Here is a 261,441-nt window from a genome sequence, read left to right as displayed (position 1 = left end):
AAAAAGCTTTGCCTGTCACTCAACACCCAAAAAACCAAAGTGCTGCACCAACAAGTACAAAATAACCCCTCTGCAGTGCCACAAATCCAGCTCAGTGGTGTAACACTGGAAAAGGTTTATCATTTCTCCTACCTGGGCAGTTATTTTTCCACAAGGGCCAACACTGATGCCCAAATCCAGCATTGCCTGAGCTCTGCGAGTGCGGCTTTCTCCCGACTGAAGTACTGAGGACCGGGAATTGGCAAATGGTTGTTTACAAAGCTATTGTACTATCAACCTTACTGTATGCTTGTGCAACATGGACCACTTATAAACGCCATCTCCAACTCCTGAGAAGATTCTATCAACGGTGTCTCTGAACATTTTTACACATCACTCGGGAAGACAGGTGAACTATTTCCAGTGTACTGGAAGAAGCAAAGATCACCAGTGTTGAAGCAATGATTCTTCATCATCAACTTTGTTGGACTGGTTATGTTGTGTGGATGCCTGATGATCATCTTCCAAAGCAACTACTCTATTCCAAACTTAAAAATGGAACGCATAATGCTGGTGGTCAACAAAAGGGGTTTAAAGACACTCTCAAGGCAAATCTAAAAAAATGTAGTATAAACACCAGCAATTGGGAAACACTGGCCTGCGAGCGCTCCAGTTGGAGAACAGCCTTGACCAAAGGTGTCATGGGCTTAGAAGACGCTCAAACTCAGGAAGCAAGGGAGAAATGTGCTAAAAGGAAGGCACACTTGGCAAATACACACAGTGATCAGCTCCCACCTGGAAGCCTATGTCTCCCCACTATGGAAGGACGTGTGGATCCAGAATTGGCCTCCACAGTCACTTATGGACTCTCTGTTAAAACCGTGTTTATGGAAGACAATCTTACTTGGCCAAAGAGAAGAAAAGAAGAGATGTGTTTCATGAGCTGTTGTTGTGCTGTTATTGCAGTTCACCAGCTGGAAACCGAGAACTAGTTTTGCAAATGAAAATTAAATGCGGCTCCGGACTCAGAGGACTGTACAGAAGGTGCCCCTCTCCAGCCCCTGGGGTGGCCTGACAGCGCTGTGTGCTTTGGGGGGGAGGGGGGAGGATACAGGCAGGCAGGAAGAAAGAAAGACGTGAATCCAGCTGGGCAAGGCTGCCTTCCGGGCGATCCTCTCTGAGCCTGGGCTGCCTGGGGAGCAAAATCATTCCATAGTGGGGAGACATAGGCTTCCAGGCGGGAGCAAAATCTGGGCCTTTGGGCAAGAAAACTTTGTCCTTTTCCCTTTCAGAAGTGCTTCTCCTTCCTTTCAGGCCGTGCCATTGCTAGACAGTCCTTGGGAAGAAAGAGGAAGGAGAGTAAAAGGAGGTGCTAAATTGAGGAAGAGGATGGGAGGCTGTTGAAAAGAGCTCCCACAAATCCTGGAATTAGTCAACGTTAGAAAATCAAAACAAAATGAGGAATTCCTTCCAGTAGCACCTTAGTGACCAACTAAGTTTGTTATTGGTATGAGCTTTCATGTGCATGCACACTTGCACATACCAATAACAAACTTTGCTGTTTAGTCGTGTCTGACTCTTCGTGACTCCATGGACCAGAGCACGCCAGGCCCTCCTGTCTTCCACTGCCTCCCGCAGTTTGGTCAAACTCATGCTGGTAGCTTCAAGAAAACTGTCTCACCATCTCGTCCTCTGCCGTCCCCTTCTCCTTGCGCCCTCCATCTTTCCCAACATCAGGGTCTTTCCCAGGGAGTCTTCCCTTCTCATGAGGTGGCCAAACTTAGTTGGTCTCTAAGGTGCTATTGGAAGGGTTTTTTAAAATTTTGTTTTGGCAATGGCAGACCAACACGGCTACCTACCTGTAGTTAGAAAATCAAGCTTTGATTGAACCCTGTGGACTTGTCATTTAAATTCTACTCAATATTGATCCTGAGCAGAACTCCAATGTATAGTTAGCAGAGTGAAATCTTAAAGACGTTGCAGGATCCCCCAAAATAGACCAGAGGCAATTGTATTTCACCCAGCAGAGCTTTACTGCTACTGAAGACAAATGAGCATAATGGTCCCACATCCAAAATGTTCAGGATTGGCCCTGTCCATAAGAAATCTAGTTGCAGCAAACTTAACTGAAATTTCCCACAACTTATAATAAGTTTAAACCTCAACACTCAGCATACTATGTACAGAACACCAGAGGGGGGGGGAGAGAGAGAAATTGAAACCCAGGCTCCTTCTGGCCTCTTCTTATGGTCAGCATGACCTTGACAGAAAAGATGACAGAACCACTTTAACCCAGCTGTACTCAGCTTCTCTGAAGGAGTAACAGAAAGATCAGGAACTTTCTGCTTGTTTCTTTTATCTAGAGAAAATTCCAGAACCCTCTTGAATTAATTAGAATAGGAAAGATCTCTACATATCAGATCCATACTTTCTGTACTAAGAAATGCAAACTGACAGGACTTACACGCCCCCCCCCCTCCATCCATCCTCCTGAGAGTGGATTGGGCTCCCTCTGAAGACGGATTCTTCTCTGCTGGAGGTTTTTTTTTAAGCTGAGGCTGGACGGCCACCTGACCCACCAGGGATTCTTCAGCTGTTGTCCCTGCATTGCAGAGGGTTGGACTAGATGACCCCAAGTCACCCGGAAACTACAATGCTATATGTGGATCTCCTGCAGCTTTGCGGCAAAGCATATTGGTGTTCCTTGTTGTGATGTGCAGCCCTCCCTGCCCTGCTCCCAAGAAAGAGCTGCAGCCTGCAGTGCCCCAGTCGGCGAGGCTTCCCCTCCTCAATCTGCAGGGCTTCTGGCGCTCGATGTTCCCAGCCCGGCTGCAGCCACGGAAACGGCCTGGGTCCGGGGTCCTGCCTTGCCTGCCTCCCCCCACCCTTTTGCCAGCCCCGGTGGAGCTCCACACGCAGTGCTGGGACCCCTGTTTGGGGGGAGAAGGGGGTCTCCTTAAGGCAGCAGCAGGAACCTCCCCCCCCCGTCAGGAATTGCTCTGGAGCTCTGCCGGATCTGCTGCCCCATGGACACTCATTGTGCCAGGAGGAGCCCCTCTCCCCTGCTTGGCCCCCAAGGAAGGCAGCTGTGCTTCTCATTGTCATGGGGTGGGGGTGACAAGCCACCTGCCTTTGGTCCTCCCCTGAGGCAGAGAGCTCACCTGGCCGCCTGTGTGTGGGAGAGGAAGGTGGGTGACTGAGAGGGGTGTGGTGGCCCCCTCCCAATATCTGAACGGCTGCCATGGAAGATGGAGCCAGCTTGCTTTCTGCTGCTCCAGAGGAGAGGACGCAAACCAGTGGGTTGAAAGAGCAAGGAGGGAGATTCTGACTAAATCCATGCAGGGTCTTAGCAACCACAGCATCCTTTTTCAAGTGCTCTGTTCTAGAGCCATTCTGGAAGATGGGGGGAGATTTGCCCACTTCCAGTTTGCAGGCACCGTGGAGGCAGGGCCTCGCCATCAGGACTAGTAGCCATAGAGAGCTGCCAAATTCCACCTGGATTTGTGGGTCTGAGGGTGAGGTGGCCCACAGCCACCTTGCCTTAGGACCTGCTGCTTGTTGGCCGAGCAGCCCAAAGCCCTAGTGCTGAGGAGGGTGGCGTCAGGCTTCTTGGAGTCGGCTTCCTCCGCCCCACTTTGGCAGTAGATCAGCAGAACACATGGAAAGGAGTCTTCTGACCAGTTAGAAACTTGAATGAACACAGCGAGAGAACAAAGAATCCCTTTCCTAGGAATGGCGGTGCTCCCAATTAAGGCTTCCACCCACTTCCTCCCTAGTCACCCACGTCACTGCCGTGTCTTTTAACCTGATTTCCTAACCACTGTGCTTTGTGCTGCCACCTTATCTGCTCTTCTTGGCCTTGGGCTGAGCAGATGGCTGCTTTCCAGAGACAGTGACTCTGTTAACCCTCTCTCTCCCATGGCTGCTTCTAGCTGTTCCCCATCCAGTATTTCCCAGCTTCTGCCTTCTGAACTATGTCCCTCTGCAAACCACCGTTCCAAATCTATATTGTTCTCCTGCTCCTGGGAAGATTCAGGATCTGGATCCGGAGCAGGGGGAGGCTCCCGCCATTCCTCCTCAGGATGGTCCCTGGCAGGTAGGATCCTTTCCTCTGATGCAACCTGGAGGGAAGGGTGATCATCCGGGGATCTCCCTTGAGGCCAGCGAGGATGGCTGGATAGCCCTGGACATGGCCTTCGGAGGGGGTCTGTCCCCTGAGCTTTGTGCCCCTTGCCCTGGCACTGTGGCATTGCCATCCCTGGGCTGGTGTGAAGCCGTTGGATGGCATCCTGCCTTGTTCGGTGGCTGCATAAAGAGATTCAGCCACAATCTGATCTTTGTATGTGGAGGGCGAAACGCAACGTGGAGCCCCCCTCTTAGGGGAGGGGTTGGCTCTTGGTGGTTTGAGCTGTGGAAGTTAATATACCTATAATCTTTTCCATCTTATTTTATTGTTTCTGTTTTATGACATTTGTGGCCCAGCCTGAGCTGTCAGCCAGAGGCTGGATTATTATCGCTCTGGGTGATTATCAGCTCTGGGTTTATTACTGATCCCCAGACATAATATTTGGGGTCATTTTAAATTAGCCGTGGTTCCTATGCGCAGGCCGTGAGGATGCAACGTGGCTCAAAGGAGCTTTGAGAGATGAGGGTTGATCAGCAGACTCGCCCAGGCCGAGAAGTCTAGAAGAGCTTCAGCTCACACGACACCTGACATGGCCTTGGGGGGGGGGCGAGGGGGGTTCAAAACATCCGCAGCTAGGAGGGAGGTCTCTGGAGCCTGCCCCACAGAGCCCCCCTCTGCCCCAGGTGCAGCGGGAGCGAGAGGAGGAGTCCAGCCACTCTCCCCGCGGCTCAGGCGCTGGGGCTGCAGAGATGAGAGACACGCAGCCGCTGCCAATCTGTTTCTGTTTGCACAGGCAGGGAGTCAGGTTGGCCAATTAAGGAAATGAGCAGAGCTGCTGGATGAGGCCCGAGGGACGCTTCTAGTCCGGCATCCTGTCCCCCAGTGGCCCCCCAGCGGTCCCCCAAGCAGGACTCAAAACACCCGTGGTCTCACAAGCATCATTGCCTCCGACTGCTATTCCCCCTCCTCATAGGCAGTAAGTCCCACTGCGCTCCCCTTTGGGCCTGGGGTGGAGGAGGGAGGGGCCTGACTCTGAATCTCGCCCCTCCACCATCCTCGCTGGGCTTCCCCGCTGCTGGAGAGTGGCTGGCAGATGCATGTCAGACCCGAGTTCTTGGCTCAGTGGGCTAGGCACCCCCGACCCCCAATACAGCGGTCCCTTGGTTCTCAAACGCCTTGGGACTCAAACATCTTGGAACCCAATCACTGCAAACCCGGAAGTAAGTGTTCCGGTTTGCAAACTATTTTGGGAAGCCGAACGTGCTCCGTTTTGAGTGTTACGCTGAGGTCTCTCTGTTTTTGCTGTTTATTTTGCGTTTTTGTGGCTCTTTTTCCTTTTGTTTTTGTGCCTGTGTGGAACCCAGTTCAGATTGATGGATTGATTGATTGAGTGACTGCAGTACATTGCTTATTGCTTTCATTTTCTGGATCAATGCTCATTAGATAGTTAAATTAATGTTAAATTAATTAAAGAATAAAAAGAAAGTAAATCAGGGGAGATAGGAATGCTAAGATGAAAGTGTATACCTAAGAAAGCCAGGGAGTGATGGGGGCGGGGGGCGGGAAGTGGAGGCTCAGGAGGAGCAAAGATGTAAGTGATGCTTTGATTTCGTGGATATGGGATAAAGTACAAAACGAAAAACCTAATAAAAATTTTATATATAAAAAAAATAGATTAATCAGGATTCTGCCTTTGGATAAAGGGCAGGGAGAGGGAAACTGGGCTCCTCTCGGTTCTTTCTGTGCCTGGCTGAGATAAAAATAAAGGGAACAGGGTTGCTGAACTAAAAAATTATATATATATATATATATATATATATATATATATATATATATATATATTGCTGTTTTAGGGGTTGTTTTTAAAAGTCTGGAACAGATTAATCCATTTTGCATTGCTTTCTGTGGGAAAGCGCACCTTGGTTTTAAAACGCTTTGTTATTGGAACGGACTTCCGGAACGGATTAAGTCTGAGAACCAAGGTCCCACTGTAGGGCCCCCCCCCAGGAGCTGGAATCAGACAAGCTTCCTCCGCCTCCTCCGTCAGAGCCAGGCAGGTGCAGTTTGTTGGAGGCCAAGGCCAGCGCAGGAACACGATGGAGGCCATCTGGGTGCTATGGCAACTCGTGGGCACCAGAACAGGGAACAAAGGGACCCCCCTTCTTCCTTGCACTCCTGAGTGGGGAGGGGTCGGCCCAGAGGTGCTTAGCTGGCCTGCTGGGGAGGGGGAGAGCTACCAGAGCGGCAGCCTAGCAAGAGGGCCCCTTGTGCCATTTGGAGGCCGGCCGGCCTGTGGGCTGCGCTGGGTCTCCCCTTCTGTGGGGCCAAGGTGGCGGGTCCTGGCTGGGGCTGAGGGGCTGCCCCAGAAGAGGGGGGCACCTGCTGCCCTGCCTGTGCCCCTTGCCCAGCCTTTGCGGTGTGAGGGGAGTCACAGCCAGAGCCAAGTTGGCGTAGTGGTTGGAGAGCGTTAGACTGGGGCAAGGGAGGGACTAGTGTTCAAATCCTCCCACTCAGCTCTCCCCCTGGGGGGGGCAGTCTCTCCCTCTCAGCCTAGCCTACAAAGGCCACCCTACAATACGATAATACGATACGATAATCTTTATTGTCATTGTCCCATACAGAACAACGAAATTGAAAATCTACATCACACATTCAGAAACCAACAAGCCTGCTATCACAGCTATCCCAGCCTGGTTAGCCCCCTAAAAACTCTGATACCCCATAGTTAAATACTATATACTCCCATAGTGACTACCTGGCACTGTGTTTCAAACCAAAATCACATTTGAATAGAAACTGTTTCTCAGGCGGCTCATCTTAGTTTTTATAAGCCTGTACCTTCTTCCAGAAGGCAGAAGCTGAAAGAGATCATTTCCGGGGTGCGCACTATCATGCGCTATCTCTGCAGCTTTCTTATGGCACCTGGAAGCGTAGACTTGATCCAAGGTAGGGATCCTCTCACAGGGGCCAACCTGATTCCCTCTAATGAAAGACCCCCAAGCAGGACTTGGGCACAGCAGCCGTGCTCTCTCCCCCCCCCCCCCCCGTTTCCAGCAGCTGGTATTCAGAAGCATTGATGTGCTTTGGTGTGTGCAGAGAACCTTTGCTAGCCTGGTCTCCCTCCCTCCCTCCCTCCCTCCCTCCCTCCCTCCCTCCCTCCCTCCCTCCCTCCCTCCCTCCCTTCTCCATCCTCCTCCTCCATCCTCTGCTTTCTTCCCATCTCCCCCTCTGGCTTCTTGCTCCCTCTCACCCAAAGCAAAGCCCTCGGCTTCTGCTGGGTCTCTTCCCCAGCAGAGGGGAAAGTGGGTGGTCCCTATCCCTGGTGCTGAAAGAAGAGGCCCTGATAGGGCGTGTGTTGACCGCTGTCCAAGGTGCTGAAGACTGGGAAACACCCGCCCCCTCCCAGCACTATTGCTTGTGGGAATTGTTGTTTTGGGCACCCGTCTGTCTCAAGAGACAATGGAGTGCATCTCCAGGGGTGAAGCCAAACCGCTGGGGAATCACAGCTCCCGCTGTGGCTGCAGAGACCGATCACTCGTAATGGCTGCCTCCCTCTCCGGGGCGCAAGCCTGGGCAGTGTGCATGGAGGACCCAGGATGCCCCAATGGGGGCTGCCCCATCTCAGCTTCCCTGATGGGGTTCAAAGGGAAGCAGACCAAGACATTTGGCGTGGCTGCAGGAGTTTGCCGGAAGGAGGCGGACCAGGCACCATCCATCCGCCTTAGGGACTCTCCTCCCACCTGCAGGGATCAAGACCAGCCCCACCTTTCCGGCACCTGCTGTGGGCGTCCCAGGTGGGCACCCTCAGCTGGCATCATTTCCCGCCACTTAGAAAGGCTCTATCTTCCCTGACCATCTCCCCTGAAACCGGAAACTGCTGACGATCAGTCCTGCGAAGAGATGAGTCAGGTATTCATTTGGGCTGCGGGAAAAGGCATTTGAGTTGGCGTCGGAATGCAAATCCTCTTGTTTTCCTCCCGTGCCCACAAAATGCCAAGTCTTTGTCTCTCCAAGGAGGAGATGAGACCCCCCCTCGGCTGGGATCGGCGAACTTCCCCCTGTGCACATTTTAACCTAAGGAAAGGGGGCTGAGTGGTCCCCCCCCATCGCCTCCCCGTCCGTGGCTGCTCACCTCTTCGCTCGGCTCTGTTGGCACTTGGGTTCCATAACGCAGAAGATGCCTCTCACTGCAAGTTGCCTCTTGCCTCCGGCAGGAAACGCTCCTCCGCCAGCCTCCTCCTCCCTCGTCCCTGTGTCTCTGGGCGAAAAGGACCTCATCCATCACACTCTGCTATCCTGCCCTCAGGCTTCCTTGCTCTCCGCGTGGCTCAGCTGCTTGGGGGATTCCTCCGGAGGAGTGCGGCCTTGATTGGTGACAGCTTTGCCAGAGAAACGCCTGAATCCCACAGGCACCACAGTTGCCTTCCTGAACCTGTGATTTCTTCCCTTCCCTCACGCCCATCAATCTCCACCTTTGCCATCATGAAGCCACTCTTGCAGCTTCACTGCCGTTCCACCCCACTGGGACAATTGGGGAAATCCATCCCCCCCCCCCCCCACAGCTAGGAATGCTTCATCTCAGATTTTATATTTTATTTATTTATTGAATTTACCATATATTTTGCACCATAAGACTCACTTTTTTCCTCCTAAAAAGTAAGGGGAAATGTGTGTGTGTCTTATGGAGCGAATGCAGGCTGCGCAGCTATCCCAGAAGCCAGAACAGCAAGAGGGATTGCTGCTTTCGCTGCGCAGTGATCCCTCTTGCTGTTCTGGCTTCTGAGATTCAGAATATTTTTTCCCCTTGTTTTCCTCCTCCAAAAACTAGGTGCATCTTATGGTCTGGTGCATCTTATAGAGTGAAAAATACGGTATATACTGCCCTATGTGGGACGCGGGTGGCACTGTGGTCTAAATCACAGAGCTTAGGGCTTGTCAATCAGAAGGTTAGTGGTTTGAATCCCTGCGACGGGGTGAGCTCCCGTTGTTCAGTCCTAGCTCCTGCCCACTTAGCAGTTCGAAAGGATGTTGAAGTGCAAGTAGATAAATGGCATTTCCATGCGCTGCTCTGGTTCACCAGAAGCGGCTTAGTCATGCTGGCCACATGACCTGGAAGCTCTCTGTGGACAAACGCCGGCTCCCTCGGCCTATAGAGCGAGATGAGTGCGACAACCCCAGAGTTGTCCACGACTGGACCTAACAGTCAGGGGTACCTTTACCTTTATACTGCCCTATACCAAGATATCTCAGGGCAGTTCACATAAAAAGATCACAGTTTGTAATATAAAAATACAAGCAATAACCCAGTAATACCCCCCAAAAGAGTCACAATTTAAAAGGGTATGGGATGTTGATCAGGTCAACCAAAGGCCTGGTTAAAAAGGTGCCTAATGGTGAAGGCGCCAGGCGAACTTCCCTGGGGAGAGCATTCCACAGATGAGGAGCCACTGCAGAAAAGGCCCTGTTCTCCTGCCAGCTTCTCCCTTGGGGGTCCCTCCAGAAAGTGCTCTGCTGCCTTCTAGATCTTAGGGGCCAGACGTCTGGCTCCAGGGTGGTTCAGGTGATGCTGATCCCCTTCTGGTGCCTAGACATAATGATAAATAATAATGATTCCTGCATTGCAGTGGCTGGACTAGATAATCCTTGGGTCCATTTATGTTTTCAGGAAGCCCAGAGTCCTCTCCCCGACACCACCATCCAGGCCGTGCTCTGAGGCTCCTCAGCTCCGTCTGGCTGGGTTGTAAACAGCTGCAAAGGGATCTGTGTCAGGGCACAAAAATGCTCTCGATTTCGCACGTCTGCTCCCGGGGTTCGAGGTGCTGGTGACTGAACAGGAAGGAGAACTTGGGGTTGCAGTGGGGACCTGGGTTAAGATGTGCCCAGTGTGTGGCAGCTGTGGGAAAGGCAAATTCCATGCAACTCTGAGAAGCGGAAGGGGCGCTGGTCTGATGCAAGAGGTCTGCTCTCATGTTCTGACATTCGCTGACAAAAATAGAAGAGTCCTGAGTCCAGGAGCATCTTTTGGGGTGCAGCTCAGTGGGTTTGTTGCATTTCAGGGACAGAGCAGTTCATGCACATTAATTGTATATATCTATATGGTGTTATTGGAATTTATGCAAAGGTTGGGGGCGTTGCCCCTCTAGTGGATGTCATTCACACACACACACACACACACAACCAAAGTCAACACAATCACTCCTGTATCTGTCCCCACAAAACACTTCAGCACACAGGTGCCCCCCCCCCCCCCAAATCACTATTCAAAGGGCCTCTGCTGCACATTACCAAATGCAACAATTCACTGATAAATGTATCTCTGTACTGGCTCAGTGGGAAAACTAGAAAGTCATATAAAAATTCTCTAGTATTGTATTTGCACCGTTCCAACTTTGTTATGTTCAGGAAAGGAATGGCTACCAGGAGGGGAGCCTGGGATGTGGGCAGCCATAACCGCTCAAGCCTGAGATCAGGTACTCAGCAACCTCTCGCATGGGAGAGAATTGCTCGCATCCTGGCCCCGGAGTGCCAGACAGGTAGCCATTCCAGAGACAATGGCAAACCATCCAGGAATGGTCAGGACAAAGGAGGGTGATTACCTTGACCAGGAAGACTGGAACTTGTCAATGTTTTCCTTTGCATCACTTGACAGGTGGAGGTGGAGATCAAGGGAGGGATGGGGGCAAACTTGATATTCAGGTTTCTGTCGAATTTGTGATGTATTCATGATGTATGCATGATGCTACATTGGGGTGTTGTGGGTATCTTTGTGAAACTGATAAAAGTGGGAGTCATACTTTGCTCTGGGCCTCTTCCTGCTTCTCCAATGTGGTGGGTGGAAGTCCTGCTGCAACAGTCCTTTGAATAAAGACCAGGCCTACAGGCGCTGTTTTGCTCCTGATTCTTGGCTGGCGTCTAAGTTTGGCAATCCAAGGGAGCCCAGGATATTTCCTTTAACAACAGTAACCCTTCAGCATTCAACTGCACACAGCGCAAGGCTTCCCTCTTGAACTCGCTCATAGAATCATAGAATCATAGAGTTGGAAGAGACCACAAGGGCCATCGAGTCCAACCCCCTGCCAAGCAGGAAACACCATCAGAGCACTCCTGACATATGGTTGTCAAGCCTCTGCTTAAAGACCTCCAAAGAAGGAGACTCCACCACACTCCTTGGCAGCAAATTCCACTGTCCAACAGCTCTTGCTGTCAGGAAGTTCTTCCTAATGCTTAGGGGGAATCTTCTTTCTTGTAGTTTGGATCCATTGCTCCGTGTCCGCTTCTCTGGAGCAGCAGAAAACAACCTTTCTCCCTCCTCTATGTGACATCCTTTTATATATTTGAACATGGCTATCATATCACCCCTTAACCTCCTCTTCTCCAGGCTAAACATGCCCAGCTCCCTTAGCCGTTCCTCATAAGGCATCATTTCCAGGCCTTTGACCATTTTGGTTACCCTCCTCTGGACACGTTCCAGTTTGTCAGTGTCCTTCTTGAACTGTGGTGCCCAGAACTGGACACAGTACTCCAGGTGAGGTCTGACCAGAGCAGAATACAGTGGCACTATTACTTCCCTTGATCTAGATGCTATACTCCTATTGATGCAGCCCAGAATTGCATTGGCTTTTTTAGCTGCCGCATCACACTGTTGGCTCATGTCAAGTTTGTGGTCAACCAAAACTCCTAGATCCTTTTCACATGGGGGAAGAGAGGGCTATTGATGGCTACAGTCAGTGATGACCAGCCTCTGCCTCCACACTTGCTGGAAACCCCAGAAGGGGAGTGTGGCTCTTGAGCTCAGATCCTGCTTGTCTGATTCCCACAGGCATTTTGTTGGCCCCTGTGAGAACAGTGTTGTAAACAAAAATTGCCCTTTTCCATTATGGGGTTATCCAAGAGCCCATATAGAGTCCTTATATAGGTTCCCTATTGGTAGGAGAAAATAACAGAGGCCAACCAGAGAATATTGAGAAGCAAAGCACCTAGTAAGCTTGATCTTTATTGATCTGGTGCAAGAGGTTCCTCACTGGGAGAAGGAACCCAGAACAAAAGTGTGCCTGCCCTTATATAGACATTTTAAATTCCCTCCCTGGAGTCCAAGACCACCCCCAGAAACATCATGCATACATCACAAAAGGGGTGTAGCCCAAGACCAACCCCCCCACATATATCATATCAACATCACAGAAAAGGCTATCTACAGCAGAAATCTGAGTGCATTGTTTATCTCGTCTGACAGGTTACCTGTTTAATGGTCACTTGATTGGATACCCTGGGGAGCCTGGCCAGTCTTTTGTAATGATAAATACTTAGTTCCTGAGCCAGATCACAGGCTCACACCCTATTCAAACACAGACATACCCTTAAGACAGGATTTGTGAAGGAAAAGACAATGGGGAGGCTTTTCCATTTTCCTTTGACCTTGCAGAGAAAACATTTGGTCAGTTTGGGAATCAAAAATGGTTTCAGGTCGGTTTTCCTGTACTGATCTATGTACATGCTTGGTTGGTACACTTATGAACATTTAACATATATCTAAGACCTCAAAATTCCCATCACAACAGGAGGCTGGGCTAAATGGCCCATTGGCCTCTTACACTGTCAGTGGTAGAGGACCTGCTTTGTATGAGGTCCTGGGTTCAGCTCCCTGCAGATTCTCTGAGGAGGGAGATCCTGCCCGCAACCCTGGCGACCTGCTGCCTTTCAGAGCAAGTGATCTCAGGGTGGGGCCTGCCTGGGCCAACGAGGGAGCTTTCTGCTGTGGGATGTAACATGAGCAGTCAAATACAACATTTCCTGTTTGCCCAGAGTGGTCACGCAGAGGGGATGTTACTCCAGCCAGAAGCTCCTGTCCCACCAGGTCTGGAGCATCCTTCCTTTGCATGTGACCAGGTAGGTGGACGTGACCCTGGCAGACCCCACAGAAGGTCCATTCACGAAGCCACCTTCCTCTCTTTTGATGGCTTTTCTTCTCTTGGGCTGTGGGGCGAGTTCCCATCTGGGGTGAACCCAAACCCTCTTCTGTAACTCTAAGCTGAAGCCGGACTTCAGGAATCCAGCTGTGAACTGAATGTGAGTAAACTTCTTATTAAAAGAAGACCGTTGTGTCTTTATTCTTTTAGGAGGGAATCAAAGGGGTCTTACCAGGAATAATAGAAATTAAAGAGATTCTCACGAATCTGCCACTAGCTTCCTGCTGTGTGAAGAAACTTGCTAGTGCAAGTTAGGAAGGATAATATTTACTCAATATATCCTCTCCTGCTACCCACAACATTCGCACACCTGCCCCTGCGCTCCTGGAAGAGCTTGGCCTGTGAGTAGCTGCAGCAGCTTCTGGCCCTGTTAGCTGTTGCAGAGCCCCGTTCCCAACAAATTTCAAGGAAAGGCTCATCTGGCCTCTCGCCAGAGCAATGACCTGCTCCCCACGGCTGTCGGGATGCCAATTTGGGAGCAGGTTAATGGAGAAAATGCAGAGCAGAAGCAGCCCTTTCCACCTTCAGCCTCAGCAAAGCTCCAGTTGCAACTGAGTCTAGAGAAGAGGGTCTCTCATCAGGTGAAGAAGGCAGCCCTCCCAAGGCAGTGTGGGATGTGAAACACAAGAGCAGTCAAGTACAACACTCCTAGAGTGAACATGTTTATACATGGGGAGGAATGTTTGTCCAGCCAGCAGGTCAACTTCCTGTTTCCTTCTGGGCTGGGACAGACTTCCTCTGCATATGACTAGAGGTGGGCGTGGCCTCACCTGTGCAGGTAACGACAAAAGCACAGGCCAGGGCAGCCACCTCTCTCTCTTTGACTACATGCATTGAAGAAGCAACATCTGCTTAGCCAAAGATGCTCTCTTGGCCTCCAGCCAAGAGATGACAACGGGACTGTCTCCTTATGAGATAGTTTCCAGGTACATGTTACTTTTCAAAGCTGAGACTGCCTTCTGGGATGCAACTGTGAACAGAATGTGAGTGAGTAAACTCTTTTTATACTTTTATAGAAGACTGTGTTGTGTCTTATCTTTTATGAGGGAATAAGGGGAAAATACCAGAACAGTTACTATAGAGGCTTTCGCGAGCCTGAGCAAACGCATCTGCTGTGAGTTTAAAAAGGGGAATGTTACTCTGCTAAATTGTGAACTTGTTTACACAAGTTGGAAAGGCTATAACCAGACAATATATCCTCTCCTGCATCCCTGAACATTCCCACGGACAGGATGTGGATGAGCAACAACTGAAGGCACAGACCTGGAGACAGGAGCCTGGAGACCCTCTCCCCAGGCAGGCTGCCTCTCCCTCCATGTCACATCACCTGCCTGTTAGGAACTGCTCCCGGGTCCAGAGCTGCCTCTGTGGAACTGCTGCCTGCTTGCACACCCCAAGAGCAGCCTCCTTGCCAGTCGAGGAGGGTGAAGGCAGAGCTGGCCTCCTTCCTTTGCGGGGGCCCTGCCCAAAGAGAAGCCAGTTCTGCTCCAGGGCAGGCAAGGAAGTGAAATGGCAGCCGAGCCCAAGAGCCAGTTTAGAAAACCAGGAGTCAAGCCCCTGTCATATGCTGGTGCTTTAAAAGAGTGTATCTGAGCACGTGCAGAGTCCTTCCGCCCCCAGCCTTTGGAATGAGAGGGCAGTTCTTTTCCTGCTGAAGAGTGTGGCTTCTGTAAGATCTTGGCACCTCTTGTTTTTTATGTAGAAAATTAACCACTTGGCACGGCCAACGGCTTTATATCTGGGTCCCCTGGAGCACGCTAAGGAAATATTTGATGAGGGCTTGTTGTGCTGCAATAAAATAATGGCTAAATCTAATAAGGCTACAGAAGTAGAGCCAAGGAGAATCTGGAGCTGCATCTCGGCCCCTGACGCGATCTGAGGTCTGGCTGTGCAGGGGCACAGGGGGCACACAGACCCACATCTGCTGCCCCCAAGAGCCCCCCTGCAGGAGCAGAGGCCTCGTCTGAGGGTCCCCCTGGCTCCCTGCATTGGGGGGGGTCTGTGCCTCAGTGGCAGCAGAACCTGTGTTTTGCAGGCACTGGGGGATGAGTTTTAAAAGGCAGGAGAGGATATATTAATTGCAATTTATTCCCCCGGACCCCCATGTGTGTGAGCTGAGCAGCTTTCTAAAAGTCCCATCCTTAGCAGACAAATTAAAGCTAGTAGGAAGAGGCTGCGAAGCCTTCTTTTAATTAAGCCCAGCTACAAAGTGAGCTGGCTTCGCCCTTTCTTACCCCATTTAGCAAAGAAATCAGACTTAAGTCTGATTAGTAAGCTTAGAATTTAATTCACTTGCTCAACAGTCTCACGTTGGTTTTCAGATATAGCAGCAGTAAAAATTGTGCAGGTAAAACACTTTTATTTCGTCTCAGGCTTATGCCTGGGAGTGCGGGCACATGCGCTAACCCTGTCTGTGGTGCCCGCTCCTTTACCCCAAATGATGAGACAAGAGACCAGAGTAAGAGAGGCTTGAGCAACGGAGTCATCCTCTTTTCTTTCGGCCTTAGGCCCACCCCCAGCAGGCCATCCATTGTCCTCCCTAGCCAAGGGCAGGTCAAAGGCCGGCCCAAACAGGTGGGTGGCACCTGCCCAGGTGAGCCCCACTCAGTGCCCCAAACCCCGCCCACCTGTGGGGAAGGGAGAGTGGATATTGGAGCAAGCACAGGGCACATCTCCCCTCATGGCTGGTTGAGGAGAGAGTGGGGGGTGGAAACAGGAAGTGACATATGCTCCTTCCCTCCCAGGAGAGGAGAGGAAATGACATCACACAGAGCCCTCTCTACCAATTACATTTTCTATGGTCTGAGTATCTGCCTAGCAGTAATGCATCTCTGTGGTATTAGCCCCGTCTCATGCTGCATTCGTTCGGTTTGGCTGATAATCTCCCACATGCAGAAGGTCCCAGGTTTAACCCCCCCCCCAGCTGGAAACATCTTCAAGGATCTGAAGGGCCACCACAGGGAAGATGGAGCCAGTTTGTTTTCTCTGGCAGCAGAAAGCAGGACCCGGGCCAATGGATTCAAATGGAAAGGAAGGAGGAAGACTTCTCTAATGGAAAGAGCTGTGATACAGTGGAAAGGATTCCCTCAGAAGGTCTTCTTTGGCGATCCCTCATAGCCGAGTAAGATTGTCTTCCATGAACAGTGAGTTTTAACAGTGAGTCGTAAGTGACTGTGGAGGCCAACTCTGGATCCACACATCCTTCCACAGTGGGGACATTGAATTCCAGGCAGGAGTTGATCCCACAGAGGGTTTGCCAAGCATGCCTTCCTCTTAGCACATTTCTCCCTTGTGTCCTGAGTTCGAGTGTCTTCAAAGCCCATGACACCTTTGGTCAAGGCTGTTCTCCAACTGGAGCGCTTGCAGGCCTGTATTTCCTAATTGTTGGTGTTTATGCTACATTTTTTTAGATTTGCCTTGAGAGAGTCCTTGAAGCATTACGCTTTCCATTTTTAAGTTCAGAATAAGGTAGTTGCTTTGGAAGACGATCATCAAGCATCTGCACAACATGGCCAGTCCAGTGAAGTTGATGTTGAAGAATCATTGTTTTGACACTAGTGACTTTTGCTTCTTCACTGGCATTAGTTCACCTGTCTTCCCAATTGATGTGTAAATTTTTCCAGAGACACCATTTATGGATCCAGCGAGGTGATGATGCAGTGAGTGAGCCTCAGAAGGTGGGCTCCCCTTGACTGGAGGTTTTTCAAGAGAGGCTGGATGCCCGTCTGCCACCTTGAACTGGACTAGAAGACCCTGGAAACCCTGCAGTTCTATGAAGGTGTTGGAATCGCCTTTGCTGGAGGGTTGGATCTGCCAGGGAAGCTCAAGCTGTCATTCCTGCGTTGCAGGGGGCTGGACTAGATGCCCCCTGGGGTTCCTTCCAACTCTGCAGTTATATGACTCTCTGGCCTCCCTTCCCACCTGGCAAATGAGAGGAAGGGAGAATTGGCATTCCAGAGAAGTGGATTTCTCACCCACCTCCCCTATTCAGAAAAGAGGATTTCTGCTCTCCAGCTACAGCCACTCTCTTTGTCCCAAAGTGGTGTGTAATAATTGCAAACATGCCCTTATTCCCTTACGGGGGACACGAGAGCCCTTATAGAGTCCTTTGCGGGTTCTCCATCGGTCGGAGAAAAGAACAGAGGCCAAGCAGAGAATATTGAGAAGCAAAGCAGCCAGTAAGCCTGATCTTTATTGAACTGTTGCAACAGGGTCCCCATTCACACGCAAGAGGAGGAGGACCCCGAACCCAGGTGTGCCCGCTCTTATATAGACATTTTAAATTCCCGCCCTGGGGTCCAAGACCACCCCCAGAAACATCATACATACATCACAAAAGGGGTGTAGCCCAAAACCACCCCCCAGATACATCATACCTACATCACAGAAAGGGCGGTCTACAACAGAAATCTGAGTGCGTTGTTTACCTCCTGTCTGGCAGGTTACCTGTTAACGCTCACTTGATTGGATACCCTGGGGAGCCTGGCCAGTCTTTTGTAGTGACAAATACTTAGTTCCTGAGCCAGGTCACAGGCTCAACCTATTCGCACACAGACATACCCTTAAGACAGGTTTTGTGAATGAAAAGACGATGGGGAGGCTTTTCCATTTCCTTTGACCTTGCCGAGAAAACATTTGTTTAGCTTGGGAGTCAAAATGGTTTCAGAACTGTCTTCCTGTGCTGCTTCAGACATGTGGTTTATATATTTATGTACGTGTTTGATTGGTACATTTATGAACATTTATATTATATATATATATATATGATGGTTTCTGCTCCCCTGCCATCGCCACTGAGCTGTGCCAGCCCAACTGAGCTGGAACTAAGGAAGGACAACCAGCTTGTCTGCCCCTGCCCCCCCAGGCAGCAGAAAGACCCTCACCAGCTCCTGCATTGAGACTCTGAGCTTAGGGGGCGGTCTCCTAGTGCGAGGAGCAGCCTCACAACCGCAGCTCACTTGAGGAGGGGGCATCCGTGTGGGGTGTGGCTCAGCAGCCATGGGGCACTGGCAGGGCAGTTCTGGGGGCTGACTCACCAGCCTGGATGGGCACCCCCGTACCGAAGCTCTCCGGGCATCAAGCCCCCCCCCCCCCGTTCCTCCCTCCCTGCTCTCTGCCTTTCCACTCCGAGTACCTGGCGGAGTTCCTTGTCTCTGATCTCTGGTTAAACACAAAGCAATTTGTTCTGCTACAGCAGTCGGCATCTCCTCCCTGCGGAGCGGGCGGGCGGGCGGGGGGAGTCCCTTCCCTGGCTCTGCACCAGCTCAGCCCCCGCTCAGCTGCTGGCGCTCTTCCCTTAATCACATTCACACACGCCACTGCACCCGAGAGGCTGCCTGGGCACTGCCATCTGGACCCTATCACCCACCCCAGTGCCAACTGCTCCCCCCCCGCCCCCGTCGTGCGCCTCAGCGGGGCCAGGAGTGAGTTTTAAGCACACAGACACATTCATTCAAGGCAGTGTGGTGTAGCAGGATATAAGTAAGTTAAGCAGCAGCTCTCCAGGGTCGCCTCTCATGGGCTGACCTGAGCGGTTCTCCAGCAGCTGATCCTTTTTAAAAAATATATATAAATCTTTATTAATTTAAAATACAGTGGTACCTCGCAAGACGAATGCCTTGTAAGACGAAAAACTCGCAAGATGAAAGAGTTTTTCGTTTTTTGAGTTGCTTTGCAAGACGAATTTCCCTATGGGCTTGCTTCACAAGACGAAAACGTCTTGCAAGTTTGTTTCCTTTTCCTTTTTCAATGCATTCCTATGGGAAACCGTGCTTCGCAAGACGAAAAATCCACAAGACGAAAAAACTCGCAGAACGAATTAATTTCGTCTTGCGAGGTACCACTGTACAACCATACAGTAAAGGTAAGTATAACAAAATTAAGCACAAAAAAGAAAAAAGAAGGAAAAAGGGATTTGTCACCTCAAAAATCTCGAACAAAGGTTTAAAAGTAACAAAAAGAAAAAGAAAAAAAGGACAATTAAAAGAACCACATATTTATACAACATCATGTCTTATCCAATAAAGTTTGCTGTGAAAAACTTCCAATCGTTCTCATTATACTTTTTCTATTGTCTTGATTTTGTCGCACAGTTCGTTTTATATCTTTTTCAATATATTCCTCTGAACTGTTTATTCCGTTTATTTATTGCACACCAGTATCATTCTCCTGCAGCTGATCCTGAAGGATTTTGTTTTATTATTTCGGCCGCCCTCTGCATCTTCTGGAGCTTTCCATTGATTTGCTTTCTTTTGCAATTCTTGTCCTTTTGCCAGTCCTGGAGCAAACTGCTGAGGCATCAAGGTAGCAGCAAAACAAGGTTGTTCTCAGGCAAAGCCCTGCTCCCCTCGAGGATTCAGTCCCGCTGCAAAATCCCAGCCCCCCTCACCCCCCTCGCCTCAAGGCCAGCGAACAAAGTGTCACCTTAGAGAATGGCAGGTGCAGAAAGCCTTGTTCCAAAGTGTTGCCTGGAAATAGAGGGATTTGCGCCTCTTCAGCCTTGAATGTTTCCTTGAAGTTAAGCTCTGGTGCCTCGGATGAAGCAGCCGAAAGGCAAACAGAAAATGGCCCTTTTCTCTGATCCAGGCAGCCAACTAAGCCTTCAGAGGTTGATTGGAAGACCTGATGGTTCCACCAAGCTCAAGGCCGGCGTGTTAATTGGGGGTGGGCTTCAGGCCTTTGTCCATGTGGGTTGAGCAGGCCCAGGGCACCCGGGAGAATAAAATCTCCTTTGACTCATAGAATCATGGAGTGGGAGAGTTGGGAGGGATCCCCCAGGGTCATCTAGTCCAGCCCCTGCAATGCAGGAACCACAAGTGAAGCATCCCTGGCAGATGGCCACCCAACCTGACCATCAGAGCCCTTTGGCCATGCAGCAGCCGCCGTCTTAGAAGGGAGTGGAAGCTCCTTCACTTGAGGTTTTAAAGCAGATGTTGGACAGGCGCCTGCTTTGGTTGAGATTCCTTCATTGCAGGACCTTCAAAGAATCATAGCATTGAAGATTTGGAAGGGACACTCGAGTAGGACCCTGGCAGAGTCACATACCCTGAAGTGAAGGACATGAGGCAGGAGCTGATAATGCAGGTGAGCTGTGCACAAGCAAGCTGCCGGCCAGCTCTGTGGAGGCTCCTTTTATTGACACAATATGCAAACCAGGCAGATACATTTTGGGCTGTGACCTTTAAACATCTTCCAGGCCCGAGATTGTGGGGTGGTACAAAGCTATTTTGGCACCTGTTTCCACCGTGTCATTTTCCCCTTGCAGAATGTGTGATGAAGGAGACAAAGGTCTCAGAGACAAAGGTCACAGTCAGGACACGGCTGACTACTGAGACCGCAAAAGGTTAGACAGAGGGCAAGATGTTCAGACAGCTGTGGCCTTATCTGTGAGGGGGAGTGCACCCTGCACCCCAAGGTCACGCATGCAGGCAGCTGAGGCTGCCCACGGGTGGGGAGTGTGCTCCGCACCCAGCGATCATTCCTACAATAACCAACTGGCATGTTCTCTCCCACCTGGTGGTTCGTTCGGGAGCTTCAAAAGCTTTCTTCAGCCTGAACATCACAGCGACCAATGCCAGCAGACACCGGCACACTTAGGGCTCTGCAGAGTGTTTGCAGTTTGCGTAACAGACCTCAGCAACTCAGCGTTTTGGCTAATCTACTTTATTTACATATAAACACACACAGAGCACTGCAACATGGCTCCCTCTCTCTCTAGCATCAGACAGCAAAGAAAGTGAACAAAGGATAATAATCCCACTTCAGGAAACACAGTAACACAAACTTCCAATCTCTGTCACTTCCCACTTTGTGGAGTCAAAACATACGCCGTCTTGTGGAAGACAACAGTCCCATGACTGCAATCACGGAGCAGGAATTCTAACATTCTGAGGGTCATCTAGCATTGCAGGGGGTTGGACTATATGGCCCTTGGGGGTCCCTTTCAACTCTCCTGTTCTACGATTCCATGAACCTCTGCTTAAAAACCTCCAACACGTGGGAATGTTCAGGGAGGCAGGAGAGGATATATTGTCTATTAATATCCTTCCTAACTTGTATCACATCCCACACAATGGAGCGTCAAGGACCAAGAGCTCAGCCTCTGCCCCAGAATGCCTTCTCTCTTCCGAGGATGTCCCTTGGGTCTCCTGGCCAGAGTGCAAGGGGGGCTTCCTCTGTGAGGGGCCGCTCTGCAGCCTCACCCCTCCCCTGCTCACATTTGGGCAGGCATTGTATGTTACTTGTTGCAATTACACCCCATGCCCATGGTTTTCCCCTCCTCTCATTTAATCCCAAGAACCCTTCATGAAGGATTCGAACCCTGTTCTCTCCCAGATCTTAGCCTGACACTCTAACCACTGCACCACACAGCCCCCCTGCTGGAAGCCTCCCACCAGACCCTGGAGGGTCTTCTGTGAAGGCGGCTTAGCAACCAGCCTTGACTCCACCTGCTGGTCTCACCCACTTCCTCACCCACATTGCTTCATCACCTTTGTAAACCAAAATACCCCAGAGGGACTTGGCTGGATTCATAATGAATGATGTCTGCAGCATTCCCACTGACCACTAACTCAATCACAAGGCTAGTTGGGCAGAATTTATTGTTGACAAGTCCATCCTGGCTGCTGCTAATCACTGCCTTGTTATGCAGATGCTTACAGATGAGCACAGCCACCATCATCTTCTCCTCTTCTTTCCAGGAACCCAAATCAGGTTTGGAAGAGACCTTGGGCTTGGGCTCTTGGCCACGGGGCCAAGACATGGCAGAGGGCGTGTACACCTGGCCGGACTGTTGTTTAGGGGCAGAATCGAGGGCTGCCCCCACTGGAGCCCCTCCTGGTGCCATTTCCTATTTGGAGAAAGCCCAGGCAGCAGGTTGAAACCCACCCCCATCTCACAGTCCCAGGAGAGTGGTGGCCCTTGAGGGCAAAGATGTCAGCAGTGGGATCATAGAACTGTGGAGGTGGAAGGGGTCGTGAGGGCCATCTAGTCCAGCCCCCTGCCTGGGTGACAGGTGGTCACCCAACCTCTGGTTGAAAACCTCCATTTGAGTCTTGGGTCCTCCCCTCTGGAGAAGCAGAGAACAGGTTTTCTCCATCTTCCATGGGGCAGTTGAAGATGGCTCTCCAGTCTCCTCTCAGTCTCCTCTTTTCCAGGCTAAACATACCCAGCTCCTTCAACCGTTCGTCATCTGGCGTGGTTTACAGACCGCCATCTTGGTCGCCTTGGAAGGTGGTGGACTCTCCTTCCTTGGAGGTCTTTAAGCAGAGTTTGGGTGGCCCTCTGTCATGGATGCTTCAGTTGCGATTCCTCATTGCGGGGGGCTGGTCTGGATGACCCTCGGGGTCCCTTCCACCTCTACAATTCTATGAGTCTATGGGTCATGCCACGAGGACTCTGTCACAGCTAAAAATAGGCCACTGTTTCTTTAATGCTAAAAGAACTAAGTCAGCTGGTTGTGTTTGGTGTCTGTAAAAGCTGTCAGTCGTGGTTGGAGAAGAAAACATTTTAAGAATACAGTGGTATCTTGGGTTACATACAGTTCAGGTTACAGACGCTTCAGGTTACAGACTCCATTAACCCAGAAATATTACTTCAAGTTAAGAACTTTGCTTCAGGATGAGAACAGAAATTGTGATCCAGCGGAGCGGCAGCAGCAGCAGCGGGAGGCCCCATTAGCTAAAGTGATGCTTCAGGTTAAGAACAGTTTCAGGTTAAGAACGAACCTCCAGAATGAATTAAGTACTTAACCCGAGGTACCACTGTAAAAGCGGCAATACTCTGCAAGAATACTCTTTCTCATAGACTCTTTGAGGCAAAGGAATAAAAAGGAGGTCAGAACCTTTTCTTTTTCAAACCCTGACAGGTTATGGGCCCCTTCCCGTCCCACGATCCCCACGGCCCCCTCCTACTGCTCTCTGTGCTGGTGGATGACAGGATGCCAAGGCAAGGGTTGGCCATCCTTGCAGCAGTTCTTCTTTCTGGGGGGGGGGCGGGGGGGGGACGGGCTCTGGGCTGCAAGGAGAGGTGACAGGCAGAAGACATTCATTAGCCTGGATGCTACATGACTCTTCCAGCTCCTCTTAATGGACTTCAAAGATGGAGATAGATTTCTTTGACAGCTACAAGAACTGGATTTCAGATGCTGGCAGGAAACAGACGCAGCCTCAACGCTGCCAGGAGTCCTGACACCCCCTCAAGGAGCCGGGGGGGGGGGAGGCAGGCAGGAAGCAAGCAAGCAAGGAAGAATGGCCACCACAGTCATGTATCAGCATTTAGGAAACAAAGCAGAGGCTGACTCCACCAGCAGAGGACCTTGTTTTCTGCCCCCTGGAGACCCACCTGGCCTGGTGGGGGGCTTGGAGGGGGGGGGACTGGACCACAGAAACCAAATGGGCCTGCTTGGTGGGTTTCTTGAATTGTACAACCCTCCCTTCTTCCCCAAGGAGCTCAGAGAGGCCAGCTTTACACTGGACACAGAGATGGTTGGGCCAACCGTCATCTGACCACCCCTAGTGGAGAAGAGGAATTCCGGTGGGAGGGAGTTCCTCAGCTCACCTCTGTGCTGTGTAAGGAAGTCCTTTCTTTTCTCCATCTTGAATCTTCCAACATTCCCCTTGATTGGATGTCTCCTGGGGGGTGTGGGGGGGTGGCACTGAATTTGCCTGCAAGGATCCAGTAATAGCATTTCCCAAGAAGCAGGGAGCGGGCAAGAAACCAGGAGGAGGAGAAGGAGAAGCTCTCAGTCCCTCCCTCCCTCCCTCAGCCGGAAGGGGCACAGGGCAGCCTGGCATGGGAGAGGGGGCCTCCCCAGGGGGCCTCGTGCCAGGCCGCCTCTGCCCCTGCATGAACTATGGTCTGGTCAGCATTTGGGGAACTGACCCCACTTGGTGTGTGTCTGTGTTGGAGAGACACCTCCTCGTTCTTTTTACCTGCCTCAGGTAAACATTTCTCTGGCAAACAATAAGAATGGTAACTGTGAGAATGATCAGGAGCGTAGACCCAGAGAGTAAATCCTATTGAGCTCAAAGGAGCTTAGTAAAGGTAAAGGGACCCCTGACCATTAGGTCCGGTCGCGACCGACTTTGGGGTTGTGGCGCTCATCTCGCTTTAATGGCCGAGGGAGCCGGCGTACAGCTTCCGGGTCATGTGGCCAGCAGGACTAAGCCGCTTCTGGCGAACCAGAGCAGCGCACGGAAATGCCGTTTACCTTCCCGCCAGAGCGGTGCCTATTTATCTCCTTGCACTTTGACGTGCTTTCGAACTGCTAGGTTGGCAGGAGCAGGGACCGAGCAACGGGAGCTCACCCCTTCTGAGTAAGAATGCTTCGGATTGCAGTGCAAGGCTGCCCAGTCTTGACACAGTTACCTGGGAGTAAGTTCCATTGAATACCGTGGGAGTTACTTCTCAGTAGACCGTGTAAGGCTCCCTTTACAAAAAAGCAATAAACGAATAAAGGAAGAATTGCAATGAAAGACTTTAGAATGGATGAGTGACCTTTTCCTTCTTCGTATCCCAGCTTTGCCATTTCTTTCTCTTGGTGCAGGGATTTTATTTCCAGTATGAACAGAATTGGGTTTTTGCACCTGCACCACTTCTAATTATTCTCCAAGACGTGGAGGGAAGGAAAAAGGGACCCAGGGCTTTCTGGGATCCAATCCTAAACTAGGATGGCTTCTGTAATTCCAGGATTGTCCCTGGAAAATCGGGACACCTGCCAGTTTTGTGGGCATGCTGGAAATGTGCCCCCCCCTTTCCAAAAGCGTAACGGGGGAGCAGGTGGGGAGTGTTTTCATTTCCTTCTTCTGGTGCTGAGAGGATCCAGCAAGGAGGGCTCGGGGGGGGGGGGAGCTGAGGCTGCCGGAGGCCCCACCAAGGCCGTTTCCATGCCACCCCCTCCCACCCCCCTCCGCTCACAGCTCAGAAAAGACACAGGAGATGAGCATCGCCCCAGAATGAATGATTCAACAGCCGCTGGCATATTTAAGTGGGGGAAGTGAGGAGCCCTGGGGGTGGGGGAGGCAAGGGAAGGAAAGAGCAAAAATCCCACATCCCCAGGTATTTCTCTCTCTCACCCCCCCCCCGGCAAAATCCAGGGACTGAGACCAGCCTGCCACTTTCTCCGCCGTGCTGAAAGCAGGAAGGAGACAAGAGGCAGATCACATTGGAGAACCTTTATTTTCCGACAGACACAAACCATGAAAAAGACCCCTGACCCCCACTAAAAGGGGGGTCTGGCACAAACAGAAGCAGGGGGTGCGCAGCGAGAAGGGGAACAGGGAAAGAGACCCCGGGCCCCACTGCGGGGAGCAGCCTCAGGGGATGTGCAGAGTGGCAGGGTCTGCCTCACGAGAGGGGTGGCCCCCTTGCCAGCGGGCAGGCCAGGTCCCACGGCCAGCCCAGGTGGCTTCCTGTGGGTGGGATGGCGGGGCGGGGGGCAAGGGGCCCAGCAGTTTGTTTTCCACCTTCACCAGCCAAACATCTTGGCTCAGGTGGAGGGGTGGGGGTCTCCTGAGAAGCCCCTGCCTGGCCAGGGTGACGCAGGGACTACTGAGGAACGGCTCTGCAGGAAGGCTGCTCCCTTCCGGAATGGCCTGCCAAACCTGCACCCGAGGCCACTGATTTGGGGAGTGGGTTTCCATGTCCGCCCGCCCCCAGGGCAGCCCTGCTTCCCACATAAAAAACATCCACATAAAAAAACCCGAAATCAACAAGACGACAAACAAGCCAACCAAACCCCAGGTGTCCAGGAGGAAAAGGCAGCAGGAGGGCCTTTGAAGCGGAGCAGGTGCTTTTCTGAGGATGGGAAACTCCATATTCAACAGGGAGAAGGTCTGGGGCAGAGGCTGCTTTTGGAGGGGGACGAGGGGGAACTAAAGGAGAGACGGGGGTGAAGTGGGGTGCATTTTCAAGATTAAGGTGTGAATGGGCCCCACCTGCATTGTCTCAGGAATAGCAGAACTGTAGAGTGGGAAGGGCCCCCCCGGGTCATCTAGTCCAACCTGCTGCAATGCAGGAAGAGCTCAGCTCCTCTTTGCACCCCTCTTGCTTTAGTCCCCCCCCTCCAACCCCCACAGGCGGTTTCTGACTTACCTTACCAAGGTAAGGGGGAGCTAGGGAGGAAAGGTTTGGGGTGCCAGAGACACAGCCAAGGGGAGGGCGGTGAAGCTTCCTGGGGGAGGGCGTGCGAGGGAGGGGGAGGGGAGGGTCTTGGGATGTGGGGCAGCCCCCCCCCGGAGCTGTCCGGCAGGGTCAAGGGGGCCCGACGCTGCTGACGGTGGTGTAGCTGAACTTGGAGAGGGAGGCCCCCGTGGCCGTGAGCTCGTCCTCGGGGGGCCGGGGGCGCCTCCGGGAGCAGGGGGTCGCCCGGCCGCAGGAGCAGGTGGCGGCAAAGGCCTTGCGAAAGCGCTTGTTCATGAAGCAGTAGACGAAGGGGTTGACGCAGGCGGAGGCGAAGCAGAGCAGCTGGATGAAGGAGATGGGGGTCCCCGAGAGGGCGCGGTGGGCGGCCTGGGGGTCAAAGGCCCGCCAGGTGTTGGCGGCGTAGAGCGGCAGCCAGCAGCCGAAGAAGAGCACCACGATGGCCACCAGCATGCGCACCACCCGCTGCTTGGCCAGCAGCTTCGCCCGGGAGGTGTTGACGCGAGCCGCCTCCTGCTGGGCCCCGTCCTCGGGGGTCAGGACCGACAGCTCCACCGCGCCCCCCGCCGGCCGGGACACCTGGACGTAGCAGCCGTCGCCCTCCTCCGCGCAAGGCGGGAGGGGCTCCGCGGATCCCCCGTTCTGCTGGGCTGGGGGGACACAAGGGGGAAGGGCGTGTGAGGAGGGCTCGGGAGAGCGGGGGACCCCCAGCGCCATCCAGTCCACCCTCTGCAGTGCAGGAGCAGAACATTCCGGGCCATAGCTGTCAACGCTTCCCTTTTTTAAAGGGAAATTCCCTTATTCCGAATAGGATTCCTCGAAAGAAAAGGGGAAAGTTGACAGCTATGTCCCGGGCAGATGCCCGTCCTCAGGCAGAGCCAACAGGGTGCAGAAGTAACATGAGGAACAAGCTTCAAATCGTAGTTCAATAAACAGCAAAATGGGTTTCTGAAGCATCAAAACTGCTGGCGACTCAGTTACACCAGTCCCTCTGGCCACGATCTGAAGGCTTGTACAGATGCAAAGGTCTTGCGTGACACCTCAACAAAAAAAAATTTTTAGGGGGGGTATCCAGGCCTGTGCATCTTTACAAGCCCAGGGACCAGCTGCCCTGCCTCCCCCCCAGCTTCCGGCTTAGCTGATGAGCCCACCCCCAGTGACCCCCAGCCAACGCCCCCAGCTTTTCCTACACCTGCCCCACACCAACCTTTGGCCTGCCGGGTGAGGTCCATCTCAAACTGGATGCCCCTGTAGAGCTCCCGGGAGATCATTCCATAGGCCACGATCATCACCAGTCCTGGAATCAGGAAGAGAGTGACCAGCAGCAGGACGGACCTGGCCAGGAGGAAAGGGGAGACGGTTGCCCTTGAGAAAGGCCTCCCTCTCCTCCCTGGATTTGCCAGACCCTCTTTCCAAAGCGCTCCCAGGTGCACAAGGTAAACTCACACCCACAAGTACGTAAGCAGGACAGAGAGCAATACAGCAGCAATTGAGCCCCCCAGTCAGCCTTGGAGACCCTCTCAAGTCACGTCACAGGGAAGCCCTCTGCAAAACCAGCCTGGCAAGTATCTGTTGAGCTTGCCAAGCAGACCTGTCCAAAGGGCATCTTCTGGGCATGGATGGGGAACAGGGTGAGGAGCCAAGGCATTCAGCATTCCCAAAGGACGTCTCAGACAGGCCAGGAAGGGCCATTGTCAGGTACTGTCATGCACCTTGATGGAGAGACTTGTAAACAGGTTGGAGAAACAGGACCTCTGAGCATGAGCTGATGTACACGGCCAACCCATTTTGCAATGTCTCTGACATTTTTGTGTGGGGTGTGAAACACAAGAGCAGTCAAGTACAACCTTCCTAGAATGAACATGTTTACACATGGGGAGGAATGTCCAGCCAGCAGGTCAACTTCCTGTTTCCTTCTGGCTGGGACAGATTTCCTCTGCATGCGACTAGAGGTGGGCGTGGCCTCACCTGTGCAGGTAATGACAAAAGCACAGGGCAGGGCAGCCATCTCTCTCTGTGACTACATACATTAAAGAAGCAACATCTGCTTAGCCAAAGATGCTGTCTTGGCTTCCAACCAAGAGAGGACAAAGGAACTGTCTCCTTATGAGATAGTTTCCAGGTATATGTTATGTTACTTTTCTAAGCTGAGTCTGCCTTCTGGGATCCGATTGTGAACAGAATGATGTGTGAGTAAACCTTTATATACTTTTATAGAAGACTGTGTTGTGTCTTATCTTTTATGAGGGAATAAGGGGAAAATACCAGAATAGTTATTATAGAGGCTTTAGAGAGCCTGAGCAAACGCATCTGCTGTGAGTTTAAAAAGGGGAATGTTACTCTGCTAAATTGTGAACTTGTTTACACAAGTTGGAAAGGGTATAACCAGACATTATCTCCTCTCCTGCATCCCTGAACATTCCCACATTTTGATGCAGTCTTTCTGCGATGGGCACAAAACCCTTTCCCTCCCACTGGAATTCGTGGCCGTTCAATGAAGCTGAGTGTCGGATGATTCAGGATAGAGAAAATTAAACCTGTCCTCATGCAACGCAGAGTTAAACTGCTCCTGGATTCCAGTTGCTCGGATCCTGCTTCCCACAGACAATTGTTCAGCCACGGCAAAAACAGGATGTTGGACTGCGTTGGCCCCTGGGATCTAACAGGCTCTTACATTCTTAAAGAGAGCCCAAAGGGCGGAAAGGGCGGAAAACCACCACTCTGACCGCCTCTGATCTGTGGGTCTTTGCCTTTTTCTGTACAAAATGGCTTTTTTTTAATTAAAAAAGGGCTGTGAGTCAGCAAGTCAAGAGATGGTACTTAGAGTCTGATTGATGGGCCCATCGACATTCTGCCCAGGGCTGCCCTCTCTGGCCTCGTTTACTCATTAAACCCGGCTCCTGTGCGGAGGAGCTAAAAGGAGGAGCCGTGCTTTTAATGCCGTTCGACACGTGTCCTTGTGGCCAGCAAATTTTCTGGGGAGGCTTCCAGACCTCCTGGAAAGCGTTCCCTTCCTGACTGCAGCTTGAATAAAGGATCCCTTGTCCAGCAAGGTGCAGAGGCTTCCGCCCAGAAAGCAGACAGGCGCTCTGGGGCAAAACCTGGGCTCATCACAACTGAAACTGCCCTGATACATCCATGCTACACCCCTTCCCATATGAACCTTCCCGGACCCTGAGATCATCTTCTGAGGCCCTTCTTCATGTGCCTCCTCCCCGAGAGGTCTGGAGGGTGGCATCAGGAGAACGGGGCCTTCTCTGCAGTGGCTCCCTGTCTGTGGAATGTTCTCCCCAGGGAAGTTTGCCTGGCACATTCATTATACACCTTTAGGCACCAGGCAAAAAAGTTCCTTTTTAGAATGTGGTTCTTTTTGGGGGGCGGGGCGTTATTGCTTTTGGTTTGATTTTATATGTTGTGGTCTTGTTGTGAACTGCCCTGAGACCTCTGGGTATAGGGCGGTGTATAAGCTGAATTAATAATAATAATAATAATAATAATAATAATAATAATAATAATAATACTACATCCGCCAAGTTTCCCTCTTGCACATTGCAAGATGCTTGGTGTGGGGGGCTGGGCAAATGCTGCTGTCCCTTTGAGCAAGGACTTTGTGCCTGTCTCTGCCCCCCCCCCGCTTCTCCCGTGGGTGCTCCCCCCATGGCATCCTGGGGGCTTCCCCCAAATCTTTAAACCAGTGGCGCAAAGGAATTGTGCCTTCAACGCCCCCACTTTCCCCCTCAAGCCGCTGGGGCTGCAGCCTGAGCAGAATGAGGCCTCAGGATGAATGGGGCCCCAATCCTGCCATGTCTTTCTTCATGCTGCTGCAACTGCTCTGGTGAGAGATCAGCATTTGTTGCTTGGGGGGGGGCAGCCAGCACTTCTGATGACTGGATCTGTGCCAGGGGATAGGTGCAGGGTTTTTGCTTGGGGGGGTGCACCCAGGAACAATTTATACATTTCACTTTTTTACTTATATACCACTTCAGCTTCATGGCTGAGTTGGGCTCTGAACCCTGGTCCCTTCTAGGTCTAACCACTACACCACACTGCCTCTTAGGAGGCCTGTCATGCTCGGGGACCGTCCGCTCTGTGGGACATGGTGTCCTGCACACCGAGAGAAAACCCTGCCCTCCCCAACACTCGAACACATGGGCAGCCCATGAGCTGAATGTCGGGAGATCCAGGACGGGTAAGAGAAAGTCCTTCTGCATGCAGCGCAGTGTTAGTCTGTGGAACTCCCTCCCTCATGAGGCAGTCATGATGGCTCTGGGGAAATAAATTCACAGAGGGGGAGAGCGCTATCGATGGCTCCTAGCCATGCTTCTGAAGACCAGTTTCTAGAAACCTCAGGAGAGGGGAGTCCTCTTGGGCCCAGATCCTGCTTGTGGGTTTTCCCATTGAGGATCTGGTTGGCCCCTGTGAGAAGAGGACACTGGGCCAGACGGGTCCTCTTTGGCCTGATCCAGCAACCCGGGTTCTCCTTGGGTCCTCCTGGAGCCCCCAGTCCCAGTGGCAGTCTATCCTGCTCCCGAGGGGCATTTGGCCACTGGGAGCACTGGCTGCTGGGCCGGATCCGGCCGGGCTCCCCTCCTGCTCCCTCGTGCCAGGGCCCAGCGCTCTTCCCCCCACCAACCGCTCCTCACCAGGCCTGCTTGACGTTGCTTCCGGGCCAATTGTGGGTGCACTGGGTGATGTGGGGCTCTCCGGGCTGCGTGGTGGTGGTGGTGTAGATGGGGTAGGGCAGCATCAGGAGGGCCGAGATCAGCCAGGTGGCGGCGATGACGCGGTAGGCGTGGGAGCGGGTCTGCCAGACGCGCGACTGGAGCGGGTTGCAGATGGCGTTGTAGCGCTCGATGGCGATGGCGACGAGGCTGAAGGTGGAGACGCTGACCGCCATCCCTGGGGGGGGACAGAGGAAGAGGGTCAAGGAGTCCCCTCTCAGACCCAGGGCAGCCCCTTCCCCTGCGTGGGGCTCAAGGGCGCCCCCTCGGTGCCCCCCGGCTCACCCATGAGGTAGGCGACGGCCTTGCAGACGACCTTGCCAAAGACGAAGGTGCCCATCAGGCTGGGGATGAAGCTGAAGGGCAGGCAGAAGACGGCCACCATGAGATCGCTGAGCGCCAGCGAGAGCAGGAAGGAGTTGGTGACGGTGCGCAGGCGCTTGTTCGCCACCAGCACCCAGATCACCAGCACGTTGCCAAAGACGCTCAGCAAGAAGATCACCGAGTAGAGAAAGATCCGCACGGTCACGTCCAGGTCTGCTGCCGAGGGAAAATAATAATAATAATAATAATAATAATAATAATAATAATAATAATAATAATAATAATAATATATCATTTATACCCTGCCCATCTGGCTGGGCTTCCCCAGCCACTCTGGGCGGCTTCCAACAAAATATTAAAATGCAGTAATGTAGTTTAAATGATGTCATGAAGAAAGCAGGGGAAGAGGCCAGGGGGAGCCCTCCTGCCCCAAATGAGGGGGGTGGTAGCAAAGTTGGCCGGCCGGCCTGGCCCCAGAGAGGCCATTCAGGAGCTATGGGGTTTATGCTACCCCCAGGGATCCTGTGGCTGTGTTTTCTGCATTGCTGGGGGGTGGACTCGATGACCCCTGGGGGTCCCTTCTAACTCTACAGTTCCAGGGTGCTTGCAGCTTCTCTGTGCTGCAGCCTGGGGGGGGGGCTCTTTAGCAATGAGCTTCCTTGGGGAGTATTACAATAATAATACTTCCTCCCCCATATCTGACTGGGTGGCACCAGCCACCCTGGGGTGTTATTCCCTTTTCTCTTACCTGCCGCTGCCTGACCTTCTCTCAGCACCTGCTGGCAGCTCCCCTCACCCCCCTCGCCCCCCTCGCCCCTGCCACTCCAATGCCAGCCTCCCTGCTCCGAACAGGCCGCTGGCACTGCTGCTGCCCACGGAGGCCTTGCCAGGCCCTGAAACCTGCGGAGGCTGACAGCTGGTCTCCCCTGGGAGTTTCATGAGGGTGGCTTGTTTCAGAGACGGGCCTTGCCCACCCAAGACACCCACCCTCGTGCCACCCATCCCAGAGGACCCAGGCGTCCTGCTATCCTTGCCGGACGCCTCTCCAGGTGTTGCTTCCTCTGCTTTCTCCCAGTGAAGAGGCCGCTGTTTGCCAAGGTACCTTTCTGCTGATAAGGATGTGTCAGCCGGCCGTGACATGCAGAGATGGGAGCGGAAGGCAGGAGGGAGGGAGCAGGCAATGCCAGCCCCAACAGCCCCCCCCAACAGGGGTTTGCGTGTGTGGAGAGCTGTGTGCACACCTACACAGAGACAACCTGGATCTTCCTTTCTCTCTGCCCCTGCCAAGGACATGCTTTCCAGCGGACCCTCCCCCAGAGGGGGGAAGACCCCTGGGCATGACTGCCTGGCACTCCCCCCCCCCTTGTGCCTCTGAGACCCACCCCCTCCACCTCCCAAACCTCCTGTCTGAATTAACGCAGGAGGGGTTAGGATCACAGCTGCACCTCGGAAGTCGAATGGAATCCGTTCCGGAAGTCCATTCGACTTCCAAGACATTCAGAAACCAAGGAGCGGAAGACGTCCGGCTTCCAAAAAAAGTTCAAAAAAACCCTGAACAATCACTTCCGGTTTTTGATTTTTCAGGAGTTGGAACGTTCGACTCCCAAGGTGTTCAGCAGCTGAGGTACGACTGTACTTTTGATTATTATTTATTAAATTGGAGGCTCGCTTTATCTCGCCAAAGGCAACTCAAAGTGGCTTAGAAGCAAGCAAGCAAGCAAGCAAACAAACAAACAAACAGAGAACCCTCCACAGAGATACGTTAAAATAAAACGAAGAACATGTTGAAATAATACCTTAAAGATGCATTGAAAACACCGTACCTGTTCTAAGAGGTCACAGAGAAACACAAGCCAGAGAGCTGGTTAAAGAGGAAAGGTTTTGCCCAGCATGAAAGCCATGAGATGGTTGTGGCAGGTGAGCCTCCTCCCTGCGGAGAGCCTTCCGCAACCTGGGAGCTGCCTCTGAAAAGGCTGAACCAGGAGGGAGTCCAACTCTCTTTCGCAGAAGGGAGACTGAGGGTCATCTAGACTGACCCCCTGCAATGCAGGAATCTCAGCTAAAGCACCCATGACAGGCGGCTGTCCAACCTCTGCTTCAAAACCTCCAAGGCAGGAGAGTTCACCATCTCCCCAGGGAGACCATTCCACTGTCAAACCATAATAAGTAAATGACTCCTGATGTTTAGTCGGAATCTCATTTCTTGCCGTTTGAATCCACCAGTTTGGGTGTTACCCTCTGGAGTGGCAGAAAACAGCCCTGCTTCACCTTCCGACTAAACATTAGGAAGAACTTTCTGGGAGTAAGAACTATTTGACGGGGGGGGGGGCGGACTCCCTCCCTGAGAAGGGGGCAGATTCTCCTTCTGAAGCAGAGGTTATCATCACATGTCATTCTTGTTATCTGTTTATTGATACCCTGCCTTTTCCCCTGTTGGAATGCAAGGTGGCTGACGGATAAAATAAAAACAGCCAAAAATAGTCATTAAAACAATTAAAAATAAACATTAATAGAATAAACCTGTCTGTCTGTCTTATCTACCTAACTAGTGCTTTTTTCTTTAAAAAATTGTTGAGGGGTACTCTCATTTTGTTTTCCTTTTATCTCCCTATTTTATAAAGGAAAACAAAATGAGAGTACCCCTCAACAATTTTTTTAAGAAAAAAGACTAGATAGATAGATAGATAGATAGATAGATAGATAGATAGATAGATAGACAGACAGACAGACAGACAGACAGACAGGTAGGTAACGAAGAGTCGGACAGGACAAAACGACTAAACAACAACAGCTCTCATTTTCCTACTCATATTGAAATCCTGCCCCTCAATGAGGCCAAACTAAGATTCACAAAATGTTTTGGGGTATGCGTCCCCCCCCCCCAGAAAAAAGCACACCCTCTCTCTCTCTCTCTCTCTCTCTCTCTCTCTCTCTCTCTCTCTCTCTCTCTGCTATTTTAAGACATGCAATTGTAATGAAACCAGCAGGGTCCCAACCCTTTCATTAAAAGGTCTTCAGCTACCAGGGAAGGACAACCGGGAGGGAGCCAGTCTCGCTTCCCAAGGGAAGGCGTTCCACTGGGCGGCCTCTGTCCCGGATGCTTCAGCTGAGATTCCTGCATTGCTGGGGTTGGACTAGAGGACCCTTGGGGTCCCTTCCAATTCTACCATCCCAGGATTCTAGGGGGACAGCCCTTCCGATATTGGAAGATGGCTATCCCGTCTCCTCTCGGTCTCCAAGCCCAGCTCCCTCCACGGTTCCTCCCGCGCCTCCTTCGCACACCTTCCCTGCCGGACTCGAGGGGCCCCTGGCACTGTGCTCATGCTCTTACCCGCAGGAGAGAAGCCAAGCCCCCCCCCCCCGAAAGCCACGCAGAGAAGAGAAGCCAGGGGTCCAACCCGGAGGGACACGGCAGCAGCCAGGCCACAAAAGAACTCTGTGCATGCTCCGAAGTCCTCCAAGGACCGGAGGGAATGACTGAGATGGACTGCCGGAGGGGGTGTCAGGACCTGCAAAGGGCAGAAAGGGAGGCTGGAGGACCCGATCCAGGGACGTGGAGGCGACACCACGTGGAGGCGAGGGGGTCTCCCCGCTGCCTCAAACACGGGCATGGGCTGGGGAGGCTCCAAATAGTTGGGCTGGGGGTTTCACCAGAAAACAGGGGTCTATCAAAAGGCACCCCCTATTTTCTGGCGACAGGGGTCTCCTCTAGGATGCTGAGGGAGAAAGTCCATTATCCTCCCCAGCGCCGTTGGGGCTGTGTGGGATCGCGGGTGGGGGGCGCTTCAGACTTCCCACGCGAAAAGCGCGAGGGGGTCCCCGGAGGAACGTCCCCTTTGGGGGTGTCCCAGGCAAAAAGGGAGACGGTGATGGGGGCTCCCACCCTCTCCTTTAGGGGGATCTTGCGGGGTGGGCGCGGGAGTTCCGCGGCCGAGATGCGCGCGCGTGCGCGCGTGGCAGGTGGATTCCGGCATTAGGCTCGCCGGTACTGCAGAGAAGGTGGAATTTTTTTTTTTGGGGGGGGGGCTGTCCCGGTTCACCGATGCCTCGGGCGGGGTCCCCTTCCTGCTCACCTCGGGCTCCGCGCGGGGGTCTCCGCGAAGCGTCGCAGCCTCCGCCGGTCCCGTTCCAGACGCCGCCGGCCGAGCCGTTCCCGCTCCGGCCGCAGAGCAGCGTCTCGTTGAAGGGGCGCGCAGCCTCCATCCCTGGCGGTCCTCCGTGCGGGCGCTCAGCGGCGTGGCGTCGCCGGCAGCAGCCCAGCCAGACTGACGCCCCCTCCTCGCACGCCGCCGCCGCCCCCGCCGCTGCCTCCGCCCCCTTCGCTCGCCGCCGCCGCCTCTGCAGCCGCCCGGCTCAAGGCTGCTGCCACCCCGAGCCTGACACCGCGCGCCGCCGGCCCAGCAGCGCCCCCTGACGGCGCACGGGGGCCCTCGCTGCGGTCCGCGGCGCAGGCGGGGCGCTCTGCACATGCCCCGGCGGCGTAGCTCAGGCGAAGCACAGGCTAGCAGAGTGGGAAGGGAACCCAGGGGTCATCCAGCCAACCCCCTGCAATGCCAAGGAAGGAGGGCCGCTCTGGAACAGCTTGGCGGCGCCGAGGCTCACCCTTGAGCATGGGCAGAGTTCGGGGCCACGGACACTTTTCCGGGGTGGCGAGGGCCGCCCCCCGCGCCCCAGGGCATGTGCGGAGTGCGTTGATCCCCAGGCTCCCTGGTCTTTCGGGGAAGAATGTCGGCCGGCCGGCCGGCGCCCAGACTCCAGCCAGCCAGGCGCGGTGCGGGGGCATCCAGAGCCCTCACCCCTGCGCGGGCCAGAGCTCACCCTGCTGGCCCTCGGGCTCCTCGCGGGGGCGGGGGGTGGCGTCTCCCGGCAGCAGCCCCGAGCCGAGGCACCTGACCGCCCCCCTCCCCGCTGTTGACACAGGTGGTTGTTTACCTGGCCGAACGGCAGTCAGGTAAGTGCTGCCTGCGGGTCCGAGCGGGGGAGGGAGCCTGGGAGCCGCAGAGGGGGGCTGCTCCTCCCTCGAAGCCTCCCCAGGTGCCCCCCCCGTGGCACATCGCCTCCCCTTGACCGCCCCCTCCCCCACGATCCGAGAGGGGAGAATTTTGGGAACTGCAGCTTCTCTCGTTCCTCCTGGTCCCCAGTCCCCCTCTCCCTCGGGTCAGCCTCCCTCGCAGGGTTGTTGTGGGAAATCCATGAGGAGCTGGAGAATCCCCTTGCTGCGCCCCCTTGAGCTCCTGGGAGGGAAAAGGCTGGCTATGAACGCAATAAAGAGAGTCACAATTCTCTGCTCCCTGCGGGGGGGGGGATCCCTCTCTGTCTCTTTGCGGGGGAGGCGCTGGCTTTCCTTTGGCAAAGCGGCGCAATTGGGATCTGGGCTTGCCGACCACGCAGCCGGACGTGGAGGGAGTGCTGAGCGGGGAGATGGGAGCCTCCTGGAATAGCAATCAAGGACGGCAGGTTCTCCTCCGATGCCCGGGGGGGGGGGGGGCTCTGCGCCTGCTTGGCCTGGGGCTGTTCACACTTTCCCTTTCTTGGCTTCCCCTTGAAGCTGCCTTTTGATGTCTCTCTCTGAGTTTTGGAGAGAGGGATGAAGGGAGATCTGCGGGGGGGGGGGTGTGATCTCCTCTGTGCAGAGGGTGGCGGCTGCCACTAGATAAAGGGGGGTCAGTGAAGGCAGAAGATGCAGCCCTGCTGGCAGGGCTGGCAGGAGGCTACACGGGAAGAGGGGCTGGAGTCTGGCTTGAAAAAGGGGGGCAATGATCTGTGGGGAACTGGGCCAGTCGGGAGGCAAGCGTCGGAGGCAGGGGATGCTTCAGAGCTGGAGGAAGAGGCAGGGAAGGGCCAGGGGCTTCCCCACCTTCTCCTGAACCTCCGTCTCTCAGAACCAGGAGGGGACTGAAGAGGGAAGGGCAGAGGGAGCTTCCGTGCAGGCGCAGTCTCTGGCTGTGAGGAGTGTAAACGGAGAAAGGGAGAGTCGCCCCTGTTGTTGCAGCTGCTCCACAGAGCGCAGACCTGGGAATAGCTGCATCCTAGCTCAAAGCTACCAGCATGAGTCTGACCAAACTGCGGGAGGCGATGGAATAACAATATAAAGAAATAAAATTTTATTTATATCCCGCCCTCCCCAGCCGAAGCCGGGCTCAGAGCAGCTAACAGCAATAAAAGTAACACAGCATTCTAAAATCAATTCATTCTAAAATCAATTCAAAATCAAAATGCTGGCAACCATTGGGCTAGAGTTCTGTGAGGATTGCCGAAGGAGGGGGTCAGACTGTGCCTCGGCCAAAGGCCTGGTGGAACAGCTCTGTCCTGCAGGCCCTGCGGAAAGATGTCAAGTCCCGCAGGGCCCTAGTCTCTTGGGACAGAGCGTTCCACCAGGATGCGGCCTGAGGAGGGCGTCCCTGAAATTGCAGAGTTTTGAGAAACTAAAAAGTAAAGTACGAGATTGGCTTCATTATTATCAGATAATGGAGGCTTATAAAATGGACAAAAAAATCGGATTCCAGATGGAAAAATCGAAATTAGAAACAGAATTGTTAGAACCTAAAACTAAGAATCTGTCTAAGATGTATAACTTGCTGTTGAAATGGAACACTCAGGATGAAACTGAGAAGTCTGTTATGATTAAATGGGCACAAGATGTCGGATATAACATTTTGTTTGCTGACTGGGAACAGTTATGGAACACCGGTTTGAAATTTACGGCATGTAATGCCTTAAGAGAGAATGTTATGAAAATGATCTATAGGTGGTACATAACTCCAGTCAAGCTTGCAAAAATTTACCACTTACCAGATAATAAATGTTGGAAATGTAAAGAAAATGAAGGTACATTCTTTCACCTCTGGTGGACGTGCCCAAGGATTAAGGCCTTCTGGGAAATGATATATAATGAATTGAAAAAAGTACTTAAGTACACTTTCTTGAAGAAACCAGAGGCCTTTCTTTTGGGCATGGTCGGCCAATTGGTGCTAAAGAAGGACAGAACCTTTTTTATGCACGCAACAACAGCAGCAAGAATACTGATTGCGAAATATTGGAAGACACAAGATTTACCCACTCTGGAAGAATGGCAGATGAAGATGATCGACTATATGGGACTGGCAGAAATGACTGGCAGAATTCGAGACCAGGGAGAAGAGTCGGTGGAAGAAGACTGGAGGAAATTCAAAGATTATTTGCAGAAATATTGCAAAATTAATGAATGTTAGAATGTTGTTGGACAGAAATTAAGTGGTTACCAGCTGTAAAGTAAAAGTGGAGTAATAAGCTAAAATAAGTTACAAATAAGTTATAATAAGGATTTGCTGAATTAAGATTCGAATTGGAATACAAAAGGGGGAGGTGAGAGGAGGTTCGAGAAACAAAGTGATAGAAATAAGTTTTGGAAACTATACTTCTTTTGTTTTGTTTTTTCTTTTTTGATTGTGTATTTTTTGTATTTCTCTATTTTTGTATTTCAGTTTTTTGTATTAAATTGGAAACTCTAATAAATATTTATTAAAAAAAATAAAATGAGGAGGGCCTCCCTTTTGGAAGAGCTCCTCCAGGTTGCACTTCCAGGCATGGATTCCTAGAGTCAGAATTGTAGAGCTGGAAAGGGACCCAGAGGGTCATCTAGTCCAGCCCCCTGCAACGCAGGAGTCACAGGTGAAGAATCCCTGACAGGTGGCCATCCAACTTCTGCTTAAGAGCCTCCAAGGAAGGAGAGTCCACCACCATCCCAGAGAGACTGGCCATCAGAAAGTCCTTCCTGATGTTTAGTCTGAATCTCCTTTCCTGCCCTCCCATCTGGAGCAGCAGAAGACAAGCGTGGTCCCTCTGGCAGCCCTTGAGATATTGGAAGATGGCTCTCCTCTCCGTCTCCTCTTCTCCAGGCCAAACATACCCAACTGCCTCAACCGTTCCTCATCAGGCTTGGTCTCCAGACCCTTGATCCTCCTGGCTGCCCTCCTCTGCTCCCCTTCCAGCTGCTCAGTACACTTCTTGAACCAGACAAAGGTCTCTCTGATCTCAAAAGGATATTAGATTAATTCGAGGAGGAGGAGACAGTGTAATGGCTGGACTAGGACCAGCATCACCTGCACTGACTGGCAGCTGCTCTCCAGGGTTCGGAGGGGGGGAACATTGTCAGCCCCCCTGGAGATGCCGCCCAGGATGGAAGACCTGCATGCAAAGCAGATGGTCCAATTCTGCGCTATGGAGACCCCTAGCCTGCCTGGGAGGATGTGGGGCTGGTCTCCCTTTGGGAATGGGGCTGCAGGAAGAAGGAGGTGAAAGGCAGAGGCAGCCCAGCTGCAGGCGGAACAGCAGGGGCCTCTGAGTTCTGAAGGAGGAGCATCACCAGGTGGGCCCAGGTCCAGGTGAGGGGGTTGCCACGGTGACAAGGACCCGCCCTCCTTTGTGACATCTCTTGCTTCTCCTTTAAAAGCCACTGACTTGCAGGCAACCATTGTGGGTTAGGAGTGGGCGAGAGGAGGAGAGAGGAGTTGGTGGCGGTTGGAGAAGATAAGGAGAAGAGTTTGGTTTATTGTTATTTTTCCAGTTTCTTATTTTGATTTTGATTTATTACTTTTATTTGATTCATTTTATTTTATTTATTATTTTACTTTTTATTTTAACACTTTTGTTTTGCTTTTTGCTTTTATTTTTTGCTCAACTCCTTCACACTCTTTCCATGCCTTCCCCCTTTCTCTCCCCTCTTATCATTTATTATGACATTCCTAGCCCACTTTCCTCCCAGGAGCTCAAAGTGGCCTTCATGGTTCTCCTTGCCACCAAATTTTATCTTCTCAGCAGCCCTGCCAAGTAGGCCAGGCTGGCCCAAGGTCCACCAGGGAGCTTCATGACTGTGTGGGGATTCGAATCCTGCTCTCCCAGGTCCTCCTAGTCCCGCCCTCCAACTGCTACACCTCTGCCTGGCTCCATCTTGCATCTCTCCAGCTGCCCAACACCAACGGCCTTCTCCCCCTTCCTAGGGGTCTCTCTGGCTCCAAAGAAGTCTGCACCACCTCCCTCAGGTTCTGCTCCTCTTCTGGGACCCCTTGAGACTGGAGGTCCCTCCTAGGGGTCTCCTCCCTCTCCAGGAAGGGCAGGGCTGTCCTAAGAAGATGAGGCAGAGCAGCCCTTGAATGGCTGGCAATGCTTCTCTTTCCTTTGGGCTGGAGCGTTGGATATAGCAAGGGATATGGCATAGCCGGAGAAGGGGCTTCCGCCCAGAGCCAAGGCCAAGCAGATGTCTCCAGGAAGCCCACCAGCCACAGCCCACTCCTGTGGCCTGTCCTCCCGCAGGTGCCTTCCATGCTAGACTGTAGCTGGAAGCTCTAGACAGCTAGGTCTGATTATAACCAGAGATACTCTCCTCCTCCTCCTCTGTGAAGAGACGTGACCCCCGTTCCAAACTGGCAAGCCTGTTGTCCTTGCTGCATCTTGTGGCTTCCAATTTCACCAACCAATTAAACATTATGAGAATAAGTTCCCATCCATGTTAATAATGACCCAAAGCTCTCCTCTCTCCCTGTTTATTTCATTTGTTTCATGAAATTTATACACTGCTTGACTGCATGAATGAGGGAGCCAGGCTCTCTGGGTCCTGGCATGGCCGTAGCTCTTGAACCCAGAGCACTTGGGGCCTCCTTTCTCTCTCTGCCAGCCCTTCGTGCTCTGGGCTGCCTCTTTCAGGCTCTGATGATGCCCTTTCAGGTCACTGAACTGCAGAGAGACAGAAGGAATTGGTCACGATGGGCCAGCAAGGATCAATTAGGTTCCACATACGTATTTCTGTTCTGCCAATTCAGCGGTGGTTCCTTGTCTTCTCCAGACGCCCCTCCTCACAAACAAACACCCCCCAAGAATTGGGGCTGTTGGCTTCTGGGTCACTCTCTCCGCTCGTCTCTTCTAGGATCAGGTGCTTAAGGCGCCTGTTCAGACGCTGCAACAGGGTGGCCCCCCAGCAAGGCCCAGAGCAGCCCGTGGCGCCAGGAGAGCAAGTGACCCTCCTTTTTGGGACAGAGGAGGGCAGGAATGGGCATGGGGGGCAGCTAGTCAAAAGGTAAAGGTAAAGGTACCCCTGCCCGTATGGGCCAGTCGTGTCCGATTCTAGGGTTGCGTGATCATCTCGCTCTAGAGGCCGTGAGCCGGCGCCGTCCGAAGACACTTCCGGGTCACATGGCCAGCGTGACGAAGCTGCTCTGGCGAGCTGGCACCAGCGCAGCACACGGAAATGCCGTTTACCTTCCCGCTATAAAGCGGTCCCTATTTATCTACTTGCACTTAAGAGTGCTTTCGTACTGCTAGGTGGGCAGGATCTGGGACCGAACAACGGGAGCTCACCCTGCCGCGGGGATTCGAACCGCTGACCATGTGATCGGCAAGTCCTAGGCGCTGAGGTTTTACCCACAGCGCCACCCGCGTCCCTAGTCAAAAGATGCAAAGAGCCAGATGGCTGGATCCGAACCACAGGTCCATCTGGGCCAGCGACTGGAAAGCCAACCCCCCAGTGGCCACCCCATTTGTGGGGTCTGATAAGGAAGCAGGGAGCTGGGCTGTGGGGCAGTTGTCAGCTGGACGGGCACCTTCCCTGGGGAACCACGTTCTGGGGAAAGGAGGCCAGGATGTCCCTCCCCTGTAGTAGGACTTGGAATGTGGGGGGAAAGTCTTGGAATAGCCTTGCCAGGTGCTCAGAGAGGGACTCACCTGTCCCCATGTCCTTCTCTTCGCAGTTCTGCTGTGGTTCCACATCCCTCCTAGAGGGGTGAGTATTGAGAGAACCAGAGCAAGGACTGGACCCCTCAGACCTGCCCCCCGCTACCCGGGCTCTTTGCCCCCCACTCTGCCCTCTCAGATGTGGAGGAGCCCTCTGCTTGTGAGGAACATATGCCTGAAGAGTCTCTCTTTGCCTTCCAAGGAATAAAACAGGAAACAAAAACAGAGCACCAATTCCCTGACCTTCCTTCCGAGTTAGAAGAGGAGGTGCCCCCCTGGCTATGGGGAACAGAATCCACCTCAGTAGGACTTTTAAAATCAGCCACGCCAGTCAAGATTACCTGTCGGACAGATCTACCATACCCATGTAGTCAACAATCCCCTGTACCTAAAGAGGCTATTAAAGGCTTGAGATCCCATGATAAATGATTTCCCAGAGAAGGGGATTCTAGTTCATTGCGCCTTTCCTTGTAATACCTCCTCACTTCCGATTAAAAAACCGGTGGGGGGGGGACCCCAGTGCGCTACCGCTTAGTCCAAGATTTGAGACTCATTGACCAATTTGTTATACAGTGCCTCCCAGTGGCAGGCTACCCAAATTCCCTTTTAAATGCCATCCTGGCAGAAACTACCTGGTAGTTCCTTTTTGCTTCTACCTGGAAAGCAGGCCAACTAATCTGGACAAGGCTGCCCGCCATATTTTCCTCAATCTTGCATCAAGATCTACAGGACGTACTTCTGCCTGCAGGGTCTGTGCTTCTGCAATACATTTATGACCTTTTAATATGCTCAACTCTTGGGAGAAAAGCAATGACAAACCTAGACAGCATCTTAAAAAGCAGAGACACCACCTTGCCAACAAAGGTCCGTATAGTTAAACCTATGATTTTCCCAGTAGTGATGTATGGAAGTGAGAGCTGGACCATCAAGAAGGCTGATTGCCGAAGAATTGATGCTTTTGAATTCTGGTGCTGGAGGAGACTCTTGAGAGACCCATGGACTGCAAGAAGATCAAACCTCTCCATTCTGAAGGACAGATCCTGAAGCTGAGGCTCCAAGACTTTGGCCACCTCATGAGAAGAGAAGACTCCCTGGAGAAGACCCTGATGTTGGGAAAGATTGAGGGCACAAGGAGAAGGGGATGGCAGAGGACAAGATGGTTGGACAGTGTTCTCGAAGCTACAAACATGAGTCTGACCAAACTGCAGGAGGCAGTGGAAGACAGGAGTGACTGGCGTGCTCTGGTCCATGGGGTCACTGTTACCGGAAAAACCCGAGGGCTCCCTTGGATGAAAGTAAAGACACCAACCAGAGCAGTTTTTGAAGCAAATCAGCAGCCTGTAGGCCCGGTCTTTATTGAAGAAAGACTGTCGCGACAGGACTCCCACCGCCCACAAGGTGAAGCAAGATGGAAGCCCAGAACAAAAGGAGACCCCTACTTTTATTAGCTTCTAATCCCTTAAGCTACACCCCTAGGAATACATCATTTTTACATCATGACTATATTAAAGATAGGAGGAGTCGTGGGGGGGGCTGCACAGGTAATCCGAGTATCCTGACACCTGGCTGGAGCCCCCTCTCCCCTCCCCACATGAGTCATTTTTAGGAACAAAGGAAAAGGGCGAAGTTTCCTGCCCCCTGAGGGGAATCCGGCCACGGTCCTTTGTCAGAGTCCACGTGGAATACACTAATGTATGCAGTTTATTGTGTCCCTGATAGCCTTCTGTCTGGGCCCATCAAGATGGCTATCAAGGTTGTCACGTCAACTGGGAAGGGCCACAGAGTACGTGATTGCTCGGTCAAGGGATTATGGCTGTTCAGCATCAGGCCACCCCCCTTTGATAGTCCTTGTAATATGAAGTAAAATAAAAGTGGTCCGGTGGAAATCCGAGGTATGGCTGATTTATGGTGAATTTATGAAGAATACTGTCCTTGAAGTTCAAAGCACTTTCGCCTTCCGGAACATTTTGATTAAATCAGTCACGGTCAATTGAACTCGGAAACTTTGTATTGAGAGCTGTCAAAGGCAAGGGAAAAGAGCACCTGCAGCCTGCAGTACCTGCGTGGCTGCCGCAAGGGGCGCTGTTCGATAACGCTGAGGCGGCCGCCGATTGACTCAGAGTTCAGGCGGCTGGTCTACCCACAATAAAGATAGGGCGATGTGGAGCGTTACGGGGAAATATAGAAGAAATTACGGGGTTCTATGAGGAGCTGTCAGGCTAGCGCTTCCTTATTTACGGAAGGCTTTTAGGGGATGTCCCTCTAGAAGGGGCATCTCCAGGGTCGGGATGGTGGGAGGTGTGTGTGTGTGGTGCTTGTGTATTACGGTGTAATGAAGGGGGGGTGTCTCCTGCTACATCACGAAGAGGCGGACATGACTAGACGACTAAACAACAACAATATGCACAACAAGCAAGGGAGCATGCAAAACAGACACTAAACAGCTCCCCACTGCCCTCGCTTACAAGGGACAAAAGTATCCCCTAAACAGATACAATTCTGCAAACAGGAAATCAAATACCTAGGACACATTTTAGGTGTCGGCACCCGAAGCTTAGCCACCGTCACTAAAATCCCCTCGCCAAAAACAAAGCGACAACTTGTGAGGGTTCCTAGGCATGGCAAGATTCTGCGGGGCTTGAATAGCAGGGTACAGCAAAATAATAAAGCCACTATCAGCCATGACCTGACAAGACCATCCAATGAGTTAATCTGGAACAATGAGGCATACTCCAGCTTTGAGCAGCTTAAGAGAGAATTAAGATCCGCCCCAACTCTAGGTCTGCCAGACTATCTCATCCCCTTCAACTTGTTTATTCATGAGCAAATGGGGGTGGCCTCCGGAGTTTTAACTCAAACTTTCCGTGACCAATAATCTCGTATCTTCCCACCTTCCCACCACATATGTATTGTTGTACCTTCAATTTTCTTACATCTCCAGCAGACACTCAATATTTAAAAAATACATCTTAGCTAGTTTGGCCACCTTCATGGATCACTGCCTTGCCATGGTGAAGGGGCTTGAAGAACTCAGGGAAGCTATGAACTATGCCGAGCAGGGCACCCCAGATGGACAGGTCATAGTGGAGAGTTTTGACCAAACGTGATCCACCTGGAGGAGGAACCCCCAAGCCACTCCAGTATCCCTGCCAAGAAAACTCCACGGACAAAGACAACAGGCATATAAAAGTTATGACGCTGGAAGATGAGCCCCTCAGGTCGGAAGGCGTCCAACATGCTACCGAGGAGGAGCGGAGGACAAGTACAAGTAGATTCAGAGCTGATGAAGTGGCTGGGCCAAAGCCGAAAGGACGCTCAGTTGCGGATATGCATGGAAGCGAAAGGAAAGTCCAATGCTGTAAAGAAAAATATTGCATAGGAACCTGGAATGTAAGAACCATGAACCTGGGTAAGTTGGAGGTGGTCAAAAATGAGATGGCAAGAATAAATATTGACATTCTGGGCATCAGTGAACTAAAATGGACGGGAATGGGTGAATTCAGTTCGGATGACCATCATATCTACTACTGTGGGCAAGAATCCCATAAAAGAAATGGAGTGGCCCTCATAGTCAACAAAAGAGTGGCGAAAGCTGTACTGGGATACAATCTCAAAAATGATAGAATGATCTCGATACGAATAAGGTCAAACAAATTCCTCACTGGCCTTGCAGACAACTTCATTGTCCAGAAAGTGGGAGAAGCAACAAGAGGAACAGCCATTTTAGATCTGGTCCTAACCAATGTTGATGACCTGGTTAGTGGGGTAGAAGTGGAAGGATCATTAGGCGCGAGTGATCATGCTCTTCTGAAGTTTACTATACAGCGGAAAGGAGCAGCCAAGCATACTAGGACTCAATTTCTTGACTTTAAGAAAGTCGACTTCATAAAACTTAGGGAAGTGCTGGGTGAGATCCCATGGACAGTAATACTAAAAGGAGTTTGTTAAGAGGGAGATAGTAAAAGCACAACTTCGGGGGACTTCCGGTGCACCGCGATCTCAACGCAAGCAAGGTTCTCACCGGGAGGGAGAACCTGAGCTATTTTGGGGGGTGGGGGCAACTCCAGGGCGCGGAGACCCCCATAAAATACTTCTGGGGGGTGTCCAGAAGGTCCGGTTCCCGGCACGACCAGAAAAAAGATCAACCCGGCCGCCAGGTAGCTTCGAAAGAGGTGAAGAGAGTGGCGGAGAGATCTTGTGGGTCGAGGGACGCCATTACCTACCTCCAATTAGCGAAGCCCTGAGCCTGCGGAGAAAGCGGTTCGCTCTCAAAACCAAGAACTCCGAAACGAAAAGAAAATATCCAAATTTGGTGGTCAAAAGACCAGAACAACAAGGAAGTCTTGGAGTAACAAGAGGAGTGAACGGAGTTTAGTTGAAAGCCGAAATCAACCCAGACGCAGCACGACGCCAGTGCGGGAGGAAAGTGAAAGTGAGTTGCCTTGGCGGTTAAGATACTTCCTCTCGGTCTCTCTCTCAGGACAAAGGAAAAAAATCGGCAAGTGAGGGTGTTTTGCCACAAAGAGGGAGAAGAAAAGAGGGGCCAGAGAAAAATTTTCGGGGTGAGGTGTCCTTGGTGAAACAGAAGGGGAGAAGAGGAGAAGGAGCGCTTCTCTGCTCTGTGCGGTAGAACGTAAAGGATCTTAATCCGGAAGAGAAGCCTCCGCCGCCATTAAACACCCTTGAGCGTGGAAACTGCGACAAGTGGAAAGGGGAGAGTCAGCGATACGTAGTAGTGTGGTTATTCCATCGTAGGTGATTGCTTTTTGGTTGTGTTTGATTTCCTTTTTCCCCTTGTTGGAATGGGACATGAAAAGGGGGTTTGGTGACTGCTGACTTATATGAGTGGCTAAAATCTGACGAACTAAGATATAGGCATACTTTCAGAAGAACTTTGAATTTTTACTTCACATGAGAGACTAAATTGGAATTCCTAAACTATATGTGTGAACAATTTCAGGAGAACTGAGACGCTGAAGAACTTAGAAGTCGGCTCTCTTCTCTCTTTTAAAAAAATAATGTCAATTTAGCGAACCTGATGTCACCTAGTGGCAGGATGGAGACTGCCTAATTCTTTGACTGGTCCCCCCCTCCCACGCCCTCCCCCTGACTCCCCTATCTGTTTTTTTTTCTCTTCTTTCCCCGTTATGTGATTCCTTTATTAAGCGTTCCCAAGTGCACACCCAACTACATGGGTTAGCCTGATCGGAGGCGAGAAGAACGTCGGGCAGATGAATAATTGGTTTGAAGGGAAGACGAACCTGCAGGACGTTGTGGCAAAAACTCTATATTGACTGCAAGGGAAATACAAATATCTGTATAAGAGTTTGGTAACCCAGGAGTGTTAAGGATAGAAACCGACATAGTATAGGCTGAGAAGATTGGATATATATAACAAAAGTATCAGGAAAAAATTACGGAGGGAAAGGTACGGTTCGGGAGGGGTGGGATCGTAAAGCTTGCAGGATGTCACATACAGGAAAGAAGGGAACAAATGGGGGAACCCCTAGTGACAGAAGGGGTTCCAAACAAGAGGTAGATTTCAAGACTGATATTTTGAAGGTGCTTGCGGAAATCAAACAGAGTCAAAATAACTTAGAACGTAAATTAGAGCAAGTAGATAATAGGATTGGGAGAATGGATAAAAAGATGGATGAAACAGTGAATGAACTTAAAGGCCAAATAAAGGAAATATTTAGGAGAACGCAGCTCAATGAGGAAGGATTAAAGAAGACTAGATTGGAGTTAAAGGATATTAAAAGAGAGAAAGAAAGGGTGAGAGCAGAAGTGATGGACTTAAACAAGGCGCAGGAGGAGATGAAGGACATTATAGCAATGAACGAACTAAGGCAGAGGGAGATGAATTTAAGACTTAGGGCTGTGCCAGAAACACAAAGTGAAAATATTAAGGACAAATTAATAAAGGAGCTAGCGGAATGGATGGGTTTATCAATTGAGGAAATGGCCAAAAATGTGCAGAACGCATTTAGAATGCGGGTCAGTTCAACAAGAGTAAAGAAATATACAGGCGACTGCCTGATCACATTCAAGGATAAAGAAATGAGGAATAGGATCCTTCAAAGGAATAGGGAAAAGAGGTTGAATATAGAGGGGAGTTATATCATTATCTTTAAAGATATCCCAATCAGATTACTTAAACGAAGAGACTCTTATAAATTATTGGTGCAGGCACTGAAGAAAAATAAAATTGAATTTAGATGGGAATACCCGGAAGGGTTATCATTTATATACAGAGGCAAGAGGCACAGGTTATCAAATCAGGAGGAAACCGGGAAATTTCTGAGGAAATATAAGGAGTTAAGGGTAGAGATGAATGGAAGGGGAGGAACGGAAGGAGGAGCATCAGGAGAATCAGAATCAAAAGGGGAGGAGGAGGGGGGAGCGGAGCGGACGAAGGGACAGAGGAAGAAGTAGAAGAGGAAGATCCAGGGAATTTATAGAGAAAAGGAAAACCTAAGTGAGAATCAGAAATTATGGGGTTAAAAATTTGGAGTTGGAACATTAATGGGATGAACGAGGAAAAAAAAAGAGGAATAAAATTGAGCCATATTTGAAAAAGAAAAATTTGATGGAACACACAAGATGAGATAGTTAAATCAGCCATGATAAAATGGGCTCAAGATATTGGGTACAACATTATGTTTGAAGACTGGGAAAGGTTATGGAACACCGGTATGAAATTCACGGCATGTAATGCCTTGAAAGAAAACATTATGAAAATGATATATAGGTGGTACATGACCCCAGTCAAACTTGCAAAGATATATCATTTGTCTGATAATAAGTGTTGGAAGTGTAAGGAGGCTGAAGGAACATTCTTTCACCTCTGGTGGACATGCCCGAGGGTGAAGGCCTTCTGGGAAATGGTTTATAATGAGTTGAAAAAGGTATTTAAGTATACCTTTCACAAGAAACCAGAGGCCTTCCTCCTGGGCATTGTGGGCCAGAGAGTGATAAAGAAGGATAGAACTTTCTTTTTATATGCAACTACAGCAGCAAGAATTCTTTTAGCCAAATATTGGAAGGCACAGGAGCTACCCACGCTGGAAGAGTGGCATATGCAACTGATGGACTACATGGAATTGGCCGAAATGACTGGCAGAATCCGAGACCTGGGAGAAGAGGCAGTGGAAGAGGACTGGAAAAAATTTAAGGACTATTTATAAAAATATTACAAGTTATATGAATGTTGAGAATTTGCTAAGTTTTTGGACAACAAGCTTCAGAAATCAAATTTTGATTATGGTGAGACCTAAGTTATGATTGTGAAATGACTAAAGTTTAGAGTAAAGTTTTTATTTTTAGGACGGTTGGAAAAGTGAGCTAATAACATATACTCTAAATCTAAAATACAATTAGATGAAAGCACAAAAACGCAGGAAACAAGGTATTAATTTGCTGTTAATTTTCTTTATTGTAAAGGATGCAGGGGGTGGAGGATGTGGGGAAGTCCAGTGGATCATGAAAAATCGTTTGTAAAATATGACTTCTTTCTTCTTCTTAATAATCTCTTTCCTTTCTTTCTGTAAAACCGCTTTTGTTGGATTATTTGACGATGTATCTGACCTTGGAAAAAAAGCAATAAAAATATTATTTAAAAAAAATATATATGAAAAAGAAAATTTGGACATCATTTGCCTTCAAGAAACGCATATAGCCAGAAGGCATAGGAAAGTAATAATTAATAGGAGGTTGGGGAATGAATTTGAGTCTTTGGATAAAGATAAGAAAAGAGGGGTGGTATTATATATCAAAAACAAGATTGAAGCTAAAACAATATTCAAAGATGAAGAGGGGAGGATAATAGGGGTCCGTATCAATTGGCAAGGAGAAAATTTAGTGGTAATTGGGGTATATGCCCCAAACGATAGCAAGTCGGAATTTTTTAAAAAACTGGAAGAGAAAATATGTGAATATGCAGATCAGAAAATTGTTCTAATGGGAGACTTGAATGGGGTGGTCTCGCTAGAAGTTGATAGGTGCAGGGAAGGATCAAGCAAGAACGGGAAACTACCAAAATCGTTTTTCTCAATGGTGGAAAATGGTAATCTGATAGATATCTGGCATCTTAAACACCCACTAGACAAACAATTTACCTTCCACTCCGAACCAAATCAGTCGATGTCACGTATTGACCAGATATGGATCTCTAGTGAACTATGTCCAAGAACTAAATTAATAGAAATAAGACCGAGGGTAATCTCAGATCATAACCCGATAGAGTTAGAACTAAAAAGTCTGGAGCCAAGAACCTTCAGATGGAGACTAAGGGACTACCTTCTGGAAGATCAAAAAATTGTTGAAACTGCGCAGGAAAAACTAAAGCATTACTTTATGGATAACTGCGGCAAAGGAACAAAGGCCAATGTAGTGTGGGATGCAAGTAAGGCAGTAATAAGAGGTTACTTTATTCAGCAGAATGCAATTAAAAACAAGAATAGAGAGATAGGGAAAGAGGAAATTCTGAAGCAGATAATGGTAAACGAACAAAACTATCCCAGAAACCTAACTGTCAGAAAGCAAAAGAAAGAATCAAAATTCTGCAAGCCCAATTTGCCACAATAATAAACAGAGAGGTGGAGTGGAATATCAAAAAATTAAGACAAAAAAACTTTGAGTTCTCAAATAAATCAGGCAAATGGCTTGCATGGCAAATTAAAAAGAGGAAGGAATGGAGTACAATAAATAAAATAAAGGTGGGAGAGGAAGAGAAAATCGATCCTAAAGAAATTAGGAGAGAGTTTCTTAATTACTATAGAAGTTTATACTCTAATAAAGAGAAAATTAGTCTAAGGAAGATAGAGAGATTTTTGAAGGACAAAGGGGTGCAGAAAATCCCAACGGAGGAAAACAGCGATTGAATACCCCAATCGGAAGTGATGAAATAGAAGACGTAATAAAAGAGTTAAAGAGGGGAAAAGCCCCAGGTCCTGATGGATTCACCGCAGGGTATTACAAAGAGATGAAATCCATTTTGGTGGGACCCCTGAAAGAAACTATGGATAATATCTTAAGGAAAGGAGAGTTTCCAGAGACTTGGAAGGAGGCATACATTACGTTTATTCCCAATCAAGATGCGGATTTGACCCAGGTTAAAAATTATAGACCGATATCGCTGCTAAATATAGATTATAAAATATTCGCAGGGATTCTCGCAAGAAGGTTGAAGAGGCTGCTATCAGAAATTATCCACAGGGATCAAGCGGGATTCCTGCCAGGTCGGCAGATGAGAGATAATACAAGAAATATAATTAACATGCTAGAGTATCTGTCTGCCAGGATTAATAAACAAGCTATAATGATGTTTGTGGATGCCGAGAAGGCATTCGACAATGTGATTTGGGACTTTATGTTGAAAAACCTAGAACATATGGAGGTTGGAAAAGACTTTTATAATGGAGTAAAAGCCATATATACAGATCAGAAAGCCAAACTGATTATTAATAATATAGTGACAGAAGAGATAAAGATACAAAAAGGAACAAGACAGGGTTGTCCGCTCTCCCCGCTTTTGTTTATAATGATTCTAGAAGTACTATTAATCTCGATAAGACAGAACCAAAAAATAAAAGGGGTGTTAATCGGACAGAATGTATATAAGATTAGAGCCTTCGCGGACGACGTTGGAATAATGACAGAAGAACCAACAACTGCAACAGGAGAAATATTAAAGGAATTAGACCAGTTTGGAGAGGTAGCAGGGTTCAAATTAAATAAGAGTAAAACAAAAATAATAGGCAAAAATCTGGATCAGAAAACAATAGAATTAATCCAACAGCAAACGCAAATAGAGGTGGTTAAAAAAGTGAAATATCTCGGTATTTGGATAACACCTAAAAATATAGACTTATTTAAAAATAACTATGAACCGACGTGGAGGGAAATAAGAAAAGATCTGGAAATATGGGGAGGGTTGAGACTGTCATTCTGGGGAAGGATCAACACAATTAAGATGAACGTGCTTCCAAGATTGATGTTTTTATTTCAGACTATCCCGATAATTAAAGGAAGCCGAATCTTTAAGGAGTGGCAACGAGTGCTCTCGAGATACATCTGGCAGGGAAAGAAACCTAGAATTCAGTTTAAACTATTAACAGTTATAAAAGAAAGGGGGGCTTCGCACTGCCGGATGTGAAATTATATTACGAGGCGGTTTGCCTCTGTTGGGTCAAAGATTGGGTAAAGTTAGAGAACAGAGAGCTACTCGACCTGGAGGGTTACGATAATAACTTCGGCTGGCATGCTTACTTATGGCGGGATAAATGGAAAATATATAATGGATTTGGAAACCATATTTTTAGAGGACCATTAATTGAAATATGGGAAAAATATAAAAATTTGTTGGAACCGAAAACACCACATTGGCTTTCACCTCTGGAAGTTATGTGTGTGAAGACTGCTAACATGAGAAGTAACTGGGCAACATACAGTCAGTTAATAACTAAAGAAGATGGGAAGTGGAAGGTAAGACCATATGATCAGGTCAAAGAACATGTTTACGATTGGCTACACCATTTCCAGGTGAATCAGATGTTTAGGAAAGATCTTAAAGAAAGAGGTTATGTAGAGAAGGAATCCAAGTTTCAGACGGAGATCGTAAATAAAGAAGAGAAAATTGTATCGAAAATGTATAGGATATTGTTGGATTGGAGCCTAGGAGATGAGGAAGTCAAATCTGTGATGATTCGCTGGGCAAAGGATGTAGGTCATACCATATTATTTGAGGATTGGGAAAAACTCTGGAAGGATGGATTAAATTTTACGGCGTGTATAACTATAAAAGAAAACGTAATGAAGATGTTCTATAGGTGGTATTTAACACCTATGAAACTATCGAAAATGTATAAGGTGGATAACAAGTGCTGGAAATGTAAGGTTAACGAGGGCTCCTTCTATCACATGTGGTGGGAGTGTGGAAAAGTGAAACAGTTTTGGGAAAAAAATTATACTGAATTAAAGAAGATCTTAAAATATACGTTTTCAAAGAAAGCAGAAATTTTCTTACTAGGGATATTAGGTCACGAGATAAAAAAAGAAGATTGTAGATTAGTGTTTTATGCAGTAACAGCAGCAAGAGTAATGCTGGCCCAGATGTGGAAAAAGCAGGAAACACCAACGGTGGAGGAGTGGAGATTAAGACTGTTAGACTACGTAGAATTGGATAGACTCACATGTAAAATAAGGTATACAAGAGACCAAAAGTTCACCAAGGATTGGGGAAAATATGTAGATTATCAGGAATCTATTAGTCAAGGAAAAGTAACGCTAAAGGGATTTAGAGACGCACTGTGATAGAATATGAGTCATTGTCTAAAGATAATAGGAGACTAAATAATGTATAAGGATAATATACATTAGGAAATGCATATAAAAAGGTATAATATATAAAAAGGTACAATGACAATATATACTAAGAAATGTGTAACTTAAAATATTACTTCGATTGATTTTCGGAAAAGCTAAAGGAAGCCTCGAAAGTGAAGATTAGGTAATGTGGTTGATGTGAAAACTAATTTTTCGTATATTTTTCTTATTTTTTACTTATTTTTTATATATATTTATTTTTACCTTTCCTTTCTATTGTTATTTGTCTGTGTAACTTTTTACTCCTTTTCGTTTAATTGTGTGTATATTTATTTCTTTATGAAATGAAACAATAAAAAATAATTTGCAAAAGGACAACTTTAGGCAATACCAATGAGACGGAAACATGGAAGGTGCCTAAAGAAGCCAGGGTGGCTATCTAAAGAACTTTTAACTGAGTTAAGATTAAAAAAGGATGTGTACAAAAAATGGAAAAGGGGGGAAACCACCAAAGAGGAATTCAAACAAATAGCCAGCAAGTGTAGACACAAAGTCAGAAAAGCTAAAGCACAGGATGAACTCAGGCTTGCTAGAGAGGTTAAAAGCAACAAAAAAAGGCTTTTATGGGTATGTTCGTAGCAAAAGGAAGAACAAAGAAACAGTGGGGTCACTCAGAGGAGAAGGTGGTGAAATGCAAACAGGGGACACAGAAAGGGCTGAACTCCTCAATGCCTTCTTTGCCTCAGTCTTCTCTGATAAAGAAAACAACGCCTGACCTGAAGAATTTGGAGCAAATGATTCAGCAGAGGAAACACAGCCCAGAATAACTAAGGAGATAGTACTTGGCTAGTTTAGATGTATTCAAGTCTCCAGGGCCAGATGAACTGCATCCAACAGTATTAAAAGAACTGGCAGATGTGATCTCAGAACCACTGGCAGTCATCTTTGAGAATTCCTGGAGAACAGGCGAAGTCCCGGCAGACTGGAGGAGGGCAAATGTTGTCCCTATTTTCAAAAAGGGGAAAAGAGGGGGCCCAAATAATTACCGCCCAGTCAGTCTGACATCAATACCAGGGAAGATTCTGGAGCAGATCATTAAGCAAACAGTCTGTGAGCACCTAGAAAGGAATGCTGTGATCACCAATAGTCAGCATGGATTTCTGAAAAATAAGTCATGTCAGACGAACCTGATCTCGTTTTTTGACAGAATTACAAGCCTGGTAGATGAAGGGAACGCAGTGGATGTAGCCTACCTTGATTTCAGCAAGGCATTTGACAAGGTGCCCCATGATATTCTTGTAAAGAAGCTGGTAAAATGCGGTCTTGACTAGGCTACCACTCAGTGGATTTGTAACTGGCTGACTGACCGAACCCAAAGGGTGCTCATCAATGGTTCCTCTTCATCCTGGAGAAGAGTGACTAGTGGGGTGCCACAGGGTTCTGTCTTGGGCCCGGTCTTATTCAACATCTTTATCAACGGCTTGGATGATGGACTCAAGGGCATCCTGATCAAATTTGCAGATGACACCAAACTGGGAGGGGTGGCTAACACCCCAGAGGACAGGATCACACTTCAAAACGACCTTGACAGATTAGAGAACTGGGCCAAAACAAACAAGTTGAATTTTAACAGGGAGAAATGTAAAGTATTGCACTTGGGCAAAAAAAATGAAAGGCACAAATACAAGATGGGGGCCACTTGGCTTGAGAGCAGTACATGTGAAAAGGATCTAGGAGTCTTGGTTGACCACAAACTTGACATGCGCCAACAGTGTGACGAGGCAGCTAAAGAAGCCAATGCAATTCTGGGCTGCATCAATAGGAGTATAGCATCTAGATCAAGGGAAGTAATAGTGCCACTGTATTCTGCTCTGGTCAGACCTCACCTGGAGTACTGTGTCCAGTTCTGGGCACCACAGTTCAAGAAGGACACTGACAAACTGGAACGTGTCTAGAGGAGGGCAACCAAAATGGTCAAAGGCCTGGAAACGATGCCTTATGAGGAACGGCTAAGGGAGCTGGGCATGTTTAGCCTGGAGAAGAGGAGGTTAAGGGGTGATATGATAGCCATGTTCAAATATATAAAAGGATGTCACATAGAGGAGGGAGAAAGGTTGTTTTCTGCTGCTCCAGAGAAGCGGACACGGAGCAATGGATCCAAACTTCAAGAAAGAAGATGTCAGGGAACTGACATCTAAAGCGCCGCAGGTGCAAAGGCTCCCTGAGGTTGAGAGAGCAGTAGCAGCGGAAGAGGGAACCAGTAGAGGGCGAGCAAGAACTCCAAGGGAAAGTGAGTCGGAGGGATGGCTCAGAGACGCTTCAAGCGAAACCAGTGGGGAGGTCTCAGGACCTCCTATAGGGACACCCACACCTCGACGGAAACTGTCACGCCGAGAGGCCAGACGACGTGTTTCCGTTAAGGAGCTTTTATGTTGGAAACGTTTCCGAAAGCAGCCACTTTCGGATACTACTAGTGATTGACGCAGCCATGCTGGAGGGGCTCCGTCACAGGCAGAGGTTTGAAAACCTGATCAAACTCTGAGGGACTTGCATTTTACGCACAAGCAGCTCATCGTCCCATCACAGCAATCCGAAAGTCACCGAAAGCCAGCTTGTGCAGAGAGAAGCATCATGAGCAACCCAGCCGGAACCGGGGGTGCAGGAGCAGCTGGAGGGGGTCCAAGCCTGGAAGAAAGGTACAGAGCGTTGGAGATCCAGTTGGCGCTGCAAACGGCGAGGCTTGAGGAGAGGAGGGCTCAGGATGCAGAAAAGGGAAAGGAGAAAACCACCCCGCTCGCCAGAAAGGTACCAGGATTGGTGCAGAAATTCGGGGGGGATCCCAGGAACTATCATGCCTTTAGAACAGAGATGCAATACGCTCTAAACTTGCAGTTTGATGACTTCCCCGACGAGGAATCGCGAGTGGCGTATGTGATTGGCCATCTCGAATCCGGGGCGAAAGATTGGGTTAGACCCCTGATGGCAGCGAATAATGAGATCTTAAAGGACACGAGGAAGTTTTTTCGTGCCATGGACCTGATGTTTTCCAGCGATATTGAGCAGGGGGTGGTGCGAAGGCAGTTAATGGCTTGCCAGCAAGGAAGCAGATCTGTCCGTGAGTACTGGACTGAATTTACTATGCTGATTCATAAATTGGGGTGGGACCTATCGGCGGAGCCCATCCAAATGCTTTTCGAAGAGGGGCTTTCTTCAACCGTCAAAGATGAGCTTTCCCGGGGGCCCAGGGCGGAGTCTATGGACCAATTAACCAAATCTGCGCTGGCCATAGGAGCGCGCCAGGAGGCGAGGGCTTTGGAAAGGCGGGAAGGGAAAGGAGACCGTTGGAGGGAGTTCCGCATTCCAGACATTCCAGAGCCATCTTTCCCGCCGGCAGAGCCGATGGAAGTTGGAACAGCGCGGGCGCGCAGTTTCAAATCCCAGTGAAGGGCGGAAGAAGGAGGGAAAGAGCGCCAAGAGATGTTATCTCTGCCAACAGCCAGGGCACTTTGCCAGAGTCTGCCCACAAAGAAAGGAATGGCAAGGGATGGCAGGAGCTGTTGGGGGAAAGGAAGAGGAAAGCAAGGAGCAAGTAAAAGCCAACGCCTGGCTGCCACCGTCGGGGCACAGCAGCCAGGCCAAAGAGCAATGAAAGTGCCCATGCCAGAACCTCCCAGACCTGCTTTAGTGATAGAGGTGTTACTAGAACTGCCAAACGGACACCCACTAAAGGTCAAGGCGCTTTTGGATTCAGGCAGCTCCTGTAATTTCATGAGTAAGGAGTTTGCAGCTGAGCACCAGATACAGACCATCCCTTTAAGTAACCCCTTGCAGGTGACTACGATTGACGGCAGAGAGCTGTTGGGGGGAGAAGTTAGCCAACAGACTGTCCCGATGATAATGAGAGTGGCAAGGCACACCGAACAGATAGCGTTTAATGTGGCCATCCTGGGAGGAGCGCCCATCATTTTGGGGATGAGCTGGCTGGCGCTACACGATCCGCTAGTGGGCTGGCATCAGAGGGTGGTCTCCTTTGGGTCAGCGCATTGCCTAGAACACTGCAAGGAGGGGAAGGTCTCGGGAGGAGACAGAGTCACCCTAGCGGGGATGGAAGTGATGGGCAAAGGGAAGGTGCCCCCGCAATACGCAGATCTGAGCAACGTATTCAGCGAAAGGGAAGCAGACAAACTGCCACCGCATAGACCCTTTGACTGTCAAATCAACCTACTCCCAGGGGCCCAACTCCCAGTAGGCAAGCTGTACGCCATGTCAGACAGGGAGATGCAGGAGCTGAGGGAGTTCATTGACAAAAACTTGAAGCGAGGTTTCATCAGAGAGTCCCGAGCGGTGGGGGGCAGCCCAGTGTTTTTTGTGGACAAAAAGAACACAGACAAACCGAGACTGGTGTGTGACTTCAGGGCCCTCAATGCAGTGTCGGAGCCCCTGGCTTTCCCTATGCCCCGAATTGACGACATTTTGACCAGAGTAAGGAAGGGAAAGATTTTTACAAAACTGGACCTGCGGGGGGCGTACAATCTGATACGCATAAGGAAGGGAGATGAATGGAAGACCACCATGTTTACCCCTTTGGGAGCCTTTGAATACCTCGTTATGCCCTTCGGTCTACAAGGGGGCTCCGCCTGTTTTCAAGCTTTTATAAACCACGTTCTGGGACCTTTGCTCTACAAGAACTGTGTGGCCTTTTTAGACGACGTGTTGGTGTATTCGGAAGATGAGGAACAGCATGTGAGGGACGTTCGAGAAGTGTTGGGCAGGCTGCAAGCCAACCAGCTGTGGGTGAAACTGGAGAAGTGCCAGTTTCATACCAAGGAGGTGGAATTCCTGGGGTACCGCTTGTCAGACAAGGGATTGGCCATGGATCCAGGCAAGGTTCAAGCGGTACTGGAATGGAAGACACCGAAGACCAAGAAGGACGTGCAAAGATTCTTGGGGTTTGGGAACTTTTATCGGAAGTTCATCAAGAACTTTGCCCACTTGACGGCGCCCATCACCGACTGCCTCAGCAGCAAGAAGAAATTTGTTTGGACGGTGGAGGCGGATCGAGCCTTTGAAGAACTGAAAAGGGCTTTCGCCTCGGAAGAACAACTTCTGCATGTGGATTTACAAAAACCCATGAGAGTGGAAACAGATGCATCCGACCGGGCTATAGGGGCGGTCCTTCTTCAACCGGGGAGGAGTGCGTCGGAGTGGAGACCGTGTGCATTCTTCTCGCGGAAACTGAATAAGTCCGAGAGGAATTACACGGTGTATGACAGGGAACTACTTGCCATTCACGAAGCATTCCGGAGGTGGAGACATTTATTAATTGGGGCACAACACAAGGTGCAAGTGTGCACCGACCACAAAAATTTAGAGTATTGGAGAACAGCTCGAGTGCTCAACCAACGACAAGTGAGATGGGCACAGGAATTCTCCAAATTTAACTTTGAGATTTGTTATTTGCCAGGCCAAGAAAACGTCAGGGCGGATGCGCTCTCACGCAAACCAGAATATTGGGAAGGGGAGGAGGTGATCGAAGAGAGACATGTCATCCCGGAGGACCGCTGGGTGTGTGGGGCGGCGCTGGTGGGGCAACGGGAACTGGTGGAGGAAACGGAAAATGATGAATATGCCCAGGATAAGCTCAGAGGTCTCAGGGGGGAGGGCGAGAGCCCCGGAGGTTTTGAGGAAAGAAATGGGGCATTGTATTACAAAGGGGCACTGTATATACCCGAAGGTGAATTGAGGGGGAGAGTACTCAAGCAGTTGCATGATAGCCCCACGGCGGGACATTTTGGGCAACACAAAACCATGTGGTTGGTTACCAGGGAATTTTGGTGGCCTAAGGTGAGGGAAGATGTAAGGGAGTATGTAAGAGGGTGTGACCAATGTCAGCGAGCCAAAGGGGAAAGAAGGGCGCCGGCAGGGTTATTAGAACCTTTACCCACACCAGAACGGCCTTGGGAAGCGGTATCAATAGATTTTATGACGGATCTGCCAAGGTCCAAGGGGAAAACAGCCATCATGGTAGTAGTAGACCTGTTAACTAAGATGTGCCATTTTGTAGCATGCTCACATGCAGTCACAGCGGAAGAAACGGCGAAGTTGTTTGTGGAACATATCTTTAGGTTGCACGGGGCTCCCTCGAGGGTGATCTCAGATCGAGGCAAACAATTTACTTCCAGGTTCTGGAGGAAGCTCATGAGCTTGCTACACGTGGAAGTTAATTTTTCAACTGCCCGGCACCCTGAAACCAACGGGCAGGCGGAAAGGGCAAATGGCATTCTTCAACAATATCTTAGGTGTTATGTCAATGACAGAGAGAACGATTGGGTCGAAAAGTTGGCGTTGGCAGAATTTGCCTACAATAATGCGGAGAATGTGTCCACAGGGATGAGTCCCTTTTTGGCTAATTACGGGTGTCACCCCAGGGCATTTCCAGGGGAAGGAGGGGAGAGATGGAGCGTTCCAGCGGCTGAACATTTTGTAGAAGAGATGGAAGCCATCCATCAGCAGCTCCAGCTCAACTTAGAAAGGGCCAAGGCGCAATATAAGAAGCAGGCAGACAAGAACAGAAGGGAAGGTGAAACCATAAGGGTGGGGGATCAAGTGTGGTTGTCAACCCAAGGGTTGCCGTTCAAAGGGGGTTGTAAGAAACTGAGGCCCAGAAGATTGGGACCCTTTGAGGTGATTCAGCAGGTCAACCCGGTAGCTTTCAAACTCCGATTACCCAACCACATGAAATTGCACCCAGTGTTCCACAGGTCGTTACTGTCACCATACAGGGGGGGACGTGAAGGGGAGCACGTCAGGGGACCAGCCTTGGAAGAGAGGGAACGCCGCAACCATGTAGCGGAAATCCTCGATTCCAGGTGGAAGGGTAATCAGGTGGAGTATTTGGTGGCGTGGGAAGGGGAACCGGAGTCAGAAAACACCTGGGTAAGTGCAGAGGAAGTCAATGACGAGGTTTTAACAGAAACGTTCCACCAAAGGTTCCCGAGGAAACCTCAGCCTATAGCAAGGTTTAGGAGGGAGTATTTCGGCACCACCGATGAGGAAGAGGAAATGGAAGGGTTCGCGGAGTCGGAGTTGGAAGATGGAGTGGACTCTGATGACGAAGAGTACCTAGAGAGTAGGAACAGCAACAAGTGGAAGGAAGTGTTCGCGACGTCGGAAGATGAGGGAGGTTCTTTCAGGGGTTTTACCTCCTCACCGCCAGTAGGAGAGGAGACGGGAGGGGGTGAAGGGGGCCCTGGAGGGGAGGTGGATGTCAGGGAACTGACATCTAAAGCGCCGCAGGTGCAAAGGCTCCCTGAGGTTGAGAGAGCAGTAGCAGCGGAAGAGGGAACCAGTAGAGGGCGAGCAAGAACTCCAAGGGAAAGTGAGTCGGAGGGATGGCTCAGAGACGCTTCAAGCGAAACCAGTGGGGAGGTCTCAGGACCTCCTATAGGGACACCCACACCTCGACGGAAACTGTCACGCCGAGAGGCCAGACGACGTGTTTCCGTTAAGGAGCTTTTATGTTGGAAACGTTTCCGAAAGCAGCCACTTTCGGATACTACTAGTGATTGACGCAGCCATGCTGGAGGGGCTCCGTCACAGGCAGAGGTTTGAAAACCTGATCAAACTCTGAGGGACTTGCATTTTACGCACAAGCAGCTCATCGTCCCATCACAGAAGATTCCACCTAAACATTAGAAAGAACTTCCTGACAGTAAGAGCTGTTGGACAGTGGAATTTGCTGCCAAGGAGTGTGGTGGAGTCTCCTTCTTTGGAGGTCTTTAAGCAGAGGCTTGACAACCATATGTCAGGAGTGCTCTGATGGTGTTTCCTGCTCGGCAGGGGGTTGGACTCCATGGCCCTTGTGGTCTCTTCCAACTCTATGATTCTATGATTCTAGACATGCAAAGGTAGTTCTATTGTGCTTTGGGTGCTGGGACTTCAGAGGTCTTTGCCCAGGCTCATCTTATACCTGAGTCTTGCCCTGCCATGTCTGCTTATGCCAGTCTTGTACCCAGGACCTGTCTGGACATCTTTGCCAAGACTCACCCCTCCCCTTTGGTGACATGTCAGTGATGGAGCAAGGATGCTGTGTGAACTGTATTCTGGGGATGTTTTAAAAGTCCTTGTGGCCCCATCCTCGGGGTTCCAAATTCCTCTTGGAACCTGTTGCGCAATAAACTTTGGTCTACAGCTTTTTCCTCCGGTTGGGGGCTGGACTCCTCCTTTATTCCGCCGGGACCCGCGGGCTCCGCTCGACCAGCTGGGGGACTGAGCACCTCGCACCTAGATGCTTCCCTAACAGCAAGAACACCAGCAGGAATGCCAACCCAGCAGAACAAAAAAATATGCACCCGGTACCAGCTGAGCTTGCTAGGCCTCTGCAGGGGAAAGGTCTCCCTTGGGAGGTGGGGGACTCTCCTTCCTGGGAGGTTTCTCAGCAGAGATCGGAGGGCCATCTGCCCTGGAGGCTTCCGCGGAGATTCCTGCATGGCGGGGGGTTGGACTGGATGACCCTGGGACCCCATTCTAGCCTCCCATTTCTGAATTCCAGGAGGAGCTTCCTGGCCTCCTGCAAAGCCCTTTTCCCTGCAAACTCTTCCTCTGGTTTCTGGCCGAGGGAGGGAGATGCTCAGAGTCCAGCCAAGAGCCTCACCCCCCAAAGGATCTCTGGGCATTGAGGGAGCCAGGGGGGCAGCTGCCCCCCCCCCGAATGCATAGAAAAATAAGAATCAGAGGGCTGAGCTGGGGGACTCGGCTTGGCAAGGGTTAAAGGGAACCGAGCTGCCTTCCTAGAGAGGACAGGAAGCAGACGGGGGGGCAGGTCCTCCAGAGCCAGCCCCCCCCCCCCAGTCCTTCCCTGCTTGGGTGTCTCTCCTGCAAGGGCTGCCTCGCTCTCCCCTCCCGGGATCTGGTGAGTCTCCCCTCTCTCTCTCTGGGATCTGGTGGGGGTCCCAGGGCTGCAGCAGGGGAGGGGGCCTGGGGGGCCTGATCTGCTCCTGCAGGGGGGGACCCCAAGTCAGGGAGGAGGAGAGGGTCCTGCCAGGGAGGGGCCAGGGCTGCAACACTCTCCCTCCTGCAGAGCAGAGGATTCCAAACTCTTTAGAAAAACAATGACTCTCCCACGAAATCTCCCTTCTTCAAACAAAGGAGTCCCTGGGACTTTAACTCCCTGTGACGTCTCTCATCGTCATTGCAGAACAGAGGAAACATCTGCAAATGGTTTTCCAAAGCTGGACGAGGAGGTGGACTAGCCCCCCCCCCCCAAAAAAAAGGAGGGAAAGAGAGGCCAGGAATAAGGAGAGGGATCCCAGCCCAGAGTCTGGCTGCTGCATTGGGGACCAGTTTCCCCGTGTCTCCCAGGGCAGCTCCCCACGGAGGCCACTGCAGCAGTCCCCTCGCACCCAGAGCAGGGCATCCCAGGACCACATCCTCTCTCTCACAAAGGGATTGTTGCTGGCAAAGCAGCCGGAAATGGGCGCTGCTCCTCACTGAGCCTCCAGGGACCTGGGCATCAATGGCTGTGCGTGTGTTAAGCTCTCTAAGAGAATCATCATCATCATCATCAAACTACCCATCCTTTACTCTGAGTTTCAAGGGAGATGTCTTTGGCCCTCAGTGGGTTGACTAGATACATACCTGGCCCTCAAGAGAAAGAAAAAGAGACCCCACCCCAGGAGTCTGCCTTGAGAGTGGCAGAGAGTCCAAGTGCAAGAAAAGGAGACAGAAGCAGGGGGGAAATGTGCCCTGAAGTGGGGGTGGGGGGGGGGAGAACAACTCCTGAGGACCCCCGGATGAGGCCCCCCACTAGAGCCAAGCATCCATTTTTCAAATGACTCCCTTGTCAGTCAGTTCTGACTTCTTGCATTGACTGGAAGGCAGGAGCAACCAGGCTGATTCATCTCCCAGAAACCCCTTCAGTTGCCTCCACATTCTGCATTGCTAGAGGGCTAGAGACTTACTTCTTCTCCCCTTCCTCCTCCTCTTTCTTTTCAAAAAGGTATCTCACGCTTTGGGCTCTGGTACCGTCCAGTCCTGATTCCTGGCAAGACTCATCCATGCTTGTTCAGGGAATCTTTTTCTTCTACTGACCTACAAATTCTGTAACAGAACAATGTATTTGCTTTGTAGGATTTGCTAGAGCTTCTCATTCAGACGGACAGAACTTGGCAGAAGACCAAAGGGTTCCTTCCGATCTCTGAGAGGCTTCCTGAGAGCACAGATGGATGAGCAAGACTCAGCTGGCCCTGGAGCAGGAAGAGGCCATGCCAACCAAACTGGGAGCAGTGGGGGATTCTGGGAAAACTCTGTGCTGAAGATCCTGGGTGAGGAGGACACCCTCCGCTCAGAGGTGCAGAGCCAGCAGTTCGGGAGGTTCTGCTGCCAGGAGGCCAAAGGACCCCGAGAGGTTTGCAGCCGACTCTACCACCTTGACCGTCAGTGGCTGAAGCCAGAAAGGCACACGAAAGCTGAGATGCTGGACCTGGTGATCTTGGAGCAGTTCCTGGCTGTCCTTCCCCCGGAGATGGAGAGCTGGGTGAGGGAGTGTGGAGCGGAGACCAGTTCCCAGGCGGTGGCCCTGGCCGAAGGTTTCCTCCTGAGTCAGGCAGAGGAGAGAAAGCAGGTGAGAGAGACTTTCCTCTGGATACTATCTTGACCAGAGCCAGGGCCTTTTCGGATGTGGCTCCGTCCTGGTGGAACGCTCTCTCACAAGAGACCAGGGCGCTGCGGGATTTGACATCTTTCCTCAGAGCATGCAAGACAGAGCTGTTCCGCCCAGGCCTTCAGGGTTCAGGGTTCAGTCTGATTCTTTTCTTTCAGTACAAGAATAAGCAATAAAGAGGCTTCCTAGCCCGCTCCCACCTCCTTTATAAGACTGGTGGTAACAGTCGTTGGCCCTAGCGAATATTAAAGGTAAAGGTAAAGGTACCCCTGCCCGTTCGGGCCAGTCTGGCCAGACTCTAGGGTTGTGCGCTCATCTCACTCTAGAGGCCGGGAGCCAGCGCTGTCCGGAGACACTTCCGGGTCACGTGCCCAGCGTGACAAGCTGCATCTGGCGAGCCAGCGCAGCACACAGAACGCCGTTTACCTTCCCGCTGGTAAGCGGTCCCTATTTATCTACTTGCACCCGGAAGTGCTTTCGAACTGCTAGGTTGGCAGGCGCAGGGACCGAACGACCGGAGCTCACCCCACCGCGGGGATTCGAACCGCCGACCATGCGATCGGCAAGTCCTAGGCGCTGAGGTTTCAACCACTCTCAATTTTACTTGACTTGATCATGGATGGAGGATTTGACCTGGCATGTGTAACAGAGACTTGGTTGGATGAAGCAGATGGGCCTGTTCTTGCCGCTGCTTGTCCACCAGGTTTCTCTTACGCACAGCAACCCAGGTCATGTGGGCGGGGAGGGGGGGTTGCAGTGATTTTTAGGAAGTCATTAGTTTGCACCAGGCGTCCTATTGGGAAGACCCAGTTTTCCGAGTGCATGTTCATAGAATCATAGACTCATAGAGTTGGAAGAGACCTCAAGGGCCATCAGGTCCAACCCCCTGCCAAGCAGGAAACACCATCAGAGCACTCCTGACATATGGTTGTCAAGCCTCTGCTTCAAGACCTCCAAAGAAGGAGACTCCACCACACTCCTTGGCAGCAAATTCCACTGTCAAACAGCTCTTACTGTCAGGAAGTTCTTCCTCATGTTTAGGTGGAATCTTCTTTCATGTAGTTTGGATCCACTGCTCCGTGTCCGCTTCTCTGGAGCACACTAAAAAGGATTTACCAAGAGCTCTGGCCAAGAGTTTCAATACAAGGAATAATTCCTACTCGAGAGTTGAAAAGAAAAACGTGTATATTCTGCTAAGAATAACAGTTTTAAACTAATAGTAAATTTAAACACGACGTATAAGTGCGACAGTTTTAAAATAATAGTAGATTTAAACACAACGTTTAAATACAGAAATAATGTAGTTTCAAATATGCAGTGATATAGTATAAAGGTACATAACATACCAGTACACAACAATTGTTTCATACAAGTCTCAATGGCAGTGAAAAAGTGTGATCCTGTCGTCTGGGGTGTTAGCCACCCCTCCCAGTTTGGTGTCATACAAATTTGATCAGGATGCCCTTGAGTCCATCATCCAAGTCGTTGATAAAGATGTTGAATAAGACCGGGCCCAAGACAGAACCCTGTGGCACCCCACTAGTCACTCTTCTCCAGGATGAAGAGGAACCATTGATGAGCACCCTTTGGGTTCGGTCAGTCAGCCAGTTACAAATCCACTGAGTGGTAGCATAGTCAAGACCGCATTTTACCAGCTTCTTTACAAGAATATCATGGGGCACCTTGTCAAATGCCTTGCTGAAATCAAGGTAGGCTACATCCACTGCGTTCCCTTCATCTACCAGGCTTGTAATTCTGTCAAAAAACGAGATAAGGTTAGTCGGACATGACTTATTTTTCAGAAATCCATGCTGACTATTGGTGATCACAGTATTCCTTTCTAGGTGCTCACAGACTGTTTGCTTAATGACCTGCTCCAGAATCTCTGGTATTAATGTCAGACTGACTGGGCGGTAATTATTTGGGTCCTCTCTTTCCCCCTTTTTGAAAATAGGGACAACGTTTGCCCTCCTCCAGTCTGCCGGGACTTCGCCTGTTCTCCAGGAATTCTCAAAGATGACGGCCAGTGGTTCTGGCAGTGGTTCAAAGATGACTGCCAGTGTTCTGGAAGTTGGGCAATAGAGTACAGGATTCCTTTTGGTGTACCGACCTCCCCGCTGCACCAAGGATTCCCTGCCCGAGCTGCTTCAGGTCGTGGCGGATGTTCTCCTGGAGATACCTAGTTTGGTTGTCCTAGGAGATTTTAATATTCATGCCGACACGACCTTACAAGGGGCCACTCGGGACTTCATGGAAAGCATGGCCTCCATGGGGCTGTCCCTGAATAAGTCTGGCCCAACCCATAGCTGCGGACATGCCTTGGACCTGGTGTTTACCTCTATGGATGTTGGTGACCTGACACTAAGTAAAAGCGAAACGAAAGAAGTGCCATGGTCAGATCACTTCCTGGTGCAACTGGACTTCTCTGTGACCCATCCCCTCTGCAGGGAGGTGGGACCGATTCAGATGGTCCGCCCCCGCCACTTAATGGATCCAAATGGTTTCCAGAGAGTGGTAGGGGATGCTTTATCCCATGTTGATGGCCTTTCAGCTGATTCCCTGGTGGCCCGCTGGAATGTGCAGTTAACCAGGGCTATTGACTGTTTGGCTCCGAAGCGCCCTCTCCGATTGCATGGAGCCCGGAGAGCCCCATGGTTTTCCACGGATCTGAGGGCAATGAAACAATCGTTGAGACGGCTAGAGTGCCGGTGGCGGATGACCTATTCTAAAGCTGACCAGACACAGGTTAGAGCTCAATGTCGAGCCTACCAAGTGGCAGCAGCGATGGCGAAGACTTTCTTCACCGCCTCTATTGCATCTGCGGAAAACAGCAGCAGGAGACTTTTAGTAGAACCACCTGCTACATCGAGGCCCAGTACCGGCCACATGATCTCCTGCAATGATTTTGCAAAGTTTTTTGCAGATAAAGTCGCTCAGATTCAGGAAGAGGTAGACGCCACCGTGGGATCAGGGCCGGGGCGGGAGAGTGCTAGAGTCCTGTCTAGTCAAATTGCGTAGGATCAATTCCAATCTGTTACCTCCGAGGATGTGGACAGGCTGCTTGGACGAGTGAAACGAACCACCTGTCTCCTTGATCCTTGCCCATCCTGGCTTATAAAAGCTAGCCTGGAAGGGCTGGGCGATGGGCTTCATGGGGTGGTGAATGCTTCCCTCAGTGAGGGAGCTTTCCAGACCCGCTGAAAGAGGCGGTTATTAAACTGCTTTTTAAAAAACCATCTTTAGATGCGGCCATGATGGCCAACAATCGCCCAGTCTCAAACCTTCCATTCTTGGGCGAGGTGATTGAGCGAGTGATTGCTGAACAACTCCAGGCACGCCTGGAAGAAGCGGACCATTTGGATCCCTTCCAGTCGGGATTCAGGCTTCATCATGGGACTGAAACTGCCTTGGTCGCACTGGTTGATGATCTCCGGCGGGACAAGGGTGAGAGCTGTTTCCTAGTTCTGCTGGATCTCTCAGTGGCGTTTGATACCATCGACCATAACATCCTTTTGGACCATCTTGAGGGGCTGGGAGCTGGGGGCACTGTCATACAGTGGTTCCGGTCCTTCCTCCTGGGCCGTGTTCAGAAAGTAGTGGTGGGAGATGAGTGTTCAGACCCCTGGGCTCTCACTTGTGGGGTGCCTCAGGGTTCTGTCCTCTCCCCAATGCTTTTCAACATCTACATGCAGCTGCTGGGAGAGATAATCAGGGGGTTTGGGCTGGGTGTTGATCAATATGCGGATGATACCCAGCTCTACCTCTCTTTCAAATCAGAACCAGTGAAGGCGGTGACGGTCCTGTGTGAGTGTCTGGAGGCAGTTGGTTGGTGGATGGATGATGGCTAACAGATTGAGATTGAATCCTGACAAGACAGAAGTACTGTTTTGGGGGGACCTGAGGCGTGTGAATGTGGAGGACTCCCTGGTCCTGAAGGGGGTAACTGTGCCCCTGAAGTACCAGGTTGCGCAGCCTGGGAGTCATTTTGGACTCTCAGCTGTCCATGGAGGCACAGGTCAATTCTGTGTCCAGGGCAGCTGTTTACCAGCTCCATCTGGTATGCAGGATGAGACCCTACCTCCCCGCGGACTGTCTCGCCAGAGTGGTGCATGCTCTGGTTATCTCCCACTTGGACTACTGCAATGCACTCTACGTGGGGCTACCTTTGAAGGTGACCCAGAAACTACAACTAATCCAGAACGCAGCAGCCAGACTGGTGAATGGGAGCGGCCGCCGAGACCATATAACACCGGTCTTGAAAGACCTACATTGGCTCCCAGTACGTTTCCAAGCACAATTCAAAGTGTTGGTGCTGACCTTTAAAGCCCTAAATGGCCTCGGTCCAGTAGACCTGAAGGAGCGTCTCCACCCCCATCATTCTACCCAGACACTGAGGTCCAGCTCCGAGGGCATTCTGGTGGTTCCCTCACTGCGAGAAGCCAAGTTACAGGGAACCAGGCAGAGGGCCTTCTTGGTAGTGGCGCCTGCCCTGTGGAACGCCCTCCCACCAGATGTCAAAGAGAACAACAACTACTAGACTTTTAGAAGACATCTGAAGGCAGCCCTGTTTAGGGAAGTTTTTAATGTTTGATGTATCACAGTATTTTAATATTCTTTTGGAAGCCGCCCAGAGTGGCTGGGGAAACCCAGCCAGATGGGTGGGGTATAAATAATAAATTATTATTATTATTATTATTATTATTATTATTATTATTATTATACCAGTGGACTGCCGTCTGTCCAGATTTTAATTTGTTTTGAACTAATTTTAAGAAGTATTTTAATTAATCAATTGCCTGTTCTTATGTTCTTTGTATACTGTGCTAGATTTATGATGTTAGCTGCCGAAAGATTGGCTCCGGCCAGGGAGGGTGGGGTACAAATAAAAAATTATTATTATTATTATTATTATTAGGGGCTCCAAAGAGGATGGAGAACATCCCATAATGCTCTGCTGATGGCCCATCCTTTTTCTGGGAAGGCATCCATGGAATGAGATCTCACACCATTAAAGTTTTTTAGTTTTCCATTATCTTTCTGCTATTTCTTGTCATTCATTTTCTGTTTTGAATCCTTGTTGCTCTTTCAGGAAAAGGATCGTTTTGAGGAAATGAATCTGGATTCCTGTGAGGCAGAGAGGCCTCCGTTGGACACCAGAGAGAGGCCACTGGGTAAGGAGGAAGGCGGTTTTTCTCCATTTGGTCTCATTCTGTTGGTTTCCCATATAATCTCTGGGTTCTTTTCATCAAGTTTTTTTGGGGGGGGAGTTGGGAGGAAGGGTCTAGAGGAGGAGAGATGTATTTCTGCATGACTAACATATGAAATGGGCACAAACGTCCAAATGCACTCAGCAGGAAAGGCTTTCTGAAAGGCCCATCTGTAGTTAGAGATGCCCTGCTTCACCTGTGAGAGACGCGGGCACTCCTGGCATCCTGCTAACCTGTTTTCTCTTGCAGGAGACAGAATGATGGCGGCAAGACCTCCTGATCCGCCTTTTCATGGGGGCAGAAGGGAAGCAGCGGCTGTGGAACCAGATCAGGTCAGAGGAAGCTGCCTTGTGGGGACAGAGGCTGAGGGATGGAGCAATGTCATCGACTGGTTGGGCACAGAGGAATGGTGGGAGGAAGCAGCCGGGGAACCAGGAAGGGAAGATGTCTCAGCCCAAGGAGTGGAGGTGGAGGAAGGATGAGCTGTCAGAGGGAGAAGAGGGAGAAGCCTGGGAAGAGGAGGTGTCAGAGGCTGAAGGGGAAACAGGGCTTAGTGAGCTAGGAGACTCTGAGGCAGAATGCAGTCCAGAATCGGAGGCAGAAGAGGAAGGAGACGAGTGGGAGGAGGAAGGTCGGGAGGCAGAGGTGAGTCAGGAGAAGGAGGAGCCACCGGGGGCTCCCTCTCCTTCTGCCAGAAGCCACCTCCCTGCTTGTCTCTCAGAGCCCAGAGACTTCCTACAATGGAGGAGCAAAGGCAGGCTGCACACTGGCGCACTGTTGGATCACTTGCCAGAAACCCCAGAGAGGAGGGGACTTGGAAAGCTATGGGGAGCTAGGGGCCTTCTCTTTTGGCAGCTGATTTCATGGAGGAAGACCCTGTCACGGAATTCTACTCAGTATTGATCCAGGCAGAACTACAATGTATAGTTAGCAGAGTGAAAACGTAAAGACCTTGCAGGATTCCCCAAAATAGTCCAGAGGCAACTGTATTTCACCCAGCAGAGCTTTACTGCTACTGAAGACAAATGAGCATAATGGTCCCAAATCCAAAACATTCAGGATTGGCTCTGTCCATAAGAAATCCAGTTGCAGCAAACTTAACTGAAATTTCCCACAACTTATAATAAGTTTAAACCTCAACACTCAGCATACTATGTACAGAACACCAGAAGGAAGAGAGAGAGAGAGAGAGAGAGAGAGAGAGAGAGAGACCCAGGCTCCTTCTGGCCTCTTCTTATAGTCAGCATGACCTTGACAGAAGACATAACAGAACCACTTTAACCCAGCTGTACTCAGGCTGCGAGGCCTGGGTCCTTGTGCCAAAGGCCAAGCACAGAAAGGGTGGCCCAAGCTCCCAAAAGATGATTTTCTGTGGGTATGAGCCAGGGACCAAGGGGTGGAGATTTGCCTATCCAACAGGCAATCAGTCCAGGATTCTGCTCAGCAGCAGTGCTGAGTTTTGTGAGTAGAATGGATGGACACTAATGGTTATAAGGGGTTGCTTGTGCGTAAGTTACCGCCACTCCTGGCTAGGTTGCCTGGTTAAACCTGTCCTGGCTGACAGCCCTTCACTCCGTGGCTGTTCAGTCGCTAGCAGAATCCGTCAGTGGGCGTTTTTTGAACCTCTTCCAGCAAAGAAGTTGTTTGACGCCAAGTCTCCTCCTACTCTCCCTGCGCGGAAGTCTTCTGCGCAGGGAGGGAGTGGGCAGCGGAGTGCCAGTGCTCTCCCCACTGGTTTCTGGCAAAGAGTCTTGGAGCCTCCTCTCCAAATCCCCCATTTGCCCCCCTTCTCTACTGGTGTTGCGCTGATTTCCTTCCCCAGCCGATGAGCTCCCTCCCTCCCTGCTGGGCCCCTCTCCAGCATCGCTTGAGAGCCTGGCCTCCACCTCTGGCTCCGATGTCAGTTCCCTGACAGACACACATACATGGGAACCCTGATGTTCTTTCAGAGAGTCTGCAAGACTCTGCTGATGAGGAAGAGGCAGAGGTTGAACCTGCTGCTGAGGCACAGAGTCCTGACCCAGAACAGGAAAAGGGAAGAATTTCTCCTAAAGCTGTGAAGTTTGAACAGAGAAGTGCTCCTTCCTCACCCACGGGTTCAGCTGAGAAGTCTAAACGGCACAGTAAGTCAGAGGGGGAGCTCTCGGAGGCCAAGGATATTCTAGCTGGTCCTAGTGGGTCTGAGGGGGTACCTGAAACTGGGTTGAGACGTTCAGCTTGCACAACGAAAGGTAAACCTCCTGACAGGTTTGCAGTCACAAGTGTGTGGGTTGGCATGGCACAGTGTGAACCCGAGAGTTTTGAGGATGTTCAGAAACTGCCTCAGGAAGAAGCCAGGAAATGGCATGAGGCAATGCAGAAGGAGATGAGCTCAATGGAGTCTCTAGGTGTGTTCTCCCTCACAACGTTGCCAGTGGGCAAACAGGCCGTGAGCAGCCGCTGGGTTTACCGTCTTAAACCCACAGCAAGAGGCTAGGCCAGTAGCCAGAGGGTTCACGCAGCAAAAGGGGCTGCATTATACTGAGGTATATGCTCCCACTTCCAGAAGTGAAACTCTGCACATGCTCTTAGCCATTGCTGCACAGAGGTTTTCCGGTGCATCACGTTGATGTGGATAATAATAATAATAATTTTTTATTTATACCCCGCCCTCCCCAGCCAAGGCCGGGCTCAGAGCGGCTTACAAGCAATAATAAAAACAAGATGAATGATTACAACTTAAAAACAAAAATAAAATACAACATTAAAATAATGGAACATTAAAATATTAAAATGTAGCCTCATCGCAGGAGGAGAAGGAAAAGAAAGAAAGAGGGGGGAAAAGAGAGAGAGATGTTCTTGAGGCTCCGTCACGAGTCCGTCGCCATACTCGCTATAGCCGTCTGAGATCCCGCTTCATTTTCCGGAGCTCCTCAGTAAACCAAGGGGCCCGGTTTCAACAGGGTCGCAGAGGGCGCTTAGGCGCGATCTCATCAATGGCTGCCAAGAGCCGGTTATTCCAGTCCTCAACAAGGTCATTAATGAGTCGCCAGGAGGAGCAGGGTTCCGCAAGGCTTGTCGGAATCTATCAGGATCCATCAGTTTTCGTGGACGAGCCCAAATGGGTTCGCCATCCGAGCTGGGGAGGAGCGGGAAGTCTATCTTGGCTTTCAGAGCGTAGTGATCAGACCATGGCACTTCCACAGCAGGGAGCATGATCACATCTATGCCAGCCCCAAATATCAGATCCAACATGTGGCCTGCTTGATGAGTGGGGCCCAAAACAACCTGGGAGAGCCCTAGTGTTGCCATGGAAGTCACTAGGTCCAGAGCCTGTGAGGAGGGAGCGGCATCGGCATGGACGTTGAAGTCTCCCAAAACCAGTAGGTTTGGGAACTCCAAGGCCCAGCCCGCCACCACCTCCAGCAGGTCTGACAGGGTGGCTGCAGGTGTGCTGGGTGGTCGGTACACCAGCCAGACAGCCAAGCTCTCCTTGGTGCCCCACACGAGACCAACACATACAATGCTGGAGATCGCCGGTGATGGCAGAGCTCTGAAAGAGCAATCCTCCCGGAATAACAACGCTACTCCTCCCCCCCGACCCACAGTCCGCGATTGATGGAGGACAGAGAAACCTGGGGGTGTTATCTCATGTAGGGAGACTACTTCGCCTTCCTGTACCCAGGTCTCCATCACGCAAGCCAGGTCAATCCCCTGCAAGACAAAAAAGTCACGCATGGTGGCGGTTTTGTTGCCTATGGACCTGGCATTGCACAGCACCAATGACGGAGGTGTGTAATCCTTGCTCTTCCTACCCTCATCCCTTGGGATGGTGCGTAGATTGGAAGGGGTTCGAGGATCACTGCATCTTGAAACCCTTCGCCGATAGAGATATCTAGCCCCACCGCCATTCCTCCCTAGCCCTTCAATTGTGGAAATCCCAGATCCCATACTAGCCTCCCCAATAGATGGGTAACATCCCCTCAATAACAAGTCATCCTTGGGCCAGGACTCATGGGTCAAAGTGGTATGGGAAAGAGGTGGAGGTCTGATAGGGTAAGTATCCCTAGAAGATAAAACCCAACCAACCGCACCCCAAGCGGGGGGGGGGGGGGACAGTCCCATGGTGTTTCATTAACTGTCAATCCCCCTCTCCCTCCTGGGTTAATTGGAGGATTGTTGGTTCTATCTGTGGCTGTGGAAGTATTAATGAGGTATGTGTTATAAAATGTGGATCACTGGCCAACAAAGAGCCAGATTCGAATTCGGAAGATCTGTCCATCCTGTCTCGCCAGGAGTACAGTAGAGAAGGCTGATCATTCTGGTAAGTTTTTGGAACATTAGGCAAAGGTCCAGATGTAGATTTGGTGCTGGATATCTCCAGATTGTCAGCAACATAGAGTTCTTTATGTGTTGTTGCCATAGAAATGTCGGAGGCGCCAAATTCCTCATCTAATTTGGTGTCGTTTGAAAAGGGAACAGGGAGTTGCACTGATGTCTTTCGATGGGATAAAGAGCTGTTGGACGTCTTTAAATATTGCGCTCTAGGCTCTACTGTCCTTATATTTTGGGTAGAAATCTCAGTCTTTATACTCATTAGCCTCTTCTTCAGGTCTTGTAATTCTAGGCTTACAGAGTTCTTTTCTTCCTTCGGGCAATTAGTATTTCTAGTGTTGAGCTTGGTTTCCTTTATCCACATTAGCTTTGACTCTATGCAAGGGACCAATTGCCTCCTAGTTTCGTCCTTAAATACCCTCACTGGGCGGAGAGAATGGAACCACCATAGGGTATCCTTTATCTCCATGAGTCGAGATGGGAGGGTTGATGACCTAAAGGTCATAAATAGGTGCATGGTGTTTCTCAAGGTAGGCAGGAAGTGGAAATTTTCTAGATCTACATTTCGGTAATGGTAATTCAGGAGCTGAGACAAGGACATAGTAATTTGTCTGCGGTTCATCCACCTATGAGTGTATCGGTGAATCTCAAGCATTATCTGGTTCGTTTGCAAGACTTGACAGGACCTCACTTCATCCATAGTTTGAGTTGGTGAGTTGTTAACAGAGTCATTTCTTATCATCCTTTTAAGCCCTTGGGCATTTAAAGGGGAGGAACTAGTATCCAATTGTTTCTCAATGTTAACTATTCTGGTGAGGATTTCATCCAGTCTTTGGAGAACCAGAACCATAGTTTCTGCAGACAACATGCAAATCTCTTGGTAGGGTTGAAAGCAGGATGTGGCCTATTTGAACTCAGACCTCCAGGAGGATCTGTACATGCTTCCTCCTCCAGCGTTTGAGGGCAATGAGCCGAATACTGTATGGAAGTTTCACAAGTCCATTTATGGCTTAAAGCAATCGGCCAGAAATTGAAACTTGTACCTGAATGAAGCCTTAGAGAAGCTAGGTATCAGGAAGAGTCTTGCTGACAGCTGCCTGTACCTTAAAGGGTCAGGAGAGTCCCAGGAAATGGTGTTGATCTTTGTTGATGACATCATTCACATCTCAGGGGCAAACAAACTGGTGCAGAAGTTTGCCAAAGAGCTTGGAAAACGGTTTCAGCTCAAGAACCTGGGTGCAGTAAGGATCTACTTAGGTGTTCAGATAGACAGGACTGAAGATGGAAGCTTCTTGCTCAGTCAGAAAGGCAAGATTGAGCAGTTGCTTGAGAAGTTCAGAATGTCTGATTGTGCAGGGGTTGGGGCACCCATGGAGACGAGCTATGTGAAAGACAGTTGGCTAGCAGAACGTGTTGACTTCGAGAACGCTGAGCTCTTCCAGTCAGCTCTGGGTAGTCTGTTGGATCTGTCCCAATATAGCAGGCCGGACATTGCTTTTGCTACCAATCTGCTGAGTAGGGAAGCTAAAGTGTAGCCCAGTGTAAATGCCTGACATGGCATCAAGCGGGTGCTGCGTTACCTGCAGGATACCAAGGACTTCAGTCTCAAGCTGTCAGCTGCAGGTGAGACGGCGCTTACTTGGTGGGCAGATAGCGACAGGGCAAATCTGGATGACAGGAAGTCCGTATCTGGGATGGTAATAAAGTTTGGGGAATCTCTAGTTGGGTGGAAGTCCCGGAAGCAAAGTCTCATTGCGCTGTCCTCTACTGAGGCTGAGTTCATTGCACTGTCGGAATTGTGCAGGGAACTGGAGTTCTATAGATGCCTGGTGCAAGAGATCTATGGGGATTGTTGCCTGCCCATCACTGTTTGGGAAGACAATCAACCCTGTCTGAAGTTGGCAGAATCTGGGCAGTCGAAGGCCAGAACCAAACATCTAGACATACGTTTCCAGAATGCGTGTCCAAGTGTCAATCCTATTGAAAGCAATCCTATTGAAACAACACAGCAATTAAGAGGAAGGAAAGAACAGAGCATTGTGTAGCAGATCATATTTCTGCTGTCTCAGAAGAGGACATTTCCCTTTTCTTTTAGGGTCCAGTGTGCTTTGAAGATGTCGCTGTTTGTTTCACGGATGAGGAGTGGGCGTTGCTGGATCCTGACCAGAGAGCTCTGCATAAGGACGTCATGGAGGAGAATCGTGGGATCGTGGCCTCTCTTGGTAAGGCTCCCTGTGGGATCATCCTATCTGCCTGGAAATTCAAAAAATACCTCTATGTGACAAACCTCATACATTTCCACAGAGCTCAGCAGCGCCCCCTCCAACACCTGGGAACCTAGCACCCCAACAATAAACATTGAACAGCAAATTCCAGTTTTTTCTGTGAACCATCTTCCTCCAGTTCTGCCTTTTTATACCACGATTCGGCTGGTCTGAACTGCCCAGGCATCTCAAATGTCAGCTTCAGTGTTGGTATCTGAAGAAGTGTGCATGCACACAAAAGCTCATACTAATAACAAACTCAGTTGGTCTCTAAGGTGCTACTGGAAGGAATTTTTTTTATTTAGCTTCAGTGGTGCTGTTTTTGTTTTTGGTGCTGTCAGTCTTGGGTTGACCAGAGAGACGACTGACAGTGGAGATGGAGGGGATGCCATGACTGGGCCAAACAAAATCCATCCCAGAGAAGAGCCAGGTTTATTGAATCTCAGGTAGTAGTAGCACTGATAATAATAATAATAATTTTATTATTTTTACTCTGCCCACCTGGCTGGGTTGCCCCAGCTGCTCTGGGTGGCTTCCAACACTTATATTAACCAGAAACATTAATCATAACAATCTGTCCCCATATAAAAAGTACATTAACTTTAAAATGAACAACTTACACTAGTGGCCAAAATTGTGGAAACCTTTTGGAGAAAGTGTATTTCAGGGCTTTGATACCTCACAACACCACTTTTTTGGGAGTACTAGCATAAAACTATATATCAATGGAAAAATAATTTAATGAGGAATGTAATGATTTTCTTTTGTCATGCAGGCACAGTCTCTCCAGTCTTCGATCATCACTTGCTGTTGTGCACCTTTTCCTGCCTTTACCAGTCTGATTTTGGAGTGACTGAGTCTCTTATACCTCTTCAAAAATATAGACCAGCTTTGGTTAAGTTTTCCCCAATCTATCTTCTAATTTCTTCATACCTGTAGCCTTGTTCACTTAATAGTACGATTTTACATCTCTTTCTGGGTAACTACCAACCAAATTGATAGCAATCACATAATACACTGACAAAAGTCAACCTAAGCAAGTTGTGCTTCCCTTTTCTGGTTATATGTCTATAACCTTTGATAGAATACAGATAATTGAACAAACTTTGTTGCACTACATTCTTGATTAAATTATATTTCCATTGCCATATAATATTATGGTATTACAGTCATACCTCGGTGTTCTAGGTTGCTGGTGCGTAAATCGGTGCCACGCTTGTCTAGGTTACCTGGGTCAACCCTTTCTGTCCGGGCAGCCACTCATCCGTGGCTGTCTCAATCACTGGCAGAATCCGTCAGTGGGCGTTTCTTGAACTTCTTCAAGCAAAGAAGCTTCTTGACGCCTAGTCTCTGCCTACTCTCCCTGCACGGAATACTTCTGCGCAGGGAGGGTGTGGGCAGCGGAGGACCCGTGCTCTCTCCGCTGGTCTCCGGCGAGGAGTCATGGAGCCACCTCGCTGATTCCCCCATCTGCCCCCCTTCTCCACTGGTGCTACACTGATTTCCTTCCCCTGAAGATGGGCTGCCTCTCTCCCTCCTGGGACGCTCTCCGGAATCCCTCCAGAGCCCTCCCTCTCCCTCTGGCTCCGATGGCAGTTTCCTGACACTCGGGTTACATTCGCTTAAGGTTGCGTGTTTTCGTGTTGTGCACTGAGCTGAACCTGGAAGTACCGGAATGGTTTACTTCCAGGTTTGAGTGCTCGCACATGCGCAGAACCACCAAATAACGGCCCACGCATGCGCAGATGCAACGCCGCAACTTGTGAACACTGCGGATTGTGAACATGTCTCCCACACGGATCATGTCTGCAACCTGAGCATCCACTGTACTCCAAAAGAAGTGGTGTTATGAGCCATCAAACATCTGAAATGCACTTTTTTCTAAAAGGCTTTCACAATTTTACCACTACATTATATCAAAGAAAGCAACATTCAACAACCCATCAGAATCTAATAATAAATATGTTGGTTAATGACAAAACAACAAAGGTAATGAACACACACATGCAGCTCCCTTCAGTTCTTCTTCATTTGTTCCTGAGGCTCTAATCCCTTTTTGTCTCCATTGCAGATTGTGATGAATTGCAGATCGAGAACAAGGCTGAACAAGAAAAAATCCCCAGAGAGGAGAAGCCATACAAAAATTTGGAGTATGGAGAGAGCTGCAGACAGAGCTCCCATTCCACTCCCCAACAAAGAATTCTCATAGGAAAGAAACCCTATGAGTGCATGGAATGTGGGAAGAGCTTCAGGGAGAGCTCCAGTCTCACTTACCATCAGAGAATTCATACAGGGGAGAAACCCTATCAGTGTGGGGAATGTGGAAAGCGCTTCAAGAGGAGAAACACTCTCACTTCCCATCAAAGAATTCATACAGGGGAGAAACCCTATCAGTGTGTGGAATGTGGAAAGAGCTTCAGTCATAGCGTATCTCTCACGTCTCATCAGAGAATTCATACAGGGGAGAAACCCTATCAGTGCGTGGAATGTGGAAAGAGCTTCAGTCAGAGCTCCCATCTCAGTTACCATCAGAGAAGACATACAGGGGAGAAACCCTATCAGTGTGGGGAATGTGGAAAGAGCTTCAGTCAGAGCTCCCATCTCACTTACCATCAGAGAAGTCATACAGGGGAGAAACCCTATCAGTGTGGGGAATGTGGAAAGAGCTTCAGTCAGAGTTCCCATCTCACTTACCATAAGAGAGGTCATACAGGGGAGAAACCCTATCAGTGTGTGGAATGTGGAAAGTGCTTCAAGAGGAGAGACATTCTCACTTCCCATCAAAGAATTCATACAGGGGAGAAATCGTATCAGTGTGTGGAATGTGGAAAGAGCTTCAGTCAGAGCTCCCATCTCACGTCTCATCAGAGAATTCATACAGGGGAGAAACCCTATCAGTGTGTGGAATGTGGAAAGTGCTTCAAGAGGAGAGACATTCTCACTTCCCATCAAAGAATTCATACAGGGGAGAAATCGTATCAGTGTGTGGAATGTGGAAAGAGCTTCAGTCAGAGCTCCCATCTCACGTCTCATCAGAGAATTCATACAGGGGAGAAACCCTATCAGTGCGTGGAATATGGAAAGAGCTTCAGGGAGAGCTCCAGTCTCACTCACCCTCAGAGAAGTCATACAGGGGAGAAACCCTATCAGTGTGGGGAATGTGGAAAGCGCTTCAAGAGGAGAGACACTCTCACTAACCATCAAAGAATTCATACAGGGGAGAAACCCTATCAGTGTGTGGAATGTGGAAAGAGCTTCAGTCAGAGCTCCCATCTCACGTCTCATCAGAGAATTCATACAGGGGAGAAACCCTATCAGTGCGTGGAATATGGAAAGAGCTTCAGGGAGAGCTCCAGTCTCACTCACCCTCAGAGAAGTCATACAGGGGAGAAACCCTATCAGTGTGGGGAATGTGGAAAGCGCTTCAAGAGGAGAGACACTCTCACTAACCATCAAAGAATTCATACAGGGGAGAAACCCTATCAGTGTGTGGAATGTGGAAAGAGCTTCAGTCAGAGCTCCCATCTCACGTCTCATCAGAGAATTCATACAGGGGAGAAACCCTATCAGTGTGTGGAATGTGGAAAGAGCTTCAGGGAGAGCGTATCTCTCACGTCTCATCAGAGAATTCATACAGGGGAGAAACCCTATCAGTGTGGGGAATGTGGAAAGAGCTTCAGTCACAGCTCCCATCTCACTTACCATCAGAGAATTCATACAGGGGAGAAACCTTATCAGTGTGGGGAATGTGGAAAGCGCTTCAGTCAGAGCTCCTCTCTCATTTCCCATCAAAGAATTCATACAGGGGAGAAACCCTATCAGTGTGGGGAATGTGGAAAGAGCTTCAGGAAGAGGGTATCTCTCACCTCTCATCAGAGAATTCATACAGGGGAGAAACCCTATCAGTGCATGGAATGTGGAAAGAGCTTCAGGGAGAGCTCCAGTCTCACTTACCATCAGAGAAGTCATACAGGGGAGAAACCCTATCAGTGCATGGAATGTGGAAAGACCTTCAGGAAGAGAGGCCATCTCACTTCCCATCAGAGAATTCATAGAGGAGAGAAACCCTATCAGTGTTTGGAATGTGGAAAGAGCTTCAGGGAGAGCGTATCTCTCACGTCTCATCAGAGAATTCATACAGGAGAGAAACCCTACCAGTGTGTGGAATGTGGAAAGCGCTTCAAGAGGAGAGACACTCTCACTTCCCATCAAAGAATTCATAGAGGAGAGAAACCCTATCAGTGTGTGGAATGTGGAAAGAGCTTCAGGAAGAGCGTATCTCTCACGTCTCATCAGAGAATTCATACAGGGGAGAAACCCTATCAGTGTGCGGAATGTGGAAAGATATTCATTCGTAACTCCTCTCTCACTTCCCATCAAAGAATTCATACAAAGGTCGGGGAAATCTTTCATTCTGTAGCTTTAGGAGCCAGGCAAATACGCACCTTGTTAACCCCGCCTTTGGCTGATTGACACCTAAGGCCCTTTTAACATGTGGTGGGGAGTTGAGTTACTGATGTGTATTTTGTGTTTTTATGTTGTTTTTATGTTGTAACTGTCCTGAGACATGTGGGAACAAGAGTCAACACTTAGAGACCAAGGAGTTTTTGCCCCCAATACTATATTTGAGTGTCCCCCCCAGTTGATAGGCATTGCCATTCCAATGCCCTTTATGCATCATGTGATTGATTGTGCAAGGAGGGCCTTACCTGGCCCCCCACCAATATTTTATTCAAGTTGGCACCACTGGGTCGGGTGGTATATAAATTAAATAAATACATAAATCGCCTTCCTTTGCACATGTTTCAGCTTGTCAATATCCATATTTATTATCATTTTTAATATTTATGTGCCCTCCAATTGAAGATTTCACAACAGAAACATACAAGATGAAAGCATGGCTTTCCCAAAAACAAGTCAAGCCAGAGAAATCTCTCCTCCCCTTTTTTTGGATGGAGTTACAAACTTTGTTGACCAGGGAACAGCTGTGGAAATAGTGCATCTTGATTTCAGTAAGGCTTTTGACGAAGTCCCCCATAGTATTTTTGCGATTATGCTTCTAAAATGTGGGCTGAATGAGGAAAGTGTTAGGTGGATTTGACTAACCGAACCCAAAAAGTCCTCCTCCATGGTTCCTCATCATCCTGGGGAAAAGTGACAAGAGGGGTGCTGCAGGGTTCTGTCCTGGGCCCGTTGTTGTTCAACGTCTTTATGAATGACTTGGATGAAGGAACTGAGGGGGTGCTCATCCCATTTGCCGATGACACGAAATGTGGAGCGGAGGCCAATGTGGCAGAAGGCAGAATGAAGCAACCAGAAGTCACCTCAACCCAATGGACTGGTGACCCCCTCCTCCTTTTCCTCTCCCCCCAAGCCATCAATACAGCTAACACGATCAATATCCCCCCCCCCAGCCTCACACCTCCACAGAGATCCCCACCCAACACCAGTCCAGGTGACATAAAAAGACACTCCCCATTGCCCAACAATCTACAACTCACTCTCAGCAGCCCTCCCCACGCCTTACTAAGTAAAATAATTCCCCTTGTTGCAAGGATTTTTAAGGTACCAGTGACCCACTCAAATTGTGTCCCAGAATTGACAGACGCAGCAGTGGAGAAAAAGAAAGTGATATTTATTGCTGAGGAATAAGAGACCCAGTGGAATCCTTTCCCAAAGATTGGGCCCCGGGCTCTAGCGCCCAGAGGCTTTAATAATAATAATAATAAATTTTATTTATATCCCGCCCTCCCCAGCCGAAGCCGGGCTCAGGGCAGCTAACAACACTAAAACAGTACAACATTATAAAACATTATAAAAATGAATTAAAATCAAAATTGATGGCAACCATAAACTAAAGTTTTGTAAAGATTGCCAAAGGAAGGAGTCAGGCTGCGCCCTGACCAAAGGCTAGGTGGAACAGCTCTGTCTTGCAGGCCCTGCGGAAAGATGTCAAGTCCTGCAGGGCCCTGGTCTCTTGTGACAGAGCGTTCCACCAGGTTGGAGCCGCAGCCGAAAAAGCCCTGGCTCTAGTTGAGGCCAGCCTAACCTCTCTGTGGCTTGGGACCTTCAAGGTGTTTTTATTTGAAGACCGTAAGTTCCTCTGTGGGGCATACCAGGAGAGGCGGTCCCGTAGGTACGAGGGCCCTAGGCCGTATAGGGCTTTGAAGGTTAAAACCAGCACCTTAAACCTGATCCTGTACTCCACCGGGAGCCAGTGCAGCTGGTATAGCACCGGATGAATGTGATCTCTAAGCGAAGACCCCGTAAGTCTCTAAAAGCTAGATTTTTAGAAGAGATCTGAAGGCAGCCCTGTTTAGGGAAGCTTTTAATGTTTGATGCATTATGATATTTTAATATTTTGTTGGAAGCCGCCCAATGTGCCTGGGGAAGCCCAGCCAGATGGGCGCGGTATAAATAATAAATTAATTTGATGTGATTGGACAGTTAATAAAAATTAATAATAATAATAATAATAATAATAATAATAATAAAGACACTTGACACCGTTTCACTGACCACTTCCTATCGCTATCAACAGGGAGGATGGCCTGAACTTGAACAAAGAACTCCATGCCAGCTGAGACCTAGGACCAACTGGCTAAATGCCAGACGGCCCATGATACCCCAAATAAACACCTATATGACTACATAGGGGATACTTTCTGCAACCCCCCCACTCTTTAACCCAAATCTTACTTTAACCTCTAGGTCAGCGCCATTTCACTGGTTTGATAGACAATACAAGGTGAGAGACACAGGGCAACCCGGATGGACTGGCATGGAATCACCCTATATAGTAGATAAGCAGGATGGCTAGCTTAAAAGCAGTTGCATTAAATGTGAGGGGGTTGGGAAACCCCATCAAAGAAAAGGCATCACCTTGTATGTAATCACCATGAAACCACACATCGCCTTCCTGCAATAAATACGCAACCCTCCCAAACTCCTGAGTGATCCCTGCTTCAGTCACCTGGCTCAGCGAAGGCCTGTGGAGTAGCCATAATACTCAGTAGAGACCTGAACTTCAAAGCCAGAACAGTCCTCAAAGACAAAAGAGGCAGACTCGTTTTTGCTAAAAGGACACTAGATGGCAATTGGCTCCATAGATGCCCCAAACCTGAAACAGCTAGAGTTCATCCAAAAAACATTAAACAAGTTCTTCTCCGAAGGGAAAGCAATTCCGGGGGGGGGGGGTGTGTGACCTCAACCTAAATATGAAAAGCATATCCCTGAAAGACACCCACCCTACAACTCCCTGGGCAACCTTCCTCCGAAGGAAACCCCCAACAACTAGGGACTCTTACAAGTTGCTAAAAATGCTAAAAACAGGGGTCTCTGTGACATTTGGGGTGAAGAAGACCCAGGAGACACCAGCCACACATTCTTGTCTGGGCGCCATGGCACAGTGTCCCTCTGGAGAGCATTCTGCTCACACAAGGTCTGATCCCCTCAGTAGAATCAATGAACATAGGTAACATTAAAATCACAGATCACGCCCCAGTAGAAGTTACCCTCAAAATAGGAGAGGGAACACAAGGAAAAAAGCACTCAAAACAAGAATACATGGCATCACCCAAAAGATCCCAGCTGGTCAGGGCACAAGTCCCCCGGGGGTCCGTGCGGTCAGTAAAAGAAGGAGATTCCAGCCAAGCAATTTGGAGCAAAACAGCAGCCAGTAGACGGAGATCCTTGATTGTTGCGCAACAGGTTCAAGAGCAGCGAGGGAACCCAGAGCCATGGGGGGACATTGACTTTTAAAACTTCCCACCATATCCCAGAATGCAGTTCGTACAGCATCACCAATACGTCATTGCTACATCACTAAAACGTCAGAAAGGGGAGGGTTACACAAGATTAACATAAGGAAAATGAGGCAGTGCAAGACCCAAGGATAGGATTAGCTTGGCATCACTGACATGTCACCATGGGCACCAGAGTTCAAGAAGTTCAGTGACTAACTGGAACGTGTCCAGAGGAGGGCAACCAAAATGGTCAAAGGCCTGGAAACGATGCCTTATGAGGAACGGCTAAGGGAGCTGGGCATGTTTAGCCTGGAGAAGAGGAGGTTAAGGGGTGATATGATAGCCATGTTCAAATATATAAAAGGATGTCACATAGAGGAGGGAGAAAGGTTGTTTTCTGCTGCTCCAGAGAAGCGGACACGGAGCAATGGATCCAAACTACAAGAAAGAAGATTCCACCTAAACATTAGGAAGAACTTCCTGACAGTAAGAGCTGTTTGACAGTGGAATTTGCTGCCAAGGAGTGTGGTGGAGTCTCCTTCTTTGGAGGTCTTTAAGCAGAGGCTTGACAACCATATGTCAGGAGTGCTCTGGTGGTGTTTCCTGCTTGACAGGGGGTTGGACTCGATGGCCCTTGTGGTCTCTTCCAACTCTATGATTCTATATCTTCCCTGAGCTGTCAAGGCAAAAGGATACATTCAGGCATAATATTTGTAACATTTAACAATTTAAAGGTGTGCCCCCCCTCATTTCTGTAACAGCTCCCCCCTTTGGAGATAAATTTGCTTAGGTTCCGTAGGAACCGCAAATATTTTCTCCACATTTAACTACAGTTCACACATAGACATATTTCCCACTCCCCTTGGGTCCTGTATGTTATATAGATGTGCACTAAATAATAACCTGCTATTCCCCTCCCAGATGTGTGGGTTTTTGTAATCGGAAAGGGACTTGCATGTCACGCCTCTTAAGGCCATTTGCAAGTGTAGCAGTGCACATAGTTGGACATAGGATATCACCTAAAAAGAACACATGTTGTGTTTTGTTACTAAATTACTTGTGGCATTCTAGTACTTTGGGAGAAGTAGTGGTCACTAGTGGTCTGTGTTTTACACTTAGTATGAAGTTCTAATAGTGACTGGAAAGTGCAGTTTGTTTGGTTTTGCCTTTTTGTGATCTCAGGCGTCAGCCTCCTGGCCTTCAGCGTGCCACAGCAGCACTCCTCAACATGCGCCCTTGGTATGAGGGCTTGCGCTGAATGACCTAAAGCACTACCCCATGTAGCTAGGTGGTGATGCGAAGCCGGTTCACCAGATTATGAGTCTACCGCTCTTAACCACCACACCACACTGATATTACTTCGCCTGTCTTCCCAAGTGATGTATAAAAATTTTCAGAGACACCATTGATGGAATCTTTCGAGGAGTTGGAGATGGCGGTTCTAAGTGGTCCATGTTTCACAAGCGTACAGTAAGGTTGGTAGTACAGTAGCTTTGTAAACAAACATTTTGGTTTCCCTGCCAATCTCCCAGTCCTCAAACACTCTGCACTTCAATTGGGAGAAAGCCACACTCTCAGAGCTCAGGTGACGCTGGATTTTGGCATCATTGTTGACCCTTGTGGAAAGATAACTGCCCAGGTAGAGGTGATTGACATTTTCCACTGTTACACCATTGAGTTGGATTTGTGGCACTGCAGAGGGGTTATTTTGTACTTGTTGGTGCAGCACTTTGGTTTTTTGGATGTTGAGTGATAGGCCAAGCTTCTCGTAAGCTTCTGTGAAGATATTTAGGATGGTCTGGAGGTCGTCCTCTGAGCGTGCGCACACTGCGTTGTCACCAGCGTACTGAAGCTCTAGGACGGAAGTTACGGTAACCTTACTCTTTGCTTTCAGCCTGCTCAGATTGAAGAGCTTTCCTTCTGTTCGATATATGATTTCTACTCTGGTGGTGAGTTTCCCTTCGACAACGTGTAGGATCATGGGAATGAAAATAATGAATGGAGCTGGGGCAACAACACAGCCCTGTTTAACACCTGAAGGGGTAAAAAGCCAAAGAGGGGAGAATATCATAAGGGAAGCTGTAAACGATAAAAAACCCCTTAGAGTTCAGCATTTTATTCATTTAAATATTATCACCTTTACATATAATTGCTACTGTTATTTTCTGCTCAGTCTAATTTCCTTCACTTAGTTTGGCTGTGGTAGAAATGAAGGGACAAAACCTTTGTTAATTTGGACACAGTCGACAAATTATTAAACATTTTCCTTATGTGGGTTTTGAGTTCTCTTAGAGGTTCACGTATCCTGTTTGAAAGGGAACATTACCGTATTTTTCGCTCGATAAGACGCACTTGTTTCCTCTCAAAAGTAAGGGGAAATGTCTGTGTGTCTTCCTGAGCGAATATGTGGTCCCTGGAGCCGACTGGCCCAAGTGCAGGGGCGAAAATCAGATCGGGTGTTACGGAGGAGGGTGGGCTGCAGGGAGGAGGCTGCTGGGGTTCCTGTATCGGGCATATTTTGATGTGTGTGTGGAGGCATGTGAGGTGTGTTGCTGCATGGGAGAGCGCGTGGTTAAAGGGGACGTTGCAGTGACCTTGTGTGTGGCGCCTCTCGATCTGTACGGCATCCCAAGGCTACCGTCTGTTCATCAGCCCTCTTCCCCTTGCCTAATTATTGTAGCACCTTCCTAAGGATTCAGCTGCGACTCCTGCTGCTTATGGTTTGAACTGGGCAGTTAAAGTCAGACGAACGCAACAAAGAGCAGGGAAATCCCCTGCCCTCCTGGCAAGCAGAGCGTAGAGGATCGTGTCCTGTGCGCAGGCTCCAGCCCACCCAGCTCAGCTTCCGGCGCCTAGGAGTGCAGCCGACAGCCGCCGCCTCCTCCTCTCCATGCTCCGGTGTTGCTGCATCCTGGGAAGCATTCTAGGGATGCGCAGGCAGCTGGAAAACATGCAGGTGGGGGAGGGGGGCAGGAGGGGAAGTAGAGGGGCGAATGAACCCCCTGGCAAGGTTGTCATCTAATACTCTCGGAGGGCTCCAAGTTCAGGGGCTGACAAGGCATAAATGTGGCCGAAAGGAATCTCTGCTCCTGGCTGCAAGTCAATAGGACAATCGTAAGTCCGATGGGGTGGCAAAGCCTCAGCCCCCTTTTTCTCAGACACGTCCACCAAATCCTGGTAGGGCTCCAGGATTAGGCCGACATCCGGTAACCCTGCCCAGTCTGGGGCAGTCCCCTGCAAAGCGGAAGAACTGAGGGCCGGCAGGTGAGGCTTCCCAGGTGCCGGCAGCAACACGGGGGTTGGGCACAGACGTCGTGGCAGAAAGACGATGAGAAACACAACATCCGCTGCACCCAAGAAATGGCGGGGTCAGGTCGGACCAAGCAGAGGCTTCCAAGGACCACTCTCCAGGCACCCGGCTTGAGTTCCTTGTGGACCTCCCTGTCCGCGACTCCCGGCAGGATACAGGCAAGATCTCTATCGGCGATTCTCCTCAAACGTGAGAAGAACCCACCACTCTTCCCTCCTCCCTGTCTTCCCCAGGAGGGGGGAAAGAGACAGACAGAAAAGTATTTACATGCCTTTATTTCTGTCTATGCAGCAGTACAGAGAAACACGTCTGCACTTTCCAAACACCAACAGCAGAGAGAGCTAAACTCCACCCCTGTACTTCCAGTACAGATCAGATGACACTCTGAGCTAACATCCGGTGCTCAGTACAGTGAATAGACTGTCGTTTCGATCCCACGGTACAGTCCCAAACATCAACATCCTGTTTGGCATTCCAGCCAGCTGCAGCTCGCTGCTGCATTGGTCCTTTATCGTAACAAGGAAATGGTGGGGTCATGTCGGACCAAGTAGAGGCTTCCAAGGACCACAGGGAAATGTGGCGTCTGGACTAGTTGAAACGTTAACAGTTCCTGGTGCAGGGGTGCCACTAACCTGGCCAGTGGACAGGTCTCACGGGCAATGGGTCCTGATGCGAGGGGGGTCCCCTCCAGACCCACCACTGAAATGGGCGAGGCTTTCACCACTGATGGTACTTGATACTTCTCAGTGAAACTGATGTCCATGAAGGCGCCAGAGGCCCCCGAGTCAGTCATTGCCTCCAGGGCCAGCATGCCCCCTGGGGAAAGAGACTATGGATAGGGAGAAGGATGAAGGCCCTGATGAAGGCCCTGATGGAAGTGGAACCGTCAGGCAGCTACATAGCAGGGTGTCCGCAGCCCACCAACGGAGCTCTGCGGCGGACTCGGTAACTGGGCGAGCCCCCTGCCGGAGGTTCTGCAGGGCCATCTCAGCCGCCAGGGCACGATTCAGCTCCCCGAACATGCCCTCCAGGGTGGCAATGAAGTCATCCACATTCCCCAGCAGATGGTCGCTGGCCTCAAGGTACGGAGAGACCCCAGAAAGTGCCGGGCCCACTAAGAGGCTGACCATAAAGCAGACGCGGCTCCGTGGGGTGGGAAAGTCTGTCTCACAGGTGGGGAAGACCAGCCAACACTGGCTGACAAAGCCTCGAAGGGCCCCGTGTGTTGGTTTCTATTTCCCTCACTGAGCAGCAACTGCATGTCACAAGACATTGTTTACAGTCCAAGTTACTGTTGGGTTCCCACGGGAATGGGAGACTGGATGTGACATACACTGGTTTCCTGTTTTTCAGTGTTCTCTCGGTTTCTTTGTGTCGAGAGTAAGTTTCTTCTCTGCTCTCACAGAGGCAAGATGTATGTTTGTGTCTTCTCGGTATAGTTGAGAAATAAAGATGAGCATGTAGCACATACTGCTTTATCCTTTCGTCTGCGGACTAGGCTCTGCTGGGCTAAAGATAAGACGAGCCACTACCAGCTCCAGATGGGCCAGAGCTGGACAAATTCCAACACCATGCTCCCCCCTGAACCTCTCTGGTTATGGGACAGGGGAGCACGTCAGGCTGGGGCCGCAGCAGGGGCCGCTCAAAGTGCTTGAACCTCCCCCTAGAACATAGCTCCCTGGGTGTAGAGGTTCTGCAGCACCGTGGTGAGATCTATAGGCTGGGCTCCGTCCATCTTGCACCCTGGCCGGGACATAGGTTGGCCACAGCGAACGTTTACGGTTTATGGGCGGTCAAAGTCCTGGTGGAGGACATGAGGACCTGGGGGCAAGACGGTGGGGTGGGAGCAGGAATGGGAATCCGGAAGCCAGGAGTCAAGAAGCCAAGGGTGCGAGGGTCAGGAATCAAGGAGTCAAGAAGCCCAAGGAAGGAAACACTTTGCTGTGGCAAAGAGCCAAAGGGAAAGGCTGACCTTATATCCCTTTCCGGCTCTTTCTTGCCACCAGGTGCTGTGAGTTACCCATCGGCCTCACCTGTGCAGCCGTGCCTCCTTGCCTCTTCAGAACAAACTTAGGAAAGCCCCACTCCTGCAAAGCCCCTCTGGTCCCAGGGCCTGGCTCCAGCATGCGCTCCTGACAATAACACTACTTCTTTTGGAGTAATATCATCAAATTATGTATCAATGGAAAGATAATATAATCAAGAATGCAATTACCTGTATTCTATCAAAATTTATAGCCAAATAACTAAAATAAGGAAGCACAACTTGCTTAGCTTGACTTCTTATGTGATTCCTAACAAGTTGGTTGATTTTTTTGTCTTCTTTCATTTAGTGAGTTTGAAGAACATAATAGAAGAAAAGAAAAATATGTGAGAAGAAGAATCGGAGAAGATTTACATCCCACTTGCATCACGCCTACCGTGAAGCACCCAGTTAGTGTGATGATCCGGGGTTGTATGACAGCAAAAGGTGGGGGCAGAATTTGCTGCATTAATGGGAACGTCAATGCTCCCAATACATAAATAGGTGAGCCCAAATACGTGAAGCCTTCCGCATGTGATCTTTCCCCAGATACTGAAGCATTATTCATTCATTCATTCATTCATTCATTCATGTATTTTATATTTCAACAGGATTCAGCTCCATGTCGTGTTACTCCTTTGTGCAAAAGGCGGTTTCAATATAATCATATTCCACTGCTGGAATGGCCTGGTGGGGTCTGTCCCAGCCGTTCTGTTGGCGGGGGCCCCCTCCCCGGCAGCCCTGGCCCTCTCCCCTTGAGAACCAAATGCAAACTATACAAGAACCCCATAAGACAGTAGAAGCTAATTTTAACAATAACAACAACACAGAAAAACTTACATTTATACTCAAATTAAACTAATCTCCAGCCCCAACTAAACCTTTATCCCACCCCCAAGGGAAGGAACCCCTGGCCAGGGTAACAGAGGGGGGACAAGGTGGGGGCGGTGGGGTTGGACCACCCCGGGTGCCATCCTGAGGGGGGTGACATTCGTCGTGCCCCCCGCCCGCACCCTCAACTCCAAGCGTACCCCGAGCCTTCGAGGGAAGGGGGAGCTGCGCTGATTTGTCGCTTTGCCCTCTCCCCTGCCTGCCTGCCTGGCTCTGCGCCATTCAATGGGAATAAATGCAATTTTGTTACCCTCCCTTGAAAAGAAAACAACAGAGGACACGCAGCAAGCTTTAATTATGATTGCAAGTGAGTAGCAGCAGCAGCAGCAGCCCAGAACTGGCCGGACCCTGGAGAGGGCCAGGGCCGTCATTACCTGGGGGGTGGAAGGGGTGGGGGCCAGGGGCTGCCACTGAAGCCGCCTAAGCTCTTAACCATCTACCTCTTATGAAGTAATACATAATTTTGATCCAGCTAGAAAAACCAAAACACATATATACCCAGGTATTACTGAGATGTATACCTCCTTTTCATCTAAAGGACTTGAGACTGTGGGTGCTCATTCACCAAAGATGCGCCGTGCCAGCGGCGGCGTTTGTCAAACTGTTGCAGAAATTCATCTAGACCTGTGAGCTCAGCTCCTCAGCAGCCCCTCTGCCTGAGCGATAATCCCTGGCATCCTGATACCTGAGTGCCCGACAGGTAGCCATGCCAGAAATAACAAACCCAGAGGAAGACAAAAGGGTGGGATGAACTTGGCTGGGAAACAGGGAAATGTAAAATCTCTTTTGTGACACTCAGTGGGTGTTTGGTGGAGGGCAAGGGGAACCATGGGGCAGGGTCCAGGATGCTCAGATTACTGCCCCCAGACCTCCCCTTTCATGATGTAACCGTGATGTATTAGTGATGTAGTGGGGGGGGGGAGGCATTAGCAGCAGCTAATAAAAGTTTGGGTTCTCTTGTTCCACCTGGTGGCAGGTGGGAGTCCTGTCGCCAGAGTCTTCAATCAAGACCAATTTGCTCTGCTATTCCTGGCCAGTGTCCTTGTTTTTTGTCCAAGGGAGCCTCAGATTTCTCCGTTAACAATTCTCAATGGTGCCGTGCACTGAAATTAACTAAACTTGGGGGGATCATGGGGCAGGTCTTTGCACCCCGGTAGCGCCTATGCTAAAGACAGCCCTGGAGGGGGCTTTGACTCCCGAGCGCAGCCAAGCATAGGATCGGGTCTGCACAGAAAGTGAGGGGGGGTGACACCTGCGGGCAAGGAGAGGCAACCAGCGCTGGGCTTCCCTGGGCTTCCCGGCAGCAGCCAGGCAATGTTCCCTTGACAAGAAGCGCCTGGGACGAGGAGGGCGGGAGGGGCGGGGGGTCGGCAGTCACCCCTCCAGTCCAGCCCTGGGGGTGTTAATGGAAAAAACAAAAACAAAGACACCAACCAGGATTACTCGGAGCAAAAGAGCAGCCTGTGGGCTTGGCCTCTATTGATCTGTTGCAACAGGGTGCTCCCCCCACTTGCAGGAGAGAGGAGGGACCCAGAAAAATGGTGTGCAAGGCCTTAGAAAGACTTTTGAAATTGCCACCCTGGAGATCAAGACCACCCCCAGAAACATCATACCTACATCACAGAAGGGGTGTAACCTAAGACCACCCCTCAGATACATCATACCTACATCACAAAAAAGGCGGTCTTAAAACAGAAATTTGAATGTTGTTTTTCTCCTGTTGTTGTTTATCTCCTGTCTGGCAGGTTACTTGATTGGATTTCCTGGGTAGCCTGGCCAGTCCTTTGTAATGATAAATACTTAGTTCCTGGGCCAGGTCACAGGCTCACACCCTATTCAAACACAGACATACCCTTAAGATAGGTTACAGATAGGTAGCTGTGTTGGTCTGCCATAGTCAAAACAAAAAATTCCTTCCAGTAGCACCTTAAAGACCAACTAAGTTAGTTCTTGGTATGAGCTTTCGTGTGCATGCACACTTCTTCGGAAGTAGAAGTGTGCATGCACACGAAAGCTCATACCTAGAACTACCTTAAGACAGGATTTGTGAAGGAAAAGACAATGGAGAGGCTTTTCCATTTTGACCTTGCAGTGAAAACATTTCCTCAGTTTAGGAATTGGAATGGTTCCAGGTTGGCCTCCCTGTGCTGATCTATGTATGCGCTTGGTTGGTACACTTAATGAACATTACCATACAGTATATCTCAGACCATAAAATTCCTATCACAGGGGGCAGTCAGAGGAGGAGGGGGGAGGGGGGCCAGGCTGCTCTGTCGCCTTCACACGTGTCCTTTGGGGGGCCCTTTCCTTAGCACTGTTACGGGGGGGGCACATCTTTAAAGTTGTTAAACTGTTACAAATATCACGCATAAATGTATCCTTTCGACTTGACAGCTCAGGGAAGCTAACTAGCTTTTACAATCATATAAAATCATCTCCTTTCCCAGTTTCCTCCACCTCAACACTATTTTGCCCTTGGAAAAAGGACTCTTTTCTCTGCCACCTCCCCAAGCGTGAAGACATGTAGACACACCTCCCACCCCAGGAAGTGCCGAGAGGTGACAGGTGCTGAGCTGATTGTTGGCCAAGGAAAGCCTCACCCCACCCCCAGACTTGCCAAGGGGTCCAGACCCCCAAAGGGAGTTCTATTGTGCTTTGGGTCCTGGGACTTCAGAGGTGCTAATCTTATACCTGAGTCCTGCCCTGCCATGTCTGCTTATGCCAGTCTTGTACCAAGGACGTGTCTGGACATCTTTGCCAAGGCTCACCCCTCCCCTCTGGTGACATGTCAGTGATGGAGCAAGGATGCTGTACGAACTGTATTCTGGAATATTTCTGGGGATGTTTTAAAAGTCCTTGTGGCCCCATCCTCGGGGTTCCGAATTCCTCTTGGAACCTGTTGCGCAATAAACTTTGGTCTACAGCTGGTGTTTCCTCCGGTTGGGGGCTGGACTCCTCCTTTATTCCGCCGGGATCCGCGGGCTCCGCTCGACCAGCTGGGGGACTGAGCACCTCGCACCTAGATGCTTCCCTAACAGCAAGAACACCAGCAGGAATGCCAACCCAGCAGAACAAAAAAATATGCACCCGGTACCAGCTGAGCTTGCTAGGCCTCTGCAGGGGAAAGGTCTCCCTTGGGAGGTGGGGGACTCTCCTTCCTGGGAGGTTTCTCAGCAGAGATCGGAGGGCCATCTGCCCTGGAGGCTTCCGCGGAGATTCCTGCATGGCGGGGGGTTGGACTGGATGACCCTGGGACCCCATTCTAGCCTCCCATTTCTGAATTCCAGGAGGAGCTTCCTGGCCTCCTGCAAAGCCCTTTTCCCTGCAAACTCTTCCTCTGGTTTCTGGCCGAGGGAGGGAGATGCTCAGAGTCCAGCCAAGAGCCTCACCCCCCAAAGGATCTCTGGGCATTGAGGGAGCCAGGGGGGCAGCTGCCCCCCCCCGAATCCATAGAAAAATAAGAATCAGAGGGCTGAGCTGGGGGACTCGGCTTGGCAAGGGTTAAAGGGAACCGAGCTGCCTTCCTAGAGAGGACAGGAGGCAGACGGGGGGGCAGGTCCTCCAGAGCCAAGGCCCCCCCCCCCAGTCCTTCCCTGCTTCTATGTCTCTCCTGCAAGGGCTGCCTCGCTCTCCCCTCCCGGGATCTGGTGAGTCTCCTCTCTCTCTCTCTGGGATCTGGTGGGGGTCCCTGGGCTGCAGCAGGGGAGGAGGCCTGGGGGGGCCCTGATCTGCTCCTGCAGGGGGGGCACCCCAAGTCAGGGGGGAGGAGAGGGTCCTGCCAGGGAGGGGTCAGGGCTGCCACGCTCTCCTTCCTGCAGATCAGAGGATCCCAAACTCATTTGGCTTTTCGCCCCCCCTTCAGAAAAAAACGACTCCCCCGAAATCTCCCTTCTTCAAACAAAGGAGTCCCTGGGACTTTGACTCTCTGTGACTTCGCTCAGTATCACTGCACAACAGAGGGAACAGGTGCAAATGGTTTTCGAAAGCTGGACAAGGAGGTGGACTAGCCCCCCCCAAAAAAACACCCCACGGGGAGGCAGGAAGAAAAGGTGGAAGAGAGAGGCCGGGAATAAGGAGAGGGATCCCAGCCCAGAGTCTGGCTGCTGCATTGGGGACCAGTTTCCCAGTGTCTCCCAGTGTCTCCCAGGGCAGCTCCCCACGGAGGCCACTGCAGCAATCCCCTCGCACCCAGAGCAGGGCATCCCAGGACCCCATCCTCTCTCTCCCAAAGGGATTGTTGCTGGCAAAGCAGCCGGAAATGGGCGCTGCTCCTCACTGAGCCTCCAGGGACCTGGGCATCAATGGCTGTGCGTGTGTTAAGCTCTCTAAGAGAATCATCATCATCATCATCAAACTACCCATCCTTTACTCTGAGTTTCAAGGGAGATGTCTTTGGCCCTCAGTGGGTTGACTAGATACATACCTGGCCCTCAAGAGAAAGAAAAAGAGACCCCACCCCAGGAGTCTGCCTTGAGAGTGGCAGAGAGTCCAAGTGCAAGAAAAGGAGACAGAAGCAGGGGGGAAATGTGCCCTGAAGTGGGGGTGGGGGGGGGGAGAACAACTCCTGAGGACCCCCGGATGAGGCCCCCCACTAGAGCCAAGCATCCATTTTTCAAATGACTCCCTTGTCAGTCAGTTCTGACTTCTTGCATTGACTGGAAGGCAGGAGCAACCAGGCTGATTCATCTCCCAGAAACCCCTTCAGTTGCCTCCACATTCTGCATTGCTAGAGGGCTAGAGACTTACTTCTTCTCCCCTTCCTCCTCCTCTTTCTTTTCAAAAAGGTATCTCACGCTTTGGGCTCTGGTACCGTCCAGGCCTGATTCCTGGCAAGTCTCATCCATGCTTGTTCAGGGATCTGTTTCTTCTCCTGACCTACAAATTCTGTAACAGAACAATGTATTTGCTTTGTAGGGTTTGCTAGAGCTTCTCATTAAGACGGCCAGAACTTGGCAGAAGACCAAAGGGTTCCTTCCGATCTCTGAGAGGCTTCCTGAGAGCACAGATGGATAAGCAAGACTCAGCTGGCCCTGGAGCAGGAAGAGGCCATGCCAACCAAACTGGGAGCAGTGGGGGATTCTGGGAAAACTCTGTGCGGAAAATCCTTGGTGAGGAGGACACCCTCCGCTCAGAGGTGCAGAGCCAGCAGGTGAGGCAGTTCTGTTTCCAGGAGGCCAAAGGACCCCGAGAGGTTTGCAGCCGACTCTACCACCTTGACCGTCAGTGGCTGAAGCCAGAAAGGCACACGAAAGCTGAGATGCTGGACCTGGTGATCTTGGAGCAGTTCCTGGCTGTCCTTCCCCCGGAGATGGAGAGCTGGGTGAGGGAGTGTGGAGCGGAGACCAGTTCCCAGGCGGTGGCCCTGGCCGAAGGTTTCCTCCTGAGTCAGGCAGAGGAGAGAAAGCAGGTGAGAGAGACTTTCCTCTGGATACTATCTTGACCAGAGCCAGGGCCTTTTCGGATGTGGCTCCGTCCTGGTGGAACGCTCTCTCACAAGAGACCAGGGCGCTGCGGGATTTGACATCTTTCCTCAGAGCATGCAAGACAGAGCTGTTCCGCCCAGGCCTTCAGGGTTCAGGGTTCAGTCTGATTCTTTTCTTTCAGTACAAGAATAAGCAATAAAGAGGCTTCCTAGCCCGCTCCCACCTCCTTTATAAGACTGGTGGTAACAGTCGTTGGCCCTAGCGAATATTAAAGGTAAAGGTAAAGGTACCCCTGCCCGTTCGGGCCAGTCTGGCCAGACTCTAGGGTTGTGCGCTCATCTCACTCTAGAGGCCGGGAGCCAGCGCTGTCCGGAGACACTTCCGGGTCACGTGCCCAGCGTGACAAGCTGCATCTGGCGAGCCAGCGCAGCACACGGAACGCCGTTTACCTTCCCGCTGGTAAGCGGTCCCTATTTATCTACTTGCACCCGGAAGTGCTTTCGAACTGCTAGGTTGGCAGGCGCAGGGACGGAACGACCGGAGCTCACCCCACCACGGGGATTCGAACTGCCGACCATGCGATCGGCAAGTCCTAGGCGCTGAGGTTTCAACCACTCTCAATTTTACTTGACTTGATCATGGATGGAGGATTTGACCTGGCATGTGTAACAGAGACTTGGTTGGATGAAGCAGATGGGCCTGTTCTTGCCGCTGCTTGTCCACCAGGTTTCTCTTACGCACAGCAACCCAGGTCATGTGGGCGGGGAGGGGGGGTTGCAGTGATTTTTATTTTTTATTTTTTATAATAATTTTTATTGGGTTTTCACAACAAAGAGCATAAAAAGAATACAACGCAACAAAAGAGAAAGACAAAACATTTACACAAAAGAGAAAAAAAAAACCTTACAGACTAAAAGACTTCCCCATACCTCTCCTGCTCTGCATCCTTGTTTTACAATTTTTTAGCAACCCTTCAGTCCGTTTCTATATTTCTCCTCCTTAAAATTTCTTCCCTGAAATTTATAATTTACAGCTGTAATTCTTTATTTCTTACCCCTCGACATCTTATCAGTCCTTTATTTGACAACAGTTCTCAAGATAAACTTTAAATTTTTTCCAGTCCTCCTCCACCGCCTCCTTCCTCTGGTCGCGGATTCTGCCGGTCATCTCTGCCAGTCCCATGTATTCAATCACCTTCGTCTGCCATTCCTCCAGAGTGGGTAGTTCTTCCAATACTTTGCTAGTAAGATTCTTGCTGCTGTGGTAGCGTACATAAAGAATGTCCTATCCTTCTTCGGTACCAATTGGCCCACCATACCCAAGAGAAAGGCCTCTGGTTTCTTAGGAAACGTCCACTTAAGGACTTTCTTAATTTCATTATAGATCATTTCCCGGTTGCAGTGATTTTTAGGAAGTCATTAGTTTGCAGCATGCGTCCTATTGGGAAGACCCAGTTTTCCGAGTGCATGTTCATAGAATCATAGAGTTGGAAGAGACGACAAGGGCCATGGAGTCCAACCCCCTACCAAGCAGGAAACACCATCAGAGCACTCCTGACATATGGTTGTCAAGCCTCTGCTTAAAGACCTCCAAAGAAGGAGACTCCACCACACTCCTTGGCAGCAAATTCCACTGTCAAACAGCTCTTACTGTCAGGAAGTTCTTCCTAATGTTTAGGTGGAATCTTCTTTCTTGTAGTTTGGATCCATTGCTCCGTGTCCGCTTCTCTGGAGCAGCAGAAAACAACCTTTCTCCCTCCTCTATGTGACATCCTTTTATATATTGGAACATGGCTATCATATCACCCCTTAACCTCCTCTTCTCCAGGCTAAACATGCCCAGCTCCCTTAGCCGTTCCTCATAAGGCATCGTTTCCAGGCCTTGGACCATTTTAGTTGCCCTACTCTGGACACGTTCCAGTTTGTCAGTGTCCTTCGATCCTTATTTGCATAACTTCAAATATCTTTAATACGGTCAATGACCAGAAAACAATTTATAAAAATATGACATTATAAGTAGTATTGAGCTACAAATAACAGTGGAAATATAGCCAATTCACAGAATTCGTGCTTATATTTATGACCAGGTTTCGACTTTTAAGGTTTTAAAAATTCAATTCAAATGTCACTACTGTTTATTATCGTTTCTTCGGTGTTTACAATTTGAACTCCGTTGCTGACATCATTGCTCGTCTTATTCTTGTTGCAATGTAACAGTACTTTGCCACAGGCCTGTTAATTTCGGGCTCTTTATCAGCTAGGAGGTGTCTGATATAGGTGTCGTCTGTACTACGGGGTATTTTCCTCAGAATCGGTTCGATCAGCTCTTTTCTTGAGCCTCGATATAATGGGCAGTGTAAGATGACATGCCCGATGGTTTCGATTTCGTTGCTGTTACAGGGACATAATCTTTGTTCAATCGGTATTTTGTTGTATCTTCCCTCTAGGAGAGCTGAAGGGAGAGCGTTAAAGCGGGCCCTGGAAAATGCCCATCGGTGTTTAGCGTTGTGTAGTACTTTGAGATAGCATCAGGGAAAGTAGTCCAACCGGCGAGTTGTTAAGTCTTAGCCAAGGGCATAAGGTTCTTAGCCATACTTTGGCTTTGATGCTGTATAAGCAGGCGGCGTTTGGGACGCATTTAGGTGTTTACAGGAGTGATCTAAGGAAACCTGATTGTATCTTTTCATATGGGTCTAGATTAGAGAGGGAGACGAGCGGTGCGCCGTATAGTATTTGTGCTGTTGGTTTGGCAGCGAATAGTTTAATTGTAGCAGGAGTGAAATTTCCTCCCGTTGTACAGTGGAATCTTAGAATTGCTGTTGTACTTTTTTGTGCTGTAGAGGAGCTGTAATTTATGTGGGCAGTCTTCTTCCTTGATGCTTGGAATATGACTCCTAGATATTTAAAGCATGGCACTTGTTCGATCTCCTGATTGTCTAATTTCCATCTGTATATTTTTCTTTTGTTCGAGAAAACCATGATTTGTGTTTTTTGGTAGTTCACTGCTAGTTTCTCTTCTCTACAGTATTGTGATAAGCTGTTAAGGGCTCTTTTGAGGCCCTTCTGAGTCTGAGACAGTATAATCGCATCATCTGCATAGAGTAGGATAGGCAGTTTTTGGTCTGCTAATTTTGGGGCGTGTATATCCGCTCCTTGTAGGTGGTCTATTAGGGAGTTTATATAGATGTTGAACAAAAAGGGGGCCAAGATGCATTCTTGTTTAACTCCCTTTGTTGTTCTAATGAAATTAGAGAGTTGACCTTCTTGGCTACATCTTATACGAAGTCGTGTGTTGTTGTACAGTTTGGATATTAGTAGCAGCAGACGTCGGTCTATGGATGATTTGTTGAGTTTGTCCCAGAGTCGAGTTCTTGAGATGGAGTCAAAGGCTGATTGAAAAACTACAAATGCTGCGAATAGGTGGTGATTATGATGCAACGTGTATTTCTCAGCTAGGTGCTGTAAGATCAGGCAGTGATCTATTGTGGACCTCCCCTGTCTAAATCCTGCCTGTGCATCATCAAGAATCTTCGCTCCTTTTATCCATTCGCACAGTTTCTTCTATCCATTCGCACAGGTGTTTAGCATATAATTTACTTATTATATTCAGGAGGCTTATAGGTCTATAATTGGAGGGATCATCCCTCAAGCCTTTTTTGTAAATGGGAATAATGATGGAAGTCCCCCAGTCGTATGGAATCTGTACGGTTCTATCTATATATGTGAACAGAGAGGCTAGCATGGGGGCCCACCAGGTCGCATTGGTTTTTAAAAGTTCCGCTGGTATACAGTCGATTCCGGGGGCTTTCCCATTCTTTAGTTGGTCAATCAGTAGGTGAGTCTCTGTTGTTGAGACTGCTGGCCATGGCTGTATCTGGTCTTCCGGTATGTCTAATGCATAGGACTCATCGCTAGATTTCTCGTAAAGATTATGGAAGTGTGTTTCCCAGGCTTTCATTGATATGCAGCAGGATAGTTGTGATAGGCCCCTATCCGGTTGTACAGCAACGATTCTCCAGAATAATGATGGGCTACTGGAATTGGAGGCCTCTATCAGTTGCTGCCATAATAACTTCATTACGTACCTTTTCTTTTGTGTCAGGAGTTTTTTGTAACTTCTTTTGGCTTCAAGCATCTTCTGTCTGTTATCCTCTGTGGGATTATCCTTATGACATATAAAGGAATGGATCAATGATTCACAGTGTCCTTCTTGAACTGTGGTGCCCAGAACTGGACACAGTGCTCCAGGTGAGGTGTGACCAGAGCAGAATACAGTGGCATTATTACTTCCCTTGATCTAGATGCTATACTCCTATTGATGCAGCCCAGAATTACATTGGCTTTTTTAGCTGCTGCGTCACACTGTTGGCTCATGTCAAGTTTGTGGTCAACCAAGACTCCTAGATCCTTTTCACATGTACAGTGGTGCCCCACAAGACGAATGCCTCGCAAGACGAAAAACTCGCTAGACGAAAGAGTTTTCCGTTTTTGAGGTGCTTCGCAAGACGAATCTCCCTATGGGCTTGCTTCGCAAGACGAAAACGTCTTGCGAATTCTTGCGAGTTTCTCCCCTTTCCCGCCTTTTTCTGAGCCACTAATAGCGCTAAGCCGCTAAGCCGCTAATAGCCGTGCTTCGCAAGACGAAAAAACCGCAAGACGAAGAGACTCGCGGAACGAATTAATTTTGTCTTGCGAGGCACCACTGTACTGCTCTCAAGCCAGGTGTCACCCATCTTGTATTTGTGCCTCTCATTTCTTTTGCCCAAGTGCAATACTTTAGATTTCTCCCTGTTAAAATTCATCTTGTTTGTTTTGGCCCAGTTCTCTAATCTGTCAAGGGCGTGTTGAAGTGTGATCCTGTCCTCTGGGGTATTAGCCACCCCTTCCAGTTTGGTGTCATCTGCAAATTTGATCAGGATGCCCTTGAGTCCATCATCCAAGCCGTTGATAAAGATGTTGAATAAGACCGGGCCCAAGACAGAACCCTGTGGCACCCCACTAGTCACTCTTCTCCAGGATGAAGAGGAACCATTGATGAGCAGCCTTTGGGTTCGGTCAGTCAGCCAGTTACAAATCCACTGAGTGGGAGCATAGTCAAGTCCGCATTTTACCAGCTTCTTTACAAGAATATCATGGGGCACCTTGTCAAATGCCTTGCTGAAATCAAGGTAGGCTACATCCACTGCGTTCCCTTCATCTACCAGGCTTGTAATTCTGTCAAAAAACGAGATCAGGTTCGTCTGACATGACTTATTTTTCAGAAATGCATGCTGACTATTGGTGATCACAGCATTCCTTTCTAGGTGCTCACAGACTGTTTGCTTAATGACCTGCTCCAGAATCCTCCCTAGTATTGATGTCAGACTGACTGGGCGGTAATTATTTGGGTCCTCTCTTTCCCCCTTTTTGAAAATAGGGACAACGTTTGCCCTCCTCCAGTCTGCCGGGACTTCGCCTGTTCTCCAGGAATTCTCAAAGATGACTGCCAGTGGTTCTGGCAGTGGTTCAAAGATGACTGCCAGTGTTCTGGAAGTTGGGCAATAGAGTACAGGATTCCTTTTGGTGTACCGACCTCCCCGCTGCACCAAGGATTCCCTGCCCGAGCTGCTTCAGGTCATGGCGGATGTTCTCCTGGAGATACTTAGTTTGGTTGTCCTAGGGGATTTTAATATTCATGCCGACACGACCTTACAAGGGGCCGCTCGGGACTTCATGGAAAGCATGGCCTCCATGGGGCTGTCCCTGAATAAGTCTGGCCCAACCCATAGCTGCGGACATGCCATGGACCTGGTGTTTACCTCTATGGATGTTGGTGACCTGACACTAAGTAAAAGCGAAACGAAAGAAGTGCCATGGTCAGACCACTTCCTGGTGCAACTGGACTTCTCCGCGACCCTTCCCCTCTGCAGGGAGGTGGGACCGATTCAGATGATCCGCCCCCGCCACTTAATGGATCCAAATGGTTTCCAGAGAGTGGTAGGGGATGCTTTATCCCATGTTGATGGCCTTTCAGCTGATTCCCTGGTGGCCCGCTGGAATGTGGAGTTAACCAGGGCTATTGACTGTTTCGCTCCAAAGCGCCCTCTCCGATTGCATGGAGCCCGGACAGCCCCGTGGTTTTCCACGGATCTGAGGGCAATGAAACAATCGTTGAGACGGCTAGAGCGCCGGTGGCGGATGACCTATTCTAAAGCTGACCGGACACAGGTTAGAGCTCAACGTCGAGCCTACCAAGTGGCGGCAGCGATGGCGAAGACTTTCTTCACCGCCTCTATTTAATCTGCAGAAAATAGCAGCAGGAGACTTTTAGTGGAACCACCTTCTACATCGAGGCCCAGTACCGGCCACATGATCTCCTGCAATGATTTTGCAAAGTTTTTTGGGATCAGGGCCGGGGCGGGAGAGAGCTAGAGTCCTGTCTAGTCAAATTGCATGGGATCAATTCCAATCTGTTACCCCCGAGGATGTGGACAGGCTGCTTGGACGAGTGAAGCCAACCACCTGTCTCCTTGATCCTTGCCCATCCTGGCTTATAAAAGCTAGCCGGGAAGGGCTGGGCGATGGGCTTCATGGGGTGGTGAATGCTTCCCTCTGTGAGGGAGCCTTTTCAGACCCGCTGAAAGAGGTGGTTATTAAACCGCTTCTTTAAAAACCATCTTTAGATGCGGCCACGATGGCCAACTATCGCCCAGTCTCAAATCTTCCATTCTTGGGCAAGGTGATTGAGCGAGCGGTTGCCAAACAACTCCAGGCACGCCTGGAAGAAGCGGACCATTTGGATCCTTTCAAGTCGGGATTCAGGCCTCATCAAGGGACTGAAACTGCCTTGGTCGCACTGGTTGATGATCTCCGGCAGGCTAGGGACAAAGGTGAGAGCTGTTTCCTAGTTCTGCTGGATCTCTCACCGGCGTTTGATACCATCGACCATAACATCCTTCTGGACCGTCTTGAGGGGCTGGGAGCTGGGGGCACTGTCATACAGTGGTTAATCTCCTTCCTCCTGGGCCGTGTTCAGAAAGTGGTGGTGGGGGATGAGTGTTCAGACCCCTGGGCTCTCACTTGTGGGGTGCCTCAGGGTTCTGTTCTCTCCCCCATGCTTTTCAACATCTACATGAGCATATAACGCTTTGTCTGATTGGCCAATTCTGGCATTTAAATCCCCAGCCAGCAGCACTGCCGCTGCAGGAGTTTGATTCATTAGCTCATCAACATATGATTGTAGCCTATGCCAGATGTTTTTGATAAGCTGCTTGCCTCTTTGGGGAGGGGCATATAAATTAATCAATAGAAGTGTGCAATATCTGCATTTCATTAATAATGCCATGGCCACACTGCTCAGAGGCTCCAGCTCGACGAAAGATGCTCTCAGCCTTGTGGATATTAGAATGCCTAGCCCACCCTTAACTCGCCCCCCTTTGTTGCTTGGTGAACCTGCGAGCGAAAATGAGGCAAAACCATTTACATCTAATTCCCCTGTTAGCCATGTCTCTTGCAGGAAGACTATATCACGATCTTGAATAAAATTGACAAATTATTGGTGAGTCGCCTTGTTGAGCCAACCAGCAATGTTCCATGATAAAAAATTAAGATTGGCTTTATCACAGTTGAGTCTTTGTCAATTATTAGCTAACGTACTTTTAGGGTTTGTCGCTTTGTGTATCAGTCGCCTATCGTCTTTGTATGGCGGGCTATCCAGCCGCTCTATGATTTCAATAGGTGGATGCAAAGTGCTCACGTTTGTGAACACCAGATCTTTATTATGCATAAATTCCTTCTGTGGATATTCTGTTGCGGCCTGATTTTGGCCCAATTCTGTATCATCTAGGTATCTCATTTTGTCCCATATGTCTGGTGGGGTCACCTTAGGGATATTTCTTCTTCCGGGGGGGGGGGGTGATGGAATGCTCTCCTTGGAGGGTGGCACATTCTCTCGGTGGAAAGTTAATCTCCGCTTTAATCTGAAGGTTACGTGTTGTGGTCTTTTTTTGGTCCCCCTTAATAACCTCGTTGCCTGAAGCTCTCTCGGCCAGCTTATCTCTTAGCTTGTCTAGTCTTCCCAAGATGTCAGTTTGTATTAATGGTGGGAACATCCAGAATTGGCCAATTAGGATATTTTCTTCCATAGTAAAGGAATCCTCACCTTTGCTCACAAGGCATTGCAGATTCTGTTTGTCAGGCCAGAATTTTGAGAGTTGTTTCCCCTTTCTAGGATTTGCCTGCTTAGTTTTCAAAAGGGGGCCCAAAGGAGCCTTATTTTCAAAGAGCCTAAGTATTGTTATCCGTGCTTTTAAAAAGGCAGGTCTTGACCTAAAAATAAACTTGGCCAGGTTCTGATCCCTATAAGTGGTCAGTGCTCTCACTGAGTGACCATCATAATGTAGATATTCCACCGAGGTGATATCATTAGACTTAACCATTCCTGGCAGTATGTCATTTAGGCTAGATACAAAGTCCATTATTCGCTGTTTCCCTGTAAGGAAGCCCTTAGGCTTCGGGAAGTTCGTGAGTACCAATTTTGGGGGGTTTAGGATCAAATTCCAATCTCTTTCCTGACTGTAGGCTTGCCAGGTCTGAAGGGGGGGTGTCATCTCTACTAAACGCTTCCTAAATTGGTGGAGTGGATGGAAAGAGAGCATATTCTATCAGAAGCTCAAGCTGGTTTTAGAGCAAAGCGTTCAACTATAGACCAGGCCCTTATCCTTCAACACCTGGCAGACAAATACTCTAGAAAAGGGGGGTCTTTATATGCAGCTTTTGTCGATTTTAAATCGGATTTTGATCTAATACCAAGGGACAGACTCTGGGAAAAGCTTGGCGCTACAAACATAGATAAACGCCTATTACGCCTTATCCGTGGTCTATACGAAAACACCAGGGTGAGGGTAAGATGCGATCGGTCAGGCCATCTAACTAAAGAAATTCAAACGCACTATGGGGTTAAACAAGGATGTGTCCTCGCGCCAACGCTATTTAATTTTTATATCAACTCTCTAGCGGTAAATATGGCGAAAGAGGATGCCCACCCTCCCAAACTGGCAGGTATGCCCCTCCCGGTGCTTCTGTATGCGGATGACGCAGTCCTACTCTGCTTTTCCTGCGTTGGCTTGAGGAAGCTTTTGAGATCACTTGTTGACTATTGTCAAGCGGAACAACTATCAATAAATTACAGCAAATCTAAAATTATGGTGTTTTCAAAAAAAAGAAGGAAACACAAATGGAGAATTAATGGTCAACCTATTGACCAGGTAGCAACTTTCAAATACCTGGGAATAACTTTTCAGGAAAGGGTCTCGTGGCACCAACAGATGAAAAACGCCATTGCCAACGCAGGAAGGGCCAACAAAGCCCTTACAGGATTCTTTCACGGGAAAGGGGGAAAATACGTTCCGGCAGCCTCCCAGGTTTTTGCTGCAAAAATACTCCCACAACTCACTTATGGATCCCAGGTCTGCAGTTTTAAAAATTTTGTGCCTATGGAGGCATTTCAAGCAAAATTCTATCAGTGTTTATTGGGGATCCCCCCTTGTGTATCTAATATAGCTGTCCGCTTAGAAGTTGGACAACCACCCGTTAACGCGCGGTTGTGGATTCTAAAGATACACTACTGGTTAAAACTTATTTCCCCCCCGGCCGGTTTGGCTCCTTTAACACTCTTAGACACCTTTCATTCTACCTGGAAAGCTTCCCTGTTTGAAAAGATAAGAAGCTTGGGATTCTCCCCACAGATCTTGATAGCGGCAGGATATGAGAGAGCCAGAAGTCAAGTGCTCCAGCGCATCAGGGACATAGAGCTGCAATGTCATATGGGCAAAATGGATAAACATGCCACAATTAGAGACTTTGGGAGAGGGTTCTCACCCGCAAATTATCTGGCTGATTTACAAATACCTAAGTACAGACACTCCTTTACCCTGGCCAGATTTAACGCTCTGCCTTCTGCCCTGTTGCTAGGCAGATATGAGGGCAAACCATATGAATCACGTGTTTGCCCATGTGGCTCATCGGAAGTGGAAACAAATCTGCATGTATTGCTGCACTGTAGTTATTACGAGGATCTACGCCTGACCTTTATTGCCCCAGTTCTGCAAAAGCTTAAAAGTGAACCAGAACTCCTATGCACTGGCCCCGATATTTGGGACTCTTCCCCCCCACTCCGCTCTGGTGGGGAAGCTGGTCCTGATTTCCAACTACTGCTCTGGGAGTCCCTGCTGCCCCCTTGCTCCTGGGGCGTTCCCCTTGGGAACCCCCTACCCCTGGCCACTGGCGCCCCCTTCTGTGAATCTTCCGATTCGCTGGAGAGGCTCATGGAATCCCTCGGGCCACTGTCATCTCCTACGCTCCCCTCGGATTCCTCCCCCTCGCTCTCCATCTCCCTTCTTCCCTGTGCCTCTGCTCCTGAGCCCCTGACATCCATCCCCCCCTCGAAGCCCCCCTTCCCCCTCCCCCTCTTCTGGTGTGGGTTCTGGGTGCTCCAGTGTTGTGGGGGTGAGTGCAGGATACAGTTCTTCCCCCGTGGCGTGCATCCAGCCGGAGAAGTCCGGGAAGTCCTCCATGGTCTCGTTGACGGCGATCTCCTCTGCTTCCATCTCTTGGGAGGTGTGTTCGAAACCTGGATCTACCCCCAACTCGCCCATGACCCCCTCTCCCCGTGTCGCCTGGGGTGACACTGCGTGCAATGGTCCTCTTATGTTAAGTCTCTTACGTGCCTTGGCCTCTACCGGTGAGAGCCATCTTGGAGTCTTACTCTCCAATAAGTCTTTATATTTTGTCCAGACCATCAAAATTGCTCTTCTGACAATATGGTTTTTAAACAATTTGTGCACTTTAGCCTTGTCATACCACAAATATGCATGCCACCCAAAAGCATTATCAAACCCTTCCAGATCTAGGACGTCGGTGTTCTCCAATAAGATCCAATCTTTCAACCAGCAGAAGGCTGCGGATTCATAATATAACCTCAGGTCTGGGAGGGCAAATCCCCCTCTTTCTTTCGCATCAGTTAGTATTTTAAACTTTATTCGGGGCTTTTTGCCCTGCCAAACGAACTTAGATATATCCTTCTGCCATTTTCCAAAACATTCCACCTTGTCCACGATCTGTAGGGCCTGGAACAAAAATAACATTTTTGGCAATACATTCATCTTTACGGCTGCTATTCGGCCTAACAAGGAAAGTTTCAATCTTGACCATATTTCCAAATCTCTCTTAATTTCTGACCAACATCTCTCATAGTTGTCTTTGAACAGATTCAAATTTTTGGAGGTCAAATACACCCCCAGGTATTTCACTTTTGTAACCACCTTTAGTTCAGTTTCTTTAAGAAACTCATCTGTTTCTGTAGTTGTCAAGTTTTTTGTTAAAACCTTGGTTTTTTGCTTGTTTAACTTAAACCCTGCCACCCGACCAAAATCTGAAATTAATTCTAATACTCTTTTAGTACTAGAGACTGGTTCCTGTAATGTTAAAACCAAATCATCTGCAAATGCTTTCAATTTATATTGTTTCTCTCCGACCTGATCATATTTAGCAACACCTCCAGAACTGAAATGAACAACAATGGGGATAGGGGGCACCCCTGGCGTGTCCCTTTTTCAATTTTAAATTCCTCTGTCACCACATTGTTTACTATCAATTTGGCTTTTTGTTCTGAATAAATTGCTTCTATACCATTTTCAAACCCCCGCCCCACTCCCATCCCTTCCAAATTTTTCTTCATGAACATCCAAGAAATGTTGTCAAAAGCTTTCTCTGCATTGATGAAGATTAAAGCCGCTCTAGTGTTTAGATTTGTTTGTAAAAGTTCCAGAATATCGATAATATTTCTTGTATTGTCAAACAAATGCCTACCGGGGAGAAAGCCTGCCTGATCTTTATGGATCACTTCGTTTAATACTTTTTAAAATCTATTTGCCAAAATATTCGCAAAAATTTTGTAATCCACATTTAGGAGTGAGATGGGGCGGTAGTTCTTAAGCTGGGTCTTTTCAGTTTCTAGTTTAGGTATCAATGTGATGAAAGCTTCTTTCCACGTTTCCGGTGCCTTCCTCCCTTCCATGATCTGGTTGCAAACCTCCATCAAAGGTTGTATCAAATAATCCTTTAGGACCTTATAATAATTGGAGGTTAGTCCATCAGGGCCTGGAGACTTGCCTAATTGAAGATTTTGAATGGCACTTTCAATTTCTTGCTGTGTAATCTTACAATTCAGGGTTGTTCTCATTTCCTGGGGTATTTTTTGTAATCCGTTTGTTGTAAGGAATTGTTCCACTTCAGAAGCTTTTTGTGGCCCTTGTGAATAAAGATCTTTGAAGTATCTCTGGAAACACTTTCTAATTTCCTCGGGTTTCTGAACCATTCTCCCTTCGATCTCTAGATTTGTAACTGTATTAAGTTTTTGTCTCTTTTTCAACTGCCAAGCTAGCAGTTTCCCACATTTGTTAGCTGATTCAAAGGATCTTTGTCGCATTTGTTTGATCTTCCATTCCACCTCTTGATTTATCAATTTCGAATATTGTGCCTGGAAAAATTTCACTTCTCTGAGTACTTCCTTCGACTTGGGCTTTGATCTTAGTTTTTTCTCTCCTTCCCTTATTTTCTCCAGGATCTTCTCCTTCTTCTCATTCCAGGGCCTTTTCTTAATCGTATTTTGTTGAATTAGAAACCCTCTCATAACTGCTTTACTTGCGTCCCAGATTGTTCTTTTTTCCACAGTGGTGTTCAAATTTATCTCAAAATAGTCCTTTAAAGTTTTTTGGGCCTTCTTGACAATCTCCTGATCTCTTAATAAAGTGTCATTCATTTTCCATCTAAAGGATCCGGTTGTGTTTAATCTCAATTCCACTTTCAAGGCATTATGGTCCGAGCAGGTTTTTGGGCAGATTTCCACTTTTCTAGTCTTAGGTGTCAGTCCTCTAGTTATCCATATCTGGTTGATTCGTGTCCATGTCAGATGGGCCTCGGAAAAGAAAGTTCCTTCTTTCCCTAGAGGGTTCTTGACCCTCCATATGTCAATTAAGTCCATATTGTCAGTCATTTCAAAAAAGGTTTTAGGTAGTCTTCCATCTTTCGATATGTTTGCACTTTGTGACTTATCCATGTTTACAGACACAACCCCATTCATATCGCCCAGCATAATGATGTTGTCATAATCTAAGTAGTCCAGCATACTCTCATGCAGCTTCTTGAAGAATTCCGATTTTCCCTCATTTGGGGCATATATTCCTAATATTAAGAATTTTTCTCCTTGTGTCTGAATTTCAATTGCCAAAATTCGACCATGTTCATCTTTAAATAAGAATTTCGGTGACAGGCTCTCCTTAGCATATATGACCACTCCTCTCTTCTTAACTTTGTCTGATGAAATAAATTCTTGGCCTAATCTCTTATTGATTAGCACTTTTCTGTGGAGCCTTGTCACATGTGTTTCTTGTAGGCAGATAACATCTAATTGTTCTTTTTTCAAGATATGAAAAACTTTTTTCCTTTTTTCCGGAGAGTTTCCACCATTTATGTTCCAACTAAGCAGCTGCAGAGACATCCTGGTTCAATTAGCGGGTTCTACAATGGGGTATCTAGGTTGTCCTCCGATCCCGGAGGTGGTAGAGCTGGTCCAGATCCAGACGGTGTAGCTTTCGAAGATGGTTCCAGTGGTGGTGGTGGTGGTGGCCAAGAAGCCCCAGCACCTTTTTGGAGGTCCTCGTGGTCATGTAGGAACTTCTGCTGGTCCTCCGGTGATTTAATTTTCGTTTTCCTTCCTTTGTAAGTGAATGATAATCCTTGTGGAAACTCCCACCTATAAGGAATTCCGTTGTATCTCAGCAATTTAGAAAGATCTCTATAGGTAGTTCTGAGATCCAAGAGATATTTGGGTATGTCTCTATAGATTTCAGCCTTTTTACCTTCTACCTCCAGGGATTTCTTAAAATGTAGGCCTAATATCTTGTCTCTCTCTTCTCTTGATCTCAGAACAACGAAACAGTCTCGGGACTTATCTTTCTTTACAGATCTTCCCAGTCTAAAGGCCGTCACAATTTTAAGTCCTTGTCTTCCTCAATTCCCCAAAACTTGGAGAACAGATGTGTCAAAAATCCCTCTAAGTCACCTTTCTCCAGTTCCGGGATAGCTCTTATCCTGAGGTTATCTTCTTTACTTTTCAGTTCAACCAATGACAGGTAGGCTTGTTGTTCCCTTACCTGTCTTTTCAGAGGCCTTACTTCCCCTTTAATCTCATCAACCTTTATATTCGCCTGCTCTGCTTTCTGGTTGGCTTCCACAGCCAGTTTGTAGTTTTCGGCCGTAGCTCCTTGCAATTTTTCAATGGCCTGGGTGTCAGGGAACTGCCATCGGAAGAACCGGAGGTGCAAAGGCTCATTGAGGTTGAGAGAGAAGTAGCAGTGGAAGAGGGAACCAGTAGAGGGCGAGCAAGAACTCCAAGGGAAAGTGAGTCGGAGGGATGGCTCAGAGACGCTTCCAGCGAAAACAGTGGGGAGGTCTCAGGACCTCCTATAGGGACACCCACTCCTCGCCGGAAACTGTCACGCCGAGAGTCCAGAAGACGTGTTTCCGTTAAAGAGCTTTTATATTGGAAACGATTCCGAAAGCAACCACTTTCGGATTCTACTAGCGATTGACGCAGCCATGCCGGAGGGGCTCCGTCACAGGCAGAGGTTTGAAAACCTGATCAAACTCTGAGGGACTTGCATTTTACGCACAAGCAGCTCATCATCCCATCACAGCAATCCGAAAGTCTCCGAAAGCCAGCTTGTGCAGGGAGAGGCATCATGAGCAACCCAGCCGGAACCGGAGGAGCAGGAGCAGCTTGAGGGGGTCCAAGCCTGGAAGAAAGGTACAGGGCGTTGGAGATCCAGCTGGCGCTGCAAACGGCGAGGCTTGAGGAGAGGAGGGCTCAGGATGCAGAAAAGGGAAAGGAGAAAACCACCCCACTCGCCAGAAAGGTGCCAGGATTGGTGCAGAAATTCGGGGGTATCCCAGGAACTATCATGCCTTTAGAACAGAGATGCAATACGCTCTCAACCTGCAGTTTGATGACTTCCCCGACGAGGAATCGCGAGTGGCTTTTGTAATTGGCCATCTCGAATCGGGGGCGAAGGACTGGGTTAGACCCCTGATGGCAGCGAATAATGAGATCCTAAAGGACACGAGGAAGTTTTTCGTGCCATGGACCTGATGTTTTCCAGCGACATTGAGCAGGGGGTGGTGCGAAGGCAGTTAATGGCTTGCCAGCAGGGAAGCCGATCTGTCCGTGAGTACTGGACTGAGTTTACTATGCTGATTCATAAATTGGGGTGGGACCTATCGGCGGAACCCATCCAGATGCTTTTCGAAGAGGGGCTTTCTTCGGCCGTCAAAGATGAACTTTCCCGGGGGCCCAGGGCGGAGTCTATGGATCAGCTGACCAAATCTGCGCTGTCTATAGGAGCGCGCCAGGAGGCGAGGGCTTTGGAAAAGCGGGAAGGGAAAGGAGACCGTTGGAGGGAGCTCCGCATTCCAGACATTCCAGAGCCACCTTTCCCGCCGGCAGAGCCGATGGAAGTTGGAACAGCGCGGGCGCGCGCAGTTTCAAATCCCAGTGAAGGGCGGAAGAAGGAGGGAAAGAGCGCCAAGAGATGTTATCTCTGCCAACAGCCAGGGCACTTTGCCAGAGTCTGCCCACAAAGAAAGGAATGGCAAGGGATGGCAGGAGCTGTTGGGGAAAAGGAAGAGGAAAGCAAGGAGCAAGTAAAAGCCAACGCCTGGCTGCCACCGTCGGGGCACAGCAGCCAGGCCAAAGAGCAGTGAAAGTGCCCACGCCGGAACCTCCCAGACCTGCTTTAGTGATAGAGGTGTTACTAGAACTGCCAAACGGACACCCACTAAAAATCAAGGCGCTTTTGGATTCAGGCAGCTCCTGTAATTTCATGAGTAAGGAGTTTGCAGCTGAGCACCAGATACAGACCATCCCTTTAAGTAACCCCTTGCAGGTGACTACGATTGACGGCAGAGAGCTGTTGGGGGGAGAAGTTAGCCAACAGACTGTCCCGATGATAATGAGGGTGGCAAGGCACACCGAACGGATAGCGTTTAATGTGGCCACCTTGGGAGGAGCTCCCATCATTTTGGGGATGAGCTGGCTGGCGCTACACGATCCACTAGTGGGCTGGCATCAGAGGGTGGTCTCCTTTGGGTCAGCGCATTGCCTAGAACACTGCAAGGAGGGGAAGGTTCCGGGAGGAGCCAGAGTCACCCTAGCCGGGATGGAAGTAATGGACAAAGGGAAGGTGCCCCCGCAATACGCAGATCTGAGCAACGTATTCAGCGAAAGGGAAGCAGACAAACTGCCACCGCATAGACCCTTTGACTGTCAAATCAACCTACTCCCTGGGGCCCAACTCCCAGTGGGCAAGCTGTACGCCATGTCAGACAGGGAGATGCAGGAGCTGAGGGAGTTCATTGACAAAAACCTGAAGCGAGGTTTCATCAGAGAGTCCCGAGCGGTGGGGGGCAGCCCAGTGTTTTTTGTGGACAAAAAAAACACAGATAAGCCGAGACTTGTGTGTGACTTTAGGGCCCTGAATGCAGTGTCGGAACCCCTGGCTTTCCCTATGCCCCGAATTGATGACATTTTGACCAGGGTAAGGAAGGGAAAGATTTTTACAAAGCTGGACCTGCGGGGGGGCGTATAATCTGATACGCATAAGGAAGGGGGATGAATGGAAGACCACCATGTTCACCCCTTTGGGAGCCTTTGAATACCTCGTTATGCCCTTCGGTCTACAAGGAGGCTCCGCGTGCTTTCAAGCTTTTATTAACCACGTTCTGGGACCTTTGCTCTACAAGAATTGTGTGGCCTTTTTAGACGACGTGTTGGTGTATTCGGAAGATGAGGAGCAGCATGTGAGGGACGTTCGAGAAGTGTTGGGCAGGCTGCAAGCCAACCAGCTGTGGGTGAAACTGGAGAAGTGCCAGTTTCATACCAAGGAGGTGGAATTCCTGGGGTACCGCTTGTCAGACAAGGGATTGGCCATGGATCCAGGCAAGGTCCAAGCGGTACTGGAATGGAAGACACCGAAGACCAAGAAGGATGTGCAAAGATTCTTGGGGTTTGGGAACTTTTATCGGAAGTTCATCAAGAACTTTGCCCACTTGACGGTGCCCATCACCGACTGCCTCAGCAGCAAGAAGAAATTTGTTTGGACGGCAGAGGCGGAGCGAGCATTTGAAGAACTGAAAAGGGCTTTCGCCTCGGAAGAACAACTTCTGCATGTGGATTTACGAAAACCCATGAGAGTGGAAACCGATGCGTCCGACCGGGCGGTAGGGGCGGTACTTCTTCAACCGGGGAGGAGTACGTCGGAGTGGAGACCGTGTGCCTTCTTCTCGCGGAAGCTGAATAAATCCGAGAGGAACTACACGGTGTATGACAGGGAACTACTTGCCATTCACGAAGCGTTCCGGAGGTGGAGACATTTATTAATTGGGGCACAACACAAGGTGCAAGTGTGCACCGACCACAAGAATTTAGAGTATTGGAGAACAGCTCGAGTGCTCAACCAACGACAAGTGAGATGGGCACAGGAATTCTCCAAATTCCACTTTGAAATTTGTTATGTGCCAGGCCCAGAAAACGTCAGGGCGGACGCGCTCTCACGCAAACCAGAGTATTGGGAGGGGGAGGGGGCGATCGAAGAGAGACATGTCATCCCTGAGGACCGCTGGGTGTGGGGGGCGGCGCTGGTGGGGCAACGAGAACTGGTAGAGGAAACGGAAAATGATGAATATGCCCAGGATAAGCTCAGAGGTCTCAGGGGGGAGGGCGAGAGCCCCGGAGGTTTTGAGGAAAGAAATGGGGCATTGTATTACAAAGGGGCACTGTATATACCCGAAGGTGAATTGAGGGGGAGAGTACTCAAGCAGTTGCACGATAGCCCCACGGCGGGACATTTTGGGCAACACAAGACCATGTGGTTGGTTACCAGGGAATTTTGGTGGCCCAAGGTGAGGGAAGATGTAAGGGAGTATGTAAGAGGGTGTGACCAATGTCAGCGAGCCAAAGGGGAAAGAAGGGCGCCGGCAGGGTTATTAGAACCATTACCCACACCAGAACGGCCTTGGGAAGCGGTATCAATAGATTTTATGACGGATCTGCCGAAGTCCAAGGGGAAAACAGCCATCATGGTAGTAGTAGACCTGTTAACTAAGATGTGCCACTTTGTAGCATGCTCACATGCAGTCACAGCGGAAGAAACAGCGAAGTTGTTTGTAGAACACATCTTTAGGTTGCACGGGGCTCCCTTGAGGGTGATCTCAGACCGCGGCAAACAATTTACTTCCAGGTTCTGGAGGAAGCTCATGAGCTTGCTGCACGTGGAAGTCAATTTTTCAACTGCCCGGCATCCTGAAACCAACGGGCAGGCGGAAAGAGCAAATGGCATTCTTCAACAATATCTGAGGTGTTATGTCAATGACAGAGAGAACGATTGGGTCGAAAAGTTGGCGCTGGCAGAATTTGCCTACAATAATGCGGAGAATGTGTCCACAGGGATGAGCCCCTTTTTGGCTAATTACGGGTGTCACCCCAGGGCATTTCCAGGGGAAGGAGGGGAGAGATGGAGCGTCCCAGCGGCTGAACATTTTGTAGAAGAGATGGAAGCGATCCATCATCAGCTCCAGCTCAACTTCGAAAGGGCCAAGGCACAATATAAGAAGCAGGCAGACAAGAACAGAAGGGAAGGTGAAACCATAAGGGTGGGGGATCAAGTGTGGCTGTCAACCCAAGGGTTGCCGTTCAAAGGGGGTTGTAAGAAATTGAGGCCCAGAAGATTGGGACCCTTTGAGGTCATTCAGCAGGTCAACCCGGTGGCTTTCAAACTCCGGTTACCCAACCACATGAAATTGCACCCAGTGTTCCACAGGTCGTTACTGTCACCATACAGGGGGGGACGTGAAGGGGAGCACGTCAGGGGACCAGCCTTGGAAGAGAGGGAACGCCGTAACCATGTAGCGGAAATCCTCGATTCCAGGTGGAAGGGAAATCAGGTGGAGTATTTGGTGGCGTGGGAAGGGGAACCGGAGTCAGAAAACACCTGGGTGACTGCAGAGGAAGTCAATGACGAGGTTTTAATAGAAACGTTCCACCAAAGATTCCCGAGGAAACCTCAGCCGGTAGCAAGGTTTAGGAGGGAGTATTTCGGCACCACCGACGAGGAAGAGGAACTGGAAGGGTTCGCGGAGTCGGAGTTGGAAGAGGGAGTGGACTCCGATGACGAAGAGTACCGAGAGACCAGGGACAGCAACAAGTGGAGGGAAGTGTTCGAGACTTCGGAAGATGAGGGAGGTTCTTTCAGGGGTTTTACCTCCTCACCGCCCGTAGGGGAGGAGACGGGAGGGGGTGAAGGGGGCCCTGGAGGGGAGGTGGATGTCAGGGAACTGCCATCGGAAGAACCGGAGGTGCAAAGGCTCATTGAGGTTGAGAGAGAAGTAGCAGCGGAAGAGGGAACCAGTAGAGGGCGAGCAAGAACTCCAAGGGAAAGTGAGTCGGAGGGATGGCTCAGAGACGCTTCCAGCGAAAACAGTGGGGAGGTCTCAGGACCTCCTATAGGGACACCCACTCCTCGCCGGAAACTGTCACGCCGAGAGTCCAGAAGACGTGTTTCCGTTAAAGAGCTTTTATGTTGGAAACGATTCCGAAAGCAACCACTTTCGGATTCTACTAGCGATTGACGCAGCCATGCTGGAGGGGCTCCGTCACAGGCAGAGGTTTGAAAACCTGATCAAACTCTGAGGGACTTGCATTTTACGCACAAGCAGCTCATCATCCCATCACACTGGGTATGCTGCGAAACCTGTTCAGTTAATTTTCCTATGGAGGATATAGCCTGGTCAATTTTTAATGTTTGATTGTCCACTTTTTTATTTAAAACCGCTAGTTGTTCCAAAATTTGCTTCAAAACTGTTTCAGATCCTCCAGTTGCCATATCTTCTGCAGCAGGCTGTTCAATTTCCACCTCCTGTGCTGTCAGCACAGTTGGGACTGATGATCTGCGTTGATGGGTTAAAGTTGTTTGAATCAATTGCCCAGGCTTCTTCTCCTTTTCTTTTTCTCTAGCTTTGGCTGCTCTTGTTTTCCCTACGCCGCTCATTCCACACCTGCCTCTGTTCAAGGTCAAATAGTCTTTTAGTCCATGAGAAAGACAAGTCCAAAAGATAAACAACTTGACCACAAAAAATCACAATATAACACAGTTCCCAGGCCTCTATACCTCCGCAGTCCTCTAGGGGGATGTTTCAAAGTTTTCAAAGAAAGGAAGGATTCTATTCCGCCATTAAAGTTCCTATATTCCCCATGTTAAAACTTTGTAATTCCAAAGAGCAAAAGGAAGGCTCCCAGAGCTTTCTATTTCTTAAAATCTGGTCAAGGTGTCGAGAAACTTCCCAGCAACAATGTTCACACTTTAGTCTCTCACACTATGCAACAATTTAACCTTCAGTAACAGTATCTGCAGTTTGACAGTTCTCTTTTATACGCTGGCAATCCGTGTACTCGGTTGTTATTTTTACTCCGCAAGACTCAAGAATAGGAAGAAAGTTCCAAAGAGAGAAAATCCACCCGTTTGATAATCCTTTCCCTTTTGTCTTCTAAATATAAAAGTCCAGCAATGCACCTTTGTTACTCTTTTTTACGAATTTCTCATTTAAATGCTTCAGCCCACTTCAGAGCCCTTGCTTTGATCTAGTCAGCAAGATCAGGAGACGTACTTCCTGTTACTCGCCTCCCGTTTTCAGCCTAATTTCATTAATTTAGTCCAATACTTGGTACCCCTTACTCACGGGTATGTTACAGCCGAATCCGATGTTTTCAAGAAGAAAGGTCGGCGCTCATCGGCAGCAGCAGCGCGGCTTTGCTTCCACGAAAAGAGCGATGAACTCACAGCGCCGCTCCCCCTTTCCCGTTCCGGAGCCCCTTACGGGGTCCCTTCTCCGTTCCTGGGGGGGCTTTTGGCGCCCGCCGAGTCCCACGGCCACAGGCTCACTCTGCCTGTGGTTTTTCTTGATGGGTCTCCGCTTCGCCGTAGCGGACGACCCTTTTTCGCGGAGCCCCTCTTCACAGCGCGAAGAGGACCGCCATTGCCATTTCGCGCCGCCTCCGGAAGTCCCCCTCCCCCTCTTCTGGTGTGGGTTCTGGGTGCTCCAGTGTTGTGGGGGTGAGTGCAGGATACAGTTCTCCCCCCGTGGCGTGCATCCAGCCGGAGAAGTCCGGGAAGTCCTCCATGGTCTCGTTGACGGCGATCTCCTCTGCTTCCATCTCTTGGGAGGTGTGTTCGAAACCTGGATCTACCCCCAACTCGCCCATGACCCCCTCTCCCTGTGTCGCCTGGGGTGACACTGCGTGCAATGGTCCTCTTGGCAGTTCTCTGCGCCAGCCCACTTCAGGTTGATCTTCCCACCAATAAGATCCGCCTGTGCCAAACCCAGAGAGGGATCCCTCTGGGGAGCTAGTCTCCTCAGCTGAGGAGAAACCCTGAAAAGTGCTGGCTGAGAGTGTGGGCGTGAAAAGATATCCGTCGAAACAATCTGCCGGCATGGGCCTGTGTGGGAAAAGTGTGTGGAACTCGTCTTTGAGGTAGTGCTCCTCCACCGCATAGTACGGTACCCAGCTGTTGGCGCTGGCCGGGGTACCTTCCCTGGCGAGGAGATATTCAATCCCTTCCTCCCCCCATCTCGAGTCCAAAATCTCTGTGACCTCGTTGAGCGGCTCCGCCCTCGGCAACCTCCCCTTCATGGGTGCGTCTCTGAGCGGGCTAGGAGCTGTCCCTGGCGCCTGGAACCTGTGAGGTGCCTTGTAGGGCGTGAGCACCAATCTATGAAAGACCAGGTGCATTATGGATCCCTCCGGGAGTGTCAACTGGAAGGCCACTGGGTTGATCTGTGCCTCGACTTGGTAAGGACCTAGCTGCTTGTGTCCGAGCTTCTTCTTAGCTAACGATCTGGCCGGCACTGCCTGGGCTGCTAACCAGACCCAGTCCCCCACCCGGATGTCCTCCCCAACTCTCCTGTGTCTGTCTGCCTGCATCTTGTAAGCGTGTTTTGCTAGCTCTAACTGCCTTCGGAGTTGTTTGTGGACCTCCTGTAACTCCGCTGCCAAGGCCTCAGCTCCCTGCGGCTCCCCCTCCCCCCCTTCTCTAAACCCGGGAAGGTTCTGGGATGCCACCCATTGTTGGCGAAAAACGGTGTCACCCCCGTGGACACGTGTTTCGTGTTGTTGTAGGCAAACTCGGCCAGCGGTAGGTAGTCCACCCAGGTCGAGGGCTGCTGGTTCGCGTAGCATCTCAGGTACTGCTGCATGATGGCGTTGACTCTCTCCGCTTGTCCGTTGCTCTGCGGGTGTCCTGCCGACGCCAGGTTGACCTTGACGTTCAGAATGCCCATCAGCTTCTGCCAGAAACTCGAGATGAACTGGCGCCCCCTGTCGGACAGGATAGATCGCGGCAGGCCGTGCACCTTGAACACATGGTCTATGAACAGCTTGGCTGTCTGTTCCGCTGTGGCCACCTTCGCGCAAGGAATGAAGTGGGCCATCTTGGTGAACATGTCCACTACCACGAGTACTGCTGTTTTGCCCCGCGAGCTAGGCAGATCCGTGACAAAGTCCAGGGCCACCCTCTCCCATGGTTCGAGGGGCGTCTGTAGTGGTTCCAGCAGTCCTGCCGGCGGCCTGTGTACTGGCTTGGACCTTTGGCATGTGTCGCACCTCGTGACGTAATCCGCGACTTCCCCCCTCATCTTGGGCCACCAAAAGTCTCTGGTTACTAATTCCACAGTCTTCTCTTTGCCGAAGTGCCCAGCGCTGGGCGCGTCGTGTAACTGCTGCAGGACCTTCACGCGGAGGTCGTCTCCCGGCACGTAGAGGGCCCCTTTGCAGATGAGCAGGCCGTCGCGTATCTGGAACTCGTCCTTCGCTGTGCCGCTGCGCACCTCCTCCATCTTGGCTCGTGCGAAGGAGTCCGCCTGCAGCGCGCGACGTACCGCGTCCAGGTCCACCGTGGCTGAGGCGAAGGCCCATGCTTTCGGTGCGAAAATGTGCTTGGCCGCCGCTGGTGCCTCTTCCTCCAGATACTGCGGTTTCCTGGATAGCGCATCCGCCATGATGTTGTTGTCTCCCGGGATGTATTCTATCTTGAAGTCGAATTCTGCAAAGAACTCCGCCCAGCGGATGTGTCTCTGGTTCAGGAATCGCGCCGTGCGCCAGTACTCCAGGTTCTTATGGTCCGTGCGGACCTGCACTGTGTGTTTGGCTCCGATGAGGAAGTGCCGCCACGCCTTGAAGGCTGCGTGAATTGCCAGCAACTCCCTGTCCCAGATGGTGTAGTTTTGCTCTGATTTGCTGAGCTCCCTGGAGTAGAAAGCACACGGCCTCCAGTCGCCTTGCGGGTCTCACTGCAACAGGACTGCTCCCACAGCTCTGTCCGAAGCGTCCGTTTCAACCCTCATGGGTTTGCTGGGGTTTACGTGCAGCAGCTGCTCTTCGGACGCGAAGAGACGCTTGAGCGTCTGAAAGGACCGCTCCGCCTGCTCCGTCCAGATGAACTTCTTCTTCTTGGAGCTGAGGGTGTCCGTGATGGCTGCCGTTTGCATGGCGAACCCCTTGATGAACTTGCGATAAAAGTTGGCAAAGCCAACGAACTTCTGGACCTCCTTCCGATTGCGCGGGCTCTTCCAGTCCAACACCGAGCGGACCTTGGCACTGTCCATGGCAAGTCCCTTGTCGGATAGCTTGTAGCCCAGGAAATCCACCTCCGTCATGTCGAACTGGCACTTCTCCAGTTTGGCGTAAAGTCTGTGCTCCCGGAGTCTCTGCAGAACTTCCTTGACGTCCTTCTCGTGACCCTCCTGTGATTCCGAGAAGATCAGGATGTCGTCCAGGAAGCAGACGCACTTCTTGTAGAGGAGTCCCGCTAAGACGTGGTGCATGAAGGCTTGAAAACAGTGGGAGCCATTTTGTAAACCAAACGGCATAACTCTATATTCATAGGTGCCTAGGGGCGTAAACATGGCCGTCTTCCACTCATCGCCCTCCCGCACGCGTATGAGATTGTACGCTCCACGTAGATCCAACTTGGTGAATATGCGACCCTTCCTCACCGTCGCCAGCAGGTCGTCAATCTTGGGCATGGGGAATGCCGTGGGCTTCGTCCTCGAATTTATGACCCTGTAATCAACTACAAGCCTCTTTTGGGGCGTGTCCCGCTTCTTCACAAAAAACACGGGACTGCCCCCCACTGCTTTGGATTCTCGGATGAATCCCCGCTTCAAGTTGTGATCTATGAACTCCCTGAGTTCTTGCAGTTCATCCTCAGACATGGAGTACAGCTTCCCCGTCGGCAGCGTCGCCCCCGGCAGGAGGTCAATCTTGCAGTCGTAGGGTCTGTGGGGAGGCAGCTTGTCTGCTTCCTTCTCGCAGAAGACCTCCAAAAACGCCTTGTATTTGTCGGGTACCGCTTGCAGCATGCCCAGCTGTAGCTGTGGGCCATCCTCTTGCCCCTCGTCTTCCTGGTTAGTCATGATGCAGTGTTCTGCGCAGAGGAGCAGAAGGTCAACTGACGCTGGTACCATGCTAATGCCGGGCTGTGCCTGTGCAGCCAACTCATGCCCAATACAATGGACGTGTCGGACAGGTGGGTGACATTGAAGCTGATGATTTCCCGGTGATTTCTAATTCGCATCACCATTGGCGGCGTTTGCTGTACCACCTGTCCCCCCAGCAATTCTCTTCCATCGACTGTGACTACTTTGAGGGGCATCGTGGCTGGCAGGAGCGCTACGCCATGCTGCTTGATGAAATCCATTCCTATGAAGTCTGCATTGCTGCCAGAGTCAATGGTAATAGGGACTTCCATGGTGAGCCCATTGGGAAGTTGGAGTGATGCGGTGAGCTGCACCACTGGTTTGGGTGGGAGGGGGTCTGTGGGCTGTAAAATTCCTGGGGACTGCTTCACTGACTCGTCTGGCTGGGCCCCAGTGGCTCTGCCTCCAGCCAGACTTCGTCGTTTCCCTGCAGTGGTTCTCCCTGCTGAATTGCTTCTTTAACTGTTGCTGAGGCTGCAGTGTGCTTGTGGAGCCTCTGGGGGCACTCTTTTGCCATGTGCTGAGCACTGTCGCAGATGTAACACTTCCTGTTCCCTCTAGGAGGCTTCGCTTTGACTGCTCCCGGTGTTAGGGCTCTGGTAGCTGACTGAGCCTTGGCACCACCTATCTCCATGGGCTCCTCTCCTCCTCCCAGTGGAGGCGTGGATTGAGCGTGCGCTGTGTCCCTGGGAAAGAAAGGAGGTGCTCTCGCTGGCGTGCGTCCCCAACGTCTTTGCTCCAAGAACGTTCCTCCAGCCTCACCCCAATCGTCAGCGCTTTCTGGACCACTTCTTTAGTGCTCTTGGGTCTCTCCCCCCTTGCAATTTCGTCTTTCACAGCCCCGTTCAACCCCTCCCAGAACAGGTCCCTGACGGCAGCTGAATCTTTTCCCCATCCCAGCGCGTTGACCAATGCAAAAAAGCGGGAGTGATATTGCCTCACAGTGGCTCTGCCTTGCTTCAATCCATGTATCTGTTTTCTGGCGATATCTACATCAATCTCTGATAAAAAACAAGCATCCATCGCCTTAAGGAAGGCATTCGCATCTTGGAGGGCTGGGTCCTTATCACGCCACAGATTACGCAGCCACGCTTTAGCGTCTCCATGGAGATGGGTTAGTATGAACCCTACTTTCTCCTGCTCATCTCTAAAGTCCTTCTCCAGCAACTCTAGGGCGAAAACCACGTCTGCTCTGAAGTTAGGATACTGCTGCAGATTCCCATCGAAATGAGACACAAGGCTGCCTCCTCTCTTTCCCAGCCCAATCCCCTCTGGTCTGGCTCACGGTGGCCCCTGTTTAGTCAACATATCCAACCTGATTTGCAGATCCTTGCATGCAGCAGCTGCATCGACTTCCCTCTTCCTGGATGCTAGTATTTCCGCGTTAAGTTGTGTCACTGCGTTTTGCAGGGCTGTTATTTGTTGTTCGGTAGTCATCTTGTCCTGCTTTCGTGAGCTCGCGAAGCACCAATCTTCGCCCCTCGCTGCGCCCACTCACGTTGCGAGGTTTTGGTGAGACGAGACTTACTGTCAGGGCTGCCTCTAGGTCCCAGCTCACAAAGGACCAACGCTAGGCTGCTGTAATGTACAAAAGTCTTTATTGAAGTTCAGTTTCCATTTCAAAGCCACAGCGTGCAGCCCTACGTCTTATCCTTAGATCGGCCTCCTCTGGGTCCTCCTGCCCGCTGGGGCATTACCCTTTCTGGACTCTTCCGACGCTGAGTCGCTTAGCTCCTCCCCCTGCCTCCTGCAGGCTTTAGGACCCGGTTCCCAATCCTCATTCTCTGCTGTCCCACGCTCCTGTACATTTGAACTTGCCTCTCGCGCCAACCCAGTGACCTTTCTCCTAACCGTCACACTACTTCTGTCACTGCTTCCCTCTTCCGGGATACTGGCCGGATCTGACCTCCCCTCCGTTGTCCGACTCTCCGATGGAGGCGTGGTCAGCCCTGCCTCTTCTTCTCTCCCTGGTGGGTAATGCACTGGCCCCGATACTTGGGACTCCCCCCCCCACTCCGCTCTGGTGGGGAAGCTGGTCCTGATTTCCAACTACTGCTCTGGGAGTCCCTGCTGCCCCCTTGCTCCTGGGGCCTTCCCCTTGGGAACCCCCTACCCCTGGCCACTGGCGCCCCCTTCTGTGAATCTTCCGATTCGCTGGAGAGGCTCATGGAATCCCTCGGACCACTGTCATCTCCTACGCTCCCCTCGGATTCCTCCCCCTCGCTCTCCATCTCCCTTCTTCCCTGTGCCTCTGCTCCTGAGCCCCTGTTGTTGTTGTTGTTGTTTAGTCGTTTAGTCGTGTCCGACTCTTCGTGACCCCATGGACCAGAGAACGCCAGGCACCTCTGTCCTCCACTGCCTCCCGCAGTTTGGTCAAACTCATGCTGGTAACCTCGAAAACACTATCCAACCATCTCGTCCTCTGCCGTCCCCTTCTCCTTGTGCCCTCCATCTTTCCCAACATCAGGGTCTTCTCCAGGGAGTCTTCTCTTCTCATGAGGTGGCCAAAGTCCTGGAGCCTCAGCTTCACAATCTGTCCTTCCAGTGAGCACTCAGGGTTGATTTCCTTCAGTATGGAGAGGTTTGATCTTCTTGCAGTCCATGGGACTCTCAAGAGTCTCCTCCAGCACCATAATTCAAAAGCATCAATTCTTCGGCGATCAGCCTTCTTTATGGTCCAGCTCTCACTTCCATACATCACTACTGGGAAAACCATAGCTTTAACTATACGAACCTTTGTTGGCAAGGTGATGTCTCTACTTCTCAAGATGCTGTCTAGGCCTGTCATTGCCCTTCTCCCAAGAAGCAGGCGTCTTTTAATTTCGTGGCTGCTGTCACCATCTGCAGTGATCATTGAGCCCAAGAAAGTAAAATCTCTCACTACCTCCATTTCTTCCCCTTCTATTTGCCAGGAGGTGATGGGACCAGTGGCCATGATCTTCGTTTTTTTGATGTTGAGCTTCAGACCTGAGCCCCTGACACTGTCTAATTTTAAATTGCTGTTATGGCCTAATCTGTATTGAAATTGTCCTTTGTTTTTCCGGTGTTATCTTTTGCTGACTAGCTGTACGAGTTAATCTGGTCTGTGACCGTTTAATAAAATTTGATTTGATTTTGAACATCTACATGCAGCCGCTGGGAGAGATCATCAGGGGGTTTGGGCTTGGTGTTCATCAGTATGCGGATGATACCCAGCTCTACCTCTCTTTTAAATCAGAACCAGTGAAGGCGGTGAAGGTCCTGTGTGAGTGTCTGGAGGCAGTTGGTTGGTGGGTGGATGGATGGTGGCTAACAGATTGAGATTGAATCCTGACAAGACAGAAGTACTGTTTCTGGGGGACAGGAGGCGGGCAGGTGTGGAGGATTCCCTGGTCCTGAATGGGGTAACTGTGCCCCTGAAGGACCAGGTTGCGCAGCCTGGGAGTCATTTTGAACTCACAGCTGTCCATGGAGGCACAGGTTAAATCCGTGTCCAGGGCAGCTGTCTACCAGCTCCATCTGGTACGCAGGCTGAGACCCTATTTGCCTGCGGACTGCCTCGCCAGAGTGGTGCATGCTCCGGTTATCTCCCGCTTGGACTACTGCAATGCGCTCTACGTGGGGCTACCTTTGAAGGTGACCCAGAAACTACAACTACAACTAATCCAGAATGCGGCAGCTAGACTGGTGAATGGGAGCGGCCGCCAAGACAACATAACACCAGTCTTGAAAGACCTACATTGGCTCCTAGTGCGTTTCTGAGAACAATTCAAAGTGTTGGTGGTGACCTTTAAAGCCCTCGGTCCAGTATACCTGAAGGGGCATCTCCACCCCCATCGTTCTACCCGGACACTGAGGTCCAGCACTGGGCCTTCTGGCGGTTCCCTCACTGCGAGAAGCCAAGTTACAGGGAACCAGGCAGAGGGCCTTCTTGGTAGTGGCGCCCTCCCTGTGGAATGCCTTCCCACCAGATGTTAAAGAGAACAACAACTACTAGACTTTTAGAAGACATCTGAAGGCAGCCCTGTTTAGGGAAGTTTTTAATGTTTGATGTATCACAGTATTTGAATATTCTTTTGGAAGCCGCCCAGAGTGGCTGGGGAAACCCAGCCAAATGGGTGGGGTATAAATAAATTATTATTATTATTATTATTATTATTATTATTATTATTATTATACCAGTGGACTGCCGTCTGTCCAGATTTTACCGTATTTTTCGCTCTATAACACGCACCCAACCATAACACGCACGTAGTTTTTAGAGGAGGAAAATCTGTAGGCATGCCACCCGTAGGCATTCCCTCCATAACACGCACAGACATTTCCACTTACTTTCTAGGAGGAAAAAAGTGAGTGTTATGGTAATTTGTTTTGAACTAATTTTAAGAAGTATTTTAATTAATCAATTGCCTGTTCTTATGTTCTTTGTATACTGTGTTAGATTTATGATGTTAGCCGCCAAAAGATTGGCTCCGGCCAGGGAGGGTGGGGTACAAATAAAAAAAATATTATTATTATTATTATTATTATTATTAGGGGCTCCAAAGAGGATGGAGCACATCCCATAATGCTCTGCTGATGGCCCATCCTTTTTCTGGGAAGGCATCCATGGAATGAGATCTCACACCATTAAAGTTTTTTAATTTTCCATTATCTTTCTGCTATTTCTTGTCATTCATTTTCTGTTTTGAATCCTTGTTGCTCTTTCAGGAAAAGGATCGTTTTGAGGAAATGAATCTGGATTCCTGTGAGGCAGAGAGGCCTCCGTTGGACACCAGAGAGAGGCCACTGGGTAAGGAGGAAGGCGGTTTTTCTCCATTTGGTCTCATTCTGTTGGTTTCCCATATAATCTCTGGGTTCTTTTCATCAAGTTTTTTTTGGGGGGGGAGTTGGGAGGAAGGGTCTAGAGGAGGAGAGATGTATTTCTGCATGACTAACATATGAAATGGGCACAAACGTCCAACTGCACTCAGCAGGTAAGGCTTTCTCAAAGGCCCATCTGTAGTTAGAGATGCCCTGATTCACCTGTGAGAGAAGTAGGCACTCCTGGCATCCTGCTTATCTTTTTTCTCTTTCAGGAGACAGAATGATGGCGGCAAGACCTCCTGATCCGCCTTTTCATGGGGGCAGAAGGGAAGCAGCGGCTGTGGAGCCAGATCAGGTCAGGGGAAGCTGCCTTGTGGGGACAGAGGCTGAGGAATGGAGCAATGTCATGGACTGGTTGGGCACAGAGGAATGGTGGGAGGAAGCAGCCGGGGAACCAGGAAGGAAAGATGTCTCAGCCCAAGGAGTGGAGGTGGAGGAAGGATGAACGGTCAGAGGGAGAAGAGGGAGAAGCCTGGGAAGAGGAGATGTCAGAAGCTGAAGGGATAACGGCTTAGTGAGCCAGGAGACTCTGAGGCAGAATGCAGTGCAGAATCGGAGGCAGAAGAGGAAGGAGGCAAGTGGGAGGAGGAAGGTAGGGAGGGAGAGGTGAGTTAGGAGAAGGAGGAGCCACCGGGGGCTCCCTCTCCTTCTGCCAGAAGCCACCTTCCCTGCTTGTCTCTCAGAGCCCAGAGACTTCTGACAATGGAGGAGCAAAGGCAGGCTGCACACTGGCGCACTGTTGGATCGCTTGCCAGAAACCCCAGAGAGGAGGGGACTTGGAAAGCTGTGGGGAGTTGGGGGCCTTCTCTTTTGGCAGCTGATTTCATGGAGGAAGACCCTGTCATGGAATTCTACTCAGTATTGATCCAGGCAGAACTCCAATTTATAGTTACCAGAGTGAAAACGTAAAGACGTTGCAGGATTCCCCAAAATTGACCAGAGGCAATTGTATTTCACCCAGCAGAGCTTTACTGAAACCCAGGCTCCTTCTGACCTCTTCTTATAGGCAGCATGACCTTGACAGAAGACATAACAGAACCACTTTAACCCAGCTGTACTCAGGCTGCGAGGCCTGGGTCCTTGTGCCAAAGGCCAAGCACAGAAAGGGTGGCCCTAGGTCCCAAAAGATGATTTTCTGTGGGTATGAGCCAGGGACCAAGGGGTGGAGATTTGCCTATCCAACAGGCAATCAGTCCAGGATTCTGCTCAGCAGCAGTGCTGAGTTCTGTGAGTAGAATGGATGGACACGCATACATGGGAACCCTGGTGTTCTTTCAGAGAGTCTGCAAGACTCTGCTGCTGAGGAAGAGGTAGAGGTTGAACCTGCTGCTGAGGCAGAGCAGGTAGAGGGAAGAACTTCTGCTAAAGCTGTGAAGCTTGAGCATAGAAGTGCTCCTTCCTCACCCACATGTTGGAGCCAGGTTCAGCTGAGAAGTCTAAACGGTGCAGTAAGTCAGAGGGGGAGCTCTCGGAGGCCAAGGACGTTCCAGCTGGTCCTAGTGGGTCTGAGGGGGTACCTGAAACTGGGTTGAGACGTTCAGCTCGCACAACGAAAGGTAAACCTCCTGACAGATTTGCAGTCACAAGTGTGTGGGTTGGCATGGCACAGTGTGAAGCCGAGAGTTTTGAGGATGTTCAGAAACTGCCTCAGGAAGAAGCCAGGAAATGGCATGAGGCAATGCAGAAGGAGATGAGCTCAATGGAGTCTCTAGGTGTGTTCTCCCTCACAACGTTGCCAGTGGGCAAACAGGCCGTGAGCAGCCGCTGGGTTTACATTCTTAAACCCACAGCAACAAGGGAACCACAGTACAAGGCTAGGCCAGTAGCCAGAGGTTCACACAGGAAAAGGGGCTGCATTATACTGAGGTATATGCTCCTACTTCCAGAAGTGAAACTCTGCACATGCTCTTTGCGATTGCTGCACAAAGAGTTTTTCAGGTGAATCACTTTGATGTGGATGTGGCCTATTTGAACTCAGACCTCCAGGATGATCTGTACATGCTTCCTCCTCCAGCGTTTGAGGGCAATGAACCGAATGCTGTATGGAGGTTTCACAAGTCCATTTATGGCTTAAAGCCTTAGAGAAGCTAGATTTCAGGAAGAGTCATGCTGACAGCTGCCTGTACCTTAAAGGGTCAGGAGAGTCCCAGGAAATGGTGTTGATCTTTGTTGATGACATCATTCACATCTCAGGGGCAAACAAACAGGTGCAGAAGTTTGCCAAAGAGCTTGGAAAACGGTTTCAGCTCAAGAACCTGGGTGCAGTAAGGATCTACTTAGGTGTTCAGACAGAGAGGACTGAAGATGGAAGCTTCTTGCTCAGTCAGAAAGGCAAGATTGAGCAGTTGCTTGAGAAGTTCAGAATGTCTGATTGTGCAGGGGTTAGGGCACCCATGGAGACAAGACAGTTGGCTAGCAGAACATGTTGACTTCGAGAACGCTGAGCTCTTCCAGTCAGCTCTGGGTAGTCTGTTGGATCTGTCCCAATGGAGCAGGCCGGACATTGCTTTTGCTACCAATCTGCTCAGTAGGGAAGCATCAAAGCCCAGTGTGAGTGCTTGGCACGGTATCAAGTGGGTACTGCGCTACCTGCAGGATACCAAGGACTTCAGTCTCAAGCTGTCAGCTGCAGGTGAGACGGCACTTACTTCCTGGGCAGATAGCGATGGGGCGAATCTGGATGACAGGAAGTCCGTATCTGGGATGGTAATAAACCTTGGGGAATCTCTAGTTGGGTGGAAGTCCCGGAAGCAAAGTCTCATTGCGCTGTCCTCTACTGAGGCTGAGTTCATTGCACTGTCGGAATTGTGCAGGGAACTGGAGTTCTATAGATGCCTGGTGCAAGAGATCTATGGGGATTGTTGCCTGCCCATCACTGTTTGGGAAGACCATCAACCCTGTCAGACGTTGGCAGAATCTGGGCAGTTGAAGGCCAGAACCAAGCATCTAGACATACGTTTCCAGAATGCGTGTCAAAGTGTCAATCCTATTAAAAGCAATCCTATTGAAACAACACAGCAATTAAGAGAAAGGAAAGAACAGAGCATTGTGTAGCAGATCATATTTCTGCTGTCTCAGAAGAGGACATTTCCTTTTTCTTTTAGGGTCCAGTGTGCTTTGAAGATGTCGCTGTTTGTTTCACGGATGAGGAGTGGGCGTTGCTGGATCCTGACCAGAGAGCTCTGTATAAGGATATCATGGAGGAGAATCATGGGATCGTGGCCTCTCTTGGTAAGGCTCCCCGTGGGATCGTCCTATCTGCCTGGAAATTAAAAAAATACCTCTATGTGACAAACCTCATACATTTCCACAGAGCTCAGCACCGCCCCCTCCAACAACTGGGAACCTAACACCCCAACAATAAACATTGAACAGCAAATTCCAGTTTTTTCTGTGAACCATCTTCCTCCAGTTCTGTCTTTTTATACCACAATTTGGCTGGTCTGAACTGCCCAGGCATCTCAAATGTCAGCTTCAGTGTTGGTATCTGAAGAAGTGTGCATGCACACGAAAGCTCATACTAATAACAAACTCAGTTGGTCTCTAAGGTGCTACTGGAAGGATTTTTTTTTATTTAGCTTCAGTGGTGCTGTTTTTGTTTTTGGTGCTGTCAGTCTTGGGTTGACCAGAGAGACGACTGACAGTGGAGATGGAGGGGGTGCCATGACTGGCCAAACAAAATCCATCCCAGAGAAGAGCCAGGCTTATTGAATCTCAGGTAGTAGTAGCACTGATAATAATAATAATAATAATAATAATAATAATAATAATAATAATAATAATAATAATAATAATAATTTTATTACTTTTTGCTCTGCCCACCTGGCTGGGTTGCCCCAGCTGCTCTGGGCGGCTTCCAACACTTATATAAACCAGAAACATTAATCATAACAATCTGTCCCCATATAAAAAGTACATTAACTTTAAAATGAACAACTTACACTAGTGGCCAAAATTGTGGAAACCTTTTGGAGAAAGTGTATTTCAGAGCTTTGATACCTCACAACACCACTTTTTTTGGGAGTACTAGCATAAAACTATATATCAATGGAAAAATAATTTAATGAGGAATGTAATGATTTTCTTCTGTCATGCAGGCACAGTCTCTCTATTCTTCGATCATCACTTGCTGTTGTGCACCTTTTCCTGCCTTTACCAGTCTGATTTTGGAGTGACTGAGTCTCTTATACCTCTTCAAAAATATAGACCAGCTTTGGTTAAGTTTTCCCCAATCTATCTTCTAATTTCTTCATACCTGTAGCCTTGTTCACTTAATAGTACGATTTTACATCTCTTTCTGGGTAACTACCAACCAAATTGATAGCAATCACATAATACACTGACAAAAGTCAACCTAAGCAAGTTGTGCTTCCCTTTTCTGGTTATATGTCTATAACCTTTGATAGAATACAGATAATTGAACAAACGTTGTTGCACTACATTCTTGATTAAATTATCTTTCCATTGCTATATAATATTATGGTATTACACTCATACCTCGGGTTACAGTCGCTTAAGGTTGTGTTTTCGGGTTGCGCACTACGCCGAACCTTGAAGTACCGGAATGGGTTACTTCCAGGTTTCAGTGCTCGCACATGCGTAGAACCACCAAATAACGACCCACGCATGCGCAGATGCAACGCTGCAAATTGCAAACACTGCGGATTGCGAACATGTCTCCCACACGGATCATGTTTGCAACCCGAGCATCCACTGTACTTCAAAAGAAGTGGTGTTATGACCCATCAAACATCTGAAATGCACTTTTTTCTAAAAGGCTTTCACAATTTTACCACTACAGTATATCAAAGAAAGCAACATTCAACAACCCATCAGACTCTAATAAGAAATATGTTGGTTAATGACAAACCACAAAGGTAATGAACACACACATGCAGCTCCCTTCAGTTCTTCTTCATTTGTTCCTGAGGCTCTAATCCCTTTTTGTCTCCATTGCAGATTGTGATGAATTGCAGATCGAGAACAAGGCTGAACAAGACAAAATCCCCAGAGAGGAGAAGCCATGCAAAAATTTGGAGTGTGGAGACAGCTGCAGTCAGAGCTCCAATCTCACTTACCATCAGAGAATTCATAGAGGAGAGAAACACTATCAGTGTGGGGAATGTGGAAAGAGCTTCAGTCATAGTGCATCTCTCACTTCCCATCACAGAATTCATACAGGGGAGAAACCACATCAGTGTGTGGAATGTGGAAAGAGCTTCATTCAGAGTTCTGATCTCACTAAGCATCACAGAATTCATACAGGGGAGAAACCATATCAATGTGTGGAATGTGGGAAGAACTTCACTAATAGTTCCGCCCTCACTTCCCATCAAAAAATTCATACAGGGGAGAAACCCTATCAGTGTGGGGAATGTGGAAAGAGCTTCAGGGAACGCTCCAGTCTCACTTCCCATCAGAGACGTCATACAGGGGAGAAACCCTATCAGTGTGGGGAATGTGGAAAGAGCTTCAGTCAGAGCTCCAAGCTCACTTCCCATCAGAGAATTCATACAGGGGAGAAACCCTATCAGTGTGGGGAATGTGGAAAGAGCTTCAGGGAGAACTCCCATCTCACTTCCCATCAGAGAATTCATAGAGGAGAGAAACCATATCAGTGTGGGGAATGTGGAAAGAGCTTCTGTACAAGCTCCATTCTCACTTCCCATCAGAGAATTCATACAGGGGAGAAACCCTATCAGTGTGGAGAATGTGGAAAGAGCTTCAGTCAGAAGTCCAAGCTCACTTACCATCAGAGAATTCATACAGGGGAGAAACCCTATCTGTGCTTCAAATGTGGGAAGAGCTTCAGTCGGAAAGATCGTCTCACTTCCCATCAAAGAATTTATACAGGGGAGAAACCCTATCAGTGCGTAGAATGTGGAAAGAGCTTCACTAAGGTCTCCTATCTCACTTCCCATCAGAGAATTCATACAGGGGAGAAACCCTATCAGTGCGTAGAATGTGGAAAGAGCTTCAATAGGAACTCCAATCTCACTTCCCATCAAAGAATTCATACAGGGAAGAAACCCTATCAGTGTATGGAATGTGGAAAGAGCTTCACTAAGGGCTCCTATCTCACTTCCCATCAGAGAATTCATGCAAAGGTTGGAAAAACCATTATACAGCTTTAGGAGCCAGGCAAATCCGCACCTTGTTAACCCGGCCTTTGGCTGATTGACATCTAAGGCCCTTTTAAAATGTGGAGTTGAGTTACTGATGTGCATTTTGTGATTCTATGTTGTGTTTTTATGTTGTAACCGTCCTGAGACATGTGGAAACAGGAGTCAACACCTAGAGGCCGAGGGGTTTTTGCCCCCCAATGATATATTTTAGTGGGCCACCCCCCCAGTTGATAGGCATTGCCATTCCAATGCCCTTTATGCATCATGTGATTTATTGTGCAAGGCGGGCCTTACCTGGCCCCTCCCACCAATATTTTATTCAAGTTGGCACCACTGGGTTGAGTAGTATACAAATTAAATAAATACATAAATCGCCTTCCTTTGCACATGTTCCAGCTTGCCAATATCCTTATTTATTATCATTTTTAATATTTATGTGCCCTCCAATTGAAGATTTCACAACATAAACATACAAGATGAAAGCATGGCTTTCCCAAAAACAAGTCAAGCCAGACAAATCTCTCCTCCCCTTTTTTTGGATGGAGTTGCAAACTTTGTTGATTAGGGGAGAGCTGTGGAAATAGTGCGTCTTGTTTTCAGTAAGGCTTTTGAGAAAAACCTGTGATATTTTTGGCAGGAAGCTGCTAAAATGTGGGTTGAATGAGGTAACTGTTCGGTTGATTTGACTGACGACACCCAGAGGACTCCTTTATGGTTCCTCATCATCCTGGGGAAAAGTGACAAGAGGGGGTGCTGCAGGGTTCTGTCCTGGGCCCGGGTTCTGTCCTGGGCCCGTTGTTGTTCAATATCTTTATGAACAACTTGAATGAAGGAACTGAGGGGGTCTCATCCCATTTGCCGATGACACAAAATGTGGAGAGGAGGCCAACGTGGCAGAAGGCAGAATGAAGCAGCCAGAAGTCACCTCAACCCGATGGACTGGTGACCCCCTCCTCCTTTTCCTCTCCCCCCAAGCCATCAATACAGCTAACACGATCAATATCCCCCCCCCCAGCCTCACACCTCCACAGAGATCCCCACCCAACACCAGTCCAGGTGACATAAAAAGACACTCCCCATTACCCAACAATCTACAACCCATTCTCAGCACCCCTCCCCACGCCTTACTAAGTAAAATAATTCCCCTTGTTGCAAGGATTTTTAAGGTACCAGTGACCCACTCAAATTGTGTCCCAGAATTGACAGACGCAGCAGTGGAGAAAAAGAAAGTGATATTTATTGCTGAGCAATAAGAGACCCAGTGGAATCCTTTCCCAAAGACTGGGCCCCGGGCTCTAGCGCCCATAGGCTTTATACCTGAGTACATACATCATAGTTCATGACATAATCGGATACAATCGCACACGGCAGAAAAAGAAGACCAATGAGCGCATTCAAGCCTTGCCCCCTGATCATGTAAAGAGTTCCCTCCCAACATGCATTTAACCTTTCCCCTGATTTATGGTAAGGAGGAAGAAAAAGGAACTTCGGCCCTTACGCTCCTACCCGGCCATCTGCTATACCGGGACATTCTGTGGTTAGCATCTTCCTGTTTGAGCTACTCGGGACCCTGTCTGGACAGGGAGGGAAGTGCCAGCACAGCAGATTTATTGCTTCCCTCTTATGCTAGCGAGACATTGAGAAGAACAAGGGAAGGGAACTGGGGCAGAGTTCATTTCGGATCTTTCCGATCTAAGCAATTTGCTATAACCTTTTGCAGAAGCCGTCCTGATTCAAACATGGATTATATAAAAATCATTATAAGGATATATGGTTATATGGCTAACTGATTATATGAAAAGCATAAGGGTAAAATTCCTCCAGGTGGTCCTGCTTCACCCTAACCTCAATAAAACAATCCACAAACAGGCTAAAATCTGACAAACAAGCAGCACATTGGGGCTGCCAGAGCATATCAACAGCCTCATCTCTACCCCAACATACCAGTGATGTTAATAACATTAGCAACATTGCTTATGGACCCTATATCCAACATAGGCATCACAAAGACAGTTGGAGGATGGATGGCGGCCAACAGATTGAGGTTGAATCCTGACAAGACAGAAGTACTGTTTTGGGGGGACAGGAGGCGGGTGGGTGTGGAGGACTCCCTGGTCCTGAATGGGGTAACTGTGCCCCTGAAGGACCAGGTGCACAGCCTGGGAATAATTCTGGACTCTCAGCTGTCCATGGAGGCATAAAGTATAAAGCAAGGTTAGTGGCCCGAGGATTCACATAGAGAAAGGGTGTCCACTTCACAGAGGTATATTCGCCGACCTGGAAAGCGGAGACTTTGAGAACGCTTTTGGTGATAGCAGCACAGAGAGGTTGGATGGTGAACCATTTCCATTTTGATGTAGATGTCGCCTACCTGAACTCAGATCTCCAGGAGGAGTTGTACATGCTTCCTCCTCTAGGGTTTGAAGTCAGTGAACCAGGCGTCGTGTGGCGGTTGCACAAATCCATCTATGGATTGCGCCAATCTGCCAGAAATTGGAATATGTGCCTACATGAAGCCTTAGAAGAGCTAGTTTTTAAGAGATCTCTTGCAGACAGTTGTCTTTACATTAGAGATTCAGGCTTGAAACAGCAAGTGGTGCTTGTGTTTGTTGATGATATCTTAGCAATCGCACAGACAGGTAAACAGGTGGAGAAGTTTGCTAGAGAGCTTGGAAAGCGGTTCAAGCTAAAGCAGCTTGGAGATGTCAAGTCCTATCTAGGTGTAGAGATCACAATAGCAAGTGATGGAAGCTTCTTGCTTTGCCAGAAAGGTAAGATTGAACAGTTGCTTGAGAAGTTCAGTATGTCTGATTGTGCAGGTGCCAGATCACCCATGGAGGCTGGATACGTGAAGGAGTGTCATCTAGTAGAACGCGTGGTGTTCGAAAATACTGAACTCTTTCAGTCAGCTCTGGGTAGTCTGTTGTATCTGTCACAGTGGAGCAGACCAGATATAGCGTTTGCTGTCAATCTGCTCAGTAGAGAGGCCTCAAGTCCTAGTGTGCAGGCCTGGAATGGTATAAAGCGGGTGCTACGTTACCTGCAAGATACCAAAGACTTTTGCCTCAAGATGTCAGCTGAGGGTGGTGTCAAGCTGACTGCATGGGTGGATGCAGATTGGGCTAACCTTGCAGACCGCAAGTCAGTGTCAGGCCTAGTGGTGAAGTTTGGGGACTCAGTAGTTGGGTGGGGGTCCCGGAAGCAAAGTCTCATAGCGCTTTCATCTACTGAAGCTGAGTTCAGTGCGCTCTCAGATGTTTCCAGAGAACTGGAGTTCTATGTGTGTTTGGTCAAGGAAATCTGTGGAGAGAATTGTCTGCCCGTTGTGGTGCATGAAGACAATCAACCATGCCTCAAATTGGCTGAGACAGGGCAATTCAAGGCGAGGACCAAACATTTGGACATACGTTTCCGGAATGTATGTCAGAGCGTTCATGAGGGGCTAGTTGCTCTGAAATACTGTCCCTCAACCAAGAACCTCGCTGATGGTTTCACAAAACCATTAACCTTCCAGAAGCACGAGAAGTTCTGTGAGGTTCTGTGTATGGGGAAATCATTGTTGGCTGTTGTCCCCAGATGCAGGACAAGAGGGGGTGTGGAGTTTGGAACTGACAGGGTTAAAACTCTGTGGTGTCCTGTATCTGGGAGGTGCTTAACGCAGAAAAGTGCGTCACAGTCTGTGTCACTGTTCAGACTTGCTTTCGCTTCTGCCTGAGACGCAGCTCAGCTTGCAGGCTGCAGGCTGTGTGTGTGTGCTTTTGGAGCACAGAGAATGTCGGAGGTTTCTGATGGATTTACTGCTTTGTAAATAAACGCTTCTAGAGATAAGAACCGAACTGTCTTTGGACTTGATTTATCCCTCATCTCACACGGACGCAGGACCGCTGCTACTCTGCTCTCCTGCCAGGTCAGCTCCCCAACAGAGCCGTGCAGGGAAGCCTGACTGGACGCAGGAATTGTTTACCCGAAAAAGATGTATGTTTGTGTCTTCTCGGTATAGTTGAGAAATAAAGATGAGCATGCAGCACATACTGCTTTATCCTTTCGTCTGCGGACTAGGCTCTGCTGGGCTAAAGATAAGATGAGCCACTACCAGCTCCAGATGGGCCAGAGCTGGACAAATTCCAACACCATGCTCCCCCCCGAACCTCTCTGGTTATGGGACAGGGGAGCACGTCAGGCTGGGGCCGCAGCAGGGGCCGCTCAAAGTGCTTGAACCTCCCCCTAGAACATAGGTCCCTGGGTGTAGAGGTTCTGCAGCACCGTGGTGAGATCTATAGGCTGGGCTCCGTCCAGCTTGCACCCTGGCCGGGACATAGGCTGGCCACAGCGAACGTTTACGGTTTATGGGCGGTCAAAGTCCTGGTGGAGGACATCAGGACCCGGGGGCAAGACGGTGCGGTGGGAGCAGGAATGGGAATCCGGAAGCCAGGAGTCAAGAAGCCAAGGGTCCGAGGATCAGGAATCGAGTCAAGAAGCCCAAGGAAGGAAACGCTTTGCTGTGGCAAAGAGCCAAAGGGAAAGGCTGACCTTATATCCCTTTCTGGCTCTTTCTTGCCACCAGGTGCTGTGAGTTACCCATCGGCCTCAACTGTGCAGCCGTGCCTCCTTGCCTCTTCAGAACAAACTTAGGAAAGCCCCACTCCTGCAAAGCCCCACTGGTCCCAGGGCCTGGCTCCGGCATGCGCTCCTGACAATAACACTACTTCTTTTGGAGTAATAGCATAAAATTATGTATCAATGGAAAGATAATATAATCAAGAATGCAATTACCTGTATTCTATCAAAATTTATAGCCAAATAACTAAAATAAGGAAGCACAACTTGCTTAGCTTGACTTCTTATGTGATTCCTAACAAGTTGGTTGGTTTTTTCTGTCTTCTTTCATTTCGTGAGTCTGAAGAACATAATAGAAGAAAAGAAAAATATGTGAGAAGAAGAATCGGAGAAGATTTACATCCCACTTGCATCACGCCTACCGTGAAGCACCCAGTTAGTGTGATGATCCGGGGTTGTATGACAGCAAAAGGTGTGGGCAGAATTTGCGTCATTAATGGGAACGTCAATGCCCCCAAATACATAAATACGTGAGCCCAAATACGTGAAGCCTTCCGCATGTGATCTTTTCCCAGATACTGAAGCATTATTCATTCATTCATTCATTCATTCATTCATTCATTCATGTATTTTATATTTCAACAGGAATCAGCTCCATGTCATGTTACTCCTTTGTGCAAAAGGCAGTTTCAATATAATCATATTCAACTGCTGGAATGGCCTGGTGGGTTCTGTCCCAGCCCAGAGCTGGACGGACCCTCGGACAGGGCCAGGGCCGTCATTACCTGGGGGGTGCAAGGGGTGGGGGCCAGGGGCTGCCACTGAAGCCGCCTAAGCTCCTAACCATCTACCTGTTATGAAGTAATAAATAATTTTGATCAAGCTAGTAAAACAAAATGCATATATACCCAGGTATTACTGAAATGTATACCTACTTTTTCTCTATAGGACTTGAGACTGTGTGTGCTCATTCACCAAAGATGCGCCGTGCCAGAGGCGGCGTTTGTCAAACTGTTGCAGGAATTTGTGTATAGGTTGGGGCAGACATCATGCACATGGAGCCCACCACCAAAATCAGCACCATCACTTTTATGACTTTTGTAATTTGTCCCCACAAAACACTTCATCACAGTTTCTGTTCAAAGGGCCTCTGCTGCACGATACCAAATGTAAGAATTCACTGATCAATGCATCTATGTACTGGCTCACTGGGAAAACTTCAGAAATTCATCTAGACCTGTGAGCTCAGCTCCTCAGCAGCCCCTCTGCCTGAGCGATAATCCCTGGCATCCTGATACCTGAGTGCCAGACAGGTAGCCATTCCAGAAAGAACAAACCCAGATGAAGGCAAAAGGGTGGGATTAATTTGGCTGGGAAACAGGGAAATGTAAAATATCTTTTGTGACACTCAGTGGGTGTTTGGTGGAGGGCAAGGGGAACCATGGGGCAGGGTCCAGGATGCTCAGATTACTGCCACCAGATGTATGAGTGATGTAGTTTGGGGGGGTGTAACCTGGGGATTAACAGCTAATAAAACTTTGGGTTCTCTTTTGTTCAGGGATTCCATCCTTTTTTTTTCACTGCATGATTTTTATTAGTTTACATAATCCAAAATACAAAAATAAGATATACAAATTCAATTATTACTTTCACAAATTTTTAAATGTGACTTCCTTCAACCTTTCCACAAATCATCCATACTAATCTTTTTTAAGATTTCGCAGTTCTTAATTTGTAATGCCATTATTCATCCTAGTTCTCCCATTTCTCTTTAGACAGTACTCTTTACTTTTTACAGAGCTCCTTTGAAACCCACTAATGTTATCTGTCCATCACTTAGATTTTCCAGATAATTCGTGAAATTTTCCCAATCTTTGGTAAACCTCTGATCCTTTAAATATCTGATTTTCCCTGTCATCCTATCCATCTCCACATATTCTAATAGTTTTGATCTCCATTCCTCGATTGTCGGTAGACCCTCTGATTTCCAATTTTTAGCTAATAAGACTCTTGCTGCCGTTGTTGCGTACTGAAACAGCTTGTAATCTTCCCTCTTTATCTCCCTTCCTACCAGTCCCAACAGAAAGGCCTCTGGTTTTTTAACAAAGGTATATCTTAGAATTTTCTTCATTTCGTTATATATACTCTCCCAGAACCCTTTAACCTTCTGGCATTCCCACCACGCATGGTAGAAGGTCCCCTCCCTTTTCTTACACTTCCAGCACTTGTTACAAGATCCATACATCCTAGCTAATTTTTCAGGGGTCATATACCAACGGTAGAACATTTTCATTAGGTTTTCCTTCAATGTCACGCAAGCCGTGAATTTGAGATGGTATTTCCAAAGTTTTTCCCATTCTTCAAAGTAGATGTTACGACCTAAGTCTCTTGCCCAGTATGTCATACTGTTCAGGGCTTCCATCCTGTTCCACCTGGTGGCAGGTGGGAGTCCTGTCGCCAGAGTCTTCAATCAAGACCAATTTGCTCTGCTATTCCTGGCCGGTGTCCTTGTTTTTTGTCCAAGGGAGCCTCAGATTTCTCCGTTAACAATTCTCAATGGTGCCGTGCACTGAAATTAACTAAATTGGGGGGGATCATGGGGCAGGTCTTTGCACCCTGGTAGCGCCTATGCTAAAGACAGCCCTGGAGGGGGCTTTGATTCCCGAGCGCAGCCAAGCATAGGATCGGGTCTGCACAGAAAGTGAGGGGGGGTGACAGCTGCGGGCAAGGAAAGGCAACCAGCGCTGGGCTTCCCTGGGCTTCCCGGCAGCAGCCAGGCAACGTCCCCTTGGCAAGAAGCGCCTGGGACGAGGAGGGCGGGAGGGGCGCCATGCAGCGGAGTGGGGGGGGGGGTCGGCAGTCACCCCTCCAGTCCAGCCCTGGGGGTCTTAACGGAAAAATCCGAGGGCTCCCTTGGACAAAAACAAAGACACCAACCAGGATTACTTGGAGCAAAAGAGCAGCCTGTGGGCTTGGCCTCTATTGATCTGTTGCAACAGGGTATTCCCCTCACTTGCAGGAGAGAGGAGGGACCCAGAAAAATGGTGTGCAAGGCCTTAGAAAGACTTTTGAAATTGCCACCCTGGAGATCAAGACCACCCCCAGAAACATCATACCTACATCACAAAAAAGGCGGTCTTAAAACAGAAATTTGAATGTTGTTTTTCTCCTGTTGTTGTTTATCTCCTGTCTGGCAGGTTACTTGATTGGATTTCCTGGGTAGCCTGGCCAGTCCTTTGTAATGATAAATACTTAGTTCCTGGGCCAGGTCACAGGCTCACACCCTATTCAAACACAGACATACCCTTAAGATAGGTTACAGATAGGTAGCCGTGTTGGTCTGCCATAGTCAAAACAAAAAATTCCTTCCAGTAGCACCTTAAAGACCAACTAAGTTAGTTCTTGGTATGAGCTTTCGTGTGCATGCACACTTCTTCGGAAGTAGAAGTGTGCATGCACACGAAAGCTCATACCTAGAACTACCTTAAGACAGGATTTGTGAAGGAAAAGACAATGGAGAGGCTTTTCCATTTTGACCTTGCAGTGAAAACATTTCCTCAGTTTAGGAATTGGAATGGTTCCAGGTTGGCCTCCCTGTGCTGATCTATGTATGCGCTTGGTTGGTACACTTAATGAACATTACCATATATCTCAGACCATAAAATTCCTATCACAGGGGGCAGTCAGAGGAGGAGGGGGGAGGGGGGCCAGGCTGCTCTGTCGCCTTCACACGTGTCCTTTGGGGGGCCCTTTCCTTAGCACTGTTACGGGGGGGGGCACATCTTTAAAGTTGTTAAACTGTTACAAATATCACGCATAAATGTATCCTTTCGACTTGACAGCTCAGGGAAGCTAACTAGCTTTTACAATCATATAAAATCATCTCCTTTCCCAGTTTCCTCCACCTCAACACTATTTTGCCCTTGGAAAAAGGACTCTTTTCTCTGCCACCTCCCCAAGCGTGAAGACATGTAGACACACCTCCCACCCCAGGAAGTGCCGAGAGGTGACAGGTGCTGAGCTGATTGTTGGCCAAGGAAAGCCTCACCCCACCCCCAGACTTGCCAAGGGGTCCAGACCCCCAAAGGGAGTTCTATTGTGCTTTGGGTCCTGGGACTTCAGAGGTGCTAATCTTATACCTGAGTCCTGCCCTGCCATGTCTGCTTATGCCAGTCTTGTACCCAGGACTTGTCTGGACATCTTTGCCAAGACTCACCCCTCCCCTTTGGTGACATGTCAGTGATGGAGCAAGGATGCTGTACGAACTGTATTCTGGAATATTTCTGGGGATGTTTTAAAAGTCCTTGTGGCCCCATCCTCGGGGTTCCGAATTCCTCTTGGAACCTGTTGCGCAATAAACTTTGGTCTACAGCTGGTGTTTCCTCCGGTTGGGGGCTGGACTCCTCCTTTATTCCGCCGGGACCCGCGGGCTCCGCTCGACCAGCTGGGGGACTGAGCACCTCGCACCTAGATGCTTCCCTAACAGCAAGAACACCAGCAGGAATGCCAACCCAGCAGAACAAAAAAATATGCACCCGGTACCAGCTGAGCTTGCTAGGCCTCTGCAGGGGAAAGGTCTCCCTTGGGAGGTGGGGGACTCTCCTTCCTGGGAGGTTTCTCAGCAGAGATCGGAGGGCCATCTGCCCTGGAGGCTTCCGCGGAGATTCCTGCATGGCGGGGGGTTGGACTGGATGACCCTGGGATCCCCTCCTATCTCTCCACTCCTGAATTGCAGGAGGAGCTTCCTTGCCTCCTGCAAAGCCCCTTTCCCTGCAAACTCTTCCTCCGGTTTCTGGCCGAGGGAGGGAGATGCTCTGAGCCCAACCGAGAGCCTCACCCCCAAAAGGATCTCTGGGCATTGAGGGAGCCAGGGGGGCAGCTGCCCCCCGAATGAATAACAAATAATAAGAATATGAGGTTTTGCCAAGCAAGAGAGGGCTGAGCTGGGGGACTCGGCTTGGCAAGGGTTAAAGGGAACTGAGCTGCCTTCCTAGAGAGGCCAGGAAGCAAGGGGGGCAGGTCCTCCAGAGCCAAGGCCCCCCCCCAGTCCTTCCCTGCTTCTATGTCTCTCCTGCAAGGGCTGCCTCGCTCTCCCCTCCCGGGATCTGGTGAGTCTCCCCTCTCTCTCTCTCTGGGATCTGGTGGGGGTCCCAGGGCTGCAGCAGGGGAGGGGGCCTGGGGGGGCCCTGATCTGCTCCTGCAGGGGGGGGACCCCAAGTCAGGGGGGAGGAGAGGGTCCTGCCAGGGAGGGGCCAGATCTACAACGCTCTCCCTCCTGCAGATCAGAGGATCCTGCAGATCAGAGCCCCCCCCTTCAGAAAAAAACGACTCCCCCGAAATCTCCCTTCTTCAAACAAAGGAGTCCCTGGGACTTTGACTCTCTGTGACTTCGCTCAGTATCACTGCACAACAGAGGGAACAGGTGCAAATGGTTTTCGAAAGCTGGAGGAGGAGGTGGACTAGCCCCCCCAAAAAAACACCCCACGGGGAGGCAGGAAGAAAAGGTGGAAGAGAGAGGCCGGGAATAAGGAGAGGGATCCCAGCCCAGAGTCTGGCTGCTGCATTGGGGACCAGTTTCCCAGTGTCTCCCAGTGTCTCCCAGGGCAGCTCCCCACGGAGGCCACTGCAGCAATCCCCTCGCACCCAGAGCAGGGCATCCCAGGACCCCATCCTCTCTCTCCCAAAGGGATTGTTGCTGGCAAAGCAGCCGGAAATGGGCGCTGCTCCTCACTGAGCCTCCAGGGACCTGGGCATCAGTGGCTGTGCGTGTGTTCAGCCATCTAAGAGAATCATCATCATCATCATCAAACTACCCATCCTTTACTCTGAGTTTCAAGGGAGATGTCTTTGGCCCTCAGTGGGTTGACTAGATACATACCTGGCCCTCAGAGCAAAGAAAAAGAGACCCCACCCCAGGAGTCTGCCTTGAGAGTGGCAGAGAGTCCAAGTGCAAGAAAAGGAGACGGAAGCAGGGGGGAAATGTGCCCAGAAGTGGGGGTGGGGGGAGAACAACTCCTGAGGACCCCCGGATGAGGACCCCCTCTAGAGCCAAGCATCCATTTTTCAAATGACTCCCTTGTCAGTCAGTTCTGACTTCTTGCATTGACTGGAAGGCAGGAGCAACCAGGCTGATTCATCTCCCAGAAACCCCTTCAGTTGCCTCCACATTCTGCATTCCTCCTTCTCTTTCTTTTCAAAAAGGTATCTCACGCTTTGGGCTCTGGTACCGTCCAGGCCTGATTCCTGGCAAGTCTCATCCATGCTTGTTCAGGGATCTGTTTCTTCTCCTGACCTACAAATTCTGTAACTAAACAATGTATTTGCTTTCTAGGATTTGCTAGAGCTTCTCATTAAGACGGCCAGAACTTGGCAGAAGACCAAAGGCTTCCTTCCGATCTCTGAGAGGCTTCCTGAGAGCACAGATGGATAAGCAAGACTCAGCTGGCCCTGGAGCAGGAAGAGGCCATGCCAACCAAACTGGGAGCAGTGGGGGATTCTGGGAAAACTCTGTGCGGAAAATCCTGGGTGAGGAGGACACCCTCCGCTCAGAGGTGCAGAGCCAGCAGTTGAGGCAGTTCTGCTGCCAGGAGGCCAAAGGACCCCGAGAGGTTTGCAGCCGACTCTACCACCTTGACCGTCAGTGGCTGAAGCCAGAAAGGCACACGAAAGCTGAGATGCTGGACCTGGTGATCTTGGAGCAGTTCCTGGCTGTCCTTCCCCCGGAGATGGAGAGCTGGGTGAGGGAGTGTGGAGCGGAGACCAGTTCCCAGGCGGTGGCCCTGGCCGAAGGTTTCCTCCTGAGTCAGGCAGAGGAGAGAAAGCAGGTGAGAGAGACTTGCCTCTGGATACTATCTTGACCAGAGCCAGGGCCTTTTCGGATGTGGCTCCGTCCTGGTGGAACGCTCTCTCACAAGAGACCAGGGCGCTGCGGGATTTGACATCTTTCCTCAGAGCATGCAAGACAGAGCTGTTCCGCCAGGCCTTCAGGGTTCAGGGTTCAGTCTGATTCTTTTCTTTCAGTACAAGAATAAGCAATAAAGAGGCTTCCTAGCCCGCTCACCACCTCCTTTATAAGACCGGTGGTAACAGTCGTTGGCCCTAGCGAATATTAAAGGTAAAGGTAAAGGTACCCCTGCCCGTTCGGGCCAGTCTGGCCAGACTCTAGGGTTGTGCGCTCATCTCACTCTAGAGGCCGGGAGCCAGCGCTGTCCGGAGACACTTCCGGGTCACGTGCCCAGCGTGACAAGCTGCATCTGGCGAGCCAGCGCAGCACACGGAACGCCGTTTACCTTCCCGCTGGTAAGCGGTCCCTATTTATCTACTTGCACCCGGAAGTGCTTTCGAACTGCTAGGTTGGCAGGCGCAGGGACCGAACGACGGGAGCTCACCCCGCCGCGGGGATTCGAACCGCCGACCATGCGATCGGCAAGTCCTAGGCGCTGAGGTTTTAACCACTCTCAATTTTACTTGACTTGATCATGGATGGAGGATTTGACCTGGCATGTGTAACAGAGACTTGGTTGGATGAAGCAGATGGGCCTGTTCTTGCCGCTGCTTGTCCACCAGGTTTCTCTTATGCACAGCAACCCAGGTCATGTGGGCGGGGAGGGGGGTTGCAGTGATTTTTAGGAAGTCATTAGTTTGCACCAGGCGTCCTATTGGGAAGACCCAGTTTTCCGAGTGCATGTTCTGGAAGTTGGGCAATAGGGGCAGAACAGGATTCCTTTTGGTGTACCGACCTCCCCGCTGCACCAAGGATTCCCTGCCCGAGCTGCTTCAGGTTGTGGCGGATGTTCTCCTGGAGACACCTAGCTTGGTCGTCCTAGGGGACTTTAACATCCATGCCGACACGACCTTACAAGGGGCCACTCAGGACTTCATGGAAAGCATGGCCTCCATGGGGCTGTCCCTGAATAAGTCTGGCCCAACCCATAGCTGCGGACATGCCATGGACCTGGTGTTTACCTCTATGGATGTTGGTGACCTGACACTAAGTCAAAGTGAAACAAAAGAAGTGCCATGGTCAGATCACTTCCTGGTGCAACTGGACTTCTCCGCGACCCTTCCCCTCTGCAGGGAGGTGGGACCAATTCAGATGATCCGCCCCCGCCACTTAATGGATCCAAATGGTTTCCAGAGAGTGGTAGGGGATGCTTTATCCCATGTTGATGGCCTTTCAGCTGATTCCCTGGTGGCCCACTGGAATGAGGGGTTAACCAGGGCTATTGACTGTTTGGCTCCGAAGCGCCCTCTCCGATTGCATGGAGCCCGGAGAGCCCCGTGGTTTTCCACGGATCTGAGGGCAATGAAACAATCGTTGAGACGGCTAGAGTGCCGGTGGCGGATGACCTATTCTAAAGCTGACCAGACACAGGTTAGAGCTCAATGTCGAGCCTACCAAGTGGCGGTAGCGACGGCGAAGAAGACTTTCTTCACCGCCTCTATTGCATCTGCAGAAAACAGCAGCAGGAGACTTTTTCAGGTGGTTCACAATTTAGCCACCTGTAACATCGGGGCCCAGTACGGGCCACATGTTCTCCTGCAATGATTTTGCTAAGTTTTTTGCAGATAAAGTCGCTCAGATTCGGGAAGATTAGAAGGGACCAATTGATTAAAGGTATACAAGTCGGAGCCAAACAGTACAAACTGAAAGCATTTGCTGATGATCTGGTATTGACATTACAGGAGCCAGAATCTAAAAGAGTATTGGATCTGATTCAAGAATTTGGTCAGGTTGCAGGATTTAAGTTGAACAAGTTAAAAACTAAGGTTCTAGAGAAAAATCTAACAGTGATTGAGAAAGAGAGGTTTCAGAAGGAGACAGGTTTAACATTGGTTAAGAAAGTGAAATACCTGGGGGTTAATATGACAGCTAAGAATGTGAACTTATTCAAAGATAACTATGAAAAATGCTGGATGGAAGTCAAAAAAATTTAGAAATCTGGTCAAATTTGAAGCTTTCATTGCTAGGCCGTATTGCTGCGATAAAAATGAATTTATTGCCAAGAATGTTGTTCTTGTTTCAAACACTGCAAATTTTGGACTAAATGGACTGTTTCAAGAAGTGGCAGAGAGATATTTCTAGATTTGTCTGGCAGGGCAAGAAGCCCAGAATAAAATTTAAGATATTAACTGATGCTAAAGAAAGAGGTGGATTTGCCCTGCCAGACCTTAAACTTTACTATGAATCAGCTGCATTTTGCTGGCTGAGAGAATGGCTGCTTCTTGAGAACACAGACATTTTGGACTTAGAAGGTTTCAATAATGTATTTGGGTGGCATGCATATTTGTGGTATGATAAGGTCAAAGCACATAAAGTGTTTAAAAACCATATTGTCAGGAAAGCATTGTTTAATGTCTGGACAAGATATAAAGACCTACTTGAAAATAAAACCCCAAGGTGGTTGTCACCGATGGAAGCGAAGGCTCAGAAAAAGCTCAATATGGAGGCCAAATGGCCGAAATATTGGGAAATTTTGGAACAAGAAGGAGACAAATTGAAATTGCAGAGCTTTGAGAAACTAAAAGAGAAAGTGCGAGATTGGCTTCATTATTATCAAATAATGGAGGCTTACAATTTGTTCAAGAAAATTGGCTTCCAGGTGGAAAAATCAAAATTGGAAACAGAACTGTTAGACCCCAAAACTAAGATTTTATCAAGAATGTATAACTTGCTGTTGAAATGGAACACTCAGGATGAAACGGTTAAATCTGCTATGATTAAATGGGCACAAGATGTTGGTCATAATATTATGATGGCTGACTGGGAACAGTTATGGACCACAGGTATGAAGTTTACGGCATGTAATGCCTTAAGAGAGAATATTATGAAAATGATATACAGGTGGTACATGACACCAGTCAAGTTTGCAAAAATATATTATTTGCCTGATAATAAATGCTGGAAATGTAAAGAAACTGAAGGTACATTCTTTCACCTTTGGTGGACGTGCCCAAGGATTAAGGCTTTCTGGGAGATGATCTATAATGAAATGAAAAAGGTATTTGAATATACCTTCCTGAAGAAACCAGAGGCCTTTCTTCTGGTCATGGTCGGCCAATTGGTGCCATAGAAGGACAGAACTTTCTTTATGTATGCTACAACAGCAGCAAGAATACTTATTGCAAAGTATTGGAAGACACAAGATCTACCCACCCGGGAAGAATGGCAGATGAAGGTGATGGACTACATGGAGTTGGTGGAAATGACTGGCAGAATCCGAGAGCAGGGAGAAGAGTCGGTAGAAGAAGATTGGAAGAAATTTAAAGACTATCTACGGAAACACTGTAAAATTAAGGAATGTTAGAAGGATGCTGGAATGAAGTTATCTGGTTTTAGCAGTAATGTTACAAAGGGGTACGTAAAAATGGATTGTTAACAGGTGAGAATGTAAAGTTACAATATATTAAGATAAATTATTAAGATAAAAGCAAAAATGGAAAGGATTTGCCGAAATAACTAAATGAACTAGAATACAAAAAAGGGAGGTGTGAGGAGGTCAGCGAAACAAGTAAATGAAAGACAAGACATGGAAAGACCGACTTGTTTTTAATTGTTTTTATTTTTCTGTATTTTGAATTTTTTGTTTCTTTTTTCTTTTTTCATTTTTGTAACTTTTTTGAAACTTTAATAAATATTATTTTTTAAAAAATAAAGCCATAAACGGCCTCGGTCCAGTATACCTGAAGGAGCATCTCCACCCCCATCGTTCTACCCAGACACTGAGGTCCAGCACCGAGGGCCTTCTGGCGGTTCCCTCACTGCGAGAGGCCAAGTTACAGGGAACCAGGCAGAGGGCCTTCTCGGTAGTGGCGCCCGCCCTGTGGAATGCCCTCCCACCAGATGTCAAAGAGAACAACAACTACCAGACATTTAGAAGACATCTGAAGGCAGCACTGTTTAGAGAAGTTTTTTATGTTTGATGTATCACAGTATTTTAATATTCTTTTGGAAGCCGCCCAGAGTGCCTGGGGAAACCCAGCCAGATGGGCCGGGTATAAATAATAAATTATTATTATTATTATTATTATTATTATTATTATTATTATTACTGTGTTAGATTTATGATGTTAGCCGCCAAAAGATTGGCTCCGGCCAGGGAGGGTGGAGTACAAATAAAAAATTATTATTATTATTAGGGGCTCCAAAGAGGATGGAGCACATCCCATAATGCTCTGCTGATGGCCCATCCTTTTTCTGGGAAGGCATCCATGGAATGAGATCTCACACCATTAAAGTTTTTTACTTTTCCATTATCTTTCTGCTATTTCTTGTCATTCATTTTCTGTTTTGAATCCTTGTTTCTTTTTCAGGAAAAGGATCGTTTTGCGGAAATGGACCTGGATTCCTGTGAGGCAGAGAGGCCTCCGTTGGACACCAGAGAGAGGCCACTGGGTAAGGAGGAAGGTGGCTTTTCTCCATTTGGTCTCATTCTGTTGGTTTCCCATATAATCTCTGGGTTCTTTTCATCAAGTTTTTTTTGGGGGGGGGGAGTTGGGAGGAAGGGTCTAGAGGAGGAGAGATGTATTTCTGCATGACTAACATATGAAATGGGCACAAACGTCCAAATGCACTCAGCAGGTAAGGCTTTCTCAAAGGCCCATCTGTAGATAGAGATGCCCTGATTCACCTGTGAGAGAAGTAGGCACTCCTGGCATCCTGCTTATCTTTTTTCTCTTTCAGGAGACAGAATGATGGTGGCAAGACCTCCTGATCCATCTTTTCATGGGGGCAGAAGGGAAGCAGCGGCTGGGGAACCAGATCAGGTCAGGGGAAGCTGCCTTGTGGGGACAGAGGCTGAGGAATGGAGCAATGTCATGGACACAGAGGGCACAGAGGAATGGTGGGAGGAAGCAGCCGGGGAACCAGGAAGGAAAGACGTCTCAGCCCAAGGAGTGGAGGTGGAGGAAGGATGAGTGGTCAGAGGGAGAAGAGGGAGAAGCCTGGGAAGAGGAGGTGTCAGAAGCTGAAGGGGTAACAGGGCTTAGTGAGCTGGGAGACTCTGAGGCAGAATGCAGTGCAGAATCGGAGGCAGAAGAGGAAGGAGGCAAGTGGGAGAGGAAGGTTGAGAGGCAGAGAAGAGTCAGGAGAAGGAGGAGCCACCGGGGGCTCCCTCTCCTTCTGCCAGAAGCCACCCTCCCTGCTTGTCTCTCAGAGCCAGGAGACGTCTGACAATGGAGGAGCAAAGGCAGGCTGCACACTGGCGCACTGTTCAATCGCTTGCCAGAAACCCCAGAGAGGAGGGGACTTGGAAAGCTGTGGGGAGCTGGGGGCCTTTTCTTTTGGCAGCTGATTTCATGGACGAAGACCCTGAAATGGAATTCTACTCAGTATTGATCCAGGCAGAACTACAATGTATAGTTAGCAGAGTAAAACCTAAACATGTTGCACGATTCCCAAAAATAGACCCAGAGGCAATTGTATTTCAACCAGCAGAGCATTACTGCTACTGAAGACAAATGAGCATAATGGTCCCAAATCCAAAACATTCAGGATTGGCCCTGTCCATAAGAAATCCAGTTGCAGCAAACTTAACTAAAATTTCCCACAACTTATAATAAGTTTAAACCTCAACACTCAGCATACTATGTACAGAACACCAGAAGGGAGAGAGAGAGAGAGAGAGAGAGAGAGAGAGAGAGAGAGAGAGAGAGAGAGAGAGAGAAACCCAGGCTCCTTCTGGCCTCTTCTTATAGTCAGCATGACCTTGACAGAAGAGATAAGAGAACCACTTTAACCCAGCTGTACTCAGGCTGCGAGGCCTGGGTCCTTGTGCCAAAGGCCAAGCACAGAAAGGGTGGCCCTAGGTCCCAAGACTCTGCTGCTGCTGAGGAAGAGGTAGAGGTTGAACCTGCTGCTGAGGCACAGAGTCCTGACCCAGAGCAGGTAGAGGGAAGAACTTCTCCTAAAGCTGTGAAGCTTGAACAGAGAAGTGCTCCTTCCTCACCCACAGGTTCAGCTGAGAAGTCTAAACAGCGCAGTAAGTCAGAGGGGGAGCTCTCGGAGGCCAAGGACGTTCTAGCTGGTCCTAGTGGGTCTGAGGGGGTACCTGAAACTGGGTTGAGACGTTCAGCTCGCACAACGAAAGATAAACCTCCTGACAGGTTTGCAGTCACAAGTGTGTGTGTTGGCATGGCACAGTGTAAACCCGATAATTTTGAGGATGTTCAGAAACTGCCTCAGGAAGAAGCCAGGAAATGGCATGAGGCAATGCAGAAGGAGATGAGCTCAATGGAGTCTCTAGGTGTGTTCTCCCTCACAACGTTGCCAGTGGGCAAACAGGCCGTGAGCAGCCGCTGGGTTTACCGTCTTAAACCCACAGCAACAGGGGAACCACAGTACAAGGCTAGGCCAGTAGCCAGAGGTTCACACAGGAAAAGGGGCTGCATTATACTGAGGTATATGCTCCTACTTCCAGAAGTGAAACTCTGCACATGCTCTTAGCGATTGCTGCACAGAGAGTTTTTCAGGTGAATCACTTTGATGTGGATGTGGCCTATTTGAACTCAGACCTCCAGGATCCAGCAAATATTTAGGAATGTCTCTATAAATTTCTGCCCTTTTACCTTCGACTTCCAGGGATTTTTTAAAGTGTTGGCCTAATATCTTGTCTCTTTCCTCTCTTGTTCTCAAACAAACCAAACAGTCTCTGGACTTGTCTTTTTTAACCGATCTTCCCAGTCTGAAGGCCGTCACAATCTTGAAATCTTTATCTTCTTCAACCCCCCAAAATTTAGAAAACAGCTCCGTCAAAAATTTCTCTAGGTTGCCCTGTTCCAACTCTGGGACAGCCCTCAGCCTAAGATTACATTCCTTACTTTTCAGTTCCACCATTGACAGGTAGGCTTGCTGTTCTCCTACCTGTCTTCTCAGAGGTCTTACTTCCCCTTTGATCTCTTCCACCTTCTTGCACGCTTGCTCAGCTTTTTGATTGGCTTCCGCAGCTAATTTGTAGTTCTCCGCCGTAGCTCCTTGCAGTTTCTCAATAGCCTGAGTGTGCTGCGAAACCTGATCTGTTAACTTGCTGATAGTAGATGTAGCTCTATCAATTTTAGATGACTGATCGTCCACCTTCTTATTCAAAAGTGCCAATTGTTCCAAAATTTGTTTCAAGACTGGATCAGTTCCTCCAGCTGCCATTTCTTCTGTAGCAGGCGTTTCAACTTCCTCCTCCTGCGCCGTCAACACAGTTGGCACCGAGGATCTACGATGATGAATCAAGGTTGTTTGGACCAGCTGCCCAGCTCTCTTGTCTTTTTTCTTTTCTTTAGCTTCCTCAGCTAAAGCTTCCTTAGCTTTAGCTGCTCTTGTTTTCGCTGGGCCACTCATTCCCCAGCTGCTGTTCAAGGTCAAATAGTCTTTCAATCCATGAGAAAGGCAAGTCCAGAGTATAAACAATTGAACCACAAAAAATCCCAGTAAGATACAGTTCCCAGGCCACTATGCCTCCGCAAATCCACTAGGGGGGGTTTTCAAAGGAAAGAAAGTTTCTTTTCCACCATCAAAGCTCCTATTTCAACTGAAATCCCCAAGTTCAGAGAGGAGGATTTCAGAGAGTTCTGTTTCAAATTAGTGCCACAAGGTAACAGAGAGGTTTCGATGACAGTATTAAAGCGATAGTGTATCCATCAATGCAACAGTTTATGTTAAGAGAAAAGTTTCAGCAGCCTGACAGTACTCATTTGCAACACTGGCAGTCCAATAACTCGGTTATCCCCTTCAATTCCACGTCTCTTCACAATAGGAGGAAGATTCTCTAGCACACTGAACTAAAACATTTATTTCTTCACCCTTTTTCGATTTCTAGGAACACACAGTCTATTAATGCCCCTTCTTACTTCTTTCAAAGTCTCTCTTTAACGCTTCAGCCCGCATCGGGTTCTTTGCTTTGCTCCGATTAGCAGGACCGGAAGGCGGACTTCCTGTTACTCGCCTCCCGTTTTCAGCCAAAATAGACAAATTTAAGTTAATCCTTAATCAGTTCTTTGGTACCCCTTACTCACGGGTAAATTGCAGCCAATCTCGATGTTTTTCAAGAAGAAAGGTCGGCGCTCATCAGCAACAGCAGCGCGGCTTCACTTCCGCGAAAAGAGCGATGAACTCACAGCGCCGCTCCCCCGTTCACGATCCGGAGCCTCTTACGAGGTCCCTTCCTCGCTTCTGGGGGGGCTTCTGGCACCCGCCGAGTCCCACGGCCACAGGCTCGCTCTGCCTGCGGTTTATCTGGATGGGTCTCCGCTTCGCCGTAGCGGAAGACCCTTTTTCGCGGAGCCCCTCTGAGTAAAGAGGACCGCCATTGCCGTTTTGCGCCGCCTCCGGAAGTTTCAGATGTGGATGTGGCCTATTTGAACTCAGACCTCCAGGAGGATCTGTACATGCTTCCTCCTCCAGCGTTTGAGGGCAATGAGCCGAATACTGTATGGAAGTTTCACAAGTCCATTTATGGCTTAAAGCAATCGGCCAGAAATTGAAACTTGTACCTGAATGAAGCCTTAGAGAAGCTAGGTTTCAGGAAGAGTCTTGCTGACAGCTGCCTGTACCTTAAAGGGTCAGGAGAGTCCCAGGAAATGGTGTTGATCTTTGTTGATGACATCATTCACATCTCAGGGGCAAACAAACAGGTGCAGAAGTTTGCCAAAGAGCTTGGAAAACGGTTTCAGCTCAAGAACCTGGGTGCAGTAAGGATCTACTTAGGTGTTCAGATAGACAGGACTGAAGATGGAAGCTTCTTGCTCAGTCAGAAAGGCAAGATTGAGCAGTTGCTTGAGAAGTTCAGAATGTCTGATTGTGCAGGGGTTGGGGCACCCATGGAGACAAGACAGTTGGCTAGCAGAACGTGTTGACTTCGAGAACGCTGAGCTCTTCCAGTCAGCTCTGGGTAGTCTGTTGTATCTGTCCCAATGGAGCAGGCCGGACATTGCTTTTGCTACCAATCTGCTCAGTAGGGAAGCATCAAAGCCCAGTGTGAGTGCTTGGCACGGTATCAAGTGGGTACTGCGCTACCTGCAGGATACCAAGGACTTCAGTCTCAAGCTGTCAGCTACAGGTGAGACGGCGCTTATTTCCTGGGCAGATAGCGACGGGGCGAATCTGGATGACAGGAAGTCCATATCTGGGATGGTAATAAACCTTGGGGAATCTAGTTGGGTGGAAGTCCCGGAAGCAAAGTCTCATTGCGCTGTCCTCTACTGAGGCTGAGTTCATTGCACTGTCGGTATTGTGCAGGGAACTGGAGTTCTATAGATGCCTGGTGCAAGAGATCTATGGGGATTGTTGCCTGCCCATCACTGTTTGGGAAGACAATCAACCCTGTCTGAAGTTGGCAGAATCTGGGCAGTCGAAGGCCAGAACCAAACATCTAGACATACGTTTCCAGAATGCGTGTCCAAGTGTCAATCCTATTGAAAGCAATCCTATTGAAACAACACAGCAATTAAGAGGAAGGAAAGAACAGAGCATTGTGTAGCAGATCATATTTCTGCTGTCTCAGAAGAGGACATTTCCCTTTTCTTTTAGGGTCCAGTCTGCTTTGAAGATGTCGCTGTTTGTTTTACGGATGAGGAGTGGGCGTTGCTGGATCCTGACCAGAGAGCTCTGCATAAGGACATCATGGAGGAGAATCGTGGGATCGTGGCCTCTCTTGGTAAGGCTCCCTGTGGGATCGTCCTATCTTTCCTGGAAATTCAAAAATACCTCTGTGTGACAAACCTCATACATTTCCACAGAGCTCAGCAGCGCCCCCTCCAACACCTGGGAACCTAACACCCCACAATAAACCTTGAACAGCAAATTCCAGTTTTTTCTGTGAACCATCTTCCTCCAGTTCTGCCTTTTTATACCACAATTTGGCTGGTCTGAACTGCCCAGGCACCTGAAATGTCAGCTTCAGTGTTGGTATCTGAAGAAGTGTGCATGCACACAAAAGCTCATACTAATAACAAACTCAGTTGGTCTCTAAGGTGCTACTGGAAGGAATTTTTTTTATTTAGTTTCAGTGGTGCTGTTTTTGTTTTTGGTGCTGTCAGTCTTGGGTTGACCAGAGAGACGACTGACAGTGGAGATGGAGGGGATGCCATGACTGGGCCAAACAAAATCCATCCCAGAGAAGAGCCAGGCTTATTGAATCTCAGGTAGTAGTAGCACTAATAATAATAATAATAATAATAATAATAATAATAATACTTTTATTATTTTTACTCTGCCCACCTGGCTGGGATGCCCCAGCTGCTCTGGGCGGCTTCCAACACTTATATTAACCAGAAACATTAATCATAACAATCTGTCCCCATATAAAAAGTACATTAACTTTAAAATGAACAACTTACACTAGTGGCCAAAATTGTGGAAACCTTTTGGAGAAAGTGTATTTCAGAGCTTTGATATCTCACAACACCACTTTTTTGGGAGTACTAGCATAAAACTATATATCAATGGAAAAATAATTTAATGAGGAATGTAATGATTTTCTTCTGTCATGCAGGCACAGTCTCTCCAGTCTTCGATCATCACTTGCTGTTGTGCACCTTTTCCTGCCTTTACCAGTCTTATTTTGGAGTGACTGAGCCTCTTATACCTCTTCAAAAATATAGACCAGCTTTGGTTAAGTTTTCCCCAATCTATCTTCTAATTTCTTCATACCTGTAGCCTTGTTCACTTAATAGTACGATTTCACATCTCTTTCTGGGTAACTACCAACCAAATTGATAGCAATCACATAATACCGTGACAAAAGTCAACCTAAGCAAGTTTTGCTTCCCTTTTCTGATTATATGTCTATAACCTTTGTTTTTTTGTTTGTTTTTTAGAATAATATTTATGCAGGATTTAAAACATTATAAAAAAGAAGAAAACACAATACAGAAAAAACAAGACATTTCCAAGAAAAAATGCAAAAAAAGCAAAAAAGCAAAAACAAATAAAAAGGAAAAAATAATTAGAAAATACATACAATCAAAACAGCAAAAAACAAGTTAAACCTTTATATAATTTTCTTTCTATGACTTATTTCTTTGACCTCCTCTCACCTCCCCTCTTTGTTTTCTAGTTCAAATAGATATTTCAGCAAATCCTTCATCTTTATTTTTATCCTAATAATTTATCTTAATATACTGCAATTTTCCGTTCTCTCTTTCACCAGCCATCCACTTTTACTTTATTTAATCTTATTTCTCATTCAAACTGATATATTTAAACCTATTCTCTTAAGATATTTCCCCTAGGGTCATAAAAATTCCATTCCACGATTTCTCCATCTCTCATTAAAAGCATTTTTTTTAAAAAAAATAAATCTCAATATATACACTTTAAATTCCCAATTTTCTACCACCGTCTCCCCTCCCCGGCCCCTACCAACAGTTCCATCGGTTTACAACAGTCCATCAACCTGGAGATCTTAAATCCGAGGCTCTTAAGTCTTTTTCATGTCCCATCTGCCAATCTTCTTGATAATCTTTAATATTAAAAAGCAGTTCTCGGGGGAGCTCCAACCCAATGATGGTCATATTCCTTCTTATCAAGTCTGCCAGATTTCCATAATTAAAGATAGCGACCATAAAGTATTCCCAATCTTGTTTCACACTTCTTCCGAGTCCAAAGGCCCCAGAAACTTTGATCGCCTCCTGGCTCAAATTCATATCCCAAAAGTCATTTGATCCCCACACAGGGTGATCTCTCCACTTTTCATTTTCCAAATCAAGCCAGGCTCCCATCTCCAAAAACTGGCTTCTCCTAATTACAGTCATGTAAGGCCTCAACTTGTAATCCTCCAATTGTCTCTGTAGGGTTAAAGCTCCCCCTTGCATCACTTTAACAACCACTTTCTCCTTCTCTGGTTCTTCAGTTTGTTCAATTGAGAAAGATTCTTGTGCCGGATTCTTGAATACAAGCGTAACTTCTTTCTCCACCGACATCCTTGAAATGTCCAAGGTCAAAGCTAGTTTCTCAGAGTTTTTATCTTTAGGCTAATTTCCCAGCTGCATTCTTGTGACAATGTCCCAAAACTCCCTCTAGAGGAAAGCAGTCTATCAATCCTTCCAGCACAGTCCCAAAAGTCTCAAAAGTAAATTAATAACAATTCCAGTTACCTTTCCTTCTTTTTAAACGCAGAAACGGACAATGGAAACAAAGTCTTTCTTTGTATCTTAACAGCTAGCTGTCAAATCTGTCTATTCACCATCGATGGGCTCCTCGCGGACCTCTCCCAGGTTTGGAGACGTGACGCTTCAGTTCCTAAATTTTACCTTCTCCAGCAGGCTTCCCCTGCTTCCAAAGGGAGTATAAGTAATAGTTTCAATCAGTGAAGTTTTAATCCTTTACGTAGAACTTTCCAAGACCTTAGTTAACAAACTCTTTGCTTCAGTCTGTTTACAGAAGGGAGAGGTGGACATCCTGTTTAGACCTTCCCCTTTCCTTGCCAAACTAGATTGTTTTAAAAACCCAATTTCCCGTTCTACTCATAGGTTGTTGTTTGAAATCCAATTGTCCACAAGAAAAAGTCAGCGTTCTCCGGCAACGGCTGTGCGGCTTCACTCCGTAAAAATAGCGGTCGATTCAAAACACCGTGCCGCTCACCCCATGTTGTTTCAGAGCCCCCCAAAAGGGGTTTCCCAGTGGGTGGGGGGGCGCTCCTGGTGTCAGCCGAATCCCATGTTCACAGGCTTCCTCTGCCTGGGATTTTTAAAGGGTCTCCGCCTTCGCCGCCGCGGCAAGACCCGATTTTCGCGGAGTGGGTTCCTCTAAGTCAGAGGAGCTCCGCCATTGCCGATGGCGCTAACCCAGAAGTCCGCACCTATAACCTTTGATAGAATACAGATAATTGAACAAATTTGTTGCACTACATTCTTGATTAAATTATCTTTCCATTGCTATATAATATTATGGTATTGCAGTCATACCTGGAGTTACAGTCGCTTAAGGTTGCGGGTTTTCCGGTTGCGCACTGAGCTGAACCTGGAAGTACCGGAATGGGTTACTTCCAGGTTTCAGTGCTCGCTCATGCGCAGAACCACCAAATTACGACCCACGCATTCGCAGATGCAACGCTGCAGGTGGCGAACGCTGCGAGTTGCGAACATGTCTCCCACACAGATCATGTTTGCATCCGGAGCATCCACTGTACTCCAAAAGAAGTAGTGTTATGAGCCATCAAACATCTGAAATGCACTTTTTTCTAAAGGGCTTTCACAATTTTACCACTACAGAATATAAAAAAAGCAACATTCAACAACCCATCTAATAAGAAATATGTTGGTTAATGACAAAACACAAAGGTAATGAACACACACGGAACTCCCTTCAGTTTTTCTTCATTTGTTCCTGAGGCTCTAATCCCTTTTTGTCTCCATTGCAGATTGTGATGAATTGGAAATCGAGAAAAAAGGTGAACACGACAAAATCCCCAGAGAGGAGAAGCCATGCAAAAATTTGGAGTGTGGAGACAGCTGCACTCAGAGCTCCAATCTCACTAAGCATCAGAAAATTCATACAGGAGAGAAACCCTATCAGTGCATGGAATGTGGGAAGAGCTTCAGTTGGAGCTCCCATCTCACTTACCATCAGAGAATTCATACAGGTGAGAAACCCTATCAGTGTGGGGAATGTGGAAAGAGCTTCACTATGAGCTCCCATCTCACTAGGCATCAGAGAATTCATAAAGGGGAGAAACCCTATCAGTGTGGGGAATGTGGAAAGAGCTTCAGTGACAGCAATGATCTCACTTCCCATCAAAGAATTCATACAGGGGAGAAACCCTATCAGTGTGGGGAATGTGGAAAGAGCTTCAGTCACAGCCAAAGTCTGAATTCCCATCAAAGAATTCATACAGGGGAGAAACCCTATCAGTGCATGGAATGTGGAAAGAGCTTCAGTCACAGCCAAAGTCTGAATTCCCATCAAAGAATTCATACAGGGGAGAAACCCTATCAGTGTGTGGAATGTGGAAAGAAATTCATTACAAGCTCCAGTCTCACTTCCCATCAGAGAATTCATACAGGGGAGAAACCCTATCTGTGTGGGGAATGTGGAAAGAGCTTCAGGAAGAGCTCGGATCTCACTTCCCATCAGAGAATTCATACAGGGGAGAAACCCTATCAGTGTGGTGAATGTGGAAAGAGCTTCAGGAAGAGCACAGATCTCACTTCCCATCAGAGAATTCATACAGGGGAGAAACCCTATCAGTGTGGTGAATGTGGAAAGAGCTTCAGTCACAGCCAAAGTCTGAATTCCCATCAAAGAATTCATACAGGGGAGAAACCCTATCAGTGTGTGGAATGTGGAAAGAAATGCATTACAAGCTCCAGTCTCACTTCCCATCAGAGAATTCATACAGGGGAGAAACCCTATCAGTGTGGGGAATGTGGAAAGAAATTCATTACAAGCTCCAATCTCACTTCCCATCAGAGAATTCATACAGGGGAGAAACCCTATCAGAGTGGGGAATGTGAAAAGAGCTTCTGGGTGAGCTCTGATCTCACTAAGCATCAGAAACTTCATACAGGCGAGAAACCCTATCAGTGCATGGAATGTGGGAAGAACTTCAGCTGGAGCTCCCATCTCACTTACCATCAGAGAAGTCATACAGGGGAGAAACCCTATCAGTGTGGTGAATGTGGAAAGAGCTTCAGTTGGTGCTCCCATCTCACTTACCATCAGAGAAGTCATACAGGGGAGAAACCCTATCAGTGCATGGAATGTGGAAAGAGCTTCAATCAGAGCTCCTCTCTCACTTCCCATCTAAGAATTCATACAGGGGAGAAACCCTATCAGTGTGGGGAATGTGGAAAGAGCTTCAGTCAGAGCTCCCATCTCACTTCCCATCAAAGAAGTCATACAGGGGAGAAACCCTATCAGTGTGGGGAATGTGGAAAGAGCTTCAGGGAGAGCTCCAGTCTCACTTACCATCAAAGAATTCATACAGGGGAGAAACCCTATCAGTGTGTGGAATGTGGAAAGATATTCATTCATAACTCCTCTCTCACTTCCCATCAAAGAATTCATACAAAGGTTGGAAAAATCTTTCATTCTGTAGCTTTAGGAGCCTTGTTAACCCGGCCTTTGGCTGATTGACATCTAAGGCCCTTTTAACATGTGGTGGGGAGTTGAGTTACTGATGTGCATTGTGTGTTTTTATGTTGTTTTTATGTTGTTTTAACTGTCCTGAGACATGTGGGAACAGGAGTCAACACTTAGAGACCCACTTTGGAAGAATGGCAGATGCAAGTGATCGACTACATGGAACTGGCAGAAATGACTGGCAGAAAGGCATAATAGGTTGAAATCTATAATAGGGTATAAGATTGGAAAGAGGGTAGGAAATTGCTGAATTTGATTGTGTAAAGGGGAACACAGAAAAGGGAGATGTAAGGAAGTCAGGAAAGAGGGTTATAAAGACAGTAAGCAAGGAATAATTGTTTCTCTGTTTTTTGTTTTGTTTTTTGTCATTTTTGGTTCGTGTTATTTTTGATTGTCTCTTTCTTTTCTTTTTTTCTGATTGTGATATCTGTTTTATTATGTAAAACCTTAATAAATATTTATTAAAAAAATAAAATACCAGTGATGTTAATAATATTAGCAACATTGCTTATGGACCTTAAATCCAACATAGGCGTCACAAAGACGGTTGGAGGATGGATGGCGGCCAACAGATTGAGGTTGAATCCTGACAAGACAGAAGTACTGTTTTGGGGGGACAGGAGGCGGGTGGGTGTGGAGGATTCCCTGGTCCTGAATGGGGTAACTGTGTCCCTGAAGGACCAGGTGCACAGCCTGGGAGTCATTTTGGGCTTACAGCTGTCCATGGAGGCACAGGTCAATTCTGTGTCCAGGGCAGCTGTTTACCAGCTCCATCTGGTACGCAGGCTGAGACCCTATCTGCCCGCGGACTGTCTCGCCAGAGTAGTGCATGCTCTGGCTATCTCCTGCTTGGACTACTGCAATGCGCTCTACGTGGGGCTATCTTTGAAGCTGACCTGGAAACTACAACTAATTCAGAATGCGGCAGCCGGACTTAAGGTTATATTATGAGGCAGCATCCTTCTGCTGGCTGAAGGATTGGTTTTTGCTAGAAAACACTGATGTCCTAGATCTGGAAGGGTTCAATAACGCTTTTGGATGGCATGCATACTTATGGTACGACAAGGTAAAGGTTCATAAATTGTTTAAGAGCCATATTGTCAGGAAAGCTTTGTTTACTGTCTGGACTAAATATAAGGACTTATTTGAGAGTAAGACGCCGAGGTGGCTATCACCAACGGAGGCCAAGGCCCCCAAACTACTTAATATGGAGAGTGGCTGGGCAAAATATTGTGAAATAATAGAAAAAGTTGGAGATAATTGGAGGCTGCAGAGTTTAGAAAAAATAAAGGACAAGGTGCGAGATTGGTTTCATTATGCCCAAATTCAAGAGATTTTTAAAAAAGATAAAAAGATTGGTTTCCAGGTGGAAAAATCAAAATTAGAGACAGAATTACTTGAACCTAAGACGAAAGTGCTTTCAAGAATGTATAACCTGCTGCTTAAATGGAACACACAAGATGAGTTAGTTAAATCAGCTATGATAAAATGGGCACAAGACATTGGACACAACATCATGTTTGAAGACTGGGAAAAGTTATGGAACACCGGTATGAAATTCACGGCATGTAATGCCTTGAAAGAAAACATTATGAAAATGATATATAGGTGGTACATGACCCCAGTCAAACTTGCAAAGATCTATCACTTGTCTGATAAAAGGTGTTGGAAATGTAAGGAAGCTGAAGGAACATTTTTTCACCTCTGGTGGACATGCCCGAGGGTAAAGGCATTCTGGGAAATGGTTTATAACGAATTGAAAAAGGTATTTAAGTATACCTTTCATAAGAAACCAGAGGCCTTCCTCCTGGGCATTGTAGGCCAGGGAGTGACAAAGAAGGATAGAACTTTCTTTTTATATGCAACTACAGCAGCAAGAATTCTTTTAGCTAAATATTGGAAGGCACAGGAGCTACCCACGCTGGAAGAGTGGCATACGCAACTGATGGACTATATGGAACTGGCCGAAATGACTGGCAGAATCCGAGACCTGGGAGAAGAGGCAGTGGAAGAGGACTGGAAAAAATTTAAGGACTATTTACAAAGACATTATAAGCTATATGAATGTTGAGAATTTGTTAAGTCTTTAGATAACAAGCTTCAGATGCCAAACTTTGATTTTGCTGAAATTTAAGTTATGATTGTGAAATGACTAAAGTCTAGGGTAAGGTTTCTATCCTTAGGACCGCTGGAAATGTGAACCAATAATATTTACCCTAAATCCAAAATGCAATTGATGAAAGTATAAAAACACAGGAAACAAGATATTAATTTGCTGTTAACTTTCTTTATTGAAAACGATGCAGGGGAGGGAGGATGTGGGGAAGTCCAGTGGAATATGAAAAATCGTTTGAAAAGTATGACTTTGTTCTTGTTTAATAATTTTTCTCTCTTTTTTCTGTAAAACCGCTTTGGTTGGACCATTGACGATGTATCTGACCTTGGAAAAAAGCAATAAAAAATATTATTAAAAAAAAACAAAAACAGAATGCGGCAGCTAGACTGGTGAATGGGAGCGGCTGCCGGGACCACATAACTCCGGTCTTGAAAGACCTACATTGGCTCCCAGTGCGTTTCCGAGCACAATTCAAAGTGTTGGTGCTGACCTTTAAAGTTCTAAACGGCCTTAGTCTAGTATATCCGAAGGAGCGTCTCTACCCCCGTTGTTCTGCCTGGACACTGAGGTCCAGCTCCGAGAAGCCCAGTTACAGGGAACCAGGCAGAGGGCCTTCTCGGTAGTGGCGCCGCCCTGTGGAACGCCCTCCCACCAAATGTCAAAGAAAAGAACAACTACCAGACTTTTAGAAGAGATCTGAAGGCAGCCCTGCTTAGGGAAGCTTTTAATGTTTGATGCATTATGATATTTTAATATTTTGTTGGAAGCCGCCCAAAGTGGCTGGGGAAGCCCAGCCAGATGGGCGGGGTATAAATAATAAATTATTATTATTATTATTATTATTATTATTATTATTATTATGACACTTAACACCGTTTCACTGACCACAAACAACAGGGGAGATGGCCTGACCTTGAACAAAGAACTCCATGCCAGCTGAGACCCGGGATGAGGTCTTAGCATAGCATCACTGACATGTCACCAAAGGGCAGGGGTTAACCTTGGCAAAGATGTCCAGACAAGTCCTTGGTATAAGATTAGCATAAGCAGACATGGCAGGGCAAGACTCCGGTATAAGATGAGCCTAGGCAAAGACCTCTGAAGTCCCAGCCCACAAAGTACAATAGAACTACCTTTGCATGTCTGGACCCCTAGGCAAGTCTGGGGGTGGGGGGATGAGGCTTTCCAATAATCAGCTCAGCAATTGTCACCTCTGGGCACTTTCTGGAGTCCCTTTTCCAAGGGCAAAATAGCATTGGAATGGAGGAAAGTGGCAAAGGAGTTGATTTGATAGGATTTATAAAGTGAGATATCTTCCCTGAGCTGTCAAGGCAAAAGGCATAATTCAGGCATAATATTTGTAACATTTAACAATTTAAAGGTGTGCCCCCCGTCATTTCTGTAACAGCTCCCCTCTTTAGAAATAAATTTGCTTAGGTTCCATAGGAACCGCAAATATTTTCTCCACATTTAACTACAGTTCACACACAGACATATTTCCCACTCCCCTTGGGTCCTGTATGTTATATAGATGTGCACTAAATAATAACCTGCTATTCCCCTCCCAGGTGTGTGGGTTTTTCTAATCGGAAAGGGACTTGCATGTCACGCCTCTTAAGGCCATTTGCAGGTGTAGCAGTGCACATAGTTGGGATGGTCTGGAGGTCGTCCTCTGAGCATGCGCACACTGCGTTGTCATCAGCGTACTGAAGCTCTAGGACAGAAGTTACGGTAACCTTACTCTTGGCTTTCAGCCTGCTCAGATTGAAGAGCTTTCCTTCTGTTCGATATATGATTTCTACTCTGGTGGTGAGTTTCCCTTCAACAACGTGTAGGATCATGGCAATGAAAATAATGAATAGAGCTGGGGCAATAACACAGCCCTGTTTAACACCTGAAGGGGTAAAAAGCCAAAGAGGGGAGAATATCATAAGGGAAGCTGTAAACGATAAAAAAAACCCTTAGAGTTCAGCATTTTATTCATTTAAATATTATCACCTTTACATATAATTGCTACTGTTATTTTCTGCTCAGTCTAATTTCCTTCACTTAGTTTGGCTATGGTAGAAATGAAGGGACAAAACCTTTGTTAATTTGGACACAGTCGACAAATTATTAAACATTTTCCTTATGTGGGTTTTGAGTTCTCTTAGAGGTTCACGTATCCTGTTTGAAAGGGAACATTACCGTATTTTTCGCTCGATAAGACGCACTTGTTTCCTCTCAAAAGTAAGGGGAAATGTCTGTGTGTCTTCCTGAGTGAATATGTGGTCCCTGGAGCCGACTGGCCCAAGTGCAGGGGCGAAAATCAGATCGGGTGTTACGGAGGAGGGTGGGCTGCAGGGAGGAGGCTGCTGGGGTTCCTGTATCGGGCATATTTTGATGTGTGTGTGGAGGCATGTGAGGTGTGTTGCTGCATGGGAGAGCGCGTGGTTAAAGGGGACGTTGCAGTGACCTTGTGTGTGGCGCCTCTCGATCTGTACGGCATCCCAAGGCTACCATCTGTTCATCAGCCCTCTTCCCCTTGCCTAGTTATTGTGGCGCCTTCCTAAGGATTCAGTTGTGACTCCTGCTGCGTATGGTTTGAACTGGGCAGTTAAAGTCAGCTGCTGCTCCCCTCTTTTTGCTCTTGCCCCCTTCTGGCAGGGAGTGCACAGCCGCTGTGAATTCCTTTCCTGCCCTCTGTCTCAGGGTCTTACTGCCCACCCTCTTCTGTCTTGGGTTGCTGTGTTTGCTCGGATCGGGCCAGCAATGGCCCATTCCCCTTGCTCAGCGTGTCTGCTTGGTGCAAGGTGACGCGGCTAGGAAGCAATCAGCAGGCAGACACGATCCTTTCCCCTTTCGTTGCTCAGCGCAGGCTGCAGCAGCGTCACCTCGCAGCAAGCAGACACGCTAAGCAAGGAGACTGGTAGCAGACGAATGGAACAAAGAGCAGGGAAATCCCCTGCCCTCCTGGCAAGCAGAGCGGAGAGGATCGTGTCCTGTGCGCAGGCTCCAGCCCACCCAGCTCAGCTTCCGGCGCCTAGGAGTGCAGCCGACAGCCGCCGCCTCCTCCTCTCCATGCTCCAGTGCTGCTGCGTCCAGGGAAGCATTCTAGGGATGCGCTGGCAGCTGGAAAACATGCAGGTGGGGGAGGGGGCCAGGAGGGGAAGTAGAGGGGCGAATGAACCCCCTGGCCACGTTGTCATCTAATACTCTCGGAGGGCCCCAAGTTCAGGGGCCGACAAGTCATAAATGCGGCCGAAAGGAATCTCTGCTTCTGGCTGCAAGTCAATAGGACAATCGTAAGTCCAATGGGGTGGCAGAGCCTCAGCCCCCTTTTTCTCAGACATGTCCACCAAATCCTGGTAGGGCTCCAGGATTAGGCCGACATCCGGTAACCCTGCCCAGTCTGGGGCAGTCCCCTGCAAAGCGGAAGAACTGAGGGCCGGCAGGTGAGGCTTCCCAGGTGCCGACAGCAACACGGGGGTTGGGCACAGACGTCGTGGCAGAAAGACGATGAGAAACACAACATCCGCTGCACCCAGGAAATGGCGGGGTCATGTCGGACCAAGCAGAGGCTTCCAAGGACCACAGGGAAATGTGGCGTCTGGACTAGTTGAAACGTTAACAGTTCCTGGTGCAGGGGTGCCACTAACCTAGCCAGTGGACAGGGCTCACGGGCAATGGGTTCTGATGCGAGGGGGGTCCCCTCCAGACCCACCACTGAAATGGGCAAGGCTTTCACCACTGATGGTACTTGATACTTCTCAGTGAAACTGATGTCCATGAAGACGCCAGAGGCCCCCGAGTCAATCATTGCCTCCAGGGCCAGCATGCCCCCCTGGGGAAAGAGAATATGGATAGGGAGAAGGAAATGGGGTGCAGAGGGATTGAGCCTCAGAAGAGCCCCTCCTAGCACAGCTGGGGCTTGGCGTTTCCCAACCTCTTGGCCGGACACTCTGCTGCGAAATGGCCCCCCTCTCCACAAGACAAGCCCAGTCCCAGGGCCCGCATCAGACTCTTCTCTTGGCTAGAGAGAGCGACGGGTCCGAGGATCAGGAATCAAGGAGTCAAGAAGCCCAAGGAAGGAAACACTTTGCTGTGGCAAAGAGCCAAAGGGAAAGGCTGACCTTATATCCCTTTCTGGCTCTTTCTTGCCACCAGGTGCTGTGAGTTACCAATCGGCCTCACCTGTGCAGCCGTGCCTCCTTGCCTCTTCAGAACAAACTTAGGAAAGCCCCACTCCTGCAAAGCCCCTCTGGTCCCAGGGCCTGGCTCCAGCATGCGCTCCTGACAATAACACTACTTCTTTTGGAGTAATATCATCAAATTATGTATCAATGGAAAGATAATATAATCAAGAATGCAATTACCTGTATTCTATCAAAATTTATAGCCAAATAACTAAAATAAGGAAGCACAACTTGCTTAGCTTGACTTCTTATGTGATTCCTAACAAGTTGGTTGATTTTTTTGTCTTCTTTCATTTAGTGAGTTTGAAGAACATAATAGAAGAAAAGAAAAATATGTGAGAAGAAGAATCGGAGAAGATTTACATCCCACTTGCATCACGCCTACCGTGAAGCACCCAGTTAGTGTGATGATCCGGGGTTGTATGACAGCAAAAGGTGGGGGCAGAATTTGCTGCATTAATGGGAACGTCAATGCTCCCAATACATAAATAGGTGAGCCCAAATACGTGAAGCCTTCCGCATGTGATCTTTCCCCAGATACTGAAGCATTATTCATTCATTCATTCATTCATTCATGTATTTTATATTTCAACAGGATTCAGCTCCATGTCGTGTTACTCCTTTGTGCAAAAGGCGGTTTCAATATAATCATATTCCACTGCTGGAATGGCCTGGTGGGGTCTGTCCCAGCCGTTCTGTTGGCGGGGGCCCCCTCCCCGGCAGCCCTGGCCCTCTCCCCTTGAGAACCAAATGCAAACTATACAAGAACCCCATAAGACAGTAGAAGCTAATTTTAACAATAACAACAACACAGAAAAACTTACATTTATACTCAAATTAAACTAATCTCCAGCCCCAACTAAACCTTTATCCCACCCCCAAGGGAAGGAACCCCTGGCCAGGGTAACAGAGGGGGGACAAGGTGGGGGCGGTGGGGTTGGACCACCCCGGGTGCCATCCTGAGGGGGGTGACATTCGTCGTGCCCCCCGCCCGCACCCTCAACTCCAAGCGTACCCCGAGCCTTCGAGGGAAGGGGGAGCTGCGCTGATTTGTCGCTTTGCCCTCTCCCCTGCCTGCCTGCCTGGCTCTGCGCCATTCAATGGGAATAAATGCAATTTTGTTACCCTCCCTTGAAAAGAAAACAACAGAGGACACGCAGCAAGCTTTAATTATGATTGCAAGTGAGTAACAGCAGCAGCAGCAGCCCAGAGCTGGCCGGACCCTCGGAGAGGCCAGGGCCGTCATTACCTGGGGGGTGCAAGGGGTGGGGGCCAGGGGCTGCCACTGAAGCCGCCTAAGCTCCTAACCATCTACCTCTTATGAAGTAATAAATAATTTTGATCCAGCTAGAAAAACAAAACACATATATACCCAGATATTACTGAAATGTATACCTACTTTTCCTCTAAAGGACTTGAGACTGTGGGTGCTCATTCACCAAAGATGCCCAGGCCAGCGTGTCAAACTGTTGCAGGAATTTGTGTATGGGTTGGGGGAGGGGTGCCTCTCCAGCAGACATCATGCACATGCAGCCCACCACCCAAATCAGCACCATCACTTTTGTCAATTGACCCCACAAAACACTTCATCACAGTTTCTACCTATCTGTTCAAAGGGCCTCTGCTGCACGATACCAAACGTAACAATTCACTGATCAATGCATCTATGTACTGGCTCAGTGGGGAAACTTCAGGAATTCATCTAGACCTGTGAGCTCAGCTCCTCAGCAGCCCCTCTGCCTGAGCGATAATCCCTGGCATCCTGATACCTGAGTGCCCGACAGGTAGCCATGCCAGAAATAACAAACCCAGAGGAAGACAAAAGGGTGGGATGAACTTGGCTGGGAAACAGGGAAATGTAAAATCTCTTTTGTGACACTCAGTGGGTGTTTGGTGGAGGGCAAGGGGAACCATGGGGCAGGGTCCAGGATGCTCAGATTACTGCCCCCAGACCTCCCCTTTCATGATGTAACCGTGATGTATTAGTGATGTAGTGGGGGGGGGGAGGCATTAGCAGCAGCTAATAAAAGTTTGGGTTCTCTTGTTCCACCTGGTGGCAGGTGGGAGTCCTGTCGCCAGAGTCTTCAATCAAGACCAATTTGCTCTGCTATTCCTGGCCAGTGTCCTTGTTTTTTGTCCAAGGGAGCCTCAGATTTCTCCGTTAACAATTCTCAATGGTGCCGTGCACTGAAATTAACTAAACTTGGGGGGATCATGGGGCAGGTCTTTGCACCCCGGTAGCGCCTATGCTAAAGACAGCCCTGGAGGGGGCTTTGACTCCCGAGCGCAGCCAAGCATAGGATCGGGTCTGCACAGAAAGTGAGGGGGGGTGACACCTGCGGGCAAGGAGAGGCAACCAGCGCTGGGCTTCCCTGGGCTTCCCGGCAGCAGCCAGGCAATGTTCCCTTGACAAGAAGCGCCTGGGACGAGGAGGGCGGGAGGGGCGGGGGGTCGGCAGTCACCCCTCCAGTCCAGCCCTGGGGGTGTTAATGGAAAAAACAAAAACAAAGACACCAACCAGGATTACTCGGAGCAAAAGAGCAGCCTGTGGGCTTGGCCTCTATTGATCTGTTGCAACAGGGTGCTCCCCCCACTTGCAGGAGAGAGGAGGGACCCAGAAAAATGGTGTGCAAGGCCTTAGAAAGACTTTTGAAATTGCCACCCTGGAGATCAAGACCACCCCCAGAAACATCATACCTACATCACAGAAGGGGTGTAACCTAAGACCACCCCTCAGATACATCATACCTACATCACAAAAAAGGCGGTCTTAAAACAGAAATTTGAATGTTGTTTTTCTCCTGTTGTTGTTTATCTCCTGTCTGGCAGGTTACTTGATTGGATTTCCTGGGTAGCCTGGCCAGTCCTTTGTAATGATAAATACTTAGTTCCTGGGCCAGGTCACAGGCTCACACCCTATTCAAACACAGACATACCCTTAAGATAGGTTACAGATAGGTAGCCGTGTTGGTCTGCCATAGTCAAAACAAAAAATTCCTTCCAGTAGCACCTTAAAGACCAACTAAGTTAGTTCTTGGTATGAGCTTTCGTGTGCATGCACACTTCTTCGGAAGTAGAAGTGTGCATGCACACGAAAGCTCATACCTAGAACTACCTTAAGACAGGATTTGTGAAGGAAAAGACAATGGAGAGGCTTTTCCATTTTGACCTTGCAGTGAAAACATTTCCTCAGTTTAGGAATTGGAATGGTTCCAGGTTGGCCTCCCTGTGCTGATCTATGTATGCGCTTGGTTGGTACACTTAATGAACATTACCATATATCTCAGACCATAAAATTCCTATCACAGGGGGCAGTCAGAGGAGGAGGGGGGAGGGGGGCCAGGCTGCTCTGTCGCCTTCACACGTGTCCTTTGGGGTGCCCTTTCCTTAGCACTGTTACGGAAATTACACGGGGGGGGGGCACATCTTTAAAGTTGTTAAACTGTTACAAATATCACGCATAAATGTATCCTTTCGACTTGACAGCTCAGGGAAGCTAACTAGCTTTTACAATCATATAAAATCATCTCCTTTCCCAGTTTCCTCCACCTCAACACTATTTTGCCCTTGGAAAAAGGACTCTTTTCTCTGCCACCTCCCCAAGCGTGAAGACATGTAGACACACCTCCCACCCCAGGAAGTGCCGAGAGGTGACAGGTGCTGAGCTGATTGTTGGCCAAGGAAAGCCTCACCCCACCCCCAGACTTGCCAAGGGGTCCAGACCCCCAAAGGGAGTTCTATTGTGCTTTGGGTCCTGGGACTTCAGAGGTGCTAATCTTATACCTGAGTCCTGCCCTGCCATGTCTGCTTATGCCAGTCTTGTACCAAGGACGTGTCTGGACATCTTTGCCAAGGCTCACCCCTCCCCTCTGGTGACATGTCAGTGATGGAGCAAGGATGCTGTACGAACTGTATTCTGGAATATTTCTGGGGATGTTTTAAAAGTCCTTGTGGCCCCATCCTCGGGGTTCCGAATTCCTCTTGGAACCTGTTGCGCAATAAACTTTGGTCTACAGCTGGTGTTTCCTCCGGTTGGGGGCTGGACTCCTCCTTTATTCCGCCGGGACCCGCGGGCTCCGCTCGACCAGCTGGGGGACTGAGCACCTCGCACCTAGATGCTTCCCTAACAGCAAGAACACCAGCAGGAATGCCAACCCAGCAGAACAAAAAAATATGCACCCGGTACCAGCTGAGCTTGCTAGGCCTCTGCAGGGGAAAGGTCTCCCTTGGGAGGTGGGGGACTCTCCTTCCTGGGAGGTTTCTCAGCAGAGATCGGAGGGCCATCTGCCCTGGAGGCTTCCGCGGAGATTCCTGCATGGCGGGGGGTTGGACTGGATGACCCTGGGATCCCCTCCTATCTCTCCACTCCTGAATTGCAGGAGGAGCTTCCTTGCCTCCTGCAAAGCCCCTTTCCCTGCAAACTCTTCCTCCGGTTTCTGGCCGAGGGAGGGAGATGCTCTGAGCCCAACCGAGAGCCTCACCCCCAAAAGGATCTCTGGGCATTGAGGGAGCCAGGGGGGCAGCTGCCCCCCGAATGAATAACAAATAATAAGAATATGAGGTTTTGCCAAGCAAGAGAGGGCTGAGCTGGGGGACTCGGCTTGGCAAGGGTTAAAGGGAACTGAGCTGCCTTCCTAGAGAGGCCAGGAAGCAAGGGGGGCAGGTCCTCCAGAGCCAAGGCCCCCCCCCCCAGTCCTTCCCTGCTTCTATGTCTCTCCTGCAAGGGCTGCCTCGCTCTCCCCTCCCGGGATCTGGTGAGTCTCCCCCCTCTCTCTCTCTGGGATCTGGTGGGGGTCCCTGGGCTGCAGCAGGGGAGGAGGCCTGGGGGGGCCCTGATCTGCTCCTGCAGGGGGGGGACCCCAAGTCAGGGGGGAGGAGAGGGTCCTGCCAGGAAGGGGCCAGGGCTGCCATGCTCTCCTTCCTGCAGATCAGAGGATCCCAAACTCAGTTGGCCTTTCGCCCCCCCCCCCTTCAGAAAAAATCTCCCTTCTTCAAACAAAGGAGTCCCTGGGACTTTAACTCCCTGTGACGTCTCTCATCGTCATTGCAGAACAGAGGAAACATCTGCAAATGGTTTTCCAAAGCTGAACGAGGAGGTGGACTAGCCCCCCCCCCAAAAAAAAAAGTGGGAAAGAGAGGCCAGGAATAAGGAGAGGGATCCCAGCCCAGAGTCTGGCTGCTGCATTGGGGACCAGTTTCCCCGTGTCTCCCAGTGTCTCCCAGGGCAGCTCCCCACGGAGGCCACTGCAGCAATCCCCTCGCACCCAGAGCAGGGCATCCCAGGACCCCATCCTCTCTCTCCCAAAGGGATTGTTGCTGGCAAAGCAGCCGGAAATGGGCGCTGCTCCTCACTGAGCCTCCAGGGACCTGGGCATCAGTGGCTGTGCGTGTGTGAAGCCATCTAAGAGAATAATAATAATAAATTAGCTGCCTAAATTTCAAAGGAGATGTCTTTGGCCCCTCCCACTTGGCCCTCAGGGGGTTGACTAGATACATACCTGGCCCTCAAGAGAAAGAAAAAGGGACCCCACCCCAGGAGTCTGCCTTGAGAGTGGCAGAGAGTCCAAGTGCAAGAAAAGGAGACGGAAGCAGGGGGGAAATGTGCCCAGAAGTGGGGGTGGGGGGAGAGGAACTCCTGAGGACCCCCGGATGAGGACCCCCTCTAGAGCCAAGCATCCATTTTTCAAATGACTCCCTTGTCAGTCAGTTCTGACTTCTTGCATTGACTGGAAGGCAGGAGCAACCAGGCTGATTCATCTCCCAGAAACCCCTTCAGTTGCCTCCACATTCTGCATTGCTAGAGGGCTAGAGACTTACTTCTTCTCCCCTTCCTCCTCCTCTTTCTTTTCAAAAAGGTATCTCACGCTTTGGGCTCTGGTACCGTCCAGGCCTGATTCCTGGCAAGTCTCATCCATGCTTGCTCAGGGAATCTTTTTCTTCTACTGACCTACAAATTCTGTAACAGAACAATGTATTTGCTTTGTAGGATTTGCTAGAGCTTCTCATTCAGACGGACAGAACTTGGCAGAAGACCAAAGGGTTCCTTCCGATCTCTCAGAGGCTTCCTGAGAGCACAGATGGATGAGCGAGACTCAGCTGGCCCTGGAGCAGGAAGAGACCATGCCATCCAAACTGGGAGCAGTGGGGGGTTCTGGGAAAACTCTGTGCAGAAGATCCTGGGTGAGGAGGACACTCTCCGCTCAGAGGTGCAGAGCCAGCAGCTGAGGCAGTTCTGCTGCCAGGAGGCCAAAGGACCCCGAGAGGTTGGCAGCCGACTCTACCACCTTGACCGTCAGTGGCTGAAGCCAGAAAGGCACACGAAAGCTGAGATGCTGGACCTGGTGATCTTGGAGCAGTTCCTGGCTGTCCTTCCCCCGGAGATGGAGAGCTGGGTGAGGGACTGTGGAGCGGAGACCAGTTCCCAGGCGGTGGCCCTGGCCGAAGGTTTCCTCCTGAGTCAGGCAGAGGAGAGAAAGCAGGTGAGAGAGACTTTCCTCTGGATACTACCTTGACCAGAGCCAGGGCCTTTTCGGATGTGGCTCCGTCCTGGTGGAACGCTCTCTCACAAGAGACCAGGGCACTGTGGGATTTGACATCTTTCCTCACAACATGCAAGACAGAGCTGTTCCGCCAGGCCTTCAGGGTTCAGGGTTCAGTCTGATTCTTTTCTTTCAGTACAAGAATAAGCAATAAAGAGGCTTCCTAGCCCGCTCACACCTCCTTTATAAGACCGGTGGTAACAGTCGTTGGCCCTAGCGAATATTAAAGGTAAAGGTAAAGGTACCCCTGCCCGTTCGGGCCAGTCTGGCCAGACTCTAGGGTTGTGCGCTCATCTCACTCTAGAGGCCGGGAGCCAGCGCTGTCCGCAGACACTTCCGGGTCACGTGGCCAGCGTGACAAGCTGCATCTGGCGAGCCAGCGCAGCACACGGAACGCCGTTTACCTTCCCGCTGGTAAGCGGTCCCTATTTATCTACTTGCACCCGGAAGTGCTTTCGAACTGCTAGGTTGGCAGGCGCAGGGACCGAACGACGGGAGCTCACCCCGCCGCGGGGATTCGAACCGCCGACCATGCGATCGGCAAGTCCTAGGCGCTGAGGTTTTAACCACTCTCAGTTTTACTTGACTTGATCATGGATGGAGGATTTGACCTGGCATGTGTAACAGAGACTTGGTTGGATGAAGCAGATGGGCCTGTTCTTGCCGCTGCTTGTCCACCAGGTTTCTCTTACGCACAGCAACCCAGGTCATGTGGGCGGGGAGGGGGGGTTGCAGTGATTTTTAGGAAGTCATTAGTTTGCAGCAGGCGTCCTATTGGGAAGACCCAATTTTCCGAGTGCATGTTCATAGAATCATAGAATCATAGAGTTGGAAGAGACCACAAGGGCCATCAGGTCCAACCCCCTGCCAAGCAGGAAACACCATCAGAGCACTCCTGACATATGGTTGTCAAGCCTCTGCTTAAAGACCTCCAAAGAAGGAGACTCCACCACACGCCTTGGCAGCAAATTCCACTGTCAAACAGCTCTTACTGTCAGGAGGTTATTCCTAATGTTTAGGTGGAATCTTCTTTCTTGTAGTTTGGATCCATTGCTCCGTGTCCGCTTCTCTGGAGCAGCAGAAAACAACCTTTTTCCCTCCTTTATGTGACATCCTTTTATATATTGGAACATGGCTATCATATCACCCCTTAACCTCCTCTTCTCCAGGCTAAACATGCCCAGCTCCCTTAGCCGTTCCTCATAAGGCATTGTTTCCAGGCCTTTGGCCATTTTGGTTGCCCTCCTCTGGACACGTTCCAGTTTGTCAGTGTCCTTCTTGAACTGTGGTGCCCAGAACTGGACACAGTACTCCAGGTGAGGTCTGACCAGAGCAGAATACAGTGCCACTATTACTTCCCTTGATCTAGATGCTATACTCCTATTGATGCAGCCCAGAATTGCATTGGCTTTTTTAGCTGCCGCGTCACACTGTTGGCTCATGTCAAGTTTGTGGTCAACCAAGACTCCTAGATCCTTTTCACATGTACAGTGGGGCCCCACAAGACGAATGCCTCGCATGACGAAAAACTCGCTAGACGAAAGAGTGTTCCGTTTTTGAGGTGCTTTGCAAGACGAATCTCCCTATGGGCGAGATTCGAGATTCGTCTTACGAGTTTTTTCCCTTTCCCCCCCTTTTTCTAAGCCGCTAATAGCCGCTAAGCCGGTAATAGCGCTAAGCCGCTAAAAGCCGTGCTTTGCAAGACGAAAAAACCACAAGACGAAGAGACTCGCAGAACGAATTAATTTCGTCTTGCGAGGCACCACTGTACTGCTCTCAGGCCAGGTGTCCCCCATCTTGTATTTGTGCCTCTCATTTTTTTGCCCAAGTGCAATACTTTACATTTCTCCCTGTTAAAATTCATCTTGTTTGTTTTGGCCCAGTTCTCTAATCTGTCAAGGTTGTTTTGAACGGTCAGTCAGCCAGTTACAAATCCACTGAGTGGTAGCATAGTCAAGTCCGCATTTTACCAGCTTCTTTACAAGAATATCATGGGGCACCTTGTCAAATGCCTTGCTGAAATCCAGGTAGGCTACATCCACTGCATTCCCTTCATCTACCAGGCTTGTAATTCTGTCAAAAAACGAGATCAGGTTAGTCTGACATGACTTATTTTTCAGAAATCCATGCTGACTATTGGTGATCACAGCATTCCTTTCTAGGTGCTCACAGACTGTTTGCTTAATGATCTGCTACAGAATCTTCCCTGGTATTGATGTCAGACTGACTGGGCGGTAATTATTTGGGTCCTCTCTTTCCCCCTTTTTGAAAATAGGGACAACATTTGCCCTCCTCCACTCTGGTGGGACTTCGCCTGTTCTCCAGGAATTCTCAAAGATGACTGCCAGTGGTTCTGGCAGGGGTTCAAAGATGACTGCCAGTGTTCTGGAAGTTGGGCAATAGAGTACAGGATTCCTTTTGGTGTACCGACCTCCCCGCTGCACCAAGGATTCCGTGCCCGAGCCGCTTCAGGTCGTGGCGGATGTTCTCCTGGAGATACCTAGTTTGGTTGTCCTAGGGGATTTTAATATTCATGCCGACACGACCTTACAAGGGGCCGCTCGGGACTTCATGGAAAGCATGGCCTCCATGGGGCTGTCCCTGAATAAGTCTGGCCCAACCCATAGCTGCGAACATGCCATGGACCTGCTGTTTACCTCTATGGATGTTGGTGATCTGACACTAAGTAAAGCAAAACGAAAGAAGTGCCATGGTCAGACCACTTTCCTGGTGAAACTTGACTTCTCCGCGACCCTTCCCCTCTGCAGGGAGGTGGGACCGATTCAGATGGTCCACCCCTGCCACTTAATGGATCCAAATGATTTCCAGAGAGTGGTAAAGGTAAAGGTAAAGGTACCCCTGCCCGTACGGGCCAGTCTTGACAGACTCTGGGGTTGTGCGCCCATCTCACTTAAGAGGCCAGGGGCCAGCGCTGTCCGGAGACACTTCCGGGTCACGTGGCCAGCGTGACATCGCTGCTCTGGTGAGCCAGAGCCGCACACGGAAACGCCGTTTACCTTCCCGCTGGTAAGCGGTCCCTATTTATCTACTTGCACCCGGAGGTGCTTTCGAACTGCTAGGTTGGCAGGCGCTGGGACCAAGCAGCGGGAGCGCACCCCGCCGCAGGGATTCGAACCGCCGACCTTTCGATCGGCAAGTCCTAGGAGGTGAGGCTTTAACCCACAGCGCCACCTGCGTCCCAGTCCAGAGAGTGGTAGGGGATGCTTTATCCCATGTTGATGGCCTTTAAACTGATTCCCTGGTGGCCCGCTGGAATGTGGAGTTAACCAGGGCTATTGACTGTTTCGCTCCGAAGCGCCCTCTCCGATTGCATGGAGCCCAGACAGCCCCGTGGTTTTCCACGGATCTGAGGGCAATGAAACAATCGTTGAGACTGCTAGAGCGCCGGTGGCGGATGACCTATTCTAAAGCTGACCGGACACAGGTTAGAGCTCAATGTCGAGCCTACCAAGTGGCGGCAGCGACGGCGAAGACTTTCTCCACCGCCTCTATTTAATCTGCAGAAAACAGCAGCAAGAGACTTTTAGCGGAACCACCTGCTACATCGGGGCCCAGTACGGGCCACATGATCTCCTGCAATAATTTTGCAAAGTTTTTTGCAGATAAAGTCTCTCAGATTCAGGAAGAGGTAGACGCCACCGTGGGATCAGGGCCAGGGCGGGAGAGTGCTAGAGTCCTGTCTAGTCAAATTGCGTGGGAACAATTCCAATCTGTTACCTCCGAGGATGTGGACAGGCTGCTTGGACGAGTGAAACCAACCACCTGTCTCCTTGATCCTTGCCCATCCTGGCTTATAAAAGCGAGCCGGGAAGGGCTGGGCGATGGGCTTCGTGAGGTGGTGAATGCTTCCCTCCGTGAGGGAGCCTTCCCAGACCCGCTGAAAGAGGCGGTTATTAAACAGCTTCTTTAAAAACCATCTTTAGATGCAGTGACGATGGCCAACTATCGCCCAGTGTCAAATCTTCCATTCTTGGGCAAGGTGATTGAGCGAGTGGTTGCTGAACAACTCCAGGCATGCCTGGAAGAAGCGGACCATTTGGATCCCTTCCAGTCAGGATTCAGACCTCATCATGGGACTGAAACTGCCTTGGTCGCACTGGTTGATGATCTCCGGCGGGCTAGGGACAAAGGTGAGAGCTGTTTCCTAGTTCTGCTGGATCTCTCAGTGGCGTTTGATACCATCGACCATAACATCCTTTTGGACTGTCTTGAGGGGCTGGGAGCTGGGGGCACTGTCATGCAGTGGTTCCGCTCCTTCCTCCTGGGCTGTGTTCAGAAAGTGGTGGGGGGATGAGTGTTCATACCCCTGGGCCCTCACTTGTGGGGTGCCTCAGGGTTCTGTCCTCTCCCCAATGCTTTTCAACATCTACATGCAGCTGCTGGGAGAGATCATCAGGGGGTTTGGGCTTGGTGTTCATCAGTATGCGGATGATACCCAGCTCTACCTCTCTTTCAAATCAGAACCAGTGAAGGCAGTGAAGGTCCTGTGTGAGTGTCTGGAGGCAGTTGGTTGGTGGATGGATGATGGCTAACAGATTGAGATTGAATCCTGACAAGACAGAAGTACTGTTTTTGGGGGACCTGAGGCGTGTGAATGTGGAGGACTCCCTGGTCCTGAAGGGGGTAACTGTGCCCCTGAAGGACCAGGTGCGTAGCCTGGGAGTCATTTTGGACTCTCAGCTGTCCATGGAGGCACAGGTCAATTCTGTGTCCAGGGCAGCTGTTTACCTGCTCCATCTGGTATGCAGGATGAGACCCTACCTCCCCGCGGACTGTCTCGCCAGAGTGGTGCATGCTCTGGTTATCTCCCGCTTGGACTACACCAATGCGCTCTACGTGGGGCTACCTTTGAAGGTGACCCGGAAACTACAACTAATCCAGAATGCGGCAGCCAGACTGGTGACTGGGAGCGGCCGCCGAGACCATATAACACCGGTCTTGAAAGACCTACATTGGCTCCCAGTACGTTTCCAAGCACAATTCAAAGTGTTGGTGCTGACCTTTAAAGCCCTAAATGGCCTCGGTCCAGTATACCTGAAGGAGCATCTCCACCCCTATCGTTCTACCCAGACACTGAGGTCCAGCTCCGAGGGCCTTCTGGCTGTTCCCTCACTGCGAGAAGCCAAGTTACAGGAAACTAGGCAGAGGGCCTTCTTGGTAGTGGTGCCCACCCTGTGCAACACCCTCCCTTCAGATGTCAAAGAGAACAACAACTACCAGACTTTTAGAAGACATCTGAAGGCAGCCCTGTTTAGGGAAGTTTTTAATGTTTGATGTATCACAGTATTTTAATATTCTTTTGGAAGCCGCCCAGAGTGGCTGGGGAAACCCAGCCAGATGGGCGGGGTATAAATAATAAATTATTATTCTTATTATTATACCAGTGGACTGCCGTCTGTCCAGATTTTAATTTGTTTTGAACTAATTTTAAGAAGTATTTTAATTAATCAATTGCCTGTTCTTATGTTCTTTGTATACTGTGTTAGATTTATGATGTTAGCCACCAAAAGATTGGCTCCGGCCAGGGAGGGTGGGGTACAAATAAAAAAATATTATTATTATTATTAGGGGCTCCAAAGAAGATGGAGAATATCCCATAATGCTCTGCTGATGGCCCATCCTTTTTCTGGGAAGGCATCCATGGAATGAGATCTCACACCATTAAAGTTTTAAACTTTTCCATTATCTTTCTGCTATTTCTTGTCATTCATTTTCTGTTTTGAATCCTTGTTGCTCTTTCAGGAAAAGGATCATTTTGAGGAAATGGACCTGGATTCCTGTGAGGCAGAGAGGCCTCTGTTGGACACCAGAGAGAGGCCACTGGGTAAGGAGGAAGGTGGCTTTTCTCCATTTGGTCTCATTCTGTTGGTTTCCCATATAATCTCTGGGTTCTTTTCATCAAGTTTTTTTTTGGGGGGGGGAATTGGGAGGAAGGGTCTAGAGGAGGAGAGATGTATTTCTGCATGACTAATGTCAGAGCTGCCCGAGGTCCCAGCTCACAGAGGACCAACGCCAGTTCTTGTTGTATACAAAAGTCTTTATTGAAGTTCAGTTTCGATTTCAAAGCCGCGGCGCGCAGCTCTACGTCTCAAACTCTAGACCGCTGAAGCTCCGTCTGAATCTCCTCCCCCCAGACACCAGTTTAAGACTCTAGCCTTGCTCCCCCTTTTCCTTTGCTCTTTCCTCCTCTGGTTCCGCCTGTCCGCTGGGGTCTTGCCCTTTCTAGACTCTTCTGACGCTGAGTCCCCTGAGTCTTCCCCCTGCCTCCGGCGGGCTTTAGGACCTGGTTCCCAATCCGGGTTTTCTGCTGTCCCGCACGCCTGTACATTCGAACTTGGCGCGCGCGCCCAGCCGGCAACCTTCCTCCTGACTGTTACACTGCTCCTGTCACTGCTTCCCCCTTCGGGGAGGCTAGCTGGACCTGACTTCCCCTCCGTTCCCCCACTCTCCAATAGAGGCGTGGTCAGCCCTGACTCATCTTCTCTCCCTGCTGGAGGAGACGCTGGCCCTGATACATGGGACTCTTCCCCCCCACTATGCTCTGGTGGGGAAGCTGGTCCTGATCTCCCGCTGCTGCTTTGGGAGTCCCCGCTGGCCCCTTGCTTCTGGTGCGTCCCCCCTGGGACCCCCCTTGCCCTGGCCATCGGCGCCCCCTCTGGGAATCTTCTGATTCGCTGGAGAGACTCATGGAATCTCTCGGGTCACTGTCATACTCCCCTGCGCTGCCCTCAGATTCTTCCCCTTCGCTCTCCATTTCCTCTCTCCCCTGTGCCTCTGCTCCTGAGCCCCTGACAACTAACATATGAAATGGGCGCAAATGTCCAAATGCACTCAGCAGGAAAGGCTTTCTGAAAGGCCCATCTGTAGATAGAGATGCCCTGTTTCACCTGTGAGAGACGCGGGCACGCCTGGCATCCTGCTTACCTGTTTTCTCTTGCAGGTGACAGAATGATGCCGGCAAGATCTCCTGATCCGCCTTTTCATGGGGGCAGAAGGGAAGCAGCAGCTGTGGAACCAGATCAGGTCAGGGGAAGCTGCCTTGTGGGGTCAGAGGCCGAGGGATGGAGCAATGTCATGGACTGGTTGGGCACAGAGGAATGGTGGGAGGAAGCAGCCGGGGAACCAGGAAGGGAAGACCTTTCAGAGCCCAAGGAGTGAAGGTGGAGGAAGGATGAGCGGTCAGAGGGAGAAGAGGGAGAAGCCTGGGAAGAGGAGGTGTCAGAAGCTGAAGGGATAACAGGGCTTAGTGAGCTGGGAGACTCTGAAGCAGAATGCAGTGCAGAATCGGAGGCAGAAGAGGAAGGAGGCGAGTGGGAGGAGGGAGGTCGGGAGGCAGAGGTGAGTCAGGAGGAGGAGGAGCCACCACCAGGGGCTCCCTCTCCTTCTGCCATAAGCCACCTTCCCTGCTTGTCTCTCAGAGCCCGGAGACTTCTGACAATGGCGGAGCAAAGGCAGGCTACACACTGGCGCACTGTTGAATCACTTGCCAGAAACCCCAGAGAGGAGGGGACTTGGGGAGCTAGGGGCCTTCTCTTTTAGCAGCTGATTTTATGGAGGAAGACCCTGTCATGGAATTCTACTCAGTATTGATCCAGGGAGAACTCCAATGTATAGTTACCAGAGTGAAACCTAAACATGTTACAGGACCCCCCAAAATAGACCAGAGACAATTGTATTTCACCCAGCAGAGCTTTACTGCTACTGAAGACAAATGAGCATAATGGTCCCAAATCCAAAACATTCAGGATTGGCCCTGTCCATAAGAAATCCAGTTGCAGCAAACTTAACTGAAATTTCCCACAACTTATAATAAGTTTAAACCTCAACACTCAGCATACTATGTACAGAACACCAGAAGAGAGAGAGAGAGAGGGAAGGAAAGAGAAACCCAGGCTCCTTCTGGCCTCTTCTTATAGTCAGCATGACCTTGACAGAAGACATAACAGAACCACTTTAACCCAGCTGTACTCAGGCTGCGAGGCCTGGGTCCTTGTGCCAAAGGCCAAGCACTGAAAGGGTGGCCCTAGGTCCCAAAAGATGATTTTCTGTGGGTATGAGCCAGGGACCAAGGGGTGGAGATTTGCCTATCCAACAGGCAATCAGTCCAGGATTCTGCTCAGCAGTAGTGCTGAGTTCTGTGAGTAGAATGGATGGACACACATACATGGGAACCCTGATGTTCTTTCAGAGAGTCTGCAAGACTCTGCTGATGAGGAAGAGGTAGAGGTTGAACCTGCTGCTGAGGCACAGAGTCCTGACCCAGAGCAGGTAGAGGGAAGAACTTCTCCTAAAGCTGTGAAGCTTGAACAGAGAAGTGCTCCTTCCTCACCTACAGGTTCAGCTGAGAAGTCTAAACTGCGCAGTAAGTCAGAGGGGAGCTCTCTGAGGCCAAGGATATTATAGCAGGTCCTAGTGGGTCTGAGGGGGTAACTGAAACTGGGTTGAGACGTTCAGCTCGCAGAACGAAAGGTAAACCTCCTGACAGGTTTGCAGTCACAAGTGTGTGGGTTGGCATGGCACAGTGTGAACCTGTTTTGAGGATGTTCAGAAACTGCCTCAGGAAGAAGCCAGGAAATGGCATGAGGCAATGCAGAAGGAGATGAGCTCAATGGAGTCTCTAGGTATGTTCTCCCTCACAACGTTGCCAGTGGGCAAACAGGCCGTGAGCAGCCGCTGGGTTTACCGTCTTAAACCCACAGCAACAGGCTAGGCCAGTAGCCAGAGGGTTCACACAGCAAAAGGGGCTGCATTATACTGAGGTATATGCTCCCACTTCCAGAAGTGAAACTCTGCACATGCTCTTAGCCATTGCTGCACAGAGGTTTTCAGGTGCATCACTTTGATGTGGATGTGGCCTATTGTTGTTTTTTTTAATAATATTTATTAAGAGTTAACAAAGTCATAAATACAAAAATACATAATGAAGCAAAAAGAAAAGACTCTCAAACAAAAATACAAAATACAGAAAACGAGAAAAATACAAATAGATAAAAATAAAAATAAAAAAATAAAAACAAATCCATTTTTTTTATAACTTTGGACTCATTAGCTTGTTTCTTTGACCTCCTCACACCTCCCCTTTTTGTATTCCCATTAATATAATCAAATCAGCAAATCCTTACCCTCTTTCATTTATCTTAACTCTATATCTTAATATATTATAGCCCTATATTTTCATCCATTGTCAATTCATTTTTGCATACTTTTTAACTTTGTTGCTAATGCCACTTATTTTCAGTCCAACATCATTTTAACATTCATTAATTTTACAGTGTTTCTGCAGATAGTCTGTAAATTTCTTCCAATCTTCTTCCACCAACTCTTCTCCCAGGTCTCGGATTCTGCCAGTCATTTCCGCTAATTCCATATAGTCCATCACCTTTATTTGCCACTCTTCCAGGGTGGGTAGATCTTGTGTCTTCCAATACTTTGCAATAAGTATTCTTGCTGCCGTTGTTGCATACATAAAGAAAGTTCTATCCTTCTTTGGCACCAATTGGCCGACCATGCTCAGGAGAAAGGCCTCTGGTTTCTTCAAGAAGGTATACTTAAATACCTTTTTCATTTCATTATAGATCATCTCCCAGAAAGCCTTAATCTTTGGGCATGTCCACCAAAGGTGAAAGAATGTACCTTCATTCTCTTTACATTTCCAACATTTATTCTCGGGCAAATGATATATTTTTGCGAGCTTTAATGGTGTCATGTACCACCTGTATATCATTTTCATAATATTCTCTCTTAAAGCATTACATGCCGTGAATTTCATACCGGTGGTCCACAACTGTTCCCAGTTAGCAAACATAATATTATGACCAACATCTTGTGCCCATTTAATCATAGCTGATTTAACCGTTTCATCCTGAGTATTCCATTTTAACAGCAAGTTATACATTCTTGAAAGTATCTTAGTTTTCGGTTCTAACAGTTCTGTTTCCAATTTTGATTTTTCCACCTGGAAGCCATTTTTTTTGTCCAAATTGTAGGCCTCTCTTATTTGATAATAATGAAGCCAGTCTCGCACTTTATCTTTTAATTTCTCAAAGCTCTGCAATTTCAATTTGTCTCCTTCTTGTTCCAATATTTCCCAATATTTCGGCCATTTGGCCTCCATATTGAGTTTTTTCAGAGCCTTTGCTTCCATTGGTGACACCCACCTTGGGGTTTTGTTTTCCAATAAGTCTTTATATCTTATCCAGACATTAAACAATGCTTTCCTGACAATATGGCTTTTAAACGCTTTATGTGCTTTGACCTTATCATACCACAAATATGCATGCCACCCAAATACATTATTGAAACCTTCTAAGTCCAAAATGTCTGTGTTCTCAAGAAGCAGCCAGTCTTTCAACCAGCAGAATGCTGCTGATTCATAGTAAAGTTTAAGGTCTGGCAGGGCAAATCTGCCTCTTTCCTTTGCGTCAGTTAATATTTTAAATTTTATTCTGGGCTTCTTGCCCTGCCAGACAAATCTAGAAATATCTCTCTGCCACTTCTTGAAACAGTCCATCTTGTCCAAAATTTGCAGTGATTGAAACAGAAATAACATTTTTGGCAATACATTCATCTTTATAGCTGCAATTCGACCCAACAAGGAAAGCTTCAAATTTGACCATATTTCTAAGTCTTTTTTCACTTCTGCCCAACATGCAGTCATATTAACTCCTAGATATTTTACTTTCTTAGCCAATGTTAAACCTGTCTCCTTCTGATACCTCTCTTTCTCAATCGCTGTAAGATTTTTCTCAAGCACTTTAGTTTTTGACTTGTTCAGCTTAAAACCTGCCACCTGACCAAATTCTTGAATCAATTGTAATACTCTTTTCGTACTAGATTCTGGCTCCTGTAACGTCAAAACTAGATCATCTGTGAAAGCTTTCAATTTGTATTGTTTGGCTCCGACCTGAATACCTTTGATCAAACGGTTCCTCCTAATCATGTTCAGCAAAACCTCCAGGACCGAAATAAAAAGCAGTGGGGAAATTGGGCAGCCTTGTCGTGTCCCTTTCTCTATCTTAAATTCCTCTGTCATCACATTATTAACTATTAACCTAGCCTTTTGTTCTGAGTAAACTGCACTTATACCATTTTCAAACCCTTGACCCACCCCCATTCCCTGAAGATTTTCTTCATAAAACTCCAAGAGATATTGTCAAAGGCTTTTTCCGCGTCTATAAAAATTAAAACTGCTTTGGTATTAATGTTCACTTGCAACTTCTCCAAAATGTTAATTATATTCCTCGTATTGTCAGACAAGTGTCTACCTGGGAGAAAGCCGGCTTGGTCCTTATGTATCTCTTCAACTAATACCTTTTTTAATCTATTAGCCAAAATATCAGCAAAAATTTTATAATCCACATTAAGAAGGGATATGGGGCGGTAGTTCTTAAGTTGTGTCTTTTCAGACTCAGTTTTCGGTATAAGTGTAATATAAGCTTCCTTCCATGACTCTGGCGCCTTTCCCCCCCTCCAAAATCTCATTACAGACCTCCTTTATAGAATCATAGAGTTGGAAGAGACCACAAGGGCCATCGAGTCCAACCCCCTGCCAAGCAGGAAACACCATCAGAGCACTCCTGACATATGGTTGTCAAGCCTCTGCTTAAAGACCTCCAAAGAAGGAGACTCCACCACACTCCTTGGCAGCAAATTCTACTGTCGAACAGCTCTTACTGTCAGGAAGTTCTTCCTAATGTTTAGGTGGAATCTTCTTTCTTGTAGTTTGGATCCATTGCTCCGTGTCCGCTTCTCTGGAGCAGCAGAAAACAACCTTTCTCCCTCCTCTATGTGACATCCTTTTATATATTTGAACATGGCTATCATATCACCCCTTCACCTCCTCTTCTCCAGGCTAAACATGCCCAGCTCCCTTAGCCGTTCCTCATAAGGCATCGTTTCCAGGCCTTGGACCATTTTGGTTGCCCTCCTCTGGACCCATTCCAGTTTGTCAGTGTCCTTCTTGAACTGTGGTGCCCAGAACTGGACACAGTACTCCAGGTGAGGTCTGACCAGAGCAGAATATAGTGGCACTATTACTTCCCTTGATCTAGATGCTATACTCCTATTGATGCAGCCTTTAGTGGCTGAATAAACCAGTCTTTCAAGGACCTATAGTATTTTGAGGTTAGTCCATCCGGCCCTGGAGATTTACCCAACTGCATATTCTGAATGGCACCTTCTACCTCCTGTTCTGTAATTTTATGGTTCAACATTGTCTTGTTTTCTTGAGAATTTTTTTGTAATCCATTTGTTATTAGAAATTGGTCTATATCAGTCTCTTTCTGTGGCCCTTGTGTATATAGTTGTTTAAAGTATCTCTGGAAGCACCTTCTAATCTCCAATGGATTCTGTATGTTCTTTCCTTCCACATCTAGGTTTCTAATAGTGTTTAATTTCTGTCTTTTTTTCATCTGCCAAGCTAGCAGTTTCCCACATTTATTAGCCGATTCAAATGTCTTTTGTCTCATCTGCTTAATTTTCCATTCTACTTCCTGGTTTATCATTTTCATATATTGTACTTGATATAGCTTTATTTCTCTCAGAATCACTTGCGACTTTGGTTTCGCTCTTAATTTCTTCTCTCCTTTTATTTTTTCCAATATTTTATCTTTTTTTCTCATTTTGAGTTCTCTTTTTTATTGCATTCTGTTGAAAAAGAAACCCTCTCATGACCGCTTTGCTTGCATTCCAGATTACTCTTTTTTCAACCGTGGCATTCAAATTAACCTCAAAATAGTCTCTCAAGATTTTTTGGGCCTTCTTGGTAACCTCTTGATCTCTAAATAAGGTGTCATTCATCCTCCATCTGAAGGAACCGATTGGTGTTAGTTTCATCTCCATCTTCACTGCATTATGGTCGGAGCAAGTTTTGGGGCAAATTTCCACTTTTCGTGTCTTAGGTGCCAGTCCTCTAGTTTGGTCAATTCTTGTCCATGTCATTTTGGCTTCAGAGAAGAATGTACCCTCTCTTCCAAGGGGGTTCTTAGTTCTCCAGATGTCAATTAAGTCGATATTGTCAGTCAATTCAAAAAAGGTTTTTGGTAGTCTGCCATCTTTAGTTACCAGCTGTCTCTGCAACTTGTCCATATTTGTAGATACCACTCCTTTCATATCTCCCATCATGATAATATTGTAATCCATATAGTCCAACAATGTCTCATGCAATTTCTTAAAGAATTCTGATTTCCCCTCATTTGGTGCATAAACTCCTACAATCAAATAATTTTCTCCTTGTGATTGAATTTCCACTGCCACAATTCTTCCTTGTTCATCTTTAAAAACAAATTTCGGTGATAGGCTCTCTTTAGCATAAATGACAACTCCTCTCTTTTTAACCTTGTCTGATGAAATAAACTCTTGGCCCAATCTTTTGTTGATCAGTACTTTCCTATGTAACCTAATCACATGTGTTTCCTGTAAACAAATTAAGTCCAATTGTTCTTTTTTCAATAAATGGAAGACCTTCTTCCTCTTCTCTGGGGAGTTAAATCCATGAATATTCCAACTTAATAATTGCAGAGACATGGTGTAGTTATTCTATTTTCCTCCAACTGCTCCCAAAAGTTCTTCTTCTTCTGACGGTGGTATTATTTTTCCTAGTTTATCCAATCCCAAAGGTGTTGGTACTGTGTCTAGTACTCCTGGTTTTAAGGCTCTTAGCTCTTCTGGAACTTCTTTTTGCAGGTCTTCTTAGTAGTCTCTCAAAAAAAATTCCTTGTCTTCCACTGATCTTATTTTGAGCTTTTTCCCTTTAAAGGTAAAAGATAGCCCCTGGGGGAATTCCCATCTAAAAACAACTCTGTTTCTTCTCAGTAGGGCCACCAGATCTCTATAGCTGGTTCTAAGATCCAATAAATATTTCGGAATGTCCTTAAACATCTCCACTCTTGAGTCGTTGATTTCCAAAGTCTTCTGGAAGTGTGCACTCAGTATTTTGTCCCTCTCTTCTTTCGTTCGGAGGGTAACCAAACAGTCTCTCACCCTGTTTTTTCTCCCTCCTTTTCCAAGTCCAAACGCGCTTACTATCGTAAAGTCTTGCTCCACCTCCAAATTCCAATTTTTTTCAAATTCCTGTGTAAGGTAATCACTTAAGTTATCTTTTTCAAGTTCCAGTACTGCCCTGATCCTCAGATTGGTCTGTTTCTCCCTCAGTTCAATCATAGACAAAAGTGACTGATGGTCCCCAATCTGCTTGTGCATCGGTTTTATTTCTACAGCCATTGCTTTTTCTTTTGCTTCCTCAGCTATTTTTCGATTAGACACAGATTCTTCCAGCAATTTTTTAATAGATTCTGTATTAGAATTCACCTTCTGCCCTAAATTATTAATGCTGGCAGTATTTTGGTCTATTTTAGTTGATTGTTCAGTAACTTGTTTGCTTAGGCCTTCCAATTTTTCATAAATTTTATTTAACACTGAAGTAAAATCCCCTTCTGAAGCCATTCCTTTTGACCCAGCTTGTACAAAATCTTCCCCCTGTGTCACAGGAGGGCCGGGAACAGATGATCTACATTGCTGGGAAACTGTGCTGGGCTGCTGGACTCTAGCCTTGCTAGATCTTGTTGTTCTATCCGTCATCACACTTCTGTCTGTGAATCAAGGTCAATCCCATGGTCGGGTCTTACCGTGGAAAGTCCCCAGAGTCAAGAATGGAAAAATCCCCCAGCTGAGTGCAATTTCAATGTTCCTCTAGGGGGACACTGTAACAGTCATTAAAGTTACAATAAAGAGTCTTTTCCAACTTTCCAAAGTCCCCCTCCAGAAAACAAGCAACAGTTTCAAATCCTGAGAAGACCTTCAACAAATATCTCCTTTGCAGAATTAACCATTAAAAAGTTACAATGTTTATAAGTAGTGCGACTCTCACAGCAACAATTCTAGTGGACTTGGTAGTCCGTTCCCAGGAGTTAAGTAATTGTCTCTATTTTTGTTCCACAAGTAGGAAAAAAGTCACTTTTCCCACTCCCCCCCTCCTATAGCCTGGGGGGAGTTCCTTTGCTTTGATGTTCAGATTTGAGGCTTTTAGAAGACCACTCTCCAGGTTTTAGCTTAAAGAGTCTTTGCTTTAAACTGTATACAGAAACGGAAGGCGGACTTCCTGTTTACAACTTCCCACTTCAGTGCCAGATTAATCCTTTTTTTCCTCCTTTAAGTCCCAATTCTTAAACTTCACCTACTCACGGGTTGTTGTTTAGCAGCCAAATTGACACAGGAAAAAGGTCAGTGCTCTCCGGCAACAGCTTTTGCGGCTTCACCCCACGGAAAGAGCGATCGACTCTCAGCACCGCGCCAGACTCCCGTTGCGCTCCGGAGCCTCTTATGGGGTCCCTTCGCTGATCCGGGGGCGCTAACGGTGCCTGCCGAGTCCCACGGTCACAGGCTTCTGCCTGTGATTTTTGCAAGGGTCTCCGCTTCGCCGTAGTGGACGACCCGATTTCCACGGAGCTTCTCCCTAGAAGGAGACCGCCATTGCCGTTGGCGCCGCCTCTGGAAGTCAGATGTGGCCTATTTGAACTCAGACCTCTAGGAGGATCTGTACATGCTTCCTCCTCCAGTGTTTGAGGGCAATGAGCCGAATACTGTCTGGAAGTTTCACAAGTCCATTTATGGATTAAAGCAATCGGCCAGAAATTGAAACTTGTACCTGATTGAAGCCTTAGAGAAGCTAGGTTTCAGGAAGAGTCTTGCTGAGAGCTGCCTGTATCTTAAAGGGTCAGGAGTCACACGAAATGTTGTTGATCTTTGTTGATGACATCATTCACATCTCAAGGGCAAACAAACAGGTGCAGAAGTTTGCTAAAGAATTTGGAAAACGGTTTCAGCTCAAGAACCTGGGTGCAATAAGGATCTACTTAGGTGTTCAGACAGACAGGACTGAAGATGGAAGCTTCTTGCTCAGTCAGAAAGGCAAGATTGAGCAGTTGCTTGAGAAGTTCAGAATGTCTGATTGTGCAGGGGTTAGGGCACCCATGGAGACAAGCTATGTGAAAGACAGTCGGCTAGCAGAATGCGTTGAGCGCGAGAACGCTGAGCTCTTCCAGTCCGCTCTGGGTAGTCTGTTGTATCTGTCCCAATGGAGCAGGCCGGACATTGCTTTTGCTACCAATCTGCTCAGTAGGGAAGCTATAGTGTAGCCCAGTGTAAATGCCTGGCATAGTATTAAGCGGGTGCTGCGTTACCTGCAGGATACCAAGGACTTCAGTCTCAAGCTGTCAGCTGCAGGTGAGACGGCGCTTACTTTTTGGGCAGATAGCGACGGGGCAAATCTGGATGACAGGAAGTCCGTATCTGGGATGGTAATAAAGTTTTGGGAATCTCTAGTTGGGTGGAAGTCCCGGAAGCAAAGTCTCATTGCGCTGTCCTCTACTGAGGCTGAGTTCATTGCACTGTCGGAATTGTGCAGGGAACTGGAGTTCTATAGATGCCTGGTGCAAGAGATCTATGGGGATTGTTGCCTGCCCATCACTGTTTGGGAAGACAATCAACCCTGTCTGAAGTTGGCAGAATCTGGGCAGTTTAAGGCCAGAACCAAGCATCTAGACATACGTTTCCAGAATGCGTGTCAAAGTGTCAATCCTATTGAAAGCAATCCTATCGAAACAACACAGCAATTAAGAGGAAGGAAAGAACAGAGCATTGTGTAGCAGATCATATTTCTGCTGTCTCAGAAGAGGACGTTTCCCTTTTATTTTAGGGTCCAGTGTGCTTTGAAGATGTCGCTGTTTGTTTCACGGACGAGGAGTGGGCGTTGCTGGATCCTGACCAGAGAGCTCTGCATAAGGACGTCATGAAGGAGAATCGGGGGATCGTGGCCTCTCTTGGTAAGGCTCCCTGTGGGATCGTCCTATCTGCCTGGAAATTCAAAAAATACCTCTATGTAACAAACCTCATACATTTCCACAGAGCTCAGCAGTGCCCCCTCCAACACCTGGGAACCTAACACCCCCACAATAAACCTTGAACAGCAAATTGCAGTTTTTTCTGTGAACCATCTTCCTCCAGTTCTGCCTTTTTATACCACGATTCGGCTGGTCTGAACTGCCCAGGCATCTGAAATGTCAGCTTCAGTGTTGGTATCTGAAGAAGTGTGCATGCACACGAAAGCTCATACTAATAACAAACTCAGTTGGTCTCTAAGGTGCTACTGGAAGGAATTTTTTGTATTTAGCTTCAGTTGTGCAGAAAGATAAGTAGCTTCTGTCAAGTTTTCTGTTTTTGTTTTTGCTGCTGTCAGTCTTGGGTTGACCAGAGAGATGACTGACATTGGAGATGGAGGGGATGCCATGACTGGGCCAAACAAAATCCATCCCAGAGAAGAGCCAGGCTTAATGAATCTCAGGTAGTAGTAGCAGTGATAATAGTAATACTAGTAATAATAATCTTTATTTTTACTCTGCCCACCTGGCTGGGATGCCCCAGCTGCTCTGGGTGGCTTCCAACACTTATATAAACCAGAAACATTAATCATAACAATCTGTCCCCATATAAAAAGTACATTAACTTTAAAATGAACAACTTACACTAGTGGCCAAAATTGTGGAAACCTTTTGGAGAAAGTGTATTTCAGAGCTTTGATACCTCATGACACCACTTTTTTGGGAGTACTAGCATAAAACTATATATCAATGGAAAAATAATTCAATGAAGAATGTAATGATTTTCTTCTGTCATGCAGGCACAGTCTCTCCATTCTTCGATCATCACTTGCTGTTGTGCACCTTTTCCTGCCTTTACCAGTCTGATTTTGGAGTGACTGAGTCTCTTATACCTCTTCAAAAATATAGACCAGCTTTGGTTAAGTTTTCCCCAATCTTCCTTCTAATTTCTTCATACCTGTAGCCTTGTTCACTTAATAGTACGATTTTACATCTCTTTCTGGGTAATTACCAACCAAATTGATAGCAATCACATAAAACCCTGACAAAAGTCAACCTAAGCAAGTTGTGCTTCCCTTTTCTGGTTATATGTCTATAACCTTTGTTTTTTGTTGTTTTTTTTAGGATAATATTTATGCAGGATTTAAAACATTACAAAAAAAGAAGAAAACACAATACAGAAAAACAAGACATTTCCAAGAAAAAATGCAAAAAATAAAACAGCAAAAAAGCAAAAACAGATAAAAAGGAAAATAATAATTAGAAAATACATACAATCAAAACAGAAAAAAACAAGTTAAACCTTAATATAATTTTCTTTCTATGACTTATTTCCTTGACCTCCTCACACCTCCCCTCTTTGTTTTCTAGTTCAAATAGATATTTCAGCAAAACCTTCATCTTTATTTTTATCCTAATAATTTATCTTAATATACTGTAATTTTCCATTCTCTCTTTCACCAATTAGCCATCCACTTTTACTTTATTTAATCTTATTTCTCATTAAAACGGATACATTTAAACCTATTCTCTTAAGATATTTCCCCTAGGGTCATAAAAATTCCATTCCACGATTTCTCCATCTCTCATTAAAAGCAATTTTTTTAAAAAAAATCTCAATATATACACTTTAAATTCCCAATTTTCTATCACTGTCTCCCCTCCCCGGTCTCGGCCCCTACCAACAGTTCCATCGGCTTACAACAGTCCATCAACCTGGAGATCTCAAATCCGAGGCTCTTAAGTCTTTTTCATCTCCCATCTGCCGATCTTCTTGATAATCTTTAATATTAAGAAGCAGTTCTCAGGGGAGCTCCAACCCAACCATGGTCATATTCCTTCTTATCAAGTCTGCCAGATTTCCATAATTAAAGATAGCGCCCATAAAGTATTCCCAATCTTGTTTCACACTTCTTCCGAGTCCAAAGGCCCCAGAAACTTTGATCGCCTCCTGGCTCAAATTCATATCCCAAAAGTCATTTGATCCCCACATAGGGTGATCTCTCCACTATTCATTTTCCAAATCAAGCCAGGCTCCCATCTCCAAAAACTGGCTTCTCCTAATTACAGTTGTAGTTCTGTATTCTCAATATTTCCTTATGCAGTTGCTGGACTTTTCCATTTGCTAAGGAAAAACCCAATTTCTGTGATTTTTGAGCTTTGGGGGGAAATGATTCATTTCTTTAAAAAAAAAAAATATTAGTTTTCCAACACAGATAAGAGACAAAACAATACACACAAAAAAACAAACCCCAAACATATAAACATGTATAATTTCAAAAGACTTATTTTCATAACCTTACTTCTCGGACTTCCCCTTACCTCCCCTTTTCTGCATCTCTGTTTTAAAAATTTTTCAGCAACTCTTCGCACCAATTAATTAATTACTTATTTTCTCTTTACGTTTCTTCTAACCCTTAATCAATTACAGCTGTAATTCTATATTTTCCTTTCCCTTGACATTTTAGCATTCATCAATTTTACAACAATTTTTCAGATATACTTTAAATTTCATCCAATCTTCTTCCACCGTCTCTTTTTCTTGGTCACGGATTCTGCCGGTCATCTCCGCTAGTCCCATATAGTCAATCACCTTTGTCTGCCATTCTTCCAGTGTGGGTAGTTCTTGTGTCTTCCAATACTTTGCTAAAAGGATCCTTGCCGCTGTGGTAGCATACATAAAGAATGTCCTATCCTTCTTTGACACCAATTGGCCGACCATGCCCAGGAGAAATGCCTCTGGTTTCTTATGAAAAGTACATTTAAGTACCTTCTTAATTTCATTATAGATCATTTCCCAGAAGGCTTTAATCTTCGGGCAGGTCCACCAAAGGTGATAAAAGGTTCCTTCCGTCTCATTACATTTCCAACATTTGTTATTGGGCAGATGATAGATTTTTGCGAGCTTGGTTGGGGTCATGTACCACCTGTAGATCATTTTCATAATATTTTCTCTTAAGGCATTACATGCCGTAAATTTTATACCAGTGGTCCATAACTGTTCCCAATCCGCAAACATGATGTCATGACCAAGGTCTTGTGCCCATTTAATCATAGCTGATTTAACTGTCTCATCCAATGTATTCTATTTCAACAGCAAGTCATACATTCTTGATAAGTTCTTAGTATTGGGTTCTAACAACTCTGTTTCTAATTTGGATCTCTCCAACTGAAAGCCAATTTTCCTGTCTTGTTTAAACACCTCCATTACTTGATGATAATGAAGCCAATCTCATACTTTGGACTTTACTTTCTCAAAACTCTGTAATTTAATTTTTCCACTCTCTTGCTCTAAAATTTCACAATATTTTGCCCATTTGGATTCCATATTAGGTCTTTTCACTTCCTTAGCTTCCATTGGTGACAACCACCTAGGAGTTTTATTTTCCAACAAATCCTTATATCGAGTCCAGACATTATACAATGCTTTCCTAACAATATGGTTTTTAAATCCTTTATGAATTTTTACCTTGTCATACCAAATATATGCATGCCAACCGAATCTATTATCAAATCCTTCCAAATCCAAAATGTCTGTGTTCTCAAGAAGTAGCCAGTCCTTCAACCAGCAGAAAGCTGCCGATTCGTAGTACAGTCTTAAGTCCGGCAGGGCAAACCCTCCTCTGTCTTTTGCATCAGTTAAAATCTTAAATTTTATTCTGGGCTTTTTGCCCTGCCAGACAAATTTAGATATATCTTTCTGCCACTTCTTGAAACAGTTCAATTTGTCCACAATCTGTAATGTCTGAAACAAAAATAACATTCTACGCAATACATTCATATTGATTACAGCAATTCGGCCTAACAAGGAAAGTCTCAAATTTGACCATATTTCTAGATCTTTCTTTACCTCTGTCCAACATTTGTCATAATTGTCTTTAAATAAATTCACATTTTTGGATGTCATATTGATCCCCAAATATTTCACTTTTTTTGTCACCATTAGTCCAGTTTCACTTTGAAACCTCTCTTTCTCATCATTTGTTAAATTTTTCTCCAAGACTTTGGTTTTTTGCTTGTTCAACTTGAAACCTGCTACCTGACCAAAAGCTTGAATTAGTTCTAAAACTCTTTTCGTACTAGTGTCTGGCTGTTGTAAAGTCAATACTAGATCGTCTGCAAAGGCCCTCAGTTTATATTGTTTGGCTCCGACCTGAATTCCCTCAACCAGCTGGTCCCCCCTAATCATATTTAACAATACCTCCAGGACAGATATAAAAAGTAATGGGGATATTGGGCACCCCGTCGTGTCCCTTTTTCTATAGGTAGTTGTGATGGGATAATGAGCTGCTTGTGCGTAAAAGCTTGATCCCTCTGGTGTTTGGCTGGTCATCCAAACCGAGGCACTAACGGAGCCTCCCAAGGCGTGACTCCGTTAGTCGCTGGTAGAATCTGACAGTGGGCGTCTACGAAATTTACTCCAACATAAAAGTTGTTTCACGGACATGCGCCTTCGTGACTCTCTACGTGACAGCTTCCAGCGAAGGGTGGGAGTTGCCAACGGGGGTCTTGTTACCTCTGCACTATTCTCACTAGAAGTATCCCAGAGCCCTCCCTCCTCCGACTCCCCTTCTGCCGGAGCTTCTGCTCTCCCCCTGCTGGTTCCCTCCTCCACTGCAGAATCTCTCCGAGTCTGCTGGAGCCCCGGCACCAACTCTCTTTCCGATGGCAGTTCCCTGACATCCACCTCCCCCTCAGGGCCCCCTTCACCCCCCGCGTCCTCTCCCACTGGCGGTGAAGGCGGAAAGCCCCTAAAGGAACTCTCCTCGTCGTCCGAGGATTCAAACACTTCTAACCATGGCGTACCGTCTCTCTCCCCGTCTTCCTCTTCTTCGTCGGAGTCGGCTTCCTCACCCACCCCTGACTCTGGGAACCCTCCAAACTCTCCTTCCTCATCAGTGGTCCCAAAGTGTTCCCTTCTAAATCGTGCCACGGGTTGCGGTTTCTTTGGGAAACGCCTATGAAATGTTTCTATTAAAACCTCGTCATTGACTACCTCAGCGGGTACCCAAGTGTTTTCCGACTCTACTTCCCCCTCCCATTCTACCAGATATTCCACCTGATCCCCCTTCCACCTGGAATCAATGATTCCTGCCACGTTCATGTCGCGTTCTCTCTCTTCTATCACGGGCGTTCGGGAGACCTCTCTCTCACGCTCCCCCCCCCATTCACGTCCCTCTCGGTACGGCGACAGTAATGACCTGTGAAATACTGGGTGCAATTTCATGTGATTGGGCAGTCTGAGTTTGAATGCTACTGGGTTCACCTGCTGTATGACCTCAAAGGGTCCCAATCTTTTGGGTTTTAGTTTCTTACAACCCCCCTTGAAAGGTAGTCCCTGGGTGGATAGCCACACCCGGTCTCCCACCCTTATAGTTTCACCTTCCCTCCTATTTTTGTCTGCTTGCTTTTTATATTCTTCCTTGGCTCTCTCTAAGTTAAGTTGTAGCTGACGGTGGATGGCTTCCATCTCTTCAACAAAATGTTCCGCCGCCGGCACACTCCACCTCTCCCCTCCTTCTCCTGGAAATGCCCTGGGATGACACCCATAATTTGCCAGAAAGGGACTCAGCCCTGTGGACACGTTCTCAGCGTTGTTGTAGGCAAATTCTGCCAGAGGTAACTTATCTACCCAATCATTTTCTCGGTCCTTTACATAACACCTCAGGTATTGTTGTAAAATCCCGTTTGCCCTTTCCGCTTGCCCATTTGTTTCCGGGTGCCGGGCAGTGGAGAAATTGATTTCCACGTGCAGTAAGCTCATAAGTTTCCTCCAGAACCTGGAAGTAAACTGTTTCCCTCTGTCGCTGACCACCCTCAAGGGGGCACCATGCAACCGGAAAATATGCTCTACGAACAACTTGGCGGTTTCCTCCGCTGTGACCGCATGTGAACAGGCTATAAAATGACACATCTTAGTTAATAGATCTACCACTACCATGACCGCCGTTTTGCCCTTGGATTTTGGCAGGTCCGTCATAAAATCTATGGAGACTGCCTCCCATGGCCTTTCTGGTGTGGGTAAGGGTTGTAAGAGCCCCGCTGGCGCCACCCTCTCCCCTTTCGCTCGCTGGCACCTGTCGCAACCCCTGACATATTCCCGTACATCCTCCCTCACCTTGGGCCACCAAAAATCCCTGGTAACCAACCACATGGTTTTGTGCTGTCCAAAATGCCCCGCTGTGGGGCTATCATGCAACTGCTTGAGTACTCTGCCCCTCAGTTCCCCATCGGGTATGTACAGTGCCCCTTTGTAATACAACGCCCCACTCTTTTCTTCAAACCCCCCTGTGTTCTCCGCTGTCCTCCTGAGTTCTCTGAGTTTCTCTTGGGCGTATTCGTCGTTCTCCGTGCCCTCTAACAGTTCTTTCTGCCCCACCAAAGCCGCCCCACACACCCACCGGTCTTCAGGGATTACGTGCCTTGCTTCCGGCGCGCCCTCCCCCTCTAAGTACTCAGGCTTTCTGGAAAGAGCGTCCGCTCTTACGTTCTCGGACCCTGGCACGTAACGAATCTCAAAATTGAATTTGGAGAACTCCTGGGCCCATCTCACTTGTCTCTGGTTCAGCACTCGGGCTGTTCTCCAGTACTCCAGATTTTTGTGGTCAGTCCGGACTTGAACCTTGTGCTGCGCCCCAATCAGCAAGTGCCGCCATCTCCGGAATGCTTCATGAATGGCGAGCAGTTCTCGGTCATATACTGTGTAGTTCCTCTCGGATTTGTTCAACTTCCGCGAGAAGAATGCACACGGTCTCCATTCAGACGCATCTTTCCCCGGCTGGAGAAGCACGGCCCCTACCGCTCGGTCTGACGCGTCCGTCTCCACTCGCATTGGTTGCCGTAGATCCACGTGCAAAAGTTGCTCCTCCGACGCAAACGCTGCCTTTAAGCATTCGAATGCCCCTTGCGCTTCTTCCGTCCAAGCAAATTTTTTCTTGCTGCTAAGACAATCCGTGATGGGCGCTGTTAAATGGGCAAAATTCTTGATGAACTTCCTATAGAAGTTTCCGAAGCCCAGGAACCTTTGCACGTCCTTCTTGGTCTTTGGTGTTTTCCATTCCAGTACCGCTTGAACCTTGCTGGGATCCATAGCCAACCCCTTGTCAGACAACCGGTACCCCAGGAATTCCACCTCCCTGCTATGAAACTGGCATTTCTCCAGTTTCACCCACAGCCGATTTTCTCGCAGCTTGCTCAGTACTTCTCTAACATCTCGCACATGCTGCTCCTCATTCTCTGAGTACACCAGGACGTCATCTAAGAACGCCACGCAGTTCTTGTAAAGCAATGGCCCCAGGACGTGATTCATGAATGATTGAAAGCAGGCGGAGCCCGCTTGTAATCCAAAAGGCATAACGAGGTACTCAAACGCCCCCAAGGGGGTGAACATAGTGGTTTTCCACTCATCCCCCTTCCTCACACGTATCAAGTTATATGCCCCCCTAAGGTCCAGCTTAGTAAAAATCTTCCCTTTTCTCACCCGTGTCAGAATGTCATCAATTCTGGGCATAGGGAAAGTCACTGGTTCTGACACAGCATTTAGGGCCCTGAAATCACACACAAGCCTGGGTTTGCCCGTGTTTTTTTTGTCCACAAAGAACACTGGGCTGCCCCCCACCGCTCGTGACTCTCTGATGAAACCTCGCTTGAGGTTCTTGTCAATGAACTCCCTTAACTCCTGCATCTCACGGTCTGACATGGCATACAGCTTGCCCACTGGCAATTGTGCTCCTGGGAGTAAGGTGATTTGACAGTCAAAGGGTCTGTGCGGGGGCAGTTTATCAGCTTCCTTTTCACTGAAGACGTCAATCAAATCAGCGTATTGTGGTGGCACCTTCCCCTTGTCAGTCACTTCCATCCCTGCTAGAGTGGCTCTGGCCCCTGCCTGACCCTCTCCCTCCTTGCAGTGTTCTAGGCAATGTGCTGAACCAAAGGAAACAACCCTCTGATGCCAGCCTACTAGCGGATCGTGTAGTGCCAGCCAGCTCATTCCCAGAATGATGGGCGCTCCTCCCAAGGTGGCTACATTAAACGCTATCAGTTCTGTGTGTCTAGCCACCCTCATAATCATTGGTACAGTCTGTTGGCTCACTTCTCCCCCCAACAGTTCCCTCCCATCAATCGTGGTTACTTGCAAAGGCTTACTTAATGGGAGAGTTTGTATCTGGTGTTCAGCAGCAAACTCCTTACTCATGAAATTACAGGAGCTGCCTGAATCCAATAGCGCTTTTATCTTTAGTGGGTGTCCGTTTGACAGTTCCAGCAACACCTCTATCACAAGCGCTGGTCTTGGAGGTTCCGGCGTGGGCACATTCATTACTCCCTGGCCTGGCTGCTGTGCCCTGATGTTGGCAACCAGGCGTTGGCTTTTACTAGCTCCTCTATTTCGCCTTCCTCCTTTCCCCCAACAGTTCCCGCCATGCCCTGCCATTCCTTCCTTTGCGGACAAACTCTGGCAAAGTGCCCTGGCTGTTGGCAGAGATAACATCTCTTGGCGCTCTTTCCCTCCTTCTTCCGCCCTTCACTGGTGTTTGAAACTGCGCGCGCGCGCGCTGTTCCCAGCTCCATCGGCTCGGCGGGCGGGAAAGACTGCTCCGGAATCTCTGGAATGCGGAAGTCCTTCCAACGTTCCCCCTTTCCTTCCCGCCTTTCCAACGCTCTTGCTTCTAGGCGCGCTCCTATGGACAGTGCAGATTTAGTCAGCTGGTCCATAGACTCCGCCCTGGGCGCCCGGGAAAGTTCATCTTTCACAGTTGGGGAGAGCCCTTCTTCAAATAACATTTGAATTGGTTCACTTGCTAGATCCCACCCCAGTCTATGAATAAGCATAGTGAACTCAGTCCAGTACTCACGTACAGATCGGCTCCCCTGTTTGCACCCCATCAACTGCCTCCGCACCACCCCCAGCTCAATCTTGCTGGAAAACATCAAGTCCATGGCGCGAAAAAACTTCCTCGTGTCCTTTAAGATATCATTATTGGCTGCCATCAGAGGTCGAACCCAGTCCCTCGCCCCTCCCTCTAGATGGCTAATCACGTACGCCACTCTAGAGTTCTCATCGGTGAAGTCATCAAACAGTATATTGAGAGCATATTGCATCTCCGTTCTAAAGGCTTGATAGTTCCTGGGATCCCCCCCAAATCGCTGCACCAATCCAGGCACCTTTCTGGCAAGTGGGGCGGTTTTCCCCTTATCCGCATCTTGAGCCCTCCTCTCCTCCAGCCTCGCCGTTTGCAGCGCGAGCTGCACCTCCATCGCCCTGTACCTTTCCTCCAGGCTAGGACTTGCGCCAGCTCCAGCTCCTGCGGTTCCGGCTGGGTCGCTCATGATGCCCTCTGCTTGCACAAGCAGCTTACAAAGACTGTCAGATTGCTGTGATGGGATAATGAGCTGCTTGTGCGTAAAAGCTTGATCCCTCTGGTGTTTGGCTGGTCATCCAAACCGAGGCACTAACGGAGCCTCCCAAGGCGTGACTCCGTTAGTCGCTGGTAGAATCTGACAGTGGGCGTCTACGAAATTTACTCCAACATAAAAGTTGTTTCACGGACATGCGCCTTCGTGACTCTCTACGTGACAGCTTCCAGCGAAGGGTGGGAGTTGCCAACGGGGGTCTTGTTACCTCTGCACTATTCTCACTAGAAGTATCCCAGAGCCCTCCCTCCTCCGACTCCCCTTCTGCCGGAGCTTCTGCTCTCCCCCTGCTGGTTCCCTCCTCCACTGCAGAATCTCTCCGAGTCTGCTGGAGCCCCGGCACCAACTCTCTTTCCGATGGCAGTTCCCTGACAGTAGTTCTTCAGTAACCACATTATTTACAATTAGCTTTGCTCTTTGTTCAGAATATATTGCACCTATACCATTTTCAAACCTTTGGCCTACCCCCATCCCATGGAGATTCTTCTTCATAAAACTCCAAGAAATATTGTCAAAGGCTTTCTCCGCGTCCACAAATATTAATACCGCCTTCGTGTTAATATTAACTTCTAACAATTCTATAATGTCAATTATATTTCTTACGTTGTCTGACATATGTCTCCCTGGGAGAAAGCCAGCCTGGTCTTTGTGAATCTCCTCCACCAACACCTTCTTTAGTCTTTTTGCCAAAATGTCAGCAAATATTTTGTAATCCACATTGAGTAATGATATAGGGCGGTAGTTCTTAATCTGGTTCTTTTCAATCTCAGTTTTTGGTATAAGTGTGATAAATGCAGACCTCCTTCAGTGGTTGTACTAACCATTCCTTCAAAGCTTTATAGTATCTGGAGGTCAATCCATCTGGTCCTGGAGATTTCCCTAGTTGCATATTTTGAATGGCACCCTCTATTTCTTGTTCAGTTATTTTCTCATTCAAAATCATTGTACTTTGTTGCGAAATTTTTTGTAATCCATATTTCTTAAGAAAATCGTCTATTTCTCCTTCATTCTCCGGCCCTCTTGCATATAATCTTCTGAAATAACTCTGAAAACAATTACTGATCTCATTTGGTTTACAAATGTTCCTTCCTTCCACCTCCAAACTTGTAACTGTATTCAGTTTCTGTCTCTTCTTCAATTGCCATGCTAGAAGTTTCCCACATTTGTCTGCTGATTCAAATGTCCTTTGTCTCATTTGCTTGATTTTCCATTCTATCTCTTGATTCATCAGTTCCATATATTGCATCTGGTAAAACTTAATTTCTCTCAATATCTCATGAGACTTTGGTTTTGACCTCAATTTCTTTTCTCCTTTCATCTTTTCCAATATCTTATCTTTCTTTTCATTTTGTTTCTTTCTCTTTAGTGAGTTCTCTTGTATTAGGAAACCTTGCATCACGGCTTTACTTGCGTCCCAAATTATTCTTTTCTCCACATCTGTCTTCAGGTTTATCTCAAAATAATCTGTCACGGCCACCCAGATCTGGTCCCAGCTCACAAGAGACCTCACTCCGTTGCAGCTTATTTACAGGAAAAGTTTATTGAAGATTTCTGCTTCTCATACAGTTCAGCATTGTGGCCGTACGTCTGCCACGTTAGACCGCTGAAGTCCCCTCTGACTCCTCCCCTCTTCCGCACCAACTTAATAGCCTGGCTCTAGACCACCTCTTCCTCTCCTTTCTTTTCCGCAGGGTCTTCCTGCCCCCCTGGGTTCCCTCTCTCCGTGACTCGCCTGAGGCTGAATCCTCTGCCGCCTCTTCCCCCCTCTTTCTGGCTTTAGGGCCGGGCTCCTCCCCTGAGCTCTCTCCACTTCCGCGCGCCTCTACGCTTGAACTTGGCGCGCGTACGTTGCTGCTGACCTTTCTTTCGACCGCTACACCACCCCCTGCTCTGCTCTCCACCCTTTCCGGCTGAACACCCTGCTCCAACCCCCTCTCTCTGTTCTCTCCTAATCCTGCTCCCTCCGAGAGGCTGACGACTCCACCCCCTTTACTCCGTTCCGGCTGAGACGTCTCTTGCTTCCTCTGTCTTCCACTGGGCTCCTCTCCGCTTCTCCCTTCTCCTCCCCTTTGCTTGATTAAGGTAACCCCCTTTTGAGAATCCTCTGACTCGCTGCTCAGACTCGTGGATTCCCTCAGAATTCCGTCATCTTCTTCCTCATCCTTCTGCCCCTCCTCCCACTCGCTCTCCGTCTCCTCTGTCATCTCCTCCTCTCTCCCAGAAACCCTGACATAATCTTTTAAAGTTTTTTGGGCCTTTTTGTAAATCTCCTCATCTCTAAATAGGGTGTCATTCATTCTCCATCTAAAGGAACCAGCTGTTGTTAGTTTCATCTCCATCTTTACAGCATTATGGTCGGAGCAAGTCTTTGGGCAGATTTCTATTTTTCTTATCTTAGGAGCCATCCCACTAGTAATCCAAATTTGGTCAATTCTTGTCCATGTCATTTTTGCTTCAGAGAAGAAGGTTCCCTCTCTCTCAAGAGGGTTCCTTGTTCTCCAAATGTCAATCAAGTCCATATTTTCAGTCATTTCAAAAAAAGTCTTTGGTAATCTCCCATCCTTAGAGACCACCTGTCTTTGTGCTTTATCCATGTTTGTGAAGACCACACCATTCATGTCTCCCATTAAAATTACATTACAATCCAGATAGTCCATTAAGATCTCATATAACTTCTTTAAAAATTCTGCCTTCCCTTCATTTGGTGCATAAATTCCAACTGTCAAATTTTTTTCTCCTTGGACTTGTATTTCGATTGCCGGAAATCTTCCTTGTTCATCTTTAAAAATCAACTTTGGGGCCAACTTTTCCTTTGCATAGATCACCACTCCTCTTTTATTGACTTTATCTGACGAAATAAATTCCTGTCCTAATCTTTTATTTATAAGTAATTTTCTATGTGCCCTGGTCACGTGGGTTTCTTGTAAGCAAATTAAGTGCAAATGCTCTTTTTTTAAAATATGAAATACCTCACGCCTTTTTCTGGGAAGGTTCAGTCCATTACAGTTCCAACTTAGAAATTGCAGAGCCATCTTGTTATTTAATTAGTTACCTCCAACTGCTCCCTGCGACTGTTCTTCTTCAGTCGGTGATTTAAGTCCAAATGTTAGATTCAGGATATCTGCTTCTGGGGTCGACTCCACCACTCCCTTTTGAAGATCCTCCTCGTTTCCTTCCAGGAATTGTTCTTTATCTTGCACAGTCCTTATTTTTACTTTCTTCCCTTTGTAGTTAAAAGACAAACCTTGTGGAAATTCCCACCTGAAAGGTAGACTGTTCTTTTTCAGCAGGTGGACCAGGTCTTTATAATGTGTTCTTGCCTCCAAGATAACTTTAGGGATGTCCTTGTAGATCTGAACGTCTTCAATCTCAAGAGTTCTTTGATAATGTAAATTTAAAATTTTGTCTCTTTCCTCTTTGGATCTTAAGGTTATCAGACAATCCCTTGGAGTCTTTCTATTTTGCCTCCTACCCAATCTGAAGGCAGCTGTTATCTTAAATTCTTCTTCCTCCAAGTTCACCTGCCAAAATTCTGAAAATTCTTTTGTGAGAAAGTCCACCAAGTTGTCCTTTTCACTCTCTGGGACCAATCTTAGTCTCAGATTTTTTTCTTTCCTCTGCATCTCCCACAAAGACAAGGCCGCCTCATGTTGATCCAACTTTTTACAGACTGGTACCAATTTTTCCTGAGTAATTTCAGCAGTAGCTTTAGCTTCCTCAGCAATCTTCCGAGTTGTAGCGTTTTCTTCAATCAATTTATTTATAGTATTCAAGTCTAATTTTGTTGACAGTTCTGCCAACTGTCTGGTATTTTCCGAACTCTGCTTTGTTAAAACTTCTAAAGATTCATTTATTTTAAGTAATGCTTGTGTCACTGGATCCATTGGTAAATTTGTCCCTTTTTCCTGCCCAGCTGCTCCTGTTGGCAGTGTACTAGATATTGAGCCCCTTTTCTTTTGTGTAGCTTTCACTTTAGATCTTGTTATTATTTCTTCTGCTGGGCCGCTCATGTCCCAAGGTCGTTCCCACAGGAGCAGCTTTAAATGGAAAAATCCACTGACTTGTTTTTCTACAGTCTGTTTTGCAACTGTTACCCCTCAGCCCTCCAGAGGGGGTAATTCAATGTATCTCATAGGCAGAAAGAACAAAGAGAAACCAAAAATTCCAAATAGAAAAAGTTTTTAGCAACAGTCTTTCACTATATCCAAACTTTCAATTTGTAGCTTCAGTAAAGTCCCAAACGTGTCACAAATAAAGTCCCAACTTTGTATCCAATTTTATCTGACAGTTCTCAGTCTCTGTGCCTTGCTCAGGCAGTCCGTTCCCAGAAACTAAAACGGCAGAAAACTTTTCTTCCCTTTACTTTTTCCATGCAGGTTAAGCCAAATTCACTTCACTTCCCCCTTGCTCCTGCTTGCTAGGGGGAAATTCAAGTTCAATATCAGGGCTAAACAGTTCAAATTTATTTTTCCTTCAATTGCAGCTTTGTAATTCCGTTGCTTTAGCTGTCATGCAGTCCGGGGAAGGCAGACTTCCTTTATTTTATACCTTTCCCGTTTTCGGCCAAATTTTCAACAAAATTTTATCAGTCCCAGTAAGCTTTCCAATCCTACTTACGGGTGTTCAATTTCAGTTCCAAATTTCAGGAAGGGATCGGCGCTCTCCGCCTATGGCGACGCGGCTTCACTTCACGGGCTGGGTAGCGACTCTCAGCACCGCGCACACCCCTGATGCCACTCTGGAGCCTTTAAAAAGGCTCCTTTACAGCAAGGGGGGTGCAAATGGTGCCCGCCGAGTCTCCTTGTTCACAGGCTTCCGCGCCTGTGATTTTAGGGGTCCCCGCTTCACCGTAGCGGTCAGACCCGAACTCGTGAAGCAGTCCTCCTCCGGAGCTTGAAGGGATGACCGCCATTAAGCGCTGGTGCCGACCGGAAGTCCTAATTACAGTCATGTAAGGCCTCAACTTGTAATTCTCCAATTGTCTCTGTAGGGTTAAAGCTCCCCCTTGCATCACTTTAACAACAACTTTCTCCTCTGGTTCTTCAATTTGTTCAATTGAGAAAGATTCTTGTGCCGGATTCTTGTCGACTTCTTTACTAATGCCCACTTTTGTTCCCAAAATATCAACGCTGGTAGCCATGGCATCTATCTGTTCATGCAGCTTTCCCAACAGATAAAATGTCCTATTCAATACAAGCGTAACTACTTTCTCCACCGACATCCTTGAAATGTCCAAGGTCAAAGCTAGTTTCTCAGAGTTTTTATCTTTAGGCTAATTTCCCAGCTGCATTCTTGTGACAATGTCCCAAAACTCCCTCTAGAGGAAAGCAGTCTATCAATCCTTCCAGCACAGTCCCAAAAGTCTCAAAAGTAAATTAATAACAATTCCAGTTACCTTTCCTTCTTTTTAAACGCAAAAAAAAGAAGGAAAGAAAACAAAGTCTTTCTTTGTATCTTAACAGCTAGCTGTCAAATTTGACAGCTGTCAAACCTGTCTATTCACCATCGATAGGCTCCTCGCGGACCTCTGCCGGGTTTGGAGACGTGACGCTTCAGTTCCTAAATTTTACCTTCTCCAGCAGGCTTCCCCTGCTTCCAAAGGGAGTATAAGTAATAGTTTCAATTAGTGAAGTTTTAATCCTTTACGTAGAACTTTCCAAGACCTTAGTTAACAAACTCTTTGCTTCAGTCTATTTACAGAAGGGGGAGGTGGACTTCCTGTTTAGACCTTCCCCCGTTCCTTGCCAAATTAGATTGTTTTAAAAACCCAATTTCCCGTTCTACTCACGGGTTGTTGTTTCAAATCCAATTGTCCACAAGAAAAAGTCAGCGCGATCCGGCAACGGCTGTGCGGCTTCACTCCGTAAAAATAGTGGTCGATTCAAAACACCGCGCCGCTCACCCCACATCGTTTCGGAGCCCCCAAAAAGGGGTTTCCCAGCGGGTAGGGGGGCGCTCCTGGTGTCAGCTGAATCCCACGTTCCCAGGCTTCCTCTGCCTGGGATTTTTAAAGGGCCTCCGCCTTCGCCGCCACGGCAAGACCCAATTTTCACAGAGCGGGTTCCTCTAAGTCAGAGGAGCTCCGCCATTGCTGATGGCACTAACCCGGAAGTCCTCGTCTATAACCTTTGATAGAATACAGATCATGTTTGCAACCCGAGCATCCACTGTACCCCAAAAGAAGTAGTGTTATGAGCCATCAAACATCTGAAATGCACTTTTTTCTAAAAGGCTTTCACAATTTTACCACTACAGTATATCAAAAAAAGCAACATTCAACAACCCATCAGAATCTAATAAGAAATATGTTGGTTAATGACAAACCACAAAGGTAATGAACACACACCCAACTCCCTTCAGTTCTTCTTCATTTGTTCCTGAGGCTCTAATCCCTTTTTGTCTCCATTGCAGATTGTGATGAATTGGAAATTGAGAACAAAGGTGAACACGACAAAATCCCCAGAGAGGAGAAGCCATGCAAAAATTTGGAGTGTGGAGACAGCTGCACTCAGAGCTCCAATCTCACTAAGCATCAGAAAATTCATACAGGAGAGAAACCCTATCAGTGCATGGAATGTGGGAAGAGCTTCAGTTGGAGCTCCCATCTCAGTTACCATCAGAGAATTCATACAGGTGAGAAACCCTATCAGTGTGGGGAATGTGGAAAGAGCTTCACTATGAGCTCCCATCTCACTAACCATCAGAGAATTCATACAGGTGAGAAACCCTATCAGTGTGTGGAATGTGGAAAGAGCTTCAGTCACAGCCACAGTCTCACTTCCCATCAAAGAATTCATACAGGGGAGAAACCCTATCAGTGTGGGGAATGTGGAAAGAGCTTCAGGGAGAGCTCCTCTCTCACTTCCCATCAGAGAATTCATACAGGGGAGAAACCCTATCAGTGCATGGAATGTGGAAAGAGCTTCAGTCACAGCCAAAGTCTGAATTCCCATCAAAGAATTCATACAGGGGAGAAATCCTATCAGTGTGGGGAATGTGGAAAGAGCTTCAGGGAGAGCTCCTCACTTCCCATCAGAGAATTCATACAGGGGAGAAACCCTATCAGTGTGGGGAATGTGGAAAGAGCTTCAGGAAGAGCTCGGATCTCACTTCCCATCAGAGAATTCATACAGGGGAGAAACCCTATCAGTGTGGGGAATGTGGAAAAAGCTTCAGGAAGAGCACGGATCTCACTTCCCATCAGAGAATTCATACAGGGGAGAAACCCTATCAGTGTGGGGAATGTGGAAAGAACTTCATTACAAGCTCCAGTCTCACTTCCCATCTGAGAATTCATACAGGAGAGAAACCCTATCAGTGTGGGGAATGTGGAAAGAAATGCATTACAAGCTCCAGTCTCACTTCCCATCAGAGAATTCATACAGGGGAGAAACCCTATCAGTGTGGGGAATGTGGAAAGAACTTCATTACAAGCTCCAATCTCACTTCCCATCAGAGAATTCATGCAGGAGAGAAACCCTATCAGTGGGGGGAATGTGAAAAGAGCTTCTGGATGAGCTCTGATCTCACTAAACATCAGAAACTTCATACAGGGGAGAAACCCTATCAGTGCATGGAATGTGGGAAGAGCTTCAGTTGGAGCTCCCATCTCACTTGCCATCAGAGAAGTCATACAGGGGAGAAACCCTATCAGTGCGTGGAATGTGGAAAGAGCTTCAGTCAGAGCTCCCATCTCACTTATCATCAGAGAAGTCATACAGGGGAGAAACCCTATCAGTGCGTGGAATGTGGAAAGAGCTTCAGTCAGAGCTCCTCTCTCACTTACCATCAGAGAAGTCATACAGGGGAGAAACCCTATCAGTGTGTGGTATGTGGAAAGAGCTTCAGTCAGAGCTCCTCTCTCACTTCCCATCTAAGAATTCATACAGGGGAGAAACCCTATCAGTGCGTGGAATGTGGAAAGAGCTTCAGTCAGAGCTCCTCTCTCAATTCCCATCAGAGAATTCATACAGGGGGAAAACCCTTCATTCTATAGCTTTAGGAGCCTGGTTAATACGCCCCTTTTTAACCAAGCCTTTGGCTGATTGACATCTAAGGCCCTTTTAAAATGTGGTGGGGAGTTGAGTTACTGATGTGTATTTTGTGTTTTTATGTTGTGTTTTTATGTTGTAACCGTCCTGAGACATGTGGGAACAGGAGTCAACACTTAGAGGCCAAGGAGTTTTTGCCCCCCAATGATATATTTGAGGGTCCCCCCCAGTTGATAGGCATTGTCATTCCAATGGCCTGCATGCATCATGTGATTGATTGTGCAAGGAGGGCCTTACCTGGCCCCCCACCAATATTTTATTCAAGTTGGCACAACTGGGTCGGGTGGTATATAAATTAAATAAATACATTAATTGCCTTCCTTTGCACATGTACCTTTGCACATGTGGCATAAGGCAGAATGAAGCAACCAGAAGTCACCTCAACCCGATGGACTGGTGACCCCCTCCTCCTTTTCTTCTACCCCCAAGCCATCAATACAGCTAACATGATCAATATTCCCCCCTCCCAGCCTCACACCTCCACAGAGATCCCCACCCAACACCAGTCCAGGTGACATTAAAAGACACTCCCCATTACCCAACAATCTACAACTCACTCTCAGCACCCCTCCCCAAGCCTTACTAAGTAAAATAATTCCCCTTGTTGCAAGGATTTTTAAGGTACCAGTGAGCCACTCAAATTGTGTCCCAGAATTGACAGACGCAGCAGTGGAGAAAAAGAAAGTGATATTTATTGCTGAGCAATAAGAGACCCAGTGGAATCCTTTCCCAAAGACTGGGCCCCGGGCTCTAGCGCCCAGAGGCTTTATACCTGAGTACATACATCATAGTTCATGAGATAATCGGATATAATCGCACACGGCAGCAGAAATAAGACCAATGAGCGCATTCAAGCCTTGCCACTGATCATGTAAAGAGTTCCCTCCCAACTTCTGCTTTTTTGTTAGGGTGTGAAACCTAAGACGCTGGCAAGTTAGCAATGTCATGTGACTTTAAGTAGTCAAGCTCGTTAAGTTGTTAAGTTGCTCAGTATATAAAGAGTGTTTGTTTTCTCTGCCTGTGGGGTGTGAAGCAAAAATGTCTGAAAGCTCTGGAGGTGTTTCTGTTATCTTTCTGCAATAAACCTGTCTTTGGAAAGACAGGCTTCCCTGTGTCGTTATTTCTTTGCTGCTGAGACTCTGAAGCTTGTACTGCAACAAGAATCTCTGCACTGGACTTAATTAATGCTCTGCAAAGAGAACTGTTGCTGGTTGCAACAGCGGAAGCGTTTACTGGACCAGTACACAGACTCTCTTATCTTTCAGTCTGAACATGCAGTTTAACCCTTCCCCTGATTTATGGTAAGGAGGAAGAAAAAGGAACTTCGGCCCTTACGCTCCTACGCGGCCATCTGCTATACCGGGTGTCAGAGCTGCCCAAGGTCCCAGCTCACAGAGGACCAACGTCAGTTCTTGTTATATACAAAAGTCTTTATTAAGGTTCAGTTTCGATTCCAAAGCCGCGGCGCGCAGCTCTACGTCTCAACCCTAGACCGCTGAAGCTCCGTCTGAATCTCCTCCCCCCCGACACCAGTTCAAGACCCTAGCCTTGCTCCACCTCCTCCTTTGCTCCTTTCTCCTCTGGGTCTGTCTGCCCGCCGGGGTGTTGCCCTTTCTGGACTCTTCTGATGCTGAAGAGTCCCCGGATTCTTCCCCCTGCCTCCGGCGTGCTTTAGGACCTGGCTCCCAATCCGCGCTCCCGGCTGTCCCGCGCGCCTGTGCATTTGAACTTGGCGCGCGCGCTCAGCCGGCAACCTTCCTCCTGACCGTTACACGGCTCCTGTCACTGCTTCCCCCTTCGGGGGGGGGGCTAGCTGGCTCTGACTTCCCCTCTGTTCCCTCACTCAGCGATAGGGGCGTGGTCAGCCCTGACTCATTTTCTCTTTCCCCTGGAGGGGAAGCCGGTCCTGACACATGGGACTCTTCCCCCCCCCCCCGCTACGCTCTGGTGGGGAAACTGGTCCCGATCTCCAGCTGCTGCTTTGGGAGTCACCGCTGGTCCCTTGCTTCTGGTGCATCCCTCCCCGGACCCCCCTTGCTCTGGCTATCGGTGCTCCCTTCTGAGAATCTTCCGAATCACTGGACAGGCTCATGGAATCTCTTCCCCCACTGTCATCCTCACCTACGCTGCCCTCGGATTGTTCCCCTTCGCTCTCCGCTTCCTCTTTCCTCTGTGCCTCCACTCCTGAACCCCTGACACCGGGACATTCTGCGGTTAGCATCTTCCTGTTTGAGCTACTCGGGACCCTGTCTGGACAGGGAGGGAAGTGCCAGCACAGCAGATTTATTGCTTCCCTCTTATGCTAGCGAGACATTGAGAAGAACAAGGGAAGGGAACTGGGGCAGAGTTCATTTCGGATTCTTCCGATCTAAGCAATTTGCTATAAGCTTTTGCAGAAGCCGTCCTGATTCAAACAGGGATTATATAAAAATCATTATAAGGATATATGGTTATATGGCTAACTGATTATATGAAAAGCATAAGGGTAAAATTCCTCCAGGTGGTCCTGCTTCACCCTAACCTCAATAAAACAATCCACAAACAGGCTGAAATCTGACAAACAAGCAGCACATTGGGGCTGCCAGAGCATATCAACAGCCTCATCTCTACCCCAACATACCAATGATGTTAATAACATTAGCAACATTGCTTATGGACCCTATATCCAACATAGGCATCACAAAGACAGTTGGAGGATGGATGGCGGCCAACAGATTGAGGTTGAATCCTGACAAGACAGAAGTACTGTTTTGGGGGGACAGGAGGCGGGTGGGTGTGGAGGACTCCCTGGTCCTGAATGGGGTAACTGTGCCCCTGAAGGACCAGGAGCGCAGCCTGGGAGTCATTTTGGACTCACAGCTGTCCATGGAGGCGCAGATTAACTCTGTGTCCAGGGCAGCTGTCTACCAGCTCCACCTGGTACGTAGGCTGAGACCCTACCTGCCCACAGACTGTTAAGTCAGAGTGGTGTATGCTCTGGATATCTCTCGCTTGGACCACTGCAATGCACTCTACGTGGGGCTATCTTTGAAGCTGACCCGGAAACTACAACTAATCCAGAATGCGGCAGCTAGACTGGTGAATGGGAGCGGCTGCCGGGACCACATAACACCGGTCTTGAAAGACCTACATTGGCTCCCAGTGCGTTTCCGAGCACAATTCAAAGTGTTGGTGCTGACCTTTAAAGCCCTAAATGGCTTCGGTCCAGTATACCTGAAGGAGCGTCTCCACCCCCATTGTTCTGCCTGGACACTGAGGTCCAGCACCGAGGGCCTTCTGGCGGTTCCCTTACTGCGAGAAACCCAGTTACAGGGAACCAGGCAGAGGGCCTTCTCGGTAGTGGCACCCGCCCTGTGGAACGCCCTCCTACCAAATGTCAAAGAGAAGAACAACTACCAGACTTTTAGAAGACATCTGAAGGCGGCCCTGTTTAGGGAAGCTTTTAATGTTTGATGCATTATGATATTTTAATATTTTGTTGGAAGCCACCCAAAGTGGCTGGGGAAGCCCAGCCAGATGGGTGGGGTATAAATAAATTATTATTATTGATATTATTATTATTAAGACACTTAACACCGTTTCACTGACCACTTCCTATCGGAAACAAGAGGGAGGATGGCCTGACCTTGAACAAAGAACTCCATGCCAGCTGAGACCCAGGACCAACTGGCTAAATGCCAGATGGCCCATGATACCCCAAATAAACACCTATATGACTACATAGGGGATACTTTCTGCAACCCGCCCCCCACTCTTTAACCCAAATCTTATTCTAACCCCCCTGCTCCCCTACCCACCACACTCTAGGTCAGTGCAATTTCACTGGTTTGATAGACAATACAAGGTGAGAGACACAGGGCAACCCGGACGGGCTGGCATGGAATCACCCTATATGGTAGATAAGCAGGATGGCTAGCTTAAAAGCAATTACATTAAATGTGAGGGGGTTGGGAAACCCCATCAAAAGCAAAGGCATCTCCTTGTATGTACACACCATGAAACCACACATCGCCTTCCTGCAATAAATACGCAACCCTCCCAAACTCCTGAGCAATCCCTGCTTCAGTCACCTGGCTCAGCGAAGTCCTGTGGAGTAGCCATAATACTCAGTAGAGACCTGAACTTCAAAGCCACAGCAGTCCTCAAAGACAAAAGAGGCAGACTCATTTTTGCTAAAGGGACACTAGATGGCAAAACTAAACTGACAGTTGGCTCCATAGATGCCCCAAACTTGAAACAGCTAGAGTTCATCCAAAAAACATTAAACAAGTTCCTCTCCTCCGAAGGGGAGGGAAACCCCCAACCATTAGGGACTCTTACAAGTTGCTAAAAATGCTAAAAACAGGGGTCTCTGACATTTGGGGTGAAGAAAACCCAGGAGACACCAGCCACACATTCTTGTCTGGGCGCCATGGAACAGTGTCCCTCTGGACAGCATTCTGCTCACACAAGGTCTGATCCTGACAGATCCCCTCAGTAGAATCAATGAACATAGGTAACATTAAAATCACAGATCACGCCCCAGTAGAAGTCACCCTCAAAATAGGAGAGGGAACACAAGGAAAAAAGCACTCAAAACAAGAATGCATTGCATCACCCAAAAGATCCCAGCTGGTCAGGGCACAAGTCCCCCGTGGGTCCGTGCGGTCAGTAAAAGAAGGAGATTCCAGCCAAGCAATTTAGAGCAAAACAGCAGCCAGTAGACGGAGATCCTTTCTTGTTGTGCAACAGGTTCAGCAGCAGCGAGGGAACCCAGAGCAATAGGGGGACATTGACTTTTAAAACTTCCCACCATATCCCAGAATACAGTTCGTACAGCATCATCAATACGTCATTGCTACATCACTAAAACATCAGAAAGGGGAGGGTTACACAAGATTAACATAAGGAAAATGAGGCAGTGCAAGACCCAAGGATAGGATTAGCATAGCATCACTGACATGTCACCAAAGGGGAGGGGTTAACCTTGGCAAAGATGTCCAGACAAGTCCTTGGTATAAGATTAGCATAAGCAGACATGTCAGGGCAAGACTCCGGTATAAGATGAGCCTAGGCAAAGACCTCTGAAGTCCCAGCACACAAAGAACAATAGAACTACCTTTGCATGTCTGGACCCCTAGGCAAGTCTGGCGATGGGGTGAGGCTTTCCAATAATCAGCTCAGCAATTGTCACCTCTGGGTACTTCCTGGAGTCCCTTTTCCAAGGGCAAAATAGCATTGGAATGGAGGAAACAGGCAGAGAAGTTGATTTGATATGATTTATAAAGTGAGATATCTTCCCTGAGCTGTCAAGGCAAAAGGATACATTCAGGCATAATATTTGTAACATTTAACAATTTAAAGGTGCGCCCCCCGTCATTTCTGTAACAGCTCCCCCCTTTGGAGATAAATTTGCTTAGGTTCCGTAGGAACCGCAAATATTTTCTCCACATTTAACTACAGTTCACACATAGACATATTTCCCACTTCCCTTGGGTCCTGTATGTTATATAGATGTGCACTAAATAATAACCTGGTATTCCCCTCCCAGATGTGTGGGTTTTTGTAATTGGAAAGGGACTTGCATGTCACGCCTCTTAAGGCCATTTGCAAGTGTAGCAGTGCACATAGTTGGACATAGGATATCATACAAAAAACAACAAACATTTTGGTTTCCCTGCCAATCTCCCGGTCCTCAAACACTCTGCACTTCAATTGGGAGAAAGCCACACTCTCAGAGCTCAGGTGACGCTGGATTTCGGCATCATTGTTGACCCTTGTGGAAAGATAACTGCCCAGGTAGAGGTGATTGACATTTTCCACTGTTACACCATTGAGTTGGATTTGTGGCACTGCAGAGGGGTTATTTTGTACTTAGTGCAGAACTTTGTTTGTCTGGATGTTGAGTGATAGGCCAAGCTTCTCGTAAGCTTCTGTGAAGATATTTAGGATGGTTTGGAGGTCGTCCTCTGAGCGTGCGCACACTGCGTTGTCATCAGCATACTGAAGCTCTAGGACAGAAGTTACGGTAACCTTACTCTTTGCTTTCCGCCTGCTGAGACTGAAGAGCTTTCCTTCTGTTCGATATATGATTTCTACTCTGGTGGTGAGTTTCCCTTCGACAACGTGTAGGATCATGGCAATGAAAATTATGAATAGAGCTGGGGCAATAACACAACCCTGTTTAACACCTGAAGGGGTAAAAAGCCAAAGAGGGGAGAATATCATAAGGGAAGCTCTAAACAATTAAAAAAAACCTTAGAGTTCAGCATTTTATTCATTTAAATATCATCACCTTTACATATAATTACTACTGTTATTTTCTGCTCAGTCTAATTTCCTTCACTTAGTTTGGCTGTGGTAGAAATGAAGGGACAAAACCTTTGTTAATTTGGACACAGTCGACAAATTATTAAACATTTTCCTTATGTGGGTTTTGACTTCTCTTAGAGGTTCACGTATCCTGTTTGAAAGGGAACATTACCGTATTTTTCGCTCGACAAGACACACTTGTTTCCTCCTCAAAAGTAAGGGGAAATGTCTGTGTGTCTTCCTGAGTGAATATGTGGTCCCTGGAGCCGACTGGCCCAAGTGCAGGGGCGAAAATCAGATCGCGCGTTACGGAGGAGGGAAGGCTGCAGGGAGGAGGCTGCTGGGGTTCCTGTATCGGGCATATTTTGATGTGTGTGTGGAGGCATGTGAGGTGTGTTGCTGCATGGGAGAGCGCGTGGTTAAAGGGGGCGTTGGAGTGACCTTGTGTGTGGAGTGAATTTCTTTCCTGCCCTCTGTCGTGAATTCCTTTCCTGTCCTCTGTCTCAGGGTCTTACTGCCCACCCTCTCCTGTCTTGGGTTGCTGTGTTTGCTTGGATCGGGCCAGCAATGGCCCATTCCCCTTGCTCAGCGTGTCTGCTTGGTGCGAGGTGACGCAGCTAGGAAGGAATCAGCAGGCGGACACGATCCTTTCCCCTTCCGTTGCTCAGGGCAGGCTGCAGCAGCGTCACTTCCTGTTAATTCCTTCCTAGATACACTGTGCGCAGGCTCCAGCCCACCCAGCAAAGCGGAAGAACTGAGGGCCGGCAGGTGAGGCTTCCCAGGTGCCGACGGCAACACGGGGGTTGGGCACAGACGTCGTGGCAGAAAGACAATGAGAAGCACAACATCCGCTGCACCCAGGAATGTTGGAATCTCAAGCCTTGTCAGAGGAATTTGCCACTCTCCAGGCACCCGGCTTGAGTTCCTTGTGGACCTCCCTGTCTGCGACTCCTGGCAGGATACAGGCAAGATCTCTATCGGCGATTCTCCTCAAACGTGAGAAGAACACACCACTCTTCCCTCCTCCCTGTCTTCCCCAGGAGGGGGGAAAGAGACAGACAGAAAAGTATTTACATGCCTTTATTTCTGTCTATGCAGCAGTACAGAAAAACACGTCTGCACTTTCCAAACACCAACAGCAGAGAGAGCTAAACTCCACCCCTGTACTTCCAGTACAGATCAGATGACACTCTGAGCTATCATCCGGTGCTCAGTACAGTGAATAGACTGTCGTTTCGATCCCATGGTACAGTCCCAAACATCAACATCCTGTTTGGCATTCCAGCCAGCTGCAGCTCGCTGCTGCATTGGTCCTTTTTCATAACCTACTCCCCCAAAAGAATCAATGATTGTTGCGAGCAAAGCTTGATCCAGAGAGGAAAACAAACAGTTGTTATACATATAACATTCCCCTGTTGTTTCAGTTCCACCCTTGGAACTCCCCGCCACTGGTTTCCCCAGTGTACCTCTTTGGATGTCTGACTTCCAAGGAATGAGTGCTTCTGCATTACCTTGGCTAGCAACTCTCTGTTGTGCCTTTGTCTCTGACTTAGACACAGTTTCAACCTGTCCTTGGTTGTGTGCAACAGCAATACATGCAACAGCTAAGTTGGCAAACTCTTTTGAATACCTCTTGGGTGGTACACCCTTTGTAACTCTCTCTCTGACCTACGTATGAGGTGCTGTTCCTCTCTGCTCACTGGTTCAGTCTCAGGACTCTTTGGAGAACCAGTACCAATAGTGAACAGTGGTTCATCCTCTATCTCTGAGGGTCTAGCCATTGTGTAAGATTTCCTCTCAATGACTGTGTCTACTGAGCTCCCTGAGCTATCACTGTCTTCATCAGTACCACTGTAATCAGTAAAATCATCATCATCATCTGAATTGTCCTCTGTGGGAAATGTGTGAACAATTACTCTCTCCTGTTCAGGAGCACTCTCTAGATATTTTGTGAGAATCACCTGACCAGATTCAGACAAAATTACTCTGTAGAGACCCTTTTCATATCCCACAAAAATGCCTCTGGCATTCTTTACTCCCCCTGGAGCCTCTGTCCTCACATGAGACCCAAAAACCTTGAAATGGGCAACAGAAGGTTTTCTATGGAACAGCTTCTCAAAAGGAGAACTTCCCAATTCTTTTGAAACCTTTCTCAACCACGTGTAGCAATAAGACATTAGCGACTCCACCCAGAACTCATGTGGCAGATGTGAACTAAGCAATTGCGCATGCATTCCCTTTTGCAATTCGTTGTTCACCCGTACACAGACACCCCTGTTCCACGCTTCCGCTGAAACAGCAACCTTGTGCCTTATCCCTTTCTTCTGCAGAAAGTCCTGAAAATCCTGTAAAAGAAAAATTGGCTTCTCATCTGTGAAAAGACAATCAATGTTAGCATCATGCACATTTTTAACCTTGTCACAAAACTGTTTAAACCTTTCTAAGGCTTCTCGTGGTTTCTCCAACACATACACTGAAACATAATGAGAGAAACAATCCACACACACAAGGTAAAATCTTGCATTGCCTCTAGATGGTGCTAGAGGACCAATCACATCAGCATACACCCGCTGAAATGCTTTGTCGACTCTGGTCATTTTCCTGGCGTTCTTTGCCATACCTGCAAGAGAAATCATGTTAGAATCAGATGAATTACATTTCATGTAATCACTTTGATCAAAAGTCAACAAATACAGTCCATCTTTCTCTCTGGCAGAAAGATACAACTCTCCATCTTTGAAGATCTTGCAGCTTTCAGCATCATAGGACAGTTTCAGTCCTTTCTTTGCGATCTGCGAAACACTCAGCAGATTGAATTTCAACTCAGGAACCAAGTACACATTGTCTATAGTCAAGTTCAGACTCTCAAGATACACAGTCCCAACTCCGGTCGCTTCCAGCTCCTGACCGTTGGCCTGCTTCACAGCGAAGCTTTGCTTCTTAAACGTTGAAAACAGTTCTCTGTGATGGGTCATGTGAACGGTGCAACCCGTGTCAATGACAAAAGCGTTCTCCACTTCTGGTGTGGTTCCTTTCGACATCAAAGCCTTTGCAGGTTTCACCTGGGACTTGGTACGACCTTTGCCTGTCGCCTCAGGCTTTGCAGAGCTCCCCTTGGCTCCTTTCTGTTGACGTGGCTTCTTACAGTTCCGCTGAAGATGCCCAGCCTGTCCACAATTGTAACAACGGACAACGTTCAAAGCTACAGCATCCTCTCCAGTAGCAGTAGCAGTGGCAGTGGGGGAGCTAGAACTCCGTTCCTCCCTCCCCCTATCCTTGACTTCCAGTGCAGCAAGTCTGTCATGTTCATTAAGAACAACTGCGTACACCCTCTCCGCGGTCAACTGCTGGGCCGGTAGGGAACCAAGCTGACTGGCAACCGTTTTATAAGTCCGATTCAGGCTGTTTATAACCATGAAGCAAAACACTTCCTCCTGTAGATGAAAATTGCGCTCCGCCATCTGTTGGCGCAGAAACTTCATCTCCGTCAGGTGCGCTTGAACATCTCCATCAGGCGTAAGCCTCAGATTGGTCAGCTTTTCAAAATGCAGCAACGCTGAAGAACCAGCATCTCTCGGATGTGTTCTACGCAATGTCTCCCAAATCTCTCGCGCATATTGCAAATGCTGTATATGCACCAGCTGATCATCTGCGACACACAGAATTATGGCCGTCCTGGCTCTCACATTCTGTGAATTCCAACCTGGCGTTGGTGCAGCAGGGATGGGGTTATCAATCACCCCAAAAAGCCTCTGATTCTGCAGCAGGGCTTTCATCTTTACAGACCATGAGGCATAATTGTCATTTGTCAGGGGAGGTGGGTAAGGCAAGCCTCCCCCCTTCTTGGCATCCATTTTGAATCTAGGCCTCAGCTCTCGCTCTCTGGAGCCTGTAAAATCCCAAAGGCCTATCTTAGTTGTTTACTGCTTTCTCCACTTGGCAGTAAAACCACAAGCTGCACAAAAGTCCTTGCAAAGAACAGTGAAGTAGACAAAACACACTCCGTGTTCCAGCCCCCTAGTCAGTAGCTTTCCACTGTTCTGACTTTACGTTGCTTAGCAACTGTGCATAGCAGCTCTTATCTAGGTATGCAAGGTATGCGGCTGTTTTTCTCCCCTCAGTGCTGGTTTTTCCCAAACGTAGACACTTTTGTGAACCGAAAACTTTTCCTTTACGCGATCACTTTACAGCCAATAAATCTCCATACCTTCATCTCAATGCCAGCCGTTTGATCAGCGTTCAGATGCACACAGACGTTATCTTCCTTCCCTTGGTGCAGAGGAAGGCATACGATCCATTAACTTCTCACGCAGATTTCCATGGATCAGAACCATCCTCTGCTACCAGTTGTTGGAATCTCGAGCCTTGTCAGAGGAATGTGCCATTCTCCAGGCACCCGGCTTGAGTTCCTTGTGGACCTCCCTGTCTGCGACTCCCGGCAGGATACAGGCAAGATCTCTATCGGCGATTCTCCTCAAACGTGAGAAGAACCCACCACTCTTCCCTCCTCCCTGTCTTCCCCAGGAGGGGGGAAAGAGACAGACAGAAAAGTATTTCAATGCCTTTATTTCTGTCTATGCAGCAGTACAGAGAAACACGCCTGCACTTTCCAAACACCAACAGCAGAGAGAGCTAAACTCCACCCCTGTACTTCCAGTACAGATCAGATGACACTCTGAGCTAACATCCAGTGCTCAGTACAGTGAATAGACTGTCGTTTCGATCCCACGGAACAGTCCCAAACATCAACATCCTGTTTGGCATTCCAGCCAGCTGCAGCTCGCTGCTGCATTGGTCCTTTTTCGTAACAAGGAAATGGCGGGGTCATGTCGGACCAAGTAGAGGCTTCCAAGGACCACAGGGAAATGTGGTGTCTGGACTAGTTGAAACGTTAACAGTTCCTGGTGCAGGGGTGCCACTAACACCCCTGCACCAGGAAGACGCCAGAGGCCTCCTAGTCAATCATTGCCTCCAGGCCAGCATGCCCCCCTGGGGAAAGAGAATATGGATAGGGAGAAGGAAATGGGGTGCAGAGGGATTGAGCCTCAGCTGAGCCCCTCCTAGCACAGCTGGGGCTTGGCGTTTCCCAACCTCTTGGCCGGACACTCTGCTGTGAAATGGCCCCCTCTCCACAAGACAAGCCCAGTCCCTACTTGCATGGGCTCCACTGCAGCGCTGGATCCCGGGGGCTCCCTCAATCAGAGCTCAGAATCTCTCTCGGAAACATGATAAGTCTGTCAGGGCTGCTGCCAGTTCATCCTTAAGGCAGGGATGAAGGCCCTGATGGAAGTGGAACCGTCAGGCAGCTACATAGCAGGATGTCCGCAGCCCACCAACGGAGCTCTGCGGCAGACTCGGTAACTAGGCGAGCCCCCTGCCAGAGGTTCTGCAGGGCCATCTCAGCCGCCAGGGCGCGATTCAGCTCCCCGAACATGCCCTCCAGGGTGGCAATGAAGTTGTCCAAATTCCCCAGCAGATGGCCGTTGGCCTCAAGGTACGGAGAGACCCAAGTAAGTGCCGGGCCCACGAAGAGGCTGACCATAAAGCAGACGCGGCTCCGTGGGGTGGGAAAGTCTGTCTCACAGGTGGGGAACATCAGCCAACACTGGCTGACAAAGCCTCGAAGGGCCCCAGGTGTTGGTTTCTATTTCCCTCACTGAGCAGCAACTGCATGTCACAAGACATTGTTTACAGTCCAAGTTACTGTTGGGTTCCCACAGGAATGGGAGACTGGATGTGACATACACTGGTTTCCTGTTTTTCAGTGTTCTCTTGGTTTCTTTGTGTCGAGAATAAGTTTCTTCTCTGCTCTCACAGAGGCAAGATGTATGTTTGTGTCTTCTCGGTATAGTTGAGAAATAAAGATTGGCATGTAGCACATACTGCTTTATCCTTTCGTCTGCGGACTACGCTCTGCTGGGCTAAAGATAAGACGAGCCAGTACCAGCTCCAGATGGGCCAGAGCTGGACAAATTCCAACACCATGCTCCCCCCTGAACCTCTCTGGTTATGGGACAGGGGAGCACGTCAGGCTGGGGCCGCCCAAAGTGCTTAAACCTCCCCCTAGAACATAGCTCCCTGGGTTTAGAGGTTCTGCAGCACCGTGGTGAGATCTATAGGCTGGAGGACATCAGGACCCGGGGGCAAGATGGTGCGGTGGGAGCAGGAATGGGAATCCGGAAGCCAGGAGTCAAGAAGCCAAGGGTCTGAGGATCAGGAATCAAGGAGTCAAGAAGCCCAAGGAAGGAAACGCTTTGCTGTGGCAAAGAGCCAAAGGGAAAGGCTGACCTTATATCCCTTTCTGGCTCTTTCTTGCCACCAGGTGCTGTGAGTTACCCATCGGCCTCACCTGTGCAGCCGTGCCTCCTTGCCTCTTCAGAACAAACTTAGGAAAGCCCCACTCCTGCAAAGCCCCACTGGTCCCAGGGCCTGGCTCCAGCATGCGCTCCTGACAATAACACTACTTCTTTTGGAGTAATATCATAAAATTATGTATCAATGGAAAGATAATATAATCAAGAATGCAATTACCTGTATTCTATCAAAATTTATAGCCAAATAACTAAAAAAAGGAAGCACAACTTGCTTAGCTTGACTTGTAATGTGATTCCTAACAAGTTGGTTGGTTTTTTCTGTCTTCTTTCATTTCGTGAGTTTGAAGAACATAATAGAAGAAAAGAAAAATATGTGAGAAGAAGAATCGGAGAAGATTTACATCCCACTTGCATCACACCTACCGTGAAGCACAAAGTTAGTGTGATGATCCGGGGTTGTATGACAGCTAAAGGTGTGGGCAGAATTTGTGTCATTAATGGGAACGTCAATGCCCCCAAATACATAAATACATGAGCCCTAACTAAAGCCTTCCGCATGTGATCTTTTCCTAGATACTGAAGCATTATTTATTTATTTATTTATTTATTTATTTATTCGTTTATTTTATATTTCAACAGGAATCAGTTCCATGTCATGTTACTCCTTTTTGCAAAAGGCGGTTTCAATATACAGTGGTGCCCTGCAAGACGAACGCCTCGCAAGACGGAAAACCCGCTAGACGAAAGGACCTCCTCCGAAGGCTGGCGGTGGGGCGAAGAGACCTCCTCCCGCCGCCAGCCTTCGGATGGCTGCTCCGAAGGCTGGCGGTGGGGTGGAGAGACCTCCTCCCACCGCCAGCCTTCAGAAGGGTGCTCCGAAGGCTGGCGGCAGGAGGAGGTCTCTCCGCCCCACCGGCAGCCCTCGAAAGGCTGCTCCGAAGGCTGGCGGCGGGAGGAGGTCTCTCCGCCCCACCGGCAGCCCTTGAAAGGCTGCTCCGAAGGCTGGCGGCGGGAGGAGGTCTCTCCGCCCCACCGGCAGCCTTCGGAAGGCTGCTCCGAAGGCTGGTGGTGGGGCGGAGAGACCTCCTTCCGCCACCAGCCTTCGGAAGGCTGCTCCGAAGGCTGGCGGTGGGGCGGAGAAACCTCCTCCTGCCGCCAGCCTTGGGATGGCTGCTCCAAAGCCTGCCGGTGGGGCAGAGAGACCTTCTCCCCGCGCCAGCCTTCGGATGGCTGTCCTGAAGACTTGCGGTGGGAGGAGGGTTTTCCTTCCCACCGCCAACTTTCAGAATGCTGTTCTGAATGTTGGCGTGGGGAGGAAAAGCCCTCCTCCCACCGCAAGCCCCGGGAACAGAGGAGAAGCGCTGCGCACCTTCCCCTCTGTTCCCGTACCTGTCCTGAAGGCTTGCGGTGGGGAGAAAAGCCCTTCTCCGCACCGCCAGCCTGGCAAGCGGTCTCCATAGGAACGCAATAATTGATTTTCAATGCATTCCTATGGGAAACCGTGCTTCGCAAGACGAGGGGAGGTTCCAAGATGGCGCCGAGGCAAGTCACGCTCCCCTGCGCTCCCCGGCACTCACTTTTATTCTTTTAAAACTTTATCTAAATTGCCCTCTGAATGCCAATTTCTAACAGAAAACATTTTAAAGACTCAGTTTGCCTTCAGCTTGTCCCAGCCTGCTCCCTCCCTCCTTATCAGCTGCCTGGTCAAGGCTGCCAGAGAGGAGAAAACACTGCTGCCTGAACTGAGAGCAGAGAGAGCAGAGAGAGAAGTGAACTGCTCACCCGACCAACGGAGGGTAAGGAGAGACACGACCGTGAGCCCTGCTATGAGACTGGCTCATAGACACCCAGCTCTGCTGCCCCGGCGCTCACTTTTATTCTTTTAACATTTTAAAGACTCTGAGTATTTTTACAATTCTTGCTGCCTCTGAGAGCTTCAGCTTGCCTTCAGCTTGTCCCAGCCTGCTCCCTCCCTCCTTATCAGCTGCCTGGTCAAGGTTGCCAGAGAGGAGAGAACGCTGCTGCCTGAACTGAGACCAGAGAGAGAAGTGAACTGCTCACCCGACCAACGGTGCCTGGAGAAGGAGGGTAAGGAGAGACACGACTGTGAGCCCTGCTTTGAGACTGGCTCATAGATACCCAGCTCTGCTGAACACAGAGAAAGATAAAGCTTGGAGATTTGGGGGCCAACTGAACTGACTGACCCCCAGCTGGGGGGCTGTGTGAACTAGCTGGAGACAGCATTCCTGCTTCACAGCTGAAGAGGAAGTGCAGCAGCTGGAAAGACTCCTTATTTTAACAAACTGTTCTGAGGAGACCAGCATTTATACTCTCAGAGACTCCTGATGAAGGCATCCTGAGCTTTGTTTGTTTGTTTGTTTTTGCTTTGTTTTTGTTGTTGTTTTTATAGGAAGTTTTTAATCTAGAGAAATATACCGAGGCTGTTGATGAGCACATCAGGAAGCTGCTGTAGAGAGCAGGTGGGAATATAGATTGATACCCCCACTTGCCCCCCAATTTAAGGCAGTCGCACCTGGGGTAAACTGCCCTCTCTCTATATCAAGACAACTTTTACCATGGTTTTTACTAGAAGAACATACAAGGAGTTGGGTATACTGCCTGACTCGGCAATCAGCCCCCCGGGCCCTGGTAAAAGACAAAGCAAAATCACAAATTACTTCCCTAAGATGGAGGAGGGTAAGAGTCCACAAAAAGAGTTAATCCTTGATGAAGTAATACCCCCCTCCCTAACTGTTCTTGATTGGACGTCTTATTTTAAAGAGACATATCAAGATACTGGAAATATTAACTCTTCATGCAGCCTAGCGCAAGAACTAGCTTTAGCCGAGGAACTTCAGGAGGGAAATACCTTTATTACTAAGGAACAGCGGCCCACGGAAGAAATTACATCTACCCATCAAAAAATACTTATTCCAAAATACTCTCAAACAGAACTGAGTGACGGCTGCCCTTTGGATTATTCCCTAGCAATAAGTACTGATCTAGCTAACATAAAAAATTATCTAATAATAACAAATGGGCTATTGCTGACGTTAGTAGAAAACTTCACACCTCAATTAAAAGAGATAAAATTAAATGATATGCCCCAAGAGCATAAAACAGTTGAGCTAGTGGGGACGAACAAACCAGTAATAAATAAGAGTCTGCAAAGACATAACTCAAGGGTAAAAGTGAAGAAAAGTAAAAATATCAAAGCAACAAGGAAAGCCAAGTATACCTGCAGTAATCGAAACATACATTGGCAGAAATTGTTTAAACTTCTTCCCTCGGCTCCAAGCAAATCGACCACACGGGGCAGTAAAAAGAAGGGTAAAAAGAGAGAAACAAACATAGTTACACAGCAACCGGCTAAGGAGGACTCGCCAAGGCTGACTCCAGTAGCAAGTGAGAAGGCAGAAGTAACAATTCAGTCCCTGGATAACCAACTCTTTAACAAACCTGATGCTGCGGAAGCAGAGGCCTCTACCTATGAAGGCAATAAAACACCTAGCAAATTGAACAGCGGGGAAGAGGAAGCGTTTAGTAGAGATGACACCCCCCTTCAGACCTGGCAAGCCTACAGTCAGGAAAGAGAGTGGAATTTGATTCTAAATCCCCAAAAATTGGTATTCACGAACTTCCCGAAACCTAAGGGCTTCCTTACAGGGAAACAGCGAATAATGAACTTTGTATCTAGTCTAAATGATATACTACCAGGAATGGTTAATTCTAATGATATCACCTCGGTGGAATATCTACATTATGATGGTCACTCAGTGAGAGCACTGACCACTTTTGGGGATCAGAACCTGGCCAAGTTTATTTTTAGGTCAAGACCTGCCTTTTTAAAAGCACGGATGACAATACTTAGGCTCTTTGAAAATAAGGCTCCTTTGAGCCCCCTGTTGAAGACTAAGCAGGCAAACCTTAGAAAGGGGAAACAACTCCCAAAATCCTGGCCTGACAAACAGAACCCGCAATGCCTTGTGAGCAAAGGTGAGGATTTCTTTACTATGGAAGAAAATATCCTAATTGACCAGTTCTGGACGTTCCCACCATTAATACAAACTGACATCTTGGGAAGACTAGACAAGCTAAGAGATAAGCTGGCTGAGAGAGCCTCAGGCAACGAGGTTATTAAGGGGGACCAAAAAAAGACCACAACATGTAACCTTCAGATTAAAGCGGAGATTAACTTTCCACCAAGAGAGAATGTGCCACCCTCCAAAGAGAGCACTCCATCACCCCCCCGAAGGAGAAATATCCCTAAGGTGACCCCACCAGACGCATGGGACAAAATGAGATACCTAGATGAAACAGAATTGGGCCAAAACCAGGCCGCAACAGAATATCCACAGAAGGAATATATGCATAATAAAGATCTGGTGTTCACAAATGTGAGCACTTTGCATCCACCTAGTGAAATCATAGAGCGGCTGGATAGCCCGCCATACAAAGACGATAGGCGACCGATACATAAAGCGACAAACCCTAAAAGTACGTTAGCTAATAATTGACAAAGACCTGACTGCGATAAAGCCAATCTAAAATTTTTATCATGGAACATTGCTGGTTGGCTCAACAAGGCGACTGACCAATCATTTGTCAATTTCATTCAAGATCATGATATAGTCTTCCTGCAAGAGACATGGCTAACAGGGGATTTAGATGTAAATGGTTTTGCCTCATTCTCGCTCGCAGGTTCACCAAGCAACAAAGGGGGACGAGTTAAGGGTGGGCTAGGCATTCTAATATCCACAAGGCTGAGAGCATCTTTCGTCAAGCTGGAGCCTCTGAGCAGTATGGCCATGGCATTATTAATGAAATGCAGATATTGCACACTTCTATTGATTAATATATACGCCCCTCCCCAAAGAGGCAAGCAGCTTATCAAAAATATCTGGCATAGGCTAGAATCATATGTCGATGAGCTAATGAACCAAACTCCTGCAGCTGCAGTGCTGCTGGCTGGGGATTTAAATGCCAGAATTGGCCAATCAGACGAAGCGTTATATGCTCATTTCCATGACGTACCTCCCATTTCTGAAGAAGCCCATCTTATTCCCCCAAGGCTCTCAAAAGACAAGGGCTGCAACTACGCAGGCCTATGCCTTCTACATTTTTCCAACAACTTGGATCTGACCGTATTAAATGGTCGTGTCGACAGAGAACCCAGTGGGGAATTCACATTTATATCCAACATGGGAGCCTCCACTATCGATTACGTCCTAGTGTCATCTAACCTTTTGAGCAGAGCACGGGAATACAAAGTGGTGGAGAGGGTTGACAGCGACCACCTACCGCTCTGTTTAATACTGGACGTAAGAAAAGATTTATTTTGCTCTGATAAACTTGAAGCCCCGTGTTTCGAAAACATGGAGCTAAGATACTCGCGTATTAAATGGTCCAGCAAATTGAGTGATGAAATATCGGAAAGACTTCACTCAGATACTTTTCTTGCTAGAAAGGAGAACCTCGTTAATTCCCCAACTCCTGAGGCTAGATTAGACATGTTCCGGGAACTGATTTCGTCCCTACAACCTTATCTGACTAACAAAAAAATGCCACGGCAATCTCTACACTCTAATAAATCCAAACCCTGGTTTGACCAAGAATGCATGGCTATGAAACGCCTCCTGCTGGATAAGTACAGGAAATATAGAGCAGCGAACCTACCTTCGCTTCCATTAGACTGGTTTGAGTTAAAACGCAGTTATAAAGCTTTGATTAACAAGAAAAAGCTCCAGGCACAAAGGGAGGAATGGCAGTGCCTAGTGGAGGCCTCCCGAAGGAAAGATTCTGCCACGTTTTGGAAAACAATCGCAAAAAGCTGGAGAGACTCCCCGATTGAAATCGAATACTCTATACCTGCCGGAGCATGGGAGGCCTTTTTCCTCTCATTATATTCATCAAATCAACTGGCCCCAGTTCTGCTTCCCGCTTCAAGTGAATTTGGCAAGGAATGGCCCCCTGTAACCACAGAAGAAATTACAGGCCTTATTCAATCTCTTAAATCAGGGAAAGCCCCGGGTGCTGACAATATCCCACCAGAAATTCTCAAGGGAAATGTTGAATGGTGGGCCCCTGTGCTAGCCGCCTTATTCACCAGTATAAATCAAACAGCTATTATCCCTGAGGACTGGGGCCTAGCCATCATCATTCCAATATTCAAGAAAGGAAACAGATCTGAGCCAGCTAACTATAGACCAATCAGTCTATTAAGTATTATCAGCAAACTATACTCTGCTCATTTATGTGACAAATTAGTGGAGTGGATGGAAAGAGAGCATATTCTATCAGAAGCTCAAGCTGGTTTTAGAGCAAAGCGTTCAACTATAGACCAGGCCCTTATCCTTCAACACCTGGCAGACAAATACTCTAGAAAAGGGGGGTCTTTATATACAGCTTTTGTGGATTTCAAATCGGCCTTTGATCTAATACCAAGGGATAGACTCTGGGAAAAGCTTGGCGCTACAAACATAGATAAACGCTTATTACGCCTTATCCGTGGTCTATACGAAAACACCAGGGTGAGGGTAAGATGCGATCGGTCAGGCCATCTAACTAAAGAAATTAAAACACACTATGGGGTTAAACAAGGATGTGTCCTCGCGCCAATGCTATTTAATTTTTATATTAACTCTCTAGCAGTAAATATGGCGAAAGAAAATGCCCACCCTCCCAAACTGGCAGGTATGCCCCTCCCGGTGCTTCTGTATGCGGACGACGCAGTCCTACTCTCCTTTTCCTGCGTTGGCTTGAGGAAGCTTTTGAGATCACTTGCTGATCATTGTCAAGTGGAACAACTATCAATAAATTACAGCAAATCTAAAATTATGGTGTTTTCAAAAAAAAGAAGGAAACACAAATGGAGAATTAATGGTCAACCTATTGACCAGGTAGCAACTTTCAAATACCTGGGAATAACTTTTCAGGAAAGGGTCTCGTGGCACCAACAGATGAAAAACGCCATTGTCAACGCAGGAAGGGCCAACAAAGCCCTTACAGGATTCTTTCACGGGAAAGGGGGAAAATACGTTCCGGCAGCCTCCCAGGTTTTTGCTGCAAAAATACTCCCACAACTCACTTATGGATCCCAGGTTTGCAGTTTTAAAAATTTTGCGCCTATGGAGGCATTTCAAGCAAAATTCTACCGATGTTTATTGGGGATCCCTCCCTGTGTATCTAATATAGCTGTCCGCTTAGAAGTTGGACAACTACCTGTTAACGCGCGTTTGTGGATTCTAAAGATACACTACTGGTTAAAACTTATTTTTTTCCCGGCCGGTTTGGCTCCCTTAACACTCTTAGACACCTTTCATTCTACCTGGAAAGCTTCCCTGTTTGAAAAGATAAGAAGCTTGGGATTCTCCCCGCAGATCTTGATAGCGGCAGGATATGAGAGAGCCAGAAGTCAAGTGCTCCAGCGCATCAGGGACATAGAGCTGCAATGTCATATGGGCAAAATGGATAAACACGCCACAATTAGAGACTTTGGGAGAGGGTTCTCACCCGCAAACTATCTGGCTGATTTACAGACATTCCTTTACCCTGGCCAGATTCAACGTTCTGCCCTCTGCCCTGCTGCTAGGCAGATATGAGGGCAAACCATATGAGTCACGTGTTTGCCCATGTGACTCATCGGAAGTGGAAACAAGTTTGCATGTATTGCTGCACTGTAGTTATTACGAGGATTTACGCCTGACCTTTATTGCCCCAGTTCTACGAAAGCTTAAAAATGAATCAGAACTTCAATGTATGAGAGCCTTGGTAGAAGATAAGGTTCCTGTAATCACGATCAATGTTGCTAAATTCTGTGCAGCCGCTATCAGGCGCAGAAAACAAGAGCTTTCCAATGTCAACATGCCGGCGAAGGCAAATACTTAATTTTATTCATGTTGTCCAATTTTAAATTGTTGTTATGGCCTAATTGGTATTGAAATTGTCCTTTGTTTTTTCCGGTGTTATGTCTCGCTGACTAGCTGTACGAGTCAATCTGGTCTGTGACCGTTTAATAAAATTTGATTTGATTTGATTTGACGAAAAACTCGCAAGAAGAAAAAGCTTGCGGAACGAATTAATTTTGTCTTGCAAGGCACCACTGTAATCATATTCCACTGTTGGAATGGCCTGGTGGGTTCTGTCCCAGCTGTTCTGTTGGCGGGGGCCCCCTCCCCGGCAGCCCTGGCCCTCTCCCCTTGAGAACCAAATACAAACTATACAAGAACCCCATAAGACAGTAGAAGCTAATTTTAACAATAACAACAACACAGAAGAACTTACATTTATACTCAAATTAAACTAATCCCCAGCCCCAACTAAACGTTTATCCGACCCCCAAGGGAGGGAACCCCTGGCCAGGGGAACAGAGGGGGAACAAGGTGGGGGCGGTGGGGTTGGACCACCCCGGGTGCCATCCTGAGGGGGGTGACATTCGTCGTGCCCCCCGCCCGCACCCTCGACTCCAAGCGTACCCCGAGCCTTCGAGGGAAGGGGGAGCTGCGCTGATTTGTCGCTTTGCCCTCTCCCCTGCCTGCCTGCCTGGCTCTGCGCCATTCAATGGGAATAAATGCAATTTTGTTACCCTCCCTTGAAAAGAAAACAACAGAGGACACGCAGCAAGCTTTAATTATGATTGCAAGTGAGTAGCAGCAGCAGCAGCAGCCCAGAGCTGGCCGGACCCTCGGAGAGGCCAGGGCCGTCATTACCTGGGGGGTGCAAGGGGTGGGGGCCAGGGGCTGCCACTGAAGCCGCCTAAGCTCCTAACCATCTACCTCTTATGAAGTAATACATAATTTTGATCCAGCTAGAAAAACAAAACACATATATACCCAGATATTACTGAAATGTATACCTACTTTTCCTCTAAAGGACTTGAGACTGTGGGTGCTCATTCACCAAAGATGCGCCGTGCCAGCGTGTCATACAGTTGCAGGAATTTGTGTATGCGTTGGGGAAGGGGTTGCCCCTCCAGCAGACATCATGCACATGCAGCCCACCACCCAAATCAGCACCATCACTTTTGTGAATTGTCCCCACAAAACACTTCATCACAGTTTCTTCCTATCTGTTCAAAGGTCCTTTGCTGTACGATACCAAATGTAAGAATTCACTGATAAATGCATCTATGTACCGGCTCAGTGGGGAAACTTCAGAAATTCATCTAGACCTGAGAGCTCAGCTCCTCAGCAGCCCCTCTGCCTGAGGGATCATCCCTGGCATCCTGATACCTGAGTGCCAGACAGGTAGCCATGCCAGAAATAACAAACCCAGAGGAAGACAAAAGGGTGGGATGAACTTGGCTGGGAAACAGGGAAATGTAAAGATCTCTTTTGTGACACTCGATGGGTGTTTGGTGGAGGGCAAGGGGAACCATGGGGCAGGGTCCAGGATGCTCAGATTCCTGCCACCAGATGTATGAGTGATGTAGTTGGGGGGGGGGTGTAACCTGGGGATTAACAGCTAATAAAACTTTGGGTTCTCTTTTGTTCAGGGCTTCCATCCTGTTCCACCTGGTGGCAGGTGGGAGTCCTGTCGCCAGAGTCTTCAATCAAGACCAATTTGCTCTGCTATTCCTGGCCGGTGTCCTTGTTTTTTGTCCAAGGGAGCCTCAGATTTCTCCGTTAACAATTCTCAACGGTGCCGTGCACTGAAATTAACTAAATTTGGGGGAATCATGGGGCAGGTCTTTGCACCCCGGTAGCGCCTATGCTAAAGACAGCCCCGGAGGGGGCTTTGACCCCAAGCATAGGATCGGGTCTGCACAGAAAGTGAGGGGGGGTGACACCTGCGGGCAAGGAGAGGCAACCAGCGCTGGGCTTCCCTGCAGCAGCGAGGCAACGTCCCCTTACGAGAAGCGCCTGGGAGGAGGAGGGCGGGAGGGGCGCCATTCAGCGGAGCGGGGGGGGGGGGTCGGCAGTCACCCCTCCAGTCCAGCCCTGGGGGTGTTAACGAAAAAATCTGAGGGCTCCCTTGGACAAAAAGAAAGACACCAACCAGGATTACTCGGAGCAAAAGAGCAGCCTGTGGGCTTGGCCTCTATTGATCTGTTGCAACAGGGTGCTCCCCCCACTTGCAGGAGAGAGGAGGGACCCAGAAAAATGGTGTGCAAGGCCTTAGAAAGACTTTTGAAATTGCCACCCTGGAGATCAAGACCAGCCCCCCCATTCCTCCCATTTCTGAATTGCAGGAGGAGCTTCCTGGCCTCCTGCAAAGCCCTTTTCCCTGCAAACTCTTCCTCCGCTTTCCGGCCGAGGGAGGGAGATGCTCTAAACCCAACCGAGAGCCTCACCCCCAAAAGGATATCTGGGCATGGGCGGAGCCGGGGGGGGGGCAACTGCCCCCCTAAATGCATAGAAAAATAAGAATCTGAGGTTTTGCCAAGCAAGAGAGGGCTGAGCAGGATGGACTCTGCATTGCAAGGGTTAAAGGGAACCGAACTGCCTTCCTAGAGAGGACAGGAAGCAGACGGGGGGGCAGGTCCTCCAGAGCCAAGCCCCCCCCCAGTCCTTCCCTGCTTGGGTGTCTCTCCTGCAAGGGCTGCCTCGCTCTCCCCTCCTGGGATCTGGTGAGTCTCCCCTCTCTCTCTCTGGGATCTGGTGGGGGTCCCAGGGCTGCAGCAGGGGAGGAGGCCGGGGGGCCCTGATCTGCTCCTGCAAGGGGGGGACCCCAAGTCAGGGGGGAGGAGAGGGTCCTGCCAGGGAGGGGCCAGCTCTGCCACGCTCTCCCTCCTGCAGATCAGAGGGGGGCCTTCCGCCCCCCCCTTCAGAAAAACAATGACTCCCCCGAAATCTCCTTATTCAAACAAAGGAGTCCCTAGGACTTTGACTCTCTGTGACGTCTCTCATCGTCATTGCAGAACAGAGGAAACATCTGCAAATGGTTTTCCAAAGCTGGACGAGGAGGTGGACTAGCCCCCCCCCAAAAAAAAAGTGGGAAAGAGAGGCCAGGAATAAGGAGAGGGATCCCAGCCCAGAGTCTGGCTGCTGCATTGGGGACCAGTTTCCCAGTGTCTCCCAGGGCAGCTCCCCACGGAGGCCACGGCAGCAATCCCCTCGCACCCAGAGCAGGGCATCCCAGGACCACATCCTCTCTCTCCCAAAGGGATTGTTGCTGGCAAAGCAGCCGGAAATGGGCGCTGCTCCTCACTGAGCCTCCAGGGACCTGGGCATCAGTGGCTGTGCGTGTGTGAAGCCATCTAAGAGAATAATAATAATAAATTAGCTGCCTAAATTTCAAAGGAGATGTCTTTGGCCCCTCCCACTTGGCCCTCAGGGGGTTGACTAGATACATACCTGGCCCTCAAGAGTAAGAAAAAGAGACCCCACCCCAGGAGTCTGCCTTGAGAGTGGCAGAGAGTCCAAGTGCAAGAAAAGGAGACGGAAGCAGGGGAGAAATGTGCCCTGAAGTGGGGGTGGGGGGAGAACAACTCCTGAGGACCCCCGGATGAGGACCCCCTCTAGAGCCAAGCATCCATTTTTCAAATGACTCCCTTGTCAGTCAGTTCTGACTTCTTGCATTGACTGGAAGGCAGGAGCAACCAGGCTGATTCATCTCCCAGAAACCCCTTCAGTTGCCTCCACGTTCTGCATTCCTCCTTCTCTTTCTTTTCAAAAAGGTATCTCACGCTTTGGGCTCTGGTACCGTCCAGTGACGCAGGGACGCAGGTGGCGCTGTGGGTTAAAGCCTCAGCGCCTAGGACTTGCCGATCGAAAGGTCGGCGGTTCGAATCCCTGCGGCGGGGTGCGCTCCCGCTGCTCGGTCCCAGCGCCTGCCAACCTAGCAGTTCGAAAGCACCTCCGGGTGCAAGTAGATAAATAGGGACCGCTTACCAGCGGGAAGGTAAACGGCGTTTCCGTGTGCGGCTCTGGCTCGCCAGATGCAGCTTTGTCACGCTGGCCACGTGACCCGGAAGTGTCTTCGGACAGCGCTGGCCCCTGGCCTCTTGAGTGAGATGGGCGCACAACCCCAGAGTCTGTCAAGACTGGCCCGTACGGGCAGGGGTACCTTTACCTTTACCTTTACCGTCCAGTCCTGATTCCTGGCAAGTCTCATCCATGCTTGTTCAGGGATCTGTTTCTTCTCCTGACCTACAAATTCTGTAACAGAACAATGTATTTGCTTTCTAGGATTTGCTAGAGCTTCTCATTAAGACGGCCAGAACTTGGCAGAAGACCAAAGGGTTCCTTCCGATCTCTGAGAGGCTTCCTGAGAGCACAGATGGATGAGCAAGACCCAGCTGGACCTGAAGAAGGAAGAGGCCATGCCAACCAAACTGGGAGCAGTGGGGGATTCTGGGAAAACTCTGTGCTGAAGATCCTGGGTGAGGAGGACACCCTCCGCTCAGAGGTGCAGAGCCAGCAGTTCGGGAGGTTCTGGTGCCAGGAGGCCAAAGGACCCCGAGAGGTTTGCAGCAGACTCTACCACCTTGACCATCAGTGGCTGAAGCCAGAAAGGCACACGAAAGCTGAGATGCTGGACCTGGTGATCTTGGAGCAGTTCCTGGCTGTCCTTCCCCCGGAGATGGAGAGCTGGGTGAGGGAGTGTGGAGCAGAGACCAGTTCCCAGGCGGTGGCCCTGGCCGAAGGTTTCCTCCTGAGTCAGGCAGAGGAGAGAAAGCAGGTGAGAGAGACTTTCCTCTGGATACTACCTTGACCAGAGCCAGGGCCTTTTCGGATGTGGCTCCGTCCTGGTGGAACGCTCTCTCACAAGAGACCTTGGCTCTGTGGGATTTGACATCTTTCCTCAGAGCATGCAAGACAGAGCTGTTCCGTCAGGCCTTTGGTCAGGGTTCAGTCTGATTCTTTTCTTTCAATACAAGAATAAGCAATAAAGAGGCTTCCTAGCCCGCTCACCACCTCCTTTATAAGACCGGTGGTAACAGTCGTTGGCCCTAGCGAATATTAAAGGTAAAGGTAAAGGTACCCCTGCCCGTTCGGGCCAGTCTGGCCAGACTCTAGGGTTGTGCGCTCATCTCACTCTAGAGGCCGGGAGCCAGCGCTGTCCGCAGACACTTCCGGGTCACATGGCCAGCGTGACAAGCTGCATCTGGCGAGCCAGCGCAGCACACGGAACACCGTTTACCTTCCCGCTGGTAAGCGGTCCCTATTTATCTACTTGCACCCGGAGGTGCTTTCGAACTGCTAGGTTGGCAGGCGCAGGGACCGAACAACGGGAGCGCACCCCGCCGCGGGAATTCGAACCGCTGACCATGCAATTGGCAAGTCCTAGGCGCTGAGGTTTTAACCACTTTCAGTTTTACTTGACTTGATCATGGATGGAGGATTTGACCTGGCATGTGTAACAGAGACTTGGTTGGATGAAGCAGATGGGCCTGTTCTTGCCGCTGCTTGTCCACCAGGTTTCTCTTACGCACAGCAACCCAGGTCATGTGGGCGGGGAGGGGGGGGTTGCAGTGATTTTTAGGAAGTCATTAGTTTGCACCAGGCGTCCTATTGGGAAGACCCAGTTTTCCGAGTGCATGTTCATAGAATCATAGAGTTGGAAGAGACCCCAAGGGCCATCGAGTCCAATCCCCTGCCAAGCAGGAAACACCATCAGAGCACTCCTGACATATGGTTGTCAAGCCTCTGCTTAAAGACCTCCAAAGAAGGAGACTCCACCACACTCCTTGGCAGCAAATTCCACTGTCAAACAGCTCTTACTGTCAGGAAGTTCTTCCTAATGTTTAGGTGGAATCTTCTTTCTTGTAGTTTGGATCCACTGCTCCGTGTCCGCTTCTCTGGAGCACACTAAAAAGGATTTACCAAGAGCTCTGGCCAAGAGTTTCAATACAAGGAATAATTCCTACTCGAGAGTTGAAAAGAAAAACGTGTATATTCTGCTAAGAATAACAGTTTTTAACTAATAGTAAATTTAAACACAACGTATAAGTGCGACAGTTTTAAAATAATACTAGATTTAAACACAACGTTTAAATACAGAAATAATGTAGTTTCAAATATGCAGTGATATAGTATAAAGGTACATAACATACCAGTACACAACAATTGTTTCATACAAGTCTCAATGGCAGTGAAAAAGTGTGATCCTGTCGTCTGGGGTGTTAGCCACCCCTCCCAGTTTGGTGTCATCTGCAAATTCGATCAGGATGCCCTTGAGCCCATCATCCAAGTCGTTGATAAAGATGTTGAATAAGACCGGGCCCAAGACAGAACCCTGTGGCACCCCACTAGTCACTCTTCTCCAGGATGAAGAGGAACCATTGATGAGCACCCTTTGGGTTCGGTCAGTCAGCCAGTTACAAATCCACTGAGTGGGAGCATAGTCAAGTCCGCATTTTACCAGCTTCTTTACAAGAATATCATGGGGCACCTTGTCAAATGCCTTGCTGAAATCAAGGTAGGCTACATCCACTGCGTTCCCTTCATCTACCAGGCTTGTAATTCTGTCAAAAAACGAGATCAGGTTAGTCTGACATGACTTATTTTTCAGAAATCCATGCTGACTATTGGTGATCACAGCATTCCTTTCTAGGTGCTCACAGACTGTTTGCTTAATGATCTGCTCCAGAATCCTCCCTAGTATTGATGTCAGACTGACTGGGCAGTAATTATTTGGGTCCTCTCTTTCCCCCTTTTTGAAAATAGGGACAACGTTTGCCCTCCTCCAGTCTGCTGGGACTTCGCCTGTTCTCCAGGAATTCTCAAAGATGACTGCCAGTGGTTCTGGCAGTGGTTCAAAGATGACTGCCAGTGTTCTGGAAGTTGGGCAATAGAGTACAGGATTCCTTTTGGTGTACCGACCTCCCCGCTGCACCAAGGATTCCCTGCCCGAGCTGCTTCAGGTGGTGGCGGATGTTCTCCTGGAGATACCTAGTTTGGTTGTCCTAGGGGATTTTAATATTCATGCCGACACAACCTTACAAGGGGCCGCTTGGGACTTCATGGAAAGCATGGCCTCCATGGGGCTGTCCCTGAATAAGTCTGGCCCAACCCATAGCCGCGGACATGCCTTGGACCTGGTGTTTACCTCTATGGATGTTGGTGACCTGACACTAAGTAAAAGCGAAACGAAAGAATTGCCATGGTCAGACCACTTCCTGGTGCAACTTGACTTCTCCGCGACCCTTCCCCTCTGCAGGGAGGTGGGACCAATTCGGATGGTCCGCCCCCGCCACTTAATGGATCCAAATGGTTTCCAGAGAGTGGTAGGGGATGCTTTATCCCATGTTGATGGCCTTTCAGCCGATTCCCTGGTGGCCCGCTGGAATGTGGAGTTAACCAGGGCTATTGACTGTTTGGCTCCAAAGCGCCCTCTCCGATTGCATGGAGCCTGGACAGCCCCTTGGTTTTCCACGGATCTGAGGGCAATGAAGCAATCGTTGAGATGGCTAGAGCGCCGGTGGCGGATGACCCATTCTGAAGCTGACCGGACACAGGTTAGAGCTCAATGTCGAGCCTACCAAGTGGCGGTAGCGACGGCAAAGAAGACTTTCTTCACCGCCTCTATTGCATCTGCAGAAAAAAGCAGCAGGAGACTTTTAGTGGAACCACCTGCTCCATCGAGGCCCAGTACCGGCCACATGATCTCCTGCAATGATTTTGCAAAGTTTTTTGCAGATAAAGTCGCTCAGATTCAGGAAGAGGTAGACGCCACCGTGGGATCAGAGCCAGGGCGGGAGAGAGCTAGAGTCCTGTCTAGTCAAATTGCGTAGGATCAATTCCAATCTGTTACCTCCGAGGATGTGGACAGGCTGCTTGGACGAGTGAAACGAACCACCTGTCTCCTTGATCCTTGCCCATCCTGGCTTATAAAAGCTAGCCTGGAAGGGCTGGGCGATGGGCTTCATGGGGTGGTGAATGCTTCCCTCAGTGAGGGAGCTTTCCAGAGCCGCTGAAAGAGGCGGTTATTAAACTGCTTTTTAAAAAACCATCTTTAGATGCGGCCATGATGGCCAACAATCGCCCAGTCTCAAACCTTCCATTCTTGGGCAAGGTGATTGAGCGAGTGATTGCTGAACAACTCCAGGCACGCCTGGAAGAAGCGGACCATTTGGATCCCTTCCAGTCGGGATTCAGGCCTCATCATGGGACTGAAACTGCCTTGGTCGCACTGGTTGATGATCTCCGGCGGGACAAGGGTGAGAGCTGTTTCCTAGTTCTGCTGGATCTCTCAGTGGCGTTTGATACCATCGACCACGACATCCTTTTGGACCGTCTAGAGGGGCTGGGAGCTGGGGGCACTGTTATACAGTGGTTCTGCTCCTTCCTCCTGGGCCGTGTTCAGAAAGTGGTGGGGGGGGGATGAGTGTTCAGACCCCTGGGCTCTCACTTGTGGGGTGCCTCAGGGGTCTGTCCTCTCCCCAATGCTTTTCAACATCTACATGCAGCTGCTGGGAGAGATAATCAGGGGGTTTGGGCTGGGTGTTGATCAATATGCGGATGATACCCAGCTCTACCTCTCTTTCAAATCAGAACCAGTGAAGGCAGTGACGGTCCTGTGTGAGTGTCTGGAGGCAGTTGGTTGGTGGATGGATGATGGCTAACAGATTGAGATTGAATCCTGACAAGACAGAAGTACTGTTTTGGGGGGACCTGAGGCGGGTGAATGTGGAGGACTCCCTGGTCCTGAAGGGGGTAACTGTGCCCCTGAAGTACCAGGTTGCGCAGCCTGGGAGTCATTTTGGACTCTCAGCTGTTCATGGAGGCACAGGTCAATTCTGTGTCCAGGGCAGCTGTTTACCAGCTCCATCTGGTATGCAGAATGAGACCCTACCTCCCCGCGGACTGTCTCGCCAGAGTGGTGCATGCTCTGGTTATCTCCCACTTGGACTACTGCAATGCACTCTACGTGGGGCTACCTTTGAAGGTGACCCGGAAACTACAACTAATCCAGAACGCAGCAGCCAGACTGGTGAATGGGAGCGGCCGCCGAGACCATATAACACCGGTCTTGAAAGACCTACATTGGCTCCCAGTACGTTTCCAAGCACAATTCAAAGTGTTGGTGCTGACCTTTAAAGCCCTAAATGGCCTCGGTCCAGTAGACCTGAAGGAGCGTCTCCACCCCCATCATTCTACCCAGACACTGAGGTCCAGCTCCGAGGGCATTCTGGTGGTTCCCTCACTGCGAGAAGCCAAGTTACAAGGAACCAGGCAGAGGGCCTTCTTGGTAGTGGCGCCTGCCCTGTGGAACGCCCTCCCACCAGATGTCAAAGAGAACAACAACTACTAGACTTTTAGAAGACATCTGAAGGCAGCCCTGTTTAGGGAAGTTTTTAATGTTTGATGTATCACAGTATTTTAATATTCTTTTGGAAGCCGCCCAGAGTGGCTGGGGAAACCCAGCCAGATGGGCGGGGTATAAATAATAAATTATTATTATTATTATTATTATTATTATTATTATTATTATTATTATATCAGTGGACTGCCGTCTGTCCAGATTTTAATTTGTTTTAAACTAATTTTAAGAAGTATTTTAATTAATCAATTGCCTGTTCTTATGTTCTTTGTATACTGTGCTAGATTTATGATGTTAGCTGCCGAAAGATTGGCTCCGGCCAGGGAGGGTGGGGTACAAATAAAAAATTATTATTATTATTATTATTATTATTAGGGGCTCCAAAGAGGATGGAGAACATCCCATAATGCTCTGCTGATGGCCCATCCTTTTTCTGGGAAGGCATCCATGGAATGAGATCTCACACCATTAAAGTTTTAAACTTTTCCATTATCTTTCTGCTATTTCTTGTCATTCATTTTCTGTTTTGAATCCTTGTTGCTCTTTCAGGAAAAGGATCATTTTGAGGAAATGGACCTGGATTCCTGTGAGGCAGAGAGGCCTCTGTTGGACACCAGAGAGAGGCCACGGGGTAAGGAAGAAGGCGGTTTTTCTCCATTTGGTCTCATTCTGTTGGTTTCCCATATAATCTCTGGGTTCTTTTCATCAAGTTTTTTTTGGGGGGGGGAGTTGGGAGGAAGGGTCTAGAGGAGGAGAGATGTATTTCTGCATGACTAACATATGAAATGGGCACAAATGTCCAAATGCACTCAGCAGGAAAGGCTTTCTGAAAGGCCCATCTGTAGATAGAGATGCCCTGCTTCACCTGTGAGAGACGCGGGCACCTATGAGGGACACCTGGCATCCTGCTTACCTGTTTTCTCTTGCAGGAGGCAGAATGATGGCGGCAAGACCTCCTGATCCGCCTTTTCATGGGGGCAGAAGGGAAGCAGCGGCTGTGGAACCACATCAGGTCAGGGGAAGCTGCCTTGTGGGGACAGAGGTTGAGGGATGGAGCAATGTCAGGGACTGGTTGGGCACAGAGGAATGGTGGGAGGAAGCAGCCAGGGAACTAGGAAGGGAAGACGGCTCAGAGCCCAAGGAGTGGAGGTGGAGTAAGGATTAGCGGTCAGAGGGGCAATAGGGAGAAGCCTTGGAAGAGGAGGTGTCTGAAGCTGGAATGGTAACAGGGCTTAGTGAGCTGGGAGACTCTGAGGCAGAATGCAGTCCAGAATCGGAGGCAGAAGAGGAAGGAGACGAGTGGGAGGAGGAAGGTCGGGAGGCAGAGGTGAGTCAGGAGAAGGAGGAGCCACCGGGGGCTCCCTCTCCTTCTGCCAGAAGCCACCTCCCTGCTTGTCTCTCAGAGCCCAGAGACTTCCTACAATGGAGGAGCAAAGGAGGAGGGGACTTGGAAAGCTATGGGGAGCTAGGGGCCTTCTCTTTTGGCAGCTGATTTCATGGAGGAAGACCCTGTCATGGAATTCTACTCAGTATTGATCCAGGCAGAACTACAATGTATAGTTAGCAGAGTGAAAACGTAAAGACCTTGCAGGATTCCCCAAAATAGACCAGAGGCAACTGTATTTCACCCAGCAGAGCTTTACTGCTACTGAAGACAAATGAGCATAATGGTCCCAAATCCAAAACATTCAGGATTGGCTCTGTCCATAAGAAATCCAGTTGCAGCAAACTTAACTGAAATTTCCCACAACCTATAATAAGTTTAAACCTCAACACTCAGCATACTATGTACAGAACACCAGAAGGAAGAGAGAGAGAGAGAGAGAGAGAGAAACCCAGGCTCCTTCTGGCCTCTTCTTATAGTCAGCATGACCTTGACAGAAGACATAACAGAATCACTTTAACCCAGCTGTACTCAGGCTGCGAGGCCTGGGTCCTTGTGCCAAAGGCCAAGCACAGAAAAGGTGGCCCTAGGTCCCAAAAGATGATTTTCTGTGGGTATGAGCCAGGGACCAAGGGGTGGAGATTTGCTTATCCAACAGGCAATCAGTCCAGGATTCTGCTCAGCAGCAGTGCTGAGTTTTGTGAGTAGAATGGATGGACACTAATGGTTCTAAGGGGTCGCTCGTGCGTAAGTTACCGCCACTCCTGGCTAGGTTGCCTGGTTAAACCTGTCCTGGCTGACAGCCCTTCACTCCGTGGCTGTTCAGTCGCTAGCAGAATCCGTCAGTGGGCGTTTTTTGGACCTCTTCCAGCAAAGAAGTTGTTTGACGCCAAGTCTCCTCCTACTCTCCCTGCGCGGAAGTCTTCTGCGCAGGGAGGGAGTGGGCAGCGGAGTGCCAGTGCTCTCCCCACTGGTTTCTGGCAAAGAGTCTTGGAGCCTCCTCTCCAAATCCCCCATTTGCCCTTCTCTACTGGTGTTGCGCTGATTTCCTTCCCCAGCCGATGAGCTCCCTCCCTCCCTGCTGGGCCCCTCTCCAGCATCGCTTGAGAGCCTGGCCTCCACCTCTGGCTCCGATGTCAGTTCCCTGACAGACACACATACATGGGAACCCTGATGTTCTTTCAGAGAGTCTGCAAGACTCTGCTGATGAGGAAGAGGCAGAGGTTGAACCTGCTGCTGAGGCACAGAGTCCTGACCCAGAACAGGAAAAGGGAAGAACTTCTCCTAAAGCTGTGAAGTTTGAACAGAGAAGTGCTCCTTCCTCACCCACGGGTTCAGCTGAGAAGTCTAAACGGCACAGTAAGTCAGAGGGGGAGCTCTCGGAGGCCAAGGACATTCTAGCTGGTCCTAGTGGATCTGAGGGGGTACCTGAAACTGGGTTGAGACGTTCAGCTTGCACAACGAAAGGTAAACCTCCTGACAGGTTTGCAGTCACGTGTGGGTTGGCATGGCACAGTGTGAACCCGAGAGTTTTGAGGATGTTCAGAAACTGCCTCAGGAAGAAGCCAGGAAATGGCATGAGGCAATGCAGAAGGAGATGAGCTCAATGGAGTCTCTAGGTGTGTTCTCCCTCACAACGTTGCCAGTGGGCAAACAGGCCGTGAGCAGCCGCTGGGTTTACCGTCTTAAACCCACAGCAAGAGGCTAGGCCAGTAGCCAGAGGGTTCACGCAGCAAAAGGGGCTGCATTATACTGAGGTATATGCTCCCACTTCCAGAAGTGAAACTCTGCACATGCTCTTAGCCATTGCTGCACAGAGATTTTCCGGTGCATCACTTTGATGCGGATAATAATAATAATAATAATAATAATAATTTTTTATTTATACCCCGCCCTCCCCAGCCAAGGCCGGGCTCAGAGCGGCTTACAAGCAATAATAAAAACAAGATGAATGATTACAACTTAAAAACAAAAATAAAATAAAACATTAAAATAATGGAACATTAAAATATTAAAATGTAGCCTCATCGCAGGAGTAGAAGGAAAAGAAAGAAAGAGGGGGGGGAAAGAGAGAGAGATGTTCTTGAGGCTCCGTCACGAGTCCGTCGCCATACTTGCTATAGCCGTCTGAGATCCCGCTTCATTTTCCGGAGCTCCTCAGTAAACCAAGGGGCCCGGTTTCGACGGGGTCGCAGAGGGCGCTTAGGCGCGATCTCATCAATGGCTGCCAAGAGCCGGTTATTCCAGTCCTCAACAAGGTCATTAATGAGTCGCCTGGAGGAGCAGGGTTCCGCAAGGCTTGTCGGAATCTATCAGGATCCATCAGTTTTCGCGGACGAGCCCAAATACCGTATTTTTCGCTCTATAGGACGCACTTTTCCCCCTCCAAAAATGAAGGGGAAATGTGTGTGCGTCCTATGGAGCGAATGCAGGCTCCCTGGCTTCAGTGATAGCAAGGCAAAGCCTCCGAAGCCTGCGCTCCGGAGGCTTCCCATTGCTTCCGCTGAAGCCAGGAGAGTCTGCTCTTTGAGGCTGGCGGTGGGGAAAGCAGCGCTTCCCCCATTGCCAGCCCCAGAGGATGGGGGGCAGCAGGAAGGCGCGCGACGCCTTCCCGCTGCTCTCCAACCCGGCTTTGAGGCTGGCGGGGGGGAAAGCAGCGCTTCCCCCATCGCCAGCCCCAGAGGATGGGGGGCAGCAGGAAGGCGCGCAACGCCTTCCCGCTGCTCTCCAACCTGGCTTTGAGGCTGGCGGGGGGGGGGAAGCAGCGCTTCCCCCATCGCCAGCCCCAGAGGATGGGGGGCAGCAGGAAGGCGCGCGACGCCTTCCCGCTGCTCTCCAACCCGGCTTTGAGGCTGGCGGGGGGGAAAGCAGCGCTTCCCCCATCGCCAGCCCCAGAGGATGGGGGGCAGCAGGAAGGCGCGCAACGCCTTCCCGCTGCTCTCCAACCCGGCTTTGAGGCTGGCGGGGGGGGGAAGCAGCGCTTCCCCCATCGCCAGCCCCAGAGGATGGGGGGCAGCAGGAAGGCGCGCAACGCCTTCCCGCTGCTCTCCAACCCGGCTTTGAGGCTGGCGGGGGGGGGAAAGCAGCGCTTCCCCCATCGCCAGCCCCAGAGGATGGGGGGCAGCAGGAAGGCACGCGACGCCTTCCCGCTACTCTCCAACCCTCCTGTGGGCTTTTGCGGGAGATGGGGGAATTCCCCCACCTCCCGCAAAAGCAGGCAAAAGCCGCACGCTCTTTAAAGAGGCTCCGTGGCTTCTGCTGGCTTTTCTAGGAGGTGAACCTCCTAGAAAAGCCCGCAGGAGCCGTGCACCCTTTAAAGAGCGCACGGCTCTTGGGGGCTTTTCCCCAAGGAGGGAGAAGGGACTGACTGGCCGAGTCAGTCCCTTCTCCCTCCTGCGGGCTTTTGCGGGAGATGGGGGAATTCCCCCACCTCCCGCAAAAGCAGGCAAAAGCCGTGCGCTCTTTAAAGAGGCTCCGTGGCTTCTGCTGGCTTTTCTAGGAGGTGAACCTCCTAGAAAAGCCCGCAGGAGCCGTGCACCCTTTAAAGAGCGCACGGCTCTTGGGGGCTTTTCCCCAAGGAGGGAGAAGGGACTGACTGGCCGAGTCAGTCCCTTCTCCCTCCTGCGGGCTTTTGCGGGAGATGGGGGAATTCCCCCACCTCCCGCAAAAGCAGGCAAAAGCCGTGCGCTCTTTAAAGAGGCTCCGTGGCTTCTGCTGGCTTTTCTAGGAGGTGAACCTCCTAGAAAAGCCCGCAGGAGCCGTGCACCCTTTAAAGAGCGCACGGCTCTTGGGGGCTTTTCCCCAAGGAGGGAGAAGGGACTGACTGGCCGAGTCAGTCCCTTCTCCCTCCTGCGGGCTTTTGCGGGAGATGGGGGAATTCCCCCACCTCCCGCAAAAGCAGGCAAAAGCCGTGCACTCTTTAAAGGGGCTGCACGGCTTTGCTGGCTTTTCTAGGAGGTGGGGGAATTTCCCCACCTCGCAGAAAAGCCTGCAAGAGCCACGCAGCCTTTAAAGAGCGCACAGCTCTTGGGGGCTTTTCCCCAAGGAGGGAGAAGGGACTGACTGGCCGTTTCAGTCCCTTCTCCCTCCTGGTCGAAAAGCCCGCAGGAGTCAAGCGGGGCTCCTGTGGGCTTTTGCGGGAGGTGGGGGAATTCCGCCACCTCCCGCAAAAGCAGGGAGAAGGTCTTGGAGTAGCGCACAGGCTGCGTGCAGCCTGTCCACTGCTCCCAGAGCTGCGGGGGGGGTCATATTTTTTCCTTGATTTCCCCCCCCCCTGAAAACTAGGTGCGTCCTATGGTCCGGTGCGTCCAATCGTGCGAAAAATACGGTAGGTTCGCCACCCGAGCTGGGGAGGAGCGGGAATTCAATCTTGGCTTTCAGAGCGTAGTGATCAGACCATGGCACTTCCACAGCAGGGAGCATGATCACATCTATGCCAGCCCCAAATATCAGATCCAACATGTGGCCTGCTTGATGAGTGGGGCCCAAAACAACCTGGGAGAGCCCTAGTGTTGCCATGGAAGTCACTAGGTCCAGAGCCTGTGAGGAGGGAGCGGCATCGGCATGGACGTTGAAGTCTCCCAAAACCAGTAGGTTTGGGAACTCCAAGGCCCAGCCCGCCACCACCTCCAGCAGGTCTGACAGGGTGGCTGCAGGTGTGCTGGGTGGTCGGTACACCAGCCAGACAGCCAAGCTCTCCTTGGTGCCCCACACGAGACCAACACATACAATGCCGGAGATCGCCGGTGATGGCAGAGCTCTGAAAGAGCAATCCTCCCGGAATAACAATGCTACTCCTCCCCCCCGACCCACAGTCCGCGATTGATGGAGGACAGAGAAACCTGGGGGTGTTATCTCATGTAGGGAGACTACTTCGCCTTCCCGTACCCAGGTCTCCATCACGCAAGCCAGGTCAATCCCCTGCAAGACAAAAAAGTCACGCATGGTGGCGGTTTTGTTGCCTATGGACCTGGCATTGCACAGCACCAATGACGGAGGTGTGTAATCCTTGCTCTTCCTACCCTCATCCCTTGGGATGGTGCGTAGATTGGAAGGGGTTCAAGGATCACTGCATCTCGAAACCCTTCGCCGATAGAGATATCTAGCCCCACCGCCATTCCTCCCTAGCCCTTCAATTGTGGAAATCCCAGATCCCATACTAGCCTCCCCAATAGATGGGTAACATCCCCTCAATAACAAGTCATCCTTGGGCCAGGACTCATGGGTCAAAGTGGTATGGGAAAGAGGTGGAGGTCTGATAGGGTAAGTATCCCTAGAAGATAAAACCCAACCAACCGCACCCCAAGCGGGGGGGGGGGGGACAGTCCCATGGTGTTTCATTAACTGTCAATCCCCCTCTCCCTCCTGGGTTAATTGGAGGATTGTTGGTTCTATCTGTGGCTGTGGAAGTATTAATGAGGTATGTGTTATAAAATGTGGATCACTGGCCAACAAAGAGCCAGATTCGAATTCGGAAGATCTGTCCATCCTGTCTCGCCAGGAGTACAGTAGAGAAGGCTGATCATTCTGGTAAGTTTTTGGAACATTAGGCAAAGGTCCAGATGTAGATTGGGTGCTGGATATCTCCAGATTGTCAGCAACATAGAGTTCTTTATGTGTTGTTGCCATAGAAATGTCGGAGGCGCCAAATTCCTCATCTAATTTGGTGTCGTTTGAAAAGGGAACAGGGAGTTGCACTGATGTCTTTCGATGGGATAAAGAGCTGTTGGACGTCTTTAAATATTGTGCTCTAGGCTCTACTGTCCTTATATTTTGGGTAGAAATCTCAGTCTTTATACTCATTAGCCTCTTCTTCAGGTCTTGTAATTCTAGGCTTACAGAGTTCTTTTCTTCCTTCGGGCAATTAGTATTTCTAGTGTTGAGCTTGGTTTCCTTTATCCACATTAGCTTTGACTCTATGCAAGGGACTGTGATAGTTCAGAACTTAAATGGTTAAGTGTTCTGAGTGAGTGCGTCACCCACTGACATCAGCTTTCGAAGGAAGGAGGAGCTATCACTTTCCTCTTTGTCTCTGAAGAAGAAAGAGGTGATTTTGCTATGGCCGCAAGCAGTGACGGATTGTTTTGCTGAAATGCTCTAATAAATAACTGTTTATGGACACAAGTGTTCATTGTGTTACATGAGACTAAGCGACAGTTTTTCACCGCTGTGCTCCGCTCTGCTAAAGCCATGACTGAAGAGACAGCAGGATTTAGTGCGCAGCTCAAGAAGTGTGCCGGACGCTGTAGAGTCTGATTGGCGATCGTAAAGCAATCAGAGGTCACGGCTAATCGATCACATCCAAAGATCGATTTCCGCATAGGTTATGGTGATGTATCGCTCGTAAAACTGTCGCTGGAGCTCCAAGAATGCTTTGAAGTTGGCGTTCTGAGAAACAGGAGCTGGCCGGAGGTTGGAAGCTGCGTTCAGTGATTTTTTGCCTGCTTCTGAGAGGCAAGAGAGCTGCTGAGACACAGAGCTGAGCTGGGAGCTGAGAGCAGCTGGGAGCTAAGCGCAGCTGGAAACGTCTCTCCACGGAAGGGTGAGGCAGAGAAGCTGAAGCTGATCGTAAGTAAGCTTGGGCCCCCTTGGGAGAATGGGAGAAAATGGCAGAGAGCCAGGACATACCAGTGGAAACCCTAACTTTAAAGAGTTGGGCAACCTGGAGCAGAAGAATAAGGGGGTGGTTCCTGGTCCAGGGGCTTTGGGAAGCAAGCCAGAGGGAACCACTAGCAACACCCCTTAGCTGGCAAGCAGCTGGAGCAGGCGTTGCAGGCTGTGGGGCTGAAGATAGCCAGCAGAGAATGAAACAATAGCTGGATATGCTCAGAGCATGCGTTCATGCATCGCTGAGACCTCATTTGGAGGGTGTACAGTCAGCAAAAGCTGCCTGGGATGTGCTGAAGGGTTTGTGTGAAGCTTCAGCGGAAGGCCAGAGTCTTGGAGACGCTGGACAAGTAGCCCCTGTTCCTGAATCAGCCTCAAGGAGCGCTGGTAAGCAGATCAAAGGGGCGAAGAGTTCCAAAGGCAAGTTTAAAAAACTTTCCACTAGTGCTGAAGCGGAGAGGAGCTTCAGGGGGGGCAAGGCTGGTGGGAGGCGCCGTTCCAGAAGAAGGAAGGCCAGGCCAGCTGGGAGGAGCCCCGGGCAGTGTTTTTCCACTGGAGTTCAATATCTGCGTCGCAGTTGCCCCCACCGGAGCACAGAGGCACGGCAGGATGTTTCCAAGGACACTTCCCATGGGAACCAGGCGGGTTTCCACGGCAACCAGTCTGGGCAGGCGGGAAGGCGTGCAGGTGTTCGTGCAAAGCAACGGGAAGAAGAGTCTTATCAGCTTTCTGCTAGCATGGCTGTGTTTGAGAACTGCTGCGTGGAAAATTCCGAGCTTAGCTTTGTTATTGACTCTGCAGCTAACCGCAACATGGTTCCAGAGACCCCTGCAGTCGAGATGTGGAATTGCAAGGCAGTTCCGAAAGGACAGACTATCCAGTTCGCGAATGGTCAAAGGACACATATTTCTAAGTTTGCTAATGCTTATCTTTCTGTTTTGCAGGAATAGATGGAGTTTTGTGTTGTTCCATAGGTGCATCACTGTTTGTTATCTGTGCCTTATTTGTTAAAAAGGGGTTTTCAGGTTTGTTTCCAGGGGGATTTCTGCACAATCTCCAGAGAAGGGAAACGCCTTGTTGAAGTGAAAAGGGGACAGAATGATCTTTTCATTCTTAAAACGTCTCTTGGGGGTGAGGGGAAGGTTGAGAAATCACAAGCGTTGCGTGCTACAGTTCCCAATAAGCGTACTACAATTCCCACTCATGTCACATGTGCTTGCGTATGGCATCAGAGAACGATCCATAATCCTGTAGAGGATTTGCAGGTTTTACCCGAGGTTGCCAAAGGATGCAGGATTAAAAATTGTAAAAGTGCCATTAATTGTGACACTTGCAAGCAGGCGAAGGTGAGAGGGTGCAGTTACCCAAAGGTGGAACGGGTAACCACTAAACCTTTTGAGCTGGTACACATAGATCTGTTCAATCCTGTCAAGGAACAGAGTCTAGGGGGGGCAGGTATCTGCTAACGATTCAAGACAGTTTTTCGCAGAACACCTGGACTCATGGTCTCAAATCCAGGGAAGATGCAGCACAGCTGATCAGGAGCTGGATTGAGGAGGTAGAACAGAGATTCTCCACCAGAGTGAGAGCAGTCATCAGTGACAGAAATGCTAAGTACACTGGTTCTGCTTTGCAGAAGTTCTTTCACAAGAAAGGGATACGTCACACAGTTACTTCTCCCCAGCGGGGGGATAGCAGAGCTTAGAAGTGAAGCTCTGGTTAAGGCTGCACAGGTAATGCTAACAGAAGCTAGGTTACCTCCAAAGTTTTGGCTGGAGGCAGTCCGGTGCGTATGTGTCACCTGGAATCGCGTCTACAACTCACTGGTAGGTGACACACCGTACTCTTTGTTAAATGGCAGAAAACCCCAGGTTCACTTTCTGCGCAAGTTTGGATCTCCTGCGGTTGTCCCTGTGCCTAAGGCTTTGCAAGGGCCAGATGGAGCCAAAGTCCAGAAAAGGATCTTCTGTGGGTATGAGCCAGAAGCCCGTGCATGGCGATTTGCTTACCCTGCAGGTGATCAGAGTAAGGTGCTGATCAGTAAACACGCTGAGTTCTTTGAGCAGGATGAGAGGCCAAAGTTTTCTGCACAGCGTGATGTTCTTTCAGAATGTTTCTCTGATCCAGAAGACAGTTCTGATGAGGAGGAAGGAGGGGCTGAGGCTGCTGATGACGACCAGGTCACTGACCAGAGTCAGGAGCAGGATAGGGCATCTCCACAAGTTGTAAAAGGACAGCCCGAGAGTGAGCCTAGTTCTCCTGTGAGTGTAATGGAGCGGATTCGAAGACGCTTTAAGTCAGAGGGGGAATCCCGTGATGCAGAGGACACACCTGCTGATCAAAGTGAGCCAGAGGAAACACCTGAGTTTGTGCCTAGGAGATCCAGTCGCACAACTAAGGGTATTCCACCAGAGAGGTACCAGGCCACAGGTGCGTGGACACGTTTCGCACAGTGCGATTCTGAGAGTTGTGAGGTGATTCCACAGATGCCTGACAGGTATGCCAAGGGAGGGCGCAAGGCATTGGGGATGGGATTGATCTCACAAGGTGTTACTGAAGATGATGCACAGGTGTCAAGCAGGGGCGCAAGGGGGGTGTGATAGTTCAGAACTTAAATGGTTAAGTGTTCTGAGTGAGTGCGTCACCCGCTGACATCAGCTTTCGAAGGAAGGAGGAGCTATCACTTTCCTCTTTGTCTCTGAAGAAGAAAGAGGTGATTTTGCTATGGCCGCAAGCAGTGACGGATTGTTTTGCTGAAATGCTCTAATAAGTAACTGTTTATGGACACAAGTGTTCGTTGTGTTACATGAGACTAAGCGACAGTTTTTCACCGCTGTGCTCCGCTCTGCTAAAGCCGTGACTGAAGAGACAGCAGGATTTAGTGCGCAGCTCAAGAAGTGTGCCGGACGCTGTAGAGTCTGATTGGCGATCGTAAAGCAATCAGAGGTCACGGCTAATCGATCACGTCCAAAGATCGATTTCCGCATAGGGACCAATTGCCTCCTAGTTTCGTCCTTAAATACCCTCACTGGGCGGAGAGAATGGAACCACCATAGGGTATCCTTTATCTCCATGAGTCGAGATGGGAGGGTTGATGACCTAAAGGTCATAAATAGGTGCATGGTGTTTCTCAAGGTAGGCAGGAAGTGGAAATTTTCTAGATCTACATTTCGGTAATGGTAATTCAGGAGCTGAGACAAGGACATAGTAATTTGTCTGCGGTTCATCCACCTATGAGTGTATCGGTGAATCTCAAGCATTATCTGGTTCGTTTGCAAGACTTGACAGGACCTCACTTCATCCATAGTTTGAGTTGGTGAGTTGTTAACAGAGTCATTTCTTATCATCCTTTTAAGCCCTTGGGCATTTAAAGGGGAGGAACTAGTATCCAATTGTTTCTCAATGTTAACTATTCTGGTGAGGATTTCATCCAGTCTTTGGAGAACCAGAACCATAGTTTCTGCAGACAACATGCAAATCTCTTGGTAGGGTTGAAAGCAGGATGTGGCCTATTTGAACTCAGACCTCCAGGAGGATCTGTACATGCTTCCTCCTCCAGCGTTTGAGGGCAATGAGCCGAATACTGTATGGAAGTTTCACAAGTCCATTTATGGCTTAAAGCAATCGGCCAGAAATTGAAACTTGTACCTGAATGAAGCCTTAGAGAAGCTAGGTTTCAGGAAGAGTCTTGCTGACAGCTGCCTGTACCTTAAAGGGTCAGGAGAGTCCCAGGAAATGGTGTTGATCTTTGTTGATGACATCATTCACATCTCAGGGGCAAACAAACTGGTGCAGAAGTTTGCCAAAGAGCTTGGGAAACGGTTTCAGCTCAAGAACCTGGGTGCAGTAAGGATCTACTTAGGTGTTCAGATAGACAGGACTGAAGATGGAAGCTTCTTGCTCAGTCAGAAAGGCAAGATTGAACAGTTGCTTGAGAAGTTCAGAATGTCTGATTGTGCAGGGGTTGGGGCACCCATGGAGACGAGCTATGTGAAAGACGGTTGGCTAGCAGAACGTGTTGACTTCGAGAACGCTGAGCTCTTCCAGTCAGCTCTGGTAGTCTGTTGTATCTGTCCCAATAGAGCAGGCCGGACATTGCTTTTGCTACCAATCTGCTCAGCAGGGAAGCTAAAGTGTAGCCCAGTGTAAATGCCTGGCATGGTATCAAGCGGGTGCTGCGTTACCTGCAGGATACCAAGGACTTCAGTCTCAAGCTGTCAGCTGCAGGTGAGACGGCGCTTACTTGGTGGGCAGATAGCGACGGGGCAAATCTGGATGACAGGAAGTCCGTATCTGGGATGGTAATAAAGTTTGGGGAATCTCTAGTTGGGTGGAAGTCCCGGAAGCAAAGTCTCATTGCGCTGTTCTCTACTGAGGCTGAGTTCATTGCACTGTCGGAATTGTGCAGGGAACTGGAGTTCTATAGATGCCTGGTGCAAGAGATCTATGGGGATTGTTGCCTGCCCATCACTGTTTGGGAAGACAAACAACCCTGTCTGAAGTTGGCAGAATCTGGGCAGTTGAAGGCCAGAACCAAGCATCTAGACATACGTTTCCAGAATGCGTGTCCAAGTGTCAATCCTATTGAAAGCAATCCTATTGAAACAACACAGCAATTAAGAGGAAGGAAAGAACAGAGCATTGTGTATCAGATCATATTTCTGCTGTCTCAGAAGAGGACATTTCCCTTTTCTTTTAGGGTCCAGTGTGCTTTGAAGATGTCGCTGTTTGTTTCACGGATGAGGAGTGGGCGTTGCTGGATCCTGACCAGAGAGCTCTGCATAAGGACGTCATGGAGGAGAATCGTGGGATCGTGGCCTCTCTTGGTAAGGCTCCCCGTGGGATCATCCTATCTGCCTGGAAATTCAAAAAATACCTCTATGTGACAAACCTCATACATTTCCACAGAGCTCAGCAGCGCCCCCTCCAACACCTGGGAACCTAACACCCCAACAACAAAAATTGAACAGCAAATTCCAGTTTTTTCTGTGAACCATCTTCCTCCAGTTCTGCCTTTTTATACCACAATTTGGCTGGTCTGAACTGCCCAGGCATCTGAAATGTCAGCTTCAGTGTTGGGATCTGAAGAAGTGTGCATGCACACAAAAGCTCATATTAATAACAAACTCAGTTGGTCTCTAAGGTGCTACTGGAAGGAATTTTTTTTATTTAGCTTCAGTGGTGCTGTTTTTGTTTTTGGTGCTGTCAGTCTTGGGTTGACCAGAGAGACGACTGACAGTGGAGATGGAGGGGATGCCATGACTGGGCCAAACAAAATCCATCCCAGAGAAGAGCCAGGTTTATTGAATCTCAGGAAGTAGAAGCACTGATAATAATAATAATAATTTTATTATTTTTACTCTGCCCACTTGGCTGGGTTGCCCCAGCTGCTCTGGGTGGCTTCCAACACTTATATTAACCAGAAACATTAATCATAACAATCTGTCCCCATATAAAAAGTACATTAACTTTAAAATGAACAACTTACACTAGTGGCCAAAATTGTGGAAACCTTTTGGAGAAAGTGTATTTCAGAGCTTTGATACCTCATGACACCACTTTTTTGGGAGTACTAGCATAAAATTATATATCAATGGAAAAATAATTTAATGAGGAATGTAATGATTTTCTTCTGTCATGCAGGCACAGTCTCTCCATTCTTCGATCATCACTTGCTGTTGTGCACCTTTCCCTGCCTTTACCAGTCTGATTTTGGAGTGACTGAGTCTCTTATACCTCTTCAAAAATATAGACCATCTTTGGTTAAGTTTTCCCCAATCTATCTTCTAATTTCTTCATACCTGTAGCCTTGTTCACTTAATAGTAAGATTTTACATCTCTTTCTGGGTAACTACCAACCAAATTAATAGCAATCACATAATACACTGACAAAAGTCAACCTAAGCAAGTTGTGCTTCCCTTTTCTGGTTATATGTCTATAACCTTTGATAGAATACAGATAATTGAACAAACTTTGTTGCACTACATTCTTGATTAAATTATCTTTCCATTGCTATATAATATTATGGTATTATAGTCATACCTCGGTGTAATGGTTCTAGGGGTTGCTGGTGCGTAAATCGGTGCCACGCTTGTCTAGGTTACCTGGGTCAACCCTTTCTGTCCGGGCAGCCACTCATCCGTGGCTTTCTCAATCACTGGCAGAATCCGTCAGTGGGCGTTTCTTGAACTTCAAGCAAAGAAGCTCCTTGACGTCTAGTCTCTGCCTACTCTCCCTGCACGGAAGCCTTCTGCGCAGGGAGGGTGTGGGCAGCGGAGGACCTGTGCTCTCCCCGCTGGTCTCCCATCTGCCCCCCTTCTCCACTGGTGCTACACTGATTTCCTTCCCCAGAAGATGGGCTGCCTCTCTGCCTCCTGGGACGCTCTCCGGAATCCCTCCAGAGCCCTCCTTCTCCCTCTGGCTCCGATGGCAGTTTCCTGACACTCGGGTTACATTCGCTTAAGGTTGCGTGTTTTCGTGTTGCGCACTGAGCTGAACCTGGAAGTACCGGAATGGTTTACTTCCAGGTTTGAGTGCTCGCACATGCGCAGAACCACCAAATAACGACCCACGCATGCGCAGATGCAACACCGCAACTTGCGAACACTGCGGATTGCGAACATGTCTCCCACACGGATCATGTCTGCAACCTGAGCATCCACTGTACTCCAAAAGAAGTGGTGTTATGAGCCATCAAACATCTGAAATGCACTTTTTTTCTAAAAGGCTTTCACAATTTTACCACTACAGTATATCAAAGAAAGCAACATTCAACAACCCATCAGAATCTAATAAAAAATATGTTGGTTAATGACAAAACAACAAAGGTAATGAACACACACATGCAGCTCCCTTCAGTTCTTCTTCATTTGTTCCTGAGGCTCTAATCCTTTTTATGTCTCCATTGCAGATTGTGATGAATTGCAGATCAAGAACAAGGCTGAACAAGAAAAAATCCCCAGAGAGGAGAAGCCATACAAAAATTTGGAGTATGGAGAGAGCTGCAGACAGAGCTCCCATTCCACTCCCCAACAAAGAATTCTCATAGGAAAGAAACCCTATGAGTGCATGGAATGTGGGAAGAGCTTCAGGGAGAGCTCCAGTCTCACTTACCATCAGAGAATTCATACAGGGGAGAAACCCTATCAGTGTGGGGAATGTGGAAAGAGCTTCAGGGAGAGCTCCAGTCTCACTTACCATCAGAGAAGTCATACAGGGGAGAAACCCTATCAGTGTGGGGAATGTGGAAAGCGCTTCAAGAGGAGAGACACTCTCACTTCCCATCAAAGAATTCATACAGGGGAGAAACCCTATCAGTGTGTGGAATGTGGAAAGACCTTCAGTCTGAGCTCCTATCTCACTGTACATCAAAAAATTCATACTGGAGAGAAACCCTATGAGTGCATGGAATGTGGGAAGAGCTTCAGGGAGAGCTCCAGTCTCACTTCTCATCAGAGAATTCATACAGGGGAGAAACCCTATCAGTGCGTGGAATGTGGAAAGAGCTTCAGTCAGAGCTCCCATCTCAGTTACCATCAGAGAAGACATACAGGGGAGAAACCCTATCAGTGTGGGGAATGTGGAAAGAGCTTCAGTCACAGCTCCCATCTCACTTACCATCAGAGAAGTCATACAGGGGAGAAACCCTATCAGTGTGTGGAATGTGGAAAGAGCTTCAGTCAGAGCTCCCATCTCAGTTACCATCAGAGAAGACATACAGGGGAGAAACCCTATCAGTGTGGGGAATGTGGAAAGAGCTTCAGTCAGAGCTCCCATCTCACTTACCATCAGAGAAGTCATACAGGGGAGAAACCCTATCAGTGTGTGGAATGTGGAAAGTGCTTCAAGAGGAGAGACATTCTCACTTCCCATCAAAGAATTCATACAGGGGAGAAATCCTATCAGTGTGTGGAATGTGGAAAGAGCTTCAGTCAGAGCTCCCATCTCACGTCTCATCAGAGAATTCATACAGGGGAGAAACCCTATCAGTGTGTGGAATGTGGAAAGAGCTTCAGTCAGAGCGCATCTCTCACGTCTCATCAGAGAATTCATACAGGGGAGAAACCCTATCAGTGCGTGGAATGTGGAAAGAGCTTCAGGGAGAGCTCCAGTCTCACTTACCCTCAGAGAAGTCATACAGGGGAGAAACCCTATCAGTGTGGGGAATGTGGAAAGCGCTTCAAGAGGACAGACACTCTCACTAACCATCAAAGAATTCATACAGGGGAGAAACCCTATCAGTGTGTGGAATGTGGAAAGAGCTTCAGTCAGAGCTCCCATCTCACGTCTCATCAGAGAATTCATACAGGGGAGAAACCCTATCAGTGTGTGGAATGTGGAAAGAGCTTCAGGGAGAGCGTATCTCTCACGTCTCATCAGAGAATTCATACAGGGGAGAAACCCTATCAGTGTGGGGAATGTGGAAAGAGCTTCAGTCACAGCTCCCATCTCACTTACCATCAGAGAAGTCATACAGGGGAGAAACCCTATCAGTGTGGGGAATGTGGAAAGCGCTTCAAGAGGAGAGACACTCTCACTTCCCATCAAAGAATTCATACAGGGGAGAAACCCTATCAGTGTGCGGAATGTGGAAAGAGCTTCAGGAAGAGCGAATCTCTCACGTCTCATCAGAGAATTCATACAGGGGAGAAACCCTATCAGTGTGCGGAATGTGGAAAGCACTTCAAGAGGAGAGACATTCTCACTTCCCATCAAAGAATTCATACAGGGGAGAAACCCTATCAGTGTGCGGAATGTGGAAAGATATTCATTCGTAACTCCTCTCTCACTTCCCACCAAAGAATTCATACAAAGGTCGGGGAAATCTTTCATTCTGTAGCTTTAGGAGCCAGGCAAATCCGCACCTTGTTAACCAGGCCTTTGGCTGATTGACATCTAAGGCCCTTTTAACATGTGGTGGGGAGTTGAGTTACTGATGTGTATTTTGTGTTTTTATGTTGTTTTTATGTTGTAACTGTCCTGAGACATGTGGGAACAAGAGTCAACACTTAGAGACCAAGGAGTTTTTGCCCCCCAATACTATATTTGAGTGTCCCCCCCAGTTGGTAGGCATTGCCATTCCAATGCCCTTTATGCATCATGTGATTGATTGTGCAAGGAGGGCCTTACCTGGCCCCCCACCAATATTTTATTCAAGTTGGCACCACTGGGTCGGGTGGTATATAAATTAAATAAATACATAAATCGCCTTCCTTTGCACATGTTTCAGCTTGTCAATATCCATATTTATTATCATTTTTAATATTTATGTGCCCTCCAATTGAAGATTTCACAACAGAAACATACAAGATGAAAGCATGGCTTTCCCAAAAACAAGTCAAGCCAGAGAAATCTCTCCTCCCCTTTTTTTGGATGGAGTTACAAACTTTGTTGACCAGGGAACAGCTGTGGAAATAGTGCATCTTGATTTCAGTAAGGCTTTTCAGTAAGTCCCCCATAATACTTTTGCCATTAAGCTTCTAAAATGTGGGCTGAATGAGGAAACTCTTAGGTGGATTTGACTAACCGAACCCAAAACGTCCTCCTCCATGGTTCCTCATCATCCTGGGGAAAAGTGACAAGAGGGGTGCTGCAGGGTTCTGTCCTGGGTCCGTTGTTGTTCAACGTCTTTATGAACGACTTGGATGAAGGAACTGAGGGGGTGCTCATCCCATTTGCCGATGACACGAAATGTGGAGAGGAGGCCAACGTGGCAGAAGGCAGAATGAAGCAGCCAGAAGTCACCTCAACCCGATGGACTGGTGACCCCCTCCTCCTTTTCCTCTCCCCCCAAGCCATCAATACAGCTAACACGATCAATATTCCCCCCTCCCAGCCTCACACCTCCACAGAGATCCCCACCCAACACCAGACCAGGTGACATAAAAAGACACTCCCCATTACCCAACAATCTACAACTCACTCTCAGCACCCCTCCCCACGCCTTACTAAGTAAAATAATTCCCCTTGTTGCAAGGATTTTTAAGGTACCAGTGACCCACTCAAATTGTGTCCCAGAATTGACAGACACAGCAGTGGAGAAAAAGAAAGTGATATTTATTGCTGAGGAATAAGAGACCCAGTGGAATCCTTTCCCAAAGATGGGGCCCCGGGCTCTAGCGCCCAGAGGCTTTAATAATAATAATAATAAATTTTATTTATATCCCGCCCTCCCCAGCCGAAGCCGGGCTCAGGGCGGCTAACAACACTAAAACAGTACAACATTATAAAACATTATAAAAATGAATTAAAATCAAAATTGATGGCAACCATAAACTAAAGTTTTGTAAAGATTGCCAAAGGAAGGAGTCAGGCTGCGCCCTGGCCAAAGGTCTGGTGGAACAGCTCTGTCTTGCAGGCCCTGCGGAAAGATGTCAAGTCTTGGAGGGCCCTTGTCTCTTGTGACAGAGCGTTCCACCAGGTTGGAGCCGCAGCCGAAAAAGCCCTGGCTCTAGTTGAGGCCAGCCTAACCTCTGTGGCTTGGGACCTTCAAGGTGTTTTTATTTGAAGATCGTAAGTTCCTCTGTGGGGCATACCAGGAGAGGCGGTCCCGTAGGTACGAGGGCCCTAGGCCGTATAGGGCTTTGAAGGTTAAAACCAGCACCTTAAACCTGATCCTGTACTCCACCGGGAGCCAGTGCAGCTGGTATAGCACCGGATGAATGTGATCTCGCAGCGAAGACCCTGTAAGTCTCTAAAAGCTAGATTTTTAGAAGAGATCTGAAGGCAGCCCTGTTTAGGGAAGCTTTTAATGTTTGATGCATTATGATATTTTAATATTTTGTTGGAAACCGCCCAATGTGCCTGGGGAAGCCCAGCCAGATGGGCGCGGTATAAATAATAAATTAATTTGATGTGATTGGCCAGTTAATAAAAATTATTAAAAATTATTATTATTATTATTATTATTACACTTGACACCGTTTCACTGACCACTTCCTATCGCTATCAACAGGGAGGATGGCCTGAACTTGAACAAAGAACTCCATGCCAGCTGAGACCTAGGACCAACTGGCTAAATGCCAGACGGCCCATGATACCCCAAATAAACACCTATATGACTACATAGGGGATACTTTCTGCAACCCCCCCCCCACTCTTTAACCCAAATCTTACTTTAACCTCTAGGTCAGCGCCATTTCACTGGTTTGATAGACAATACAAGGTGAGAGACACAGGGCAACCCGGACGGACTGGCATGGAATCACCCTATATAGTAGATAAGCAGGATGGCTAGCTTAAAAGCAGTTGCATTAAATGTGAGGGGGTTGGGAAACCCCATCAAAGAAAAGGCATCACCTTGTATGTAATCACCATGAAACCACACATTGCCTTCCTGCAATAAATACACAACCCTCCCAAACTCCTGAGCGATCCCTGCTTCAGTCAACAATGAGTTGCACCGGGCTCAGGGAAGGCCTGTGGAGTAGCCATAATACTCAGTAGAGACCTGAACTTCAAAGCCAGAACAGTCCTCAAAGACAAAAGAGGCAGACTCGTTTTTGCTAAAAGGACACTAGATGGCAATTGGCTCCATATATGCCCCAAACTCGAAACAGCTAGAGTTCATCCAAAAAACATTAAACAAGTTCCTCTCCTCCGAAGGGGAGGCAATTCCGGGGGGGAGGTCCACCCACCCTACAACTCCCTGGGCAACCGTCCTCCGAAGGAAACCCCCAACAACTAGGGACTCTTACAAGTTGCTAAAAATGCTAAAAACAGGGGTCTCTGTGACATTTGGGGTGAAGAAGACCCAGGAGACACCAGCCACACATTCTTGTCTGGGCGCCATGGCACAGTGTCCCTCTGGACAGCATTCTGCTCACACAAGGTCTGATCCCCTCAGTAGAATCAATGAACATGGGTAACATTAAAATCACAGATCACGCCCTAGTAGAAGTTACCCTCAAAATAGGAGAGGGAACACAAGGAAAAAAGCACTCAAAACAAGAATACATGGCATCACCCAAAAGATCCCAGCTGGTCAGGGCACAAGTCCCCCGTGGGTCCGTGCGGTCAGTAAAAGAAGGAGATTCCAGCCAAGCAATTTGGAGCAAAACAGCAGCCAGCAGACGGAGATCCTTTCTTGTTGCGCAACAGGTTCAAGAGCAGCGAGGGAACCCAGAGCCATGGGGGGACATTGACTTTTAAAACTTCCCACCATATCCCAGAATACAGTTTGTACAGCATCATCAATACGTCATTGCTACATCACTAAAACGTCAGAAAGGGGAGGGTTACACAAGATTAACATAAGGAAAATGAGGCAGTGCAAGACCCAAGGATAGGATTAGCTTGGCATCACTGACATGTCACCATGGGCACCAGAGTTCAAGAAGTTCAGTGACTAACTGGAACGTGTCCAGAGGAGGGCAACCAAAATGGTCAAAGGCCTGGAAACGATGCCTTATGAGGAACGGCTAAGAGAGCTGGGCATGTTTAGCCTGGAGAAGAGGAGGTGAAGGGGTGATATGATAGCCATGTTCAAATATATAAAAGGATGTCACATAGAGGAGGGAGAAAGGTTGTTTTCTGCTGCTCCAGAGACGCGGACACGGAGCAATGGATCCAAACTACAAGAAAGAAGATTCCACCTAAACATTCGGAAGAACTTCCTGACAGTAAGAGCTGTTTGACAGTGGAATTTGCTGCCAAGGAGTGTGGTGGAGTCTCCTTCTTTGGAGTTCTTTAAGCAGAGGCTTGACAACCATATGTCAGGAGTGCTCTGGTGGTGTTTCCTGCTTGGCAGGGGGTTGGACTCGATGGCCCTTGTGGTCTCTTCCAACTCTGTGATTCTATATCTTCCCTGAGCTGTCAAGGCAAAAGGATACATTCAGGCATAATATTTGTAACATTTAACAATTTAAAGGTGTGCCCCCCCTCATTTCTGTAACAGCTCCCCCCTTTGGAGATAAATTTGCTTAGGTTCCGTAGGAACCGCAAATATTTTCTCCACATTTAACTACAGTTCACACATAGACATATTTCCCACTCCCCTTGGGTCCTGTATGTTATATAGATGTGCACTAAATAATAACCTGCTATTCCCCTCCCAGATGTGTGGGTTTTTCTAATCGGAAAGGGACTTGCATGTCACGCCTCTTAAGGCCATTTGCAAGTGTAGCAGTGCACATAGTTGGACATAGGATATCACATAAAAAGAACACATGTTGTGTTTTGTTACTAAATTACTTGTGGCCTCTAGTACTTTGGGAGAAGTAGTGGTCACTAGTGGTCTGTGTTTTACACTTAGTATAAAGTTCTAATAGTGACTGGAAAGTGCAGTTTGTTTGGTTTTGCCTTTTTGTGATCTCAGGTGTCAGCCTCCTGGTCCCGTGGCCTTCAGCGTACCACAGCAGCACTCCTCAACATGCACCCTTGGTATAAGGGCTTGCGCTGAATGACCTAAAGCACTACCCCATGTAGCTAGGTGGTGATGCGAAGCCGGTTCTCCAGATTATGAGTCTACCGCTCTTAACCACCACACCACACTGATATTACTTCGCCTGTCTTCCCAAGTGATGTATAAAAATTTTCAGAGACACCATTGATGGAATCTTTCGAGGAGTTGGAGATGGCGGTTCTAAGTGGTCCATGTTTCACAAGCGTACAGTAAGGTTGGTAGTACAGTAGCTTTGTAAACAAACAATTTGGTTTCCCTGCCAGTCTCCCGGTCCTCAAACACTCTGCACTTCAATTGGGAGAAAGCCACACTCTCAGAGCCCAGGCGACGCTGGATTTCGGCATCAACGTTGGCCCTTGTGGAAAGATAACTGCCCAGGTCGAGGTGATTGACATTTTCCACTGTTACACCATTGAGTTGGATTTGTGGCACTGAAGAGGGGTTATTTTGTACCTGGTGCAGCACTTTGTTTGTCTGGATATTGAGTGACAGGCCAAGCTTCTCGTAAGCTGCTGTGAAGATATTTAGGATGGTCTGGAGGTCGTCCTCTGAGCGTGCGCACACTGCGTTGTCATCAGCGTACTGAAGCTCTAGGACGGAAGTTACGGTAACCTTACTCTTGGCTTTCAGCCTGCTCAGATTGAAGAGCTTTCCTTCTGTTTGATATATGATTTCTACTCCGGTGGTGAGTTTCCCTTCGACAACGTGTAGGATCATGGCAATGAAAATAATGAATGGAGCTGGGGCAACAACACAACCCTGTTTAACACCTGAAGGGGTAAAAAGCCAAAGAGGGGAGAATATCATAAGGGAAGCTGTAAACGATTAAAAAAAACCTTAGAGTTCAGCATTTTATTCATTTAAATATTATCACCTTTACATATAATTGCTACTGTTATTTTCTGCTCAGTCTAATTTCCTTCACTTAGTTTGGCTGTGGTAGAAATGAAGGGACAAAACCTTTGTTAATTTGGACACAGTCGACAAATTATTAAACATTTTCCTTATGTGGGTTTTGACTTCTCTTAGAGGTTCACGTATCCTGTTTGAAAGGGAACATTACCGTATTTTTCGCTCGATAAGACACACTTGTTTCCTCCTCAAAAGTAAGGGGAAATGTCTGTGTGTCTTCCTGAGTGAATATGTGGTCCCTGGAGCCGACTGGCCCAAGTGCAGGGGCGAAAATCAGATCGGGTGTTACGGAGGAGGGTGGGCTGCAGGGAGGAGGCTGCTGGGGTTCCTGTATCGGGCATATTTTGATGGGTGTGTGGAGGTGTGTGAGGCGTGTTGCTGCACGGGAGAGCGCGTGGTTAAAGGGGGCGTTGCAGTGACCTTGTGTGTGGCGCCTCTCGATCTGTACGGCATCCCAAGGCTACCGTCTGTTCATCAGCCCTCTTCCCCTTGCCTAGTTATTGTGGCGCCTTCCTAAGGATTCAGTTGCGACTCCTGCTGCGTATGGTTTGAACTGGGCAGTTAAAGTCAGACGAACGCAACAAAGAGCAGGGAAATCCCCTGCCCTCCTGGCAAGCAGAGCGGAGAGGATCGTGTCCTGTGCGCAGGCTCCAGCCCACCCAGCTCAGCTTCCGGCGCCTAGGAGTGCAGCCGACAGCCGCCGCCTCCTCCTCTCCATGCTCTGGTGCTGCTGCATCCTGGGAAGCATTCTAGGGATGCGCAGGCAGCTGGAAAACATGCAGGTGGGGGAGGGGGGCAGGAGGGGAAGTAGAGGGGCGAATGAACCCCCTGGCAAGGTTGTCATCTAATACTCTCGGAGGGCTCCAAGTTCAGGGGCCGACAAGGCATAAATGCGGCCGAAAGGAATCTCTGCTCCTGGCTGCAAGTCAATAGGACAATCGTAAGTCCGATGGGGTGGCAAAGCCTCAGCCCCCTTTTTCTCAGACACGTCCACCAAATCCTGGTAGGGCTCCAGGATTAGGCCGACATCCGGTAACCCTGCCCAGTCTGGGGCAGTCCCCTGCAAAGCGGAAGAACTGAGGGCCGGCAGGTGAGGCTTCCCAGGTGCCGACAGCAACACGGGGGTTGGGCACAGACGTCGTGGCAGAAAGACGATGAGAAACACAATGTCTCCTGGGGTTTTCTGATAAAGTGCCTGGAAAGATCAGGGATAGATGGCACATTCCTGGAAGGAGTTAGAGCAATCTACACACAACAAAGAGCTAGATTAATTATTAACAATACCTTGACAGAACAGTTTGAAATAGCAAAAGGCACTCGACAGGGGTGCCCTCTGTCACCGTTGTTGTTTATCATGGTTTTAGAGATAATCACAAACAAGATAAGAAAAACCCCAGAGATCCGTGGCATAAAAATAGGAGCGAAAGAATATAAACTGAAGACATATGCAGACGATCTTATGCTGTCATTGGAAGAACCAAAAGAGAGCGTCGGCAAAGTGTTAAAGCTACTAGAGGAATTTGGAAAATTATCCGGATTTAAATTGAACAGAGCAAAAACCAAAATAATGACCAAAAATATGGAAGAAGAAACCAAAGACGATCTTGAAAGTCAAACTGGAATTAAAATAACTAAAAAAGTAAAATACCTTGGAATCTGGTTAACTATGAAAAATATAAATCTGATTGAAAATAACTATAAGAAAACATGGAAAGAAATAATGAAGGACTTGGATACATGGAACAGAATACATCTCTCGTGGTTGGGGAGAATGGCGGCGATTAAAATGAGCTTACTACCTAAATTACTCTTCCTATTTCAGAATATACCGATAATTAGAGGAACCTCAATATTCAAAGAATGGCAGAGATTACTTTCCAAATTCATTTGGCAGGGAAAGAGACCAAGAATTAGATTTAAACTGCTCACAGACCAAAGAGATAGGGGTGGTCTCGCGGTCCCAAATTTGAGGTTATATTATGAAGCTGCATGCCTCTGTTGGGTAAAAGACTGGATTGTCGTCAAAAACAAAAATTTGTTAGATCTAGAGGGGTTTAATCTAAGATTCGGTTGGCATGCCTATTTATGGCGAGACAAAGGAAGGGTTCATAAAGGTTTTTCTAACCACATTTTCAGAGGGCCACTGCTGGAAGTGTAGGAAAGGAACAAAAAATTGTTGGAGCAGAAAACGCCCTGGTGGTTATCACCAATAGACATTTTAACAATTAAAAGATCAAACATTGAGGGGGAAAGATGGACATATGAAGATTTACTAACCAAAACAGAATCCGGGTGGAGGATTAGACCTTACGAAGAAATAAAAAGCAAGCTGACTGGCTGGATTCAATACCATCAAATTAATTCAATGTGGAGAGAAGATAATAAGATCGGAATAAATGACAAGAAATCTAGATTTCAGATTGAAATAATAGAAAGTAAAACAAAATTATTATCAAAAATGTACACCAAAAATCCCAACACTAAAGGAGTGGCAACTTAAATTATCCGATTATTTGGAGTTGGCTAAATTGACACAGAAAATAAGAAATCAAAGAAGTGCAAAATTTAACAATGAATGGGATAAATTTAGGATATATATGGAAATAGAGATAAGGGGAAAATCAAAATGTTGATCAGAAACATATATGTACTTACAGAAATCACAGTAGGCATGAGATAACGCTTACTACGTAAAAAGTTTTATTAAGGAATAGACACAGCAGATAGATAAACAAGGTAATATTTTCCGAAATCGAGATAAAGGGAAGTCGATCAATGTCATTTAAAGTTGTATGTTTTTCGTGTTTTTCTTTTTTTTCTTTTTTTCTTTTTTTCTCTTTTTATCTTTTTCTCTGTTTTTTCTTTTTCATTTTGTCTTTTGTACGTTTGTGAAATATATTTATGTCAAAATTTAATAAAATATATTTTAAAAAAAAGAAAAAGAGAAACACAACATCCGCTGCACCCAAGAAATGGCGGGGTCAGGTCGGACCAAACAGAGGCTTCCAAGGACCACTCTCCAGGCACCCGGCTTGAGTTCCTTGTGGACCTCCCTGTCTGCGACTCCCGGCAGGATACAGGCAAGATCTCTATCGGCGATTCTCCTCAAACGTGAGAAGAACACACCACTCTTCCCTCCTCCCTGTCTTCCCCAGGAGGGGGGAAAGAGACAGACAGAAAAGTATTTACATGCCTTTATTTCTGTCTATGCAGCAGTACAGAAAAACACGTCTGCACTTTCCAAACACCAACAGCAGAGAGAGCTAAACTCCACCCCTGTACTTCCAGTACAGATCAGATGACACTCTGAGCTATCATCCGGTGCTCAGTACAGTGAATAGACTGTCGTTTCGATCCCACGGTACAGTCCCAAACATCAACATCCTGTTTGGCATTCCAGCCAGCTGCAGCTCACTGCTGCATTGGTCCTTTTTCGTAACAAGGAAATGGCGGGGCCATGTCGGACCAAGTAGAGGCTTCCAAGGACCACAGGGAAATGTGGCGTCTGGACTAGTTGAAACGTTAACAGTTCCTGGTGCAGGGGTGCCACTAACCTGGCCAGTGGACAGGTCTCACGGGCAATGGGTCCTGATGCGAGGGGGGTCCCCTCCAGACTCACCACTGAAATGGGCGAGGCTTTCACCACTGATGGTACTTGATACTTCTCAGTGAAACTGATGTCCATGAAGACGCCAGAGGCCTCCTAGTCAATCATTGCCTCCAGGCCAGCATGCCCCCTGGGGAAAGAGACTATGGATAGGGAGAAGGATGAAGGCCCTGATGAAGGCCCTGATGGAAGTGGAACCGTCAGGCAGCTACATAGCAGGGTGTCCGCAGCACACCAACGGAGCTCTGCTGCGGACTCGGTAACTGGGCGAGCCCCCTGCCGGAGGTTCTGCAGGGCCATCTCAGCCGCCAGGGCGCGATTCAGCTCCCCAAACATGCCCTCCAAATTCCCCAGCAGATGGCCGTTGGCCTCAAGGTATGGAGAGACCCAAGAAAGTGCTGGGCCCACGAAGAGGCTGACCATAAAGCAGACGCGGCTCCGTGGGGTGGGAAAGTCTGTCTCACAGGTGGGGAACATCAGCCAACACTGGCTGACAAAGCCTCGAAGGGCCCCATGTGTTGGTTTCTATTTCCCTCACTGAGCAGCAACTGCCTGTCACAAGACATTGTTTACAGTCCAAGTTACTGTTGGGTTCCCACGGGAATGGGAGACTGGATGTGACATACACTGGTTTCCTGTTTTTCAGTGTTCTCTCGGTTTCTTTGTGTCGAGAGTAAGTTTCTTCTCTGCTCTCACAGAGGCAAGATGTATGTTTGTGTCTTCTCGGTATAGTTGAGAAATAAAGATGAGCATGCAGCACATACTGCTTTATCCTTTCGTCTGCGGACTACGCTCTGCTGGGCTAAAGATAAGACGAGCCACTACCAGCTCCAGATGGGCCAGAGCTGGACAAATTCCAACACCATGCTCCCCCCTGAACCTCTCTGGTTATGGGACAGGGGAGCACGTCAGGCTGGGGCCGCCCAAAGTGCTTGAACCTCCCCCTAGAACATAGCTCCCTGGATGTAGAGGTTCTGCAGCACCGTGGTGAGATCTATAGGCTGGGCTCCGTCCATCTTGCACCCTGGCCGGGACATAGGTTGGCCACAGCGAACGTTTATGGGCGGTCAAAGTCCTGGTGGAGGACATCAGGACCCGGGGGCAAGATGGTGCGGTGGGAGCAGGAATGGGAATCCGGAAGCCAGGAGTCAAGAAGCCAAGGGTGCGAGGATCAGGAATCAAGGAGTCAAGAAG

At 48.7% G+C, this 261,441-nt stretch overlaps 5 protein-coding genes and 5 long non-coding RNA genes across 12 annotated transcripts; 6 read left to right on the top strand and 4 right to left on the bottom strand.

Annotated features, from left to right (window-relative positions):
- Nucleotides 1-9,419: 9,419 nt before the first annotated feature.
- Nucleotides 9,420-10,881, bottom strand: LOC309368175. Its single transcript, XR_014167590.1, has 2 exons — nucleotides 10,702-10,881; nucleotides 9,420-9,689 (listed from the first exon to the last, which is right to left on the bottom strand). It is a non-coding gene; the product is annotated as an uncharacterized lncRNA (long non-coding RNA).
- Nucleotides 10,882-25,968: 15,087 nt separating this feature from the next.
- Nucleotides 25,969-35,510, bottom strand: CCKBR (cholecystokinin B receptor). 2 transcript variants are annotated; one of them, XM_081909251.1, is made up of 5 exons: nucleotides 35,330-35,510; nucleotides 31,218-31,472; nucleotides 30,855-31,110; nucleotides 27,419-27,546; nucleotides 25,969-26,861 (listed from the first exon to the last, which is right to left on the bottom strand). In XM_081909251.1, the coding sequence occupies exons 1-5, from the start codon at nucleotides 35,457-35,459 to the stop codon at nucleotides 26,323-26,325; spliced, it is 1,308 nt and encodes a 435-aa protein (XP_081765377.1). In that variant the 5' UTR covers nucleotides 35,460-35,510; the 3' UTR covers nucleotides 25,969-26,322. The 2 variants fall into 2 exon arrangements, with proteins under 2 accessions (XP_081765377.1, XP_081765378.1); XM_081909252.1 differs by having other exon boundaries at nucleotides 31,218-31,469.
- Nucleotides 35,511-68,424: 32,914 nt separating this feature from the next.
- LOC309368847 (uncharacterized protein) lies at nucleotides 68,425-80,203 on the top strand (the record flags this gene model as incomplete). Its single annotated transcript, XM_081909155.1, has 5 exons — nucleotides 68,425-69,116; nucleotides 69,402-69,484; nucleotides 75,562-75,688; nucleotides 77,802-78,756; nucleotides 80,029-80,203. Exons 1-5 carry the CDS (start codon nucleotides 69,056-69,058, stop codon nucleotides 80,201-80,203), a joined length of 1,401 nt encoding a protein of 466 aa, XP_081765281.1. The 5' UTR covers nucleotides 68,425-69,055.
- A 44,115-nt stretch (nucleotides 80,204-124,318) lies between these two features.
- Nucleotides 124,319-131,098, top strand: LOC309369189 (uncharacterized protein). Its single transcript, XM_081909952.1, has 4 exons — nucleotides 124,319-124,513; nucleotides 124,800-124,882; nucleotides 127,692-127,818; nucleotides 129,547-131,098. The coding sequence occupies exons 1-4, from the start codon at nucleotides 124,453-124,455 to the stop codon at nucleotides 130,719-130,721; spliced, it is 1,446 nt and encodes a 481-aa protein (XP_081766078.1). The 5' UTR covers nucleotides 124,319-124,452; the 3' UTR covers nucleotides 130,722-131,098.
- On the bottom strand, nucleotides 125,573-151,084 carry LOC309369409. The gene is made up of 3 exons (XR_014168104.1): nucleotides 150,627-151,084; nucleotides 148,121-148,781; nucleotides 125,573-125,910 (listed from the first exon to the last, which is right to left on the bottom strand). It is a non-coding gene; the product is annotated as an uncharacterized lncRNA (long non-coding RNA).
- On the top strand, nucleotides 131,558-132,481 carry LOC309369424. The gene is made up of 2 exons (XR_014168119.1): nucleotides 131,558-132,033; nucleotides 132,185-132,481. It is a non-coding gene; the product is annotated as an uncharacterized lncRNA (long non-coding RNA).
- LOC309369089 (uncharacterized protein) lies at nucleotides 141,471-157,454 on the top strand. Its single transcript, XM_081909737.1, has 5 exons — nucleotides 141,471-142,093; nucleotides 146,583-146,664; nucleotides 146,953-147,035; nucleotides 151,786-151,912; nucleotides 155,618-157,454. Exons 1-5 carry the CDS (start codon nucleotides 141,692-141,694, stop codon nucleotides 157,330-157,332), a joined length of 2,409 nt encoding a protein of 802 aa, XP_081765863.1. The 5' UTR covers nucleotides 141,471-141,691; the 3' UTR covers nucleotides 157,333-157,454.
- Nucleotides 157,455-174,132: 16,678 nt separating this feature from the next.
- LOC309369072 (uncharacterized protein) lies at nucleotides 174,133-251,550 on the top strand. 2 transcript variants are annotated; one of them, XM_081909674.1, is made up of 6 exons: nucleotides 227,627-227,697; nucleotides 229,259-229,751; nucleotides 234,885-234,966; nucleotides 235,265-235,347; nucleotides 247,025-247,151; nucleotides 249,237-251,550. In XM_081909674.1, the coding sequence occupies exons 2-6, from the start codon at nucleotides 229,350-229,352 to the stop codon at nucleotides 251,216-251,218; spliced, it is 2,676 nt and encodes an 891-aa protein (XP_081765800.1). In that variant the 5' UTR covers nucleotides 227,627-227,697; nucleotides 229,259-229,349; the 3' UTR covers nucleotides 251,219-251,550. The 2 variants fall into 2 exon arrangements, with proteins under 2 accessions (XP_081765801.1, XP_081765800.1); XM_081909675.1 differs by lacking the exons at nucleotides 227,627-227,697; nucleotides 229,259-229,751; nucleotides 234,885-234,966; nucleotides 235,265-235,347 and adding an exon at nucleotides 174,133-174,319.
- Nucleotides 205,338-206,859, bottom strand: LOC309369382. Its single transcript, XR_014168074.1, has 3 exons — nucleotides 206,716-206,859; nucleotides 205,776-205,876; nucleotides 205,338-205,415 (listed from the first exon to the last, which is right to left on the bottom strand). It is a non-coding gene; the product is annotated as an uncharacterized lncRNA (long non-coding RNA).
- LOC309369418 lies at nucleotides 206,837-207,049 on the top strand. The gene is made up of 2 exons (XR_014168113.1): nucleotides 206,837-206,974; nucleotides 207,010-207,049. It is a non-coding gene; the product is annotated as an uncharacterized lncRNA (long non-coding RNA).
- Nucleotides 251,551-261,441: the final 9,891 nt, after the last annotated feature.

Source organism: Podarcis melisellensis, assembly GCF_964234715.1.
Source record: "Podarcis melisellensis genome assembly, chromosome: 4".
NCBI classification, from domain to species: domain Eukaryota; kingdom Metazoa; phylum Chordata; class Lepidosauria; order Squamata; family Lacertidae; genus Podarcis; species Podarcis melisellensis.
The sequence above is the reverse complement of the archived record's forward strand: the minus strand, read 5'-3'. Positions and strand labels throughout refer to the sequence as shown.

What these genes read in the sequence shown, in the direction of transcription:
- CCKBR (XM_081909251.1), bottom strand. Translation starts at nt 35,459, where the DNA reads ATGGAGGCTGCGCGCCCCTTCAACGAGACGCTGCTCTGCGGCCGGAGC. An exon ending in GGCCGTCGCCTACCTCATGG is followed by an intron (nt 31,111 to 31,217) that starts GTGAGCCGGGGG and finishes GTCCCCCCCCAG; the next exon opens with GGATGGCGGTCAGCGTCTCC. An exon ending in CCTCACCCGGCAGGCCAAAG is followed by an intron (nt 26,862 to 27,418) that starts GTTGGTGTGGGG and finishes GTGTCCCCCCAG; the next exon opens with CCCAGCAGAACGGGGGATCC.
- LOC309369189 (XM_081909952.1), top strand. Translation starts at nt 124,453, where the DNA reads ATGAATCTGGATTCCTGTGAGGCAGAGAGGCCTCCGTTGGACACCAGA. An exon ending in CACCAGAGAGAGGCCACTGG is followed by an intron (nt 124,514 to 124,799) that starts GTAAGGAGGAAG and finishes TTTCTCTTTCAG; the next exon opens with GAGACAGAATGATGGCGGCA. An exon ending in CGGCTGTGGAGCCAGATCAG is followed by an intron (nt 124,883 to 127,691) that starts GTCAGGGGAAGC and finishes TTTTTCTTTTAG; the next exon opens with GGTCCAGTGTGCTTTGAAGA.
- LOC309369089 (XM_081909737.1), top strand. Translation starts at nt 141,692, where the DNA reads ATGGATAAGCAAGACTCAGCTGGCCCTGGAGCAGGAAGAGGCCATGCC. An exon ending in CACCAGAGAGAGGCCACTGG is followed by an intron (nt 146,665 to 146,952) that starts GTAAGGAGGAAG and finishes TTTCTCTTTCAG; the next exon opens with GAGACAGAATGATGGTGGCA. An exon ending in CGGCTGGGGAACCAGATCAG is followed by an intron (nt 147,036 to 151,785) that starts GTCAGGGGAAGC and finishes CTTTTCTTTTAG; the next exon opens with GGTCCAGTCTGCTTTGAAGA.
- LOC309369072 (XM_081909674.1), top strand. Translation starts at nt 229,350, where the DNA reads ATGGATGAGCAAGACCCAGCTGGACCTGAAGAAGGAAGAGGCCATGCC. An exon ending in AGGCAGAGGAGAGAAAGCAG is followed by an intron (nt 229,752 to 234,884) that starts GTGAGAGAGACT and finishes TTGCTCTTTCAG; the next exon opens with GAAAAGGATCATTTTGAGGA. An exon ending in TGGGATCGTGGCCTCTCTTG is followed by an intron (nt 247,152 to 249,236) that starts GTAAGGCTCCCC and finishes TCTCCATTGCAG; the next exon opens with ATTGTGATGAATTGCAGATC.